The 288,358-nt window shown below is 36.0% G+C and overlaps 2 protein-coding genes and 1 long non-coding RNA gene across 6 annotated transcripts; 1 reads left to right on the top strand and 2 right to left on the bottom strand.

Moving 5' to 3' along the window:
• Nucleotides 1-48,299: 48,299 nt before the first annotated feature.
• On the bottom strand, nucleotides 48,300-193,406 carry LOC138697048 (uncharacterized). Its single transcript, XM_069822642.1, has 6 exons — nucleotides 193,310-193,406; nucleotides 190,638-190,798; nucleotides 163,776-164,005; nucleotides 75,407-75,713; nucleotides 55,016-55,142; nucleotides 48,300-48,523 (listed from the first exon to the last, which is right to left on the bottom strand). Exons 1-6 carry the CDS (start codon nucleotides 193,404-193,406, stop codon nucleotides 48,300-48,302), a joined length of 1,146 nt encoding a protein of 381 aa, XP_069678743.1.
• Nucleotides 193,407-246,793: 53,387 nt separating this feature from the next.
• Nucleotides 246,794-270,940, bottom strand: Wwox (WW domain-containing oxidoreductase). 2 transcript variants are annotated; one of them, XM_069821546.1, is made up of 7 exons: nucleotides 270,650-270,938; nucleotides 267,592-267,656; nucleotides 261,697-261,933; nucleotides 256,349-256,544; nucleotides 253,583-253,762; nucleotides 252,253-252,514; nucleotides 246,794-247,121 (listed from the first exon to the last, which is right to left on the bottom strand). In XM_069821546.1, the coding sequence occupies exons 1-7, from the start codon at nucleotides 270,742-270,744 to the stop codon at nucleotides 246,894-246,896; spliced, it is 1,263 nt and encodes a 420-aa protein (XP_069677647.1). In that variant the 5' UTR covers nucleotides 270,745-270,938; the 3' UTR covers nucleotides 246,794-246,893. The 2 variants fall into 2 exon arrangements, with proteins under 2 accessions (XP_069677647.1, XP_069677648.1); XM_069821547.1 differs by lacking the exon at nucleotides 267,592-267,656 and having other exon boundaries at nucleotides 270,650-270,940.
• An 8,722-nt stretch (nucleotides 270,941-279,662) lies between these two features.
• Nucleotides 279,663-285,725, top strand: LOC138696500 (uncharacterized). 3 transcript variants are annotated; one of them, XR_011331395.1, is made up of 5 exons: nucleotides 279,663-280,132; nucleotides 281,097-281,253; nucleotides 281,360-281,610; nucleotides 281,873-282,422; nucleotides 282,656-285,725. It is a non-coding gene; the product is annotated as an uncharacterized lncRNA (long non-coding RNA). The 3 variants fall into 3 exon arrangements; XR_011331394.1 differs by having other exon boundaries at nucleotides 279,663-281,253; nucleotides 281,873-281,998; nucleotides 282,215-282,422; XR_011331393.1 differs by having other exon boundaries at nucleotides 279,663-281,253.
• The last annotated feature ends 2,633 nt before the right edge of the window (nucleotides 285,726-288,358 follow it).

The raw sequence follows: 288,358 nt of genomic DNA, 5'->3' as shown, positions 1-288,358 counted from the left end.
ACTCATCCATTCAAGCATCCCTTCACTCATCCATTCAAGTATCCCTTCACTTATCCTTTCAAGCATTCCCTCTTCACTTATCCATTCAAGCATTCCATCTTCACTCATACATTCAAGTATCCCTTCACTTATCCTTTCAAGTATCCCTTCACTTATCCATTCAAGCATTCCTTCTTCACTCATCCATTCAAGTATTCCTTCACGTATCCTTTCAAGTATCCCTTCACGTTTCCATTCAACCATTCCTTCTTCACTCATCCATTCACGTATCCCTTCACTTATCCTTTCAAGTATTCCTTCTTCACTAATCCATTCAAGTATCCCTTCACTTATCCTTTCAAGCATTCCTTCTTCACTCATCCATTCAAGTATCCCTTCACTTATCCTTTCAAGTATCCCTTCACTTATCCATTCAAGCATTCCTTCACTTATCCATTCAAGCATTCCTTCTTCACTCATCCATTCAAGTATCCCTTCACTTATCCTTTCAAGTATCCCTTCACTTATCCATTCAAGCATTCCTTCTTCACTCATCCATTCAAATATCCCTTCACTTATCCTTTCAAGTATCCCTTCACTTATCAATTCAAGCATTCCTTCTTCACTCATCCATTCAAGTATCCCTTCACTTATCCATTCAAGCATTCCTTCTTCACTCATCCATTCAAGTATCCCTTCACTTATCCATTCAAGCATTCCTTCTTCACTCATCCATTCAAGTATCCCTTCACTTATCCATTCAAGCATTCCTTCTTCACTCATCCATTCAAGTATCCCTTCACTTATCCTTTCAAGCATTCCTTCTTCACTCATCCAATCAAGTATCCCTTCACTTATCCTTTCAAGTATCCCTTCACTTATCCATTCAAGCATTTCTTCTTCACTTATCCATTCAAGCATTCCTTCTTCACTCATCTATTCAAGTATCCCTTCACTTATCCTTTCAAGTATCCTTTCACTTATCCATTAAAGCATTCCTTCTCCACTTATATATTCAAGCATTCCTTCTTCACTCATCCATCAAGAATCCCTTCGTCACTCATTCATTCAAGCTTTCAATCATTCATCCATTCAAGCATTCAGTCAGTCATTTATTTAAACATTCATTTATTTCTCCATTCAAGCATTTATTCTCTCGCCCAATCAAGGATTTATTCTCTCATCCATTCAAGCATTCATTCACTCATCAAAGCCACCGGCTGGCTCAGTCGGTTAAGGCGCTTGCCTGCCGGTCAGAAGTTGCGTTCGGGCGCGGGTTCGATCCCCGGTTGGGCTGATTACCTGGTTGGGTTTTTTCCGAGGTTTTCTTCGGCCTCATCTCGCCAAATATCATCTCGCTATCACCAATCTCATCAACGCTAAATAACCTAGTAGTTGATACAGCGTCGTTAAATAACCAACTAAAAATTTAAAAAATTCACTCATCAATTCAAGCATTCATTCTCTTACTCAATCAAGGATTTATTCTCTCATACAATCAAGTAGTCTTTGACTCATCCATTTAAATATTCATTCTCTCACCCTATTAAGGATTTATTCTCTGTTTCATTCTTTAATACTTTAATCGTTCATTCAATTATTTATTTGCACATTGCTCATGTTACTTATATTAATTTATGTTTCATTTTTATTAACTAAATAATCATTCACTGATCATATGTTTATTTAATAACTTATTTGTATATTCATTTATTAATATATTTTCTATTGTATGAAAAACATTACTTAATTTCGTTTTTATTAATTTATTTTTAATAATGAATTTGTTCATGAATTCACTTTAATTAATTTTTTTGTCTCTTCATCATTCTATTTTTGTATAGTAATTATTTTATCCTATTTACATTAACTTTCAAAGCCTGGCAACAGTTGCTTTAAGAATCGTAGTATCAACGAAAGCCAGGAAATTTTTTATATCCAATCCTCTTATTGTTAGCAACAGCCGAATTCTTCATCCGGACAAACAGGCGCATATAACGACGTAAGATGATTTCCGTTTAAGTGCGAACGTACCTCAGCTGTTCCTTTTTGAGTTCTAGGAGGACGCACTTGCAATGCTATTACTTGTCATTGGCTTCAGCGGCGCATAGTGCTGTGAACTCCTAGGTTTTCCTAGAAGGGGCTTAAACTCTTTCTGAACTCTCCAGAGACTCTGTAATCTTGTTGCCATGTGGACACAGAGAGAGGATATCCAGTCAAGGTCGGCATCTGAAGTGCACAAAAATCGAAGCGACAAAACAGCACATGCGACCCAGCAGTAGCTGACGGCTTCTCATGACGGAGACCAGAGTTCGATTGACGGCTGGACAAACTACTCTATAAGGCAAAGTGATTGTGGGGATATTCTCTTTGGAAATTTTGGTTTCGCTTTGCTCTTTTCGTTTCACAATTGATCTTATGTATTCACATCATCGTCTCATCTATACTTAATAGTTATTTTAGCATGAAGAGACATAATAAAAGATACTATTTACAACAAATACTACATTTGTGTATTTATCTTCTTATTCATTTATTCATCATGAATTAAATCTTTAATGAACCATTAATTAATTCTCCAACTTTACTAATATTATATTATTATCATCGTCACCATAAAATTCAAGATAGCATTCATCTGTAACGATGTTTGTAAAACGAAACATCCTTATAACAGCAGTACCAGTAGCAGTAGTAATGTTTCATTTTTTAAATTCGGATCAATAATGTAACAAAATACGATTCACAGGTTTCCTCAAGTGAAAGCTACACATTAGTTTTCTCTCCCCCTCAGTCAAGTTGCACTCCAACTAATCTTTCTCATTTATATCACTTTTCCGCACGCTCACCACTCTACGAAGAATGCGGCCTTGCTCTCTTCCTTCTTCAAGGAAACATCTAGTGAAAGACTTGTTCACTTTTGTATCTTCTCTTCTCAGGATGTACCCCTGCCACATTAACTGATCTTCTTTCATTTCTTTAACGATGCTTCTTGTGACGTCAATATTTGTGTTGTTACAAAAACCCCTATTATTATTATTATTATTATTATTATTATTATTATTATTATTATTATTATTATTATTACCCGAGGGAAAAAGACCTTTGGGGAGGCCGAAACATAGATAGGAAGATAATATTAAAATGGATTTGAGGGAGGTGGGATATGACGGTAGGGACTGAATTAATCTTGCTCTGGATAGGGACCGATGGCGGGCTTATGTGAGGGCGGCAATGAACCTCAGGGTTCCTTAAAAGTAATTTGTAAGCAAGTATTATTATTATTATTACTACTACTATTATTATTATTACTATTATTATTATTATTATCATTATCATTATTATTATTATTACCCGACAAAAAGGATCTTTGGAGAGGCCAAGACGTAGATAGGAGGACAATATTAAGATGGATTTGAGAGAGGTCGACTATGATGATATGGACTGGATTAATCTTGCTCTGGATAGAGACCGACGGCGGGCTTATGTGAGGGCGGCAATGAACCTCCAGGTTCTCTAAAAGCCATTTGTAATTATTATTATTATTATTATTATTATTATTATTATTATTATTATTCTACATTAGTGAGATCGAAACTTGAATATGCATCTGTAGTTTGAAACTCTATTACAAATATTGATTCGGCAAAACTGGAAAATATTCAAAGTAAATTAGGAAATTTATATCGTTATGTTCGTTCAGATTTCTGCCCAATAACTTCGGATATAGCTACGAGCTAAAATAATGAGATTACTTTAATGTTGTAGTTTATATGCTAGACGACAAGATCTTGATTATTTATATAAGGACCTTAAATGTGACATTAAAAGCAATGTCAGCTTTTGTATTCTGATTAAGGACACGAAAGTTCACAAAATGTTATAGCCTATACTAGAAATTATATATATATATATATATATATATATATATATATATATATATATATATATCCATATATATATATATCCATATATATATATCCATTCTCCGGATGCATTAAAAATGCTAACATGTACTGATGTGATTTCGATCCATTTAAAGTATAGACTTAATTTCATTTTTCACGACAATATCATAAACATTTACAATTATCTCTACATATATTACTTGTGTTAATTTGTTATATTTAATGGACACTATGGTGAAATAATGGTGAGAAATTAAGAAAATCCACTTAAAAATTTATTGTGACTCTCTATTTACACCGAGCTCAAAAAGGTAACTAATTTATGTTCCCATGACTATTTTGAAGCTTTTGAGTTAATATGAACTAAAAATTATGAATATTGTGACGCAAGGAACCTTTTTAGTGACGTCAATATAAAATATATTTAAAAATTATTAGCCCTAATGGCACCAAATTTTGTACAGATGATAGTATTCTGTTTATGTACTTTAAAATTCATAAATTTTGGATGAAAATTGTAAAAGATTTAAAACTCACGTAAGTGTCCCCTTAATACTATATCACTGATAAGAATTAATAACAGTTTTTATTTTGTATAAATTAACCATCGTAAACCTTGTTTTCTATTTGATGAGATTATGATCACTGTTATATAGTTAATTTGAAATACTTTTGCTCAATTTAGTATTGTACTTATTTGTATTACTGTGCTGAACTTCTATTGACCAACAGCTGTTGTGCAGCACATAAATTACATTATCGATCGATCAATCAATCAATCAATCAATCAATCAATCAATCAATCATTATTATTATTATTATTATTATTATTATTATTATTATTATTATTATTTTGAATTTGACTGTGAACTAATGGTGTATAAATATTAATAGAAATGGTAATAGTGATGGTAATAATGATAATAATAATAATAATAATAATAATAATAATAATAATAATAATAATACCTACTTCATTTTTTAGGATATTATATGTAGGTACTCGAATTTCATTTAGCACTTCCATTTTCTTAAGTATTTTGGCTGCTGTTCTGTCAATGAAGGTGTTTATTATAGAGAAGACTCAGTGTAGTTTATAGGCCTGGTTTTCAGAAACAAAATCTCCGATGAAAATTATGGAAAGATATTATTATATTATTATTATTATTATTATTATTATTATTATTATTATTAATAGTAGGTAATCATAAATGAACTTAAAATATTGGTATCTTAACCAAAAATGCCATGGTTCATTTAGGATTATGTTTAGTAATAATAATAATAATAATAATAATAATAATAATAATAATAATAATAATACTTATATTTTTACAAGACGTTTAATTAATGAATATGCTTTGTTCATATTATTAAACATTACATATTCGCAAGTGCAGAACTGACGATGTGGTGTCGGACAAAGCTTAAGACAAGCACAAATTTAAGGATACAATTATTCCTTAAGGAAGGAAGATAGTCACTAGGAGATAGTAATTAAACCCAAATGTATTGGGTTTACATCCAGAAATTCACTGGTAACAAGCAACGACAGTCTTCCCTTCCATTTCCTTGAAAATGTAATAGTAAAATCTTTAACCTTTGTAATAAATTACGTAAAATAATAAAGTCTATTATTTTGTTTTATTGGGAAATTACTTGCCAATAGGTTTATTACGCACAATATACTTAACTTTATTTCAATCGCTAATTATGTATGAAATTATAGGATGGAGTAGCTTATTTAAAAACAATTTTTTTCCTCTTTATTTATTACAGAAGAAAAAAATTAAAATATGTCTTCATAAACCTATTAATTTTCCATCTAAAATTGTTTTTAGACTTTAATGTTCTTGAAATGAGACAAATTTATTATATTGTATTAATAAATTTCATACATAAAAATCGAAATAATTTTGAATTGCATTCTCATAGTTATGAAACAAAAGGTATGAATTCTTTAAGATTGTTTGAACCAAAATGCAACACTGCTACAGTATTTAATCATAGTAGTAATTTAGGCCCATGAATATATAACAAATTTACATTTAAATATCCTAATCTTGTCAATTCTAATAGTTCTAGTATTAAATTTAAAAGTTATGTATGGATTTTTATAAATAATGAAAAATTGTAAATTTAAATTTATGTATTCTTATTGTGTAGTAGACATAAAACAAATTGTATATTATACTTCTTAATTTAAATTCAGGAATCCTCCCCTGAGCATGAGTTCTACTCTTTCAGAGATGTGCTAAAGTTTTATCTGTATATATAATATTTTATGTTACAATTAGCAAAATGAATACATTTACATTTAACTAACATACATTTTAAAGAAGAGGGACATGAGACGGAAGGCTGTAAAAGAATGTCAAGTGGAAGGAAATAGTAGGGAAAAACTTGCGCTTCATAATCACAAACTTCAGAATTAAAAGTCGAACCCTAGTACCTTTGGCTTTGTCAAGGAGATATGTTTACATTTGAAAGTACACCTGGTCTGCCCTGTTGAAGTGTGCAAAGCAACGAAATGTAGGTGAGCACGGCAGAAGCAACCTCCCCCCCCCCTGGTTCCGTGACTGACTGGCGCGGGAATCGATGCTCGAACTCGTGTGCCTTATTAATGAACCATCACAAATACACTGTCAATTTCGGCAGCTGGTCAAATCCTCAAGGACATCGCGTCCTGTGGCTAGGTTAATATTTAAATGCGTCTAATTATCTACAGCACTGTCCATCTGATGTCGGTCTCTCCGGAATCTGTACGCCCTCAACTGAACGGAGGCTAAACTCGTACCAATATGCATATTATACCACTTCCCTTCAGCTTCATATATTGTACATCTATTTCTAGGTAACAGTTCTCTGTAAATCTATACATCCGTATCTATAAACCCATAACTCTGTATTACTGTCTCTAGACATCTGCAACTAGGCCTACTTTAAACACATCTGTATTTCCAGATATAATTTACCTGTATATCCTTAACTATTTACAGCCCCTACCAAAAATTTAACGTCACCCCTCCGTAAGTGACGTTTCACTCCTGTCCTTATGGTGCCCAGACGTTTTGTCCATGGGCATTTCGTCCATAGAACAAACACGTCCATACGACATTTCGTCCACACAGCAATTATGGCCGGCCATACGACAATTTGCCCATAACTTTTTTACTCACACATTTTTCGTACATTTAACAACACATCCACAATTATATAACATCAAAACACCAATATGTGCGCATGCACACACACAGTGTATATGTGTGTGTCTTTATTTTTAAGTTCAAGTATTTCACTGCATTTAAAATAATATGAGTTTTGCAAGAAATTAGTTAATAAATATAAATCACTTTCTTCTTCTTCTTCTTCTTCGCCTTCTTCTTCTTCTTCTTCTTCTTCTTCCTCTTGCTTGGAATACAATTTCAAGTTGTAACTTATAGCCCGTAAATATTGCAGGATGTTATCTTGCTCTTTGTACTCTTCGTATTTACTCACAATTTTTTCGATCCGTTCCTGATTCAAAATATATTTATTTTTAATCGGTGCTCGTACATTTCTTTGCCCGCTCTTAGCGGTGTTTTATAGTCTTTTTCTTGTTACACAAATGATAATGGTACCTGTAATTTTGATGCTTCAAAATGGATTTACCCCTAGTGGAATTTACGAGCCTGGAGGTCATTTTCGAATGTAGTGAAGATTTAGTAACGCGAATATAACATTCCGAATTTAGTAATGTGAACAGTTTCCGAGCAACGTTGTAGATAGAAAGCCTGTAAACTGTTATTTTTTATGTAGGAGACAGACGAAATGTCATTTGGTTAAATGTTCCATGGACGAAATGTTTCATGGGCGAAATTATATTTGGTCAAATATTTATGGACAAAATGTCTGTGTGTGTATTATGCGCGGGCATATTGTCTATACTATCGCCCTAATATCTGTTGTCATATTGTCCATGGACGTAATGTATTGGACGAAACGTCCTGGAACCGTCCTTATACTTATGTGAAACCAGGGACCAAATCCTGTGAAAAGTGAAGTTTTTACTGCAAACCTAATCAATTCACTGATATCTGAAAGATTTCTTGTGCAATTATTACTTTTTGTTTTAAAAAAATTGTGACAGTTCGTGCAGGCATTGTAATCCAAATTTTTTTGTTTCCTTCAGGAAAAATTGCCATTTTCTAAAATTCTCTTGAGCTTGAAATTCACGGCAAATGGACCACGGTCCGCCACTGCCATTTACGTCATAACATTGAGAGTTGGTAACATTAGTCAATCAGCCTATTCCCTCCATTTTTAGCAATCACCTATGCAGTTTGCTACAAGTTTGGAAAGGTTGGATTCTTTTTCCTTGAAAGGTTGGATTCTTTTTCCTTGAAAAAATGAAAATAGGTCGAAATTCAGTGAGCGTGGACGTGAAGTCGCAGATTATTGGGATGTGAAAGAATGACTGGAGGTAATATCTAAGTCCATTTCAAAATTCATTGATGTAAGTCAACCCATTGTAGAGTAATCAATTTCTTTCCTACAAAATAAGTAATTTTTCAATAAGTTTCATAACAGAAATATTGCTATATAATCCACAGTTTGAAAGATACACAGATTGGGTTTGCAATAAAATCTTCACTTTTTACAGGTCCCTGTAAATATAGCAGGTAGTTTCATATAAGTATAAGGACAGGAGTGAAACATCACTTATGGAAGGGTGTCCTTGAACTTTTGATACGGGCTGTATATAGCCTACTTGTAACTTCATAAATATGCATCTATAGATGTATTTATCTTTGTATATCTGTCACTCGTACGGGCTATATATAGCCTACTTGTAACTTCATAAATATGCATCTATAGATGTCTTTATCTTTGTATATCTGTCACTCGTACGGGCTGTATATAGCCTACTTGTAACTTCATAAATCTGCATCTATAGATGTCTTTATTTTTGTATATATCTGCCACTCTATACTGAGTGGAAGTTATGTAACTATGCAGAGTGAAGGGGGCAACAGAATATATTAAAATTAATGAAAGGTACTATAATGCTTTTGTAACTAAGTAATTATAAAATTAGATTAAATGTCTGCGTAATATGACAACAGCGCGTCGCCAATTCGCTTACGAAAGCACACTCGCACTCGGTCTAAGCAGCAGAGCTTCGTCCCTTGTCACCCATGTAGGGTTGCCAGATTTCCTAATGGCAGGAAATAACAATAGATGTTAATCTTGTCATTTAATTTGCAAGAAAACCATCCATTTTACTGAAAAATTGCAAGGGATAAATAATTTCTTACCAGTTTCTCTAATGATAAACGTAAAAATCAGAATCGTATGGATAGTTAACAAATTTAGGAGAAAACACATTTTTTTTTCTGAGAAAAGTATTCATTTCCGACTAATATGGTATATGAATTTTCTGTTGTAATCTATCCAAGGAATAAGCTGTTACAGTTTGCACAGTTATATTACTTTCACCCTGAATATCAGGCATGCAGAAGTCAGTCAATTCCTTGCATGACTACTTGTATGTCGCGTTACCTACCCGTTCTACCAGCATGCAGAGATTGGAGTTTTACAGTAAACATTCAGTGGTGTATTCACCGACTTCTGTCTTCCTGACTTACCATATTACCCTGTGATTTCATTTTTCATTTCGACAGTTTATAATAGAAACCTAATGCAACAGTATGATCAATTATATAACTTCTCTGAAATGAATCTAATTATGAAAGTAAAAATATTACTTCGTAATATGTATTACATATCTTTCGCGTGTTAAGTATTACATACGTATGGATGGGAAAATGTCAGGTACATTTGCCATGAAGAGAGGTATTAAGCAAGGGGACAGTTTAAGCCCACTACTATTTATCATCTTTATGGACGAAATAATGAAGACATGTAAAGCCAGAACGGATAAATCTGTAGTTGGGATGTGGAAAATGAGACTAGTATATGTGCAGGCTTTAGTATATGCAGATTATATTGTGCTCATAACAGATACAGAAAGCAAACTACAAAAGGCAGTGACGGAATGGACGGAAACATTGGCAGAAAGGGGTATGAGAGTTAATATGAAGAAAAGTCAAGTTATGATGGTTACAAGGACGGAGGAACAGGTGGAAAATATAGAGATCATGTGCTCAGGACAAAAATTAGTACAGATTGAGTCCTACAACTACTTTGGAATCCGAATACACCAAACAGGAAAACTCCAACTAGGAGTCCGTAACAGGGTCCAAAAGGCAACCTCGGCATACTTCGCAATTAACAATATTAAATTTGTAAAGTCAGAGTTGGAAAAGAAAACAAAGACTAGGGCTCAGAAAGCAATTATAGAACCAATACTAACATATGGATGCGAGAGTTGGGTCTTAACAAAAAATGATTTAAGTAGGGTGAATGCTGTACAGATGAAGGTACTAAGGAGAATAGCAGGTAAAACCAGGAGAGACCGAATACGAAATGAACGCATCAGAGAGGAATTGCAACAAGAACCAGTAGTCAAAAGACTAGAAGAACAGCAGTTGAGGTGGTATGGACACGTCCAAAGGATGGAGGAAGGAAGGAAAACAAGGCAGTTTGCAGAAGCTAAACTCCAGGGAAGTCACCCGAAAGAGAGGCCAAGAATAATGTGGGAAGAAGTTATCAAGGAGATAGTCGAAAAAGGGGGAAAGTCGATTGCACAAATAAAACTTCTTGCAGCTGACCGGGATCGATATAAGAAATGGATCAGAGGCAACCCTTCCACGCTGCTTAGGTAGTGAAACAAGAAGAAGAAGAAGAAGAAGAAGTGTTAAATATTACAGTACCTGGTTAACTAGTTTCAGCCTATTATGGGCCATCTTCAGAACTGGTTGTTGCTGGTCTTGGCGCCTTTTGTTTGTGTTTCCTATGGGGGTGTGTTTTTGTAGTGTAATGTGGAGTCAAAGAGTGTGTGTGTTCTGAATTTGAGTTGTGTGTTGAGAATTTCATTTGGATGTGTTTTTTGTGTCTATGTATTTCATATTGTTCTAGTTGTGTTTAGTTTCTGGCTTTTTGGTTGAATATGTAGAATTTCCATGTCTGTGTTTATGTCTCTGTAGATGTGGTTAGCATTTGTGATGTTTTTCTGCATATGTGGAAGTGTTTTGTAGTTTTGTTATGGCTGTGATGTATTCTTTGTAACGTGTTTGAAAATGATCTACCTGTCTGTCCTATGTAGAAGTTGTTGCAGGTGTTGCATTTGTGTTTGTATACGCCTGTGTGGTTGTATTTGTTTGTTTGCATTGTTTGTGTGTTGAGATGTTTTTGTGGATTATTATTTGTTCTGTATGCGATGTTGTAATTTAATTTCTTGCAATCTTGTGTGTGTTTTTGTTTTCGTATGTTAGTGTGATGTATTTTTTGTGTTCTTGTGTTTGTGTTGTATTCTTATGTTTTTTTTGTGATTATATTTTGTCTTTCTTATGTTGTCTATTATGTTAGAGTTGTATTTGTTGTCTTGTGTTATGTATTTGATTGTGTTTAGCTCTTCTTTGTAGTCTTGTTGGCTCATTGGGATGTTGTAGAGAACTAGTTAACCAGGTACTGTAATATTTAATACGCGAAAGTTATATAATACATATTCCGAAGAGTGATATAGAGTTAAAAGTTGTGCAATAAAGATGTATACTACCACCACCACCACCACCACCACCACCACCACCACTATTATTATACATTTACCATGAATTCATTCATAATTAAAAGTATCAATATTATATTTTACGTACTTAAATTATATTCGGAATATATTACAATATTCATATTACAATTGTGTATTAATCAATTATAACTAAGTCACACCCGAAAACACTGCAAAGAGATAAATCATTTCTTATCATCTTCTCTAATGGTAAGAGTGCAAATGAGAATGGTATGGATAGTACTTAAAGAGTAAAACAGTGTTAAGATTTATGAGAAACTTATTTTTTTCTGAGAAAAATGTTCATTTGGAACCAATATGGTATTAGAATTTTTGTTGTACTCTGTCCAAGGAATAAGGACTTAAAATCTGCAGAGTTGTATTATTTCCACCCTGCGTATATAACAAAATAGAGATACAGATCTATGGGGATACAGATCTCTGTATTTGTATCTATAAAAAACTGCATACACCTACAACTTCAGCTCATAATAACTGTCGGTCCAACTATATGTCTCTTTATGCTCGACCATGCCAAAATGTAGTAATTATACACCTGGTAGCAGTCCTTTAATGTATGTTATTAAAGTACATCTATTCATTAAAGTTCAGGTTTTCGATTATTCTCGGATATGCAATGGAAAGACAACTAGCAAAACGTCACGCAGGCTGGAAATCCAATAGTGTCGGAGAAGGTTATGTTCTGTTACTATAATAATTAGCGTTAATTGTAAATAATATTCAAATAAATTCAATTTGTCATCTCGTTTTTCAATGTCGAATTCAATTTCAAGGTTATATCAAGTTTACTCTCTAGGTTATATCAAGATCGTCGACATTTGTTGCCCGGAAAAAATCAATACTTTCGCGTCTGCGCACATCTCACAATTTACGAGATTGCACAAGGCCAGTTCGCTCCCCAGTCACATAAGAATAAAATGAATACTTATGAATAATTTCAAGTTAGAAATATGGTCGAGCATAAAAAGTCGTATGAAACTTGCCTGTAATGCTAATTAAGAAGCTCGTATGAAAATTATGAAACGAGCGCAAGCGAGTTTCATAAACATCCTCGCGTCTTAATTACTATCATTATAGGCTCGTTGCAAAATGTACTATTATATTTAGGTCTCTAAATGTACGCATCTCTGAAATGTGCACCTAATTTTATTTATCCATGTACAGACCGATTATTTAGTCCTGACAGCTCGACAACGCGAAATAGGGGAAGTAATAGGAGTACACATAAGGGCGAGCGGTCGGTAAAGGAATGCAGTACAGCTTAACTGTACTAGAAACATACCGCTCTACCGCACGCATTACATCCGATCGCTCTGAAAGCAAGCGACTGACTAACCCAAGCACCCCTTGGCGTAACTTAATGGACTCGCCTGACCCAGGCACACACTGCCAGCGACTGTCAGGACTAAATAATCGTACTGTAAGCGTAGGCTACATTTACACAAAATGTTAAATTAGGCTATACTTCACAGCGCAGTTTATGGTTGTCATAATAATTTCTTAAATTAATATATAGTATGAATTGTACATTCATCTCTGTGTATGCATGTATATTACTGTTTCTATTTACTTATATAGTTACTTGTGTATCTACTTCTCTATGAACATGAGACTAATATATTTTCGTACATTTATTCCCAATGTATTACTCATTCACCAACTCAACCATCCACAAACATTCTCCTCTCTTCTATCTAAGTCCCGTGTCCGCACATCTGTCAATCAACAGCACGCAGAAGCTTTCGCGTGTACATTCTAGCTGACATGTGCCCATCTGAATAATTAACAGGGGTCAATGTGTCATCTCAGCTGATGAAAGTGGCAGGAAGAGACAGGAATGTTTCTATAGGTAGGCTTTCAAAATAGCAACAATCCGGTGTTAGAAGAAGCCGTGCTCTTGGTTCAAGGGAACCGGAGTACTACTTTAACGATTTTCACTGCCATAGTCACTGAAGACTCAAAGCGAGCTTTTCTATCTTGCTATAACTTCCCTCACAAGCAAACATTCTGATGGGGGCAGATAAAAAAGTTAATTTTTTTTCTTCCACCATGTTGATAATGTCAAAAGAAGTGCTTATACAAATTTTGGCCACTCGACCGCAATTACGAGGGCCGTAAAAAAATAAGTTCGGCAGGGGCAGCTAACAGAAAAAAAAACACAATTTCATTGGACAAATTAATTGGAATGGACACAGCAATTATTGAGCTATTTTTCAACATATTTTCCATCGGAATTGAGATTTCTCATATCATGGGATCCACAGAGAGAGGTGCAGACGCAGTCGAACGCTGGTTCCGATCTGAGGTGGCTGACTTCTACGACACGAAAATTATTGATCCCATGGTATGACAAATGTCTCAGTTCCAGTGGGGGATATGTTGACAAATAGCGCAACAATTGCTGTATATGTTTCAATAAATATTTCTATGCAATTGTGCTTTTCTCTATAAACGATTCCTGGAAAAATCACTTTCTGGACGGCCTCGTAATTGCGGTCGAGTGGCCGAAATTTGCATAAGCACTTCTTTTGACATTATTAACATGGTGGAAGAAAAAAAATTAACTTTTTTATCTGCCCCCATCAGAACGTTTGCTTGTCAGATCAGAGACTACTTAACCTCCTGCAGATTAAGCACCATGTTTTTATGGGAGATAAAAGACTATTGGAATGTGATGCTGACTGACTACAATACGTCCTTTAATGCAGATATCAAGCAAATATGAGAAAGGTCTATGTATATCAGTGACGTGCATACAATTATGCTTATCATTATATCGAATTTTGAGTTCTCATGAGGGTGAATACTACTTAACTGATGTCTCAGATTCACTCTCGGGGGCAGTAGAGCAATGATGACTTCTCGTAGAAGTATGTATGTGTATATACAGAGTGTAACAAAAATATGTCAAAACTTTAGGGAAATATTCCTCACATGTAGAGGATGAAAATGTTATATGGTCATGGGTCCTGGAACGCTTTATTTCCTTCATAGAGCTCTCTTTCTATAATTCTGCTTACATTGTATCATGCTCAAATTACTGTGTGAACAATCCTTCGCGCGCCCGCGCTTTCACGGCTTACAGCTAGTCGGCGGAATCAGCTGCTAAGCCGGTTATAAATTCCCCGTCTCCACCACGCTGAAGGTCGCGTCAGGCGTTAGTGTGAGTTGCACGTGTTCTTTAAGCGACGTAATACAGTGTGTTAATTAAGTTAATATGGCTCAATTCAGGAATTCTGTTCTCTAAAGAGTATTCATGTATGATTCATATCTGCGTACAGAATCGGCTCGTGCTGTAAGGAGATTATTTCAAGAGAGATTCTCTAGTGTCCAAGTTCCAAATCGAAGTTCGATTGAAAGATTGGTAAATAAATTTTGTGAAAAGGGAAGTGTTCTTGATAAGAAGCATAGACAGCCACGTACGGTACTCACAGAAGAAATTCTAGATAACTTTGGACATGGCTCTGGAAATTCCCATAGAAACTCACTTCGACGTCTTTCTCAGCAATTGGGGATTTCCTATAGCTGTGTTCGAACGGCTACAAAGTTACTGAAAGTTACCTTGCTTGATATGGATGAGTAAATTACTTTTCCTTTACCTTTTAAGAGTTTATTAGTAACAATTTACGCGACAAAGTGTAGGTAATTTTTAAAGTGTTTATTAGTAATAACTTACGCGACAAACATAGGTAGGTTTTTTTTTAAGTGTTTGTTAGTGTTTATTAGTAGTATCTTACGCGACAAACTGTAGCTAGATATACTGCGGACTTCTTGACAGCCGTTCACTGCGGTTATCGGCTTGACTCACCCAAGACCCGCAAGCAGTGGAAGCGGACGCGCGAAGGATTGTTCACCTACGGTAGTACTTAGTATGGAATGCCATCTTAGCTATCGTGTAACTACTCCACATCAGAACCATATTGTAGAAATATAATTTAAAATCGGATGGGGGTGATATACCGTACATTTTGTTTCTGTCTGTTTCCCACAGTTCTGGTGTTCAGTGTTCTGGTATAGGATGTAATGCACATGATAACTGTGACAGCATTTCACACAAAAACAAAATAGCTTGCGCTTCATACAATGTAAGTAAAGTTAAGAAAAAGAGCTCTAACAAGGAAATAAAACATTTCCGAATCCATGTTCATATAACATATTTTCATCATCTACATGTGGGGAATGTTTCCCAAACGTTTTGACATACCTTTTTGTCATTACATAAGGTAAATAAAATTAGTACTGTCATGCTTAATTTAAAAAAAAAAAATCACAATGTTAAAAATGCCACAAACGGTCTTGAGTAGCAGTTAGGAATGGGAGATTATTCGAAAATAACCGGTTATCCGTTTACCGGTTATTTTAAAATTAATTTAATCTGAAGGAAGTTAACCGAACAAAAATCACAGGTTATAGATCATTCGTTATCTCGTGAAACCAAACCGGCTCGAGCGCAGTAGCTTACAGCAAGAACCTTATGGTGGGGGTACGTGAGCGAGCTAGCTAGCTAGTTGCAAGTGAAAGCGTAGCTAGAGAGGGAAGCTTCTCAGTCCACTAAGCTTTCCCTCATGCGCAGATAGTTTTCATTAGATAACGAATGACCTGTAACGTTTAATTTCCGGTTATTTTTTTAACTTTTAAAAGTCTGCAAATTGGTCAAGAAAACAAAATGAGAGATTACTGTCAGTTTAATTTCATTTACTAAACTTACCACCAGAGTAGGCTGTCTAAAATGACAAAGTTTACTAAACAAAATGCAATAATTTTAAATAATGAAACAGGCACATAAAGATAAATTAGAACGCATATAACGTAAGCATAAATAATAATTGAAAATACAACAAATAATAAAAGGTTATGAAATTGCATTTAATTACTTCACTCACATTACGGTTATGAGTAAGGTAAATAAAAAGTATCACAAATTACATAATTTTTACAGTAGTAATCTTGATTAGTTAAAATTTCTCGCTGTTTGAAATGCTCCAATACCCCCACTGCAGTGCTTGGGAAAAGTGACATAAGTCAGTTTCCACAAACCTTTTTTGATAATTTATTGACAACTTACACTGGTTTATGTCGATTTGATTTTTTTCTGTATCAATTATTGTAATGGGAGAAATACTTATGTATTTTTTTTCCAAGCGAGCAGATGTTCCGTAATTTGTCAATAAATTATCAAAAAAGGTTTGTGGAAACTGACTTATGTCACTTTCCCCGATATAAGCCAATCAGAAAAAGTCAGCACAGGTTATAGAAAGCTGAATCAGAGTTGAATTTCATTATGCAATTTATATACATATGAAATAACAAAAGCAGTAACCCATACTCCATCTAGGAATGACCCAAGAGACAATAGTTGGCTTACAGGTTTGAATACATAGAGTTCAAATAAAAAGAAACATTGTTCGACAGACATTTGAGTAAATGTATTTGATTCAGTACATATTTTTAAAAATAACTGGTTATCAGATTGAACCGGCAAGCAAACTTAACCGGTAATTAACCGGTTAACCGTATGAAAACAACCGGTTATCAATATAACCGGTTATATTCGCCCATCCTTACAATAGTAGCAGGGTTCCATGCAATGCTGCAGGAGCACCTCCAGTGAGTGGTCCAAAATGAACAGTTACCTGTACACATCACTTAATTTAACAGTCTGCTGATAAGTCTTGCTTAGCAGTAAACTATGATTACTTGTCGCAGTTCTCAAGAGTTCATTCTTTTGCTTGTCGATCAGTAGTATTCGCAGACAGTACCGCTTTGTCCACACAATTTAAACTGCCCTGTCAGAGCATTGCCACAATTCTAATCCAAATCAGGAGGCAGGGTAAAAAAACAACGCTCTATGCCTTCAGTTAGCTGTTGAGTCATCCACTTGATTACTTTATGAGAAGTGTATCAGTCTACTGTAATTACCATGTACTTATTTGCAATTTTTTGGATTCTACAGGTCTCAAAACACATAAAATGTTTTTTTTTTCCACGTATAAATCATAATTTTGTAAAAAAAATTGTCTCAGATTTATGATCCCAATACAAGTGCACACATAACAATGAGAAACGCTATGAGAAAAATAGCCATTAGTTCTTTAAAGGCATCCATTAGGATTTTACGAAACCACCAGTACACTAACAGCGTTTGAAATTTATTTAAATTTCACTCATTTTCTGCATTTTTACTCTACTGTACTTGTTTACTGTATTTTGTTACATAGTTCCTTTCTTTCTCCTTTTACTTTTTCAAATTGCATGTTTCTTATTTATATGTATACATATTTATGAATATTTGGTACACTTTGTCTGTCCTGGCAGCATTTAAACAAAACGTTTTTAGTAATAATTGAACAATATGGAGAATTAAAGGGATATGAATTCAATATAATCATAGACAAAAGCTAATCAAAGTAATTTAAATACAATGGTTCTTGAACGACCCCCAAAATTCCATGATCTCAAGACATTAGATTTTTTTTCCTTCTGGGACTATTTGAAATAAACGGTCTATAAGGACCGATCACGAGACCTGGAAGAGTTAACAAAGGATTCGGGATGAGAAACAACAATTCAAAGAGAACAGTGTTGCTGGAAACATTAAACAATTTCCAAGATAGACTTTTACATTGCTTGGCAGTGAATGGGGGCCATTTCGAACACTTTCTGAGAACCGTTATCAACACAAGACACAATTAGAAGATTGTTAAATTGTTTTAATGGTTTTTTTCTTTCATTTCTGTGCTTTCTTTCAATATAGTAGTTTCTTGGTTTAGTGTAAGAGAAGGCCTTATCATCTTAACACTATCAGGTTAAATAAAACCATTATTATTATTATTATTATTATTATTATTATTATTATTATTATTATTATCCATAGTGGTTTGCTCAAGGACAAGTATTTCACTGCAAACCCAGCATTCTCCAGTCTTTTCTAATTTCTGTCTTCCTCTTAGTCTCTGCATATGATCTATAATATCTTAATGTCGTCTATCATCTGATATCTTCTTCTGCTCCAAGCTCTTCTCCCGTTCACCATTCCTTCCAGTGCATCCTTCAGAAGACAGTTTCTTCTCAACCAGTAATCCATCCAATACCTTTTTCTCTTCCTAAACAGTACAGCATCATTCCTTCTTCACCCACTCTTTCCAACACAGCTTCGCTTCTTATTCTGTCTGTTCATTTCACACACTCCATCCTTCTCCATATCCACATTTCAAATGCATCTATTTGCTTCTTTCCATGTCCATGTTTCTGCCCTATACAATGCCACACTTCACACAAAGCACTTAACTAGTCTCTTCCTTAGTTCTTTCTCGGGAGGTCCGCAGAAGATGCTCCTTTCTCTATTAAAAGCTTTCTTTGCCATTGCTATTTTCCTTTTGACTTCTTGGCAGCAGCTCATGTTACTGCTCACATTACACCCCAAGTATTTGAAGCTGCCCATTTGCTCTACTGCCTCATTTAGAATTCGCAAGTTTACTTCTCTACTTTTCTTCCGATAACTTTGGTCTTCGTCTTATTTGCATTTATCTTCATCCCATATTGCTCACAGCTGTCATTTAGCTCCAGTAGCATATCCCTTAATATCATCTCCTCTTCTTCTAACAACGCCATATCATCAGCAAATCTTATGCACTTTATTCTTCTTCCTTCTACTATCACCCCTCCCATGTTCTGAAAACAGTTCTTCAGTAAATCCTCCAACTAGATGTTGAACAGGGTAGGTGATAAAGGGCATCCTTGTACTCCTCTCCCTATTTCGCTTCTTTCTGACATTTCTTCTCCTATCCTGACCTTGACTCGTTTCATATAAAGAAGTCTCTCCTCTCTCTCCAATCCACGCAATTTTCTTCAGGATCCTCATCAATTTATTCTAATCCACTCTGTCAAACGCCTTTTCTAAGTTCACAAATACTGCATACACTTCTTTATTCTTCTCTAGATATCTTTCGCCGATAGCAGTCCAACTGCATCTCTGGAACCTTTTCCCTTCCTGAAGTCAAACTGCTCTTTTCCCAACTGTCCTTCCAACTTAGAATATAAACGTCGATTCAGTATTCGCAGAAGAATATAGTCCTGAACTCGTTGGCATTATTTTTCTTCGGTATTGGTAGCAATACTGTCTCCTTAAAATCTTCAGGCCATTCGCCTCCCTCACATAATTCGTGGCATAATAACAGAATTTCCTTCTTGTCTTCACCCAGGAATTTCACCAATTCAATGGGGATTCCATCAACTCCTGATGCATTCCCATTCTTCATTTCCCTAAGTGCCAGTTTAGCTTCTTCCTTTAAAATTGAAAATCCTTTTTCTTCTTCGTCTTCTTTAGCTAAGTTATCTGGACGTTTCCCTGTCTCATATAACTCTTCTACATAATTTGTCCATGTGTTCAGTATTCGTGGTTTGTCTGTTATTCCATTTCCGACTACGTCTTCTATCAACCACATGGATTTCTCCAAACATTTTACTTCGCCTTACATTAAACCATATCTTCTAGATATATCCTCTAGATCGTCTATTTCTTTATATATCTCTTTCATCCAATCTTTCTACGCCTTATCAGTTTCTCTTCTTAGTTCGTTGTTTAGTTCCCTATAATTTCTTCTACGTTCTTCTATGTTGATGTTTTCCCATTTTCTCCTTTCATCCACCTTCTCCAACATTTTCCCTGTGACTCAAGGTTTCTTAATTCTCACCCTTCTCTGTATCAACTAATAAGAAACGCTAAACTGAAATACTCCTACAAACTTATAGAACCCAACACAACCCCTTCCGAATTATGGAAAAATCTGAAGGTTATTGGACTTGGAAGGGCTAGTGAACAAGCAGACATTCCCATCCCACTTGACCGCTTGAACGAACACTTTGTAAAGGACCCGAGCTTGAACGACACAACGAAACAAGACACAGTTTTGCCTGACTCAGTTCCCCCAACTCGAGACAAATTCTATTTTACCGACGTCACTCCCATTGACGTAATGAAAGCCATCCGACGCATCAAGACAAAAGCCCAAGGGCCGGACAACATTAGCATAATACTTATACAGAAAATACAAGAGATAGTAATACCTACGATTGCACATATATTCAATAGTTCCTTAATCACTTCAACTTTCCCTAAAATATGGAAGCAAGCTTTCGTTCTTCCTCTTCCAAAAGTCAAAGTTCCCACCGACCCGAACGACTATAGACCAATCAGTATCCTGCCAGCCATTTCAAAAGCACTGGAAAGAATCGTACACAGACAAATTACTAACTACATGAACGAACACAAACTATTCGACGAGTATCAGTCAGGTTTCAGAGCTGGACACAACATAAGCACTGCTCTACTTAAAGTGACCGAAGACATTCGTGAAGGAATCCACTCTAATAAAGTAACAATACTAACACTTCTTGACCTTAGCAAAGCTTTCAACTCTGTAAATTTTGACCTGCTCACCCATAAATTGAGAAATATGTATTTGTCAGAGACTGCTGTGAGTTGGTTCGAATCCTACTTACGGGAAAGACAACAATGTGTTGTATCCGGGAATCGAAGCTCCTCCTGGCTTGACATAACATCAGGTATACCACAGGGGTCGGTACTCGGACCATTGTTGTTCACAATATATGTCAATGATATTACATCTCTTGTAAGGCATTGTAACTATCACTTGTATGCTGACGACCTTCAATGCTACATCTCTTCCCGCTTAGACCAAGTAAATGACGCTATAGATAAATTGAACGAAGACATTGACTCGATTGTGACATGGACAAAGAAACTCCGTCTTAAAATCAATCCTGGAAAGACACAAGCAATTATATTAGGACACAAACGGCAAACCGACGCTGTAAAACACCTCGACATTTCCCCCGTTAAAGTAAGTACAGTGCATATCCCTTTCAGTTCTTCAGTAAAAAATCTTGGCATTCACATGGATAATAATCTCAACTGGGACATGCAAATCACAGAAACCTGCAGAAAAGTATATTCTATTATCCATGTGCTAAAAAGGATAAATGTTCATCTTCCCTCTTGCTTAAAAAAGTCCCTTGTGCAGACACTTGCATTTCCCTATTTCGACTATGCGGACATTTTACTGACTGACCTCTCCAGCGACAACAAAATGAAACTTCAACGTGCTCATAATTTGTGTGTACGTTTTGTAAGCAATGTTCGTAAATATGATCATATTACCCCATCCCTGGAAGCAATAGGTTGGCTTAAACTAGATAAGAAAAGAAATTTACATTCACTTCTCTTTCTCTTCGAAATCTTGAACTCTTCTATTCCTTCGTACCTGTCGTCTCGCTTCACTTACCTTTCTTCCCACCATAATCTGAACACACGCTCTCGTCATGAAACAATACTAACAATACCATCCCATCGCACCTCCTCATACTCATCTTCTTTCACAATAGCCCTGCCAAGACTCTGGAATTCGCTACCTGCTAGCATCAGGGACTGTCGAAATAAAATTGAATTCAAACGAAAACTTACTAGGCACTTGGTCAGTAATTGATTACTTGTAAATAGTTTCTTTAATCTATCACAAAATATTTCAATATTCAGTAATTTCATCACTATACAATTTTGTTATTCTAGATTTAATTTGTAATTCAGTAAATATAAAATATTCTTTGTTTCTCTATGATAAATTATCTAGCTTTAATTATTCAGGTAATCTTTTCGTACTTTGATTTTATTGTAATTGTAAATTTAATACTAATTGTAATATTATTTGTAATTGTAATTGTAAATTTAATACTAATTGTAATTTTATTGTTGATATTGTAGTTGGGATCTCCTGGTAGAGGGGCAGAGAAGGCCTGACGGCCTTATCTCTACCAGGTTAAATAAATAAATACTACTAATACTATCCTCTTGTTTATTCTGTTATGAGTCCAATACTCATAACTATTCCCAGGTGTGCATTCTAATGTAGTGGCTTTCTCTTGAAAATTTGCTTCGAAAAATGCGAAAAAAGAAATGAAAAAATTTCTTCTACGTTCTTCTATGTTGATGTTTTCCCATCTTCTCCTTTCATCCATCTTCTCCAGCATTTTCCCTGTGACTCAAGGTTTCTTAATTCTCACCCTTCTCTGTATCCTCTTGTTTATTCTGTTATGAGTCCAGTACTCATAACTATTCCCAGGTGTGCATTCTAATATAGTGGCTTTCTCTTGAAAATTCGCTTCGAAAAATGCGAAAAAAAATGAATACATAGTGTCATTTATAAAGGAACTCCTTGGCACATCTTTTATAAGTGAAAAATGCAGTGTTTGGAAACATGTTCACATTATACCGTTCCTTATCCCCTCTTCCTTTATTAGTACAATAGAGTTTCTTCATAATTAAAACATTCCATACTTTTTACTCACTTTGTATATAATATTACCGCACTTACGTATATTGGGGACATTCTGACTACAACGATGTTAATTCCCTGCTAAATGTGTTAAAGGTTTCATATTTATACACATTACATCGCCGATTAGCTAAAACCCTTCAAATTGTTGTATATAATGACAAGTATTATGGTCATGGCTTCAATGTATTAAGGCTGTTAAATGGAGATGAACAGCAATAGTACCGATACTAAAAGTATAGAAGCAAAGGCAATGTAGTGACAACAAATACAGTTTTTCAGAGAACATCGATTTATGGAGGAAAGTCGTTTATGTTTCATTTCGTATGGAATTAGACCCTTCGGCAAAATGTTGCCGCAACTGTATTGCAAACTAATTGAAATATCTGAAAAAACATTTCCCAAAGGTATTCATATCACTACCTACTCCTCCACCACCACTAAACGATCTGATATTGGCCATCATGCGCGCAAAGGCTGAGGCGCAGTTGTAGAGCAGCATAGAAGGTCAATGTCATAGATATGAATTCCGCCTATGGCATCAATTTTTGCCTATTTTTAGGCCCGTTACACACTTGAAGAGATCTCGCTAGCGAGAAATGTGTTGCTAGAAAAATCAAAGATTGATAACTTGGATTCAAATGGACGTCCACACACTGCAAGAGATTCTCGTTCGAGGCGAAAACCTCGAGCGAGTGTCTCGCTGAAATCGGTAGCTCAGCGAATTTTCTTGAAATTTTTGTCAAAGATGTTTGACATTTATTCTCTTTATGACGATTGAATGTAGAAAAAGATGAGGTAATATCACAGGTGGCGATGAATTGTATTGTTTTATTGACAATGAGGAAAGATGGCTGATAATTGCAGTCAGGAACTTTTCGAACTAGTATGATGTCACCTGTAGGCTTATTTATATAAAACACGAAACTTAAAGAAGATATCTGGAAACAAATATCAGATGATCTGAAAATATATTTTATTTTGATGATATTTAATAGTATTAATTATAACATTTGAAATAATATATCTAGATAATATTAACAGTTTACATAATTTTAATCGGAACATAGTAAAGAATCCTCTATCATATGAGGTGTTCCGTAAGAGAAGGGCGAACCTGCCAAGGGTCGATTTTTTTTTCTTTCACTCCTCCGAATATTTAAGACACATATCTACAATTTAAGCCTGGTAGACGTTGGCGGACTCTCCCTTGCTACATCGAAATTATCATTGTTTGTAAGGTTGGAGAAACTGCGTAGTCTGTGCCAGGTTCATAATATTCATAAGCTTATTACTCCGTACGAGAAGGGCGAATACGCCACTCAGCCTGAAGGCGCGCGCCATCCGTAGTGAGGAATTACGTGTATTTATGGACATTGTAATAGCTTGGTATGAGTAATAGTGACAGTGATAATCAACCAGGCATGTCTGGTTATTGTAGAAACGTCAGAGGCATGTCGAAAAATGGATAAACGTACAAGCAAAGATTGAAAAGAACAAAGGTGAATTGTACATTAGAACGAAAACATCTCGACATGGGCAAGTTCGCGGTATAGGCCCGCCATGTACTTGTGGGTGCTTCAACGCATTAGGTATGGAGAAAATACAATATGTATTTCGTAATTTCTGGGAGTTGGGTGATTATGACCTCCACAATGCCTATATTTCTAAGCTCGTAACCAGCGTTGATGTGAACAGATGTCGCATTAAGAACAGGCCGACCTCTCTCAGCTAGTTTTACCAAAGAGGTACTATGTCACGCCAATAAAGCTCACGTCTGATAAAGTAAAGGATCTGAAAGCTCTCCTTATCTATGTGCCACAGAACGTTTCTGGATGACATGATCAGCAACCAAAACGTGTAACTAGCAGTGACCGACTCAGAGGAACATCTTCATGAAGATGATGTAATGGATGATTAGCACCTCTGTTCCCAGAACAAGTGAGACCACTTTTGATAGCAAGGGTAATAACATGACAGGCATATAGGCCTACTTATTTTTGATTATTAATAATTTCAAACACTTTGTAAATGTCACATCACAGTGCGATTAGGTATTTTTATTTATTATTATTATTATTATTATTATTATATTATTATTATTATTATTATTATTAATATCATGTTATTAATGTCTGCCACTATTGAGTTCATTCTACGCCCTTTGCTTTTCCTAATATACTGTTTTCAAATTATTCCCATAATATTGATGAATTTATAATGTTATCTATGATCACTATTAAGTTGGAATATTAAATTGGACATTTAATTGCAATTTTCAATAAAGGTATTCGTTTTTCAGTGTACAAAGTAATTATTATTATTTACATACGAATTCTTGGCGGCTTCGCCCTTATCTCGTTTACAAGTAAAATACTTTTAACATCGATTATCTCTAAAGGTATTTGGCGGGTTCGCCTTTCTCTTACGGAACACCTCATATCATGAATGACAAAAAACTGAGGTCTATTCAACCTGAAATAACGCCTAAACGTATCATCATCCAAGTCGAAATCAGTGTCCGAAACTCGCCCTTATCTTCGTGAGACACAATGTGATTTCCAGATATTTCTGGCTTTTATTTTAGGCCCACCTTTTCTTTTCATTAACAAAATATGTTCATATCATTTCCTCATCATCTAAAGACTCAGATTCAACATAGTAGCGTTCATACATAATTTGTAAAGTACAACAATATACTTACAGGTTATATATTTAAGTACGATAATATACGTAAATACATAACCTGTAATATTTCCCCCAACGAGTGATTACTATAATCAGAAAAATACTTTCTGCATGAAAGCAGTGCATAGATGATCATAGCGAGGTGTGATCTGTGATAGCGAGAACTCGCCAGTTGTGTGGAGGAAGGTTCTTCGCCTCTTTCTCGCAATACATTTCTCGCTAGCGAGATTTTTCAAGTGTGTAACGGGGCCTTTATGTGGTGTTCAATATTGCCTTCATACAGCTATAGCGGCACCGGTCTTGTTACATAAGTCCCATCACGTGTTCATCTAATGTCAGAAGGTATGTAGCCTATATAAGCGCCTTGGTAGCTCTGCACACTTAGAACTCGCGGCGTTTCTTACGGCGACCTTGCCTTAGCCTTAGCCATCGAACATCACATCTGTTACACGAGCGAGTTTACTCGACTCTACTTTCACTGCGAAAGGACAAAGTTTCTTTCAATGTACAGGATTACACCTTTCGCCATTTCTTTCTTCGTCCTACAGTCGTGCTTCCAGCGCATACCTCGTATGGAGTACCTAAGATGTTACGTCAACGTCCAAAATTTTCTAGAGCTCCTTCAGTGGAGCAGCGTAACCCGGAGTGAGACAAGTGGCCAACAGGCTTGGAGCTCACACATTCAGTTTCTCTCAGTCCCAAACTCCATTTGCAAGGACACTTTGGCGTTCATTTTAAATTCTCCTCCCATTTCCCACCTCTTTCAATTCAATTCTGTTGGTTGAGCGCTGGTTTACGATGACTGAGGACACGTGTTAGAATCCCGGCGAATGCGGAGTTGTATTTGTAGTGGATAAAGTCAAGGATCCTGTGTATTTTTCTCGGGATTCTCCGGTTTCTCTCCATCGTTCCACCGTCACTCTCCACTTCAATATCTTTGCCTCAATTTCAATAGTATTACCTACAGCGATGCGGCGTGATAAAGCAGTGCTAGTTACATAAATATTAACGGAAGAAAAAATCGTACTGTGAACAAACAGATGTTCATGAAATATGAAAAATTTACAAAATATTATGATATATCAAACAAATTTTGGCGTTAATTCTTTCTACAATACCTACATATCGTGAATAGTTAAACGACTTGTTTCCCCACTAGCAGGAATAGTTTAAAAATACGAAATTTCATATTTTTTCTGTCACTAGTCATTATTATCACGTCATAAAATCGAAGAATTGGAATTACCAAACTGTTCTGTCTCTATAGTAAACATCAATACTAATTAAATTGTGTGATCATTTACTTGCCATATTTATGCTGTATATTATTATTATTATTATTATTATTATTATTATTATTATAAATTATTATTTATTATATATTCTGCAATAATGTTAAAATATGTAAAATTATGTAATATGTAGTGAAATATGTAATATTATACCAAATATGTATAAAAATTGTAAAATAAAATTTATTTACAAGATATCTACATGTGTATCTCATCAACATTTGTCTTCCATTCGTGCATAAATATGTACCATTAAAATATGTAATTAGGCCTACATAAAATCCAGGCTCTAATCATTATCATTATTATTATTATTATTATTATTCCATGTATGGTGGGTCCCTATCACCACGGCATGGCGCGTCCTCAGGTTGCGGATAGAGGAGACGGCCTCCAGATATGGAGGGTAGCTGCGAATATATTGAATAAGCAGTCGTGGACAGCCGATAAGGGGTGGTCCTCCAGCTTGGGGGTTGGGCGAAGGGCTAACAACCCATCACCGTAAAAAACAGCTTGTTACGAATTCCTACAGTAAGCCTCGGAATAGGACTGATTCTCTGGCACGACCACAGCAAAGGAATAAGGTTTTGAGATTTGGCACTTGGAACGTAACTAGTCTTTATAGAACAGGAGGGGTAACATTAGTAGCAAAAGAACTAGCTAGATATAGAATAGACTTTGTGGGAGTACAAGAGGTTAGGTTAGATGGGAATGGCATATCACAAATAGGAGATTACTTGTTGTATTATGGGGAAGGAAACAATAATCACCAATTAGGAACAGGATTCTTTGTACATAAAAGAATAAAATCAGCAGTAAAAAAGGTCGAATTTATCAGTGACAGGTTATCATATTTAGTACTTAAGGGTAGATGGTGCGACATCATAGTTATAAATGCTCACGCCCCTACAGAAGAGAAAGACGACTATATAAAGGATAGCTTCTATGAGGAATTGGAACATACTTTTGATCAGTTCCCTAGGTATCACATGAAAATTTTATTGGGGGATTTCAACGCTAAAGTAGGACGGGAGGATATTTTTAGACCAACTATTGGAAAAGAGAGCCTACACGCAATTAGTAGTGACAATGGAGTTAGATTAGTCAACTTTGCCACATCGAAAAATTTAATTGTCAAAAGTACAACATTCCCCCATAAGGATATACATAAATATACTTGGACTTCTCCAGATGGATTGACACACAACCAAATAGATCACATCTTGATAGATAAACGGAGACATACTAGTATAGTAGATATTCGAACTTTCAGGGGTGCAGACTGTAATTCTGACCATTATTTGGTGATTGGAGAATTAAGAGAAAGATTATCAGTAGCCAAGCGAGTAGAGCAACAAGTTAATATTACTAAATTCAATATTTTGAAATTAAAGGACGAGGAAGCTAAGCAAAATTATCAGGTCGAAATTTCGAATAGGTTTGCCACTTTAGAAAGTTCCGACGAAGTTGAGAAAGAATTAGATGTTAATAGCGTGTGGGAAAATATCAGAGATAGTATCAAAATTGCAGCTGAGCAGAGCATAGGTTATTATGAAACTAAGAAAAAGAAACCGTGGTTTGATGAAGATTGTTGCATGGTAGTAGAAAGAAGGAAACAGGCAAAATTGAAATTCTTACAGGATCCAGTTGAGGAGAAGAGAGATAATTATTTCAATGAAAGACGGGAAGCAAGTCGTACACTTAGGAATAAAAAGAGAGGTTACTTGAAGGAAAAACTGAATGAGGTAGAAACAAATAGTAAGAATAAAAACATTCGAGATTTATATAAGGGTATAAAGGAATTTAAGAACGGATATCAGTCAAGGGTAAACGTGATCAAGGATGAGAATGGTGACTTGCTTGCAGACCCTCCATCAATCCTAAACAGATGGAAAAACTATTTTGCGCAACTACTAAATGTACATAGGCCAAATAGAAATGATCGGGACGATATTGAAATACAAACTGCTGAGCCATTTATACCCGAACCCACCCTTTCAGAAGTCGAAATTGCGATAGAAAATCTGAAAAAGTACAAGTCTCCAGGTATCGATCAAATTCCAGCAGAATTAATACAAGAGGGTGGAAGTGCATTATATAGCGAAATTTATAAACTTGTACTTGCTATTTGGGAAAAGGAAATTGTACCAGAACAATGGAAGGAGTCCATAATTGTACCTATTTTTAAAAAGGGGGACAAAACCAACTGTGGTAACTTTCGAGGAATATCACTTTTGTTGACGTCGTACAAAATTTTGTCCAATATTCTTTTGAGGAGATTAACTCCGTACGTAGATGAAATTATTGGGGATCATCAATGCGGTTTTCGGCGTAATAGATCGACTATTGATCAGATTTTTTGTATTCGGCAGATAATGGAGAAAAAATGGGAGTATAAGGGTACAGTACATCAGTTATTCATAGATTTCAAAAAGGCATATGACTCGGTTAAGAGGGAAGTATTATATGATATTGTTATTGAATTTGGTATTCCCAAGAAACTAGTTCGATTAATTAAAATGTGTCTCAGTGAAACATACAGCAGAGTCCGTATAGGTCAGTTTCTATCTGATCCTTTTCCAATTCACTGCGGGCTAAAGCAGGGAGATGCACTATCACCTTTACTTTTTAACTTCGCGCTAGAATATGCCATTAGGAAAGTTCAGGATAACAGGCAGGGTTTGGAATTGAACGGGCTACATCAGCTTCTTGTCTACGCAGATGACGTGAATATGTTAGGAGAAAATACACAAACGGTTAGGGAAAACACGGAAATTTTACTTGAAGCAAGTAAAGCGATCGGTTTGGAAGTAAATCCCGAAAAGACAAAGTATATGATTATGTCTCGTGACGGGAATATTGTACGAAATGGAAATATAAATATTGGAGATTTATCTTTCGAAGAGGTGGAAAAATTCAAATATCTTGGAGCAACAGTAACAAATATAAATGACACTCGGGAGGAAATTAAACGCAGAATAAATATGGGGAATGCGTGTTATTATTCGGTTGAGAAGCTCTTATCATCCAGTCTGCTGTCCAAAAATCTGAAAGTTAGAATTTATAAAACAGTTATATTACCGGTTCTTCTATATGGCTGTGAAACTTGGACTCTCACTCTGAGAGAGGAACATAGGTTCAGGGTGTTTGAGAATAAGGTGCTTAGGAAAATATTTGGGGCTAAGCGGGATGAAGTTACAGGAGAATGGAGAAAGTTACACAACACAGAACTGCACGCATTGTATTCTTCACCTGACATAATTAGGAACTTGAAATCCAGACGTTTGAGATGGGCAGGGCATGTAGCACGTATGGGCGAATCCAGAAATGCATATAGAGTGTTAGTTGGGAGACCGGAGGGAAAAAGACCTTTAGGGAGGCCGAGACGTAGATGGGAGGATAATATTAAAATGGATTTGAGGGAGGTGGGGTATGATGATAGAGACTGGCTTAATCTTGCACAGGATAGGGACCGATGGCGGGCTTATGTGAGGGCGGCAATGAACCTTCGGGTTCCTTAAAAGCCATTTGTAAGTAAGTAAGTAAGTAAGTATTATTATTATTATTATTATTATTATTATTATTATTATTATTATTATCACAATCATCATTATTAACAACATCGTTATCATTATTAGCACTTCATGTCGCATGGATTATTGAAAACTTAAGTTGCAAGAAATAAGACAACGAGTCTCGTTGTAAGCACTTAAGTTTCCAAACTGTTTACGCCGTTGGTAACAGACACTGCGAGAAACAAATGAAAAAGAAAACAATATCGCATCGACTAATGCCACAAGCGTGTCTCTAAAATTAGATTTACAGTTCATCTCAGGCATTACTTCGAGCTGAGTGCCGCTTTACACTTTTTTACGGCAGTCATCTTTTGAATATGACGGTCCCTCTCTCTTCGATCCCTGACAGCATTTCTTTCTTATTTTTATTCTCAGTTACGGAGTAACTCAGTGTTAATTAAACCTAATTTTATGGGTATTTCGTCAAAGAGGAGGAAGATGAGCCAGTTATAATTATGTCTCTCAGCTGCCTTTGTAAGTGATGCTTATGAAAGTTTATTAGAAATAGAATATGTATTTATTCAAGCGATGTGATCTATGCGCATAGGTTTCAATAATAAAACTTCCGCTGTGTAAGATTTGTAGCAGGAGGCACGTATAATAAAATTCACATTCACGACACTATTCTGTGATTAAATTATTGCGTGTTGATCTTTTATTACTTCAATCGTAATTATTTTCATTCATAAAACTAAGAAGAAAGTAGTTAAGACTTTGTATTTACTTGTACATAATGTATTACTTTTGTTTCAGAGTTTCATACAAACTAAAGTTATTTTTATAATACATTATCATTATTTACTTCACAAATGAAACGACTAAAAAGGAGACCCGTGGGTCGCAGGTTCAAATCCGGCTGATAGCAATGGATTTTGAAAGCTTATAAAGTCCTGGTTCGATGTCATACACCTACAGATAGAACCTGTTCCACATGGAGAAGTTCCAGAAAAATTTGGCGGGTTCATTTCACCCAAGTTGAATTCCGAAACTTAAAAATCTCAGCAGCTTAAGGGGCTAGGTACAGCTTATAGCAGTAACATTTTGAAAATATTCAACTTTTTTTTTCTCCATTACTGTATAGTACAATAATGAAAATTAGTATGTGTAAAACACTGTCCTGCAATATGAAAAAACATATTTTTACGGTTAAAAAAAATATATTTACATTTTTTTTAATTAACTTCATTGTGCAGTAATGAAGCGTTTCCCACATAACTCAAAAACTATCCAACATTCTGTGATGAAATTTTTTGTGTGTATTTATGCATGCCATATATACAATATTATGCAAGATCACTTCTCTTCCTTTGCTAGATTGTCTGATAATAAATAAATTCATTGAAAAAACTGATCAAATATCAGTATTTTATTCTAGCACAAAATAAAAAAATATATTATTTATTAAGGAATGTAGTTGAAAGAGCATGATATTGTAAACATGAGTTTCAGCAATAAAATAAAAGAGAGATAACATGAAAAAGTTAACAAGTTTATGACTTACGAGGGAAAAGTTTCACACTGCACAGTAAACTGGAATCATTTTGAATTAATATATATATATATATATATATATATATATATATATAGTTTTTTTAAATCGTAAAAATATTTTTTCCGTGTAGCAGAAGGAGAGTGTTTTACACATATCAATGTTAATTAATGTACAAGATACAGTAACAGAGGAAAAAAATGTTGAATATTTCCAAAACTTTTACTGCTGTAAGCTATACCTAATCCCTTAAATCGTGTTGACATAAATTCAACTATCACAGCACAACTACAACATTTACAACTACAACAACTATAACTACAACAATAACCACTGCAAACACCTAGCTGTTAGTCCCCCTTGAGGGAAGGGGCACGGGCTGGGGACTGCCCTCGCACGTAGGCCGTTTGGGTGGACCCATTGTACTATACAGAATTGAATAGTGTGGATACCCTAAGGTTCTTCGCGCTATAGACTGCCTCCGAACTCTCCTACAGCCTACAGAATCACTTTACCTTTCCGCGTAGGCCTCAACTCCGGTCCAACGAGCGCAAGGGAGAGTCCACGGAACAAGGTGGTAGAGATGTCTTCTGTTTTGGTATGGTATGTGTGTTGTTAACATCACGTTCCGGCCGTTCTGAACCCCCAAAAAAATAACGGCACATATTTTGGACTCCAACGTTGACTTTGGAAATTGCTTGTTGTCTCATTATTAAAGGAAGGAACCTATCGGGGCTTACTGGAAAAAGTTGGCAAGTCTCATTGTTTTCACATGTAGTTACGGACTACGTACTTTTTCCAGTAAGCCTACGCTGTGTTCTTTGCTTGGAATCGAATATGTCAAGTTCACAGACTGAAACCAATCCCTACCGACTGAGCTATCTCCGCTCCCATGTTGAAAAAAATAATATAAAAATAAACATGTGAAAGTGGGAGGCCGATTTAGAACGTTGACATGGTTTCCGAGGATTTTTTGCATCGTTGTCCTGGGAACAAGTGAGCGTCGCTTGCAGGATGGCTTTACACAAGCATTCCGTGCTGCTGTTTCTGTCTCTTTTAATATCCCGGGATTTGCCTAGTGGACATAAGATCTTCCATGCAGTCCGCACACGGGTTTCAACTTCCCGTATTGAAACGTCGGCATTTCCAGGTTTTGTGGGAGGATCTGAATAGATGGAAAACTGTAAGGAAAACAGTACAATCTTCAGTAGTCGACAATATCGATACTGAAATCAAAGACAATAGGCTACTCGGTATTTTATGCCGATCGTGATGTGAGAAACGGCTAATGCGCACTTTTAACGCTGCATATCGGACATGAATATTTGTTCGTTATCAGTAGGTGGAGAGAATAAATTTATTGAGATCTGTCTAGTGAATTCAAAGTAGTTTTCTTTGACTCAATGTTGCATCAGAAATAAAATTTGCATTACTAATAAATAGGTTCCGTATTCCAGCTACCTATAAACTGGAATGAAGTTGCCTGAGTCAAAGTTTATGTGACGTCACAGCGCAGGTACAGGTACGTTCGTATACAAAATAGTTACGCATCCTCTGTTCTCTTCCTCTAAAAAGTGAAAATCGGAACGCAGTCATAGTGAGTTATCTTATCGATCACTGCCCTTACTAGTCGTATTAGGGCTATTTAAATAACTACACCTTTGTGGCTGATTGAAGGTTCATTGCAGAGCGTGTAATATTGTGGGGCATAGTTGAGGATATTTGAACTAATATTTTTACTGCCAATATAGACAACATTACACATAAATTGTGTAAAATAAACGTAAAAGTGAGAAAAAAGACACTGCACTGAAATACACTGAAATAACAGAAGTTTTAGAAAGTGTGTTGAATGTAATAAAAAAAAGAACCAGTACCATAAAAATCTCAAAATTATGAAGATATTAACTCGACGTTTAGCATGGATTTGTGTACCCTACCATGATGTTCAATGCCAACATCCCAATTAATAAATTAAATACTCTCCATTTTAGGAAATTTCTAGAAAAGTACAAAGAAAATTCAGTGATGAGCGAGATGCACTATCCTAATGAAACACGAAAAAATATCACACAATAGGAATATCTTGTACTACATCATAACGTCATGTGCTATTGAAAGACTTTCTTGCAATATTAAATCATTTCAAGTGACATCCGCATATGTTCAAGTTCCGTAACTTACGAATGCACGTCATTAGGCCTATTCATTGCAAAGAACACGACGAAAATTAACATCACGGCTCAAGCATGTATTTACTAGTATAGCTTCAGAATGTCGGGAGTTGACTGCACCCCACGAACACGCAGTGACGACACCTGTTTATTTATATCCTTATCCGTTGCATTACCTATGTTCGGCGTACTATATACCCAATGTGTCTTTAACTTCAGTCTTTAGATAGCTGGAATACGAAGGCTACTGAAAAAGAATCTTCTCCTCTGTTAATAGTGGAATCTGTTAGCGAGAAATATTATGTAATTCCATAATATGTGTTCGAAAACTTTCCTATTTCCTCAAAAAAGTATAAACAGAATGTAATAAAACATAAATTTTAGTCGGAAGATAGACACACAACACTATACAAAAAGGTGACATGTAGTGGCACAGCATGTGAGCGAAACTGCAGTCAGAAATTCTTGGCAAGATGCAAAAACGTGACATGTGCATCACATATCACCTTTAAGTACGAATAATATTGGTGTTCTGTAATCAGCTGGTCTTGGCAATTTGTTTTGCATGCTATGTTGTATATATTCAAAATCATCACATAGTAGGCTATTTTCCCATTCGTGGGCATTCGTTTTTGCCCTGCAATAAGGATTTTGACCAAATAAAACTATTTGTTTGGATAGCTGACCATAAATAAAGGTTGAACAGTATGGAAACTAATGCTAAAATAATCAACTTCTGACAGGTTTTCTGTAAGATACCTTTATCTTTTCAAATGTATTTATTTTAAACACATTTCTTTTGACAAGAATATGAATAATGTGGTGACATTAAAGCCTTTCATTGATGGATTCGAAAAGTATACATAAACGCCCCTTAAGTCCAATACCCAAGTCATCGGTCTTCCAACTGAACATGCATACAATGGAAATACTTTAATTCATGATAAAAATGTGTGATATAAAGAAGGTGTTAAAATATTATCCTAATGGATGTGAACTTTATAGTGAGCTTTCACAATGGCCTTTAACATCAAAAAGGGGAGAACAAGATTATGACATAAGCGACAGTGAATGATGAAGAAAAAGAAGAATAAGAAGAAGAATAAAACGCTAAAAACATAGCAAGAAAATCATGTAAATCAAAAACATAACTGTACTGTATTGTAATGTGTAGGAGTCATTCCACGTCAAATCGCACAAATTTAACCTCGAATTGACTTTCATGTCTCTGATTTAGATAAAACAAATTTTACACATTCTATGGATTGAAGAAATAAATACGTGTTTTATTATTGTTGTCTATATCGATTATTGTAGTAGATATGTGTTATCAAAGATTCTGAAATAGTTCGCGCATCATTATTGTTAAACGTGATTATCTCCACTAATAATCATCACAGAGATTTGCTCTTTGTCTCAATTTGAAGGTGACAGTACATACTTTGTTCTTCGCATAATAATATAAAAATATAAGTTTGTTAACGTTGTTTTAAAAAACATTTAATCGCACAAAAATATGTTTTAATGGCCGCGGCTTGCTTTAAAATTACAAAAAAAAAAAAAAAATCCTTAAATACCTTGAAATTATTTTAACCACCCTTAAAAAAATCAGAACGCTACTCTCAACCGTTGAAGAATAATTAAATGATTCACCAAGCTGCGCGTCTTGAGTGCGCAGGATGCATAAGTACTGTTGCAAGATGATGTGCAGGTGCAGCTCTGGATGAGAGTCGTGTGACCACTTTACACTGTTCTACGGTCAGAATATCACTCTTTTGCGTAATTTATGTAATATATACTGTATATAAATGTTGTTTTTGTAAAATATACACTTGTAAGAATGATAACTACAGTTTACACAACACTGCACTTTTACAACTAATCACCTACAACCAATTCTATTTAATGTTCACCACTTTACTCTCACTTTGAAGTGAATAGTTCTTCATTATGGCCTGAGATTGTGTCAGTGGAACAAAAGAATGAAGTTGTAAGATACCTCGTACCACTTTTGCTTGTTGGTACCTTGAGTAGAAAATATAGCTAAGTTATTTGTATTCGCTAATGGTAAAAATTTAAAAGGTATATTATAAATGATATTATTAATTCCACCAAGCATTAATTTAACATTTTCATGATGAACATAGACACAAACTGAGTGCGTGCCACTTGTTCCAGGGAGTACACATTCCTTTGGTCTGAGTTTGAAAATTTTTGAAAATCCTATTTTGATATACGGATATTGTTCTTTGAAACACTGGTAAGTTTTCTTAAGATTACATTATTAATCTTTTCTCTTTGTGAACTCTCTTTCCATCTTCTTTAACTGGAACACAATTCTTTTTGCCAGTCATAACCCTCCTCATATCATCAGAATTATAAAGTTGAACAACCTTCTCTATTACAAATGTTCCGAAACTTTTTCCCGATTTAGGATTAGGAATAACCAAAATCCACTTTTCTGCTCCTACTTGTTTAGAAATTCATATCATGTGAGTGGTGATATTAAAATGTTGTTGAATTTTACTGTAGGACTTTCAAAAATTGTTAATATAATGTATTTTGAGATTTCTGTCGTCTGTTTCATGAAATAAGTTTATCAATTTCTGTATTATATCGGAATTATTCGAATTTTCAACTGAAGTTGTGTCTTCTGTGATATGAAAGAGTTTATGTTTAAGTGTATCTGTAACTTTCTGAATTTTTTTTGTTTTGGATATTTTTTTAGATAATTTTGTCTTCTTTATTGGCGATTCTCAATCATCACTAAGCTCTCACACATCTTCAATATATTATTTTTAAAGTTATTGCTTACTCGAAAGCAACCTGAAATCAGCGTAGTTCTATGTAAAATATAATAGATTATACTTTCTTTTTGCATTTTTAAAGTACCGATAAGCTGTTATAAAAATAATTGTTTAAAAAGTGACTCTCTAAAAACAACCCCATCAATAAATCAATTAATATAACATTCCATTTGTTCCCATTTCAAATGACACCAACACTCAACGTCTATGATGCATAGAATCTTAATAATGAGCATTTTCATACTGCGTCGTGCATGAATTTGTCATATAATTAAAAGAGTATAAATAATAAAATATTAAAGCATGATCCCAGAAAAAATTACAGACCTCTTATTTTGATCTGCACAACATATTTTAGAAGATGTAAGCAAATACTAAATGGTCACGTTTCGTATACAGGTGTTTGATTTGACAAGCACACAACACAACACAACACGATACTTACTCCGAAAGACTTAGGAATTATTGTTAGATAAATTAAAAGGAAACTCTAAGTGTTGAAGGGACATTACGTGCTTTTAGAACTAGAGGTTATCTGTTTATTTACGTAAAGTAACACTGCATCGGCTATCGCAGCTGCATGCTCCGATGCGCGGTCTCACTCAATCAGAGCATTCCGACCCGAACACACCATCAGTAAATTATTTGCACAGCGACTTCTTATTCGAATAACCTTCTAAAACCAACACAGTTCTATGTAAAACATTTCAAAGAATATAATGATAATTTTTTCCCTTTTTAGAAGTACGTCCCTGATATATAAAAACGTATTTTAAAAATATAACCCCCTAAAAGGGGCCCATTTTATATTTTGATTGAACACTAAAAATTAGTATATAATACTGCAATTATTGCACTTTAAAATGATATAAATACGAAATTTCTACGATTTATAGAATCTTCAGTATAACCATTTTCATAATACGTTGCATCCTAACTTACGGAAAATGTAACATTTAATAAATGACTAAATAATTGTGTCAGTCCGAAAAAATTACACATGGGTTATTTAATTTCATCAATAGAATATATAAAAAAATTGGAGCAAATATTAAGTTATCATGTTTCGTAGGTGTTCGATTTGACATGGAATGACTCATAGTGAGGATCACATAAGAGTAGTTCCCAGAAGACTAATTTGGCCGTCTCTTCAGTGTTGCCAACTAATACTAGATCTCACCAAGAGAGAGTAAAGTCACAATGTCATGTACTATAATAATAATAATAATAATAATAATAATAATAATAATAATAATAATAATAATAATAACAACAATTATTATTATTATTATTATTATTATTATTATTATTATATAGTATTAACAATAACGATGTCTTGCTTATTTACCACATATCATCTTTATGTTGGGGAGGTGTTTTCTGAAAGGTTCAATAATTTGTGAAAGAGTATATTTTTCTTCTGTACCTCTCGCACATTATGTTAGTAGTTAGTAGATTAGTGTATGATGTATTTTGTCTGACAACATGAAATTCATTGCTTTGATTAAACCAGTTTACGATTTACGAGGCCTAACCTAAAAATGTATTTTGTTTGATAACGTAAATTATTAGTACGAATTCCGAAAACGAATGCCACTTTGAAATGTATGCTTAAAATATTTACTACATTATTATTATTATTATTATTATTATTATTATTATTATTATTATTATTATAAAAGTCTAAACACGAAAGAAATTAATTAAAATGTGGCATGTATCACACGAAATATGTTATATTTATTCACACTTAGCCACGGTCAACTCTTCTACTAGAGTCGACTGTGACTTATAGCGTACCATACCTGAATATAATCTTGAATTGTAACCACAAGACAAAGCAACACATACAATAACTATTATGTATTAATATTAATACTGATATTAATTAATTATTAGTATGTTTAAATTTTACTAGCTTCCAGTAATCGGCTCAGAAATCTAGAGCAATTTGAATGTTCAGAATTTAAACTACCGACAACTTGTGTCACTGCTGCCAACATAACAGTTATAAAATCACTATCAATTGTAGTATTTCTCAGCAACGAAATTCGAAACGAAGTTGACAAAAGAAAATTCAACCTGCAAACTATAAAATCACTATAATCCACTTGCTTATGTAGTAATGGGTGGAAAATGGTTAAGTTTCACCCTTAGGGTATTAAGTAAGCTGATTCGGACTGTATACATTTTCATAGAGAAATTGTACTCTATTAAAATTCGTGACGCGAAAGATGTATAACAGATCGTCAGGAAGGTCATAATTTGCAAAAAGTTGACATATGAATCATAAACACTTATTTTCATTCCCTAGTTCAAGAACACACAGATTTCGGATTTTGTAAAATCAAAATATATAAACTGACACATGTAACTTTATATATATAGCCTATAGCACGTGATTTTCAGGAATTAGACAGTTTTTATTGTTTCTTGTAAAATTAGTCTTTTTATCACATGTCGCCTTTTTCATCTTCTGATTCATTTGTAAATAAGATATAATTCGAAAACGTAATTTCAGTGATGTATCGTCATAAGTTCAGTTTACGCCAACAGCACTTCATTCCATTCGGACGAGGTTAAACTTATATAGACTTTTCGTACTTACATTCTTGCTAATCGTTTGTTCGACAACCGGTGTAAACACGTACTATGGCATCTATTCTCTACTGAAATAGACGTATGCCCGTGTGCACCATTCTCGATTAAAATTTGACCATGGTTAAGTCGGCACTTGTACATCTTCAACGCCAATTTGAGGAGTATCAATCTCAATCAAAGTTAAACAAGCGAGTTGATGATGATCAAATTTGATCACTGGTGTGGGACCGATTATCTTGAATTGAACATGGTCAAGTCGAGAAAACCAAAATGGCGGCACGATTTGACGTAGCCTACTTGATGGAATTAAAGATGAAATGTTGTATCTTGAACACGCAAATCACTGCGGAAATAACAGAATCGGTGTTATTGTAGAAAGAGTAAGTTTGTAGATGAATAATAAAAATGTTCTTTTTTCTCAAAATAGACTAATGTTTTATATATGTTTCTGCTTTGGAAGATCGGGACTTTACTTGAGGACAAAATATTATTTAGGCCTAATTGTCCAATTTTGTTAACATAATAATAAAGCAGTTATTCTATGCCGGTAATAATATAGCAAAACTAAATGACCATTTTGTAGAATGCGAGATTATCACTTTTTACTTTATTAGCTATAGATTTGCCGTTTGAAACTATTAGGACCTACATGACGTTTTGGACAATTAGGCTATTTACGCTTGAATTAAGAGAAATTACACGGATACCTTCCTTTCACTCTTACTCCAAAATTCCAACCTTGTGAACACAAAATAAATGGATAAATTTCAGAACAAGGATACTTTCCTTTCCCTCTTACTCCAGAATTCCAACCTTGTGCACACAAAATAAATTGGCACTAAAAACTTTTCATATGCATGATGATGCGTATTCGACATACACAGACGAATTGCTTTCTTTCTTTTTTTTTTTTTTTTTTTAATTTTAAAATAATTGTTAGCGAGGTATCCGTTTACTGAAATTTTCCCAAATAAATTATTGGCACTGAAATGTGTCTTTTCGTAAGCAAGATGATGAGCATTCGACAAACACATACAAATCTGCTCTTTTAGTAGCCTATTTCAAGATAATAATTGTCAGGAGGTATCCGTATACTGAAATTTTCCCAATTATTATCAATAATATGAAATAATCACTGTATAAATTACGGTACAAATTATGTGAAACTATGTAAACACGTATAACTCATGTGAATTGTGAGGTTAAATCCAACCAGGTAGCCTGCTTTTTTCTTAGAGAACTTCCGTCAGTACCTTTATTCTGTAATATGGATGCATAATTGCTGACGAGTTCTAAAGGAATTCCCACTTCGAACTGTGAGAAGTTCGGTGCTCTTTTCTTTTTTCCTTCCATGATTATTGAAACTTGTTATTTGAAAACTGCGAGGATGTTTGAAACAACGAGCACAGAATTGTGCAGTCCGACAAACAAAAACGGAGCGATAATTGACAGAGTGCGTTCGTTCGCTGTTTTATACGCGGTAACCTAGCGCTCAGATGATTCCTCTCAAGCGACAGTACCGTCAGCTGACGGTACTGAGTTGATCGAGGGAAAATGTCGGTGCACCGCATCTGTAACTTGATCAGTAGTCGTAGTCTACACGGAGAGAATTTTATACACTTCAAAATGCTGAAAAATAAAGAGGTGACTTATGAAAAAACAGGGAGGGACGCTTATACCTGCCTTTTAACAATTCCCGCTGTGGACTTGGAAAAGGGCAGATCAGATCCATTCTGTCTCCTTTAGAAAAGTACGAATTTGACATTGTAATGGGAAAAAATTGAAAACAATCCAAATTTCAGTAACAACTACCTTAAACGTTAAGTCGAAGAGGCAATAAGCCAGATGATGATGATGATGATGATGATGATGATGATGATGATGATGATAATGACGATGACGATGACGATGACGATGACGATGATGATGATGACGACGACGATGATGACGACGACGATGACGACGACGATTAAAATGCGATACATTTTCCCTTTTATTGTGAAGTCCAAAAAGATCCAAAAATATTCTTTCACCGAGATCTTTCTGTGGCTGTAGATTACTGAAAATAAGAAAATGCAACTTCCCATAGGTGAACTCACTTGACATAGTGTTTCTTCTTTACCAGTTCGGCGACAAATGACTCATCATTGATGAGCGGAAAATTGAATGGACTCACTGTACGTACACCTACTTGATTATTACGTACTATTTCGGATTCTGTAACTGAGAAGCTTAATTGATAATGAAAACTATAACTGTTCCATTTGATGTGAGTATCCGCAGTACGTCCACGCTACCGCAACGACGTAAAATTAGAAGCGTGATAGCTCCAGCTTTTAAGTTAAGTATGCATGATAGCGAATAATTCAGCCAATCACAAGACATGAGTGACGCGGTAATGGAAAATCGAGAACCGATCGAAGTATAGGGTAAATCAAACATCGTATTTTCCAGCGTGTTTTCAGCCTTCAAAAGAGTCGACAACAACCAAGTAGCATTTAAAAACCCGCTTACATTATCAGGATTTTGGCTCAAAAGTTCATGGAACAGAATGTAAAAAAAAAATAACGCCTCGGTAACATTACACAATAGACTCCTCCCCATGGCTGATTGAGTCAATCGATAATACTACTAGAGAATCAATAGAAACGTTTATTCCTTACAAGTTTCTCATTCTGATTCCTATTTGTTTTCTATTTTCCTGTTTATGTTAGTCTATAACAAAAATGAAATTTGTAGATAAATTAAAATATACAGAGTGATTCATGAGGATTTACCGTCCTTTAATGTCATATAAACATAGTTCCTATTGTCATTATTTTCAGAGTCACACTAATTTAAAGTTGTTTGTAAAATATGTTTTTTCTTTAGTTTGAAAGTAAAAGAATAATACAAATAGAGAATGAACGATTCAGAAGTATCATTTTTTTAATTGACAAGTATTAAGAAGCTAAAAATGTGCTGTGAACTCCTTAGCTGCTTCGTACAAACACGTTTTTCTATTTTAACTAGAAAATTACATTATTCTTACGCACTTAGCACAACAATTATTACAAATCACACCACTTCCACCGACTTAATTATTTGCTGCTCAATTTTGCATCCTAATTTACGGTCTTGGAGAGTTTACAACACATTAAAAAAAATGTCGCCGTCCGCTTGAGTACACTTGGCCGCACGCTTGTGAACGGCACTCATCGCTCTACGTAACTGGGTCATTTGCAAAATTTGTATAACAAATGGACGATTGAGAACGTCAAAATTAAAGTACTATTTAGTGCATATTCTGCATGTATTAATATAGTGCAATGTCTCTGCCATAGTAATCAACTACTGTACACTCAACTTGCTTTACAGCACTGTTTTGAATGATGTAACAGACATGACATGGAGTAACAGATCTGACAGATAACAGACTTGACACAGCAAACAAGCATGTGCTAACCTAAAATTTGTTTGCTTAAAAATCTTCAAAATAGCAAATTAACTACTGGATACGTGTACTATTATGTCCTCTTGATCTTGACTTCATATGTTGTTATTTGTGGAAAACACAACACAAACAGATCTGACAGAGTAAAAATGTACGCTTAGACTAAAACATAAAGCAAGATTATGACACACAAACTCGCCAAATCAAAATGGGTGAACATAGCAGTACAATCAAAATGGGTGTTTGTGCATCATCTTGGCTTGTACTGACATCTATGGGATTTCTTTTTCAACTGTGTATCCATAGGAACAGAAATGGTGTAACAGACCTGACTTACTGGACTAGAGTAATTATGTAATCATGCTTAAGGAAATATAAACTCAGACATAAATGAAGAAGTTTTGATAATATCAAATGTTTCTTTAATTTTTTTCTCAATTACATTATTAAACAAACCTTTATCTGGAAATAATCATGCTCCATTTTAAAAACTTAAGTAGTATGGGCACGGCATTATAGCTGTCACTATGAGAATTTTATTTTATTCTCGTGAAATATTTTACACGAAGGAAGTAATTCTTGTGACGTTTACTACGTTAGTATTGAAACTACTCACTGTTAGGAATTTATAACTCTATCGTTATAAATGCAATAATGGGAAGGGTAAGAATTGATGGACATCATATTTTGTTATACAAATTCTGCAAATGACCCAACTGCATACGGCCATCTTTGATTTCCGTAGCGCTCGCGCTGGCTGCTGACTGCACGCTGACCAAGATCACGCGTTCACAGCAATGCGTTCCAATAACGAAACGTAACTCTGTAAATATTGACAATAGGACCCATGTTAATATGACATTTGTTGCTCAAAATGTCTTCGGAAATAAGCTCCATAAAGGAAGGTAAATCCTCTTGAATCACTCTGCATATCAGTGATCCACGAAGAGAAACTCGCAATAGTTAAGTCTATTTCACAAGTGTCAACAGTAGTACTATTATGAGTACAGACAGATTATTTAGTCCTGACAGCTCGACGACGCGAAAGAGGGGAAGTAATAAGAGTAGTGGGGAGAGCTCCGGAGTAGAGATAAGGGTGAGCGGTCAGTCAAGGAATGCAGTACAGCTGCACTAGAAACATATCGCTCTACCCCACGCATGACATCCGATCGCTCTGAAGGCAAGCGACTGACTAACCCAAACACCCCTTGGCGTAACTAAATGGACTCACCTGATTCAGGCACACATTGCCGGCGACTCTGATGACTAAATAATCGTACTGTATTATAGATATCAGCCTACCGATTAAATCTAAATTCAACCGACAAACTGTGTTGACTGATAAGAAACATAATTCGAAATATTTTGAGGTAGTAAACCACCGGAAACCCTTTATTTATTAGCAACACGGCGCAAAAGTATCCAGGAAAGAATCCGATAATAAGATTGTACTTCCTGTAGGACATATGCACTTACATTGTGCCTGTACTCAGTCCACAACATAAGGCATTGTTTGCAAAATAATCACCTAACAAACAGAGCAATGACTAGGAATACCTTGACGATGCTTTTCGTGATAGATGGAATGGAAGTAATGGTTCAATATCCAGGCCTGCTAGGTCACCTGATCTAAGTCCGTTAGGCTTTTTTTGCGTGAGGTCATATGAAGACAAGAATTTATCGCACCAGTTCCTTCAGTCGAAGATATAGTGGTAGGATCGTTATTACAATTCATAGCGAAAGATTCCTGATATGTTTGCGATGATCAGGATGGCAGTGATTTAGCCTACGTACAGAGACCATTTCGAATCAGGATGATCATAGACTGAACAAGATCTGCGGTAATTTGTTTTAGTTAGGTGATTGTGCCATTACATTCCATGTGTTAATTTTTACTTTTTCTATCTGTATTTCTGTAGTATTAATTTGATTTTCCGTTAACTGAGATAACACGCGATGCACACAAGATAGGAGACAGACATTCAGTCCCTAGGGATTCACAACTCTGTCTGGAATTTAATCCGGGTTCACTGTATTTTTAGCAGGGAACTTTATCACAAGAACCACATCGGAATAAAAATTAAAACAATGTCCATTAATATTACTATTTGAGTTATATTACACTAATCTGCCACCATCCCTGATGATGAAGATAGTTGAGTGTCCGATATATTTAAGAAAATTCAAAAGTCAATTGAAACTTTAAAATTTTTATAAAAATTGTATCTGAGAGAGTGAAAAAGTGAAAACATCACTATATGTTACGTACAATTTGGGGTTTATTTAATAATTTTATTTCGTTCCTATATTTTTTCCATCCTTAAAATTTTGTTCATTGAAATATAAATGATTTGATCACTACAATAATTTTAAAATTCTAACTCATAGGTCAGTATCATTAAAATGCTAGGAAACAGCTTCTCCAGTGCTATTCTGAAAGCAACAAGAATCTTTCTCAAGACATAAGAAAATTTTGAAAAGTAATTACTTAAGAAAAGGTTCATATTGCATTCGGAAATACGACAATTTAATCAACAGACATGAGGAAACAGTTTCTTCTTAATGGTAGATTAGGGAAAACACGGAAATTTTACTCCAAGCAATTAAAGTGATAGATTTGGAAGTAAATCCCGAAAAGACAAAGTATATGATTATGTCTCATGACCAGAATATTGTACGGAATCGAACTATAAAAACTGGAGATTTATCCTTGGAGAGGTGGAGAAATTCAGATATCTTGGAGCAATAGTAACAAATAATAAATGACATTCGGGAGGAAATTAAATGCAGAATAAATATGGGAAATCCTGTTATTATTCGGTTGAGAAGCTTTTGTCATCTAGTTTGCTGTCAAAAATTCTGAAAGTAAGAATTTATAAAACAGTTATATTACCGGTTGTCCTGTATGGTTGTGAGACTTGGACTCTGACTTCGAGAGAGAAACAGAGATTAACAGTGTTTGAGAATAAGGTTCTTAGGAAAATGTTTGGAGCTAAGAGGGATGAAATTACAGGAAAATGAAGAAAGTTACACAACGCAGAACTGCACGCATTGTATTCTTCACCTGACATAATTAGAAACATTAAATCCAGACGTTTGAGATGGGCAGGGTATGTAGCACATATGGGCGAATCCAGAAATGCATATAGAGTGTTAAGATGGATTTGAGGGAGATGGGATATGATGAAGAGACTGGATTAATCTTGCACACGATAGAGACCGATGGCAACCTTATGTGAAGGCGGCAATGAACCTGCGGGTTCCTTAAAAGCCATTTGAAGAGTCCACTGTAAGAATGATGGATGTCACTTTCTTGTCGAAAATGAACCAAGACTGTCAATGCATAGTTAAGACATATAGAATGTACGTAGAGAGTTATATGGCATTAACACTGATAGTCATTATCCAGTAATGATCGGAAAATCACAGTTAAGCTTTGAGCGCTACGCATTTCAAACTTTCAATTGCTTCTCCTGCAAAATGTATTCCAAATGACATCCACCATTCTTGCAGTGGACTATTCATTTGTAAGTAAGTAAGGTAGAGCTAATATACGCAATTGCAGAATTTGATATGAAAATGATACTCATATTCTTCATGATTTGAAAATCAGTGTGTGGTGTGGTTTCACTTCACAGTAATTCACCATTGGCCATATTTCTTCGAAAACAACAATAATGGAATAATACAGTGCGTTATATTAAATTGGAAGAGCTACTTCAGTAAGTTGCAGAACTTCGTCATCCCAAGACTGAGGGAACACGAGTTGTAAAATATAATCATAAACAAAATGGCGCCCTATCTCACACCTACATTAATGCTGAAACCTTTGTCGATCGTGTCATCGGTAGGAACTTTGCAACAAATCTGGCCACAATCGTCGGATCTCAAATCAGATCGGCTTTTAGTCGTAACAAAATTTTCGTATGACACCCAACAACACTACAGCAACTGAAGAATGCAATTTTGCAAGAAATTGCGTATATTCGAAGCACCTTCTGCAAAATGCTTTACATGAAGTCGCAGAAATGATTAGTCTATTGTTAAACAAGGTAACAGCGAAACTGTAAAATAAACCCGAAAGTTTCCTCAGCACATTGTTTGTCCCTCCCCCCGTTCTTTTTTTATTGGATTATTTTACGACGCTGTATCAGCATCTCAGGTTATTTGGCGTCTGAATGAAGTGAAAGTAATAATGCCGGTGAAATGAGTCCGGAATCCAGCACCGGTAATTATGCAGCATTTGCTCATACTGGGTTGAGGAAAAATTTCGGAAAAACCTCAACTAGGTAACTTTGCCCGACCGGGATTCGCGGCCAGACGCGCTAAGCGTTACTCCACAGTTGTGGATCCCCGTTCTCAAATATTATATTTTTATGTAACTTCAAATTTCGAGCTAACTTTGAATAGTTTTACAGCCTACTTCAAAACATGTATCTCCGTCAATTAGGATATCGAAATTTGAAATCATTTTTCATTTCATTATTGCTGTACCGGCGTCATTTCATCTCACCAACTCTGAACGCCCTCTGTAGTTTAAAAAGGCAGTTAAATGAATTCTTGAAAACAGGTTGCAGAGTGGTTTTGTTGATTTGGAAGTTCTCAAATCACTTATTCATCGATTTGTAATCAAAACACATTAAGTCCAAAATATTACTTCTGAGAAAAAGGCGTACATAATGTATGTGTAGAATTAGAAAATTAAATACACATAAAGGGAAACAACTTACTAAAAATAATATTTTGGGAATTTGGTTTTGTCAAGAACTTTGAACGCCTTTTTCTCAGAAGTAATAGTTTTGACTTGATGTGTTTGCTGCATGAGCAGGGCATGTAGCACGTATGGGCAAATCCAGAAAAACATATAGTATGTTAGTTGGGAGACCGGAGGGGAAAAAGGCCTTTGGAGAGGCCGAGACGTAGATGGGAGGATAATATTAAAATGGATTTGAGGGAGGTGAGACATTATGATAGGGACTGGATTAATCTTGCACAGGATAGGAACGGATGGCAGGCTTATGTGAGGGCGGCAATGAACGTCCGGGTTCCTTAAAAGCCATTTGTAAGTAAGTAGCCTGAGGGAGGTATTCATAGACATTATTAGCTCGGGCTTCCGGTGGATGATCAGCGAACTAACGTTTTTCGTATTCATAAACCAGGGTTAGCGATATATGATATGAATCCTGTACAAGTAACCAGTCGATAGCCGGGGGCTAATTTAGCACGTTCGTAGCGCGGGCTAGCGAAATGTTTATGAATAGCACTCTAAGTGTTTTGCTTGTAATCTGACGCATTAATAGAGTTTAGTCAAATCAGGGACTTGTCCGACACCCGTCACCTATAACCCGAGGAAGCATATGTCTGTAAAGGGAGTGAAATGGGATAGTCAATTGAATCAGATGACGGTGCTGCTGTTGTGAGCGACGCGTCGTAAAGTTGAAGCAGGAGGCTCGCAAAGCCGCCACAGCGTCCCAAAGGACCGCCCCGCGGATTTCACGGCTTTGTGCCCGTGCAAGTGGACAGTGAGTGAGCAGCCCTACATGTGGAATGAAACACAATGTCCGCACTAGGTCACTCCACTTCCGCCGTAACGACGCCGACGTTCCGTTTTGACGGAGCTCCGTTCCAACAATACTTCATCCTAAAAACGTTGATCCTCTTCATATTTCTGGCCACTGAAACGCTCCATCTAGGATATCCGTTATAACTACGTGTCCCTTCAATAGAGATTTGCTTCAACAATGGCTAATTTTTAAAACTTCAATTACCTTTTAATATTTTTTACTAATGAAATATTCCAACTATATGACATTTCAATAATAATAATGATTTTAAAAACATAAAATTACTTAGTCACACGTTAAAAAGTGTTAAAATTTTTTAAAAAGGTTTATACCTTCGACAGACGGCCCGTTTCGACGTGATGTTACGTCTTCATCAGTGTCTCCTGAACTACTGGTGATCTTGAATTCTGCGATGTGCATTTGTCGATTGTAGGGGTGGGGGTATGTTGCTCTTATGGTGGGGGCTGGTTGTTTGTGTGTTATGACGTATCATGACGTCGAATAATGTGTGGGTATTGAACTGTAATTGTGTATTAAGTATATGTTGTGGGTATGTTATTGTATGTTTATATATTTCGTATTGTTCTAAGATGTTTAACTGTGAACTTTTTGGTGTGATGTGTAAAATTTCCATATCTGTTTCTATATTATTGTAGTCATGATTATTATTGATAATGTGGTCTGCATAATTTGATGTAATGTAGGGTTTGGTTATAGCTTTAATATGTTCATTATATCTTGTGTGAAAGGATCTTTCTATCTGTCCTATGTAAAAATGTGAGCAACTACTGCATTTTAGTTTGTAAACTCCAGTTGAATTATATTCATTTGAATGTTTAATGTGATTATTTACATATTTCTGTGTTGTGTTATTGTTTTGTATGCTATCTTGTATTTTAGTTTTCTGAATGAAGTTGCAATTTTGTGAGTATTGGTGTTATGATATGTTAATGTTATGTATTTATTCTCACGTGGTGTTTGTGTTGGATTGTTCTGTTTTTGTTTTGTCTTTTTTATTAGTGTGTCTATTATGTTAGGGTTATATCCATTGTCTTGTGCTATATATTTTATTTTGTTTAATTCTCCAGTGTAGTTGTCATTGTTCATTGGTATATTAATTAATCTGTGTGTCATTGTACGGAAAGCTGATACGTCATAACCAGGGAACGGATTTATATGGACTAAAAATATATGAAATATGTAAATATATATGTAGTTATTTTTACCAAAATATGGAATTAAATATGGATTTTTACCAAAATATGGAATTAAATATGGACTTAAAATTATAAAAAAATGACTATGTACGTTAAATATTGGTACATTTTAATCAAACTAAACAAAAAATATAATGGACGTACCTTATCTTCCAATGTAGTTTCAACAAAACACAATTTTTATTGTCTGTTACCATAACAATAGGTTACAAACATTTCTTTCAAGTGCTGAAAAGTGAATCTTCTTCTATTGTCTCTGAGGATAGATTTATACTGACTAAAAGAGCGTTCGACGTCACAAGAAGTAACTGGTACATAATTCAATTTCACAATGTCTGCTGGGGATAAGTCCAAGTTAATCTTCACTGTTGATTCACCACTCATCACAGCAACAACCTTTTGTAGTTCTTCATATCCAGGGTTTTTTGAAAGTACAGTGTCCACCTTAGCTCTTACTGCATCTGCAACTTTACCTCTACCACGATTCAGTTGTTCCACAGTACTATTTATAATTTCAAAACTTTCAGATAGTGAAAGGTGCCTATTTTGGAGACTTTTGAGCGTTTTTATGATGCATGAAAATGTATGCTGAATGTGAGCTAAGTCATTCTTCACACTTATGTCACAGGTAACTGTTTTCGCAGTATCAATTGAGACTGCATCTTCAGAGTCCAATGCAAGGAGAACATTGTTAATAGAGTCTATATGTTCGGCATAATATTCAACTGCTTCTAGCCATGTACCCCATCTAGTTAAAATTGGCTTTGGTGGCAATGGAATTTCAGGGTACATTTCTTTCAACACGTTAACTCTACTGGGAGCTTTGAGAAATACTTTTTTCACTGATGAAATCAACAAATCTACTTTAGGGAAATTGTCTCTGACCACTTCTGCCACACGATGAAATGCATGCGCCACACAAGTAAAATGAGTCAATTTAGGATATACAACAGATAATGCTTGTCCAGCTTTGACCATATAAGGGGCAGCATCGCTAATAAAGAATAACACATTATCGTACATAATACCCTTTGGCCACAGGATACCCATAGCTTCGTTGAACAGTTTAACTATAGTTTTGTTATTGCACTTTTCTAGAACATCACAATGTAAAAGAATTCGTTCAGAATATTGTTCACTTAACAAACCGATAACTACATTACCAACAAGTCTACCTTCTTTGTCGGGAGTCTCATCAATGGAAACCCAAATTGAACTATCTTTAATTTCATCTCTTATCTTCTGTATTGTCTCATCGTAGATGGATGGAGCATACGTCTTCCTAAGTGTTGACTCATCCGGGATTGTATGTTGAGTATATTTTTCAAGGAATTCCCTGAAGACCTTATTCTTTAGTTTGTAGAGAGGAATATCAGCAGAGATGAGAGAACGGCACAGGTCGATGTTAAACTCAGATCTTACATTCGATGTTGTTGGTTGTGTTAAAAACAATTGTCTCTGCTTGGAATTTAGTTGTTTGTTGGCCTGATGTTTACTAGTTGTAATGTGTTGTTGCACCAGGAACTTTTGTGTAGATGATACTGCACACTGACACAAATTACAAAATAATATTTTATTGTCAGTTGATAAACCATCTTCTTTAAATTCTGAAATGTAACTTGTTAGTTTTGATTTTAAATTGACTGAATGACGTACTTTTGGCATATTTACCGTCTTTATAGTATGATTTACAAAACTGAACCTATGTGTACTCTGACTGGCATTTAACTGTTGAGCTGCACAACTGAAGTCTGTTAAAAATTTTAAATTAAATTAATACAGTTTTGTAACTTACTTTCCCATTGTTGATAGGACTGCTAATTTTCAAATAACTCTGATGTTAAAGGGATTACTGAACATGTGTTTAAATCTCTATTGTTGAAATGTATTTTTAAAAGTTAATGGAATTTTGTTTTGTTTTATTGTTAAACCTAATATAATATGGACTGTTTTATATGAAATATGGAAAATATATGGAAATTAACGAAAATATGTACTAAACTCTAAAATATGGAAAAATATGGAAAATAAAAGTAGGATTTTTCAACCCTACACATTGTGAAACATAAAGATAATGCAAAATATAAATTATATTAGCTTTATAAGTAAATATGTATTTACATATAAATCCTTTCCCTGGTCATAACAAACAAACAACCAGCCCCCACCATAAGAGCAACATACCCCCACCCCTACAATCGACAAATGCACATCGCAGAATTCAAGATCACCAGTAGTTCAGGAGACACTGATGAAGACGTAACATCACGTCGAAATGGGCCGTCTGTCGAAGGTATATACCTTTTTAAAAATTTTGAACACTTTTTAACGTGTGACTAAGTAATTTTATGTTTTTGACAAACAAAGTGTTAACGTGAACTTTAATCCATGAATAATAATTTCCGCTCTAGCAATAACTACTTTTTTAAATTTGATTCTCTCTTAATATTTATACCTAATGAAAAATGGTCGTCTTATATCATCAATGGCGCACCCAGAAATGATTCAGGGGAATATTTATTTAGTGTCAGAGAGCAACATCAATGTTGTATCCTTACGTGAAATATGGAGGGTTTGAGAAGTACAAACTACAACTACAGCATTTTGTCAAGACACTCGCAATGCGGAGTAGGGGAACAACGTTTCTGTAGAGGGGGTAGGAGTAGAAGGGAAGATCGGGCGTGTGTCTACCGAGTTCAAGGCAAAGGCTAACCCATTCCCCTATAATTCGTAAGTAGACTTATCCGATCTCGTGCGCAGCTCTGTAGGAAGAGTGGGGGAGTGTCTGGACATAGTGCATGAGCTGTACGTCACTGTGATGTGATTGGCATGTTGGAATGAATGGAGCTACCAGACACGAAATACAAGAAATCATCTATGCTCAATTTGTCAATTTATGTCTCTCCAACTGAAGATGGTTTTTAAAAAATCGAAAATATTTGTGGATATATAACCTTATGATGTGATAAAACAGAAAATTGTTTCTGTTTTAATTGATAAGTTGTTGACTGAAATTATAAAACAATGTATTATTATATATACTTCAACTTGTCTGAAATCTTAACCTCAATATGACTTTCAAATTTAACCTGAAGTTATTCAGAGAGACAGTAGTCTAATAATTACCAACCGGACTCTGATGTGGTCTACTGCGCGTTAATTGTGTTTCGTTCTATTATCGGTCTTTTTTTTTTTTTTAGTCAACTGTCCAAAGACAGGTCTGAATCTCACAAATGATAACAAGAAGGCACACTTATGAGGCAACTGGGTCAGGATATAATGGAGTAGCGTGGCTAGTTCCTTTCCCCCCTCTTATAGGTCTTATAATTTTTAATTCTAAGCTTTTTGTCTTGCTTGCTCGTTCTGTAAAATCATCTTATCATTTTTTTCTATTTACACTGCTACTGATAACTTTTTTGCTAATGATGTGTACTTGACTATCTGTCATTCACCCAAATGAAGCCAGTTATTGTTGAACATGGGTCGGCGTGCGGGTATAGTTAGCGGGTAGCAAGGGGTTCTGTGAGGAGCAAGTGAGCTCTTTACGTCATCTGAAGACTAGCAGTGGCGTGCATGTGATCTTAAATTGTTTTGATGAAGTGACACATTTTGCAGAAACGTACAGTAACAGAGGATGAAGTGAACCGCACATTTTTCAATCATTTTATTTCAATTTTCCAACCACAAATGAAACTAATTTATTATACAATAACGAAAACATAAGTTAATAATAATATTGTTGATATCTAAAAATTCCTCCGTCACACAAAAATGTCGGTCCACTGCCTCAAATGAAAATGATTAATTGTGCAATACCAACAATATCGGTACTCCCCATCGAAGAAGATATAAAATCCTATGAATTCTTTCATCCTTAATGATAATTGTCTTTAGAAAATTCTATGAATTCTTTTATCACTAATGATAACTGTCGTTAGAGAATGCTATGAATTCTTTAATCCTTAATGAAATGATAACTGTCGTTAGAAAATGCTATGAATTCTTTAATCCTTAATTACAATTGTCGTTAGAAAATGCTATGAATTCTTTAATCCTTAATGATAATTGTCGTTAGAAAATTCTATGAATTCTTTTATCACTAATGATAACTGTCGTTAGAGAATGCTATGAATTCTTTAATCCTTAATGAAATGATAACTGTCGTTAGAAAATGCTATGAATTCTTTAATCCTTAATTACAATTGTCGTTAGAAAATGCTATGAATTCTTTCATCCTTAATGATAACTGTCGTTATAAAAAGCTATGAATTCCTTCATCCTTAATGATAACTGTCGTTAGAAAATGCTATGAATTCTTTCATCCTTAATGATAACTGTCGTTAGAAAATGCTATGAATTCTTTAATCCTTAATGATAATGACGTTAGAAAATTCTATGAATTCTTTCATCCCTAATGATAACTGTCGCTAGAGAATGCTATGAATTCTTTAATCCTTAATGAAATGATAACAGTCTTAGAAAATGCTATGAATTCTTTAATCCTTAATTACAATTGTCGTTAGAAAATGCTATGAATTCATTCATCCTTAATGATAACTGTCGTTAGAAAATGCTATGAATTCTTTAATCCTTAATGATAATTGTCGTCAGAAAATGCTATGAATTCTTTAACCCTTAATGATAATTGTCCTTAGAAAATGCTATGAATTCTTTCACCCTTAATGATAACTACCGTTAGAGAATGCTATGAATTCTTTCATCCTTAACGATAATTGTCGTTAGAAAATGCTATGAATTCTTTCACCCTTAATGATAACTGCCGTTAGAGAATGCTATGGATTCTTTCATCCTTAGATATAATTTCTGTTAGAAAATGTTATGAATTCCATCAGCTTTAATGGTAATTTCTGTTCAACAGCTGAACAAAGTTCTTCTATACAGCGAGTCACATTTCGAGGTGAGAGATTGATCATGTTAAATTTGGCACCTTCTCCTGGAGTTCCTGTTTCAGCAGTTATTCGCAAGTATGGTTTCACGGAAGGTCCTTCTAAGAATTGTCGGCATTCTCTCGTATCGACCCTACGCATAATCTTTATTGAAAAGCTTCAACTCAAATAATTTACATGTACATAACCTACACTGTCATTCCATTAGAGTCGTTGCATATTAATGTATTAAAACTAAAAGTGAATTTTTTTGTTATAAACCATGTTTGTAAAATTGTCCGTCAACAGTCATGTTATAGGCCTACTGACTTAAAAGCATGAAGTAAATTTTTAGACTCACCGGAAGCCACGGAAGTAGAACTCGGCGTGGAACTGCCTTGTGGGTAGAATGTCACTTCCGGTTTGGAAGGTGCTCGAGCAATTTCCGGTGAATATAGGGTGCTGTTGTCATTGTCGTCTGCTTCCCTCTGTAACAAAATCCAGGAAACAATAATAAACATATTTTGCAGACAATTCTTATATTATTGCACTCTTCGAATCTAGATTATAATAACTATCTTTGTGTTTACTTTGTTTTAACTCTAGGTGTTCGAACACTTAACCTGTTCGAAGGATGAAATTTCCATTCTGTTTTCTTTTAAGTAGGCAGAAGACAGTCAAACTATAGAACTGGGCAGGAAAATTAAAATGAAATTGAATTGTTATTTTGAGAATTTATTAGTGCTCAAGTTCGTCCGCCGCTTTGGCTGAGTGGATAATGTATGCTCTTCCCATCCAAAAAGATCCGTGGTTCCATTCCCGACGTACGTAATGATGAAGAATTCTCTTCCATCCACTGGATTGGATGTTTGCCCCTTCCCTTGTACTTATCTTGGAACGTCTGCATGGTGGTTCTGTATCGTCCTGACCACATTGTCTGGAGAACTGCATTGTGAAAAAGTCTACAGCAGTCATGTCAAAAAATGCCCATAGGCGCAAGCGCGCGCTTTAGAGCTCGGGAGAGCCTGGGCGCTTTACAACGGAAAGGAAAGAGACAGACGAGAGAGGTAGTATATGCTTGGTCGAGCTATATACAGGGATGGCCAGCAATGATTCAATGTATAAAAGGAAGAGAACTTATTAAAACTTTATCCATGTTAATTTTTAGATTTATCTGAGAAGTATAAGTGCATTATAAGAATGTAAAGTTTAATTTTAATGCTCATTCTTTATAAGTTTGCTCTTTTATTCAAAAGCTATAGAGCTGTTGTAAAAACATCAGCTCTATAGCTTCAGCAGATTTCGAGAAAATAATTTCATATTCTGATGATAGGAAGTTGCGCACCAATATCACCTTAAAGGCATAATGCGGTAAGAGTTTTGTTATGTAATATTAGTTACAGTTAAAACATAGGCTACCTAGGTAACTTTGCTTTGTACTATAATATTGTTTTGATTAGTTTATTTATTACTTTTATAAGGGTAAAGATACCATCAATATCAATTCTAACTTACCATGTCATACTCAATCTCTTTCTTTGGAATATCACTTTCTTTATGAATGATGTTTCATCCACTTAGTACAGTATAGTTATGCTACTATGGAATTTATGTGAATATTCCTTCTTAACTCTTTATTATGTTATTAACGTTTAAAACACAACACAATATTAAGAAATTGGTGTTAGTACTGTTGTTTTTACAGATAATATAGATAATATCAAACAGAAAGACGCCATATAAAAATAACGACATAAAATTTCACGTTCCGTTTGAAGTTTGCACACCATTGTTTTCTTAATCGAACAGGCAACTTATTCATATACATAACCCTTTCTCCTTCCATACCTAGCGCTTGATGCCCGCGCACGACGTCAAGGTCAGAAAAATACACTTGCTTTGACATCACTGGTCTAGAGAGTTGGTCAAAAGACACCTTTTTCCACACTGCAATGGATTGTGAATCGATAAAAAGAAGATGTTAAATGATAAGGAAAAGAATAAAATCACATTAGTTACTAATTTCCCTATCTATGTTGTAATTAAATATTTTATTTTTAGCCTCCTTATTTTTCTTTACTCTTTCTTTACCTCATTATCTTGATCTTTAATCTGTTCTCTATTTTCCTTCCTTTTCCCCTTATTTTTACTCCCGTTTTTCTTCATTTTTATTTCTTTCTATTTTTCCTTTTATTCTAACTTATTTCTCGTTATTTTCCATTCTCAAATTTCACACTGTTTTTTCCATTTTCCCTCCTCCATTCTCTTCTCCTCAATCATCTTGAAGTACTTAGTATGACTCCAGATATTTGTCAAGTTGATCTATACCATATACATCTTTCCAATCAGGAATTTATATGCATTTCAGTAACGGGGTCGGGCTTCGATAAGAGTCACCAATTACTTCTGCTCTCTCTGCCATTCCCATTCTACTGCATCATTGTCCCACTATTTCAACAACGTTGGAGCTTCCCCTGCATCAAATATAGGGACGCACTGAGGCAAGGAGATAGATCTCCAATGCTTTTACAGTCTAGAAGCTAGAAGAACGTTGAGTACTAAGCATCACAATCAAGCCACTTCAGCCCCTAAAGAGAAAGGCCCAAGGGATTGACAGGTTTCTCGGTAATCCAGAGCATTCTAGAAGTAGAAAAATACTTCGTTTCAGTCTGGGATCAAATCCGTGGTAATCCCCAGTGTAATCAACACTGATTTATCTGGGTGCATAAACGAATAAGATTGTCTAAGAGCGTTCCTTTTCCTGTGGTTAAATTACATGAGATGTCAGATTTTCAGTGTGATTTTTTGAGACGAACATTTTAGGTTTTTCAACTTTCTGTTAAAATAACTTTTCTTAATAATTTGAAAAAATAACTTGCACATTTCATGGTCATGGTTGCCTAGTTCAAGATTTGGATAGGTCAATTAGCGAGAAGATACGCTAAGATAACATTTTTCAGGTGTTATGGAATTACTTTTAAGTTCTATTACAAGGATAATAGCATGCAAAAGGTGGAAGAGAGTGTAATTTATCGACTTTGGTAGGCCTTTAACTTGAACTTAGAATTTATATAAAAAAAAAAGTTTTATTACCGGTTGTTCTGTATGGATGTGAAACTTGGACTCTCACTTTTAGAGAGGAACAGAGGTTAAGGGTGTTCGAGAATATGGTGATTAGGAAAATATTTGGGGCAAAAGGAAATGAAGTTGCAGGAGAATGGATAAAGTTACACAACGCAGAACTGCATGCATTGTATTCTTTACCTGACATAATTAGGAACATTAAATCCAGACGTTTGAGTTGGGCAGGGCATGTAGCACGTGTGGGTGAATCTAGAAATGCATGTAGTGTGTTAGTTGGGAGGGAGGCCAAGGCGTAGATGAGAGGATAATATTAAAATAGATTTGAGGGAAGTGTGATATGATGGTAGGGACGTTTGAGATGGGCAGCACATATATCACGTATGGGTGAATCTAGAAATGCATGTAGTGTGTTAGTTGGGAGGCCGGATGGGAAAAGACCTTTGAGGAGGCCAAGGCGTAGATGAGAGCATAATATTAAAATAGATTTGAGGGAAGTGTGATATGATGGTGGGGACGTTTGAGATGGGCAGGACATGCATCACGTATGGGTGAATCTAGAAATGCATGAGTGTGTTAGTTGGGAGGCCGGATGGGAAAAGACCTTTGAGGAGGCCAAGTCGTAGATGAGAGCATAATATTAAAATAGATTTGAGGGAAGTGTGATATGATGGTAGGGACGTTTGAGATGGGCAGGATATGCATCACGTATGGGTGAATCTAGAAATGCATGTAGTGTGTTAATTGGGAGGCCGGACGGAATAAGACCTTTGAGGAGGCCAAGGCGTAGATGGGAGAATTATATTAAAATAGATTTGAAGGAAGTGTGATATGATGGTAGGGACGTTTGAGATGGGCAGCACATATATCAAGTATGGGTGAATCTAGAAATGCATGTAGTGTGTTAGTTGGGAGGCCGGACGGAATAAGACCTTTGGGGAGGCCAAGGCGTAGATGAGAGGATAATATTAAAATAGATTTGAAGGAAGTGTGATATGATGGTAGGGACGTTTCAGATGGGCAGCACATATATCACGTATGGGTGAATCTAGAAATGCATGTAGTGTGTTAGTTGGGAGGCCGGATGGGAAAAGACCTTTGAGGAGGCCAAGGCGTAGATGAGAGCATAATATTAAAATAGATTTGAGGGAAGTGTGATATGATGGTGGGGACGTTTGAGATGGGCAGGACATGCATCACGTATGGGTGAATCTAGAAATGCATGTAGTGTGATATGATGGTAGGGACTGGATTAATCTTGCTCAGGATAGGGACCGATGCGGATATATTTCCAATCTTTTGTAAAAATCAAATTCGTTTGTTTGTCCAACAGTGATGTTTTCCAGTTTTTTCTACCCCAATTCTTTTGCAGAATCAAATTTCTGCACATTTAATGGACAAAACTAAAATTCTATCAATCATTTATTATCATAATACACTGCTCTCTTAAATTGACTGAGCACATTGGGAATTAAATCAATGGCTTTCCCAAAACACGATATGAAATGTTTCGTATAAAACAATTTTTGTCTTGGAAATGAAGCAAAAACGAGAAAAATTTATTCAAATTTTTCGTTTGAAGTATCTCAAAGAATATTTCTGAAAAATTACATTACTTGCGATTCACTCAGTATTAGCTATTCAAAGTGTTTTATATTTTGTTGTACAGTGTTGAATTATTGTATGTCACCAAGAGAAAGTTTGATAGTAGTTATACAAAAAATAATGTATACATACATATGATTAAACATTATTATATTATAATATTCATACTACTATGTACTCTTACTAAACGCTATAATACTGTATACTGATTGTGTTAAGTTTATTTTCTCAAATATGAATACTGTATTCTCATTATATGAAATATGTTTGTTTCAATCCCTTTTAAAAGCCTATTAATTGTTGATAGAGTAAATACGATTCCTATTATATCTATCCGTGATATATACATAATTTGTAATCCGCCTCAGCATAGCTGAGAGCTGGCTATAGCATTTCGTGAGCAAAAGCCGCTCTACGTTACTTCACGGAGCGGCCAATTGCTGGCCTGTGTACACAGGTGGACAATGGACAGATATACGGGGTTTTCAGAAATACTTTGACAAACCTTGGGGTCATGTTCCTCACAACAAAACAAGAAAAAAGTTCATTAAACATATGTCCGAACATCCTTAGTTATTTAGTTATTAATGAAAGAACATAATGAAACATCTGTTAGATATTGTCAGCATGGTAGCAAGTGTTGCAACTTTAATCAATTCATAAACTCATAACAGTGAAAGTTTACGTTCAATGCGTTTTGAGCTACAATCCAACAACTTAACTTCAGCCGGCATTCCTAATGCAAAGACACTTCATCAACGTGTCATGGAAGCCTGCGAATCCGTTCGACACCGTGTGGGTGTATTTGAAAGGGAGCGACAGTCCATGATCCGAGGAACGCATGTGTGTGTGTGTGTGTGTGTGTGTGTGTGTGTGTGTGTGTGTGTGTGTGTGTGTGTGTGGAAGCAAGAGGAGGAGAACATTTCGAATATTTGTTATGAGTTTCTGAATTGATTAAAGTTGCAACACTTGCTACGAAGCTGACAATATCTAACATATGTTTCATTATGTTCTTTCATTAATAACTAAAAAACTAAGGAGTTTCGGACAAATGTTTATATGAACTTTTTTTCTTGTTTTGGTGTGAGAAATATGTACCCAAGGTTTATCAAAGTATTTCTGAAACACCCTGTATATATATATATATATATATATATATATATATATATATATATATATATCGAGGACATCATATCAGAAGGGCGTATCAACAAATGCAGCGTTACTGAAATATTTTAATGGTACCTATTTATGTTTGAAAACAATCGTTTGAGAATTACAATGGACTTAATAAAGAATGAAAGAAAGTACCTTATTTTGTAGACAAAGATAGGATGAATGAATTATTCTATATTTACATGGCTCTAATAATTAAAACTTGGAGTTTTGTTGATACATCCTTCTGATATGATGCCCTCGATATTAAAAAAAAAACATTTTTTCGGGATTATAGATAATGAAAAATTGTATTTCTGTGAAAATCTCTAATTTGTTTTGTAACACCACAATATGTATAATAATATTATCAAATGTCATGTAATGAGAAAGCAAAAACACGTAACATTTACCAGAAATGTAATCCCTGCACACTTATTGAGAAACCGTGAGCTGAAGTTGAGCTCGAATTCATTAACTTTACCCGTATAATTATCTCGTTCAATATTTATGAGCTTCCTTGAAATACGAACTTGGAATACGTCTCCTTTCTCTAGAAGGATTATAGAAGGAGCCGCGCCAATTAAAACTGTATGTAAATACTTCCAATACCCTGTGTTTGACTCATTGCAAATCGTTAAGTCCTGAATGTATCGCAATGGGAAACAAGTCGGCTACTTGAGATGCACCGCCTTCATCTCTATGACGCCATAGCGCCGGTGATACATATTCATCACTGTGATGGCTGTGTCACCGGACCATCCACATCGCCCAGTGTTAAATATAGAAACTCCGTGATAAAAAAAAACACTCCACATCCATCACTACTCGTACAATGTGCAAGAAAATTAGATGCAGTGTAAAAGCGTATTTTCTCATTTCATATTTATACCACAGTCTAGTATATACAGTCACGAAGCTCAATATGTAATAAATATGCAGCCATAGATAGTTGCTAACCACTAGGATCGCTACTATCGCCTCATTACAGACAATGCGAAATAGTACCTGCACAGTCTATTGTTTCTAGCAACCTCAACATCTCAAGCTTCGTGACTGTATATACTAGACTGTGTTTATACTATGATATACTATCTAAGCAGTTATTTTACGAACATTTTATTCTGTTGAATTCTGGAAACGTTGTAGACAGACACCAAATGGGATACTATCACAATGAAGTATCAACCGTGTGTTCAATTCAAAACTTCCCAACTTGAATAATTTTAGACGTGCACGATTTTGAGGAAAACACGTCGATTTAGTGTTCGAAAGGAAAATTCAAAATCACTGCGGATTGAATTTTCTGTTCCTCAGCTTCACTCCCACCCCCACCCCCACCCCCCCCACTTTTGAATTTAAAATTGCACTCCTATCTTCAGACATACCGTGTCATTTTAAAGGAGATGATGATAAACCCTTTCCGTCTACGTATTCACGTCAAAAATTGATAGGGGATTTGAGGAAATCTTTATGATTGCGTTTATATAGGAATTTGGGTAATATAATAATAATAATAATAATAATAATAATAATAATAATAATAATAATAAAGAGAGGAGGGTAGAAGAGCATGAAGAATGAAAAACAGATAAATTTACTCTTAGCAACTAAGAAAAAAAGATATGAAAAAATTATAAATAAATATACAATTAAGTAAAAGATGAAAGAGTGAGAATGAACGGCAAAAAAATAATAAAAAATAGTGGAAGAACAAGGGAACACAAGAAGACACAAAAGAAAATATTAAAATAGGCTACAAAGAAAAACAAGACAAAAAAAGTAAAGAAAAGTCATGAAAAATTACATAAAGGAGGGGAGGAAAACGGCGAGTAAGTGAGTAAGTGAATGAGTGAGAAAGTGAGTGAGTGAGTGAGTGAGTGAGTGAGTGAGTGAGTGAGTGAGTGAGTGAGTGAGTGAGTGAGTGAGGTTTAAATAAAAGAGGATCCTCAGTTGTTCCATTGCGAGCGTTATAAATCACATTTTTAAACGTGGCACAAATGGACTAGCGTGTGAGGCGCAGGCAACTGTAACCCACTCTATTGTGCGTTGGGACGCTCAATTTATGACGGTGTCACCTTCCCACGTCAGGAGATTTCATCACATTCACATCCACTCTGAATCAACTTGGAGGTCTCACATTCGAAATCGCTGTCACTGTGTACTTTGGTAATTACAACTGGATAGTACAGGAAGCCTTCATACACCGAGTTACCACAGTATAATATATAGACTATAGTAAAGGCAGAAGAAATAGGCGGGTTTTTGGTCTTGTACGGAAACTACTCACTACTACTCTAGCGGTTTATGACCTGAACAAAGAGACTTTCCTGTTGCTGCGTTCGAATGCTGGTTGTTGACAAGTGCTCGTCTGTAATATTACTGTGTTATAGCTTGTTTCAAAAAAATTATTATAATAACATAATAAACAGTATTTTAAAATACTAATCACTCATAATAACCGTTATTTTTAAATATCAATCATCCAAGTAGTCGCTATCATGTCTCAGTCAGCCCTGATATCATGAGTCTTGCTAAAGGCGTTATTTACCAAGTTTGTTGTTTCTTGAAAGAACTTAAAAGATTGTGAGGACATTAAAAATGTCCTATCATCAACGCAGATAGCCACTGCCAAGGCGTGTGGTAATTCTCTACGATCGGTTAAGAGAATCTGTGCAGAACGATTTTTTTAGTCATACTTATTGTGTCATTTGTTTTGTTAAGCTAAGCCAAACACATAAGTACTTTTTTATTCCGAAACTCATTCATGTTACAATAACGTGTACATTTTCTACACACAGTAAAAATATATTAATTTTTTGCACTTTAATTTTTAATTTCCTCACGATTCACAAAATTGATAACTGTATAAACATTATTTAGTAGTTATTTCAATACAATATTTTGAAAACACATAAAAACAAAACACTAATTGTGTGTAATGCTAAATATTTGATTTCTCGAATTAGGTTTCCATTACATTATAATAATTATTACATTTGTGAAATGGCTAACTTGCGAAATATTATAAATGATAATACGATCTAAAGTCTGATTAGTGTATTATGTTACTATTCAGCGATATATGCAATGGAGCGGAAAAGAGAACTGGCCACCATAACCCATTATCTCCTGGCTTAGTTACATCATTAGTGATGCCTTATTGTTGTCACTTATGTGTTTCAGGCCTGTGTTCGGACAGCTGACTAAACGAAATAACAATATTCAGTAAATCGGATATTTGTAATTACTAGAAATCACGTTATTATTTTATTTGTTATTTTTCCTAAAGTGCAAACCGTGTGAATGTAGGAGTAAGTTATTTGGGACAGGACCATACACCAAGCAGGTTCTCAGGGGTACAGGAGTCGGGGTAGTGAATAAGGGGTTCGCCATACCCGCCTATTTCTTCTGCCTCTGGTATAGATGTGTGGTTGAAACGTTACAAAATTATCCTAGTGCATAAATCTTGGCTCGGTTTGGCTGTACCTGAGATGAGTCCGTACACAAGTTAGACACGCTTTGACCCATTGTGTGTCCTATATATGCGATGAGTGCTCAACTGACATGCAACATGTGGTCTGGGTGGCATTCGTAAACCCGACGCTGACAGGTGGGCCATCCTGCCTGAGCATCTGATAGAGACAGGTCCTATTTCGCGGACGAATAGCCTGATATAGCCAGATCTCACCATCAGACAAATAGCCTGGTAATCTCCAGGAGTCCGGAGCCCCAAGTCCTTCATAGATCAGCATCGGAAACTCGTACTTCCCCCAAAGACTTCATCCCAGCCTATTTATATATTGCAGATGATAGATGAAATGAAGGGAAGTGGATAATGTTGGTTAAATGACAGAAACGGAAGTACTCATAGAAAATCTCTCTGCATTGTCCACCACAAATTTCATCACTACCTGATCGAGTATCGAATCCGGGTCGTCTGGACGGAAGACAAACGCCTTAACACTTGAAAGACAATCGCGACTAGAGATGAACAAAACTAACTGCCGCTCTCGCTCGCTGTGCTCGTTGCATTTGTCTTTCGATTCTCGCTCATCATTCTCGAAATAGCATTTGGTCGGCGTGGAAAGATTCCGTAACTTTGAATAACATATATCATTGAAATATAACATTATAAATGTTTAAATGTGACAAAGAGACAAAACAGAACAGTATCTTAGTTATCAAAATGTTCTGGTTCTAGTATATAATATTACCTATGGTTATATAAATAGAAAAAAAAAACAATTCTCAAATAAATTTGCATTTCTAAGAAACATAGAACATGACGTTAATATCTTTTTACTTGAGATTGCACACTTGATCTCAAACATATGAAAATAAAATTTCTAGCCTTTTAATAAGGGCCTAGTAATTAAATAAAGACTGGGGAACGGATTATTATACACTGAAAGGTAGAGATTATGTTTCAGATAGGCTACTTGATTATTTATACATATATAACAGTTGCCAAAGTAGATAAAAGTTCAGTCAGGTATAAACAATTGTGGCGATTCAAGGCTGCTTGACGTTCGGGACTTCGGGAGTGATCAATCTCGAAGTCTCAAAACACTCACAAGCAGTCTTTACGTCAACGATGCGACGTATAGAATAATGTCGTGCGGGTTTTCGGCTTTGCTGGCGCTGTTAGTCTTGCTTCTCGATTGTTGTTCATCTCTAGTCGCGACCACACATGCCTCATGCAAAAGGCAAGCTTAAACCTCAACGTGATATGAAAGCTAGAAAAAATGTACAAATAAATTTCACCATTCACAATACCTACAGTCTTAGAAAAAGTTTTGTCGCACAGATACTTCATAAGTCCCAGAAAGGAGGCAGTGCGCATGATCAGTGGACGAGCGACCTGGTTCACAAGAGAAGGACTAGTTGAGGTAATGAACATTAATTTTGTTTTGTTGTATGTCTGATCATGCGCACTGCCTCCTTTCTAGGACTTGGTGCGACAAAACTTTTTTTACGACTGTACAGTGCTAACTTTACCATGCAGCTTTTATGAGCGTCCCAAAGTAATGTTTACTCTTTGAACGTTAAAAACAGAGACAATATTAAAGAAACCCTGATTGGACTGTTTGTATTTGAAGCTGTAATGACTACGTTGAGAGTGTGCGAGCGCATGTAACCTTTCTGCTGTGTGTACTGCAAATCCACACATTGTGGAAGAACGAGCAATTATCCTCCTGGGTTAACAATGCCAGGATATTTGTGAGACCATTCTTTGAAGGAACAGTGACAGATGAAAGATATTTTACCATGACGCAGGAAACGATTGTGCCAGTTGTTTACCAATGCTACTCAGGTGAAGATCCTTATTTTTCCAGCAGTACGGTGCACCGACATTACCATCGAGATGTACGGGTACTCCTGGATGAAATTTGTTGGGTAGGTGGACGAGGAAGTGTCGATTATCCACCTAGATCTCCCGATTTTTACTCTCTTTTTTTACACAGAATTAAACTTCCCACCGTTGAGTTTAAACGTTAAAACGAAGTGCGAATCTTGTCTATCAGTAAGAAGGGGAGTTGGAGTTGTTATTCTTCTTCAGTCTAGGCCTGCTTGTAACCTAGTTTAGTTTATCATTTAAACACATCATTTACAATTACTCGTACTTTTCATTCAATGTGGGTATATTGTGATTGGTGTGTTTAGTAATAATTACTTCTCCTCTAATACATCCCTCCTTCCACCTTCACCGTTGCTGTGTTTTGCGGGCAGCATTTCATGTGACCATGCTTCCGAAATAACCAGTTATAGATTTACGAGTAGGTAGGTTTGAAATCTTTGAGTGCGCCAACGAGTAGCGTACTTCGCATCCTCAGACTGATGACATTCGTACGCCAGGTGAATTATTTTAATAGATACTATTGAAATTATGATGGTGAGTACTGAAATGTAGAGTGACGGTGGAATGGTAGAGGGAAACGGGAGAACCCTGAGGAAAACCCTCAGGAATCTTGGCTTTGTCTAACACAACTACAGCTCCGCCATCGCCGGGATTTGAACTTGGGTCCGAAGATATTGTAAACCAGTGCCCTTAGAAGAGTTTAGTGCGCGTAGTCTAAGGTAACCAACTCTCTCTGGCTTCTTTGATGATGGAGCCGATATACAGAATGTAAGGGGTATAAGTGCCGTCCTTTTAACAGTCGTCGGGGACGGTCTACAGAATCAAAAAATGTCCATACAACATAGGGTCAAAACTTGATAGTTTTCACAGAAAAAATATTTCTTTCCTTATTTTATTTGCGTTATACTGCTTATATCGTTAGTAAAATTACGAAAACAATTACATCAGTAGATACATCTAGCAAAGAGTTAATATTAGTTTAAATAAATATTTTTGTATTCTATTACGTTTTCGTGAAATTGAGTAAAACTGCATGCTTAAATTTGTTAATATTCTGGCGTGAGAGACTTGGCAACGTGTTCAGCAGGCAGTACTCTGCACAGACGTAAGTACAGGTCAGCTGAATTAAGCTCCCTTTCCATAGCTCTACTGCCAAGCGGATGGTAGTTCAGTACAAGATATTCGACAATGTCATTCACAGTATTGGAATATCACATGTTATTAATTTATGGAGATAGTCGTCGTAATTCAAGTGAGGCAAGGAGGATGTACCGTCAACGTTTTCCTCAAAGAAGGTTACCTAATCGGCGAACTTTCGTAGCAGTTTCTCAACGATTATTAGAAACTAGAAGTCTCTTACCCCGTTTCGAAAATCACACAACCAGAAATTTGTTTAAAAATGATACTGCTTTACGGAAGTGGGAGAGATTAAAATGTTTGTGTGATTTTGTGCAGAAAACCATTATTGTTTACTTTTTAGACTTACAACTAAAAAATGGAGCAATATTGTTACTTACAATGTAAATTTACCATAATGTTCTATTAATGAGATTGGAGGTTTGTATTTGCTGCTCGTTTTATGTAAACAACAGTATTGTCATGGTCAGCTCCTTCATTAGAATAGAGCATCTGTTTTGTACCAGTATGTCTGTAGGTACCCGCTTGAGCTGTACAGTGTACTTCTAAACCCCCTCCTCCCCACCCAGCAACGTTGCCAAACGCTTAATATTGTAAAATTTAATAATTAGTTAAATATTGAAATTAGAAAAAAATTGTAATGAAATTTTTTCTTCCTTATGGCATGAATAATCATCAGTTAAAATAATGGCACTTATACCTCTTAATATACCCCTTACACCCTGTATACGGTTCGAAACTCTGGATGCAAAAAAAAAATGTCGAACAAAATATCAAACACATTTCAAAGCAGTTCTACAAGCGACGACAATGGACAAGTGCTCTCTCTTCTACAAGGAATTGAAGCCACGGCATGATCATTAATGTACTCACGCGGTAAATAATTGCGTTGGTACCTGTATTACGACGCGTCGTGGACACGGGAGGACAAACAGAAGACTGGGTTGTTGATAAAACACGCAGAGAACCGCACGTCGTACATCAATGCCAGCAACCAGCAGATGTGCCTCCCCCTGCACAATCGTCAGGCTCTCACGCAAACAACACGTAATTAAAAGAAGCCTCCTCCCCTGGGATAAAGATTCACCGAGATTCATGTCGTATAAAATATCCATGACGCAAAACGTAGATGGAGAATTAGGCTGTAAATATCCCATGTGACTGACCGATAGTAACACGTGGAGTAGCGTTGAATAAGTAGGTGAATTACAGCAGTAGTATTTTAGTTGGCTATTCAACGACGCTGTATCAACTACTACTATAGGTTATTTGGGTCGGTGGAAAATTGGTGATAGTATTCGGCTAAATGAGCCGGCGATTCGCTCTAGGAAAATCTAAGTGCTATGAAAAAATTATCGCCATAGATTACCGACTTACCGGTAGTAGGAAAATCTAAGTGCTATTAAAAATTATTGCCATAGATTACCACCTTACCGGTACTAGGAAACTCTAAGTGCTATAAAAATTATCGCCATAGATCACCGCCTTACTGTTATTAGGGAAATCTAAGTGCTTTGAAAAAATATCGCCGTAGATTACTGCCTAACCGGTACTAGGAAAATCTAAGTGCTATGAAAAAATTATCGCCATAGATTACCGCCTTACCGGTACTAGGAAAATCTAAGTGTCATGAAAAAATTATCACCATAGATTACCGCCATACCGGTACTAGGAAAATCTAAGTGCTATTAAAAATTATCGCCATAGATTACCGCCTTACCGGTACTAGGAAAGTCTAAATGCTATGAAAAAATTATCGCCATAGATTACCGTTTTACCGGTACTAGGAAAATCTAAGTGCTATGTAAATATTATCGCCATAGATTACCGCCTTACCGGTACTAGGAAAATCTAATGCTAGGTTTACACGGCGACAGTTTAGAGCGAGAGAAGATCTAAAATATCAGGAGAGCCCTCTAACAGAGTGTCTACACGGTAACAGAATATAGCTTCTCTAAACCCATTAGTGAGCTCTCATGAGATTTATATAACTCTAAACTCTAATGTTACTCTCCGGACCGTTTACATGGTGCAGATAGTTTAGAGTGAGAGAAAGTGTTAGGAGCATATAGAAAAGAACAGGCTGGTCAGTGCGTTTTTCGGCCGCTGTAGTGTGCAATTCTTCTGAATTCAAGAAGGCAGAGGAGAAATAGATCTACGTGGGAAAAACCCTGGATATCTCGCCGGAACACGCATGGAGCTTACACATCGGACCTATAATTGGGCAAAAAAGACACAACTATGAGGATTGTCATTAGTATAAAGGAAAGGCTGTTGGTCACATTACGCTTCCTAGCAACAGGTTTATACCCTAAACACATTATTTTATTGTTCTTAACAGAATAAAATATGAATAATAATAATAATAATAATAATAATAATAATAATAATGATAAATAAACATATGAAAATGGGAGACTACATTGCTCATGTAAAATGTATTAAGTTTCTTTCATTATGTTCGAAAAGGTATGGTGTATGAATTGAACAACAGGAAGGTAATGCCTGAGTTTATAATATGTAATATATTTTCATGTCAAAAATGACAACCATTTATTTTAATATAATTGATACCGGTACGTAGAAGTTTTGAAATTACGTCTATTGACCATAAAATATTGTACGAAGCATTTAATACGCAACGATGAGTCCTTTAAATGCCCCAAATGTCAATGTCAATAAGTGTTCTGCTACAAATTTCTAGAACCGAAAAGCGCTCTGAGCGGCGGAATTGCGTCTCTACATTTACACGACGAGAGTTTAGAGAAGAGTACAGATTATAGTTGAGTATAGCTCGTGCGGAACCTGGTGAAACTTGGAGGGAGAGAACAGTATTGTGGTGTGGGATCGACTACCGACCGATGTTATGTGACGAGATGCAAGCGAGACTGAACAAGCGTTACCCCCTCCACTCTTAACCGCCCGTAGAACTGGTTTCTCCATCAAGGTCAAGCTTCACCAGGTTCCGTTCGAGCTATATCACCGTGTAAACGGTTTTGAGAGTAGGTATCTCGTTGACTCTAGTTAGATAGTAGAGAGACTAAATAGAGCGGCCTTGAAAACTGCTCTCGCCGTGTAAACACCCTGGACAAAGAACTCGCATATGCTCTCAACTCTCATTATAGCTACTCTAAATTATTCAACTCAGTTGAACTTTTTCATAAACTCTCGCGACAGAAGCAGTATAAATGACGGCCAAAAACAATGGAGTGTCGAAGACACGAAGATTGATTGAAGCATGTGAATTGGAAAGTTGTTTGTGCAATGTGTTTAACAAGAATTACAAGAATAAGGACCTTGAGAAATCAGGCATTGTCAAAATTAGCTGAGACTGTTGAGGCGTCTGAATTTGGCCTTTAGTTTTGTTAATTTATTGCAATTTGGCCGTAATTTTAGCAAGGTCTATTGTTTTAGTTGTTAATTATTTTGTGGGTTTTATTCTTGCTTATCTATTTGCTGGAGGAAGTACAGCGAACATCCAGTAAGTGCAAACTGTAATAATAATAATAATAATAATAATAATAATATTATTATTATTATTATTATTATCACTATTGTTTTATTATTATTATTATTACTGTGCAATTATCACCATTCACTTGATGTGGAATATTTTCTATATTCCTTTAATACTATTGATAATGCATCATATTAATAATAATAACGCTCACCTAGTACATTACAAACAAATCACATAACTGGTACAGATTTAACAAAACGAAATAGGCACAACTATTACACTGTATTAGTAGAACCATTATAAACACAATATAATGAAAGAAGATGAACAATGTTATGTGAAAAATTATTATTATTTTTTTTTTTTTGAACACTCGGTCTCTTTTGAGGAGCTTAAACGCAATCAGTCATTTTCATCGCAAATTCTGCACACTTTTTTTTTTTAACATTGGAGGTAAATTGGACTTTGGCCCTTGTAGCAAGAATATTTTTTTCCTCTTTAATTTTGGGGGGGGGGCACAAAGCACATCTTCTTCTTTTCAAGAACCACTTCTTCAGCTGCATCCGTTGCCTTTCTTTCATCAGGAAGCCTGAAAATTGCCTTTGTACAGGGTTCCTACAAAAGACCTTTCCGGTTTCAAAAACATGTAATTTACGTGCTATGAATCTGAGGTGCATGAAAATAGTACCAATGGAAAGAGAAGCTCCAAACGTTTAGTTTCTTGACTTAAAGATGTTCAGTGTGTCCCCTCCCCCTTAGTAACACGGCACACATCAAGTCTATAGTCAAGTTTCAGTAGGTACGCGGATTTTCCGATCTTCAGATTCTGAGGTTATGTCTGTTCACCTTACCAGAAAGTTGAAAAGTGACGTCGTCAGAAAACACCACGGAACGAATAAATTCATCATCGTATTCAATTAAAGTCTACATAGGCCCTACTTGTGCAAAAATTTCTTCGTAGCACTTTGTCCTCTGCAGCAACTGTAGTAGGCATGGATGGAGTCGCAACCGCTTGCGAAGGATCGTGCCTTTAAATCTGTGTACCATATGCGGATTTTAGGCCCACTGGGTGGATCTGCACCAAACTTTGTTCGGTAATGCTTTTGCACATTAACAACCGACTGGTTCACATGAAAATTAAGCTCTTCTGTCGTCTATAGCAGCCATTTCGCCTCAACAATGAACAAATTTGTTTATATGCACTATTATGAGGCGTGTTATCAAGTAGGGAAACAATGTTAACACAACTAAACTTTTTGAGTTTCTCTTCCCATTGGTACTATTTTCATGCATCTCTGATTCATAGAATGTAAATTACATGTGTGCCGACTTGAGCTGTAATTTGCACATTTTTTATCAAGACTATCAACTCCGTCCTTCGTGCAATTATATTATTCTATACGAATAAATAAATGATGACTCACCCAACAATATTAGTAACGCAAGTGCTATGCGCGGTCAGATTACACAACTACTGACACACTGCTCAGAAGTTAGATGGGTGATGATGTCATAAAAACGCACTGACCAGCCTATTCTTCTCTAAATGCTCTCTCTCAACACTTTCTCTCACTCTAAACTGTCTGCACCATTAAATAAGTATATAATAAATTTTCAATCTTAAGACATATCAACTTGCAAATGTTTATTTGCTATTTAATAAGATATATGAACGTTTTCGCCGTTTGGGGCATCTTCAGATGTAACAAAAACATATAATCTGAACCTATAATAATAATAATAAATTATGCAAATAACAAGAATAAAGAACAATGTACGTATGCAATGCATGAGATTCATGAGCTTTATGTAAAATGTAAAATAATACAGGATAATTGTTGATATAATCTTTAGATTTGAAATTGAATTGGACGCATATTTTATACATATAGCTCATGTTACAAATAAAATATACAATTATGATTAAATTTGTCAATAATATTAAAATTTATAATGATGATTGATAAAATAGATTTTAAGAATAGTCATTAGTTGAGGATTGTCATAGGTTATACGATAATTTGCGTAGATGATGTTCGTGTGTTATGTATTTCATTGAAAAACGTTCGCTAATGAACTAAATGTTATTTTATATCGGAGATTACTGTTTCAATTTATTACCTGAGTTGATGACATCTTATTGATTATAAATGACTGTTATGTGCAATCAGATTTGTTGAGATATTATTTGCAATAAGCGAACGATTTCTTGAATGATTGAAATTCATACGTAACTTATGATTTATCTACTACGAAAATCATCGTATACTCTACAACATCCATAACCAACGAGCATTTATTGCAAATAATATCTCAACAAATCTGATTGCACGTAACAGTCATTTATAATCAATAAGATGTCATCAACTCAGATAATAAATTGAAACAGTAATCTCCGACATAAAATAACATTTAGTTCATTAGCGAATGTTTTTCAATGAAATACATACATAACACACGAACATCATCTACGCAAATTATCGCGTACCCTATGACAATCCTCAACTAATGACTATTCTTAAAATCTATTTTATCAATCATCATTATAAATTTTAACATTATTGACAAATTTAATCATAATTGTATATTTTATTTGTAACATGAGCTATATGTATAAAATATCCGTCCAATTCAATTTCAAATCTAAAGATTATATCAACAATTATCCTGTATTATTTCACATTTTACATAAAGCTCATGAATCTCATGCATTGCATACATACATTGTTCTTTATTCTTGTTATTTGCATAATTTATTATTATTATAGGTTCAGATTATATGTTTTTGTTGTATCTGAAGATGCCCCAAACGGCGAAAACGTTCATATATCTTATTAAATAGCAAATAAACATTTGCAAGTTGATATGTCTTAAGATTGAAAATTTATTATATACTTATTTAATAATTCACTAGGCATATTGAAATATAAAAATGAATTGTAAATGTCTGCACCATGTAAACGGTCCGGAGAGTAACTTAGAGTTTAGAATTATATAAATCTTATGAGAGTTCGCTAATGGGTTTAGAGAAGCTATAATCTGTCACCGTGTAAACACTCCGTTAGAGAGCTCTCATGATTCTTCAGAACTTCGCTCTGAACTGTCGCCATGCAAACGTAGCATGATTATTACTTTAGACCGTATTTCAAGAGTTATGCGCAAGCTTGTATAATCTCGTACGCAACAGTCGCGAGAGTTAATGAAAAAGTTCAACTTAGCTGACTAATTTAGAGTAGCTATAATGAGAGCTGACAGTATATGCGAGTTCTCTGTTCAGGGTGTTTACACGGCGAGAGCAGTTTTCAAGGCCGCTCTATTTAGACTCTCTATTTAGATATTAGAGTCAACGAGATACCTGCTCTCACAACCGTTTACACGGTGATACTCAGCTATAATCTCTAGCTCTCTTCTCTAAACTGTCGCCGTGTAAACATATCATAAGTGCTAGGACAAAATTAAATTAAAATTACGAGTATATTGTCCGCTATAACTATCATACGATTGAACGTTCGACATTCTTCTTAGAATATTTATTTTCTGTTTGTTTATGTCTATATTGTGATATACTCGACAGACGTTCATGGGTATGGGTTTTTTTTCACTTCGACCAACTCCGTAAAAAATTCAGAATAATGATAACTTAGGGTACAACATTATGCATCATTAACGACTCTTCATCACCATTACAGAGTTGCTAAATCTCCCGCTAGGGTTCATCGTAATAAGGGTAACAGAAGAGGCACCATCTAAAGATTAAAAGAGCGAATGAAAGACTAGTGCAAATGGAAAAAGAGCAATATACGAGCTGGGATCAGGAACGCGTAGCCCCGAGATCTGTTACGCATAGCCCGAAGATCAGAGACGCTCCCGGAGATCAGAAACGCGTAGTTCCCAGATTTGTTACTTATAGCTCCAAGTTCTGCAACGCACAGCCCCGAGGTTTGTGCAGCATAGTCCCGAGATCTATGACGTACAGTCCAGAGGTGACGCAAGGCCCAGAAATCTGTGACAAGGTTAGAGTGGGTTAGATGAGGGGCTAAGTAATTGACAGGAGGCCTAAGATATATGGTGGACGGGTCTATACCTTTCACAGTGTTCATATCATATTTCTAAAGGGCTCCATTCACGTAAAGACTTACCTAGACGTAAGTCTGTGCAATCGGTACAAACCTAAATCCATAGACAAGTCTCCTTGTATATGGGCGAAAATTATCAAGGCTTTTGACCTTATGATAAGTCTCCAGACTTCTGCGGCTGCTTGAAATTTTTCGACCGTAGTGCTCTTCAAATTAAGCGACAGAAATAATAAACATAGAATCAAACGATAATATCAGCAATTGGTCAAGATTTCATAGTTTCGTTTTGTAGTTCTCTGTAACGAAATGGCGGCAAGCTATGAAAGTTCGGATTTAAGGAACTATTCTCATGAATTTATAGAAATGTATAAATCTTTTCCATGCTAATGTAACGTCAAAAGCAAAGACTAGTCCAATAAAACGCTATTTGTATGTGATCTGATTTCGACTGCAAGTTGTTATAATAATACTTATAACAGCGAAACTACAGATATAGACTACTATTTAAGTATGGCGCTAAGGAATCGCGAATAAATTAACCCAGAACTGTGGAGGAATAGTATTTCTCGAGTGATCATTTTTATCCAAGGAAAATATAATTGACTTCAACGGTCTCTTACGAGTTTTTGGTGAACTATTAGTCTAGGAGGTCAGTCTGAGCGTATATGGATAATCGTCCAATTCAGACATACCTCTCGGAAGTAAATCTTTGCGTGTACGGGGCCCTTAAGAGTGCTTTTCATTTTCTAGGTAACCCCAATGCTTCCAAGATGTGGTATGAAATGGTGTACTTTAACTAGTCTATTACTCAGAAAAGTGTTTAATACGCACTGATGAAATAAGGAACTAACATACAGGCCTATGTGGCTCACTGACCGTGCGTAGCTGCTGGGGTCGCTGGGCGCTCCTCGTGTAGCCCAGGTGGTCGCAGGAACACTGGCAGCGCGTGAGGTGCTCGTTGAGGTCCAGGTTGGCCACGTCCTCCTCGTCCTCAGTCTCTGAGGTGTCCACGACCCCGCGCCGCCGCCACTCAGCCCCCGCACTGTAGCGCCGGGCCACGGGCTCGTGGTGCAGCACCGCCTGCTGCTGCCGGTACCGATCAGCGCTGTACGTGCGCCGCGTGCGTGTCTTGCCGCCACTGCCCGCCGACTTCTTCTGCTGCGCCGACCAGCTGTTCGCCCACCTGCGGAAAGCATGAGTTACGAATCTGAAGCACTACAGTAAGTTATCTGTCTGCGTTGAGTAGCCACTGGTAACAGGAGGAAATAGTACCACTGAAAGAGCACGTCAAAAAAAGTTTTGCACTACCCGCATATCTTGTGTCCTTTGTTTATATCTGTTTTCTTGATCGGTAAACTTTCTGATTGTCACAGTAGATCTCTACGTATCGCCACCTACGCAGTTAGAGTCGAAGTACGGCTTTTATCCTCGGTATATACCAGTAGAGCGAGCTGCTTCTGAAATTCCGAATGATATTAAGCAGTATGTGTGCTCTGTTCAGTTAGTCAGCATGCCTAAAATGGTCACCGACATGTTTACTCGTGAAAAGGCAGAAAATAGGAAAGACTGGAAAGTACTGAGTTTGCTCTTGGGCAGAAAAGTATGAAGGAATGAATTATGTAACGTAGACACACACATAGCCAAGTACACAGACAGATACTTAGATACATAGACATATATAAGTAGATACAGGCATAGACACACACATAGGTGGATAGACACACAGACACGCACATACGTAGGTACAGTAGATAAATATACACATAGGTAAATATAAATACTCACACTTAGGTATATACAAAGACACAAACGTAAGTAGTTAGACACACACACACACACAGGTAGATACAGATATACACATACCGTAGGTAGATACATACATGCACATATTATGTAGATACATGCATACACATACAGGTAGATACAGATAGATACAGACACACACACAGATACAGATATACACATACCGTAGGTAGATACATACATGCACATATTATGTAGATACATGCATACACATACAGGTAGATACAGATAGATACACACAGACACACACACAGTTTGATACAGATATACACATACCGTAGGTAGATACATACATGCACATATTATGTAGATACATGCATACACATACAGGTAGATACAGATAGATACACACAGACACACACAGGTAGATACAGATATACACATACCGTAGGTAGATACATACATGCACATATTATGTAGATACATGCATACACATACAGGTAGATACAGATAGATACACACAGAAACACACACAGATACAGATATACACATACCGTAGGTAGATACATACATGCACATATTATGTAGATACATGCATACACATACAGGTAGATACAGATAGATACACACAGACACACACACAGTTTGATACAGATATACACATACCGTAGGTAGATACATACATGCACATATTATGTAGATACATGCATACACATACAGGTAGATACAGATAGATACACACAGACACACACACAGATACAGATATACACATACCGTAGGTAGATACATACATGCACATATTATGTAGATACATGCATACACATACAAGTAGATACAGATAGATACACACAGACACACACACAGATACAGATATACACATACCGTAGGTAGATACATACATGCAAATATTATGTAGATACATGCATACACATACAAGTAGATACAGATAGATACACACAGACACACACACAGGTAGATACAGACAGACACACATATAAGTAGTTACAGAAAAACACACACACATACACACACACATTGGCAGAGGTGCAGACATAGGCAGATCAGACATACATATAGACTGATACAGACGTAGACACACATAGATACAAGACACACACATAGGAAGATACAGACAGGCACACATAGGCAGATACAAACGTAGACACACATAAGTAGATACATATAGACACACGTACAGAAGTAAATACAGACACACACACACAAAGGTAGATACAGGCAGATGGACACACACATAGGTAGATACATAGATATACAGATACAGATATAGACAAGAGACATAGACACATACAGGTAGATACAAACATAGACACATACAGGTAGATATAGACATAGACTACATAGGCAGAGAAAGAACTAGATACATACTGTACATACACAGGAAGATGTAGACATCGTAGGCAGATACATACTGTACATACACAGAAATATTTAGACATGGACTCTCACAGACTAGTCACAGACATACATACGCAGACACAAACACAAAAATTAATATGCAGTACATTCACATACAGACGTAGACAAGACACAAAGACAAGCAAGCAGAGATAAATTCGTAAACAGGCAAGTACAGTACATAGAAAAACACATTTATAGACATATGAGTAAATAATTATATGAATATGTGAATGAACACTCGGATGACCATGTTGACAGAAACGTAGTGGGTAGGTATACAGATAAACGGGTAAACTTAGACAGCTGTAGGAAAAAATAAAGTAATAATACAAAGGAAGAAACTATGAAAAGTAATTGTATAGTAGATGAAAAGAAAGAGAGAAAATCGAATGAAAGTAACAGAAGAGAAGAATATAAAACGTATTTTAAATGCAATACTAGCAGAATTTCTATAATATCTCCAACTGCAGAAACCAGTCAGTTAGTAATACGGTGACTGAGGAGCAGTGGTGAAATGAGAATGTTACGATAAACTGAGAAACTAGGAGGAAATTTGCCACTCTCTAATGTCTTCACCATAAGTCATATAGGTTTTGCCCTGGATTGAACAGCAATCTCTTTCGGTTAAAAACCATCAGTTGACTAACCGAGCTTAGGATGAATGTAGTACGGAAAAAATACGAGAATTGTGAAATACCGTGCATTCGCATGTCGAGAAGGAAACGCTTGGAAGAGTGAAGGTCGATGTTGGCTGAAAGTCTATACTCGCGGATCCCATACATTTCCATGTCACGAGACTTCGCTCTGTCTTCTGTTAATTCTCGATGAATGCGAGACTCACAATAAGGCACAAAGGAGAAGTCAGCACGCTTGAAGCCGCATGTATGTACGTACCTGCTGATTCCACACAGCAGATTAGCAAAGTTGATGAATTCAGACGAGGCAACGTAACGGCAAGAAATACCCCTACATCATTTCTGGAGGATTTTCGCCAAAAAGACCCGAGTTCGATTTAAGGATCATATTGGGACAAGATTGCAAAGTGAAGAGGCGTATCCAATACACATACATATTATATTACATTTTATGTGTATGAAATTACATTATTGATCAATAAAATTTGTTTCCTTTGTATTTAATATAGAATTCCGTTCACTTGAGTTTATTATTGGTTTTTCTTTTTTAATTACATAAATTACGGTATAAATAAATATTTATTGTGTTTCTATGAAAAATGGATTACGATATTTTCACGGAAATACACGTTTCCAGAATTGCTCATAACAAAAAACAGGTTTCTGTCGTTTCGTTTATTCCTCTGCCTATGTAGAGCAGTGGCAAAAAAAACCAGACCGACCCTTGTAGCTGATACAAAAGAATCCTGTGCTGTGTATTGTGTCAAACTGTGGTAATTTCAATATGGATAGTGAAGCCAGAGGTATGTACTGCTATTTAATGTAAAAAATACGCAGTTATCTTTGCCGAATAGAGGTAGAAATATAATATTGATGCCAGATGAAAATAAAACTCTCAAATTTTTTTCGTCTGTAAATCTGAGGCACTGAAAGAAACAAAAGACGGTAAGAATCGAACAAATGCAATAAATTTCATTGTTACAATTAATTATACAAGATGGATGTGTTTTGTGACTAGCAAAATTTGAATCTGTGACTCTGAAATCAGCTATAAGGGTCGGTCCGGATTTTTTTTTTGCCACCACTGTACAGAGCTTACTCCTATTACACGAATTCTATTCATAATCAATATCTACGAGCCAATACAACTGGTACCGTAGTGATGTATATGAAATGTAATCATTCTTAATACAAAATTAATTAATCCTTATTTGATACAATTAGGCTATAAAGACCATTCACCAAGAGACAGGTTCCTCTCAGATCAATGCTGTTGATATAAGATCAACCCCAACTGCAGAGAAAATAGTGTGTACATTTCCCCTAAACGAAGCATGGCAAAGTTTGTGTTGCATAGTATGGAAGGTTGACACCTGAAGGAACATCAATTTTAGAACATTATTATACAGTTAACTTACATTCAATGCAATTTAGTTTAGTTCGAGGCAATGCAATACACTTCACAATATTCAGCGAATCTTCATTGATACGCGCACTACAAAGAGAGGGTGCTGTTGGCGCCACGCTGCAAGCAGGAAGGTCGCAAAGGTCTTTCTGATAATCGGCTTTTCAAAGTACGCAATGGCTGACAGCCCTTTACACTATGTACAGTAGTGGCAAAAAAACCGGACCGACCCTTATAGCTGATTTCAGAGTCACAGATTCAAATTTTGCTTGTCACAAAACACACCCATCTTGCATAATTGTAACAATGAAATTTATTGCATTTGTTCTATTCTTACAGTCTTTTGTGTCCTTCAGTGCCTCAAACTTACAGACGAAAAAACTTTGAGAGTTTTATTTTCATCTGGCATCAATATTACATTTCTACCTCTATTCGGCAAAGATAACTGCGTATTTTTACATTAAATAGCAATACATACCTCTGGCTTCACTATCCATATTGAAATTACCACAGTTTGACACAATACACAGCACAGGATTTTTTTGTATCAGCTACAAGGGTCGGTCCGGTTTTTTTGCCACTACTGTACACTAAAATACGCTATTTTCACTATTTACACTATCACAAAGAATGAAGGCTTACGTTGATCAAACATTATTCACACTATTGTACACAATTTACAAAATAAGTAGGCTCTAGCACTCGTATTATGAAATAAAATATCTTGCATTACAATACACAACACTATGCATAAGCTTAATAGTGTAAATAATGTTTAATCATTGTAGGCCTATATTCTTTATTATAGTGTAAATAGTAAAAAATAGCGTATTTTAGTGTACATAGTGTAAATAATTTAAATTGTAAATATTAGTGTAATTGTTAAAGTGCCCCACTTTACGGAACAAGTGTGGAGTGAGCCGTCAGTCAAGTACTTCGCTTGTTGTATGCACGTGCGTCGTTCACTTAAAACTTCAGTAGACCTAATACTTAACCTCGGTAGTCTCTTGGGACAAAGTACGGTCGCTAGTCATAACTGCGTCGTGTTATTGAAATTAAGCTAACAGGAGTTATAATCGCACACAAAGTCAGGGACAAATTAATATCAGTATCGGTGATTCACACTCAAGTGCAAAAATGTATTGATACACAAGAGTTTGAAAATATGTCTGCCGACATCGGCGTCTACTGCAAAAACTCTAGGAAGTATGTAGCTTTGAACATGAAATGTAAATTTTGCCTGTAATTCTCTAAAGTGATTTAAAGCAGTGAAAACAGAGCTATTTTTGTAGATTAAAAGAGAGTTCGTAATCGGACCCATATTCATAGGCCTATTATGAACTACTCAAAACGTCTTCAAAAGTCATATCCTAAGTTATTACCTTTCTTCGGGAATAATCTTAGGCTACATATTTTACATACGTGTGTGTTTGTATGTGTGTGTGTGTCTCTCCCCGTTTAAAGTCTACTGTGTGTGCAGTTTTGAACTATTTTCAATAACTTAAAATTCTGTATGATTACGAAGAAATAATATGTAAACTTGTAACTAACTGCGTCTTTCTTTCCTTATTAATGCAGAGATCGCTCTTGTTATAGACTTTAAAATCAACGCGCCATAAACAGACATCTGTAGTTTTCCTATTGCTGTAAAAATTATCTACGAGTGCAACTGATGACATTTCTCTCTTTCCTGAACTTAATGTTAAACAAAATATTTAAAATGTAAATTATATTTTCAAAAATTTTAAGGAAATTTTAATACCTCCCCCCCCCCTCAAAAAAAAAAGAGAAAGCCTCGCCATTACATTGACAAAAACCCTTTCTGATAATTTTTCAGGTCATGAAAAAGGAAAGAACATGGTCGGATAAGAGGGGACGTCTTGTGTCCATAGTTTCTCAAAGTACGGTAAAGTGAGAAAGAACTCGTATTAAGCGTTTTTACCAAATATCGGCTATACGACTAATAACAGAGTAAAAGAGGATATAGTATTCACTTCGAAAATAGTTTGAGAAAACCTGCATTATGCAAATAGAGCCTACAAACATTTTTATATTTTGGTCGTAATGACATTTTTTACAGTTAAACTCTCGTTATCGGTATATGAATGTGTGTCAAAATAAATGTATCAAATTTGTGTTTGTCTAACATGAGTAATTTCGACAGCATTTCACCAAGCTAGGTTAATTTTTACATCGTAATACAGAGTTGTTACCGATCTCTGATAACGAATTTGAATGACATCATGTGCGTCAGGAGTCACACGACAGCTGAACTGTGGCACGAGGTGACAGACCAGTAGTGAGTGATCTCGTAGTCAGAGTGCACGGCGACTCACAGCAGAAATTCCCAAGAAAATCTAGCTTTTTGGGAGGAGTACATCACGACCCTTTCCAATGCCAAGTACAGTTAAGTGAAAATAAAAGAAGCCTGCAATAAACGAGGTTTCATTATTTCCAAGAAAGGCATCTTCTGTGTACTTAATAAGATTGGTAAAGCCCGAATGGAATTAATTTGTATCATCTCGTGGGGTGCGGCGACTTGTGACGGAGGGGGGTGGATTTGCTTGCTTTTTACACTCTGGAATTAATCCCATCCGAGCTTTGCCAATCTTATTAGGTACACAGAAGATGTCTTTCCTGGAAATAACGAAACCACGTTTTTTTGCAGGCTCCTATGATTTTCACGTAACTGTACTTGGCATCGGAAAAAGTTGTTATGTACCTCTCCCAAAAAGGCTCGATTTTCTTGGCATTGCTACTGTGATACACCGTGCACTCTGATTATGAAATCACTCACTACTAGTCTGTCACCTCTCGCCGCAATTCAGCTGTGTCGGTGTGATTTCTGACGTACATGATGTCATTCAAATTCGTTATCAGAGATCGGAAACAACCCTGTAGCCATTGGGATATGTACCTTGCCATCTAAACTAAACTAAGTTTAATAGTAGCTTAAATTTAAATTCGTTTGTTGTATCCGAAATTTGAGAAGAGTCACAAGTTAAACTTAATAATGTACAGCAAATTATAAACAATCAAACTTATTTTAGTTCTTTTTCATCGGTTACTTAAAGACGCTGTATCAATTAAATGGTTATCTAGCGTTAGAGAAATTAGTGATAGAAGGTATTTTGGTGGAAGGAGTTCGAGTGATCGCCATGGGATTACCTGATATTCACCTTACAGTTGGGGAAAATCTCGTAAAATACAACTCTATCAGGAAAACAATGGGATTTCGAACCCACTTCCGAGCGTAAAATCGGATCGCGAGTATTTTAATTGTTTCTCTAGAAACGAGCTGTGACCTTTTGCATTAGATAGCTAAGAAAAGGTGCAACCTACATTCTTTCTCAAATATTTGTTTCGTTTGATGGCTCAAGAATGCAATGCCTAGGAAATAGTCAAGCACTGCGCAGTTGACATGTTAAGTGCATGCCGACTACAGAGTCAGGCAAACAAATATCTCTTGTGCACAGCTTTCAAGCGACAACAAGATAGGCCTAAGTCAGTGAATCAAATATTCAACAACTAGCATGAAGGCTGAACTAACATTTTGTCTTGAGTGTTTGTGAGTTTGCTTTACAAATGGACGAGTCCACAGATTTGGCAAAACTTGGGTCTTTGCTTTTGTTTGTTCTGTATCACCAGCAACAGCTTCGGGTAGAAGTCTTCCTTTTCTTTGGACTACTATCGACTAACACAACCGGTGCTGAAACGTTCAGAATCTTATATAAGTGATTTTTAGGAAAACGATATATAATGTACACCTTCATTGAAAACTTTTACAGATGGCTAATACAAAAGCGGTGATGAAACTAATGGTACACAACTGAATGTAGTAAAAAAATCTCCAGCAGTATTCAATGTGTTCTTCACCAAGCACTCGCCCCGACAACAGGTTCCTTACTCCTAAACAAGTACAGTAAGCCTACACTTCAGTTTATCGTTTATAATATTATGTACTATTAGTTGAAATAAAGATGCCTAAAACAAATACGAAAGTACAGAAGTGGGTAGAGGAATTCCGAAGACAGTATGTCTCTGTAAATGGCGACATAATTGTTTGTAATTTATGTAAGATTGACATAATCTGTTCTAAAAGACGGTTATAAACAGCAGCTCTGTAATTAAAACCATTTTATAAACCATTTTAAATAGAAATAAGTGAGTTTGACGATGATCTACATTCAACTGATAATTCAGTGCCAGCGGAAGAATTTGGAGAGATGTGTGAAATGATGGTGCAGGCCAACATTCCTTCCAACAGAGTTAAGAACAAGCACTTTGAAAATGTTATTGAATTCACTTGCCTTTTTGAGTACCTGATTTAGTCTGGAGATAATCCACCATACTGTATCCCGCTCGTAAGTCCGCTTGTTCGGACGGTTGATTCTCGTCTAAGATCTTCGTTAGTCTTTTGGTTAGAATGTTTGAAAACAGTTTATAGAGATGGGATAGTAGACTGATAGTTATTTAGGTCGTCTTTCGGTCCCTTTTTGTGCAGCAGTAGCCTATTATTGTGCTCTTTTTACACTTCGTTCGGATTTCTTATGTTTCCAGGATTCTATTGAATGTGGTTACAATTGAATTAACTATAAGAAAATTAAACATATTTCATGCAAGATAAAATGTTTCCATATTAAGGTAACGTTGCTCCACAGCCATTAAGTTGTAACAGGCAGACTGCTCGCTATGACAGATCGCCCCCATGAGAAGGTAATATAGACATTAATTAAAAACAAAAGATTGCGTTATTCCCGTATCGAAGCTTAAACTAATTATGTTACTGAAGCCGGTGAGAGGAGAAACATGCTTGTGGAGTTCGATTCTGCAATATTACTACTGTGTCAGGAGCAATACCGAAAGAAGTCTTCGAACTATTTCCTAATAATAAATATAGGCCTAATAACAACACAACACCGACATAGCTAGCAGCAAAGATGGGGACATGGAATATGATTAAACAAGAACATAATAATTATGACTATGAGATAGGTCTACGCTTCCTCTCAAGGCAACCAGTAGCAACAGTAAAGTTGTACTACGCGTTCAATGTTACATGACAGCTGAGCGCTGATGTCACCACTGTCGTCGTATACAAGACATCGTAGGCGATTACGGAGCGCGAGACATTGAGGGAATCAAAGCATTCGTAGTGGGGGATGACCAGGGACGGGTATTTATGGAGATCGCGGAAATCATGACATAATAGATACACAATAGATTTTTACTAATCTTTACGAATTAAGTGATTCTGTTTAATAATATACGGATAAAACAATCGCCACAAATCGCGAAATAGAGTTCTAATAGCGAAATATGAACACATTCGTGAATTATTACTATTGCGTCGTTTTATAGCGAATTTCATATTCTGAGTTTTTTTCGGATTTTTTTTTTCACTTGAATTTGTTATATATCCAAGGAGGCTAAATTACATGGTATTCCAGGTGTTCTCAATACGTTAGTGAACTCAAAAGACGGAGAATTCAACATTTCACTAATAATCTGAAAGTGTTAATTTGAGGGCTGCGAGTTTTTTTTTTTTTTTTTTCGTTTTTAATGACTGTGTGTTAAATACAGCCTCAATCCAACAAATATTGTCTATTGGTCATACCGCACCTTTACCAGAATCCAACGAACCTTTAATGTTAATTATTTGGAACGTAATATTCATACTGAGTTAATACTCCAGTTCCAAAATAATTGCATTTTCCAAAATTTTCATTAATCTCCGCCAAGAGTACAAATCAATCTCCAACAATCTCCGCTAAAACCAATATTAAAAAACACAAATGATAAAATTAATCTCCATAAATACCTGCCGCTAGGGATGACGCACTCTGCTAGTTCGTGCAATCAACACCGGTCAATTTACAACGGACGGGTAGTATTTTCTATTTATTTCATTTATTATATTCCATAGATCTTACATTAGCAATGAAGCTTTAAGATGTGGAACAAGTCAAAATTTTACAAGATTACAATTACATTTACAATTTTTACAACTTTTTTTTACAATTTGTACAATATTTTACAATTTTTACAATTTTATAATTTTGCAATTTTCTACAATTTTTTACAATATTTTGGCGAGATGTAGTGAGATGAGGTGAGCTCCGAGGATTCGCCGAAAGATTGCCTGGCATTTGCCTTCTAGTTGGGGAAAACCTTGAAGAAAAAAACAACCAGGTAATCAGACCAAAGGGGGTGATATGAAGTGAGGCCGAGGACTCGCCATAGACCATCCGGCATTAGTCCAAGTTAACATTTTTGTTAAGGTGAGACCTCCGTGTTTTATTCAGGCATACATGTTTTGCAAATATTACATGACGTCACCTACTTCGCCTAGCAGTTTAAACTGCCTGCAAGATCAGACGTTTTAAGACTTTTTCTACTGTACTCTGAATATAACACAGTTTTATGCACTCTTTATTAAAAATAGTAATATTCTATCAAAATTTTAAAACACAGAGCTAAAAAGGAATGTGCATTACATGCTCTCAAAACTAGTGAATTATTCCGGCATCGGAACTTAAATGTGGTGTGGTTTAGTGGATAAAGCGTCAGTACGTAAAGTTGGAAACCAGGGTTCGAGTCCCAGTGCCAAAGAGAATGTACTCCGTTCTATCGATTCTTCACCCAATGGAAACGCAGAATTACTGCACTGAAACTCCATACGTATTTCGGTACATCATAGTAATATTGTAACGAGATGTTTGCGTCGCGGGAAACTGAGAGGTTACAGAACATGATTTATGTTACACTAATGATACCTTGAAGTGGGAAAATTTCCCACATTTCGGAACTCGCCTTACGGAATCTGTTCCTTAATCGATAGTCCACGTTGAACCTTACCACGATTAATATATGTATACCACCGTTATAATGAAAATCTTTTTAGGGTTAATAAAAGTTTCTTAATTTAGTTTGACTATTACACTCTTACTACGTCATACTACTTTTGACCAATAAAACGGTACGAAAGGACGTATTTCAACCAATCATGGCTGCTTATCGCACAATTTTATCGCGTCCCTAGCATTTGTTTCATTTTATCGCGTCCCTAGCATTTGTTTCTTTGTTTGCCAACATTTGAAACTGCGCTGGTCTGGACGTCAAAATATATATATATATATATATAATTACAAACCACTCCAGTTCATGCACAGCAGTTTCAAATATGACTCGCATTGGCATTCAAGAACAAGAATTAATAAAAATCACTGATCATACCTATGCATCTTCTGAAATCCGATTTACAAATAAATGAAGAGCACCATTCGAAAATCCTGAATAAGTTGAATACACCATGTAGGCCTAAATCAACGAGTTCCACTTGTATTACGCACACGTCCAATATAACATCAATTGAACCACCAACCACATTCAAATTTGAAAATTGTACATTCAATAATTATTCCTTTTAAAATTATTCATTCGGAAATTCTGAATAAGTTGAATACACCATGTAGGCCTAAATCAACGAGTTCCACTTCTATTACGCACACGTCCAATATAACATCAATTGAACCACCAACCACATTCAAATTTGAAAATTGTACATTCAATAATTATTCCTTTTAAAATTATTCATGTTTATTTTTTATGTCATCGTCGTTAATTAAAACTTTTCTAATATTTGTGTATATTAGTTAGGTTATGTTATAGCTTTTGCTATATGATATGGATAGTCACGTATCAGAGATTGTTTAATATTAAGATTTATTGAAAATCATCTGTCAAGTGACGTTGATTACTGGGATTCGGAAATTCAAGTGGAATGTTGCATTTTAATAAAAATGAAACTGAATCAACAAAGCCTTCTTGACTAGTAACATTGCCATCGTGTATAATAGATCGAGAATTTCTCGACGAGAAGGCATTGCTCACTACTGCCATCTAGCATGCATCTAGCGTAATATTTGTAATGTTGAGATGGTACAATAATACATTTGAAGACAGTTGTATTTTCGTAAGTCAATTAATATTTTATTGTATCGGAGTACTTCATTACTTCTAATCTTTATATACTTTCTTCTAATCGTGTAATAGTCAATTAAATCCCACTCGAGTTTCGATTTTCTCTAGATAAATCAAAACGTCTAGTGAGATTACTGTTGATAAATTATTTCAGGTCAAGGTGCAGTTTATGTTTTGGTGGAGATGGATTACATTTATATTTATTATTGAATTATTGGGTCACGTTGTACGACCTACTGATTGTGATTAATATTACCGGCATAAGTAAAAATTATTGTACCAGATTTAATTTCATTAATTTCAATTAGGCCTAATCATTAAAATTCTTTAGTGAAAAAATATGAGTCTTTCCACGGTAAAAGATTTCGGATGTAAACTATCCCCCCATTCGGATGTCCAGGAAGGGAATGCTGGGGAAGGACACATTATGAAGCAACCCAACAGAGAAAGTGGACAGCTTCAAATACTTGGGGCGTACTATGAGCAGTAACATGAGCTGCTGCCAGGAAGACAAAAGAAGGTTAGCAATGGCCAAGGAAGCTTTTAATAGAAAAAGAAGTATCTTCTGCGGACCTTTGGAAAACGAACTAAGGAAGAGACTTGTGAAGTGCTTTGTATGGAGTGTGGCACTGTATGAGGCAGAAACCTGGACATTACGACAAAGTGAAGAGAAGCCAATAAGAAGTATTTGAAATGTGGATATGGAGAAGGATGAAACGTGTGAAGTGGACAGACAGAATAAGAAATGAAGCTATGTTGGAAAGATTGGGTGAAAAAAGAATGATGCTGAAACTGATCAGGAAGAGAAAAAAGAATCGGTTGGGTCACTGGCTGAGAAGAAACTGTCTATTGAAGGTTGCACTGGAAGGAATGGTGAACGGGAGAAGAGTTCGGTAGAAGAAGATATCAGATGATAAACGACATTAAGATATGAAGAAACAAAGAGGAAAGCAGAAAATAGGAAATATTGGAGAAAGCTGGGTTTGCAGTGAAAGACCTGCGTTTGGACAGAACAATAAATGAATTGATTTATTTATTTATTTATTTATTTATTTATTTATTTATTTATTTATTTATTTATTTATCTGATTGGGTTATTTTACGACGCTGTATCAACATCTAGGTTATTTAGCGTCTGAATGATATGAAGGTGATAATGCCGGTGAAATGAGTCCGGGGTCCAGCACCGAAAGTTACCCAGCATTTGCTCGTATTGGGTTGAGGGAAAACCCCGGGAAAAATCTCAACCAGGTAACTTGCCCCGACCGGGATTCGAACCCGGGCCACCTGGTTTCGCAATCAGACGCGCTGACCTTTACTCCACAGGTGTGGACACACAATAAATGAATGAATGAGTGAAAAAATAGAAAGAAGAAAGAAATAATACAATCAACTTAGATTTTCTATGTAACATGACAATAGTCTATCCTTGTAACGTGTACAGTATGTCGTACGCAGACGAATAGAGCACTGGTAAGTAAGATAGATATTCCTACATGTAACACTACTCTGGTATTACATTATTTGGTTCAATGTTAGACCATTTTATTCCCTAATGTGAAATTAAATTTTAAATAAAATGAATCAGTAACTTTAGAAACGAAGTAACTTCATTTTTTTTTCCATAAAATTGGTTTTTTGCTTTGATCTATTCTTTAATCCTAGTCGCATAGCAATAACATAACTTCCGCTCACTGGTATATTGTACTATCGCCAAAATCTCTCTTAAGTTTAGAAATAGCACAAATAGTGGAGAGATATTGTTCTACTGTCAGCATTGGCAGAATTTCTTTTAATTATACGCAAAATTGCTATGCTCTTTTGAGAATAAATATCACTGTTGTGTAATAGTAACACTTAGAATATTCATAACTGCTATCAATCTGCTGATTCAAATTTTGCAATATTAGAATATCCAAAAGGTAAATAATTTTGTGACAAGATGAGCAATGCTGAAATGGAAAATTACAGAAAATGCAAGAGAGGTGTGAGAAATGAAGGTGAATATAGAAACAATTAAAAGATCGCGGGCTAAAGGAACAGAATATGTGAACAATGCTAAAAGAAGAACCGAAAAAATGAAAACAGGTCAGAAATGTAATAATTTGTAAGAATGCATTTTTTTTCCAAAAGAGATTTTGTACAGTACACCCATCAGATAGATTCAGTAGATTCAGAAGCACAAATGAACAAGGTATTTACCTACAAGATCGTATTGAAAGTAATAAACTGCAATGACAATGTTTTAAATGTTTTAGATAACAATTAAATTCCATCAATCGTACCCACAATTTGTAGTATTTTGTCATAATCAATTATGAGAAGAAAGAGGTCTGTCAAAAGGCATTTATTGCTTTTTTATGTTCTTAAGTCAAAAGGAGGATAGCAATGGCAAAGGAAGCTTTTAATAGAAAAAGGAGCGTCTTCTGCGGACCTCTGGAAAAAGAACTATGGAAGAGACTAGTAAAGTGCTTTGTGTGGAGTAATGCTAATTTCCTATTATGTTCCGTTCAATATAATATAATACAAGAAGTTATTTCAATGCTACCCATGGTAAGGATTGGGGGGAGGGGGAAGCAAACTTATAGGTACGTATGCAAAATTGTTGTTATGTTTCTTATTTTATGGAATTTTGTTTTTATTTGGGATTTTTTAATTTCATAAATGGCAAAATGGTTAAAAGATTTATTTCCAACAGTTTCATAAAAACATTTATGGAAAATTGTTCGAGATTTATATACTAGTTATTGGCAATAGAAATGCATTTTAATAGGAAAAATGTTGCAGGTCGTATAATTGCAATGTTTGGATCGATATATTGTTGTGCACAGATTTTTAATGAATCAGTGTAAATCAGCTGCACGCTCTGGGTAAAATGATTGTCATCTTGTCTTATCTCTGCGTCTATGTATTCACAATCCAGCTGAATATTGATACATTAGTGCAAAACAAGAAGTGTCTGCGATCAGTTAATGTTCAATAGTTTGTGTGTGAACTTATCAATCTTATCCTAATTTATGTTTAAAGTGGTGATTGATTTTACAATATGAGTTTATGTACTACCCACCACTGAAGTAAGTTTGAGATTCAGAGCGATGCATGGACATCAATCGTATCTAAAAGATTTGGAGTGATGTTGATGTCATACTTTCCCCTTCAATTGAATTTGGCATCTCTGACCTAGACAATGTTTTATCGAAAGATGTCAAAGAACTTCATTTTTTTTTCGGTAGTTGTGGGGGCGAAAATAGTAATCACACTGTAGTCCGTTTCTTAATGGCACTGGTAGAAATGGGACTTTTAATGTGATTGAACATTTCTTTCCATTAAGAGGACGCTCTTTTCTCTCCAAAGATCGGAATTTTTGAGTGGTGAAAAGTTTCTAGCAAACCTTCTTAAGGAAGATTTTGAAATAATATAAAATGAAGTAGCTCCCCGAAGTTCTCTGCTACTGTGATGGATGTTGATCATACAATTAACTTCAAGGACTGGTGGCCTCATTCTGTATAAGATGACTTAATTCTATAGAAATTAAAAAAATATTCTACGGGAAAAGCGCACCTCATTTTAAATATCCACCTTCAAGTACAAAGCACAAAAGAGAGTTTCTTGAAACTGTCATAGGAGCACCATTCATTGGAACAACTCTAGAAGTCACATTTATTTTTCGAGGCACTGGGAAGGAGGCCTTTAACTTTGCTACAAACAGAAACCTACAAAAACAACTAACTGGCGCAAAAATGAATGACCTTAAGAGAATCTTCCTGAAGAAATCATTTTATATTGTGACAGCGACGTGAGATTCGAACTCACGACCAGCAGAAGGAAGTGTAAGGTCGGCCGGCGCGGAGGTTGCGCGCGCAACTGCTTCCTGTGGCATGTACTAGGCGGAGAGAAGAGAGGGGAAAGGGCGACGCGGCGAGGGGAGGTTGCGCGCGCATCTTCTGCTTGCCTAGAGAGGCCGAGAAGCCCGTCGAAGTGGAAAAATCGCGAACTCGAACTTTCCAGGCTACGTCGCTGTGGTTATAAAAGAAGAAACGCGAGTGAACTCGGACAGTGATTCATCCATTCAGTCAGTAAGCCAGTGTTGTTACAGTCAGTGAACAGAGCAAGCCAGCCAGTCTTGTGTACCGGAGTTCGACTTGAGTGTGCGTCCGCAACTGTGTCAGCATCCGAAGGCCTGAGTTCGAGTGCAGTGGACCGCAGTTGGAGGGACCTGAGTTCGAGTGCAGTGGACCGCAGTTGGAGGGACCTGAGTTCGAGTGCAGTGGACCGCAGTTGGAGGGACCTGAGTTCGAGTACAGTGGACTGTCTCTGAAGGTCTGTGGTTCGAGATACTGTGAACTCGAGTGACTGAGCTAGAAGAACTGTGAAATCAGAACTGACAGTTCTGATTTGTAAATAGTGCTTTGTGAACATTAGTTAAAATTCAGTACACTGTTGTTCTCAATATTCCAAGTAAATTGTCATTGTCGTCTGTGGAGTGCAATAACGAATACTGTGTTACTGTGTGGAGAGAAAATCCCATTGTTGACGGGAGTGAAGTCAAATTGTAGAGAGTGAAGAGTTATTGTTGAGACAATAAAATTACATTGTTGAGTTGAAATAAATTTACAATATTAATATTTTGGAAAATAACCATTCATAAAAATAAATTAACCTATATATTTTGTTTCGCTCTAAATGAATCTAATTTCATTATACTGATTTCTGAACACAAATTTCCTCTTACTTACTTACAAATGGCTCTTAAGGAACCCGGAGTTTCATTGCCGCCCTCACATAAGCCCGTCATCGGTCCCTATCCTGTGAAAGATTAATCCAGTCTCTATCATCATATCCCACCTCCCTCAAATCCATTTTAATATTATCCTTCCTTCTACGTCTCGGCCTCCCCAAAGGTCTTTTTCCCTCCAGTCTCCCAACTAACACTCTATATGCATTTCTGGATTCGCCTATACGTGCTACATGCCCTGCCCATCTCAAACGTCTGGATTTAATGTTCCTAATTATGCCAGGCGAAGAACACAATGCGTACAGTTCTGCGTTATGTAACTTTCTCCATTCTCCTGTAACTGCATCCCTCTTAGACCCAAATATTTTCCTAAAAACCTTATTCTCAAACACTCGTAATCTCTGTTCCTCTCTCAAAGTAAGGGTCCAAGTTTCACAATCATACAGAACAACCGGTAATATAACTCTTTTATAAATTCTAACTTTCAGATTTTTTGACAGCAGACTAGATGACAAAAGCTTCTCAACCAAATAATAACAGGCATTCCCCATATTTATTCTGTGTTTAATTTCCTCCCGAGTGTCACTTATATTTGTTACTGTTGCTCCTACATATTTGTATTTTTCAACTTCTTCGAAGGGTTAATCTCCAATTTTTATGTTTCCATTTTGTATGCCTACAATATTCTGGTCACTATACTAAAAATAATATAAGTTATTATATTTTAAAAGAACAAAGACTTTTATGTTAATATTTAAATCGTGAATTTTCGTTTTTATTTAGTAATCCATAATTAAAGTGTCAATTATAATACTTCAATATATTACAATAATAATAATAATAATAATAATAATAATAACAATAATAATAATAATAATAATAATAACGGATGTGAATTTCATAAAACCGAAAAATAAAAGACAATTTGACTGAAAATGTATATTAATTTTAAAAACCACGCAAAACTTGAAATTTTGAGCATAAAATTAAGCTATAATATTAAACATTTTGAGTCTGCATTTTATGTTAAATTATCCAACAGAATTCCTTAAACCTGCAAGAAGCCTCATTCATTCATGTTTCCATAGAATAATTTTTATCATTCCTGAAAAAAATAAATATAAGTTTTTTTGAAGTTCCGCAGTTTCTAAAATTACAGAGTGAAAAATGTTGTACATTCGTTTTCTAGTGTTACTTTCTTATCTCCTTCCGTTATTCCACAGTTTCTTGAAAACTCCTTGTGGTCGATATCGTTGGTACACAAGGCAACAGAATGCTACTGCACTATCCCCAAGACACCAACGCCACGGGAATAAATTCACGTGCGCCAAGGAAACCGATGGCATTTCGTGTAATTTGTGCCAAAGACTACAGCAAGACAAGAAACTTGAATAAGAATGAAGGAGTAAGAGACAAAAATGTAAGAAGAGAAATTAAATCTAAAGAAATGGGATAAAAGGAAATAAAATAAACAGAAAAAGGAACAAAATGACAGAAGAAAGAACGAAGAAAGAAACCAGAAGAATGTAAGCAGAGACAACAAGAACGAAGAGTGGATAAGGTATGAAAAACAACATGGAATTGGACTACGTGGCGAGGTATGTAAATACAAAAACGAATAAGCAGAAAGATGAAGAAAAGTACTAAATAACGTTAGGGAAATGGATTGACAGAAAGAGATATGAAAATACTAGAACGAATAAACAGGAATAAAGAACAGGTGTTGAAAAATCAAATGGATTGACTTGCGAGGTATGAAAATATTAAAACGAATAAGCAGCAAGGATAAAGAAGGTAATAAGAAACCAAGCGAGGAAACGTATAGACCGAGACGACACGAAAATACAAGAACGAGTAAGCAGGATAGAATGAAAATAGCATTAAACAAAATGAAGGAATAAGGATTTACTGAACGAATAAGCAGAAATGATGAAAAAGATACTAAAAAAATAGGAGGGTAAAGGTTAAATGGCGAGGTATGAAAATACAAGGACAGATTGAGGAAGAAGAATAAATATGGTAAGACAGAAGAAAGAGGAGCAATAAAGGAAAAATGACGAAAAAATAAAGTACAAAAAACGAGAGAGGGAGAAGATTAAACATGGTAAACAAAAGAAAGAAAAGATGAAAAGGATAGATGGCAAGTTAATGCTTCTGGCTTTTAAGGAACCCGGATGTTCACTGCCGCCATCACATAAGCTCGCTATCGGTCCCTATCCTGAGCAATATTAATCCAGTCTCTACCATCATATCCCACTCCCTCAAATCCATTTTAATATTATCATCCTATCTACATCTCGGCCTCCCCAAAGGTCTTATTCCCTCCGGCCTCCCAACTAACTAACTGTAGTAACTTTCGAGGAATATCACTTTTGTTGACGTCGTACAAAATTTTGTCCAATATTCTTTTGAAAAGATTAACTCCATGAGTAGATGAAATTATTGGGGATCATCAGTGTGGTTTTAGGCGTAACAGATCGACAAGTTAATAAAATACAAAAAAGAGAGAGGGCGAATAAAAAAGATGATAAAACAAAAGAAGGGGAAGAGCGAAAAAAGAATGAATAATGAGGTAATAAGATACAAAAACCAGACTGAAAGAAGAAAAAGGCGGTAAAATAAAAGAAGCGGAAGAAGGAAAAAAGAACAAATGACGGGGTAATAAAATACAAAAACGAAAGAGAAAGAAGAAAAATGATGGTAAAACAAAAGAAGTGGAAGAAGAAGAAGAAGAAGAAGAAGAAGAAAAGAACAAGTGACGAGGTAATACTGTAAAATACAAGAACGAAAAAGAAAGAAGGAAAATGTGGTAAAACAGAAGAAGTGGTAGAAGGGAAAAATGAATAAATGACAAGGTAATAAAATAAAAAAACGACAGAGAAAGAAGAAAAATGATGGTAAAACAAAAGAAGTGAAAGAAGGGAAAAAGAATAAATCACGAGGTAATAAGATACAAAAACGAAAGAGAGAGGGGGAAAAAGATGGTGAAAGAAAAGAAGTGGAAGAAGGAAAAATAATAAGTGACGAGGTAATAAAATACGAAAACCAAAGAGAAAGACGAAAAAAGATGGTAGCACAAAAGAACGAGAAGACAAAAAAAAAAATAAATGACAAGGTAATAAAATACAAAAAACCAGAGCGGAAGAAGAATAAAGATGGTAAAATAGAAGAAAGGAAATACAAAATTAATAAATGACCAATTGAGTTCATTTCCTGTGTTTTAATGTGTGTTGCTTTGAATTTAAAATCTCCAAACTAAAACCTTACATAAAGTCAATAAATACAGCGTAGACGCAAAAGTGCTCCGTGCCTGCCATCGGGAAGACGTTGAAAAGAACATGGTCCGTGTCTGAATTTGATGCAATAGTCGAGAACACGCTGAAAATACACTCATGGTCACCGTTTCATTATCAGTAAAGTAACAAGGTAAGATATCTGTAAAAACTCGAAATTTAGACATTTAATTATGGTCGAACAAAAACAGTTGTATGTATCTTGCCTATAATGCTGATTAAGAACCTCGTATGTAAATTATGAAACTCGCTTACTTTCGTTTCATAAACATACTCGCGTTTTAATTACTACCATTATAGACTCGTTGCATAATATACAGGGACATCATTTTATTCTTACTTCAATTTTTATTGTACCTGAGTTTTGGAATGTAGGTACTACACTCCCACCCCCTCTACTAGTAAACTTCCAACCTTTCTCCACACAGAACCGAGGCCGGGTATGCAGTACTGAGTTAGTGAGTATAGTACGTTCCAGAAATATGTTCGCGTTTTCCAGTGACGAAAGAGCTTTCAATATTGAATCATATTTTCGCACAGGTACTATCGTCTGTATTCCCACGTCGCATCCCAGTTTCCCCCACCTGCTTCTGTTAGCCCCTCTGTAAAGTCTAGTAGCTGGGCTGTCTTAGCTCTTTTCTGAGAACATTAATTTCTGTTAGGAATTGGACGTCTACGTAATATTATACAACTGTTTAAAATAACTTAAATAAAAGGGCCTCGTTAAGTAATTAACTGTCACATGATTCCCCCCCTTTCTACGATCCTGCGACAAAACCACTTCAACGAACAGTAGATAGCATTTCTGAGTAATTTTATCTTTTCGGATCGGTCAGAAGTGAAGATTAAATTTACAATACGTAAGATACTCTTTTATAGAGTAGGTATAGAATTATTTAACATGAGTTACTCATACGAAGGACAAAACTGGTAATTGGAATTAGGTACAATAGTCTATAGTGCGATAATATGCACAAAAAAACTGAAGCCTGTATCGAAATGAACGGCCACCATTTTCAAAAATGTGTTTAAATATCCATATTATGATTATTTTTCAATATTTAACTTCATTTTCTATATTGTACGCTAATGTGTTGCATAATTAATACGTTCGAATGGATAGCTCAGTTCGTGAGTAAAAACACTTATTGTTAATACAGTACTGTATTTTGATTAAACAAAAACCTAATCAAAATGATCGAACTCAAAATTGCAATATTTCCTAGTTTACATAAATGGATGAACTAATTTTCTTCTCTTCTATACCTAGTAAAGTGATTTGTTTGTATTTTACGCCAGTATCATCGAACTCCAGTCTTGGAAGGGGGAGCAAGCGGTGTTTCCGGTTCTAGACCTTTAGCCTAGCCGTCCACTGGCACCGTGAACGGCCGAATATTTGTTAGGCCGTATACGGCCGAATACCGGACGACCGGCAGAAGAGCCGATCGATCGTCCACTGGAGCCGACGCTTCGGCCGTCAATTACCAGTTGTATGTCCTCGTGCTACATGCTTATACTTAATACATACATACATACATACATACATACATACATACATACATACATACATACATACATACATACATACATACATACATACATACACCGGCGTGGAACAGTCAGTTAAGGTGTTTTCTGGCGGTCTGAAATTGCGCTCGGGCGCGGGTTCGATCCTCGCTTGGGCTGATTACCTGGTTGGGCTTTTCCGAGGTTTTCCCCAACCGTAACTTGAATGTCAGGTAATCTATGGCGAATCCTCAGCTTATCTCGCCAAATACCATTCGCTATCACCATCGGAGCTAATTAACCTCGTAGTTGATACAGCGTCATTAAATAACCAACTAAAAAATTACATAGATATATACGTACCTACATACAAACAAGTGGCTATTAAGGAACCCGCAGGTTCATTGTCACTTCACATAAGCCCGCCATCAGTTCCTATCCTGTGCAAGATTAATCCAGTCTCTATCATTATATCCCACCTCCCTCAAATCCATTTTAATATTATTCTCCCATTTACTTCTCGGCCTCACCAAAGGTCTTTTTCCCTCCGGCCTCCCAACTAACACTCTATATGCATTTCTGGATTCGCCCATACGTGCTACATGCCCTGAACATCTTAAATGTCTGGATTTAATGTTCCCAATTATGTCAGGTGAAGAATACAATGCGTGCAGTTTTGCGTTGTGTAACTTTCTCCAGTCTCCTTTAACTTCATCCTTCTTAGCCCCAAATATTTTCCTAAGAATCTTATTCTCAAACATCCTTAATCTCTGTTCCTTTCTCAAAGTCACAGTTCAAGTTTCACAACCATACAGAACAACAGGTAATAAAACTACATTATAATATTCTAAGTTTCAGATTTTTTGAGAGCACACTGGATGACAAAAGCTTTTCAACCGAATAATAACAGGCATTTCCCATATTTATCCTGCGTTTAATTACCTCCCGAGTGTCATTTATATTTGTTACTGTTGCTCCAAAATATTTGAATTTTCCACCTGTTCGAAGGATAGATCTCCAGTTTTTATATTTCCATTTCGTACAATATTCTGGTCACGAGAATATATACGTTGTATTTTCGGGATTTACTCTCAAATCTATCGGTTTATTTGCTTCAAGTAAAATTTCCGTGTTTTCCTTAATCGTTTGTGGATTTTCTCCTAACATATTCATGTCATCCGTATAGACAAGAAGCTGATGTAACCCGTTCAATTCCAAATCCTCTCTTTTATCCTGAACTTTCCTAATGGCTGGCGTATACGGACTCCGCTGTAAGTTTCACTGAGACACATTTTAATTAATCGAATTAGTTTCTTGGTAATACTAAATTCAATAAGAATATTATATAAAACTTCTCTCTTAACCGAGTCATATCCCTTTTTTAAATCTGTGAATAACTGATGTAGTGTACCCTTATGCTCCAATTTTTTCTCCAATTTCTGTCGAATACAAAGAATCTGATCAATAGTCGATCTATTAGTCTAAAACCGCAGTGTTGATGCCCAATAATTTCATCTACATATGGAGCTAACTTTCTCAAAAGAATACTAGACAAAATTTTGTACGACGTTAACAAAAGTGGTATTCCTCGAAAGTTACTACAGTTAGTCTTGTCCTCTTCTCAAAAATAGATCAAATTATGGACTCCTTCCATTGCTCTGGTACAATTTCCTTATGCTTATTATTATTATTATTATTATTATTATTATTATTATTATCATTATTACTACTACTACTATTATTAGAATGAATGTAGAGGACATGTTACTATTATTGAACAATCCCTATCTTACGAGGAGGTGGATGGCGAAACGACGAAAATGTAGGATATATCCGATGCTTAGAGAAAGGTGTCGCCTGGGTAAGTTTCATCATCTACGCTTACACAAACTTTTAGAGGATAGTGTTATGTTTTTCGATTACTATGGGATGAATGTTGATACATTTCAATAGCTACATATTAAATGTAATTCGTCCATCAATCTCAAAATGGTCAAATTTCAGAGAAGTTGTACCACCTGAGAAACGTTTGCCAGTGATTTTAAGATAAGTAGTACATGAATAGTAATTTGTTAAGCCTTAAAAATTTTATTTCACTTGTTTAACGGAAAAAAAAACAAGAACTAATTAATTTTTCGACATTCATGGCGAAATTTATGGAAACAGTCACCATGTGTTGCCCTGTTCGGCCGAATGAGACCGGAAAATCCCATCTGAATTGGATCGAACCGGCATTCGGCGGTCTTCGGCCGCAAACGGCCGAATAGGGCGAGTGTAATGGACGCGCGCCAACGCATTCTCTTGTTGTGGGATCATTCGGCCGTGTACGACCGTAAACGGTCGAGTTGTTATTCGGCCGAATGCGGTTCCAGTGGACGGCCAGCCTTAATCCAAAGATATAGCCAGGTTAATATTAAAAATGTTAGTAAAAATAAAATGATGTCCCTGTACTATTTGGCAATGGGAGAGAAACAGGCGAAGATAAGAGAGTAAAAAAAAAAAGCAGTAGTATTATAAAGTGCAAGAAATGTGAGCAAATATGTGTGTACATATATTCTGTTCTAACGTTAATATTAATGTCCTTTGGTTCCTTGATAATCTTGTATTAAATACAGAAATTTAACCGAGTTCCCATAACTAACGTATAAAAAGAAAGAAATGCCGGTCAGGTAGATACACCACGCTGCCTGTCTGTTTGTCTCCCGTCAGTCCGTATGTCTGTGCTAAGCAGTATAATCACAGTCCTATCTCGAACGTTATACATGACGTGACCCAATGGAAGCAAGATAGAGCAGGCTGCATTGTGTGTCCCCAGCCTCTCCACCGCCGACGTCTATGTATTATGGTCAATCTAGTTTCCAGTCCTTACGATCAATTCCTCATAAAGTGTGAAATTTATTAAAAATTAGCAGCAGTTCATTTTTATTCAGAAATATGTTAGATCAATGATCATTTTCACATACCTCTATTAGCATTTTCAAACGTAAAAACTGAACACAACTGATATTAGCCTATTACATGGCCACTCGTAAATAAATTTACAATTCCGAGGCCGACTTCTGACCCCACGTCACATGCTTCAATAAGGGTGAACAATCATCAGATATAGTGATTTACGTAGACCTTCTACCCTTTGTTGTTTAACTCTTAATGGAAGAAGGAATTTGTTTTTACAGAAATTGAAAATGTTGAGAGAGATTTAATTTTCAATTTGATCTCAATACACGCCTTCAAGGTAGAGGTTATAAAATTATTCAGTTTTTGGAAATATTAAAGTATTCAAAAGTATTCAAAGAATAGTTACTATTATGGAAAAGTCAATTACTTGACTTGGACCCCATATATTTTCCAAATCTTACCTCTATTGTTTCACTAAGTAGGCCTATTCAGAAATTATGTACGAACTACTAGAAGAATTTAAAAATAGCTTTCGGAATATTGCTAACCTAGAAAATAAATTTCGACTGTTTGCAGTTTCATTTTCATTGGATACCAAAAATATTTGCATGCAAAATGACATTGAGCTGAATGAAAAGTACAATAGTACACAAAGTATTATTCAGTTTTATAACCAAATCCACACAGAAAGATTTCCAAAATTGCACAATCTGACAGCACGCATTTTGAGCATGTTTTGGCTCAACAATGATGAAGGTGGCTAAGACTCGCGGATGAGAACTTAAAAGCATTACTGAAGCTTAGCTGTGCTCAAACTTCAGTACCAAATATACAATTCGTCCAAAAGTGAAAGAAAACTTCAGGAAAAAGCCAATCATAAATACAGACAATTTATTTTCACAATACCCATACTTGTGTTAATTTTGAAAACATACAGTATACAGTTCTTGCAGCTTTATTTTATGGTGTTTATGTTTCAGTATTAATTTATTGTTGCTTTGCATAAAGGATTAACACAATTTAAGAGAAGATATTACACTATTTTTAAATTATTGTCAACACTAGAGGTTTTGATTTGTCTAGAGAAAATCAAAATTCGGATGGGATTTAATTGACTATTACACGATTAGAAAAAAGGTATATAAAGATTAGAAGAAATAAAGTACTCTAATACAATAAAATATTAACTTACTAAAATTCTATTTCACTAATGTTAGCTTCACCAAAACGTTTTAACGGAGCCGCCATTTTCAGTTGACTATATATGCGGTAAACAAATGATGATCGCAAAGCATATTTTGTAGTACCGTAAAGAATTTGCAGTTTGAAATGTTGGCAAACAAAGAAACAAATGGTAGAGAGGTAGTACAAACAGAAGAAAGTATATAAAGATTAGAAGAAATAAAGCACTCTAATACAATAAAATAGATATTAATAGACTTACTAAAATTCTATTTCACTAATGTTAGCTTCACCAAAACGTTTGAACGGAGCCACCATTTTCAGTCGACTATCTATGCGGTAAACAAATGACGATCGCAAAGCATGTTTTGTAGTACCGTAAAGAATTTTCAGTTTGAAATGTTGGCAAACAAAGAAACAAATGCTAGGAAAGTGATAAAAACAAACAAATGCTAGGGAAGTGATAAAAATAAACAAATGCTAGGGAAGTGATAAAATGGTAGCGATAAACAGCCATGATTGGTTGAAACATGTCCTTTCGTACCGTTTTATTGGTCAAAAGTAGTATGACGTAGTAAAAGTGTAATAGTCATTAGAAACGAAAATGCTGCGCAGTTACTAATTATATAAAATATGCTTATTTAAATACATATGTGAGCATCGTGTGCTATATTAAACTATTATTATAAGAAGAATAATGTTTTACAATTTGTGACGTCATAGAAGATTATGCACTATAGGGATACAATGATTAGACAGTCCTCTGCAGACAAGCCACGACGTTTAGCTTCCCACGCAAGAATAAGAAATGATTTTGCAGAGAAGAGTTCTAAGAATGGAGAATTTCCTGCTACGATATCCGCAAAGCTTAAGTTCAACTAGAAATAGTTTCCGAAAGAAACAGAACCTCTATATTTCAATAATTATGCATACTCTTTCATTACACGAAATACAAGGAGAAAATATCGTTTTTCTGCTATGCATATGTTTATAAATTTTCACGCAGGCTAAATACTAACACTTTTTCCAATACTGTACATAATTAAAAAGTCACACAAACGCTTTCGTCACAAAGTTCACATTTACACGAAATGAAGTCGAAGATTATTGATTTTTTCGTAAGGCTATTGTAACATTGGTTTCCTATCCGGCCAAATGCGCTCAATTTCACATAGTATGCGCGATCATTTCGTTTACAGACTGTTAGCTTTCTAATCCACGTGGACTCGAAAAATGTCAGACATAGGATGTTATTTGGGCTACAATAGGAATATCATGGACAATTGTCGTACCCCTTCAGTTCTTACTAAGTACCACGAGAAGTATCCGCACTGTTGGATGATAAACACTGATGAGTTCCGGCCGTGTTCGGAAATAATGTGACAACTCTGTTCTCTGCGTGCAATGTCGCAGTGCACTGAATTGTAAAAGTCCCTCCTGATGCGAAATCAATGTGACCACAGCATAATTCTGTTTATTGTAGTACGTGTAGGCCAACACCCGCAACGTAATTCAGGAACCTCATTTCAAATGTCTGTACCCTTCTGTTATTATCTGTTTTCCTAACTGCCCATAATTCACGACCATACGAGACAGTGGCCACAATTGTGAATTTATTTACTTGCTTGTTAAATTAATTAGCCTACTCGTTTCAGAGTAACAGCTAAGGCAGGGACGGGGAACTCGTATTGTAAACAGAGCAGTAAGAATGAGTACCTACACACAACAGCAACTGTAGCGGGGGAAGTTAAGCTCTCTGACAAGTGAGACAGGCTGTTCCCCGTCCCTGATCTAAGGGCTAAGGGGATGCTTTGCAGATCCAAGGCTACGCTAGGAAGTGGCTTTCGAAACTTCGCTTGGATTGATTAGGCCTATCTGGTTTGTTTTTTGACGTGAATACGTCTTTCAACCAACACATGGCCAAGAATAGGCCTACAATTTAAAATTAAAATTAAGCCACAATAATAATTATAGTTTTTTATGTAGGGGAGAGGGAAGCAGGTTGGCTCAAATTTTACTTTTAATTTTTTTTTTCCGTAATTTGTATAGCATTTTATGAAATCCTCAAAGATGGTCGTTCTACGTGGTTCTTTGGCTATGTGGAGAGATATTTGAATTTAGATTTCACCACGATTTAAATTTTAAATTTTGTATTATTTTGAAACGTGCAGATTGAGTCAACTTACCCCGCTCTAGAGGCAGATTGACACATGGTATGGGGCAAGTTGGCTACATGTTAAATAAAGGCAAACTGCATATAAGACTAGATTATTTTTAATTTAAAATTCAATTCTTTATACAGGCAAATGATTCAATATGATGGACGCACATAAATATATACCAATGAAGTTAAACGCTCAGATAAAAGAAGAACTGAATCCTAGAAAAGCAAGGTAGAAAAATTAATTTTGAACTTGTAAATGACTACATATCATACTGTCTTAATAAAAATATCTGAGAAGGACTTTATGCATACAAAGTTTCTGTCTGTAAAATGTTTATGTATCATAATTTACATTCCAGGCACTGTCACTTGGTGGACATTCTGAATAAGATTTAACACAATACAGGCAATGTCTCCCTGTCTTGTTCGTTACTTTCCCTTCTTGAATTATTCTTTGTCTTTCGACTGGTCTTAAGATTCCTTTTCTCACTACTAAAGTCTCCTCTTGTATTTTTGCTGAACAAATTCATTATCCTTTTTCGATATCTTTTCCTCTAGTGCTTTCTTAACTGGAGAGTCAGTAAATATCGCAATAGACAATTTTCCCCTTATGTCCTCATCCATAGCTTATCTATAATACCGAGTGGGAGTCTGGAATTGGATATTAAAATCCTTGGCCCGTTGGCCACATTTCTGTTTTCTAACTTTACAGCACTGACAGCTCGTAACATCATATTATCAGTAGAAGTAGTTGCTCTATCAGTTTCTTAAAGCCCTCATTTTCTCATTCACTGCAATGAACATAAATGTTTTATATTTACAATCAATTAAATTGAACTTATATAATAACAAATTGCATGAATAAGTAAATTATGTATTGTATAATTTATATAATCATTTAAAATAACACAGTGGGGTAGGTTAAACACCGTGTCAATCTGCCCCCAACAACTGTGCCACTTGCCTCTCGTGTAGATATTTGATTTGTGTTAAAGTTACGAATTAGAGTAATGAATGATCGAAATGAAATTAACACGAAACAGAGCCAGTTGATTGCACTTTCCAACGATGTATTTAAAGTTCATCTAATGTAACATATGTACCTTGTAAAAAAATAATCACGAAATGGTGAAAATTTACTTATGCTACTGCAAAAACAACTTTATGGCTTCCTTCTTCCACCGCTTGCCACAAAAGTGTGACGCTTCCGTGGAGCATGCTTTATAAAGCAGAGATCATATTGTCTGCGTGCTGTTGCAATCCATCGAATAAACACCGAAATAAAACTTGTGTGCCAACGTGCCTCTGTAGCCAACTTGCCTCCATCTCCCCTACTCTAGTTTAGACAGTAGTAACGCATAAATTATTGTTCTTGTACATCAGCACTACAATAGTTATTTACGTAACTAAGACAGAAAGTGATACTATTGTGTACGAGTGAGATGTTAAACGAGGCATATCACATTTGTAAGAAAGGGTAGTTTGACATAGTCTACTCGTATGAAAATGGATTGCTGTGATGTACTGAATATTATTGCAAGGAAAATCGTCTCGTAATATTAATTTTATGGTACAAGTTATTCCGTTTATAATAGAAGCCGTTTCATTTTAGTTGGAATGGTAATATTTTATGGCATTGGTACAATAATGTGGCATTCCATGCATGATTTTGACTAACAAAGACTGTTTTTGGAACACCTACATGTTCTTCTTTGCTTTACGCCAGAGATGACCAACTACACGCGAGAGACAGTCTAAGAAGTAAGGAGACAGGGGAGAGGTACATGGCATGAAAACTACAACCAATGGTGGTTCCTGCACTAACACTGAGTTCGTCATCAACCCCGCGAATAGAAATAGCAAGCTTTGCTGTATCAGTAATGCCACTATGTCATCAAGAACCAATAAAAAGTATATATAAATTTTCTTGCTTTTTTCAATATTCCTCATGAACACAATCAGAAATTTCCTGAATTCTCTTCTGGATATTTAGTCGAGAAATGTGCAGTTTTTCAAAATTAATTAACAACTTTCATTGGACAAATTATTTCAGTCATCTTGATCATTACGCTTTTATAAAACTCTCCTTCGTTGGAAAGTTTAAGAGAACGAAGTATTTCGTTCGCCACTAGATAGCTGGCTTCCTTACATTTATTTAGGTCATCTTTTTCATCATGACGATGATTTAAGGCTGATTTCAGTTCTTGGAGTTTAATTACTATACTAGCATTCAATTAGTTTATATTATTATTATTATTATTATTATTATTATTATTATTAAATCAATAACTAGTAAATAACTGGTAATAGTCATCAAAAAATTAAAAAATAAATTAAAATGGAGATACAGTGTAGTAATTATTTTGTCATTTAAGGGACGTTGTAGGCCTGTATATAGAGGCACATATGTAAGAATTATGCTAACACTTTCTGATAAATAATAATAATAATAATAATAATAATAATAATAATAATAATAATAATATCTGTTATGCCTTGTATTCAGTGCAATGCCCTATAATGGCGCTTCTATATACTACTACTAATTGAACCGTTGAGCAAAGCAACATATTACATTTTCTCCGAAAGAACAGCGAATAAATTCCTCTTCCCATTCTGCACGAAACCTTCTATTTCTGTTCGGAGAGACAGAGGGTTTGTAGAGCAACATGGTACCGACACTGCTTACCTTCAGTACATGAGCGAGACAGAGAGCAATGTACAGGAAACTCCCCTTACCAATATGAATGTCTCTGATTACACGATGTAATCACGATACCCAGTTTGGTCACCGCTGCTGTACGCATACAGCAAAAACATTGTTAGATTCATTTTTCCTTATGAATATCGCAAATCTGTCATAATAACATAATATAGATATAATTAGACGTACTATAAAGACAATGTATTAGAAGGCCGTGGCTCCTAACGTACAAAAATCACAAAAGTCTGTAATTAATTAGCTAATACGTTAATTAATTGATATATAATTTCCGTGTAGCTGTGCCAAAAAATATTGTACGTAACTAGTATAAAAGTGTCTTTCGAGCACTCGTTTTGATCCTTTTTGCTTTCTTTTGGAGATAACATTTCATAGCGTGTTTTGGAAAATCCATTGATTTAATTCCCAATATACTCAGTCAATTTAAGAGCGCAGTGTATTACGATAATAAATAATTGAAAGAACTTTAATTTTGTCCTTTTCGTTCTGCAAAGAAATTTTTCAGTGTTTCATTTGTTTGGTTCAAATGTCTGCATAATTAAAGGACAAAACTATTTTTTTTTCAATAACTTATTATCATATAAGACTCTGCTCTTTTAAAGTGACTGAGTGAGCATATTGGAAATTAAATCAATGACTTTCCCGAAACACGCTGTGGAATGTTTGATATAAAACAATTTTTATCTTGAAAAGAAAGAAAAAAGGAGCAAAATTGTATTAACTTTTTTGTTTGAAATATCTCAAAGAATAACCCGCTGAATGAATCTCTTGAATTTTCATTTTTTACAGAACAAAGGCGGGCCTCATAAAGAACCATCGTGGGCCGGATGTGGATCTAATCGATTTTAATTTGTTGCCAAGGAAATAAGTTTGCTCACATTTTGCGTCTTGTTTTGACAATATTTGCTTTTGACAAGCAGGTTTTGTAGTATAGGTATATTTAAAGACGGATAACACAACGGAAATTACGATGATAGGTTCATCATCCTACGTTTCGATTCGAATTTAGATCTTCCATTAGCACGTCACTCCTGTCTCGTGATTGGCTGAATTATTCGTAAAAACCCACAAAGCTTCTAGCTTTACATCGTTACAGATGCGCCAAGTGAATGCGTGTAGATATAACGCCTACGCATTTCACTTGCGTGATTCGGGCTCCGTAATGCAAATTGTTGCGAATAATAGATCGATTCTTAGCTTTCATGTTACCGTTGTATGTTCATTTCAGTTCGCATTGTAGAGAAACCTTAGTCACAGAATCTGAACTCGTATTAAAGGATCAAACTGTCTGTACCGTGTGTTCAGTTACTGTCATACCCAAACAGTGCCGCAACTTTACCTGCCAGGCTGGGTCTGGCAGTGGCGGAACACAGCATAGGAGACATTTTGTAGTTAAATGCACTCGATTGTACCTGTATAGAGGGACATCATTTTATTTTTACTTCAATTTTTATTGTACCTGAGTTTTTTAATGTACTTCACTCCCACTCCTCCTACTAGTCAACTTCCAATCGTCCTCCACACAGAACCAAGGCCGCGTATGCAGTCAAAATCTCCTTACGGTCATAGTAAACAGTACTGAGTTAGTGAGTATAGTACGTTCCAGAAATATGTTCGCGTTTTCCAGTGACGAAAGAGCTTTCAATATTGAATCGTATTTTCACACAGGTACGTCGTCCGTTTGCCCACGTCGCATTCCGGTTTCCCCCACCCGCTTCTGCTCGCCCCTCTGTAAAAGCTAGTGGCTGAACTGTCTTAGCTCTTTTCTGGAAACATTAATTTCTGTTAGGAATTGGACGTCTACGTAATATTATACAACTGTTTAAAATGATTTAAATAAAAGGGACTCGTTAAGTAATTAAATGTCACGTGATTTCCCCCCTTTCTACGACCCTGCGACAATAGCAGTCAAACAGTAGCTAGCATGTCTGAGTAATTTTATCTTTTCGAATCGGGCAGAAGTGAAGACTGAATTTACAGTATGTAAGATAGTCTTTTATAGAGTAGGTACAGAATTATTTCAACATGAGTTACTAGTATGAAGGACGAAACTGTTAATTGGAACTAGGTACAACAGTTTATAGTGCGATAATATGCACAAAAGAACTGAAGCCTGTATCGAAATGAACGGCCACCATTTTCAAAAATGTGTTTAAATGTCCATATTGATTATTTTACAATTTAACTTCATTCTCTAAATTGTAAGCTAATGTGCTGTAGACAGTATAATATACACTGCATAATGAATACGTCCGCATGGACAGCTCAGTTCGTGAGTAAAAACACTTATTGTTAATACAGTACTGTATTTTGATTAAACAAAACCTAATGAAAATTATCAAACTCAAAATCGCGATATTTCCTAGTTTATGTAAATGGATGAACTATTTTTCTTCCTTCCTATACCTAGTAAAGTGATTTGTTTGTATTTTACGCCGGTATCATCGAACTCCAGCCGTGGAAGGGGATAGTAAACGGTGTTTCCGGTTCTCAACCGTTAATCCAAAGGCATAGCCAGGTTAATAGTAGAACTGTTAGTAAAAACAAAATGATCCCTGTACACTTTTTCATCCCGTATTTGTTTTCAGATGAAGTAGCCGACAGAAATAAGCCTGTTCTCTGAGCTAACAAGTAAATGAACGAATGAATCTATGCAAAACCTCTCCAAAATTCGAATTCGGGAATTCTGCACGAAAGACCAATGGCTTAATACTCGATTTTCTCGTATTTCATTATCATTATTATCTACCATTACGTTTTTACAGGTACGTACGAGAACCTGTGCATGACTTACATAGGGCCTACATTTTTAGTGCAAGTGTTCCTCTAAAAGGCATGAGAAGTTTCAACCATCCATATATGATACATACTGTACATTACAACACATATATACATACTTAAGTTTATTTATTTTATAGAGGAAGAACGCAGGCATGCCCGTTTGTCGTTTGACCCTAACAACGAATTACGAACTACTCATACTTTGTTATTTAAACATTTTCTCCCTCTCCCTGACTGTTCTCCATATACAGAACATTTCACACGTTGAAACTGAAATACGATTATTTCCCAATAAGGCAGCTAAATTGCACAACTCATCAGCTCAGACAATTAGAAACACCTTTCTCATTTATCTCGCATTACACATTCACTATCGCACGCTGTTACATTCCTTGCATGAGCATGTTACACGGTATGAAATAAGCTATCAAACTGCTACTACCAAGCCATTCAGAGTACATGATATTTGGTATCAAGAGAATAGGACCAACAATATAATTTATTTACATATTTGTTTATTATTAACGTGCTAACATTAGCAAGTTGTGAACAGGTTAGCACAATAGGCTAATAACAGTAACAATAACGATTACAATAACAGTAACTCCATTACATAAAACATACCTAAAGAGAATAATTAACTTATTACTTTGAAGACTGTTATTTCTGCATTTAATATAGCCAATAGGACTACTACAAATCATCCTCCTTATTTTATTTTCATATTTCACGTACGATATGAGACTTACAGCAACGAAATAAAAGTTTCTTTAAGCTACAATTTTTTGTGCCCTTCCCGTGTCACGCGCACATGTCGACACGGTGAGTCGGATCATATGGTGGTCAATGTTAGACACAGAAGTCCGCCGAGTTAGCTCTGTGGTAGCGTGTCTACCTCCAGACTAGCCTGCCCGGGTCAGAAATTTTCTTGTAAAATTGCTACCTCGGGACTAGGAGATGCACAACTTCCAATCACTAAATTGTGCTACCAATATGCCTGTGTTAAATCCCAAATCACTCCGCAGTGCATATGAAGGGAAGGCATATGTCACTGTTGATAGGGGTTCGTCCGTCGGAGATGGGGACGTTAAGCCTGGCGGCCCCCTTGGTGCTATTCGACAGGAGTAGGCTACGTGCCGGCACCGGGTTTCCCCTTCTCCCTTCCTCACCTTCATCATCGTCCTCACCATTCCCTACACTACACTTACACGAACACTTAACATACACTCACCCTAGTACATGACATAACCTTCACAGATACACATCATGCATAACGTGGCTCGCCGAAGTGGTGTGCAATTTGAAAATGGGTCAGAGTCCTGTCATCTATCCGTAGTATGCGGAACCCGAATCACGCAAAGTGAAGTGGGTAGGCATTAGACACAAACGCACGCACACATGCACAGCCTCGGAAACAAGATTGTTCGTATCTTCAACATTGGCTGACAAGGGTATTACATAAACCTGAATTTTAAGTAACTCCACAGAAAAAAGTCACAAGTGATCAGAACAGGTGACTGGGGAGACCATTCAGTAAGATGCTGATCGTCGGTTAAGACGCGCCCAAACCAATGTTGTGAAAGTAGTTCATTTAGGTAGTGATGCACTCCATGATGAAAATGTGGTGGAGTTGCGTCTTGTTGGAAAAGCTGCAGTATCAACCAAAGTATCAGCATAAAGAGATAGGTAAGTCCTGTTTACCGTGTATTTCGCAAAAAAGAAGAGTCTCTAAACCTTACCGAACAGCACGGCACAGAAGACTTAGGCTTTTGGAGAATCCCGAACAAGTTCAAAGAGAGACTGAGGATTCTCGTTTCCCCACACGTTGTCTTTTCATCTTACCTCTTAAGTGAAAAGTCACTTTGTAGTCAAAAATCAATTTCTCAACTAATTCTTCGTGTTCGTTTCTTAAAATGAGAAACAAAACCAGTGGCGAAGATCTTAAGAGGCTTTTGAGGCTTATCCAACCCAACAAAATTTGAGTTATTATATCTAGTACTTCGTAACACTTGGTTTCAGTTAAATTCTTCAAGTTCACTATTGGCAGTCATTATAGGATGCAAAGTTCAGTGCGAGACTTGTGGCAGAAGCTACTAAACATGGCTACACCTTGACTCGTAAACTTTTGAGGGGGATCATGGAGAGGGTATCGATTAGCTACACCTCCGTACGAAACGAGGCTAGCCTTCCGTCACAATAATACGTCGTGCTATATTGGTGTTCTCTAAATTAGCTGTGTTGTTGAGAGTTAGCTTAATCAAAAGTGCATGTGTGTATGTTAGATATTAATTTTGTGTAAAATGGCTCATACTGAGGGAACATTGAAGTCATTATTTGTAGAATTGAAAGAGAAACCGTTTTCAAATTGGACATATGAAACAAAATATGCTTACAAAGAGAGGAGATAAACACTACATTTACATATTAAAATAGCAGATGGAGGAAATTTTCAATTGTCATGGTATAAGAAATATCCTTGGCTAACAGGGTGCTCTGAGACAAATAAGTTACGTTATTATACCTGTATTCTGTTTGGAGGTGAAAATGAGGGGTCGCCATCCTATTGTGGGATCTGTGTCACAAAAAATGTTGATAGAAAAGCCGAGAAACATGTGCTATATAAAAAGATATAAGGTAAGCGTTAGTCTAGTCAGCATATAGGCCTACACTTTAGCTTCGACACTGATCAAAACTCATTGTTACAATAAAATTGTACCAACGACAGACAGAGCTCGATGCAGAGCTTTGTAAAAGATACGCAGCATTTCCCTAAAGCAGGTATGCTCATTCTCTGACTCCCGATTACGTTCTGTAATCACAACTTTCGAATGTAGAGCGTGCTGTTCCTCGTTCGAAGCTCGACGGATGGCTGCAGAAGGCAGTTCAAGTAATTAGTAAACGCACGAACAGTGCGGGACGATACAGTCAAAACCTGTGATTACTATATTGTAAGGTGCTGTCAGGAATACTACTGAGCAACATAAAACTACATTATAGGCTCTACTACCCAGAACATGCCGAAGTGACAGAGAAGCTGTTTGCTGTAATATAGCCTATTTTCATATACCAACGTTATTATTATTACTACTACCATTATTATTATTATTATTATTATTATTATTATTTTTATTATTATTATTATTATTATTATTACTATTATTATTGTTATTGTGGTGATTTTATTCCAGCAGAAATAGATATTTTGATAAAATAATTTTTCACGGGTGCAACGTGCACTACAACTTCAAGAATTGAAAGCACGTCATGAAAGGCCAAACATTGAAGAGAGTCGAACAATGCAGAGTCTATGTTTTGGAGCAAGTTAACCTATGTAGTATGTTGGGAATTAGCTAAGGTACTAAAACCCTTCACGGATGAAGAACTTGTAAAATGCCTGAACAAAATATACAGGGACATTTTATTTTTACTTCAATTTTTATTGTACCTGAGTTTTTGAATGTACTTCACTCCAACCCCTTCTACTAAGGAAGTTCCAACTCCACACAGAACCAAGACCGCAGATAGTAAGCAGTACTGAGTTACTGAGTATAGTACGTTCCAGAAATATGTTCGCGTTTTCCAGTGACGAAAGAGCTTTCAATATTTAATCATATTTTCGCACAGGTACTGTCCGTTTGCCTACGTCGCATCCCGATTTCCCCCACCTTCTTCTGCTTGCCCCTCTGTAATAGCTGGGCTATCTTAGCTCTTTTCTGAAAACATTAATTTCTCTTAGGAATTGGAAGTTTAAGTAATATTATACAGATGTTTAATTTAACTTAAATAAAAGGGCCTCGTTTAGTAATTAACTGTCACGTGATTTCCTCCCTTTCTACAATCCTGCGGCATAACCACTTGGACGGACAGTAGATAGCATGTCTGAGTAATTTTATATTTTCGGGTCGGGCAGAAGTGAAGATTGAATTTACAGTACGTAGAGTAGGTACAGAATTATTTCAACATGAGTTACTAGTACGAAGGACGAAACTGGCAATTGGAATTAGATGCAATAGTCTATAGTGCGATAATATGCACAAAAGAACTGAAGCCTGTATCGAAATGAACGGCCACCATTTTCAAAATTGTGTTTAAATATTCATATTATGATTATTTTTCAATTTAACTTCTTTCTCTGTATTGCACGCTAATGTGCTGTAGATAGTATAATATACACTGCATAATGAATACGTTCGCATGGATAACTCACTTCGTGAATAAAAACACTTATTCTTAATACAGTACTGTACTTTGATTAAAGAAAAACCTAATGAAAATTATCAAACTCAAAATCGCGATATTTCCTAGTTTACGTAAATGGATGAACTACTTTTCTTCCTTCCTATACCTAGTACAGTGATTTGTGTTTTACGCCAGTATCATCGAACTCCAGTCTTGGAGGGGGGAGCAAGCGGTGTTTCCGGTTCTCTAAAGGTATAGACAGGTTAATATTAAAAATGTTAGTAAAAATAAAATGATGTCCCTGTAGTTAATTATGTCTCTGTACTGCAACAGCTCAAATGTGAATTCACAAGAACATATATTTAGTGATTTTAGACGTATGGAGAGTGATATTAGTATTTTTGTTAATCCTTTCATAAATTTAGTACAATCCGTGAGAGTGCAGTTCCAGGACGAGTTAATTGATTTACTAAGTAACGTAGAATTCAGAACTAAATACAGAGAATATGACTTGACAAGCATAGAATTATTTTTAAAATGAACAAAACGAAATATCCCAAGATGAACTTATTCGCTGCCACTATGTTAGCTATCTTCGCCTCGACATAAATGAGCGAACAATTATTTTTGAGAATGAAGGTTGCTAAATCCAAACATAGGTCCCGATTAACAGATGAGCATCTTTAGCGCATTGCAGTAAATTCGTTGGAAATAAATTCCCGATTACTTGCAGAAAAGAATGCAGATGTTGAATAGACCGCAAAGTAGACTATACGGTGGAATATGAAAATGATATTATCTATGATATTATTATATCATAACTAAGGGATATTAAATATAATAAATAATGTAATAACTGAATATTGCAGTGTATACTCTTTCCTTTTTCAAATTCAGTTTATTATCTGTATTTGTAAGAGTGCAAGAACTATGCTACGGGCGATGCTGCAATGTAGTTGCGGAGCCCAGTCCGTACACAGTGTGTGTTATGCAGTGCAGCATCATCCGTGTAATCGGGGCTTTTACAATTTTGAGCATACCTGCCCTAAAGCCTTGGTTTTTCTGAACCGACGCATGCGACATGCGAGGTGTGAGGCCCGCCTCGCACAAATCCGGACTACACGAGAGATAGTGAGTGATTTCTATGGCTGCGAAGTGCGCAGACCTCGCATCACGCAGCCATAGAAACCGCTCACTATCTCTCGTGTAGTCCAGATTTGTGCGAGGCCCAGCCTCGCACGTCGCATGCGTCGGTTGAGAAAAACCAAGTCTTTAGTCTACCTACTCTACCTTTTGCTATGGTACACACTGGCACTCCAAGCTCCCTGCTGACTTGTAGTCCATTCCTTTGGGTTTCACTGATATGCGTCGAACCGTTTCGTCGGAGACGGTGGACGTCCCTTTGCAAAGACATGCAGTCCTTGCAAATGTGAATACCAAGCAACCAAGCATGGATTGTCTTACTACTTGATGCATCCTCCTTAAATTGTGAGCAGAAAAGTTTTTGCACAGTGCTGACATGTTTTGCAGAACGGAATTCCAGGACGCAATAAGCTCGATTGCTTGTTTATGCGGTTGACGTGAATATGTTAGAAGAAAATTCACAATCTGTTAGGGAAAACACGGGAATTATACTTGAAGAAAGTTAAAAAAAAGTATATGATTATTCTCGTGACCAAAACATAGTACGAAATGTAAAGATTTTGTTCTTAACAATTTCAAATTTGAGGCGTTCCGTGGGATAACAACTTAACGTACGTTGTATTTCCGTTTTCAGTATATGATTCCTTAATAACAGACCTCCCTCATGACAAAATACTGTATTATTTCCCTCCAACAAATACAGCGCTCGTTCTGCGCAATGCTGTTGTATTAAACCTAAAATATTTTATGTTCTGTATCTTAAATTCAAAATTTTTGTAGTTAAGTTCCTGTTGCAATCCTCTAGTTCTAATTTATCTCGAAAGCGATTTTTTTACATTAACGTCATTATTGCGCCTAACACCTTAATTTTTCTCATAACTGTTCTTGGAGTCACTGGGCAGAAATCCATATGAACATGAAGGTATAAATTTGCATTGGATAATTCCTAATTTAGCCAAATTAGTTGTAACAGAATTTCGAACTAAAGATACATTTGCTTGCTTGCTTGTTTATTTATTTATTTATGTCCAGCACAGTGATATAATTAATACAATAAAATGAACAACTATGGTACAGTAATAATAATAATAATAATAATAATAATAAATCAGTCATAATTGTAATAATATAAACAGTGAGACAAAAAAAATACTCGCACATAAGAATAAAATGGAATATTCAACAGCAACCCTAAGTTCAAAAACCGCCACTAAGTTGTAAGAAAAAAAAAGTAACTCTTTGTGTCTTTTCGAAAAGTAATGAATCTGTATTGAAAATGTAGAAACAAAGGTAGAAACTCCTAAAAAATTGCTAAAAACTTGTACAATTTTTAATACTACAGAATATGAAAAATGGGAATATCTCTGACTGTAGCCTGTCGAATCCGATTTGGACTGATTGATTTTATTTTTTTCCTAGATCCTCCAAACTGTAAGCCGAATTCAGATAATTCCAACGCAAATTCTCGGATTTATCTCGCCAAATACCATCTCGTACTCACTCTACCGACAAGCACAATAAGCCTTCTAGCTGCTGTGCTTTCGAAACAGAAAAAGGAAAACACTGCTGTGGTTTTATGCTCAGGGTCGCTGAAGGGTTTTCAAGTGATTTTTCCTTTTTTCAGATTGCGACTACTGCATTTCCTCTGATTACAAGCTTCTAACTTTGCTTAAAGTCACGATTCACTCTTCAGTCATCTTAGGCATCTGAAGCAACAAAAACAGTAAATCGTTCACAAGTGCCTCTCAAACACTTTTCAAGAGATAAGCACCTACGGTCTTTTTTATTGGTTATTTTACGACACTTTTTCAACTGTCATGGTTATATAGCGTCAAATGAGATGAAGGTGATAATGCAGCGAAATGAGTCCAGGTCCAGCGCTGAAACTTACCCAGCATTTACTCTCAATGGGTTGAGGGAAAACACCGGAAAAATCCTCAACCCAGTAACTTGTCCCAACCAGGATTTGAACCCGGGCCCGCTCGTTGCACGATCAGTAATGATAACAGTTATTCCACAGCGGTGGCCACCACGGTCTGAAATACATTTTTAACATTGTTCTTTGGGGTCCTCTTCAAGACACTTTCCATGGACGTTCATTTGACCTTATTGCAAATATTGCGAAGTAAAATATGACAACGTTTGAAAGTCTGTTTCATATTGTTTATCCAAGCATTAAATAACGGACATTTACAGAGATGTAAAAAAGAAAGAGCTACGCTTTCTCTTTTCTGAACAAACAAAATCACTGAAGTGTGCACAACGTCATATGACATAAAGAATCAAAACTGCTGCTTCGTAAATGACGTTCCTCTTCCTGGCTCGTATAACCACCACTCAACATAAAGCTGCAGAATACTGCTATCGAAAAGAGCAGGGAAGACGTGCGGGAATAGTTCCTTTACTCTATTATAATTATAATAATTATTATTACCATTATCACCATTCTATTGTATGAGGATTGATCCATCTGGGCCATTCCGTTCTCATTCTTGTAAGATCTATGAATTAACATCGTTCGCAAGTACTGGTATTCCAGGGCCATGTATTATATACAGACCCAGTAAGCACTGAGCATGCGCAGTATGGTATAACTGGAACTTGGTAAATAAGGTGGCGGAGTATGGTATAACTGGAACTTGGAAAATTCAGGTGACGCAGTATGGTATAACTGGAACTTGGAAAATTCAAGTGGCGCAGTATGGTATAACTGGAACTTGGAAAATTCAGGTGGCGCAGTATGGTATAACTGGAACTTGGAAAATTCAGGTGACGCAATATGGTATAAATGGAACTTGGAAAATTCAGGTGACGCAATATGGTATAAATGGAACTTGGAAAATTCAGGTGGCGCAGTATGGTACAAATGGAACTTGGAAAATTCAGGTGGCGCAGTATGGTATAACTGGAACTTGGAAAATTCAGGTGGCGCAGTATGATATAACTGGAACTTGGAAAATTCAGGTGACGCAATATGGTATAACTGGAACTTGGAAAATTCAGGTGGCGCAGTATGGTATAAATGGAACGTGGAAAATTCAGGTGACGCAGTATGGTATAACTGGAACTTGGAAAATTCAGGTGGCGCAGTATGGTATAACTGGAACTTGGTAAATAAGGTGGCGGAGTATGGTATAACTGGAACTTGGAAAATTCAAGTGGCGCAGTATGGTATAACTGGAACTTGGAAAATTCAGGTGACGCAATATGGTATAAATGGAACTTGGAAAATTCAGGTGGCGCAGTATGGTATAACTGGAACTTGGAAAATTCAGGTGGCGCAGTATGGTATAAATGGAACGTGGAAAATTCAGGTGGGAAAATTCAGGTGGCGCAGTATGGTATAACTGGAACTTGGAAAATTCAGGTGGCGCAGTATTGTATAAATGGAACGTGGAAAATTCAGGTGGCGCAGTATGGTATAACTAGAACTTGGAAAATTCAGGTGGCGCAGTATGGTACAAATGGAACTTGGAAAATTCAGGTGGCGCAGTATGGTATAACTGGAACTTGGAGAATTCAGGTGGCGCAGTATGGTATAAATGGAACGTGGAAAATTCAGGTGGCGCAGTATGGTATAACTGTAACTTGGAAAATTCAGGTGGCGCAGTATGGTATAAATGGAACGTGGAAAATTCAGGTGGCGCAGTATGGTATAACTGGAACTTGGAAAATTCAGGTGGCGCAGTATGGTGTAACTGGAACTTAGAAAATTCAGGTACCCAATATAGTATAACTGGAACCCCTCGATGCTAAGTCAGAATAGGAGTTCGCTTGCATGTCTTGACCTCATGGGGAATAGAGAATACGAACAAAAGACTGGATTGTTCCTCTTGAAGGCGAGACAGATTAGAGCTGCAGCTGTCGAAGTTTGCGACGCGAACTGAGGAAGGGATAATAGTATCCACCCAACTGTACACTTTTAGGTCTTTTAGGTTAGGATATATTATATAATGTGTTTTATTGTGCCATTTCCATTTTAATATGTGTGTTCTTTTAGAGAGTAGTTGGATATAATCTTAGGTGGGGGGGGGGGACCTACAAAGGAGGACTTGTTTCGGGTACAAAGCACGTACGGTCAGAAGACCCGTGCATTGGATTTTAGACAAAATTATGATAATATAAAATTTGTATGTATAATATTAGGCCTACTCAATAAATCCATTTATCTACTTAAACTGGAACTTGTAAAATTCAGGTGGCGCAGTATGGTATAACTGAAACTTGGAAAATTCAGGTGGTGCAGTATGTACCTATAACTGGAATTTGGAAAATTGAGGTGGCGCAGTGTGGTATAACTGGAACTTGGGAAATTCAACTGGTCCAAATTTTGTATCTGGATCTATACGATATAAAACACCTTTTAAAATAACCAAGGACAAGCTTATGACTAGAGCTCGGAAGTTGTTTCGAGTGTCCGAAGACGAGGCCTAACATAATACAGTATATGTTCATTTTGGGTCATTGTAAGCCAGAAAATGGTGGGTTTTATTTGTCCTTGTTTGCCTTTTTTCGGCGTTTTTTGACTTATTGGTCCTTTTTTAGCCTTTTTCTTAGGTCTCAATACTTTTTTTTTTTGCAACTTCAGCTTCTTTCGACTACATCTTTACTGCCATTTTTACAATTCAAGAATCCACCATGAGATCTCAATTGCTTCAAATATGCACCAATGACACAGATTGATGTGAAGAGAAGTTTCTCGATGTTTCGCAACGTGCTCTCAAAAAACCGACGATCCTTTACACCTAAGAACCTGGAGATGATTATTGTGGTATACTGCAATGCTGAGGTAAGATTTCCGAAGTCAATTTCTGTAACTCTAGTGCAATTAAGCCAAATATGATTCTAGTTATACTAATTTCAATTTCTTTCTTCAGGACGACCATTGCGGATTCGCTGAATCCATTCTAAATAGCAAAAATCGTTCATTCTAAATTGTCCAAGTACTTTTTTAACAAACACGGAATTCTTTTTTCAAATTATCTTAATCTAAAAAATATATTATGTCTGAAAGAAGAAACATTTCATTCATAAACTTTTTTCGCACTGTATGTTGCATACCACCAGAATTTTGTATTTTTGAAACATTATACTCATTAAATATGTAATTGAAAGTGAACAGGACAGAGACGGGCATTCAACGTGAATACGGTACCACTTAACAACTTTGCCAAGCATCATTTTAACTTCTAGTACTGTAACGAATTTCTTGGAATTTATTTAGGCTACAGTAATGTAATAAAATACTAAATTGTAGATTTAAAAAATATAGTATGGTCTTTTAAAAGGGGTAAAATTAAGAAAATTGCTATTCAATCACTGGTCGGTGGTCGGGGAGAGAGGTGGTCTCTTAAAAGGGGTGTGATTTACATTGATTTTATGGATATTTAATTCGGTTCTTTAAAAAATCGGTCTTTAGGAGGAGTGGTCTCTAAATACGGGTGGTCTTTCAGACAGGTTTAACTGTATTTACTTTCAATTTTCGAATATTAAGGACCAAGAAGCATGCAGGTGCATTAAAATGTACTAGTTACACAATAGAAACATCTCGAAAAGTGACTTACTGATAAAGTTAGTCTAGCAGCAGCTGAACCATTGATCCCAATGAGTGTATCCTATTTCCACATCCTGTACTTGTTTATCATAGAATTCGATTGCGTCATAATAGTATTTGTAGCCTACCACGTGCACTCATGTAATGGTCGAGTTATACTCCTCTGCAATGATCAGGTCCTTTGACCCCTTCCATCACCTACCGTGTTATGGATATGAACGCGATTCCCTGCTCGTGTGGTCAGCATGCCGACAGGTCACAGTCTACGGCAAAGATGACGAATACAGGACAAAAGATAATGTAAGAAACATGACCTGTGTCTACAGCTTAAGACATGGTTGGCTTCAGCAAAAATTTAAGTTTCCATCCTCCTATTGGGAATAGAATCTGGATCAGCATTAAATCCGTTCCTTTTTAATAATAAATCTCAAAGGATCTGAATGGTGTCGAAATCTGGTCATCTTTGGCTGAGAAGTCACCAGCTATTGCTGATTCTTTCACTCGATCTATAATTCTGAGCTTGATAAAGTATTCACCATTATGGCTCCAATAAATAATTCTGTGCATAATACATTGAGGAAATCCAGGTAAAACGCAGCGTTTTGTTTAACACACGCAACGATTAGTCTTCCTGGAATGCATCATCGACACAACCCTCGTATACGAATGAAGGATTATCTACAAGGGATTTTATTTGCTCCAATCTGATTCTTGAAACAGGAATAGTAAAGTCTTACCAGCATCTCATCGTTGCAGTAAAAGACCAAAGATCCCATGTATAAATTAAAAAATAAATATTTTATGCACATGGAGATGTCTCTTCATGAAAATAACAGTAAGTTTCAACAAATAGCTTTGTTTCTGTCTCAGTTAACAATAATGTTCTTTCTTCTCATAATTTTGTGTCCTTAGTGCTTCCATATTGGGATAACCCTCATAGTAGACTCTGTATATCACAGATAAATTATATTTTATGACAGAAGGTGTGCTATCACAAAGAACATATCTCGAAAAACGTAAATTATCATAATTTTCGCTAATATAGATTTCAACATAGATGTTTGTTAACAGTTGGACAGGTAAATTTATTATTGTTGGTTAAATCCGTTTTCAAAAAAAAAATTAGTATCTCTCCTTCATAAGAACAAACTTGTCAAATCTCAAATGTATATCACATTTCTCCCATCACGCCGGATACGAACAATATCCTTGGCGCTGGATTGAACGCTATGGCAGAGTGTCATGGGCACCAAGATCGCCAGACTTCACTTTTCTAGACTTACAGTACATCCACGGGTAATTTGAAAATTATAAGTATGAGACAACAGAATACAATGCAGACTTGTATGAACATGAGCAGAATGAATGCGAGATGATCAGAGGAGACTCTGGTGCGTACATTACTGATAGCGTTTAAAAAGTAGACTAATCAAACGACACTTGGAAATAACACCAACCTGGTAATCAGTCCAAGTGGCATTTGAAGCCAAGCCCGAGCGCATTCTCGGAGCACGGCGATTAAAAATGTTTGATTAATAAATGGAATATGGAATGGTTTGATATTAATAAATATGGTTGGCCTTTTCATCACTCATAACCTATCTTAATCTATTTATGTCGGTATCACCTAAGTCCCGTCATAATAAAATGTTTCAACGTTTTCTGACTCACCCTGTATCAACTTAAACACACATACGACAATACAATAGCAACGATACTGTAATTACACAACTTACTGTTACTTCTTCACTACAAAAATGATTTCGCGCACTTTCTTGCTACTTAAAGAAATATTTTTCATCGCATAACTGACAGTTCAATGATATTTCTTTATCTCGTGAACTCCTGAAGCATTCTCATTCGACACTCTTCTACTTTTTAGTAGCTACACATTTATTGAATTGATTTCGCACTCTCGTTGCATATATTTTTGTTTCTTACTTTATCTTGCCTTGTGTCAAAAAGTTACGTAGACATTTCTTGTTGCAGTTTCTGTTAGTTCTTTTGTTCTTGGAATGTCACTCATTTCTATACTTCAGGTCAATACCGGTATGACGACGCTTTCAAATTATTTATTTTACTTCTCTGTCGCCAAACATTCTTAAATATTCTGTTAAAATTGAGACAGTGTCGGGTGTAGTTCCTGGGTAGCTCACTTTGTAGAGAGTTGGTACGTTAAGCCAAAGGCTTCGGGATCGACACTCGGCCCGGGAACAAATTTTCCCTTGAAATTAAATAACCTTCTGTTCACGTACCAATATTTCAACAAAGAACGATTAGAAAATATGTATGTAGATGAATAAAAGCATTTACTCCATGCAGATCTGAAATTCAAATTAGCAATGGTATTCAAACCATCTATAAAGAGGTAACACAACTTAGCTAGTTGATCTGGCATTACTACAGCTTCCTCCGAAAGGAGTATGAGCACACTGAAGAGGGTAAAATTATCTTCGTAATTTAATGAAGAATAAAAGATTAAGTTCTCTCGGTACACTCTCTCCATTCCTAAACACAGAACATCCTTCTACTCTTCATCTTTCACCGTCTCTGCAGCTCATCTCTGGAACTCTCTACCACAACTTGTCAGAGACTGTCGGACATTATCCAGTTTCAAAAGTAAACTAAAATTGCACTTTTTCAATTCAGATTCCTTTCAATTATAAGCCCTTTTTTCTGCGATAGTTTTGTAAAAAATACATATTTCTCTTCCTTCCTTCCCCCCCCCCTTTGTTTTTGTTTTTTTTTTTGTTTTTTTTTTTTGTTTTTTTTTTTTTTGTTCTCTTGATCACCGGATAAATTTATTATCATACGCTTTTTATTGTGGATTTTATTTAATTTTCGTATTTTTTCTTCTTTTTATTATTATTTCACTACATTCCATTTTGTTGTATTCTTCCTTACGTTTTCCTTATTAACTATTTGTACTGAGTTGCTTTTATTATATTCCAATCTTTAGATCTGTATTTTACTTTCTTTTTTATATTATGGTATTATTTTCATGTTGTTTAGTCTCGATATTATTATGCTATTATTATTTTTTTTGTAATATGTTAGTATTCTTTTCTTTAACTTTTTGTTAAATTTTCATTGCTTGTACACTTTGTGACCTGGTAGAGTGTAAGAGAAGGCCCTATGGCCTTAACTCTGCCAGTATAAATAAATAAATTATTATTATTGCAATCGCCATTGAAAAGAAACTGATTAAACGACTTGCTATTGATCAGAGTTTCAAGGAACGAACAATTGATACTTTTGCAACCAAGAAAAATCGACGCCTAGACCTGCTGTGTAAAAATATAAGATAAGGAGATCTTTTTCAGTCTACCTAGTATTTACACCTTAGCTTCGCCACTGCTTTGCAGTAGGGAAGGTAACATACCTGCGAGGGTGAATGAAACTCGTTTTCGCAGGAATAAGGGAGCTGCATATTTGCGACGTTGCTCTTCTAACCGTCATGGAACACAACAACCCAGAGTTGTCAGAGTCTGTGGTTTCTTTTCGCCGATTAAGCCGTTTCCTAGGTGATAAAAACAGGAGAGAAATTGTCATTAAGAGAAGTTCTAGCTTCTCTTGCAATTTTTTGTACCATGCAAAGCTCTCGTCCACAAGTAGAGCTGTGCGTAGCTGACATATTGTAACGTTAGTAGCGGAGGAACACATTCTGCACTCGACAATGCGATATTGAGTTTTTAAAATACAAGCACAGTAGATTCTACGTATACACAACTTACAGTGCGAGTAATAGCACACGTTCAGGCTCTATCATTGCTATATCTAATGTAGCTTACTCTTGAACACTAGTGTGAAATAAAATGCAGAAAATGTTAAATACAAGGCGCAAAGTAGGCGCTGTCACAGCTAGTGAGATGAGAAGAAAATTTGTTTTCGCAGGTAATTTTCTGAAATAGAAAATTTGTTAATGTGAAACGTTTAAGCGAGACCATATACTCAGACTAAATCCAGACAAATCACAAGCTATAATAATGGGCCACCAACGAGCATTAAACAAAATAGATCTATCCTCTGTATCAAATACAAAAATAAATAATACCACAATTACATATAGTAAGACAGTAAAAAATTTAGGAGTATATTTAGATTCAAATTTAAATTTTCAAAGTCAAGTGCCCTACATGTGTAAGAAAACTTTTTCCATAATTTATTCCCTCAGACACTTAACCAACGTTTTACCTCTAAGCCTTAAAAAGAAACTGATCCAAACTTTAGTGATGCCCCACTTCGATTATTGCGATTCTCTATTCACGAATCTAAATACTGATCTTGCCCAAAGACTACAGCGTGTTCACAATATCTGCGTTCGTTTCGTTTGTAACATTAGAAAATTCGATCATGTAACACCGTCACTAGAATTGTTGTCTTGGAGTCCACTTAAAGTAAGAAGATTCTTCAACTCTCTCTTATTACTATTTAAACTCATCTACACCTCCACACCCTCTTACCTAGCATCTCGTTTTGTTTACCTTTCACTACCTCGAACCCGGAACATGTACCTTCTCTTTATTCCTCTGCACAGAACATCCTTCTACTCATCATCTTTCAGCATATCTATTCCACACCTCTGGAACTCTCTCCCTGACCATGTCAGAGACTGTCGGACAATATCAAAATTCAAATTTAAATTTAAAAACCACATTCTAGTTCATGGAATTGCTTGTTGAACATCTGTCAGGTTGCGCAACTTCGGCTTAACCCATGAACATAGTAAATATTGTAACTATGCTGTTGTAAAATTGACAATTAATATGTAATGCATTTTATTATTATTATTATTATTATTAGTATTATTATTATTATTATTATCAGTTATCAGTATCATCATTGCTATCTCTGTTTTTATTTTTTTTTCTTGTATTAGCTCGATGAGAGCTCTATAGTGTTCTTTTGACCATGTTGACCCTCTATAGGGCTTTAATTTAGTTTGTATTATTTTCATCAGCGTCTGTATTTCTTTTTTGTATTCATATGTGCTATTTACTAGGATGGAAGAGAAGGCCTTATGGCCTTAATCCTGTTAGATTAAATAAATAAATAAATAAATAAAATATACGAACAAAATTATTCCATTTTCTTGTAATACAATGACGTCACTTGCGGTACTAAGGAAACGGAAGTGTAAATGGTTTTTCATGCAGTCCATCACCCTCTATTTTCTAATTAATGTGTCTCTATGTTTACCACACAATGATCATGGAAATACATTTGTATGATATAGCATGGGTCATGTATGTATAAGAAATATCAAATAAAATACTACCGCAGAGTGTTAAAGAAAGTGTATATTGTATTCTTTCAATTCGAGTATAAATATTGTAATAATCGGATTTCCTTAATTTCAATATCAGCTTTATTTTATGTTTTTAATTTTATTTTTTTATTATTTTGTCCAATATTCTTTTGAGAAGATTAACTCCGTACGTAGATGAAATTATTGGGGATCATCAGTGCGGTTTTAGGCGTACTAGATCGACTATTGATCATATTTTTTTGTATTCGACAGATATTGGAGAAAAAATGGAAGTATAAGGGTACAGCACATCAGTTATTCATAGATTTCAAAAAGACATATGACTCGGTTAAGAGAGAAGTTTTATATAATGTTGTTATTGAATCTGATATTCCCAAGAAACTAGTTCTATTAATTAAAATGTGTCTCAGTGAAACTTACAGCAGAGTCCGTATAGGCCTGTTTCTATCTGATGCTTTTCCAGTTCACTGCGGGCTAAAGCAAGGAGATGCACTATCACCTTTACTTTTTAACTTTCCTCTAGAATATGGCATTAAGAAAGTTCAGGATAACACAGAGAGTTTGGAATTGAACGGGTTACATCAGCTTCTTGTCTATGTGGATGACGTGAATATGTTAGGAGAAAATCCACAAACGATTAGGGAAAACACGGAAATTTTACTTGAAGCAAGTAAAGCGATAAGTTTGGAAATAAATCCCGAAAAGGCAAAGTATATATGACTATGTCTCGTGACCAGAATATTATACGAAATAGAAACATAAAAATTGGAGATTTATCCTTCGAATAGATGGGAAAATTCAAATATCTTGGAGCAACAGTAACAAATATAAATGACACTCGGGAGGAAATTAAATACAGAATAAATATGGGAAATGTCTGTTATTATTCGGTTAAGAAGTTTTTGTCATCTAGTCTGCTGTCAAAAAATCTTAAAGTTAGAATTTATAAAACAGTTATATTACCGGTTGTTTTGTATGGTTGTGAGACTTGGACTCTCACTTTGAGAGAGGAGCAGAGATTCAGGGTGTTTGAGAATAAGGTTTTTAGGAAAATATTTGGGGCTAAGAGGGATGGGAAAAGTTACACAACACAGAACTGCACGCATTGTGTTCTTCACCTGACATAATTAGGAACATTAAATCCAGACGTTTGAAATGAGCAGGGCATGTAGCACGTATGGGCGAACGTAGAAATGCATGTACAGTGTTAGTTGGGAGACCGGAGGGAAAAAGACCTTTGGGGAGGGCGAGACGTAGAAGGGAGGATAATATTAAAATGGATTTGAGAGAGGTGGGATATGATGATAGAGATTGGATTAATCTTGCGCAGGATAGTGACCGATGGCGGGCTTATGTGAGGGCGGCAATGAACCTGCGGGTTCCTTAAATGTCATTTGTATGTATTGTATTTTATTTTATTTTTTTTTTGAGCGTTTCTGTTCTTCTGCAGTTGCCTCTAATGCTTTTTTCTCTCGACAGAGGTGAACACACTCAGTCAATTGCGATGCTTCTCTGACAGATGGCCAGCCTGTCGCAGAAGGTGAGAAGATGACATACGAAATTATGTTATAAAAGAGTGTAGTATTAAGATGGAAGCGGATTGTAGCTGTAATAGGCCTAATAGGCCTGGAGAGACTTAGGAAACACAAAGAACTCAAGTCAGGATAGCCGACCTCTGGGATCGAACCTCGGACCTCCCAATTACAAGGCGTACATGTTAATTACTTCACCACTGTGCTCGATAGGATGTATGGGTACTACAATGCTCAAAATAAACATAAATTTGGTATACGTAAAGAACTGGAGATACAAAGTTTATTACAGACCACAAAATAATAGCGATAATAGCGAAATATTATCACAAATCCAGCTTAACGCTAGAACATCTTATTTAAGAAATCGTCAATTGTTATATTATAAAAAACCAAATACTTCAGCACATAAAAATTCACCAGTGTTAAATTGTGTTCAAAGTCAATGAAATATGTAAAACATGGGATCTAGATTTCAGCATTTCTTACATGAAATATAAACATTTTCTTATTAATATACTGAAGGTAGTTGATTTTAATTAGTATTACTCTGTAATTTGCCATTTATAGCTACATTTTACATCTTTTGGTTATGATATCTATATTTATCTATTCTTCATTTTTTTTCGTATTTTTCATTTATATCTGTATCTGTGTCTTTTATTTACGTAGCATATATTTTTGTTTTATTTATTTTTATTTTTTTTTTCATTTTTCATTTGTATTTACACTTGTACATTCCATTTGAATCTGTTTTATCTCTTTTTTCATGTTAGCTCCAATTTTATGTTCTAAGCAAATATTTGAACTGTCTATTGAAATTGGGGCTTTTCCCTGTTGTAGACATAAATAGGCTCTCAATAAATAAATTAAAATAAAAAATACACCATTATGAGCCAAATTTAACATATTTTAAGACAGCTGATTACCAACGAAGAACCTTCCATACAATCCCAGAAGAAGAAGAAGAAGAAGAAGAAGAAGAAGAAGAAGAAGAAGAAACAGAAGAAAAGCCAGGGGGAAGATCTTGGGAATAGTGTATCCCTGCTAATACATAGCCGAACAGACTGTTACAGTCTATACCCAGTCCGTTGTAATCATGCACTTGACAGGTTATTATTTGCGTTGGTAAACCTTCCCATGAAAAAACTGAGGAATGCTTCGCGGTAGCTTTCTGTTCAAATCAGAACGCAATATTTTCTGTCAGCTGCTGCTGCTGCGCGGAGCGTTGCTGAGTTGTTCGTTTGCTACATGCTGTGTTACATCGTGTTAACTACTACGCGCGTAATTCGTATGTTAGTGTTATAAATAATTTGTAGAGCTGCTGTGAAATGTTACAAAAAAAGTCCGTCGTTGGGAAACGATAACTCGCGGAGTGAAAATTAGCGTTGTACATTACAGGCTCTACATCCGGTTAAAGTTTGTCGAGTATGGTGAAGTTCGATATTCGCCGATGTCCACTCTGTACAACGAGTCCTGTCGTGTATATACAGTCTAGTATATACAATCACGAAGCTTCAGTTGTGAGGGTGCCAGAAACAATAGGCTGTGCCGGTACTATTTCGCATTTTCTGTAATGAGGTGATATTAGCGATCCTAATGGTTAGCAACTATCTATGGATGCATATTTACTACGGTACGTATTTAGTTTCGTGACTGTATATACTAGAATGTTGTTATACCTTGTTACAAAAATATACGTTGTTCTACACTCCCATCTCTTCATGTTTTAACCGCTTAAGAATTTTAGCACAGATCTTGCAATTAGTTTTTCATATTATTGTTTGTTTTTACTGAATTTTGTACATAAAAATCGTAATATATTTAGTTTGTACTCACATAAATATAAAACTAAATGATCAGGCAACTTTTGCTTGACAGAACCTAAATGTACCACAACTGTGGCTTATAATCACAGTAACAACTCCGGTCCAATTCTATAACAAGATAACAGCTCAATTACCAAACATTCAATTTACTAATGATCCTTATTTTTAAAAAGCAACTAAAAATTTTTGTTTAGCAATATAAAGTTTCAATTACTGTGATATCTGTGTTTTCTTTTTCTCTTTTTACTTTTTATTTTTGTTAATTAAATACTTCCATGTATTGTGGGTCCCTATCACCACGGCATGGCGCGTCCTCAGGTTGCGGATAGAGGAGACGGCCTCCAGATATGGAGGGTAGCTGCGAATATATTGAATAAGCAGTCGTGGACAGCCGATAAGGGGTGGTCCTCCAGCTTGGGGGTTGGGCGAAGGGCTAACAACCCATCACCGTAAAAAACAGCTTGTTACGTATCCCTATAATAAGCCTCGGAATAGGACTGATTCTCTGGCACGACCACAGCAAAGGAATAAGGATTTGAGATTTGGCACTTGGAACGTAACTAGTCTTTATAGAACAGGAGGGGTAACATTAGTAGCAAAAGAACTAGCTAGATATAGAATAGACTTCGTAGGAGTACAAGAGGTTAGGTTAGATGGGAATGGCATATCACAAATAGGAGATTACTTGTTGTATTATGGGGAAGGAAACAATAATCACCAATTAGGAACAGGATTCTTTGTTCATAAAAGAATAAAATCAGCAGTAAAAAAGGTCGAATTTATCAGTGACAGGTTATCATATTTAGTACTTAAGGGTAGATGGTGCGACATCATAGTTATAAATGCTCACGCCCCTACAGAAGAGAAAGACGACCATATAAAGAATAGCTTCTATGAGGAATTGGAACATACTTTTGATCAGTTCCCTAGATATCACATGAAAATTTTATTGGGGGATTTCAATGCTAAAGTAGGACGGGAGGATATTTTTAGACCAACTATTGGAAAAGAGAGCCTACACGCAATTAGTAGTGACAATGGAGTTAGATTAGTCAACTTTGCCACATCGAAAAACTTAATTGTCAAAAGTACAACATTCCCCCATAAGGATATACATAAATATACTTGGACTTCTCCAGATGGATTGACACACAACCAAATAGATCACATCTTGATAGATAAACGGAGACATACTAGTATAGTAGATATTCGAACTTTCAGGGGTGCAGACTGTAATTCTGACCATTATTTGGTGATTGGAGAATTAAGAGAAAGATTATCAGTAGCCAAGCGAGTAGAGCAACAAGTTAATATTACTAAATTCAATATTTTGAAATTAAAGGACGAGGAAGCTAAGCAAAATTATCAGGTCGAAATTTCGAATAGGTTTGCCACTTTAGAAAGTTCCGACGAAGTTGAGAAAGAATTAGATGTTAATAGCGTGTGGGAAAATATCAGAGATAGTATCAAAATTGCAGCTGAGCAGAGCATAGGTTATTATGAAACTAAGAAAAAGAAACCGTGGTTTGATGAAGATTGTTGCATCGTAGTAGAAAGAAGGAAACAGGCAAAATTGAAATTCTTACAGGATCCAGTTGAGGAGAATAGAGATAATTATTTCAATGAAAGACGGGAAGCAAGTCGTACACTTAGGAATAAAAAGAGAGGTTACTTGAAGGAAAAACTGAATGAGGTAGAAACAAATAGTAAGAATAAAAACATTCGAGATTTATATAAGGGTATAAAGGAATTTAAGAACGGATATCAGCCAAGGGTAAACGTGAACAAGGATGAGAATGGTGACTTGCTTGCAGACTCTCCATCAATCCTAAACAGATGGAAAAACTATTTTGCGCAACTACTAAATGTACATAGGCCAAATAGAAATGATCGGGACGAAATTGAAATACAAACTGCTGAGCCATTTATACCCGAACCCACGCTTTCAGAAGTCGAAATTGCGATAGAAAATCTGAAAAAGTACAAGTCTCCAGGTATCGATTAAATTCCAGCAGAATTAATACAAGAGGGTGGGAGTGCATTATATAGCGAAATTTATAAACTTGTACTTGCTATTTGGGAAAAGGAAATTGTACCAGAACAATGGAAGGAGTCCATAATTGTACCTATTTTTAAGAAGGGGGACAAAACCAACTGTGGTAACTTTCGAGGAATATCACTTTTGTTGACGTCGTACAAAATTTTGTCCAATATTCTTTTGAGAAGATTAACTCCGTACGTAGATGAAATTATTGCGGATCATCAGTGCGGTTTTCGGCGTAATAGATCGACTATTGATCAGATTTTTTGTATTCGACAGATAATGGAGAAAAAATGGGAGTATAAGGGTATAGTACATCAGTTATTCATAGATTTCAAAAAGGCTTATGACTCGGTTAAAAGGGAACTATTATATGATATTCTTATTGAATTTGGTATTCCCAAGAAACTAGTTCGATTAATTAAAATGTGTCTCAGTGAAACATATAGCAGAGTCCGTATAGGTCAGTTTCTATCTGATGCTTTTCCAATTCACTGCGGGCTAAAGCAGGGAGATGCACTATCACCTTTACTTTTTAACTTCGCGCTAGAATATGCCATTAGGAAAGTTCAGGATAACAGGCAGGGTTTGGAATTGAACGGGTTACATCAGCTTCTTGTCTATGCGGATGACGTGAATATGTTAGGAGAAAATACACAAACGATTAGGGAAAACACGGAAATTTTACTTGAAGCAAGTAGAGCGATCGGTTTGGAAGTAAATCCCGAAAAGACAAAGTATATGATTATGTCTCGTGACCAGAATATTGTACGAAATGGAAATATAAAAATTGGAGATTTATCCTTCGAAGAGGTGGAAAAATTCAAATATCTTGGAGCAACAGTAACAAATATAAATGACACTCGGGAGGAAATTAAACGCAGAATAAATATGGGAAATGTGTGTTATTATTCGGTTGAGAAGCTCTTATCATCCAGTCTGCTGTCGAAAAATCTGAAAGTTAGAATTTATAAAACAGTTATATTACCGGTTCTTCTGTATGGTTGTGAAACTTGGACTCTCACTCTGAGAGAGGAACATAGGTTCAGGGTGTTTGAGAATAAGGTGCTAAGGAAAATATTTGGGGCTAAGCGGGATGAAGTTACAGGAGAATGGAGAAAGTTACACAACACAGAACTGCACGCATTGTATTCTTCACCTGACATAATTAGGAACATTAAATCCAGACGTTTGAGATGGGCAGGGCATGTAGCACGTATGGGCGAATCCAGAAATGCATATAGAGTGTTAGTTGGGAGACCGGAGGGAAAAAGACCTTTAGGGAGGCCGAGACGTAGATGGGAGGATAATATTAAAATGGATTTGAGGGAGGTGGGATATGATGATAGAGACTGGATTAATCTTGCACAGGATAGGGACCGCTGGCGGGCTTATGTGAGGGCGGCAATGAACCTTCGGGTTCCTTAAAAGCCATTTGTAAGTAAGTAAGTAATTAAATACTTGTTTTAAAATTTTGTAGACTGCCCCTGAGCACTAATATGTACCTACTCTTTCCGGGGATTTTTATATATAAAATCAATGTGTAGCTTTATTCTAGCAATAAACTATTATTATTATTATTATTATTATTATTATTATTATTATTATTATTATTATTATTAAAAATTGATTTGAGGGAGGTGGAATATGATGGTAGAGATTGGATTAATCTTGCTCATGATAGGGACCGATGGCGGGCTTATGTGAGGGCGGCAATGAATCGCCGGGTTCCTTAAAAGCCGTAAGTATTATTATTATATGAAATAAGACTAACAAGGTACCTTCGCGAAGTGTCTGACTGATAATGGTATAAAACCAAATACGTTGGAAAGTTCAGGTGTAATCAATGTTCATGGTACCAATTGTAGCTTTTCATAGTGCAATTATTCAATGTTTATGAGCAGACAGTGGATGCGGGATGACTTAAGGAAAAGTGAAGTTGTTTCGTATCGGAGTATATTGCACGTGCCGCGTCGTTCGTCTTTTGTGTGCCAGGCGAGTACAGCAGCGTACATAACGAAGGAACCCCGGTCCACAATGCAACGCAATGTGTGCAGCTGTGTTATCCTGCTCAAGTATTTAGTACGAGTTGAATAGTGTAGTGCTGATCCATTCATAATGTCGAAGTCAAAACGTTAAATTCGCTTAGAGATACGAAATGCAATTAAGAAGTATGAGAGTGACATTTTATGTATTAACGAAGACAATATCGTGTGTAATGTATGTAAAATTGAAATAAAAACCAGAACACCTCAGGCTATAGAGAAACACTGCAACAGTACATCGCACAGGAAATGCGTTGAAATGAAATCTGAGGAATCATCATCATTATCATCATTATCATCATCATCATCATTTAATTGTTCGGGTCTAAACGACACGTGCAACATGATGCTCAGTGCAAATATTCCTCTAAAGAAATTGAGTGATCCCCATTTTAGAGATTTTCTTCAGAAATTCTCTCGATACAAAATCTGTTTAAGCGATAGGCGAAGACGATTCAACTTCGACAACTTACGAGAATATATCGTCGTTTACCGTAACTCTGGTAATTGCATCAATGATGACGAGGACTGAACTTGCAAGGTATGTACTACAGTACGTTATTTTTCGCTTCCTTCTGACTGTACGGAGATACGGTAGCATGTTGACGTCGTCTGTTTACGTTTAAAAACTGTTGAGCCAATGGTCTGAATAAAAAAAATGTAACATATAGTAAATGTGCACCTACATTCAACGATGTCATCCGGCATCCACTGTCTATTTATGAGCCTAGATAGATATTCGTATAATAATGGATACGGAAGAAAACTCACCTATAAATAATAATTCTTTTACTAATTTTAGGTGTCCTTACATATAGGCCCTACTTAAACAAGTTTGTGGGTGTTGATGTAGAAATCCGTTGAGCACAAATGTAAACGACAATAAGCACATTGCAAGAATGAAGCATATCTGCAGTTGAGAGTTGAGCAACTCGAATCTTCAGTCTCCCAGATAACATTGGCAGGAGCTTCAAATGCATCACATTCAACTGGAAAAGTAGCTTTCTTCCAGGCATGCTTTGAAGCTCCTGCCAATGTTATCTGGGAGACTGAAGATTCGAGTTGCTCAACTCCCAACTGCAGAAGTGCATCTTTCATGCAATGTGCTTATTATCGTTTACATTAATTGTGCTTAACGGAATTCTACGTCAACACCCACAAACATGTTTAAGTATATGTAAGAACAGCTAAAATTAGTATAATAATCATTATTTATAGATGAGTTTCCTTCCGTATTCATTATTATACCAATATCTATCTAGACTCATAAGCATTGTATAATTACCACTATGGGCAGCTACAATTGGTACCATAAACATTGATTACAGCTGAACTTTCCATTCTATTTGATTTTATACCATTATCAGTCAGGCACTTTGCGAATGTACCTCGTCAGTTTGTAATGTCTTTGTTGCCTCTCTTGTTCGAATATTACAGGACTCTAGAGAATCCTTTGGATCAAGGCGTAGCATTAAATAGTAAGGCGTCAGAACTTATGAAGGATCGTCAGCTGTTATGTATTGATCAATGTGTCACACCTATCGCTACCAACATTAAACAAAGCTGTTAAGTACATAGTTACAACGGCTTGGGTACAATCAATGTACTTTGATGATGATTATGATGTTGACGATCGTCCAGATATGCTTCCTACTTACTTACTTACTGGCTTTTTAGAAACCCGGAGGTTCATTGCCGCCCTCACATAAGTCCGCCATTGGTCCCTATCCTCAGCAAGACTAATCCATTCTCTATCATCATATATCACCTCTTTCAAATCCATTTTAATATTATCTTCCCATCTACGTCTCGGCTTCCCTAAAGGTCTTTTTCCCTCCGGCCTCCCAACTAACATTCTATATGCATTTCTGGATTCGCCCATACGTGCTACATGCCCTGTCCATCTCAAACGTCTGAATTTAATGTTCCCAATTATGCCAGGTGAAGAATACAATGCCTGCAGTTCTGTGTTGTGTAACTTTCTCCATTCTCCTGTAACTTCATCCCTCTTAGCCTCAAATATTTTCCTAAGAACCTTATTCTCAAACACCCTTAATCTCTGTTCCTCTCTCAAAGTGAGAGTCCAAGTTTCACAACCATACAGAACAACCGGTAATATAACTGTTTTATAAATTCCAACTTTCACATTTTTCGACAGCAGACTGGATGATAAAAGTTTCTCAACCGAACAATAACAGGCATTTCCCATATTTATTCTGTGTTTAATTTCCTCCCGAGTATAATTTATATTTGTTACTGTTGCCCCCAGATATTTGAACTTCTCTACCTCTTCAAAAGTTAAATTTCCAATTTTTATATTTCCATTTCGTACAATATTCTCATCACGAGACATAATCATACACTTTGTCTTTTCGGGATTTACTTCCAACCCTATCGCTTTACTTGCTTCAACTAGAATTTCCGCGTTTTCCCTAATCGTTTGTGGATTTTCTCCTAACATATTCACGTCATCCGCATAGACAAGCAGCTGATGTGACCCGTTCAATTCCAAACCCTCTCTGTTATCCTGGACTTTCCTAATGGTATATTCTAGAGCAAAGTTAAAAAGTAAAGGTGATAGTACATCTCCTTGCTTTAGCCCACAGTGAATTGGAAACGCATCTGACAGAAACTGACCTATATACGTCCTCTAGATACAAAAAATAAAAGCATTTCTTCATGACCGAAATACCAGTATCAGAAAACAGGACTGTACCGACCGCTGGCAAATACTTGGAAATGGCTGAGAACATCGAGCGTTTGTGGATAATATAAACACTACACTAAATACCTATCAATCGATCATTTCTACCACTCCTATATTTCCATGAATTCTTATCTAATAATTAGACGAATTGAAATTGAAACAGCTGTTGCCTCAAAATCCATATACAGTGTCTGTTATATGGGGAGAAGCTTTCTGAATTCACTATACAATATTAATGGTCTGTTTGATGAAACTGTGTTCCAACTGTGAATGCCTCTAGTTGTAATATGTGACAGATTAAATGGAACAGGAAGAATTTAAAACTTAATAGACATACCTGGATGTCAAAACATTGCCCCTACAGACTAAAAACTGACATATCTATTAATAAAAAAACATAAATAATTTCAGAACAATTAGCTATGACGTCTTTCATTATTTCCCTCGTGATATAAAAAATGTAATCCACCTACCCTTTAATTTCTCAAATTAGAGATTTTTTTCGGAAATATATCAAGGGAGAATATTACTATAGAATTCAGATTATCTTCGTATTGCTACAGAAGCCCATTATTACTTATTAATAATTTAATTTTGTCATTTGTGCCAATCTTAGACCACGAATAGGACAGACCTGCATTGAACATGAGGATCAGTTGTTTGTGTGAGAAATGCAGCTACCAAAGTAATATATTGGTGTGTATTCCTATGTTTTATAAAATTTTATTGTAAAAATGTGTTGTTACATGTGGCTGCAAAAAGCCTCAAAAAGGGGAATTTCATTGTCATTTTGCAAGCAAGATTTAAGAAACCATAATAAAGCAAATTTAATGTGATATGTGTAAGATCTAACAATAAAGAGACATTAATTGGATATGTACTGTACATATAGAGTAGTATAGGATAAATCTACGTGCAGAAGATTTATCTATCAATCAAAAAACGTACTGGCAAGGCATATCAAAAGGCTAACAAACCAAATGTAACCCATCACTGATCGCCGACTTTACGAACACTGTTTATGAAACTAGAAACTATCACGCTAGTAGTAAATACAATAGAACAGCGATATTCAGTTAGTATAATTATAATGGTAGTGGTGGTGGTGATAGTAGTAATACTAGTAATAGTAGTAGTTGCAGTATAAGTATTGGTATTTTAGTTGGTTATTTAACGACGCTGTATCAACTACTAGGTTATTTAGCGTCGATGACATTGGTAATAGCGAGATGGTATTTGGCGAGATGAGGCCGAGGATTCCTCATAGATTACCTGGTATTCACCTTATGGTTGGGGAAAACCTCGGAAAAAAACCAACCAGGTAATCAGCCCAAGCGGGGATCGAACCCGCGCCCGAACGCAACTTCAGACTGGCAGGCAAGCGCCTTAACCGACAGAGCCACGCCGGTGGCTGTAAGTATTGGTAGTGGTAGTAGTAATAGCAGCAGTAGCCTAGTTGTGGTACCGGTAGTAATAGCAGTGTTAATAGTAGTAGTGGTAGTAGGAATAGTGGTTGTAGTGGTAGATTTGGCAGTAATTGTATGGGATAGTAGTAGTAGAAGTGGTGGTAGAAATAGTTGTAGTAATGTTTGTTGTAGCATTAATGGTAGTAACAGCAATAGTGCTAGTAATAGTAGTAGTGGTAGAATTAGTAGTTGTAGTTTGTAGTAGTAGTAGTAGTAGTAGTAGTAGTAGTAGTAGTAGTAGTAGTAGCAGCAGCAGCAGCAGTAAGCGCTGTTGTAGTACTATTTTAAAACTAAAGAGCTTATAGTCGTTATTCCTGCAATAACTCCTATGTGCAAAATATAAAATTTTTCAGTAGGAAGAAAAAACACATTCATTCATCCTATGGCAGCCGTACATAGAAGACTGTGAATTCTTACATTTTCGAAACAAAGATATATAATTATATACAAGAGATTTCATTATTTGCTTTATCTCTATTCAAGTTATTTAATAGAGCAAAAATCTGAAAATCGATGTCACATAGGAGTTATTGCAGGAACGACGCAGCGTCAAACTTGTACGTGATCGAACTACGTAGCAGAAATTAAGCCATTGACAGATATGAAGACTGTTAAAGAGTGCCTTGTACTGTGCTCCAACCACGAGAAAGTCCCTGCCGGGTGAAACCCTAGATGTGAAACGGAGCGGGGTAATGCTGTGAATGAGTGCTGATATCATAAGATGTCATAAGGTCACACACGTGGGTACTCTTATCTCTATTGGCTAGCTCTCACAGCACAAACCATAACATTGATACAGACATATTGATACTACCCTAGTTACAAAATTAGATCACAGTTAATCTCCTGGGGCCGTATTCATAGACATTTTTAGCGCGGGCTTCCGGTGGATGATCAGCGTTTTTCATATTCATAAACCAGTGTTAGAGATAGGATATGATTTGAATTCTGTACAAGTAACCATTGGATAGCCGGGGCTAGCTTAGTACGCTCGTAGCGCGTGCTGCGAAATGTCTATGAATAGCACCCCTGGTCTTTTAATCTCTTCATACAGGAAATGACATATGCAGGAGAGCGCATGGTTTTTAAACTGACGTTATAACGGTAATATTATTTATCTACTTCGTTCCAATAGATGACGCAATAATAAGCACATTCCTTTCACGGTTGATCTCCTGGTTGGAGAACAGTAGTTATATGTTACACTTTATTTTCTAAATTTCCAAATTCAAAATAGAGTACTGATGACATAAAATAGCTAATCAACCTGCTCGTATTGACATGATTTTGCACAGGAATACGAATTCACCCTACAAATTATCAATAATATGTGTTTGTTCTGTTACTTTATACTGAAATAATAATAATAATAATAATAATAATAATAATAATAATAATAATAATAATAATAATCGTCATAATTCAATACTTAAAAATATGCGCATTAATTTGTTAAGCTTCAATGCTGTGTAATGCATCATGGCTCTCGGTAAATTACTATGTTTCACTTTTGACTCTCCTCTAATTTCTAGTGAGTGGCTACCACTGTCTTAAGCCTACAGTAAGGAGAAGAAAGATGTATCTCTCAGATGCCGCTTTTAAGTCATTTTGGGTACTTTAAAAAAAACGCTGTTACATATGCAAAAAAGCACAAATGTTTAATAATTTTGTCTTCGCAGAATTGTTTGTTGGTGGAAACGCTACATCAACTGGATCGGCACTGTTCAGTAAGAAGGAAGGCGGCATGGCACCGCAGCACGTGCGCATAGGCGATGTATCGGCCTGATCAAACTACGCAGGACGCCCGCAGTACGGCAGGCAGGCAGGCTGTGGGACCCGCCGACACCTGTGCGGCACCGGCACCTCGCACACTGCACGCTGTACCAATTGTGTTGCTGGAATTGTTGACAGCGATGAGGACGAGTATTCGCCATTCTATTACCCGATATTCGTCTCACAATTGGGGAAAACCTCGTAAAAAAATCAACCAAGTTCTCAGCCTACGACTGACAGTGAGTGCAGCCTTAATACACAAGTCGAGCTCGCTAATCCCTCACCTCTTTTTATTATAATTTTCTACTTCTTCCACTCTTCTCATGCTACCTTCATAATCTTTTATTATTTTATTCTATTTACGTAATCATATTTATTCATTCTCCTATCAATGTGTTACTGCAGCCGTGGCGAAAATGCGACTCACGAGCACATTGTGGCTCGCAATGATAGCTATCCATTTCTCTTGTTTCCTACCTACAACCCCCACCCTCTCACTCACTGGAGTCAAACTCCGTTCCATTTGTATTTGTCTCTGACCTGCGAGTGGCGTATCATCGCAATGTCTCTCTCGAAACAATGTACCTCTGTAAAAACGAAAGTTTCAAGTAGGATGGGAGGACACATTTTTTTGCTGACAATGTGATGAGAATATTAAATATATGATTTGTTCACAAGTATTACTAGAAAAACGGTTGTATAACATAAAACGGCATTATAAGTTACTACATGTTACAGATGAAACATGTAAAGATTAAGTGTTGTTATTGTTATTATTATTGTTATTATTATTATTATTATTATTATTATTATCAACATCATCATCTCTGTACGTCGATCCTTTTTCAGCAGATACACGAATAATGTGGTTAGATCTTCAATTTAATCTCACAGATTTACAATGTGATGTTAAATGAAAACTAGATGTAAGGACTTGACAAAATGTTGAACTTTCAAATCTTTGGCAAAAAATAAATATTCGACGCTTCGTTCTTTCGCTTGCTCTGTTGCAGCCATGTTCGCTACAACTTACGTTTGTGAAAAATTATTTTCATCAATGAAAATAGTAAAAATCAAATTTAGATCACGACTGACAGACAAATACCTTCGTGACCAACTACGACTGGCAGTAAGTGACATAATTCCTGATTTTGAAACTCTGTCGCAGAGACATTCTGAAGACAATTAATTTTAGGTTGTGATAATGTGTCCTATATGTTCTTGTTTATTTCTTTCTTCGTTACATGTACTAAACATTAGTTTGTAGCCTTGTACTGTATATAATTTTATTTAAGTGCTTGACGTAAGGAAAATGAAAAACTGTTAATAAGTCAGACACTTGCTTCACTTCCCCTTCGGGTGTCTGCCTCCCTCCATAGGTGCTATGCACGTTGCAGGTTACACAGTGGCTCGGCGCCGATGCCATTTTCGCCACGGCTGTGTTAATGCATCCTTTAGTTTACTTAGCCTATATTTTTATTAATTTATTAATTTTTTAATAATAATCCGTGGCGCCACAACCCTTAAAGGGCCCAGACCGACCAGCCGGCTGCTGGCCTCACGTTCACATGCCGAAGCAGAGGTGGACGATCATCCAACTAGAATGGAGGTATCGTGTGGTTAGCACGATGATTCCCCCAGCCGTTATAGCTGGCTTTCGAAACCGGATTTCGCTACGTATCGTAGCTTCCCAAGTGCATCACGATGTTGGGTGGGCACCGGTCCCATACACTGGCCGAAATTTTCATGAGAGAATTTTCCTTCCCATGAGGACTCGAACCAGCACGCATTCCGTAACGCGAGTCCTAGGCAGGATGTCTTAGACCACGACGCCACGACGCAGGACTTTTATTTATAAGTTCATAAATTTATCTATTCACTTATTTATGTATTTATATATTTATAAATGTATTTATTTTATTTACTTTTATTAATTAACCTCTTTGTTTGTCTGCTTCTTACTTGCCTGCCTGTCTGTCAGTTTACTAGGTTCCCCATTTACTTGTTTATTTATCTGTATGTCTGTCTATCTACCTGTCCACCTGACTACCTAACTACAATCAGTTCTTCGGTTCTGTGGTCGGCGTAGAGAGATCGTACCTACTTCCAACTGATGAATTGTTTATGACTATAAATTGAATTAATATACTTGATATGAATTGTACAAATTTGTATAGCTTAATGAAAGTATGCTTGTAAATTGAATTAATCTGCTTACTTCGTATTGTATATGTCTGTATAGTTTGGCTGATGAATTGTATATGCTTTAAATTAAATAGTAATTTGTATAGCTCTGTTGATGAATTGTTTATGTTTGTAATTTGAAGTAATTTGCATGAATATGTATTATTAATTTCTGTATATCTCAAATGATTAAATTGTTTATGCCTTAAATTGAATTAATTTACTTGTTTTGTATTATACGTTATAGCTCAACTGATGAATAATCGTTTGCGTTTGTAAATTTAGTAATCTGATTGCCTATGTACTGTATATTTTTAGTAGAGCCATCAATGTAGCTCAGTCGGCAGACTCGTTGGCCTGCTGATCCGGAGCTGCGCTCGGGCTTGGGTTGGATCCCTCTTTGGTCTCATTGAAGGTTTCTTCCGGGGTTTTCCCCAGCCGTAGGACTAAAGTCGGATGGTCTATGGCGAGTCCTCGGCCTCACTTCATTTCACCCCCTTTGGTCTGATTACCTCGTTGTGTTTTTTCCGAGGTTTTCCTCAACCATAAGACAAATGCCAGGTAATCGTTTGGAGAATCCTCGGGTCTCACCTCATTTCACTACATCGCGCCAAAATATTGTAAAAAAATTGTAGAAAATTACAAAATTGTAAAATTGTAAAACATTGTAAAAATTGTAAAAATTTGTAAAAAATTGTAATTGTAATATTTTAAAATTTTGACTTTTTTTACATCTTAAAGCTTCATTGCTAATGTAAGATCTATGGAATATAATAAATGAAATGGAAAAAAAATATCCAGTGAGTACTCCATTTCCTTCTCACTCACCTCACTCACCGCTTCTTTCTTGTCTCCGTGCGTGATGGTATGGCCTCTCTGCGCAGATCCCAGCAGCCGACAGTAGAGTCGTGCATTACACGCGCCATGTTCGGTTCAAGTTTGTCGAGTATGGTGAAGTTCGATAATCGCCGATGTTCGTTCTACAGGAGGAGGCCTATCGTGTTTGTTCCACCTTGTTATGACAATATTCGCTCTCCTTCACTTATGTTCTAATCACTTAAGAATTTTAGCACATATCTTGCGATTAGTTTTCCATATGAAATAAGACGAAATTTTTAATGTCTCGGTTGCCTCTCTCATGTTCGAATATTGCCGACAGTACCTACCTACCTTTTTTATTTTCTTTGTTTATGTATTCAATTATTTAATTTCTTGCTTGCGTATTCAATTTCTCACTTGTGTCTTTATTAATTTTCTTAATTTTGTTTCAATTTACCTACAGATATTCTTACTTAGATATTTGGGATATTTTTCACAATGTGGGCACAAGTATCGATAGCATGAAGTCTGGGACTGTGACAAGGTTAGAGTAGGTTACATGGAGGGGGTAACTAAGTGACAGGAGGGTGAATTCTATGACACATTATGAGTGAGTTAGATGAGGGGATAACTGACATATATTTTTCAACTTACCCTAATAAGTAAAACAAAAATTCTTATACGTTATAGAAGTCCTCATAATTTTGTCATGAGTCGTTGCGTCGTGGTCTAAGGAATCATGCCTGGACTCGCGTGATGGAATGAGCGCTGGTTCGAGTCCTGATGGGAAAGGAAATTTCTCATGAAATTTCGGCCAGTGTATGATACCGATGCCCACAAGCATCGTGATGAATTTGGGGAGCTACGATAGATAGCGAAGTCCGGTTACGAAAACCAGGTGTAACAGTTAGCGAGATCGTCATGATAACCACACGTTACTCCTATACTGGTTGGATAACACCGTTCTGCATTTCAGAACTTATTTTCTGTTGTTTTCAATCTGATAGGCGATTCTAAACGAATTTTTTGTGCTGAATTCGAAAATAATCTCCATTTTTCCCCATCACGTCAGGTTTTCAGACAATTCATGAATAACTAGAAATGAAATTATAGCTTTGTAAAACGTCATAAAAAATTATTTTCAACAAGAATTTTGTGAGAAAAACTAGGCCACAATTTGCTATTTGTCACTAATTAATCATTAATTAATATCAATTAATAATTATAAACACTTTCATAACCTTACCTCAATATTGCACTTCAAAATTTTGTCCTCCTTGACCTCCTTGCATGTTGTGCAGAGCAGTCCCTTTTTAACATCCAGCAATAGTCCGCAATGTTTCCATTATGAAGCAAAATACGTTTAAGACTTTTCTGAGAAGAATCTATGAAGAACCACCACTCTTTGGAATTAGATAGTTTATGTTGTAAAATTTTAAGACGGCAAGAATGTCTTGGAAATACACTAAATTTTCTTCTTCAGCAAAAAAAAGGGATAAGTTCCTTCTCACGATGCCTGTATCATGAAAAATATGTAGTACCTTCAGCCAATACTTTCTTTTCTTTTAACCTAGAACCTAATAGTTCTGCTGATTATTTAGGAAAATTTAAATCCCTCACTAAGTCATTAAGCTCACTTTGATTAAAACATCAATCTTCACCAGTATTGCCTGGTTCATAAGTATGATCCACTGGAGATTCAGGTTCAGTGCTTCTGCATCCAGATGGCAGTGTATCTGATTCAGGAGGTAGCGGAACGGGAATATCAGGACCATGAGGTATGGGCCGAACGGCAGAGGGAATGTTAGGATATAGAATATCTTTCTTGTTTTAGCAGTATATCCAGCTACCTTAACTGTACAAAAATAACAATTATCTCCATGATTTGTAGGTTCCCTCCAAATCATAGGGATACCAAAGGGCAATGACTTCCTTTTTCCATTTTTCCAACTCCTCAACTCTGCAACACAACTACGACATACTTTATGGGGGCACCAGGATTTGTCCTAGTCTCCTAACTTAATGCCAAAATATTGAAAGTAAGTATTCTTTACAAAAGCTGTTATATTCTGTCTCTGTTTTACTAACGCATATGACCCACATATATAGCAAAACAAATCTGGATCATTTACACAACCACGTTTCGACATTTCTATGAAACAACACTATTATGCTGTAACTTACTCTCGCAGAAAAATGAGAATTTACACACTTCACTTTTACACGACAACCAACAACACAAAACTGAACCTCTAATTTTAAAACAACTTTCAAAAGGGGATAGGTTTATTATCTCAGTAAGGAAATCTGTAGCCTCATAAGCTGGATTGCACTTCCATAAATAAATATATATACAGGGACCCTATGTCATTTCTCTAATTCATTGTTAGTTTTAATAGCTGTCTCTAAGAGTAAATATTTCCTTCATAATTTTTTATGACCTGAGACACTAAACATTTCAACTTCCTGTTTATAGATAACGTTGGGTGCAGACAGATAAAAATCTCCAATAAACAACGGATGTCTTAACCTCTGTTCTTTTTAAGGGGAAGGGTACAATTGAGGACCGTTTTTACAAAACTTGCTAACTGCAAAATTTGCAAAATTGAGATTTTTGGTGGATTCGTTAACATAAAGCAGGCCTCTACACGATGTTAAAGTTATCTCAGTAAAATTGAATTATTTCTCTTCATTGTAGTGTGTCAAAGTGTGATGGTTGCATCTATAACCTATTTGTCTTCATTCAGTGTTTTGTGTCTCCTGTAAAATTTAGTTTTTTTCAGTTAGCAAGTTTTGCAAAAGCGTTCCTCAATTTTGTACATCCCCTAAGGGCGGATACAGTCAGTAGATTTTAATAAATATCAAATACAAACATAATAAAATATGTTATGATACATTTTAAGTAATTAAGTTTAAATTATAAGCTGTCGTGCCTTTTTAACAAACGACAAGCACACTGTAATATTACTATATTGCGAAAAATATTGAAAACATAAAATTTTGAATTGTAAAAAATTCTGACGTGGTACGCGAAAACCGATTTCATTTTTGCAATCAGTGTGATATTGTGAATCAGAAACGCTCATTTATTTCAAAACAACAAAATCCATGCAGAACGGTGATAATCATTCACTTGTGCTGAGGCATGTGGACTGCTGCCAGCAGCCGGCTGGACGGCCTTCGCTTCTCATGGGCTGTCACGTCACGTAAAAAATTCTTCCTTATTTTAAACATCACGTTGCTACAAAAAAAAAATCATGCTTTTTATGCAATCTTTTCATCCAAAACGCCATGTATCAGTCTCACACAGGAACTCCAATGTTTGATCCATCTCTCGGACATGTTCCCTCGGACATTGCGACCTCCAACCCTATGTTCAGTTTGTAACGATCGATGTTTTCTGGTACCCAATATCCACTCGGCTAGGCTCTTTCTTAATTTTTTTCCATGCGCTCTGACATAGCTTCCTTGATTCCGTCGTACCAGCTTCTTCTAAGTCGGCATCTCCGCCCCTTCTCTGGTGGTATTGCTTAAAAAACTATTTTTCGCCATCTTTAATCATGTGGCCATACCATTTTAATTGTGTCTGATTTATTTCCTCTACTAGGATGACATTCTCGCAACTCCTGTTACCTGTTTCAGATTCTCATTAATCTTTCTTTGTAGCCTAGATATTTTGGCTCACCTCTTAGGAAGTTCATTTCTGGGGCTATTATTTTCAATAAATGATCATTTAATCACCATACCTCTGAGCCATATAGATGTATACTTTTAACGTGAAATGTTTATGCGTTGACATCCGAGATATAATTCTGTTAATATGGTGACGTCATTCAAGTGCGCTACGTCACACAAGCGATAAGAGCCACACTGTTCCGTTCAGACTAATAATAAGAGTATGTACAAAACAAAATATCCAACTTAATTTTAATTTAATAAAAAATATTATTCGTACAGAAATGGGGGTAATTAATAAATACAAAGAGTATAAAGAAATAAACAGTTAATTTAATTTAAAACAGTCTAAGTCAGACCTGCAGAACTGTAGCTCCTCAGAGCGACTGCCTTCGTACCCTTCTACCCCACCCACCTTTTCTACCAGTGTGGTCATAGCGCTCTAGTTGCGCTCGCCTATATCAACATTCATTCTCGCGACAGAAGGTACACAATACGTTATCAAGAGTTACAAATGAACGGATAATAAAATCCTTAGGAACATAACTTTGGAAAGTAAGAGAAAAATGAATGAGGGAAATAAGTAAGTTAAAAGACATTTAAAATAAATTTTGAAATGTATGTGTGCATATAATGTAAGAAGGTCTACCTATATATATAGGCCTATATACTGTATATTGTATGTTGATAAGTGAGTGATAGCTATATGACCGGAAGTCAATGCTGTCTTTCAACATTGTAACGCACTGCAACAAAATAAATAATAAATAAATCAATCAAGAATTAATCAATAATAAATAAATAAATACACAATACGCGTACTCCAGTTCGAAGAGAACTGGAACATGGCAAAATCTAAACCCGTTAAGAAATACTACTTACAAAGTAAATGGGAATATGATTATTTTGTTGTTGAATAAGACGAAAGAAATGCTTATTTACTGTGTCCTATCCAATTTATTTCTACTCGTCATTTCAATATTAAACGACATTTCAACAAAACCCATATTAAGAATTATGGAATAGACAAACTTTGGGGTAAGTTCATTATTGCGAACTGTATATTGAATATTTATTTATATACTCTTAAATTAAGGACATCACTCGTTGTGTTCATTTTGTATTGAAATGAATAGTGACATTTATATTAACTTTCAAGGTTCATTACTTAAATGTTACAAATTTAAGTTTCCGTAGGCGATGATAGGAGGAAAGTTTTTGAAAATCTACAGCAGGTTAGGCGCAAAGAAATCTCAAAGAAACTACGGACAGAAAATCATCGTAAACCTGGAAACGACATAATGTATTATAAATGTAATGACTTTGTTACAATCCTTTTTGTCAATTACACTGCCGCCACTGATGGACATTCCACACGCAAAGAATGTCAACACCTCTACGCAGAATCGATTATTCCCAATAGAAGTGGAGTGAGGCTGACGTCATATTTCCCCAATTACGAGTTCTGCAGGCCTAGTCTAAACAATAGTATTAATTTCCAAGTGGATCTAATTCTCTCTAATAACATATTATTATCCATCACAATTTCAAAAACGTACTTGGAATCATATTGATGTGGAATCGTTTCGACTATGAATCATAGCATCGTTGTCTCGAGACTAGGCCTCATGGAATTAACAAGCGATTATGAAGTAATTAACGAGAAGTCTCCGCCTTACTAAATTTAAATGCCAAGAGTATGAAGACAGAAACGAAACAAAATATCAAACTATTATTTCAAATCCCAAACATCCTTGCAATCCCAATCATGGTTGCAATAACAATCATGAATAGCATAAACATTTCACGTAATTATAGTGATACTATAAAGCCCCTGTCACATTTTATGATGACATGTTCATTTCTGTATTTTTGGTAATGTTCTTACTCCAGAGAACGAAATTGATTACGTTTAGCCTATAGCTTTAAGGGCCTGTATAATTCTGTTATTAATCTCCATGCCGTGTGTTCCTTCACAATTAAAAAGAAAATCTGCCTATGTCTATGTAGGCCTATACAGAGTGTAAGGGGTATAAGTGCCGTCCTTTTCACAGTCGTCGGGGACGGTCTACAGGATCAAAAAAGTTCATACAACATAGGGTCAAAACTCGATAGTTTTCCCAGAAAAAAAAATTGTTTTCTTATTTCATTTGCGTTATACTGCTTTAGTAAAATTACGAAAACAATTACATCAGTAGGTATATCTAGCAAAGAGTTAATATTAGTTTAAATAAATATTTGTGTGTTCTATTACGTTTTCGTGAAATTAAATAAAAATGCATGCTTAAATGTGTTAATATTCTGGCATGAGAGACGTGGCAACGTGTTTAGCAGGCAGTACTCTGCACAGACGTACGTACATTGGGCTGAGTTCAAGTTCCCTGTCCATAGCTCTACTGCAGAGCGGATGACAGTTCAATAACAGGATTTTCAATAAACAACTTACAATATCATTTACAGTTTAGGAATATCATATGTTATTAATTTATGGAAAACGTCGTCGTAATTCAAGTGAGACAAGAAGGATTTACCGTCAACGTTTTCCTCAAATAAGGTTACCTAATCGGCGAACTTTTGTAGCGGTTTCTCAACGATTTTTAGAAACTATGAATCTCTTACCTCGTTCCGAAAATCACATAAACAGAAATTTGTTTCAAAATGATACTACTTTACGGAAGCGGGAGAGATTAAAATTTTGCATTAGAAAAAAGTTCGTGTGATTTTGTGCAGAAAACCATTATTGTTTTTTTTAGACATACAACAAAAAATGGAGCAATATTGTTACATAAAATGTAAATTTACCATAATGTCCTATTAATGAGATTGTAAGTTTGTATTTGCTGCTCGTTTTATGTAAACAACAGTATTATCATGGTCAGCTCCTTCATTAGAACAGAGCATCTGTACCGATATGTCTGTACCCGCTTGAGCTGTACTGTGTACTTATAAACAAACTCCTCCCTATCCAGCAACGTTGCAAAACGTCTAATATTGTAAACTTTAATAATTAGTTAAATATTGCAATTAGAAAAAAATTGTAAGGATATTTTTTCTTCCTTAAGACATGAATAATCATCAGTTAAAATAATGGCACTTATATCCCTTACACTCTGTATATTCTCTGAATGAATTAATTTTTAGATATTCTTTAACACTTAAGTACTCGCGAACTATTTTGTGACATTAGTACTATATAATACTGGAGGTCAACATGAGCGTCATGAGCCCCCACGACTACTTAAATGTTCATATATTCACAATAAGAGATGACATAAAACGGCGAATCCGAGAGACCTGCCAGTCACTTGACCACGCCAAAGTGTTACGAGTCACTGACAGTGTTAGAAGAAGAGTACGGGTGTGTGCTGCTCAGAACGGCAGACAGTTTGAACATTTATAAAAAATTAATGGAATTGTCCAGTCTTTCAGTAAAATGTCAACATTAATTGTTTACATTTTCGTCTTTTAACATTTCTCAATATTGATGGCATTATCTTTTTGTACGTTTTCTCATTGAAAGAGTAGGAATTGGTAAAAACGTTTCCTATGAAAGTTGTTTGTTTTGAAGACTCTATCAAATGGTACCTTATTTGACCCGGACTCCCATTTGAAAGTTTAAAGTGATACGCCACTGACCCTACTTTCTGTTAGAGCTGATTAATGAAATCAAGCTCAAGTGAAAGTTCACATGTGGTTTAGTAATAAATTTTTTTTTCTCGAAAGTTTTAATGCACTAGTTTCCGAAATAAATGACTTACGGGTGGTTTGAATCACCCTGTATATTATCATCTTTAGATTCATCTTTATTTTTATATAATTTTCAGGTCTGCCGTCGTGGATCACTGATGGTGTACGCGCTTTCAGACTAGGTGAGCCGGTTTCGATTCGGGTATGGTTAATGAAGAAATGTATCTCCATACCACGGGACTGTGTGCATGTCCCTTGTCTTCACATTTAACCTGCGTTGTCTTGACGGTGGTTCTGCGTCGTGCAGATTCCACGCCCAGAGCTGTCAATTTTGATCCAGAGAATAAACTAACCCCGACGCCAGAAAAAGGAAAGAGGTGACAGAGAAAGAAGAAGACGCTGCTTTCTTCCATTCTTCATGTCCAAATTGATTTAACAAATTGGCCAAAGTTCGATTAACAGAAAAAAAAAGGATTGTTAGAATAATTAATACAGTATAACAAAAAACGGTTGGAATAAATTGTATTAATAAAAATAACACTCCATAGCTCGTTTTCAAATATCTATATGCATATTTCCTGTTCATAGAAACAGAACGTTCTTGCGCCTGTACGCTGGCTGTATGGCAATAGAAAGCTTAGTTTACATTAAACAGCACACCGCGCCGTTATGTTCATAGACTCTCGATGCTTAGTCGCCTGATGATGGTGGCGGTGATAAGTCAAAGGAGGAGATATTATAGATCTTCATTGTAACTTATTACGTGCAGTAGTCTGCTAATTTAAAGAAAATGGGAAATATTAAACATTCTTTAATTTTTTGCACTGAAAGCAAAATTCACAAGATTCAGAGATAAAATGTTATATTGTATTTATTCATTTAATGGAAAATGCAGGAAATGTGAAGTAAATTAAAGCTCGGAGAACAAAATAGCTCGTTAGGAGTACAGTACGTACAACCATGTACTAGCGGGAGAAGTCTGCAGAGAACAGAGTATTATTGAGAAAATAAATTTTCGTTACAATACGATTATTTAGTCCTGACAGTCACCGGAGATGTCCGCCTGGGTCAGGCGAGTCCATTTAGTTACGCCAAGGAGTGTGTGGGTTAGTCACTCGCTTGCCTTCGGAGCTATCGGATGTCATGCGCGCGGTAGAGCGGTATGTTTCTAGTACAGTTAAGCTGTACTGCATCCCTTTACCGACCGCTCGCCCTTATCTCTACTCCGGAGCTCTCCCCACTACTACTATTATTTCCCCTCATTCGCGTCGCTGAGCTTTCAGGACTAAATAATCGGTCTGTACTTGGCATTATTGTGAACTGAAGTCGCAGGAAGATGGTTCTTTTGATGAATTATGAGGACACCGTTATATTGGTCATATTATACTACAATATTTAAGGCAGTGGTCGTCAGCACTCGCTGAAATGTGCAAAGGGTACGCGGTGCTGTCCCGTGTGCACTGTCGTGCAACAGGGAGAGATAGAGAGCATAGCCTCTAGCAGCTACGGAGTGCACCCTAGTGCACTGCGTTTTCCGCGGGTAAGAGAGAGACTAGCCCCAGCGTGCTCTGTGCTGACGACCCCTGATTTAAGGTGACGCACTAAGAAGTTTTTGTAAATCCTATCTACTTAAAAATATCGGATCACTTAGATATTGCTAAAATACATGTGCACAATTTGTTCTCAAAATTTATCTGGTCCTTTCTACACCACATCGAACTTACTTTACCACTAAAACCTCATGGAGTAAGTTCAGGATGAAAATCGAGGAGGTAAGTTAGTATATTGAGTACCTAAATTAATTTCTATATTTCTAACTGCAGACGAAGACTAGGTTATAGTAAACGGCCTCGGGGGTTCACTCAGCCTCCTACAAAGTTGAGTACCGGGTCCTTTCCGGGGTAAAAGGCGGTCGGAGCGTAGTACCGACCAAACTATTTCGTCCTATGTAGTACCAAGACAATGAAAGCTATGAACTCTATCTCCATACTTTCGTGCGTCTTCATGGCTTCAAAGGGGATACCGTCATATCACCATCACCATCATCATCATCATCAGTAGCAGTAGCAGTAGCAGTAGCAGTAGTAGTTAGGAAAATATTTGGGGCTGAGAGGGATTAAGTTATAGGAGAATGGAGAAAGTTACACAACGTAGAACTGCTCGAATTCTATTCTTCACCTGACATAATTAGGAATATTAAATCCAGACATTTGAGCTGGGCAGGGCTTGTAGCACGTATGGGCTAATCCAGAAATATATATATATATATATATATATATATATATATATATATTATATATATATAATGTTAGTTGGGAGGATGGGGAAAAAGACCTTTGGGAAAGCCGAGACGTAGTTGGGAGGATAATAAAAAATGGATTTGAGGGAGGTGGGATATGATGGTAAAGAATGGATTAATCTTGCTCATGATAGGGACCGATGACGGTCTTACGCCTATGTGAGGGCGGCAATGAACCTCCGGGTTCCTTAAAAACCATTTCTAAGTAAGGTAGTAGTAGTAGTAGTAGTAGTAGTAGTAGTAGTAGTAGTAGTAGTAGTAGTAGTAGTAGTAGTAGTAGTATATTCTTAATATTATTGCTAATACTTTTAATATTGTTAGGGATAACATTCTACAGTATGATCACATTTTTACCTCTCTCTTTAGTTTACAAATAATTTCTCTACTAAAAAGTGCATTCCATTATATATTATGTAGCAGTAGCAGTAGTAATAATTTAGTAGCAATGGTATTATTAGTAGTAGTATTTCATTTAGGTTTGGAAGTAAATCCCGAAAAGACAAAGTATATGATTATGTCTAGTGGCGAGAATATTGTACGAAATGGAAATATAAAAACTGGAAATTTATCCTTTGAAGAGGTGGAAAAATTCAAATACCTGGGAGCAGCAGTAACAAATACAAATGATACTCGGGAGGAAATTAAACACAGAATAAATATGGGAAATGCCTGTTATTACTCGGTTGAGAAGCTTTTATCATCCAATTTGCTGTCAAAAAATTTGAAAGTTAGAATTTATAAAACGGTTATATTACCGGTTGTTATTTGTGGTTGTGAAACTTGGACTCTCACTTTGAGAGAGGAACATAGGTTAAGGGTATTTGAGAATAAGGTGCTTAGGAAAATATTTGGGGCTAAGAGGGATGAAGTTACAGGAGAATGGAGAAAGTTACACAACACAGAACTGCAAGCATTGTATTCTTCACCTGACATAATTAGGAACATTAAATTCAAACTTTGAGATGGGCAGGGCATGTAGCACGTATGGGCGAATCCAGAAATGCATATAGAGTGTTAGTTGGGAGACCGGAGGGAAAAAGACCTTTGGGGAGGCCGAGACGTAGATGGGAAGATAATATTAAAATGGATTTGAGGGAGGTGGGATATGATGATAGAGACTGGATTAATCTTGCTCAGGAAAGGGACCAATGGCGGGCTTATGTGAGGGCGGCAACGAACCTCCGGGTTCCTTAAAAGTAACTAAGTGAGTATTTCATTTAACGACACTTTCAACTCCAGAGGTTATTCTGAGATGAAATTCTGCGTGTGTGAGAAATGGCAACATACAGTATCTTGCCTGGAGCTCTCTATTACGGGTAGAATCTTTTAACGTGCCCTAAATCAACGACAATTACATCCCAGCTTTACTTCCCTTCCGGAGAAAGCTTTGATAAATGCTTCACCGCTCTTAGAATCCACCCCCTCCCACGGGTTTGACCCCACGAACCTCGAACGCACTGCTAATATGTTATGACGCTAAGTATCAAAGATGATCTATTTTCTGTTCTGGTATAGGTACTGTACGTATCCATATTCCACCACCACTTCATATAACATAACACAAAGTGATTATGCGCTGTAATTGTTCACCCATCGTTTAACATTTCTTCACTGTCACAATTAAATGAGAACAATCTATCTATAGCCTATAATACAGTACATTGCTGGCTGCAAACCAGAATATACGTAGAGTATTTCTGTTCACTTTCTTTCAGTAGTAGTATTATTCATTCTGAAATTTTTACCTGAAAGTTCTCGTAGTTGACTCACACATGCGCATCCTTCCAACTGGTTCGTGCCAACACATCTACACCAACCTAACTTCAAACTCGTACTGCACTTCTCTCTAGTTCTGACGTCACCGAGCAACCCCAGAGCAGCAGTTGCACGTACATGGAACATTATAGCAACCGTAAAAGAGTTGAAACGAAATGTACGCTTCCAGACACGTCTAGGTTCATACACGGGCAACAGTCATTGAAAAATAATGTGGGCTGTCAAAGATACATCTCGCAGGCTAGTGGAGCTCAAACAGAAGTCCGCAAAGCTACGTTCATATGTTTATATCAATGAAAAGAGATTTATTTAACAAGGCTTTCCACAATAAGTCACTATTCTATGCTGTTTTGCACAAAACAGCTCTTATTAAGGCTGATTATTTAGAATTGACGAGATGACGAAGTCTATAGAGTGAACTGTAAGTCATGTTATTAATTTCAGGGGGTTAATCTTTTTGATTTTTCAAAAGGAAAAGTTAAATATAATTTTACTCGTTTTTTGCTTAAGACAAAAAAAATATTTAAAATAAAAGTTTAGTAGAGTATTTTAGAAAAAACTATTGACATTAATTCCCATTCCCATCAGTGAATCTAAGAGATCGGTGAATTCTTATAACAAAAAATTCAAAGAATTTTAGTTTTATCCCTTAAATTTCCACAGAATTGATCCGAGCAAATTTAAATTTTCGTTCATGTGTTTAAAATTGTACAGAACCGTCACAAGCTATAAATGGTTATTGCCTGCAACATTCAACAGATAGGGTAAAGGTTGGTAATATTGTGATACGAGTAATATTGCGATAGTTCTATTTGAGAATTTATTAAAATTTTACTGAGTGAGAGAAGGACCGGTTTTGTGTAGAAACTTGTCCACGAAAATGCCATTAATACGTTGATGAAAAAAAAAATCGATCTTCCTCTCGCTCATTAAAATTGTAATAAATACTCAAAAAGAACTATCACAATATTACTCATATCACAACATTACTAACCTTTACCCTACGTGCTACAGCTCGAGTGTACATTACAGTGATGAAGGAGGGAACAATACCGGTAAATATAAACAATAACGTAAACAAACAACTGCGTTTAAAGACAACTGGAAATTTACTTACTCTCACCCTCCTGGGCCCTGGAGTATAGTATACTATACTTCATTGATGAATTTAGTTTCAAATTTGCCACCAGGTAGAATCGTTATCAATCACTTCTTTTCTGTGCTTGTCAAGCTTCTGACATCTCTTGGGACTTACAGGAAGCACAAGAAGATCGATTCAATCACTGCAATATGTGTTTCAACTACTTTTAAATGAAAATGGCGACCAGCAACTCAACGCCAAGGCACCGTAGGACATGCTTTCGAAGCAAGTACAAAGTAAATGTTATATTTTAAGGGTTAAAAAAATATGATATAAAATTTATGTGCAGAGACCTGAAATATGATATAATATACCTGCATTTGTGCCTAACTGTAACCTGCAGAATTTGTTTACCATCTTTCCTCATTTTAGTGACTTCTTTTGAAGTGTAGAATTATATTGAACTTTAAAAATAAACCAAATATGTCTCAGGACTCTGGAGGATAAATAAGTTTTCCGATTTACTACTTTAAGAACTGAACTGGGAGGAAACTATTTCTAATTGATTGAAGGAAAGTACTGCTTGCAGCTTCTCTCTAGATGTTTAAAACAGAAGAATTAAACAGTATACCATCTCTATATTTTGCATACGACATTAAAAACATCCTACATGGCAATGACCTCTCACTCTCCTATTGAAAACACGTCCGGTGAAGGGGTTGTCCACCGGAGCATAACAGACTACTGATTACAACATTGCACGATGGCACAATTCATGTGTTTAAAATTGTTCGTTTTTCTGGAAAACTATCCGAAACACGGAAAAATGATACTGACTTTTTTGTACTCTCTACTAAAGGACTCGTTCACCAATATTAATGACATGACTAACGGTTCACCAGTATAATGCAACGATGTTACAGTTATAATGACAAGGAATATCGAATTTCCTAAACATAACGTCCTTAAGCCCGCTTTGTCCACCACAATATTCTCATAGGATATGCCGGGATAGAATCCTTGCCACTTTGTGATAAAGTGCGAGATGAAATATTTGCGACTGAGGCCCACCATTAGCCGAATAATATTATATTGATTGATTGATTGATTGATTGATTATTCTATACATGATCATATACATAGACGTACACGTCAATTACATGATAAATAAGAGACATTAAAATTTAAAAACACTACAAGTTAAAATACATTAAAAATAAATAATATAATCAAGTAGTACTGCATATATCATAACTTGTGATTTAAGAATTCTTTTACTTAATAAACATTTTGATCAGTTAAAATCTCTTTAACTTTCACTTTAAATTTTGCATAAGATAAAGTTTGTATCTGCATGGTAATTTATAAAAACACAATGCCAGTATATGCAGGCGATTTTTCATATTTCACAAGCCTGTGATTTTTTATTGAAAATAGATGTGCATTTCGTGTATTATAATTATGATAATATAAATTCTTATTGTATTTATTCTCATTCTGTTTCAAGAAAATTGGGCATTTGTAAATATAAGCAGATGGAAATGTTAAAATTTTATATTGTTTAAAATAAGGTTTGCATGAGTCAAAACTCTTTAATTTACGCGTAATTTTTTTTTGTGCAATAAATATCCTATTAGCATTGGTAGAGTTACCCCATAAGAAAACGGCATAACTGAGATATCCATAAGCAAGCGAATAGTAAATTGAAATCAATATTTCGGTGTTTAGTATATCTCTCAATTGAAAAATCAACAAACCTTCGAACCCCTGGGTGGCACAGGCGTTATAGCGCTTGTCTTCTGTGCCCGAGGTTGCGGGTTCGATCCCAGCCCAAGTCGATGGCATTTAAGCGTGCTTAAATGGGACAGGCTCATGTCACTAGATTTAGTAGCATGTAAAAGAACTCCTGCGGGACAATATTTCGGCACACCGGCGACGCTAATATAACCTCGGCAGTTGCGAGCGTTGTTAAAAAAAATTTTAAAACTTTAAAACTTTCAGAGCATAAAACGCAAATTATATTCTACACAGCATTTATTTCTTTAATGTGAGTGCTGTGGACCAAAAAATTCGTGAAGTGATGCCATATCGTGTATTGTTTTATTTCACATTTTTTTGCTTTGTTATGGATATTTTCTGTTATTGTTTATATATTAAAATAAATCACTAAGAATATTATATAATGTAAAGGTATATATTATATATACAGAGTGTTTAAAAAATACGGGGCATAATTTCAGGTATGTATTTCCCACATGTAGACAATCAAAATAGTTCATTACAACATGTGTCCGGAAATGCTTCATTTCCGAGTTACGGCCTTCACAACATTGAAATTCACCGGAACGTTTTTCTTTCCGCAGGTCGTTGTCATTACAGAAGATGTTCAAAATGTCCACCTCCTGCTTGAATACATACCTTACATCGATGTCTCAGTCCACACCTGTGGAGTAACGGTCAGCGCGTCTGGCTGCGAAACCAGGTGGCCCGGGTTCAAACCCCCGTCGGGGCAAGTTACCTGGTTGAGGTTTTTTCCGGAGTTTTCCCTCAACCCAATACGAGCAAATGCTGGGTAACTTTTGGTGCTGGACCCCGGACTCATTTCACCGGCATTATCACCTTCATATCATTCAGACGCTAAATAACCTAGATGTTGATACAGCGTCGTAAAATAACTCGATGTCTCATTGACCTGCGAACACGATCCCAAACTCCAGGAGTATTACGTATGTCCTCAGAACATGCCACAATTTGATTCCGAAGGGATTCCAAATCAGGCACCGGAGACGAATAAACCAATGATTTTAAATGGCCCCACAAGTAGAAATCGAGAGGGTTCAGATCAGGTGAGCGTGGAGGCTAAGCAATTGGGCTACCTCTACCTATCCATCGATCAGGAAACCTTCGATCCAAGTACCGGCGAGCCGTACGACTGAAGTGTGCAGGAGCGCCATCATGCAAGAAGTGAATGTGTTGACGATTGATCAGTGGAGTGTCTTCTAAAACGTGAGGTATGGTTTTTTCCAGGAAGTTTGTGTACGCCTGCCCCGTAAGTCTGTTTACAAGTACATGGGATCCAACTAATCGATCACCAATGATACCGGCCCACATGTTGAGGGAGAACCGCACCTGGTGATGAGATGGAACAGTTTTCATACGCCCATACATGCTGATTGTGGAAATTTGTTATGCCATCTCGTGTGAACTGTGCTTCATCTGTAAATAATACAAAGACAGCAAAGTTCGGATTTACACCACACTGCTGCAAGAACCACTGACAGAACCTAACTCGTGCAGGGTAATCTGCTGGTGACAGGGCCTGTACACGTTGCAAATGATAAGGATACAATTGATACTCTTTCAACAGTCTCCAGACAGTCGTATGAGGAACATTGACTTGCAACGCTACCCTTCGTGTGCTGATAGAAGGAGTCATGTTCACAGCCTCCAGAATCTCCTCCTGTACTTCTGGAGTTGTAGATCTTGGTCGTCCCCTTCCCAAACCAGGAGAGTTAAATTTTCCATACTCGCACAGACGGTAATGGAGACATACAAATGTCTTCCGATCTGGACATTGTCGCTTGGGTACCTCTCCTGGTACAAACGACGAGCCAGCGCAGCATTGCCATCCACCTTACCGTACATGAAGTGTATCTCTGCCAGCTCTTGATTTGAATACATGTCGCACAGTCTAACGCCTACACAACACTGAATGTAACCTTCGCCTCGGAATGAACTGTCAGAGTGCCCTCTTAATGTCTCCTTTGACGGCAACGACCTGCGGAAAGAAAAACGTTCCGGTGAATTTCAATGTTGTCCGGAAATAAAGCATTTCCGGACAGATGTTGTAATGAACTATTTTGATTGCCTACATGTGGGAAATACATACCTTAAATTATGCCCCGTATTTTTTAAACACCCTGTATATATACCCGATAGGGCCTACATGCCATGAAGGCACTTGGGGGGCATGGAGGTAGAGCATCATGCTTTCTTAATCTCGACACTAGAATGAGATGATTTAAATAAAAAAAATGTACGAATTTTAATATACGAGTACTAAAAAATAAATAAAAATAATTTGTTATAAATACAGTTACACAAATTAAACTATATTTTCACGTTACGCAAATCTCTGCCGAGAAACTCGTTCCGGATAAATACAGTACATTTAAATTATTTATGTCAGCATGGCCACAACTAGCCCTAAGCTGACCAGCCGCCCGAGAACGATTCTGTATCAAAGGTCGAATCTGTTTCAGTTCTCGAAGTAAACAAACTTGTGTGGCAACAAAAAATCTCGCATTTATAGCAGAACATTATTGTGTTTTACCGGAAACAATTACAAAGTTTGAGGAAAGTGGTAAAGCACTTGAACAAATTTACAAATATACTCTGTTAAAATTATATCATAATCATAATAAGTTTATATTACAGGTACATAGTCATGACACAAGACGAAATAATAATTCAACATTAGTAGAACGTAAATGTTTCACATCTGCTGTTCTAAAACATAGCATTAATCTTGGTTCTCGGTTGTATAATTCTTTATCTAAATTACACCCAGAACTTCTAACATGTAACCCACTAACATATAACAAGAAAATTAGAAACGTGTAAATGTCTTCAATTTGATTAAATAAATTTATAGCCTATGTGTATGAATTAATAAGCCTACGTTATATTTTAATTCTATAATTTTGAAATATTTATTTTTTCATAAATTGTCCTACTTTATTCACGTACGATATTATTCTTCTCTATGTTAATATTATATTATATAATTTCATTGTAGCTGTAATTTTAAGTTTAGTTCCTATTTTCTTTATTTATTTTACTTTCTATATTCCTCTTATATTAATATATTATATTATATAATTTCACTGCAGCTGTAATTTAATTTAGTTCCTAGTTTATTTTATTTTCTATATTCTCTTATAGGCCTATTAATAATATATCTGAACTGCGACCGAACACGAGAGCTGCTCATTCGGTCCTCAAATTTTGTTAATATTACTATATCTTCTTTTATATAATGATTGTATTATTTTATTTCTATTTTTATTGTTGTAATTATATTCTGTATATTTAAATTTAAATAAATAATAAATAACTGGTGTCATCTGTGACGATCATAGAAGATACTACAGGGACATCACTTTATTTTTAATAATATTTTTAATATTAACCTGGCTATACCTTTAGAGAACCGGAAACACCGTTTCCTACCCCCTTCCATGACTGTAGTTCGATGATACTGACGTAAAACACAAACAAATCACTTTACTAGGTATAGGAGGGAAGAAAAGTAGTTCATCCATTTACATAAACTAGGAAATATCGCGATTTTGAGTTCGATAATTTTCATTAGATTTTTGTTTAATCAAAATGCAGTACTGTATTAAGAATAAGTGTTTTTACTCACGAACTGAGTTATCCATGCGAACGTATTCATTATGCAGTGTATATTATACTGTCTGCAGCACATTAACGTACAATATAGAGAATGAAGTTAAATTGAAAAATAATCATTTAAACACATTTTTGAAAGTGGTTGCCGTTCATTTCGATACAGGCTTCAGTTCTTTTGTGTATATTATCGCACTATAGACTATTGCATCTAATTCCAATTGCCAGTTTCGTCCTTCGTACTAGTAACTCATGTTGAAATAATTCTGTACCTACTCTATAAAAGAGTACATTACGTACTGTAAATTCAATCTTCACTTCTGCCCGACTCGCACAGATAAAATTACTCAGACATGCTATCTACTGTCCGTCCAAGTGGTTATGTCGCAGGATCGTAGAAAGGGGGGAAATCACGTGACAGTTAATTACTTAACGAGACCCTTTTATTTAAGTTATTTTAAAAAGCTGTATAATATTAAGTAAACGCCCAATTCCTAACAGAAATTAATGTTTTCAGAAAAGAGCTAAGACAGCCCAGCTTTTACAGAGGGGCGAGCAGAAGCAGGTGGGGGAAATCGGGATGCGACGTAGGCACAGTACCTGTGCGAAAATATGATTCAATATTGAAAGCTCTTTCGTCACTGGAAAACGCGAACATATTTCTGGAACGTACTATACTCTCTAACTCAGTGCTGTTTACTATATACAGCCTTTATTCTGTGTGGAGGGCAGTTGGAACTTGATTAGTAGAAGGAGTGGGAGTGAAGTACATTCAAAAACTCAGGTACAATAAAAATGTTAGTAAAAATAAAATGATGTCCCTGCATAAGTCAGTATCTGGAAGCATCGGGAGCTAAAGGATTGGCTGTTAGTGAAGAGTGTAAACATGTTACGAGTGCTAATGGGGACGTAGAAAAGTGAAATATATTCGTGATGTTCTGAAAGATAAAAGTTCTATCATTACTGATATGAGTCCATCCACAATAGCAGTATCATCAAACTCCAGTCGTGGAAGGGGGTAGCAAACGGCCTTTCCGGTTCTCAACCGTTAATCCAAAGGTATAGTCAGGTTAACATTAGAAATGTTAGTAAAAATAAAATGATGTCTCTGTATATTCTCAGAGCACGGTATATGCTTAGCTCGCTTCTGAAGGGACGCACAAGCATAATCGCAGCTTTTCTATTCCCTCAGAGTGACGCTGCTGTGTGCGACCGGCGACAAAGGGAAGGGAGCTACCCGGAAACGATCCCGCCGAGCATTAAAACGCTCTGTTGTGTTTCCACCGCGCGAGGGAGATACTCATAACAGCAACACAAACTGTATCATCGATTGCATTAATTTGTTAGTCCTCATCCTTTATTATTTCATAAACATTCATTCAACGTTCTAGAAAGGTTGTATTAATATTCAGTGCATTTATTTTTCTCCTTATGAGTCGATCAACGTAATTATTCAGATTGTCGTATCTGGGTCTACAGTATACAGGTTGTAAGGGGTATAAGTGCCGTCCTTTTCACAGTCGTAGGGGACGGTCTACAGGATCAAGAAATGTCCATACAACATAGGGTCAAAACTTGATAGTTTTCCCAGAAAAAAAATATTTCTTCTCTTATTTTATTCGCGTTATACTGCTTATGTCGTTAGTAAAATTACCAAAACAATTACAATAGTAGGTATATCTAGCAAAGAGTTAATATTAGTTTAAACACATATTTATGTGTTCTATTATGTTTTCGTGAAATTGAATAAAAAAGCATGGTTAAATTTGTTAATATTCTGGCGTGAGAGACGTGGCAACGTATTCAACAGGCAGTATTCTGCACAGACGTACAGTTGTCAAAAAAAAAAAAAAAAAAAAAGTGGCCGCACTCGTGAACAGCGAAAATTTTCTAAGTCCACTTCGGGTCACGGCGATGTTACACGATGCAAGTCCTTGTAGAAGCAGTTCCGTAACTATGGAATTATTTGATATCTGCGTCTCGTAGACCAGCGGTAGAGTGCTCGCTTAATGATTGAAAGATTGGGAGTTCGGGTCTTGTTCAAGTTTTCCTTTTATTTTTTTAATCGTTCTTTAGCGATATAAATAATATTCAAATTATAATTTGTACTCTGATACCGTTCTTTCGCGTTATAAATAATATTCAAGTTACCTTTAATATTCTGTTATTTTTCTTTCGCGATATAAATACTCTGAATTTATATAAGAAATTATTGTAATATAAATAAACATTTTTCTTTTTAAAACAGGTAATTTTATTTAAATAATTAATTATATATTATATAATATCTTATATTAATTAAACAAACCGATATTTATCATTTATATTCTGTTGTCGTTCTTTAGCGACATAAATAACATAAATTTAATATTAGGTTTGGAACAATACAGTTGCATAATACTGGTGTCAGTTTTTTCTTTTTACATTAGCCTATATTATCTTCAAACACAATAAAATGAAAAGGAGTGACGAGGAATTGAACCTCAGATGTTTACATCAAAATTCCGACTTTCTTCCGACTGAACTACGAGGGCACAAGTAAAGAAACATTTGCGGAAAAATTGGCCCAATCCCCCTCCAAGATTTTCTGATGATTTGTAGAAGTTCCTCCAGGATGCGGGAGACAAAGGCTAATTGGGATTTCCCGGTCTCTGATCGGGTCAAAAGTCCTGATAGAACTAATATTTAACCCTTGCGATGAATTTCGGTGAAGTCCGCAGGCCCCAATTAGTCAAATCCACTCTCTTCGCCGCCACGCTTGGGCCCCCTAGAATCTATTAAGATTCGAAAGAGACAGTGGTGTGCGGAAAGCAACGGGAAGTTAACGCATTTATCCTTCCCAAGAAAAACAGCAAACATGAGCAAAGGAAGCTTTTAACAGAAAAAGAAGCATCTTCTGCGACCTCTGGAAAAAGAACTAAGGAACAGACTAGTGAAGTGTTTTGTATGACACTGTATGGGGAAAAAACATGGACATTACGATGAAATGAAGAGAAATATATAGAAGCATTTTAAATGTGGATGTGGAGAAAAATGGAACGTGTGAAGTGAACAGACAGAATAAGAAATGAAGTTGTGTTGGAAAAGTGGATGAAGAAAGTATGATGGTGAAACTGATTAGAAAGAGAAAAAGGAATTGGTTGGGTCACTGGTTAAGAAGAAACTGCCTACTGAGGGATGCACTGGAAAGAATGGTGAACGGGAGAAGAGTTCGAGGCAGAAGAAGATATCAAATAATAGACGACATTAAGATATGTGAATCATGTGCGGAGACTAAGAGGAAGGCAGAAAATAGGAAAGATTGGAGAATGCTGGGTTTGCAGTGAAAGACCTGCTCATGGGCAGAACACTTATGTATGTCCAGGATGCTTGGAATGTCGTGCCTGAGAATAGTAGTTATTGGAAAAGACTCTAGTCGATTCCATGTCCACTCGACTGCAAGAATGCTGGGTAACTTTCGGTACTGGACCCCGGACTCATTTCACCGGCATTATTACCTTCACTCATTCAGACGCTAAATAACCAAGATTTTGATAAAGCGTCATAAAAATAATCGAATGCAAGATGTGATCGAGATGTGGGAAAGATGGATTAAATATATCGAATCGTAGCTTTCGTTTTGTTTTTTGAACGATTAATTGTTTGAATGTTCTAAGGCAGACGCCAGTAAGTTTCTTTTGATTATGCCACGAAATATATTTTTGTTGAGAATAAAATCTTTTTTTCTTTCCTTTTGCGGCTATAATGTCATAATAAGTAATGATAAAGGCATGGCATAATACATTCATGAACCTGATGTTAATTACTAAAATAATCATAAAAGGGAAAGGAGCAATTATGTATATTTTGTATCTCTCTCTTAAAAACAAAACAAAAAAATAACATAAAGAGCACGAGGTTGTATTCGAACGCAGGACCTCACGAATAACAGGCCAGAACGCTACCATTACGCTATCAAGTAACACAAACAATACTTTAATTATAACTGTAGATATCAGGCAACGTGATACAACAACATGTAACATCGCCTGTCTCCGAACTGTAACGAAAATACCCGAAGGGAACTTTGCTTTTGGAGAGCGGCCACTTTTTCTTTTGACAACTGTGCATACATGTCAGCTGAGTTCAAGCTCCTGTCCGGCGGATGACAGTTCAGTACAGGGTATTCGATAAACAATTTACAATGTCATTCACAGTTTAGGAATATCATATGTTATTAATTTATGGAGAAAGTCGTCGTAATTCAAGTGAGGCAGGAAGAAGTATTTGGAATTTCCTCAAATCTCTGTGACTTTGTGTGGCACGTACCTGTCGCTGTAGGCAACCCGCTCGTCCTGGTAGCTGGCGGCGGCGTGCAGATAGGCCTCGCTCATGTTGAGGATGGCCTGCACGTGGTCCGCATGGTGGTGGTGGTGGTGGTGATTGTGGCGCGGCCAAGACGTGCTGCTGTACAGGTCGCCGTACACCATGAGCTCTGTGCTGCTGCCGTTCCGATATGCGTCGTCGTCCTCCAAGTAACGCACTCCACTCATGACTTCCTGCAATGAGCGATTATTTCTAATAGCGCACTAAATAAACCTTCGACGTGAATACAGAGATACCTAGAACTATTCAACAAAACAAAATGAGATATCCGAATAATTAATTCCTGTTTTGTGTTTACGTTGTCCTCAACCATATGGCAATAGCTATAGTCTCATGTCCAAATTTGGATCTATTACGATCATTTTTATTCTGATTCGAATGAAATGGAATTTCGAGACCTTTCAAGATCTACAGCGCTAACACACAAGTTCGGAGTATTCCCAAACCCACAAAGACTGACTACAGTACTACACTAACATCTACTTGGAGAATATGGTGAAGAAATATTTTCAGAACATGGGAGGGTTAAAAGTAGGGGGAAGAAGAACAGAGTGCATAAGATTTGCTGATTATATGGCGTTGTCAGCATAAGAGGAGAGATACTAAGGGATATGCTACTGGACCTAAAATGACAGCTGTGAGCAGTATGGTATGAAGACAAATGCAAACAAGACGAAGACCATGGTTGTCACAAGAAAAATAAAGAAAATAAACTTACGAATTCTAAATGAGGCAGTAGAGCAAGTGAACAGCTTCAAAGACTTGGGATGTACTATAAACAGTAACATGAGTATTAGTATCAATATTTATTTATTTAACCTGGTAGAGATAAGGTCGTAAGGCCTTCTCTGCCCCTCTACCAGGAGATTACAACTATAATATGAAGAATAAAATTACAATTAATATTAAATTTACAATTTTATTACAATTAAAATAAAAATCGAAGTACGAAAACATTACCTGATTAATGAAGCTAGACAATTTATCATGGAAGTTAAGAACAAAGAACATTTTTGTATTTACTGAATTACAAATTAAACCTAGAATAACAAAACTGTACAGTGATGAAATTACCGGATATTGAAATATTTTGTGATAGATTAAGAGAACTATTTACAAGAAGCCATGTCTGAACGAGTCTCAATTACTGACCAAGTGTCTAGTAAGTTTGAGTTTGAATTCAATTTTATTTCGACAGTCCCTGATGCTAGCAGCTAGCGAATTACAGAGTCTTTGCAGGGTTATTGTGAGGTGCGATGGGATGATATTGTTAGTATTGTTTCATGGCGAGAGCGTGTGTTCAGATTATGGTGGGAAGAAAGGTAAGTGAAGCCAGACGACAGGTACGAAGGAATAGCTGCAGCCAGGAAGTCAAAAGGAGGATAGCAATGGCAAAGGAAGCTTTTAAGAGAAAAAGGAGCATCTTCTGCGAACCTCTGAAAAAAGAACTAAGGAAGAGATTAGTGAAGTGCTTTTGTGGAGTGTGGAATTGTATGGAGCAGAAACATGGACATTACGACGAAATGAAGAGAAGCGAATAGAAGCATTTGAAGTGTGGATATGGAGAAGGATGGAGCGTGTGAAATGGATAGACAGAATAAGAAATGAAGTTGTGTTGGAAAGAGTGGGTGAAGAAAGAATGATGCTGAAACTGATCAGAAAGAGAAGAAGAAATTGGTTGGGTCGCTGGCTGAGAAGAAACTGCCTACTGAAGGATGCACGGGAAGGAATGGTGAACGGGAGAAGAGTGCGGGGCAAAAACAGATATCAGACGATGGACGACATTAAGCTATATGGATCATATGCGGAGACTAAGAGAAAGGTAGAAAATAGGAAAGATTGGAGAAAGTTAGGTTTGGAGTGAAAGACCTGCCCATGGGCAGAACACTTATGTATGTATGACTACAGTAATATTCGCTGCATACCCAGGTTTCGAGCAGGCAACTCCATTCGTACCTAAGTCAGCCTCTTCCTTGCTTCGCCAGCCGGCGCGGCGTTCGGGGAATGCGATGGAATGATGACGAAATGGCGAAATTCTGACGGAATGATGTAGATATCTAATATGAGAAAACTGAGAACCCAGAGAAAAACCCCAACTGCGAACTCGTCCGTCATAAGTATCACTATGACTTTTTCAATTTATCCCAGGTCTATCCGGGATTCGAACCCGGACCGCCTGCGTCGTATGCTGAAGGTTTGCCCACTCAGTCACCGCAGAGATTACAGCTGATTTATTTGTAGCGCATTACTTTATATACGCGAGATTTAGACTAGAACATGCGTCTGTAGTTTGGAATTCTGTTAAAGAAAACTGACTCGGTCAGATTAAACCGTATCAAATGGAAATTCACGCCATGTTAGTACGGATTCCTAATCAGTTACACCAAGAGTAGCTATGAGAAATATTGTGATATTGTTCAAATATCGCAGTTTATATTCCTCACATCAAGATCATGACCCTCTCCTTCTATTCAAGTTCCTTAACAGTAATATAATCCGTGAATCACGAGTAGTGTTTGTTTACGTGTCCCATGAGATTTTTCCTTGGCTAGGAATTGTCCCGTTTTATGTATGTTCGTGATATCCTTGGATTTAAGTTAGATTTAGGTAGATATAAGCAGGGACCGTACTTTGTCCCAGCAGGCTGCAAACAAGATTAAGTATTACTCGAGTTTTTAATTGGACGAGCAAGTGCATTATAGCAAGCGACGGCTCACGCGACTCCCGTTTAGTCAAGTTGTGCACAACAAAACGTGAATCACTTTAACAAATGAGTCATTCCACGTCAAATCGCACAGCCATAAAACACCACCTTCTCGGAAATGGTCGAATTTTTTTTCATGAATTCCAGACATCAAATAAAGAGACCCATATTATTTTATTTTCACAATTATTAATTATTTGTGTAGTTATGACTATCTGAAATACGCAAATTATGCGCGCACTGTTACATAAACTCACTTGGAACTCTGTGTCTACAAATAATTGAGATTTGCGGTTTGGCGCATTTTAAAGACTAAATACAACACTTTTTATTACTTTAGGCCTACCATTAATAAATTTAAAATTTGGCGTATTTTTTTAATCATTTCTTTCTCAAAGCATAATTACTATATTAAATAGCCAAGTTAAAAATCTGAAAAAATTATAGACTTGTTCCCTGATGTATTATCTGTAAACCACTGCATTTTGAAATGTGGGATCTCCACACATACATTTGTAACAATTTATTTTCCGGAGGCATGCACGCGCTCGCGATTCCCAGCTAATGTACTACTTGCAGCCATAGATAGACTAGAAGGCTGTCGGCGGCAATTTTTACGAAATCCCCCGTTGCATGTAATATCTGATCTCGCAACACTATGAAAGAAATGCATTCATTTATCAAATGATCAATACCTTAAGGAAGAGTAAATATCTAAAGTTATCTTATTATTGTCAGAACAGCTAAGAGGGGGAGCCCTTCACAATGCTCTATGTTTATACTGTAATATAGCGAAGTGTTTAAAGATAGCAAGGCTGGGTAAGGCAGTAAACTTTATGGCAGTAAACAGATGGCAGGAGACAAAATATAGAAGAGAAAAATAATCAGTCAGGGTTTGAATTTCACGGAGTGACGTGACTTTTATACAACATCAGTGACGGTAAAGAACGCGTAATATATAACAAGTGTTTAAATCCATTTGACCTTTCTAATCACGCTTTTAAAAAGAAAACACTAAAACGCATAAGTCGCAATTTATTGATAAAGCTCAATTTAAAGGAGTCTTTGAATGTGCGAATATGTGATTCGTTCCGAAAAAAAATCTATCAACTTCCAGATAGGTCAGATGAAATTATATGTGAAGCCGGTAGTTCTTGTGATATTAGTAAACGTGAATCAAATAAAAGTGCGGGCAGAGAGAGTGATTATCCCAGTTCTTATTCTAGCAGATCTATGGATACAGCGCTAGAAATCACCAAAATTGAGGAATTAAACAAGAGTTTGACGTCAATAGAATCCCCTATCAAGAAAAGAAAACTACAACGAAAACGATACCCCTGTGAAAAGTTAAAAAAAATAAAATGCTTCCAAGCAAGTAAAGTTTTTCATGTAGAAGATGCATCGTCATCTCTTCAAAAGTCGCCATATTTTATTTTTGACGGAATGCAAAGAAAATGTATAACTTGAAAATTACATAGTTAGGCCAATTGCAGACTTTTCTGAAAATTATTCATTTGTAATACAAGGTTGAGTACAAGGTGTGCATTGGAAAAAATGCCAAGAAACAATACATCCTTTCGTAGTATATTTCAAAGAAATTCGTCACAAAAATATTGTCGTCATCTCAGAAAGCATGAAACATGACACCGATTCCTTTCATTGTTTTCAATCCGAAGCAATCAACTTCTTAAAGCAAGAATTCAACGATATGAAAAAAAACTATTTACTTTTCCGATTGATCAAGTTAACAATACAAAAACAAAAAGAATTTTAAAAATAATTGCTTACATGAAGACGATTATGGAATTAGTGCTGAATGATATTTCTTTGGAACGACGCATGGTAAAAGTCCATGTGGTGGCATTGAAGGAACTCTTAAAAGACTTGCAAGGAGAGCAGCCTATACAAGATCCTATAAAACAACATCAACAAAAAAAACTGTTTGATTGGTCACAAGAAAACATTTCTAAAGTGTCATTTATATTTTGTCCATTGAATAGGCACAAAAACCACACTGAAAATTTGCAGGCCAGATACCACAATCTAAAACCAATAACTGGTACATTAAAATTACATTCTTTCATTCCGTTGTCAAAAACTGAAGATTTAGGCCTAGTAAAACAATTTTCTTTCAAGAAAGAAGGTAGGCGAATGAAAATTTAAAGTGTAGTGTGAATGAAAAGAAACGTTTAAAAAGCATAATGTACAAATATTTGAGGATATCACAATAAGTAAATTAGCAGTGTTTTCTCGAGTGACTTGATCCCTACTGTGTGTAATCTTGCAACGTTCAGTCGATCATCCAGCTCCGATAAACCTCCCAGCGCGCTTCAACGCTTCCCGTCCACTGCTGCTGCACCGACCGCTACACATTGCGTCGTAAGTAATTAAATTTCCATTAAACTATTGGAGATCCCATTGTGATTTTTTCTGGAATTATTAAGAATACTTCAGTGCGCCTAGTAGGCATTTTTTTTTTTAGATTTTTAATACAGCTATTTCACATTGATATCTAACTTTTAAAAATTGAATCATAAAAAAATATTTGTAATAATTATATTAAAATTAGTTAGTAAATATTTAACAAAAGACAGTACTTTAAGTTTTTAAATGCATTTTTCAAAAAAAATTTAACATAAATATCCTCGGAAATATGACGCTTGAAATGTTGGATTGTGCGACATTTTTAACGAATTTTAACATGCAATATTTTAAAAACATGTGGACATAGGAGGAAATAAAAGTACACTTGTTGGTTTATTAGACCCATAGAGTTGGCAAAAAAAAATATAAACGCAATCAGAAATATGAAGGTCAAAATTTGTATAATTGTGTGCGATTTGACGTGGAATGACTCAAATACACTAATATTTACAATAAAAGTTAAATAATTTACACTATGTACACTATAATACGCTATTTTCACTATTTACACTGTAATAAAGAATGTAGACCTACAGTGATCAAACATTATTTACACTATTAAACTTATGCATAAGTTACTGTTGTGTATTGTAATGCAAGATATTTTATTTCATAATACTATAGTCTATTTATTTTGTAAATTGTGTACAATAATGTAAATAATGTTTGATCAATGAAAGTCTTGATTTCTTATGGTCGTGTAAATAGTGAAAATAGTTGTTATGTAAATCCAGCTTTCAGGTAGGCCTATAGCTCCCTGTGACGCTGATTTGAATAATTTCAAGGTAAAAAATGTTCCTGGGCAGGGTATCGAACCCGGAACCTTTAGCTGAGCGCGCCAACGCTCTACCGATTGAGCTACCCAGGAACGTACCAGACACCGGCTCAGTTTTTCCCTCGATATCCACATAACTCAAATAGTCTGACAAGCCGTCAGAGATTCAACATTGAGTGCACACAAACTCTGTGTGACTTGAATTGTGTTTTTTTTAACGAACAATGACGTCTATTATGCAAATCTAGCTTTCAGGTATAGCTCCCTGTGAAGCTGATTTGAATAATTTCAAAGAAAAAGTTGTTCCGCAGTCGGGTATCGAACCCGGGACCTTTGGCTAAGCGTGCCAACGCTCTACCGACTGAGCTACTCAGGAACGTATCAAACACCGGCTCCCTTGAAATTATTATTCAGTAGTTTTTTATTGTACATAGTATAAAGGGCTGTTAGACATAGATTATTTTCAAAAGCCGATCGTCCGAAAGACTGCTTTCCATCTCTAGAATATGACCTTTTTTTCAAATAAGCCTATTACTTTTGCAGAATATTTATTTTTAATATATCAATAACATTCCTTCATTATATTAATGATTCCTTCGATCCATATTGTCTTATTTAACACTAAACTGTAATTGTTTTAGAATTACATGTAACTAAACACATCTAATATATTTTGTTCTTACTGCTATTATCATCGTTATTATTATTATTATTATTATTATTATTATTATTATTATTATTATTATTATTATTAGTTACATTACCGGTTGTTCTTTATAGTTGTGAAACTTGGACTCTCACTTTGAGAGAGGAACATAGGTTAAGGGTGTTTGAGAATAAGGCGCTTAGGAAAATATTTGGGGCTATGAGGGATGAAGTTACATGCGAATGGAGAAAGTTACACAACACAGAACTGCACGCATTGTATTCTTCACCTGACATAATTAGAAACATTAAATCAAGACGTTTGAGATGGGCAGGGCATGTAGGACGTATGGGCGAATCCAGAAATGCATATAGAGTGTTAGTTGGGAGGCCGGAGGGAAAAAGACCTTTAGGGAGGCCGAGACATAGATGGGAAGATAATATTAAAATGGATTTGAGGGAGGTGGGATATGATGATAGAGAATGGATTAATCTAGCTCAGGATAGGGATCGGTGGCGGGCTTATGTGAGGGCGGCAATGAACCTCCGGGTTCCTTAAAAGCCAGTAAGTAAGTAAGTAAGTAAGTTTTATTATTATTATTATTATTATTATTATTATTATTATTATTATTATTATTATTACTATTATTATTATTATTATTATTTATTTTTTATTTTTATTATTCCATTGTTTTCTGTATTGATGTTATTTATATTTGCTATGTATTTTTATATTGATAGAGTGGAAGAGAAGGCCTTATGGCCCTAACTGCCAGTACCAGTAAAATTAAATGAAATAAATAACTGAACAATTAATAATTTAAATTGTAGGTAAGGTCATCGTAGTATCAATTTTTATCACTAGAATGCATTTTCAACAGTCTTCGAGTTCTAGTTTTGAATCATGAATAGAACTTCAACTGCATGACAACCATTTTCGTGCGGCCTGATTGTGAGACAGAATACGGTCCCTAGATATAAGTATTGTCCCTGCGGTGGCTGAGTGAACTGGACTTACGCCCTGTCAAGCACGCTGTCCGAGTTCCGAGTCCCTGTCAGGCCTAACTCTTGTGGTAGACAAGATCGCTGTTGGGCGTTTCTTTCAGGGTTCTTTTTTTTCTCGCATTAGTCATTAAGTCATTCCGTCCGATCTCTAAACCATTATCATCCTGCAGCATCGCCCCATTGCCGGCTGGCGACGCACGGAGAGGACTGCGATTGCCTGCTCGAAAACTGGATACTCAGCGAACCTCAGTGTAGTGAGCTAGTATAGCTTGGGTATGCGCGTAGCTGTAGAGTAAGGCCGGCAGCATAATGTATCGGACATTGTCTCGGACCGTGCGATATGACTGTGCTTGCACAAATTGTCTTGCAGCTGCAGCATATTGCATGGACATTCGTCCGGTCAACCATGAACCATCCTCGACGGTCTCGAACAAAAGGGTACTGTCACCTGATGTTTCGTCCACTTGGCGGACACGAACGGACTGCTGATGCGTGAAGTCTACTGTCTGGCCATTCACTTGATTCGCTCTATGTCCACTATGAGTTATATTCAGTGATATAATTGTATTCTTAGATTGAAATTACGAGTCATTTTACAATCGAATTTAAAATAGATGTAGGCTAGACGCAGATAAACTTGTTTGTGTGCATACAATGCCCTCAATTTTCCATTATAAAGGGTCTTTCATGAGTAACGGGTCTATCGAAAAATCAACTATTTTGGATAATGTTTTTAAATTTTCATCCTCACGAGAAAGAACTCTTCTCGGTGCAGTACAGACGATTTAAAAACAAACACCCCCTCCCCCCCGCCACCAGAGGAAGCTACTTCTTCTTCATCATCATCATCATCCTTTACGAATTAGGCCACTGTATACCTGTTTCGGCCCCATCTAGCAGTCTTCTAAAAGGTCTTCCTGGTCGACGATATCCTCTAGGTTTATACTGCATCATAATTTTTGAAATTCTAGAATTTTCCATTCTTCTTACATGATCTAGCCAATTTAATTTGTATCTGTTGATTTTTTCTTCTACTGACTCTACTTCTAATTGTTCTAAAATTTGTTCATTCCTTTTTCGGTCTAAAAGAGTACATCCTGCTGTCCTCCTGAAAAATTTCATTTCCGTTGCTTTGATTCTGTACAGTTTCCCTAGAAAAGGATGAGACGATTGAATATTCCTAAGTTTCAGATGTAAGACACTGCGCATGATCGGAGACCAGAGCACTGATACACAAGATAACGAATATTGAGTTACTTTAATTCAGGCTATTTGGTTTGTTACTAGCATCGTTCCGAAATTCACTTCAAAAACTGCAAAAATATGATAATATTACGTAATTAAAAGATAAATATATACATAAATCGTGTAGTTAAATCGACAATGGACCTTCATGACTAGATCGACACTCCGCACAGAAAGGCAAGCTTTCGTGTCGTTTCCATAGCTCAGACTCTAAGACTTCTGCGTCTCGTGTAGAAGAGTGCGAGTTCGATTCCTAGTCTACACAACGATTTTTTTTTTTGTTTAAATAACTTTGAAATAGAGTTTTAAGTGTTAATGATCACAGACAATACAAAATTACAACTTCTAATATTGTAAACGTTAATCTAATGAATGCATTTATACATACACACACATACAATGTAAATGCATATATATTAAAAACTAACAATTAAAATGAAATTAAAAAATATTCCTAAGCCACACAGACAAACTTTTAAAAAGGTTTAGAGTCCTTAGGCTATGTCATTTGTTGAGTAGTTATTACACTATTTTATTAGTAGCTTTCCCATATGTGTAAGAAATGCACTCGCACAGAACAATTTTTGTTAAAAGCGTGGCTTTGAATTATTTCATTCTCACCCCTTCAGTTGATTTTAACTATTTTACCTACGTGTTTCCAATAGTGTTTAATTTAACGTTAATTCAATTTTATTCATGTTATGATTGAATGAAAAAGCACTGTTGCAGTTATTGACTAATTACATATATTAATACTAATTATTAAATGCACCTCTTAAATAACCAATTGCAGTATCTTTTGCAAAATCTTGAATGTTTAAGTTGTCAATAATATTTCTGTACTATATACTATAAGACATTAAAAGAATTTGCAATAGATTTGGGGTCCTCTAGTTTATAATCACTGGTTTTAATGAAAAAATATTTTCTTAGAATATCTACAAGTTTAACTTCAATAATATTTCGAATAGCTTTAATTGCATTATCTGAATGTTCTACTTTTCTATTCGAATGTATTCTATTTCCCTCTTTCATAATTTTTTATAAATTACACCGTACTTCTTGTAGTATTTAAGAACATGAGGATCATTACATTGCAACTCATTACATATAGATTCTTCTTTTTAATACATGAGATTTTTAAGTCCCTGCGTTATCTACATGTTTTTATTTTTGAATTTTTTCACAATATTGAGTGGAGAACATCCACTAAAGTGATTCTGAAATTAAAGTGAAAAATGCAATACATTTACTCTTAATATCAGTAGTACCAGTATCATATACTTTTTTCCAAGATTCATTTTGTAGACATAAATGTAAATAGTCACTAGATACAGCATTTACGACCCTTTTTTAGTTTTTAAATTAATATTTTGAAATTGTTCAGAGACACTGGAAACACTTAGGATTTATTTATCATGTTCAGACAAGCCATTGATTACAGGTTCTGTCGAATAGGAATTCAGTCTAATTCTGTGTACAAAACTTTTATCAATGGCTGTGTTACTTCAGCTTGTATGCTGGTGGGAAAATGGCTCCATTTTCAAGGAGAGATAATCTATGTTTATGTCACTACAGATCACAAATTCCATATGAGATTTCTAAAGTCTTTTCCTTACAAATTCAATGTTGGCTATAAATATTAATAAATAATGTAAGGAATATGAATGATTGTAGTTAGAATTCTGATTTACATTATAAAAAGCAAGAAGTTACATTCCGCGGCAACATTCAAACTTTCGATGTTTGGTTTTGTCGTCCAACGCATAAGCACGGACCTATTCAATGCTTATGTTAATAACATAGAATTTAGCTGTAGCAATGTGGTGTCATAACTTGGGATTTGTTTAATTAACGTAATTAGATTTAATTTGATTAGTTTCGCAACAATAATTGGACTTCCTGTTATATCCTGTTATTTAAATATTTAATTTAGGGTTGATTTATTAACTCTTACTGTGCAAGATGCCCCTTATTTCAATAATTCTATATCACGCTAAATAGTCATTGTCTAAACTAAAGTATTATCGTCATCCCTCATTTCTCCATATTTTTCGACAAATTATACAGTCGAGGAACTCTGAACAAATTAATTACACCTCAATAAAAAAAGAGTTTTACCTGGGATCGAACACGAAACATTTCGGCTATATGGTGGAACCGACACGCTACTATATGAGCTACCGAGACAAGACAGTGACAGCAGCAGTCCAGAATGTAGGGCCTAGATCCGATAGCAGGCATTTGCCATTCGGTACAGAGAAGCAATGATATTTTGTTACCCGAGCTATGTTGTGAAATCGTGGCCTTAAATGGCTGTCTTCTTCGTGATCCTTAAACTGATCCTTGTCCTTGTTGTGGTCCTTGTAACAATTCTTGTTCTATTTGTCATGGTACTTATCGTTATACTTCGATATCGAGTGAACCGCGCTGTAGAACTTTAACTTCCGACAACCAAGAATCGTCTCATTCTTTTTAAGGGTAACTGTACATGTCTTTTTTCTTTAATGTCCAAATCTCGCTTCCGTATAAAAGGGAGGGTAATGCTACTGTATTATATATTTTTATTCTTGTAGATTTTTGCACTAGTTTAGCTTTTAATGTATTGTTTATTATTCCTAGAATTTGTGTAAATTTGGTAATTTTCTTGTTCACATCTTTTTCATTTTTATAAGATATTTCACAACCCAGATAATTGAAATTTTGTACTTGTTCGAGGCATTGCTTATTGCGTATTATCTTACTTCTGACTGGGTCTTGCCCAAAAAATGCCATTATTTTGATTTTTGTGCTGAAATTTCCATTCCAAAATCTTTAATATTTTATTTAATGTATATAATCCTCTTTGTAAATTATCCTCTGAATTGGAAATTGTGACTTGATCATCGGCATAGAGTAAGGTATTTAATGTTAGAGCACTGGTTATTTTGATTCCTGATATGTAAATTTGGTTCCATTTCAAAATAATTTCATTTATATAAATATTAAATAAAGTTGGTGATAGTGGACAACCTTGTCGAACTCCATTATTAACTAATTTTCTTTTGGATATACAGTTATTTATTTTGACACTTATTTTGCTGTCTGTGTAGATTTCTATTTTATTTTGTAATAGCAAATTTGGAATTTTTTATTTTGTAATATGTCGAATAAAACGTCTCTTCGGACTTTATCAAAAGCTTTCACAAAATCAATAAAAGCTATATGGGTTTCTAAATTAAATTATCTTCTTTTTTCTAACAATAATTTGACACTAAACATTGGATCTACACATGATCTTCCTTTTCTAAAGCCATTTTGACACTCCAGAAGGAAAGTTTCAGCATGCTTTTTTAATTTTTCATTTAAAATCCTGCTAATTATCTTATAACATGTGTTGGGGATACTAATCCCTCTATAGTTTACAACATTTTGTTTATCTCCTGTTTTATATATGGGAATAATTACACTATTTTTCCATTCTTCCGGTAAAGTGGCAGTCAGATATATTCTGTTTAGAAATCTTAGTAATCTTTCTTGAAATAGATCGCCTGCATATTTATACAATTCTGAATTTAGGTTATCTTCTTCAGGTGATTTACTATTTTTCGTCTTCTTTAATGCTACTTGTAGTTCTTCTTTTGTAATGCATTGTTCATCTGCGTTTTTTGTGTCCCAGAATTTGGATCAAAAGTAGGATTGTTCCATAAGTTTTTGTAAAAGTCTAGGAATATTTCTATTTTGGGGCAAGGGTTTATCTTGGCGAATTCCTTTATGCCTTTGTTAATAATAATAATAATAATAATAATAATAATAATAATAATAATAATAATAATAATAATAATAGTAATTCTTTATTTATACTGGCAGAGTTAAGGCCATAGGGACTTCTCTTACACTCTACCAGGTCACAAAGCATACAAGCAGTTAAAATTTAACAAAAAGTTAAAGAACAGAATACTAACATATTAAAAAAAATAATAGCATAATAAAATCGACACTAAACAACATGAAAATAATACAATAATAGAAAAAAGAAAGTAAAATACACTGGAATATAGTTAAAACAACTCATTTAGTACAAATGGTTAATATGGAAAACGTAAGGTAGAATATAACAATGTTCATGTATTTTAAAATTGTATATGTATTGGGTTTCATTTTATAAATGTCAGCTTCTAAAACTGACTACTGGACTACCTAACGATAAGGCTAGTAACCTATCTCAGGGAAAATTACATTACTGTACTTTCAAGCCTCAAAAAAGCAGGAAGCTACTTAACCATGTGTAATGTGCATTTGATGCCAACTTAAAATGACCTGGAACATGGCCTTCTATACGCCAAGGATAATGGCACACGACCATGCCTATACACATTGTTATATATAGGCCTATTTTTTTTTTAGTTAGCTATTTATATTGGTAGGTTATTTTACGACGCTTTATCAACATCTTAGTTATTTAGCGTCTGAATGAGATGAAGGTGATAATGTCGGTGAAATGAGTCCTAGATCCAGCACCGAAAGTTACCCAGCATTTGCTCATATTGGGTTAAGGGAAAACCCGGGAAAAACCTCAACCAGGTAACTTGCCCCGACTGGGAAACGAACCCGGGCCAGACGCGCTAACCGTTACTCCACAGGTGTGGACTAGACATTGTTATGTATTATATTTTTCGGTAGACTCGTTACTTATGAAAGACTCTGTACATTGAAAAAAAAAACAACATAAAAAGTATCTAGTAGATAAACTGCGGGAAGAAGTTTCGAAAGAAATTAATGCATTTATAAAACTAAGTATATTAATTTTCTGGACTAGATAATGGATCGATCAACTTCTATTTATATGATTTTCTTTTAAGCACATAAAATAAGAGATCATTGCTACGATTTCGTCTTCGGCTGCTATCACGCCAAAATTGGAAGGAGTTAAGGCTGGTTCACAATAAACCGGGAATGAAAACGACAACGAGAACGGGAACGGAAATATTGTTAAAATAAATGTATTTAAATGTGAACATTCACAATTAACTATTGTGAACGCTCAAATTTAAATACACTTATTTTAACATTATTTCCGTTCTCGTTCTCGTTGTCGTTTTCATTCCCGGTTTATTGAGAACCAGCCTTTACGCAACAAAAGACCAACCTCCAAAAACCTGTTTCCGAGATACTGACCATTGAAATAAATCTGGTTTTTATAAAACATTTTATGCAAGAAGTAGGCTATTATAACATTCATACTATTACAAAAAAAAATAGCACAAATAATACTAAAAAAAGACTAACCGATTTTTAATGACATACCAGCAGTTGATTTAATATTGCAAAGCAAAATGAATAAATGAATTTTATGCAATAAACGAATTTTGTTTATAAATAGCATAAAAATGCAGATATCGCATTCTTGAGTTTTACCGAGTTAAATAATCTAACCAACAACAGATTTGTGCAAATATTTTTTTTTTCGGTTGATCTATTTTTGCTTAACTCCGTCCAAATGAAAATAGCAGTACATGGGAAAACGAAATTCTGCTCGAGATTGTCCGAGAAAGTTCTAGACAGACCGAAGCAGTCTTGTCCGGCAACGGCAGAATGTCCGATGCAGTATGCTGCCGACCTTGAACGCAATAGATATAGTCTACTAGACTAGACGGCATTTCGGAAGGCGGTTAGCTTCTATATACGCCGTAGCATTTCTGGTATGTGACGTCACAAGCTTGTACAGTATAACCAATCAGAATCAGAATATAACAAGCACTTCCCGAGTGCGTTTGTTCACGTGCGAGTGTTTCAATACATTGAATAAGTAAAACTAACATTTACTGTGTGTATGTAAGGTAAATGTAAGAAGAGACTGTAAAAAGATAAGTATTACACAAGCAGGCGCGGAAAATAGTGTTTAAGGTGTATTAGTAATATGCGTTACAAGAGCGGTATGTTGAAGTTTTCATGTTCGAGGAAAAGTTTGAAAAAGCGAAACGTAGTTGAGCTTTTTTAATTTCCGAGAATTGAAAGAAAACATACCGCTCGTGTATCGTACATTATTTTGTGCGAAGATCGTTTATTACATACCTGAAAGAGGAATTTCTAATTAGTTGCAATGAAATCTCCATCTTGGTTTCTGTTCAATGACGGCAATTTTGGAAAACAAAAATATCTATCTTCAACATTGTTACTTTAAAATATTTTCTGTGTTTACCATACTCCAGCAGGCCGTGATATACGTCTGTCTTTTTTTCCATCAGTCTATAAATGCGAACTTAAAACAAACGGCTTCCTTAATGTTACATGCATCACGAAATGCAGTAACTTTAGTGGAGTTGTAAAGTTTACTTAATTTTTGCAAATATTTAAAAACAATAATTAACAGTGCAATTTAGGTGAAATGGCAGTGGTAAGTTTCCAATTTATAATTATTACTATATTGAACGTCTCTAAAAATAATATGTTAAAAGCCTAAAGCAGTAAAATCAATATGTCACTTAAGCGGTAAGAAGAGGGAAATTGTTATGTGTGTTCGGTTGGGAATACTGAATGTGGAATTTTAGACTTACCGCGGGTTGGTTTTGTGCGGAAACCAAGCAAATACGCACGATCTCGCACAAAATTATTTTAAAAACGTTAACGAGCAGAACGCTGCCGGCCATCTTGATGCTGGCAGCAACGTTGCCAACATGCAAGAAATGACTGCAGAAGCATGTGGTGTGGGATTGAGAACCGTGTAAAGAATATTGTTAGTGAAGGAAAGAGGGTTTGTTTGGTGTCATGCTTACAGTAATCAATGGCTAAGGTCATTATTGTCTTTTGACAATTTAAATTTTCTCCTGCGCTATTTGTATTGCACGTGCTCGTTAAGTACGATGTGGCAATGTTGTACGCTGCCTCGCTCTCTCTATCTGTCTCTCTCGACACAAACGCTAGCAGACAACCGCCTTCCGAATTGCCGTCGACTCTAGTTCGTAGTGCTGGTTCGTAGTGACCCCCCCCCGCCCCAATACTGAAGTAAAATAGATGCAGCACATTAAGTCTCAGGCTGCAGTGCAAGCCTCGCGTCCCTCCTCCGTACAAGAGAAAAAAAATAGATGCAAGTCTTAGGAAAGGTCCAGCGCACCCTATCAAAAATCCGTTAAGCACATCCCTCTTAAGGCGGCGGTTTCCAACCTGTGATCCACAGGGGTTGCGAGAGATATGAAAGTGGTTCGCGGAACCAAGATGTGTTTTGATGTGTTTAACTATATAAGCTTAACGTTTTATCAGCTTGTTTCCTTCAGAATTCTGAGACACAGTTTAATGGGGAGTTCTCCTGGGGACTTTCTCAGATGTTGTTCTTCTGGACTACCAAATTCACGATATCGACTCCACATTCTGGATATTACGCCTCTTCCAGTATTCAGAGCCCTTGCTGCGTCAGTTTGTGTTCCACCATTTTCAATTATACCAATTGCTCTAAACATGTAATCGCGGCTTAAATGACGACGTTGAGCATTCATTTCTAATATTTTTAAACGTTTTACACTGTTGAAGTTAGGCGAATTCTCTGTTACAAATGAACTAATCGCCCTAGCGTACGTTCTTATGGGCAATACTTCAAATGACTGATTCTGAACATAAAAAGTGAGTCCATTAAACATATTATGGATTAATAATATGTAGGATGCAGCAACAACAGTTTTATTTGCTGTGCGTGGTGCAATAAGAATTTATGCTTTCATCACTGCATGAACAATTCATAGTTTTCGTCTGTTTATGTTCAGTGAGACTGTAGTGTGTATAGACAACCAGGAAGGCTGGAAGGACAGAATAAGAGAAATAAAGAAGGGATAGTGACTGGTTCTAAGAAAGACGAACCTGTGTCGGTGGGCTTTATATTGTATTTGTGTACTTATTGTAAAATATACTGTTATAGGTTTAATTTGTCGGATAATTAAACACACCTTACCAATTTAATGTACTATGAGTTTAATTCCATGAAATCGGTTCACAGTTTGTTCGTAATGATGGACACTATTTAACTCTGCGTTTACAAACATTGAGTTGCAGCCTTGTTTCTCCCTCGTCTCTGCCATACGCTACACTTCGCAACTAGAAGCCGTTCCACCGTAGTTGAAGCATGTCTTGTTATCTCGTGCAGGTTACACGAGTGGCAGCAAGTGGAAATCTTACGGAGTAGATGCATTTTCGTCCATGGCGCATCCAAGATCATGCTTCAACCACCGTGGAACGGCTTCTACTAGATTCACATAGATTCACAGCGATATTCGGAACATCATTCTAATAGTGCGATCGAAAAGTCCCTCCGCAGCTCTATTAGTTCTAGTAACCCTAGAACACAGCCCTGTAGAAAGTTGGCACTCCCGGTATGGCATAGTTGCGCCCCGCGGTCAATTGGGAGGCCTAGGCATGGCATAATTGCGCCCCGAAGAAACCAGGTAGCAGAAGGGACATGGCATAGTTGCGCCCCGAAGAAACCAGGTAGCAGAAGGGACATGGCATAGTTGCGCCCCGAAGAAACCAGGTAGCAGAAGGGACATGGCATAGTTGCGCCCCGAAGAAACCAGGTAGCAGAATGGACATGGCATAGTTGCGCCCCGAAGAAACCAGGTAGCAGAAGGGACATGGCATAGTTGCGCCCCGAATAAATCAGGTAGCAGAATGGACATGGCATAGTTGCGCCCCGATGGACATAGTACACACGAAAGTGATTGTTATAATATAAACAAATTACTTACAAATATTACAGTAATAGCTGCATTGAAATCAGGTAGGCCTAGCATATGATCAATTTTAATATTTAAAATAACACTTTTTTATCGATCACACACAATAAATGAACTGCATATCTTAACCCTACGGTACAGGGTTTCGAAAATTGAAACTTAGAACCATTGTGAATTATTAACTCTTTACCCTTTTCACTAACCTTAACATTCATTTTAAATTAACCTCACTATACGCCACAGACGGTGTGAAAATCATTAATAAAATGTCAAAGACTTCTAAGCCCCAATATTCCAACGGCTCACTCATTTCAATATATCAGTTAATAAAGTACTGCCAACTTCATGGTGTTCATTTTAACGGTAGGCTATTGATAATCACTGCATAAACAGTAGAAAAACAGTTAATAAAGTACTGCCAACTTCATGGTGTTCATTTTAATGGTAGGCTATCGATAATCACTGCATAAACAGTAGAAAAATAGTTAATAAAATATTGCCAACTTCATGGTGTTCATTTTAACGGTATCGATAATGAATATTAAATCGCATAAGAAATCAATAAGGTTGGTTGATTACGAGGCTCGAGTTTCCGTAGTGTCTTTTTTTCTACCTATTTCATCGGAGCGCAACTATGCCATCCCCTTTTCTCTTCCTGATGGGAACGGGGCGCAACTATGCCCACAAAAGAGGGACCCTTTTTTATCTGCTGCATTTTATCTGGCCGTGAGGCGCAGCTATGCCCTGCCCGGCACTCCCCCATTCATTCCGGTTTGACAACCTCACATCCCCAGTCCATCACATGCTTAGCGGCCAGTGCTGCCACTTGAATTCTCTGCCTAGTGGATTCTCGGCTACACAAGCACTGCGGAGAGACTTCTCGATCGCACTGTACTTTGCATATTATTTTCACAATTTTTTTTGGTACATCATCTTACACTAATAAGACGTATCAGTGTGCAAAATTTTAAGGTCCTACGCAACCTTCCGGTGTTGAACGTTCCCTTGTCAGTGACTTTCTAGCAACACATGATGAAATCTCGTCCAGTATGTTGTTTCTTTTTTTTACGACGCTGTATCAACATCTCAGGTTATTTAGCGTCTGAATGAAATGAAGGTGATATGCCGGTGAATTGAGTCCTGGGTTCAGCACCGATAGTTACCAAGCATTTGTTCATTTTGCGTTGAGGGAAAACTATTTTTTTTATACTCATTTGGGTTCGTGGTACGATACCACGTTTTCGTTATGATAAGTTGATGTATTTAGCTTGGAAAGGATTTTTGCCCTTGTCATCATAATTATTTATTGTTTTTCTTAGGTGTTAGGATTTATTTATTTTTGTTGTTGGTTTAGGTGTATTAATTTAAGTAAACCTCAACCAGGTAACTTTCCCCAACCGGGATACGAACCCGGGCCATCTGGTTTCGCGATCAGAAGCGCTAGACACCAGTATGTTTGGAAGTATAAAATAATCTTAATTGACTAGCATTAAAATTAAGGGATACTGTATTATCCTTTCTACCATGAAAAAAAAACAATTGTATGAAAAATCCTTTGTTGGTGACAAATAACAGTTTGCCCTTCAAAAAAGAAGAGAGATTGTTAAAACTATTAAAATTATATTTTGATCCGAGCTTATAAATTGTGTTTCCTGCAATGTTCACCCATGCCACTGATAGCTTTACGCAAGTATAAAAAATGTGTTTCATTTATTACAACAAAGACATGATCATACCGGTAACGCAAAATAACTTTGTATTTATATATTCTCATATGTTCGAAAGCTAAACTTGAAATTTAATATCGTGAAAGGCGTGAGAAGTCACAATAATATTTTTCCTACGAGAAATATTCATACAAGTAGGTGTATTTACTAACTTGCGTAGTAATAATTATCCTTTATCAATAATATCTTAAAGACGAAAATAATATAGGTAAGTTTCTTAAGTAATTATTTAATATTAATTACTACAAATACATTTATTAACATTATGTACAACATAGGCATGAAGATTATTATTATTATTATTATTATTATTATTATTATTATTATTATTATTATTGTTATTACTTACGGCTTTTAAGGAACCCGGAGGTTCATTTCCGCCCTCACATAAGCTCGCTATCGGTCCCTATCCTGAGCAAGATTAATCCAGTACCTACCATCATCTCCCACCTCCCTCAAATCTATTTTAATATTATCCTCCCATCTACGTCTCGGCATCCCCAAAGGTCTTATTCCCTCCCGCCTCCCAACTAACATTCTATATACACTTCCTGATTCGCACATATGTGCTACATGCCCTGCCCATATCAAACGTCTGGATTTAATGTTCCAAATACTATGTCAGGTGAAGAATAAAATGCATGCAGTTTTGCGTTGTGTAACTTTCTCCATTCTCCTGTAACATCATCTTAGCCCCAAATATTTTCCTAAGCATCATATTATCAAACACCCTTAACCTCTGTTACTCTCTCAAAGTGGGAGTCCAAGTTTCACAACCATACAGAACAACTGGTAATATATTGTTTATTATTATTATTATTATTATTATTATTATTTATTCAACTGTCCGAAGACAGGTTTGAACCTTAGATTTGACACTCATGAGGCAACTAAGCCAGGAGGTAGGATGAGGTAGGTTGGCCAGTTCCTTTTCTCCTCCATTGCATACATCGCTGACTAGTGACATATTACGCTAATCAGATATTTATTATTACCATTGCAATTTTTTTACTACTCGCAGGTACTTGGCTTTTCGTATTCACCCATATGCAGCCAGTTATGTAGATCAATTTACTGACAGAGTCGTTGCCAGGGTGTGCAATATGAGACTGATCTACGCTATACTCGAGATGAGAGATGAGATATGAGATGCTGGACCACGGGCTTGCTCAACACAAATTATTAATCGGGGGTACATCGAGGACCGAATCCGGTTCCACAGGATTATATAAGTTCAGCGCTCTAGCTAGTAGACCACCATGGCGACTTCATTGCAATAAGTGGTTATGGCTATTTTCATCTTCTTGTGCTAATCTATTATTGGCAACATCCTATTATTACTGCCGTTTCTATGCTAATTGTGGAAGCATTTGTAATAAAACTAGTTAATTTGTGTTGAGTATGGTGAGTGTGTAATTAAACAAGAGAATGCAACACCGTCAATCAAAGATATCACTGCTTAAATAAACAAACAAATGTAATTACTCAGTTCACATGCAGTAAAAAGTACACTCCATATTTCTATATGATTTTTTTAGACAAGTCAGTACAAATATTTAACGTCTATTGAAAGATTACATTATTCAAGTGTTATTGCAGTGAACTTCATTGCATATCCAAATATATAAGAAACGACTATTCTAAGAAGGTAAATAAATGCATTACTTTCCCAGCACTGCTGTTATTTCGTGGCACTGTGAATTTTTAACTAAATGGAATAAGCATTACCTGCCATGAAATAAAAACAGAGTTCTGAACTCCTTTGTGTTAGCTACGCTCCTATAAAAACGGGATGATTTCTGTTTATCTAACTCCCAGTATTTATATAACAGTGAAACAACACATCATTTGTTGCTAGAAGTACAAAATAAAATTCCCTATGTTTACACAAAACACGTAAAACCGCACGTTTAGCACTGATTTTTTTTTTCCAGTCAATCATTAATTTACATTTCGCCTTCAATTTATTGTACTTTTTATCTCAACTGTAATAATCAGTTACAATTCTAGTCGCTAAGTTACCAATCACTATCGAAATCACATATTTATATTCTTTTTCTCTCAATATTATATTGTATTTCATTGCACTGTAACTTAGTCCATTAGTATTATGTTATTAGCACAGTCTAGTATATGGCCTACAGTCACGAAAGTTGAGTTTATGAGGGTACTAGGAACAATAGACTGTGCAGGTAATATTTCGCATTGTCTGTAATGAGGCGATAGTAGCGATCCTAGTGGTTAGCAACTATCTATGGATGCATATTTACTACGTATTGAGCTTCGTGACTGTATATACTAGACTGTGTTATTAGAATGTTGGGTCTAATACGGTCAATAACTTATTCTCTCTCCATGTCTGATTCACTTCTAGTTTATTTACGTAAGTTAAGATCGAAACTCGAATATTATGTATTTGTATAGTCTGGAAGTCAATCCAGTCTGCTAAATTACAAAGTAGCCTATCCAAAGCAAATTCATAATGTTATGATCAGGGACCATACTTTGCCCCAAGAGGCTATAAGGTTAAGTATTACTGGAGTTTTTACTGTAATGTAACGGATGAGTGCATGCATGTAGCAAGCGAATCCTGTTTTGTCAAGTTCGGCAGTACAAAACATGGACTACTTGAACAATTACACTAATATTTACAATTTGTATTATTTAAACTATGTACACTAGAATACCCTATTTTTGCAAGTTACATTATGATAAAGTATGTAGGCCTACAGTGATCAAACATTATTTATTTTACACTATTATGCACAGTGTTGTGTATTGTAATGTAAGGTATTTTATTTCATAATACTATAGCCTACTTATTTTGTAAATAGCGTATTAAGTGGCTTCAGACATTGACTACTTTCAAAAGCCGATAGTCAATAAGAATGCTTTTCGTCTCCAGGATCTTTCTTCAAATGCAACTTTTGTAGAATATAATTTCTATTTTTCATATATCAATTGTCCTTCATTATGAAATATCATTTCTTTGATACAAATTATCTTATTCAACACTAAATTGTAATTGTTTGACTCTTCGAATTAGATTTAACTAAACACATCTATATTTTGTCATTATTATTATTATCATCATCATCATCATCATTATTCCATTGTTTTCTGTGTTGCTGTTATTTATATTTGCTGTGCATTTTTATACTGGTAGAGTGGAAGAGAAGGCCTTATGATCTTAACTCTGCTATTGAAAAGAAATTAATTAAATAAATGAAAAAAAAAATGATTTAAATTGTAGGAAACAACATAGCATTCGTCTTTATCACTATAATGCATTGTGAACAGTCTATGAGGTCTAGTTTTGAATCATGAATAGAATGTCAACTTCAGCACAAACAAGATGCTGTGCCACGCGTCAAATATGACGTCATGTCAATATAGTTTATGATCAGCTAACCTTATATCCGTACGCCCTGGGACAAAATACATACATGACCATATACGTAGATTCTGTCCAATGACTTTATGCACAGATATGAGAAAAACTGTGTTTATATCAAATGTCTCAGTTTATACTCCAGAAGCCAAGATCGTGATGCCTTTTTTTTTTTTTTAATTGGGGTTCCCAAGAGTCCTATAACCCGCAAATCTTTCATAAACAACGTTAGCTTTCGTGTTGCTTGCTACAAAAGGCATGAGAAGTTACAATCTTATCTACAACAGCAATTCTAAATCTAGGCATATTTCTCGTCTCTCCATACTTAATGGTTTTTAAGGAACCAGAAGGTTCATTGTCGCCCTCACATAAGCTCGCCATCGAACCCTATCCTGTGCACGATTAATCCAGTCTCTATCATCAAATCCCATTTCCCTCAAATCCATTTTAATATTATCCTTCCATCTACGTCTCGGCCTCCCCAAAGGTCTTTTTCCCTCTGGACTCCCAACTAGCACTCTAAATGCAGTTCTGGATTCGCCCATACGTGCTACGTGCCCTGTCTATATACATTAAAATTACCAACTTGTACAGTAATACAGTTGACGTGTTTACTTTATAAATTTAGAATCTGAATAAATGTAAAATACGTATTTACCATAATATTAATATAATAATATTATATAGTAAACCTTGTGCTAACCTATTTGCTAATCCCTGTTTAATATTAATGATAAATAAAATGTATTATAATATTATGAAAATACATAATTGCAGTAACGGTTATAATTCGTTTAAAAAATGCTAAGCAGTTCGTTGGTCCTCTTCCTCAGTCCTATAATAAATATATGTTTATTTCAGGTATCTTAGTCTTTTGGTGGATTCTTTTCTGTGATAAGCCTCAAGTATGTTTCGTAGCAGTTTTATTGTATAAATTTAATTAATTATTTGCCATCGGTGGCTTCTTTAAATAATGTATATAGTTTATACTATTATTTTTATATGTATCTTCAATATAGGCTATTACAGTAAATCAACAAGAAATATATGTTTATGCTCGACCATGCCGAAATGTAGTAATTATACACCTGGTAGCAGACCTTTAATGCATGTCATTAAAGTACACCTACTCATTAAAGGTCAGGTCTTTCAGCCAATGACGACTCAGGTTACAACTGTTCAGCCAATGACAGGTCAGCTTTCTACCGTTATAAAACCGCAAGTATCGATTATTCTCGGATATGCAATCGAAAGAGAATTAGCGAAAAGTCACGGAGGCTGGAAATCCAATACTGTCGCAGAAGGTTATGTTCTGTTACTATAATAATTAGCGTTAATTGCAAATAATATTCAAATAAATTCAATTTGTCATCTCGTTTTTCAATGACTAATTTAATTTCAATGTTATCTCTGTAGGTTCTTATGGCCTAGCAAGGTCAATGTGGACATCTGTTCCTCGGAAAAAATCAATACTTTCGCGTCTGCGCACATCTCACAACATACGGGACATTGCTAAAAAATTAATAATATCAAGTTAGAAATATGGTCGAGCATAAAAAGTTGTATGAAATTCGCCTATAATTGTAATTAAGAAGCTCCTATGAAAATTATTAAACTCGCTTACGCTCGTTTCATAAATATCCATACTCACTTCTTAATTACCTTCATTATAGGCTCGTTGCATAATGTACTATTATATATTTATTTCATATGCTTATATTTACCAATATTTCTAAGTTAAATAATTTTTCTTATTCCAGAACTTCGGATAGTTGACTAAACAAACATTCAAGAACTGTAAGAACCCCTTCTTTATCCAGCGATGTGCTATCACAATCTTTAACCCTTTGCAGCACAAATTAACTTTTTATGTTTTTCATTTCATGGATCATAACAAAGCTTCGATCAATTTTTTTTTCAACATTTTCACTCTGCACACAATTTCAAAACATAGATGGCACCTCTATGTATACTCAAGTGGTGGTTCCTTGGTGGAATATCTGTGTCATAAAATTTCAAAATAAAGAAAACGGTGGTTCTTCTGAACAACCACTATGATGCAAAGGGTTAAGTACACAAATCAGCAATCATTGTCCGCAGTAAAGAATGAATACACACACAAAACATGTACTACACGGCAAAACGAACTCCGACACGGAAAATGAGTGCAACACTCTGTGACGTCATTGTATTGTAACATAAACAGTCACCAGGTCGACTGCAGCGCCCGACCTACAAGGCCAAGTCGGAAGTTCGCCTTGTTGGGTAGTAATTCTACAATAAAATTATATTTGTCAACGTTTACGTTTGAAGTAACAACACATCACTCAAAGTGGTCTGTTAAAAAGCACACGAAGATTGAAGGCTTAGTTTATTTTGAAGTTTCATTACACTTCTGTTTACAAGCTTAGTTATATTGTTAGCCAATTTGAAATTAATAACGAACGAGACATTTTAAAACTAAACACTTTTATACGTTTTTTTTTATAAAATTAATGTCATTTGTTAAGTTGATCCTTCTATATTTTGTCAAAAATGACCAATATTTAATTTAAGTAGGCTATATAAGTTTGTAAAAATATTAAGTTTATTGTTATTAGCCTATATTATTATCATTAAGTAATTATTGTCATTTCATGTAAAATATTTCTGTAAATATTTATAATAAATTAAAATTTGGCTTCAGATAAGACTTAATATTCTTTCGGTACTTCAAAATGTTACATTACTATCATCATCATCATCATCATCATCATCATCATCTACCCTAAGCAATTTGACTCTTTGACGTCTCTGCTTCGTTTTCATCTTTGTTAGCGTAATAAACCAACACTAAATATTTTATGGATAGCGGGTTTCTGTATTCATATACTTAGCACGGCGTAAGACTACCACTTAATACATCCGTACACAGAATCGCTGTGAAAGATAAAATTTCCCAGCCGAAAGTGGAGCCCAGAAGAAGCTGTTGCATTGCATCGGATAGGAAACTCTAACTCTTCAGCCACAGTGGAGAAGTAAGTACATTATTATTATTATTATTATTATTATTATTATTATTATTATTATGTGTTGTTGACCAGCATATAAATATAAATAATTTATTGAATCTACCAATATTATAGCCTTATAAAAGGAAATGTTGCTATTATTATTATTATTATTATTACTATTATTATTATTATTATTATTATTATTATTTAGTCAACTGTCCGAAGACAGGTATGAACCTCACAAGTGACACCAAGAAAGCACCACTTATGAGGCAACTAGGCCAGAAGATAATGGGACAGGTTGGCCTGTTTCTTTCCTCCTTCATTGCACACATCGCCGACTAGCTATATATTACATTATTATTATTATTATTATTATTATTATTATTATTATTATTATTATTAAATCTAGTAATATTACAAGCTTATAAAAGAAAATGGCATCAAATCAAGTTACAAATGAGAACCCTAAATAAATAAATTACACTCTATTATAAAATTATGTGTTATTGCTATTATTATTATTACTATTATTATTATTGTTATTATTATTATTGAATCTAATAATATTATAAGCTTATAAAAGAAAATAGCATGAAGCCAAGTTACAAGAAGAAAACGCAATAAATAAATTACACTAGTACATAAAATTATAAATTATTTGTTGTTGCTTTTATTATTATTATTATTATTATTATTATTATTATTACTTTATTATTATTATTCTAGTAATATTATAACCTTATAAAAGAAAATAGCATCAAATCAATTTACCGAATGAGAACACTAAATAAATAAATTACACTATATTATAAAATTATATGCTGTAACCATTATTATTATTATTATTATTATTATTATTATTATTATTATTATTATTATTATTATTATTATAGTAATATTACAACCTTATAAAAGAAAATAGCATAAAATCAATTTACCGAACGAGAACACTAAATAAATATATTACACCTAATTATAAAATTATGTGCTGTAACCATTATTATTATCATCATCATCATCATCATCATCTAACATTTCGTCAGTGATTTTAAGAAGTACAAAACCTTTCTTTAGGAGTGACTACTAGTCAAGACTGCAGTGCCGAGGATCCGCACGGCGTAGGCCTTCTCTGCAGACAACACACAATATGACACCAACAACAGGCAAAAGTAATACGTATATTACATTACGTACTTTCAGGAGGCCGTGCGTCCACGTGTCTGTAGAGATCACCCGCACACACGAGTCGCGCGCGCGTCCAGACGACACTGACAGATGCCGCAGCGGCAGGGACACTCGAAGCCGACCCTCCACTGTGGAGCGCATGCGTGTCTGCCGCGTGGTCACATTGTTAGCTGGCGTACACAACAGTGGGTTTAATTATTGCAGTAGGAGTAAGCCTACGGAAACGGGTAGCATATAGAGCCTCCAGTTTGTAAGTGCTGAAATAATAGAGGGCAGCAATGCTCTAAATCAGTGGTACTCACTAGAAATTATAAGAGAGCGGAATATTAGAAACAGTATCTGTCGGAGAGCCGCGCCAAATTTCACAGTATTCAAACTTGGTAACACGCAGCCTTATTACATTTATGGATAAACACATTCATTACTGATTACTGTCATTGACTTTTATATTAATAGTTAACTGTTTTATATTATATTATATTATATTATATTATATTATATTATATTATATTATATTATATTATATTATATTATATTGTATTATATTATATTATATATACAATACAATACAATATAATTATGTACGAGTCGAATTCCACTTTTGCAAAATCTGAATATTCATAACTTCAATATCATTGGTGTCCAAACTTTCAAGGAACCCGCAGGTTCATTGCCGCCCTCACATAAGCCCGCAATCGGTCCCTATCCTGTGCAAGATTAATCCAGTCACTACCATCATATCCCACCTCCCTCAAATCCATTTTAATATTATCTTCCCATCTACGTCTCGGCTTCCCCAAAGGTCTTTTTCCTCCGGCCTCCCAACTAACACTCTATATGCATTTCTGGATTCGCCCATACGTGCTACATGCCCTGTCCATCTCAAACGTCTGGATTTAATGTTCCTAATTATGTCCGGTGAAGAATAAAATGCGTGCAGTTCTGCGTTATGTAACTTTCTCCATTCTCCAGTAACTTCATCCCTCTTAACCCCAAATATTTCCCTAAGAACTTTATTCTCAAACACCCTTAATCTCTGTTCCTCTCTCAAAGTGAGAGTCCGAGCTTCACAACCATACAGAACAACCGATAATATAACTGCTTTATAAATTCTAACTTTAAGATTTTTTGACAGCAAACTAGATAACAAAACCTTCTCAACCGAATAATAACAGGCATTTCCAATAGTTATTCTGCAGTTAATTTCCTCCCGAGTGTCATTTATATTTGTTACTGTTGCTCTAAGATATTTGAATTTTTCCACCTCTTCAAAGGATAAATCTGCAATTTTTATGTTTCCATTTCGTACAATATTTTGGTCACGAGACATAATCATACACTTTGTCTTTTCGGGATTTACCTCCAAACCTATCGCTTTACTTGCTTCTAGTAAAATTTCCGTGTTTTCCCTAGTCGTTTGTGGATTTTCTCCTAACATATTCACGTCATCCGCATAGACAAGAAGCTGATGTAACCCGTTCAATTCCAAACCCTCTCTATTATCCTGAACTTTCCCAATAGCATATTCTAGATCTAGAGCGAAGTTAAAAAGTAAAGGTGATAGTGCATCTCCTTGCTCCAGCCCGCAGTGAATTAGGAAAGCATCAGATAGAAACTGGCCTATACGGACTCTGCTGTAAGCTGTGGTCGTGCCAGAGAATCAGTCCCAATCCGAAGCTTATTGTATGAATTCGTAACAAGCTGTTTTTTACGGTGATCGGTCGTTAGCCCTTCGCCCAACCCCAAGCTGGAGGACCACCCCTTACCGGCTGTCCACGGCTGCTGATTCAATATATTCGCAGCTAACCTCCATACCTGGAGGCTGTCTCCTCTATCCGCAACCTGAGGACGCAACACGCCGTGGTGATAGGGATCCACAATACATATTATTATTATTATTATTATTATTATTATTATTATTATTATTATTATTATTATTATTATTGTCATTGTCCAGCGCCGTGGCATCGTGGTCTAAGGCATCCTGCCTAGGACTCGCGTTACGGAATGCGCGCTGGTTCGAGTCTTCATGAGGGAAGAAGTTTTCTCATGAAATTTCGGCCAGTGTATGGAACCGGTGCCCACCCAGCATCGTAATGCACTTGGGGAGCTACGATAGGTAGCGAAATCCGGTTAAGCAAACCAGCTATAACGGCTGGGGAGCTCATCGTGCTAACCACACGATACCTCCATTCTGGTTGGATGATCGTCCACCTCTGCATGTGGCCGTGAGGCCAGCAGCCGGCTGGTAGGTCTTGGCCCTTCATGGGCTGTAGCACCACGGATTATTATTATTATTATTATTATTATTATTATTATTATTATTATTATTATTATTATTATTACATAATTTTAAGATAACTTGCAGTCATGTAGACTACTGCTGTGAAGTTAACGGTCGAACTCTGCTACTCTCCTGCACAATTTTATCAATACGAGCTGGTTGAATTGTGACAGATATTCTCAGCAGGTTTTCCGAGTTCACATTGGTGAAACGAGATCTATGTTTAGCCTTGATAAACTTTATCCTGCTGAAAGTCATTTCACAAATAGGCCTATTCGTTGATCTAAAAAGATACAAAATTTTATATGCACACGACACCAAGTTTCGAACTGTTTTTCTGGAACTGTATTCCAAAACTCTAAAACTGAATTTGTTTTTCGTTTCTCTTGAAAAATACCTTCTAGTTCTGAATCCTGCTGGAGGCCAATAAGTTCATTTTTGAGATTTCTAATCTCAGGACCAAAAATTGACAACCCAGTTACATCTGCTGTCATTTTTAATGTTTTTAGTTTTTCTGCTCTCAATTTTAGAATCTTTAGGATACTTGCTGTCAAAATTTGAATGCACGGTATTACGCCTATTAAGATTAAATCGTTTAAAGACTTAATTCACACGGATCACACTTTGCGATTATTTTGCAGTTATGTGTGGTTGTGCTGTGGGCGGTCAGGAATTAGTATGGAAACAGATGATAGTAACTCACACTTACCGCAAACTAAAGTCATTGTCGACGTCTGTCGCAATGTGGTCGGTATCATCCACAGAACAACCACAGAATTGTCGCTGTCGGCGGTCACTCAGTACGACACGCCGGCCACTCGCCGCCGCCACCACCTTGAAAACGACAGACGCTTTCTTAAACTGCCGACAGCAAATACTAGCTAAGCTTGCGGTGTGGTTGTCTGTGGTCGATATGGACTTCAAGCGACCACAAAAAAGAAGTCCGCGTGTGGTTTTGGTTCCGCCGACAGCACAACCACACAAAACTGCAAAATAATCGCAAAGTTGTGGTCCGTGTTCTAGTAGTTGTTTTAAATACATTCGCCAGACAACAATCGGCAAAATATAAAACAAAATTTAAAATAATAGATGTAGGCCTATGTTAAATTATTATGTAAAATAAAATTCATTGCCTTGTTTCCTTGCCTGTCCTCGTCATTTCAATAGCAAATTCAAGCAATTAAGCAACACAGCAAACTAAATAACTCCGGACGATTCGACAGATCGATGGACTTCCCTTGAGTTCTTGTCAGATTAATAAGTTAAAAACGGAACGATAAAAACACTGCAAACCATCAGTTTATTATGCAAATCTGGCTTTCAGGCAGTAGCTCCCTGTAAAGCAGGTTTGAATAATTTCAAGGAAAAATTCTTCCGGGGCCGGATATCGATCCCGGGACCCTTCGCTTAGCGCACGAATGCTCTACCGACTGAGCTATATTCGTTACTGGAGGTACTTTAACAGGAAGCCACAATTTAATTCACACAGAATTTGTGCGCACTCAAAGTTGAGGTCTGGCGTATTGTCAGCCCATTTGAGTTGTGTGGCTAGAAAGGAAAAATTGTGACGCTGTCGTTTATAGTTCCTGGGGCAGCTCAGGGTCCCGGGATCGATACCCGCTCCCGGAACAATTTTTCCTTGAAATAATTTGTTTATTGTAACAGTCATGACCAGAGCTAGGAAGATGGTACCAAAACTATTAAGTTATGTGAGCTTGGACTATATCTCTACCAAATGAAAAGTAATAGCACATCTCTCAATGTCAGTGAACAGGAGACAACTCGCGTTCCCGAATTTTCTTTTAGAATACATTTTTGTTTCTGATTCGTTATTATGTCTACATCACTAGTTTTGAGTGCAACTAACACATTCCTTTTCACTCAGTGTTTTTTGAAGTTATGATAGAGCAGATAATGTCCAATTGCGTAAAAAATATCTTACGAAAGTGAACACTGAACAACTCAGAACATGAGGCGGGGCTAGACGCACCCTCTATTCTGTAATCAGCCACTGAGATTCTTGCAACATTGTCTAGTTACCGAAAGGCTGTAGCGAAGTTTTTTTTATGTATTATACATTATGTGTAGTAGGGGACAGAGAAAGTAGCTACTAATATCACAGTCTAGTATATACAGTCACGAAGCTTGAGTTGTGAAGGTGCTAGGAACAATAGACTGAGCAGGTACTATTTCGCATTGTCCGTAATGAGGTGATAGTAGCGATCCTAGTGGTTAGCAACTATCTATGGATGCATATTTACTACGTATTGAGCTTCGTGACTGTATGTACTAGATTGTGCTAATATCACTCTCGCTGTCTCTTTGACAACAGTGCGCCTCAAGCAGCATTCAATTGGCTTATCTCATGTTCAGAATTGTTTTGTAGAATTTTTCGATTATAGAGACTCTGACACAACATCGGGAGAACACTTCCTTTATAACATTCAACTAGATAATTGCTGAAAGGTTTCGCTTTTTCGAGAAATTTTTAAATGCAGAAAACAAAGAACAGACGTGGCAAAATTTCCCTTTGTAAACCGAACAATAATAGATTGGAATAGCTTACCTGCGGCAATCCTCTCAAAATCACCTCATTTAAGGAAATGTTGAAAAGATTAGGCTGAAATTTAATAGTAATATAGGTGCAAAGAGGAAGGCAGAAAATAGGAAAGACTTGAGAAAGCTGGGTTTACAGTGAAAGACCTGCCCTCGGGCAGAACACAAAATGAAACGAAATAAGTGCAGTGTAATTATTTAAGTTGTGTCATGTAATTAATTAAGGTGACTTGTAATTACTTAAATTGTTAATAGAAATAGGTTTACTTATGTTATGAGTAGGTTTACTTTTGCATAGGTATGCTTTATGGTTTAGTTTTTACTAATTAGTCCTAGGTTATTGCAATTGTTTATTTATAGTTATACTTAATTTTACACGATATTTTACTGGTCTAATTAAGTTATTTTATTGCTGTAATTATTGTAATGTTGTAATTATTGCAGTTTTATTGTATTTATTTTTATTTTATTGGGTTATTTTACGACGCTGTATCAACATCTAGGTTATTTAGCGTCTGAATGAAATGAAGGTGATAATGCCGGTGAAATGAGTTCGGGGTCCAACACCGAAAGTTACCCAGCATTTGCTCGTAGTGGGTTGAGGGAAAACCCCGGAAAAAACCTCAACCAGGTAACTTGCCCCGACCGGGATTCGAACCCTAGCCACCTGGTTTCGCGGCCAGACGCGCTGACCGTTACTCCACAGGTGTGGACAGTTTTATTGTATGTTACATATCACTACCACCGGAAGTGTACCCAATTGCAGTGGTATTAACACACACACACGCACACAAGACGTAAGGTCTTCTACGAAGCCTTTCTTTGCTTTGAAGCTTTAATGTGACCTATAAGGGAAATCAGCTTCGGAGAGAACTGGGGTCTAGGAGAAAAATACTGACCATTTGCGCAATTGGACTACAACGCTAGAAATAATACTTGCACAATTAAACATCCATGAATGGGACACGTCTCATTATTTGCGCAATTGGTTTACACTTGATGAAGCACATTCAGAATCATTTTAATTAAGGCTGCATGAACCTAATAATGATGATGTTGGAAGGGAGGGAGGAGAAGGGATAAAGAAGTTCTTCAAATATGGCTGGCTTAGGGCCGCGACTTACGATCCGCGCTGCCTGTCAATAGCGCACATCCTCAATAAGAAAACTGATCACAATATGCATAAAAGAGGTTTACGCATTCAAACACGTGATCCTCTCTGCGACTCTGCTTCACAATTCCTCTCATCTACTCCTCTACTGTATCACTACTTTCTTCCGTTTTTCGTCTTGTTTTACCTCCTCGAATTGTAAGGCCAATGCGGTATAGCAGGATATAGAGAGGGTTATTCAAAAGTCACGAAAGATTTGAAAGTCCTTTAACTTTGTTCAGAAGTAAGTTTATAGAAAAACGATGATACAGTTTTCTTCATAAAAGAGTGGGGTTTATTCAGTTATAAACTAATTTCTGAGAATACTCCACACCGTTGAGTAGCTCATCTACAGTCACCTCGTATCTCGATTCACACAGCATGTTCCATATTCTGATCTTTTTGTAATTTCCTGGATTCTTCTTGTGAAACAATCGCAATACTCATATCGTTTCCTACGGACTCCGGTCTGCCGCAAGTTTTTTTTTTTTTTTTTATCTGCCATGGAACCGGTTTGCTCTAATTTTTTTACAAGCTTCTACAATGACGACAAATTTCAGAGTCCATACCTACCTCAATCCATTTAAAGTTCTGAATCTTCTCGGTGCACTGAAACAATCTCTATTACATTCATAGTAACACTGAATGAGATTAATTTGCATTTTAAGAGGGAAAATCTTTATTTCCTAGTAAGAATTTAAAAAGGTGAACCTTTCTTATGTCCCAGCTACTATAGGAACTTGATAAAATATCTTGAAATGTCTTGGATTTATAGTATTGATTAGTAGAAATTGATGTGATCACTGGGAGAGCTGTAAGCCCAGCCAACCCGCCCTAAATACGTACCTTACTTATATACGAAAATCGTCGTGCGTGAACGAAGAATAACGCCATATTTATTTAATGTAACAGTGGGTTTAAGTGTTGTCAACGTAGTAAGAATACTACACACCTAATCAAACCTAACGTAACCTTTCTCATAATATTACACACCTAATCAAACCTAACCTAACCTGTCACATAATACACACCTAATCAAACCTTACATAACCTGTCACATAATACTATACACCCGTAGTAACATTCCTCAAATTTAGTATCATTTCGTTTTCATGTATTGCCGGCTCTGCCAATCGTGTTGGTTTCCATCTAGTGGAAGTGGATCGTACTAATATTCCTAATTCGAAGGAGACGCTGTGACGACTTTCATAATAAATATGTTTCGTGATATACTAAATGTGTTAATGTATATATGGTACAATAAGATTTGAAATGTGTTGTGATTGTGGTAAAAGTGTTGAAAATTGGTTTATAGCGCCACATTGCCAGTGAAAAAAGTGTGAAATATTCATTCAGTGGCTGGTGGATGCTCTAAATTGACCAAAAAAAACATAAATTCAAGAATATATACTTGCTATATTTTGTTTAATTTGTCAAGCAACATAAGCGAAACAATTGAAAAACAAGTTTCTACCACAATAAATCCTACTCCTTCGTGAACAAACCTGTATTATTATTTTTGTACAAACTTACTTCTTAACAAAGTTAAGAGGACTCAAATCCTTCGTGACTTTTGAGTAACTCTATACTTTCACTAACATTAGAAGGCATACATTGCGTGTCTTCCTGAAAGTGTGATCAGAATGGCACAGAGTCGCCCAACGCGTTGGGATAGCACAGACATCGTATGACAAGGAACAAAATAAATATCCAATCCTGTGGACGAAAAAGAAATAAATTAATTAATCATTCCGCTCAAGGTCCAACCAGAGTACGACGAATCACAATCTCTCGCTTCAACACTGATCTACGAAAGGAGCTGCAGAAAGCCTTTAGTTGTCCACATCGGAAGGGATTGGAAGACAACCAACAACTCAGGGGGAAGCAGCGGAGACATTTCGGAAACCAGACTGCGTAAATCGAGACCCAGACTGCGTTACTGGTTGTGCTGACACCTTCAATAAATCTTAAGTTTGACATGCGTAATATTTTACCATATTCCTTTATTGAAAGAGTTGGGTATTATAACTACAACTTCAACAGGGTGCATAAAAATGTTTCGTCCCATTTCGCTTATAACTTCTTCTTTCTCTTCTTTGCGTCTTGGCTCATTCCAAAAGTTGGCAATTATTCAAGTGACTTCCTCTGCTTGCAATCGTGTTGGCTGGCTATCTGAGTGTGTAATATTTCGCATTGTTGCCGTTGCTTTCTTCACTGTATATATTAATTATTGCATTGGAATGGTGAAGTAACTATAATAGATAAATTTGAAATTACTAATAATATAAGGAAATAATTAGAAATAAAAGCAAGTCTGATGGAGAAACCATCGTCTGCAGAAGATGTCCGCCGAATCGTCTACCACTGCAATCATTTTACTACACACCTTCGGGAAGATGAGGTATAAGACGATCGAGAACAAGATGAAGACAACAGTTCATCTGAATTTACTTTGGAAAGGGATAAAATCCAACCTTTGTATATGGAAGGAAAACTTGTAGAAGAATTGTGTAAAAATAGCAATGTGAATGATGATAATTATATTCCGAGAAAAATTCTGCATTTTAACATGAAACGTTTATGCGCTTAACAACCGGCAGTCGAAAAATCTGATTATACTAGGACTCTCTGAAGACTAGGTATAATCGCCCACCATTTTGATTCTTTCGTTGCCGATTGCAGCTAGAAGACAAGGTCGATATTTCTCTCGCCGTTAAATATTAATCATGTTGTAGCTCCTATAACAGTCAATCAATCAATGTCTAATTGATCTATTTATAAAAAAACACAGCGAGATTGATTGACTATCATAGGAGCTAGGACATGATTAATATTTAACGGGGAGGTAAATATCATTCTCGCCCATTACAATAACAACGAATATGTACAGTAAATGTAGAAACTTAATTAAAATTTTATTTTATTTTATTTGGTTATTTAACGACGCTGTATGAACTACGAGGTTATTTAGCATCGATGGAATTGGTGATAGCGAGATGAGACCGAGAATTCGCCATAGATTACTGAGATTTGCCTTATGGTTGGGGAAAACCTCAGAAAAACCCAACCAGGTAATCAGCCCAAGCGGGAATCGAACCCGCTCCCGAAAGCAACTTCGGATCGGCAGGCAAGCGCCTTAGCCGACTGAGCTACGCCAGTGGCCTTAATTAAATATTAAACTTATTTTAATGCAATCAAAAATTATTATTCGTACACAAATAAGGGTGATTAATAAATACGGGGATTATAAGGACAGAAATACTTAATTTAACATAATCCAATTCTAATTATGTAGTAATAATTCTCAAATGAGTCCAGTTCTTTGTAATGACATAATATTATCATTCATTTCAATTTCAAATAAATTATTGGGGTCATACTGATGTGTGAATCCTCTCGACTATAAATTGCATTGTCTCGAGACTCTACTTCGTGGAATAAGGAAACGATTATGAAGTAATTAACAACAAGCCTTCATGTTGTTAAATTTAAATGCGGGGAGTGTAAAGACAGAAATAAAAATAAATAAAAAACTTTTATTTCAAACCTCAAATACCCTTGCAATACCAACCATGCTCATAATGACAATCACGAACAGCATAACCAGGGAGCGAAACTTGTTGCCCGATGGGAGAGAGGCAAGTAGTTTCAGGTTAACTGTGTTCTAGAATCCCTCTACTGTGTACAATAGAAGGCGATGTGGGTCGTTCTCCGTTGAACTACTGTGCCTTAGTTGTTCGTTATTTACGTGCTTTGTGTTGCAGTCGACGAGTAACTTTTTTATTGGTTATTTTACGACGCTTTATGAACTGCTATGGTTATCTAGCGTCTGAATGATATGAAGGTGATAATGCCAGCGAAATGAGTCAGGGTCCAGAGCCGAAAGTTACCCCGCATTTGCTCTTAATGTGTTGAGGAAAAACCCCGGAAAAAAAATCAAACAGGTAACTTGTCCCAACCACAATTTGAACTCGAGCCCGCTCGTTTCACGGTCAGGCTTGCTAACCGTTACTCCACAGTGGGGGACATTTGTTTTACATCTGCAACCCCCATGGATTATAATAAACACTTCTATATATATTACAGGCCCTACATAGGCATATATATATATATACAGGGTGAAGTGAATAGCCTTGCAGATTTTCAGAGCGAATAGCTCATGTCGTATGTAACAAAAAACTATAATATCATATTGGTGGAAAGTTCATAGTTTTTTTTAAAAAAAAACGTTTTTTTCTCAAATGTTTAATAATATCTTATTCGGTAACAGTTGCGAGTAGGATCGTGATTTTTTACATGGCGATAGAAAAACTAATAAAGAATAATTTATCCCTCTGGCATATTTCAATAGTGTGGACGGTTTTCGTGTAAATTTAATTTTAAAAACCTCTAATTTCAAGCCACTGCGCGATGCGAGATGGCTGCAACACAGCGCCAGAGAACAGCTCATCTAGCGAGACACACCGAGTGCGTTGAGCTCTTACATCTGTATCACGAGAAGAGTGTGTTAGCGACGATGTTGCCGGACTGCTGAAACTTCGAACTTAATTTTCTAATTAACCGTGCACTTAATCACAAAATGTAATACAGGTTTTCTATGCATTTGAGTGTACCCTATCATGTATGTGTATTCTATCGTCCCTTTCAATCTCCAAGGTTATTTCACTTCCACCCTATATACAGGGTGTAAGGGGTAAAAGTGCCATTATTTTCATTGATTATTATTCATGTCATAAGAGAGAAAAAAATGTCCTTATAACTTTTTTTAATTGTAATATTTAACTAATTATTAAGTTTACAATATTAGACGTTTTGCAACGTTGCTGGACAGGGTGGAGGGAGCTTATACTGTAAGTACAGCTCAAGCAGGTACAGACATACCTGTTATAGTGCTCTGTTCTAATGCAGGAGCGGACCATGATAATACTGTTGTTTACATAAAACGAGCAGCAAGTATAAACTTTCAATCTCACTAATAGAACATTATGGTAAATTTACATTTTATGTAACAATATTACTCCATTTTTTATTGTACGTCTAAAAAATAAACAATAATGGTTTTCTGCACAAAATCACACGAACTATTTTTTAATGCACCATTTCAATCTCTCCCGCTTCCCTAAAGCAGCATCATTTTTAAACAAATTTCTGGTTGTGTGATTTTCGAAACGGGGTAAGAGACTCCTAGTTTCTAAAAATCGTTGAAAAACTAGGCCTACTATAAAAGTTCGCCGATTAGGTAACCTTCTTTTAGGAAAACGTTAACTGTACATCCTTCTTGCCGCACTTCAATTACGACGACTTTCTCCATAAATTAATAACATATGATATTCCTAAACTGTAAACGAATTGTAAGTTTATTATCGAATACCCTGCATCCGCTCTGCAGTAGAGCTATGGATAGGGAGCTTGAACTCAGCTGACATGTACGTACGTCTGTGCATAGTACTGCCTGCTGAACACGTTGCCACGTCTCTCACGCCAGAATATTAAAAAATTTAAACTTGCATTTTTATTTAATTTCACGAAAACGTAATAGAACACACAAATATTTATTTAAACTAATATTAACTCTTTGCTAGATATACCTACTGATGTAATTGTTTTCGTAATTTTACTAACGATATAAGCAGTATAACGCAAAAAAAAAAAAAGAAAATAAATATTTTTTCTGGAAAAACTATCAAATTTTGACCGTATGTTGTAGAGACATTTTTGATCCTGTAGCCGTCCCCGACGACTGTGAAAAGGGCGGCACTTATACTCCTTACTCCCTGTATATATACCTGAGGACTCTTCTTGTGTATAGAAATGGACTCGTTCACATTCTTTAGTTTATCGGATTTGACGTAAGCATCTCCATGGCAGCCGAAATCTAATTTTCATTCCACAAAATACTCTCATTTTCTCTATTTGTGTAGGTCGAATAAAGACGTTACGCGTCAGAAGAAAAATCCCCATTGTTCTCTCCAAGAATCGAAGCCTTGTTATTTAATTCTATAGTCACATGCATCACTAAGACACAGGGAGTGCAGTGGTAGAGGAAAACAAGAAATATAATTCTCTGAATAAGTTACCGCTGTCTTGTATGGAAGCAGCGGTCCGTACCGACTAACCTGATGCTTCTGTTTGTTTTATTAACGTCGACTTCTTCCTTCAGTCTGCTGCCGGACTCCGAACTCGCTACACCTCTTGTACTTCTATCCGACATACAAACTGTATAAATAATAAAGATCGGACTCGTACATCCAGAAAAAACAATCGTAGGCTATATCTGTGAAAGCATGGAAGTTAAACGTGGGACGCAACGCAGTCTGTGAAACCTCCGATACCGAACTCACAGATATATTTCCTGTAAAGGGATTATATTACCTGCAGAGATTTTGTTGACGTTTAAATTGTGTGCGGTAACATGAGATTTTCCGATACATGTATGTTATTTTATTCACAGAAACATTCTTTCAAGCAACAGAATCCGAAATGCATGCGTTTCATACGAGACGAAATGAATCATGTTAAATTCAGTATTTTTTTCCTATCAACTCGAGCACAGAACAAAATTTTAGTCCATATATACAGGGTGATTCACAACTAATGGCACGCGCTTTATCAATCAGTTCCATAGTCCATTTTGAGCATAAAATATCCTATGAACATGGGTCCGATTACCAAATGTTAAGGAGTTATCAGCTGATTCAATCTTACGAAAGTAGCAGTGGGCTTGAACAGATATAACAATTATTCACTTATAATACACATAAATATTAATTTAAAATACTGTATTAATCATAAAATAAACTTACCTGAGTTTGGGAACAAACTTGAAAATATCCCACCTCCCACTTTAATGCATTTGGCCGCACTGATGTGAATGGCACGCGTAGAGTTCCGTACCTCGGCACGAGAGCAGCACAATACGGGCAGACCTATCTTTTCCTTCCACCCCATACTTCACGGCACAGTGCAATCCACCGTTTAGCTTACGTTCCAATGTATTATGATGCAAGTAACCCCAGAGCCTGATTCACAATATGACGTTTGGATTTTTATGAAAAGCTTTTAAACTAATGATAATCAGATCCATATTTATATGACATTGCATGCTCAAAATGGCCTATAGAACTAATTCCCAAAGTGCGGGATATAGACCAGCCATCGTCAACTGGCCTGCCTACTAGTTCGGAGCGCCGAGACGCTGGCTGAGGAGGTAGTACTGTGCAGTGTGCAATATGTCGAGCCAAGTCAACGCATCCCATCACAGAAGTCAACTTTCTGACCATAATTTACAATGTGTTCTTCAATTGTGTTCTACACGAGCATTGACATCTAACATTGACCAGTTAGTGAGGGAAAAACGAATTAAAAAATCAAGGAAAACCAATGCTAATGATCAGCGAAAATAATTTTTATCATTTGTTATTTACATGGTAATAAAATAATTTAGGCCTACTTCAGTCTTGTAACAGAAACGATAATATGTTCCATATGTTATACATAATAACAAATAATTGGTTTTGTGATACATAGTATCAGAAAAAAAATGGATAATTTTATTTTATTGACGACACTTGAACAAAGGAATAGGATGACATGATTTAAGTATTACTAATGGATTCGATTTGTTTAATATTTTGCAACAGTGAAAATACATTATAGGTCTGTAAGTTCTCAATTACTTTAATATGGAAAAAAAAAACTATTTACTTTCAAAACCGTTAAAATACATAACGGAAAAATACAACTGGTTTCTTGTCTTAAACTGAAAAATGATTTACTTATTATACAGTTCCTCTTAAAATAAATTAAGTACATGCTTCTTCCGTATTTATTTTCATTATAATTATTAGAGACTGATTAAAAGGGTTGAACAAGTGAACGGACGCCACTGTCATCACCTGATTCTTTCCCCCCACCTCCTGCTGAACAGTTGACGTCTAAGGGATGGAACTGAGCTAGTGAGCAAACTGTGCTTGCTCCATAGTGCACTGAGATGACGACTCCTGATATAGACTATCCATATCAGAAACTGTAATTTTTTAACCCAAAATTATAAACTTGAGTTTTCACTCTTTGTTACTTAGTATTTTTTACGCGTATATTTAACCTACACTAACAGACAAAATTAAGGTTTTTGTGAACCGTAAATTCCACTTTAGTTACCATGGAAATACTTACGTCATATCAGATAAACTGAACAATGTGAACGAGTTCATTCCTATAGGCCTATACAAGAAGAGGGGTCAGAATTCAACCGAAGAAATTTATCTGATTATAGAGAGGTTGTCGACAAGCAATTTTATACAACCCAGAATCTCCGATGAAAAATATGAGTTATCAGTTATTAAAGTTGTTTACATTTGATATTCGTATTCCAATATTAAAATGAAACAGAGGCGTGGAATGGTATGCGATGGTTTGGGACCTTATTGGGAATCAACTGTGTTTTCAAAATCTATCCTTCAGAGAATCTGTGAAATTTCCGGCAAATAATGAGTCAGCACGCCACTGCACTGCTTGTTTCACTCTCATTCGTTTTCGTTACTGTGCATATTTTAGAATGGAATTATCGACATTAAAAACTGGTGTAACGGACAATGCGTCTGACCTCAGGCCAAAATATTGTACGTTCGATTCTGACCGTGGTAGTTGTCCTTTTTTTAATCCCAATGCCTTATTTTATTGATGAGATTCTGAATTATTTGTTTTATGAACGGCCGATATACGTATTGTAGTATTTATTTATTCATTTATTTATTATGCTTTCGGCAAGAGTATACTGTACAGTACTAGCCATTGTTTCAATACAGTTCACTTGAGTTCAAGCCATTCGTATTGGACTCCATGGGGCTCAGGCATTTATTAGGAAAGCTGTTTGGTTGTACATGTGACGACTGCATAACCGTCTTCTGTTCTGCATTATTATTTTCATGCATTTTTGTCCTATTTCAATGTTTAAGGTTTACGAAATTCATTGTACGTAGTTTCTAATTGTTAAGCCAGAATAATAATAAACTTAAAAAAAGTAGGCCTACTTGATTTGTTGCAAATAGATAATTGATAGCCGTCGCAACCAGGGTTTAATAATAATCGGCCTCCTAATCAATTCTAAAAGAATATTTATATTTAATTCATTTTTTTCTTTAATAGAAACCTAGTTAGGTAGGCTATCTTTGAAAAATTTATTGGAAATGCAACAAATTTAGACATCTTGATTACACAACTTTTAACACTATATCACTTCGGAGTATGTAGGCTAATATTTATATCTTTCGCGTGTTAAATATTACAGTACCTGGGTAACTACCAGTTCTGAAGATGGCCAATAACAGGCTGAAACTAGTTAACCAGGTATTGCAATATTTAACACGCGAAAGATATACAGGTTGTATATAGATACACCCTGTATGATATATAGGGTGTATGTAGATACACCCTGTATATCTTTCGCGTGTTAAATATGTGTCCATAAATGTGGGGGGGGGGTAATTCCTGACACCAAACCATAACAAAAAGTTCATATGAACGTGGGTCCGCAAACCCTTCGTTAGGGAGTTATTGGTTTATTGGTAATGGTACATGTGATACCTACATTTAATAACACACATTTACAAAAACTGCTCAAAGTGACTTCCTCCATGCTTTCCCGTACTCTGTGCAAATGTCCTGGGATTTGATCAAATGACGTGCTGCTACCGTATTCCCATCTGCTAGGCAATAAATGTAGTGCATATCCGTCATTTCTCTCACTGAATACATCTTGTGATGTGATGAATGTTACTGTGAATAACACAAAACGGAACAAAAGGCGATCAGATAAAACAAAACAAATGTAATGACCAACTGTAATGAAGAAAGTGGGAAAAATGCAAGTTTGAGTGAATTACATAATCAGGGGTCACTACAGGGAATTCCTTTCATAGCTCTCTAACGAAGACTTTGCGGACCCATGTCCATATGAACTTTTTGTTACGTTTTGGTGTCAGGAATACGCCCCCACATTTATGGACACATATATAGATACACCCTATATAATAAATACTCCGAAACAATTTAGGTTACAACACAAATTACATTTTATAAAAAATATAAATGTTGATTAGTTATGCAAATCGATAACTTCAGTGCAGTTGAGGATATCATCTCCAGGGTGCTGTCAGGAACTTTTAATTTCCGGAAGACTCCTAAGGACTCCCGTGGGATTGTGCCTCTAGCCCCAATCATAATTCCTATAACGTCCCTTGTCTTGATATTTGGTCCTCAAATCGCTGCAGCATGGCAGATAAATTGCCCGTTTTTCTTTGCAGACTTCTCTAGGTTGTTCCTCGCTGTTCTCAAAACGTATTGTGGGTCCTAAAATGAGTCCACAATTTTTTTTCGGTCTATAACAATGATATCTGCTCTTCGAGTTGATCCGTCAGCGGAAAGGCACCCAATTTCCTCGTACAGCTCATACTTATCGGCCCGGCGAAGTTCATTGGCAATCATTGAGCGAATTTTATTATGATGGTCAATTCTCAGCAATTCTCCCTTCCGGAAAAAAAAAAAAAAAAAAAAAAAAAAAAAAACAGTACATGGGCTACGGTTTCTTGCTCATCGCATATTTTATTGCACTTAAGGCGGAGGTCGTTACTTTGAACGATTCTTGTAACTTGTAATTCCTGAGTATTGAGTACTTTCTCTTCTAAGGAAGACGAAAAGGGAAATTTCTTTCTTTTCTCATTTATCCATTTTGTTAACATATTTTCTAAAGTGACATCTAAAACTTTTTCCTTGCATTTTTAACTATGTCCTGATTGTACCTATGCAGTGTAAAATATTACCATGGCAACTAAAACTTACCATTAAGCAAAGTCTGCATGCTATAGTCAAAAAACAAGGTACAATAAGAATGTAAGGAAAAAGTTTTTGATGTCACTGTATTAAACAGAATACACAATTTATATACACTACAACAGTGCTGTCACGGAGGCCATACGGGGCCATACATCGTATGGGAGCCTACAATTTTTTTAATTAATCGTATGAGGAAAAGAAAATTTTGTCTGTATGGAGCAATACGGCATATGGGTGCCTTAATTTTGTACGCGGAGATCTGTACAGATCTTAGATCATCTCTTGCTGTTCCTAATGTATTTTGTTTGATGTTCATAAACAAAAATTGTCCACCTCTGCAGCACCGGAATCTAGAATTATATAAAATAATGATTGAAAAACAAGAAGTGCTGCAAATACATACTCCAAGATTCATCAAGACAAGTGTGCATCTACGGTGGTGCTACATGGTGTAGGTATTCCTTAAATCAAACTTGTTGTGCAATTAAAATGTAAAGGAAGACAATTTCTTTACTTCTTCTTTAATATTAAAAAAAATCATTAAATGACAGTCGGAGAGATACAGAGAGGAGAGTAAAATATATTCCAAGGGAGAAAACAAGGGGTGGGGCTTATGGCCAAGAAAAGAATTACCATGAGAGCACTGCACTACAAGTTAATTGATAAACATACTGTTACTTGTCCAGAGTAATGGAGAGGCATTTCTCAAACTACATTCTTTCTTCACCCTTCTAAACAATTATTGTCATTATAACGTACGTTACAAAATAGGTCTACCTAGAGCTGGCTTTTTGATGTTACAACTTACTTACTTACTTACTGGCTTTTAAGGAACCCGGAGGTTCATTGCCGCCCTCACATAAGCCCACCATTGGTCCCTATCCTGAGCAAGATTAATCCAGTCTCTATCATCATATCCCACCTCCCTCAAATCCATTTTAATATTATCTTCCCATCTACGTCTCGGTCTCCCTCCGGCCTCCCAACTAACACTCCATATGCATTTCTGGATTCGCCCATACGTGCTACATACCCTGCCCATCTCAAACGTCTGGATTTAATGTTCCTAATTATGTCAGGTGAGGAATAAAATGCGTGCAGTTCTGCGTTGTGTAACTTTCTCCATTCTCCTGTAACTTCATCCCTCTTAGCCCCAAATATTTTTCTAAGCACCTTAATCTCAAACACCCTTAACCTATGTTCCTCTCTCAAAGTGAGAGTCCAAGTTTCACAACCATACAAAACAACCGGTAATATAACTGTTTTATAAATTCCAACTTCCAGATTTTTTGACAGCAGACCGGATGATAAAAACTTCTGAACCGAATAATAACAAGCATTTCCCATATTTATTCTGTGTTTAATTTCCTCCCGAGTATCATTTATATTTGTTACTGTTGCTCCCAGGTTTTTTAATTTTTCCACCTCTTCAAAAGATAAATTTCCAATTTTTATATTTCCATTTCATACAATATTCTCGTCATGAGACATAATCATATACTTTGTCTTTTCGGAATTTACTTCCAAACCTATCTCTTTACTTGCTTCAAGTAAAATTCCCGTATTTTCCCTAATCGTTTGTGGATTTTCTCCTAACATATTCACGTCATCCGCATAGACAAGCAGCTGATGGAACCCGTTCAATTCCAAACCCTCTCTGTTATCCTGGACGTTCCTAATGACATACTTTAGAGCAAAGTTAAAAAGCAAAGGTGATAGTGTATCTCCTTGCTTTAGCTCACAGTGAATTGGAAACGCATTAGACAGAAACTGACCTATACGGACTCTGCTGTAAGTTTCACTGAGACACATTTTAATTAATTGAACTATTTTCTTGGGAATACCAAATTCAATAAGAATATCATATAAAACTACTCTCTTGATGTTACAATACTAGTTTAAAGTTACAAAGTACCTTTAGTTAAAAAAAAAAGTACCTGCTTAAGTTTTAATTTTCGACCTCATCCTCTGACAGAAATCATGTACAATGTTAGCGATTATGCCACAGAGACACAGCGATACTATTGTATCCGATGCAGTTCCAAATGTACCGCTACGCCACGTGCAGGTTCAACCAGTGGCGTACTGACTCAAAAAATATTTCACGCCATTACGTGCAAGTTTGAACCCGCACAGCCCTAATTCTTTATCTCAAAATAATTGTGATCTGTTATAAGACCATTAAAAAGATGGCATGAGACCAATGAGACCGCAACAGACCTTTAGGCGTAGTGCTTGAATTGGATGATAATGATCGCTATGAATAGAACTCTCAGTTACATTTCCAATATAATATATCGCCAATAATACTATTTAATTACTTTTCATATTTCGGTATGAAATGTTTATTCCGCAAAGAGTTAGAGTTTATTTTTCAATTTACTTTATACTTTCTATCGAAGTAATAAATACTCGTAATAATTATACCACCAACAAAACCAATGCCTTAAAATAAACCACAGCCTGCTTGTTTCAACAATGAATAAGTTTGAATATATTTCTTTGCATCGAGTCTGATGTGCTTCGTCAGATCGACTTTGATGACATCATCAATGCTTTCTCTATGAAGAAAGTGCAAAGGAAATCTTTATAATTCACAAGTACAGCTCATGCATTTTGTCAAGACACTCGCGATGTGCAGTACGGGAACAACGTTTCTGTGGAGAGGGTAAAAGTAGAAGGAAAGGTCGAGCGTGTGTCTACCGAGCAGTGTTGCCAAGTCAGCGGTTTTGTAGCTAAATCTGGTGTTTTTAGGACTATGGTCAGCTACACAATTTCACCGTCAGCGGCTAGCTATTTATTTGGTGTTTTTTTTATGATTCCAGGCAGAGAGAGATGATATTTGTAAGTTTTTTCCTGTAAAGATGTTATCATTTTATTATATGTACTTGCGGACAATGTTAGTTAATCATAGACCAGAGTTTAGTATGGTATTAACACACTTTTTCATTGTGCGGGTACACAGTAACAATCTTTTATGTAAACTCGATTTGGTGCAACCACGTCCATTTCCTGCCTCATCCATTGTTGTTGTACAAATAAGGTATTCAGCATTCGTTAACCTCTTAATCTAATGTAGGCATTGTTTTTGTAAATGAATTGATGTATTTAATCATAGAGAATAGATAATGAACTGAATTATTATTTTCATTTATGATATATGATATAGGTTATTATTTAATTTATCATTCCGTATTATAGTTTATGTAACACAGATATACTTAAAACTTAAAACCAGACTCATTGTTAGCAGGCACGTCTCCAGCTCAGTGTGAAATCAGATTTCGAACCGACTGGTGTGACTGTGAATGTGATTATTTCCGAAGTGTCCAATATATTATTCTTGATCTACTTCATTCAATTTTGAAGAAATATGCCGCAAAAAAACTACATATGTACGTACAAAAGTTTAGAGATGTGTAAAAAAAAACAATGTGTTGAAAGATTGGATGGAAGAAGTTACCGGTGATAGGTTGAAAGCTCAGTGTAAATGGTGTAAGGTGATATTGAATGCAAAATATTTAGATTTAATTACCCATGCTGATAATTATACACACAAAAAGAGTAGCGAGTGTTTTTATGTTGTTCGAAAACATGAATTTGCCATTCACAACAAGTTTCGGGACAGAGGTGAGTGTTATTTCAATTTCCAGAGTATTATAAATACTAGAGTTTTTTTTTAATTTCAAACCTAAAATTTCTCCAGTTCCTAAAACTATATAGTTTGTATTTCAAATATGGAAATGCTGTGTTAAGAAAAATCTGGAGTTTTTTTGAGCTTGTGCAGCGGTAAATGGAATTCTGAGTTGGCAACACTGCTACCGAGTTCAAGGCAAAAACTAACCCATTCCACTATACTGGGTGTTCATTTCAAAGTGTGTCATGACGTCACTGTTGTTGGGTCACCGATTTGAAGCGAGTTTCAGCTTATATGTTAGAGAAGTTGCCTATTATTTAAGGCGTTCTTCAATCTGAACTTGAGAACGTGTACGGCATAACTTGAACGTCGAAGCAACAGATGGCAGTCTGTACGGTCTGTGTGCTACCATAACCTCTTTCGAACAGTGTTTTGCGCCGGCAAGTCGTACGCAGGGTATTTGTTATCATCGGTTGCGTACGGTAACATTCCACAACACAAATCAAATGCTCCGTGTCCATGTTGACCGTCGAAGTTAGTAATGTCAACAAATACGTAAGTAATCGTCTTAACCCTCTCCCCATATCCCGACAGTACGTATTTCCAAACAGTTCACATTCCTGCCACTACCGGCGTTACCGTACGTATCGGTATGTACTCTTCAGAATGAACGCCGTACTTGCTAGGCAACTTTTCTGCCTCTTAGGTTATGCACCTCTGCGGAAGTGTAGGAAGATTGAATTCTCTAGGCTCATCGGCTAGCCACATGACGGCATACAGCGAGCAATGACACATTTTGAACTGAACACCCAGTAGTTCGTAAGTAGACTCATCCGCTCTCGTGCGCAGCTCTGTAAGAAGAGTGGGGGAGTGTCTTGACAAAATGCATGAGCTGTAAGATGCATGTATTTTGATTCCAGTAATTTATTTTTTTCTGAATTGTAACATTTCATTTAAAACTAATTTAACTAAACATGACCTGTATAACAGCTGCTCATAAACTGTTTGTAAGAGTTGGGGGGCGGCAAATTTTAGCGCTGCCTATGGGCGGCACTATACCTAAATCCGGCCCTGACAATGCTCACCTGGATTGCAGAGTAGAGGAAGATGAAGACAAATGAAAGTCACTTGCAGAAGATTTTAAACCGAAATTGATAGGCGATTGCCTTTTACAGAACAGATAGATGTGAGTCAGTCGATTAGCAAACAAGAGATCAGACCTTTGCAACCCGCACAGCTTCTTAATACAGTGGAACAATTAGGATTAACAAGTGTAATTAATAGCAGCTTCACGACGCGATAAAACGCGGCTCCTTCGTAATTACCGCTGAGTTACGGGTCCCTGGGCGCCCGCCGGATAACAACAAGCCTGTTGTCATGGACGCAGTTCCCATCTCTCGCCGTTTATGACGGATTTCTGCGGTAACGACTATTTGGTCGCTCTTTGGGTGGAGCCTGCCTTCACAGAAAAGAAAGAAATGAAATGAAACCAAAACACGTAAAAAGAAATGACACAAATAATAGAAAATAAAAATCACGAGGAGAGAATGAACTGGAAAGACAGGAGGAGAGGAGTCAGCATGTCAGAAGTATTTTCTCCGTACCATAGATCAGTGGCGGCTCGTGATAAAATATTATGTGTGTTTGCAAGTTTGTGTTCCAAAATCGAAGAAAATTTGAAATCGTACGTTTAGCCTAATATGATATGTCATGAGTCCAATGTTTCACTATCGAAAAAACCGTATATAAATTCAAAACAACATATAATAATAATAATAATAATAATAATAATAATAATAATACTAAAACCCAGTCTTTTTATTTCCAATTTTTTCTGGTAAGCCAGTTTACCCAGTTCTTTACTGTTCAAAATTGCTTGAACAGAGTTCATTGTTTACGTTTGTTAAAAATTAATACATACCTCAGTGCCGTTATTTACAAAAGCGTGTGTTCAGTAATATATTTTGGTTCACAACACACTGATACACTATAGCCTATACCAGTACTGTAATCCTATTCGCATAGATTGATTACTATAAATACATGCCAGTAAATATTATTCTTAAATAATATACACCACCATACAGATATTTAAATTCATACACCATCACATTCAGCCAGCAGTGTTTGAAACTCAAACTATGCTATTATGCTAACACTAAAGTATAGTAATTCACAAATTACACTCTCGTAGTACACTGTACACACATCCACACAAAGTAAATGCACTGACAGTGAGAAATGCTGACACCTACAGGCTAAAATAAAGACTATTAAATTTCCTTCTCGAGATATAGCACGTGAACGATAGGCATCGATGCACCTGACATCTGTAGGATAGATTCACTGTTCACTTAACGCTTTGTGCTCTTGACGAGCCATAAGCGGCCAGCGAAAGAAAATTTTCTCCCGCGCATGCGTGAAATTCCTGTAACCTTCTTGAAAAGAGCACGGCTTGTACGTGAACCCATGTTGCCAAGTTTACACAAGAAGTTTATGCAAGATGCGGGAAGTTTAAAATACTTGATTCTGCTCGTACATTCCCACTACGTCAATACGGTATTAAATAATAAAACTAGTCGTGCATTAATGGAAACAAGGTGTTCACGTGCTCTTGTGCTCTTATTGACGCACCGCCACTGCCATAGATGCTGAAGAAGACGTGTATTTCCCAGTGAAAATCTCTAAATCTGATTTTTGTAGCATCACAATATTTGGTCCTTTACACTTGGCATTATCAGAAAAAATACAGTAAAATACATAGGCCTAATTACGAAAAACTAAAAGCTAAACGAGAGAGAAAATAAATTTTAAAAAGTAGAATACTAAAAAATAAATACAATGTGTTCATAAAGTCATAGTGGGTTTTAAATGATCTTTTAATTGTAACGAAACACGAAAGCGATATGAAATAACTACTAATGAACAAATAATAACTCCCGAAGTTTATATTATTGGGTATTAATTGAAGTTCGATGTGGGCTCCTATGGTAGTTCAACAGACATCTAAGTGGTAGGCCTATTCTTATTCCTGCCAAGGCCAAGAACACACGATGTGATATTTTCTCTGATTTCCTCTTTCAAATGGTTAATGTCATTAATGAATACACAGTACACTCTTTCCCTGTTATCACTTCGTAAGTAAGAGTCCAGAGGAGTAAGGTTCGGAGAGCGTGGTGACCATGGTTTCTATCCATCCCTTCCGATTCGTCTCTGTGGACATATTTCATTTATGAATTCTTCTAAATATACCAGAGAAATGCACTAACATTACCTGTTTCAACAGCTGAGTCAGAACGGAGTTTCAGCACATTAAACAGGATAAAAAATTTCTCAGAAACACCATGGGTTAAGATAGGCTGAATTCGTTGGCTTTCCACTCTATTCACAAGGAGCATCTCCATCAAATTCTGAACTTCAACAACAGGGTCATTGAAAAGTTTTCCAGACAGAAGAACAGACGAGCACATCTTTATAAGTAATTCTGCAAATTGGTCAGTTTAATGTTGAATTTGCGTTATTATGTAGTTTGTAGATTTAGTTGTATTATGCTGAACTAATTTTTAAGCAGAAACAATTAACTAAAATGAAATAAAAAATCTTGGCGCATTATTTACGTATACAGCAACAGAAATTATCACGAGCTGCCACTGATTATTATTTGTGCAATCGTTCACCAATAAAAACTATTCGGACTTATTTGTCACAAAAGAAATTTCATTGATCGCACAAGTACTTCATTTCGGATCTTAGGAAACGGAGGAAGAACATTTCTCTTAGTTCTACCCCCTGATTTTCGTGCACAAATGACATCGTCTTTTGTCAGTTTACTACAAATTTCATCAGGAATATTAAGAATTTCATTTCTCACCAGCTTTGAAGGTCTAGCAGAGATATTATTCATGGCCTTGCGTTTAACACTATTCGATAAAACTTGTCTAGGCAAACGTTCACTATTGTCGTGATTATGTTCCCCTAAAAGCTCATCATGCTTGTCAGTAAACATGAGTGCAATACAGTTCTTCACCGTACACCTCCACTGTTTTCCTTTCCCAGTCAATCTTGTATATCTAAATTTGAAACCGTTGAAAACAAATAGCTTATTACCCCTTTCACTTAGCATTAAGGACATGACACCACACTGCACTGCTGCTGCACTGTTTGTAAGAACGAATAGCAGTACACACTACATCTGCTGCACTGCTTATAAGGACGAATAGCACCACACACACACTACATCTGCTGCACTGCTTATAAGGACGAATAGCACCACACACACACTACATCTGCTGCACTGCTTATAAGGACGAATAGCACCACACACACACACTACATCTGCTGCACTGCTTATAAGGACGAATAGCACCACACACACACTACAGCTGCTGCACTGCTTATAAGGACGAATAGCACCACACACACACACTACAGCTGCTGCACTGCTTATAAGGACGAATAGCACCACACACACACTACAGCTGCTGCACTGTTTATAAGGACGAATAGCACCACACACACACTACATATGCTGTACTGCTTATAAGGACGAATAGCACCACACACACACTACAGCTGCTGCGCTGCTTATAAGGACGAATAGCACCACACACACACTACATCTGCTGCACTACTTATAAGAACGAATAGCACCACACACACACTACAGCTGCTGCACTGCTTATAAGGACGAATAGCACCACACACACTACATCTGCTGCACTGTTTATAAGGACGAATAGCACCACACACACTACTGCTGCTGCACTGTTTGTAAAAACGAATACCATCACACACACTACAGCTGCTGCACTGTTTGAAGGACGAATACTATCACACACACTACAGCTGCTGCACTGTTTATGAGGACGAATAGCACCACACACACACTACAGCTGCTGCACTGTTTATAAGGACGAATACCACCACACACACTACAGCTGCTGCACTGTTTCTAAGGACGAATAGCACCACACACACACACTACAGCTGCTGCACTGTTTTTAAGGACGAATACCACCACACACACTACAGCTGCTGCACTGTTTATAAGGACGAATAGCACCACACACACACTACAGCTGCTGCACTGTTTATAAGGACGAATAACACCACACACACTACAGCTGCTGCACTGTTTATAAGGACGAATAGCACCACACACACACTATAGCTGCTGCACTGTTTATAAGGACGAATAGCACCACACACACACACTACAGCTGCTGCACTGTTTATAAGGACGAATACCACCACACACACTACAGCTGCTGCACTGTTTATAAGGACGAATAGCACCACACACACGCTACAGCTGCTGCACTGTTTATAAGGACGAATAACACCACACACACTACAGCTGCTGCACTGTTTATAAGGACGAATAACACCACGCACTATTGCTGTTGCGCTGGGTATACTATTTGGTGGCAGTGTGCGCAATATGACTATGCGACCGCAATGTTTAAAATAACCGTGTGCGCAATGTGGCATTTCGAAAGGGCCATTGTGCGCAATGTGTCCCCTCCCCTTCTGGTCACACGGCGAAGATATGGACTGATTTGGGACAGTAATAGACCACTTTGGCCTAATAATAATAATAATAATAATAATAATAATAATAATAATAATAATTTTATTTAAACGATAATAATGGTACACTTTTGGTTGGCACTCCCGATGAAGCAAAAGCTTGTGGCCGGGAGTGGAGTTCACATTAAATAATTAAAAAGAATATTACAAGTTTAAGCCTAGGCTAAAATAATTATTTAATTGTTTAATTTGAGTTATCAAGTATATGTAATTAAAAGTAAAGTATGAATATGGAAATAATAATACGAGAAATAATAATATAAGAAATACAATGAAATTATATCATGTAAAACACAGAAGAGTTGGTTAACTACAAAGTACAAGGGGCAATGGTCCCTTTAAACAGTAATAAAATAAAATGAAAAAGTATTAGATAATACAATGATAAAATAAATACAAAATATTATGCAATAATATAATGGAGTAACATATTACACAAATAGATGATATTTTAATTCAGTTTGATTTATTGCATTTTGAGTCATTTTTTTTTTTTCAAAATTTCATGTAAGAGAGAAATATAAAAAAAATGCAAAATAACAATATAGAAATGTTATTAGTTGTTAACTGTGCAAAAAAAAAAGTGAAGTGAAATAAGAAATTTCAACAAAATTGCATATTTTAATGTGTTTTTCGCTTGATCGTGCATGTTTCATAGTTTGATAGCGCATGTATGCATGCATATTTTGGGATTTTATAGTGCATGAAATTATCGTCTCTAGTTATTACTAAATGCTACGGCGCACGTATTTGGTTTCACGAGATAACGAATGACCTATAAATGCGTGTACAGTATTATTACACATGTCTTAACAACTTTTCAAACACAGCACCGTTGATCCTGTGACAAGTAACAGTGGCGCAAAAAGATTGGCGTGTTTTTTGGACGATCCCAGAATTAGTTTCTACGGAGATTATGATGATTATGATTATGATGAAAGAAACAAACACATAAAGGTAAAAGAATAAAGGTGAGGTAGACAGAATAAGAGAAAGGGAAATGTAGGAGGGAAGAATGAAAGGATAAAAAAGGAACAACAAAGACAAGAAACAGGAAAAAGTCAGGAAAGAAAAACGAAAAACAAAACAAAAAACTGAGAAAGAAAAAATTATAAAATATAAGATGGATGGGAAACAAAGAAAGAAACAAGTGAACAAGAAAGTAATTAAATAAAGTAAGAACAGAATACGAAAGAAAAGAGCTGGAAGAAAAACAAAGATCAAAAAGAACAAATAGGGAAAATAAACAGCGAGTGGAATTGATTTGCACATGGAGTGTGTTGTGATGCTACTTTGTATCTCGCTTGTTTTGCACTGCAGCGGAATGTGACGTAATATTTTGCTTTGTGCGGAGGTTTCAGGTGAACTAGGTTAATGTTTAGGTCTTCTGCAGTTTCACAGAAATTATTTGTTTGGGTTTCGCGCTTGCATTAATTTCATGAGTTGGTTCATATAATCTGTGGAAAGAACCCGCGTATCGTTACCGCGCCCTCCCCACCCCTCACCCCGCCCGAAGCGTTAAATCATCCTTTGCGACAGAGGTCGGCAACCTGCGGTTTCATTTGGCTTATCGCGGCACTGCCTACCCGAACTAGACTCAAATTCATAAATACCAGCGAAGCCAGAAAATGGTCGTGAAATTTGGTAATGAGCTCACCATATTCTAATTATACCAACGGCCGGTTTCACCAACCATAGTCAAGATAAGTTCACGAATTCAAACGTTTAACGATTGCCAAAGAGCCTATTTTCACCATCGTTCGCAATCGGTGCATCAACTGAGTTGCCTGTCGTCAAATCATTAATCCATCCTGAATATACTTTTGGCGTGAAATGTTCATGCTTTGCTGTCAAATTAATTAAATTGACGGAATTTTCAACATCTGTTGTCACTCACATAGTAACGGCAATGAATTACGTCACTATGTCATTAGGAAAGTTCAGGATAACAGACAAGGTTCGGAATTGAACGGATTACATCAGCTTCTTGTCTATGCGAATGACGTGAAAATGTTAGGAGAAAAATCTACAAACGATTAGGGAAAACACGGAAATTTTACTTGAAGCAAATAAAGCGATAGGTTTGAAAGTAAATCCCGAAAAGACAAAGTATATGATTATGTCTCGTGATCAGAATATTGTACCAAATGGAAACATAAAAAGTGGAGATTTATCCTTCGAAAAGATGAAAAAAATTCAAATATCTTGGAGCAACAGTAACAAATATAAATGACACTCGGGAGGAAATTAAACGCAGAATAAATATGGGAAATGCCTATTATTATTCGGTTGAGAAGCTTTTGTCATCCAGTCTGCTCTCATAAAATCTGGAAGTTGGAATTTATAAAACAGTTATATTACCGGTTGTTCTTTATGGTTGTGAAAGTTGGACTCTCACTTTGAGAGAGAAACAGAGATTAAGGGTGTTTGAGAATAAGATTCTTAGAAAAATATTTGGAGCTAAGAGGGATGAAGTTACAGGAGAATGGAGAAAGTTACACAACACAGAACTGCACGTATTGCATTCTTCACTTGACATAATTAGGAACATTAAATCCAGACGTTTGAGATGGGCAGGGCATGTAGCACGTATGAGCGAAACGGGAAATGCATATAGAGTGTTAGTTGGGAGACCGGAGGGAAAAAGACCTTTGTGGAGGCCGAGACATAGATGGGAGGATAATATTAAAATGGATTTAAGGGAGGTGGGATATGATGATAGAGACTGGATTAATCTTGCTCAGGATAGGGACCGATGGCGGACTTATGTGATGGCGGTAATGAACTTGCGGGTTCCTTAAAAGCCATTTGTAAGTAAGTAATGAATTACGTCACACTATTCTGGCGTCACTTGTTTATTTATACACGCTTTAACATAGGCCTATGTGGTCACAGTGCATGTGTAGGATCTCTGGGTATATCATAGGCGCTTTTACTATTGTTGAGTTCCTGTTCCTATTGTCGTGTGTTATAGATGACTCTGTTCATGTAACTGATTTTAGATTTTGATTAACGTTTATGATATTGGTGACTGAGGCGATTGATGAATCATGGTATCCAATCCGGTATTCGTCTTTGTGACTAAGGTAAACCATGAAAAACACCAGTTCCCTAACGTTGCATTTTCCTGTGCTAATAAAACAAGAGATAATGAAGTGAGTGAGTGAGGGGAAGATAGCACTGGTCAACAAAATTTAAACTTTTGTCTGTTAAAAGGGAAACAATGGGTGATTCTAAGTGACTTTTTTGTGTTGATTTCAAATCTTTTTACAGAACCTTTCCATCACCCAGGGTTTTAGAGTAATCAGATGAAAAACATTTGTCGTATCTATATATTATAATATTACGATATCTAAGCTGAAATTACATTTATTGATCTAAAATTTATGTGAAACATATTTTCGGCTGTATTTTGCTTGAGGAACATCTCTCTTCAGTATGCAACAATAGTCTGCCAACATATTTGGACATCATTACCCTGGTAGTGCCTTTACATTTCCACGATGTCCTGGTGGAAACGCTCCCCGTGTTCGTCGCTCACAGCCCTAGGTTTTCAGGAAAGAAATCGAGATGGGATGCAGAAAGTGTATTTTTTACGAGATATTACATCTCACGATCTTGTAATTCTCAATCATCTCACTAACAAGTTCTCTGTAGTTCTCAGACCTGAAGTTTCCTAAAAAGTTCGTGACAACATTTTTGAAATACAACCATGCAGCTGCTTCTTGCATATTTAACTGGTTTTCAAATTGCGTATCTTTCATCAGTTCCCTTATTTGAGGTCAACAAATATTCCTTCTTTTAGTTTAGCTTTACTGATTCTTGGGAACGTATTTTTCAGGAAGAGAAATGCACTGGCATCACGATCCATTGCTTTCACAAAATTCTTAATCAAACCTAGTTTGATATGTAGTGAAGGCAATAAGATTTTTCAGAACTTACAAGTGGTTGGTGGGGAACATTATCTTGTCCTGGACTAAAGTGACTCTCTCTTTGTGCAGTTCTTTTTTATATAATGATTACTTTTATCTCTGATTTCTAACTTACACAAGAAGCAGCAAAATTTAGTACAGCCAAGCTGTAACCCAAGTGAGATAGCTATTACTTTCAAATCCCCACATATCTGTCAAGAAAAATTGTCACACTTGTTAGTGGATAGTAAAAGCTTCATATTCTCGTAATTTTCCTTCATACCAACTGCATGGGCTAAAGCACTGGATTGATATTTGTTTCCATTACGTAGTAACGCTCTTTTCAAACTTGTTTTCGAGGAGTCTATGAACAAAAGCCAATCCTCAGGTTTATGCTCAACACCCAGTGACTCGAACAAATTCTCAACATCATTGCAGAAAACTAGGTCCTACTCTTTAGAAAACAAATGCTCAAATTCTTTTTGGCGTTGGCGAAAGAAACTTATTTTGGTGTCACCTGCAGCAGCTTCCAACCTTTCAATCATGAGGCGAGTAATTCTGTCTTGCTTTTACTTAAACCAAGATCCCGAACCAAATCATTTAAATCCCCCAGTGTTAGAAAGTGAGGTTCATTTATATCATCTTCCACAAAATCTGGATCATTCCGTAATCCATTCTGAACATCAGGAACGCTTTGAATTACTTCAGTCAATGTTATATCATCTGGTGGAGTTGGTATGGGAAATCCTGGTCCATGAAGCACTGGCCGAATTGCAGAAACTAAAGATTTGTATTTAACAGTGTATGGACTTCGAACTTATTCCAGATATATTTGTCAAGCAGAAGTAGCAGTCTGTCAAATGATCTTTAGGTACGCGTCATATCATAGGGACTGCAAAAGGCATATGACGGGATCCTTTTAACCAGCCAGTTAATAGTGTTCCACATTTGGAACAACAGATTTCCGGGGCCCATGTCTTGTTCTGATCTATTTTGTTGATAAAATTAGCTCTTCTAACTAGAGGAGTAAAATTTGGCCCTTGCGATTTTAAAGTGAGTTCACCACACACTTAACAGAAGTCGTTTCTATCAATAAGACACTTTAAAGACATGTTTCTTACACATTATACACTTATACAGTACTCCTTACAATGCACTATTAGGTACGATATTATGTACTTCTATCACAATTCAATTGACAACGGAAGAGAGCACAGGATTAACTTCTTTCCTTAAAGAAAGCTTCTATTCACCTGGGAAATTTATCTTACAATCACAGCTTTGTGAGGGAAATGTCGTTATTCGTGAATTCATAGGCAACAATACCAAACGTTACAAGTCAATTGTTAATACAATGTAACGAAATATAAATATAAAATATGCCTTCTAATCAGCATGTTATATACCAGAAATGCTAATAAGCAGGAACAAATTTATTTCAAATTAAAAAAAAAATGGTGAGTGATGGAAAATTTCTGACTTCATTTTTGGAATGACCAGATGGCAATACATAAGAAACACCCGAAATTATTTATTTAACAAAATCATTGTTGACCAGTGTAGTCGAAAGCAATATAACGGCAATTATCTCGCGGTTCTTATTTTTACAAGTTAGAATCTTTATTTTTGTATTATAATAGTACGAATAAGCAAATATAATGGTCTTCTAATATAGCCATGATGTGTCATTACAAATCTGTCCAAATATAGGGGAGAGTTGGGTAGTATCGGACATCGGGTAATATCGGACAGTGCGTTTCGTTCATCTACCAACAGATGGTAGTACCTGAATGATATGGTTACGTTTCTGTATGCGACATCACAGAAACGTAACCATGTCATTCAGGTACTATCATCTGGTGGAAGATGAAAGAAACTCACTGTCCGATATTACCCGATGTCCGATACTACCCAAATCTCCCCTACACAACAAAATCTTACATAGTAATCCTAAACAACGAGAAATGAGTTAATACTCTGTTCTGTATGCATATCATGTTTAAGGGAAAAACATGCAAATATGCAAAATCTGAAGGCTATAAAAATTAATATTATAACGTATATAATATTGTTTGATAATAAACTTAACTACAAAAGACCGACAAGCCTTTAACTTCTCCCACGCCAATCACATTGGCTTCCAAGGGTCAAAGATTGAATACTGTATGTTAGCGCAAAGAAGACCGACAGGCCTTTAAGTTTTCCCATCCCAATCACATTGTTTTCCAGCCATCAAAGCTTAATTACTGTATGTTAATGGCAATTTCTTTTCATCTCAACGGTCGCTCATGATCCGATTCAGCAATAACTCTGCATACGTTTCATGCAAACGATCTAGGACAGATGTGTTCACGACGGGAATATTGCCCACTGGGCGCCCGGTACAAGAGAAGGGCTTGCGCAGGAAACCTGTTATATATGTAAAACAGGCAGTGTCATGCACTCAGATCTACCGTAACGTCGCCGACGATTTGTAACATGGATAAGTCTACTGATACAGTATCTATCTATCTATCTATCTATCTATCTATCTATCTATCTGTCTGTCTGTCTGTCTGTCTGTCTGTCTGTCTGTCTGTCTGTCTGCCTGCCTGCCTGCCTGCCTGCCTGCCTGCCTGCCTGCCTGCCTGCCTGCCTGCCTGCCTGCCTGCCTGCCTGCCTGCCTGCCTATCTATCTATCTATCTATCTATCTATCTATCTATCTATCTATCTATCTATCTATCTATCTATCTATCTATCTATCTATCTATCTATCTATCTATCTATCTATCTATCTATCTATTTATTTAACCTGGTAGAAATAAGGCCATTAGGCCTTCTCTTCCCCTCTACCAGGATATTGAAATAGAATGGAATTTACGGGAGGGGTGCATTGTAGCTCAGCACTGCGATCTGTTACGATCTATTCCGTTAATCCTCAAGCTAGGCGCACTTCCAAACCCACACCGATTGACTACATTAAGGTTCGTTGCATACCCAGGTTTCGAGCAGGCAATCCCACTCGTCCCTAGGCCAGCCCCGTCTGTGTGTGCCAGCCTGTGATCAAGGAATGCTATGGAAAGATGAAGAAGTGGAAAAATGGTGACGGAATGATGTAGTAGATGCCTAATATGGGGAAAGACGGGAGAACTCCGAGAAAACCCCCAACTGCGATCTTGTCCGCCACAAGTGTCACTATGGATTTTTCAATTAAAAATCCCAGACCTGACCAGGACTCGAACCCGAGCCGCCTGCGTGACAGGCTATAGGCATGACCACTCAGCCAGTACAAGGGTTCTATCAGAGTAATTATTACAACTACAATATCAATAATACAATTAAAATTACAATTATTAATATTAAATTTACAATTACAATTAAATCAAAGTACTAAAACATTACTTGATTAATAAAGACTGGACAATTTACTATAGATGTTAAGAAAAAAGAAAGAATTAGTTACTGAAGTACAGATTAAACGTAGAATAATTATGTAGAGATGAAATTACTGAAGATTGAAATATTTTATGCTACAATAAGAGAGCTATTTACAAAGAGAACAGAACAAGTGCCGGCGCTACATTTAGAGAGACTCTTTTTGTTCAAACTGGCGAACGTGCCAAACGCTTAGCACGTCGACACTTTGTTATAGGGAAAAATATGGCATTGAGCCACATTACAACACCAGGCATTGCTCAGACATATAACGATACTGTTGGAGATGAGCGTAATCAAGTAATAGAAAATTTAAAACAATCCGTCGTCAATGAGGTAAGTTGTTTTAGGAATGTACAGCATTGTTCCAGACATTTCCCTGCTTATTGAAAAATACAGAAAAAAGGACATAAAAGAAAATCATAATGATAACATTTCGCTGTGCACATAATGTAAATATATTGTAAAACAACTAATTTGAAAAAAAAAACAAATGGAAATTGAGTAATTAAATATTATTGTCAAAATTCATAGAATAAAATACATAAAGCAAAACATTTTATTGTGTTAATGGTGTAAATATATTACAAATGCAATTCTCTAATTTGAATAGATATATTGAAATAAAGTGATAAAATAGGACAGTAGTTCTTAACCTTTTGTGAGTCAAGGGCCCCTTTTAAAATATAGGAAAAGCTATGGACCATCTTCCTAGAAAAATGTAAAAAAGTGACAAACATTTTAGATGCGCTTCTGCTTTTTACGTTAAAATAATAGTAAATGTACATGTTAATTTTTATGTGACTTCAACGGACCTCTGAAGCCCATCCATGAATCCCCAAAGGGTCCATGAACCCCTGGTAAAGAACCACTGCACTATGAGATTAGCGATTGAGTGGCTTCATATTAAGAGCAACAACTGCCCAGTACTCGCCCACCTAGCCCAGGGTATGCCCGAAATTGGAAAAATAAAAGTCAAAAGAGTAGTAAAAAAAATGAGTCCACAAGAGTCAACTTTCAGCGAAAGCGGCACAAGCCAACATTCGGTAGACACAGAGAGACAGAGAAGAGAATGACTGACGCTCAGCCAGAGTTACCAGATCAGCAAAGTTAAAATACCGTGTTGCACTTGTTTCTGTGAAAAAAATTTCCGTCCCCAGTTAGGAAACCCTGGTTTAGATTATATGGGTGTGCCGCGGGGTTTTAAATCACACCTCAGTGTGCCACATGTTGAAAAGCGCTGATCTAGAGTGTCCGAATGTTGAAGTGTCACACCCATATTGCTGCAAATAGAACGAACTGAACAGCCGTAACAGATTTTTAACTCAGCTGATTAAAACAAACATGCAACCTTGTTCTGCGGTGTCGAAATTGTTTATTAAGCTCGGTCAAGGTTACCAGCTAGTGCAAGCGCTTGAACGTGGTATGGATAAAACTTTGAAGTATTTCAATTCCGATGTCTAAATCGAAAATGCATATCATAAATAGTTTCCAAGATAGATATAATTGCTTTGTTTAATATTATCTTTCAATATAATATATATTGAAATAAATAACATATAATACTACCGTTTTTCTCGATACGACTGTACTTGTCAAAGTATATTGGCAAGGGTAGATGTCAGATCTCACCTTGGTGAGCTGGCCTTCGAGCTGTCGTAAAAAGCACGACATTCTTTTTTCAGGTAGTCAATTGTCCTGAAAATTTTTGTCTGGCTGGCGAGAGTTATTTGTTATTAGTTCTTATCTGCTTGGTGTGTGTGAATGTTTGCAGTTTTTTCTCGAGACCAACAGTGTAAGAGTAAGTTTTTGTGAATGTATGTATGTATGTATGTATGTATTTATTTACACTGCAAGTGGGCAAGCACCCGGTGGCAGTGGTATATACAATATTAACAATACACAGTTAAAATGATAAGCAATACACAATAAAATTTACAATACATAATACAATTTACAACACATATACAATTTTATACACAATACAATAAGAATACACAATACAATAATAATAAAACATAAAATAAAACACTTACTTTTACAACACAACCTACACAATTATGTATAGGTCCTACATAAGTTTCAATAGTCTTTCACTTTACTCTCATTTCATTCCCTGTAGTGGCACTATGACGCATTTCACTGACACTTTAGCACACATTTCACTGACACTCTGTAACACATTTCACTGACACTATAGAACACATTTCATTGACGCTATAAATTATCACTGATCGGAACTGTTCCCTGCACTGTAAAACCATAACTTCACTGACTCACCTCGCTTCACTGATACAACAGTTCAAATAAGTCAAATAATTACACCCTTATGCATACTTATAAACAGAACTACATTTAAACTAAACATTTCTAGTCTAAGGCCCTCTTACACGCTATTTTTAAATAATTTACAATTCAAACCAAGGAAGTAAACTCGTAAGGCTAGATAAATACATGTCACCTTAAAAAATTAAATGTTGAATGTCACCTTAATTTTAATTTTCACTTTATACACAACTCTTTAAATTATTCTTGAATCTCCTTAAGGAAGGACAGCCCTCAAAGACCGCTGCAGGTAGGTCATTCCAATAATTTATAGTTCTGTTTAAAAATGAGAATTTACCTACATCCGTTTTCTGTTTCCTACATTTGATTTTAAAATCATGATCGTTCCTACCATAGTACGTTGGCTTTTCTAACCGGGCCGTTATGTCTACCCATGCTTTCTGACCTAGATGTGCTCTATACAGTGATGTTATTCTAGTTTTCCTACGTCTGTTTTCCAAAGTTTCCCATTTAAGTTCTTTTATCGTATCGTTCCCATCTTCTCTTTTACCTTTAACAAATTTAGCTGCCCTATACTGGATTCTTTCTAAGGAATTTATCTGATATATTCTATAGGGATCCCAACACGTAGTTCCGTATTCCATTAACGGTCGCACTAATGTTAGATATGCTATTTCCCTCGATTTGGGGCTAGCCTTTCTCAAGATTCTCATAATAAAGTGAAGTGCCCTCCATGCTTTGCCTGTAACATTATCAACATGCTCTCCCCAAGAAAGTTTGGAGTTTAAATACACTCCTAGGTATTTACAACATTGTTCTTGCGGAATTACAACACCACTGAATTCGTAATTAAGACTAGTTTCCTCTCGGGTTTTACAAAATGTTATAGATTTACTTTTAGAACCATTTATTTTCATCCTATGCTTTAACGCCCAGTTGTAAATGTTATTCAAGTCTGTTTGAATAGCATCTACATCTGAATTATTTCTAATCTTTCTATAGATAATGCAGTCGTCTGCAAATAGCCTCACATTTGATGTAATATCCTGGCATAGGTCATTTACGTATATTATAAAGAGTAATGGACCCAGAACGCTGCCCTGTGGCACCCCTGAACTTATATTTCCAATTTCCGATATTTCATGACCTACTCTAACTCTCTGGGTTCTACCTTTTAAGAATTCTTGGATCCATAGCACCACTCTTTTATCTATTCCTAGCCTACTTAACTTATCTATTAATATGTCATGTGGCACCAAATCAAATGCTTTCGAAAAGTCAATCACAACTGCATCGATTCTTCCGCCTCTATCTACCTCTTCAGCTAGATCCTGAACCAGCGACGTAATTTGACTATCACATGAGAAGCCTTCCCTAAAACCATGCTGGCGGTTGTAAAACCAGTCTTTCGCATTTAGAACATGACGAATATAATCCGATATAAAATGCTCCATTACTTTACATACGACAGATGTAAGGCTAATCGGTCTGTAGTTTCCGACATCTAATTTATTTCCACCTTTATGTATGGGTACCACTATAGCTGATTTCCAGTCACATGGAATAGCTGCATTGTTTATGGAAACATGAAATATACGCATTAAGTATGGAATTATGGCCTCGGAACCTAATTTAAGAATCTCTGTAGCAATACTATCTGGTCCTCGAGACTTCCGATTTTTTAATTTCGTTATTCTCTCTCTAACCCCTTTGGAAGTTATTTTGAAAGTCGAATTTGGTTCACATTCACGGTCTGTGACACAACCACTCCTATCAGCGGGATTATTATTATTATTATTATTATTATTATTATTATTATTGTTATTATTATTATTATTATTATTATTATTATTATTATTATTATTATTATTATTATTATTATTATTATTATTATTGAAAACCGAAATGAAATAGGAATTTAATAAGTCGGCCTTTTCTTTGTCATCAGTTATACTTTCTCCGTTCTGATTTCGTAAAAGCACTACTCCTTTATTTTTCCCTTTTCTCCTGCGTACATAATTATAAAACTGTCTCCAATTGTTACTTTCATCTTCTTTTAAAATAGTTTTTAGAAAATTTTCCTGAGCTAACCTTTTTTCACACTCAAGTTTCTTAATTAATTCGATATATTTTTCCCAATGCTCATGGTTCCGTTTACGTTTGCTAAATGCGCGCCTTGTCTTTTTCTTTAAGTAACGAATATAATTAGTGTAATATTCTGGGTCCGGATTTTTCTTAATTATTTTAGAAGGTACACATTTTACTAATGCCTCGAAAATTATACACTTAAATTTATGTGCTCGAAGACTTAATGTCTTAATTGTAAGATAAATTTGATTGACAATGTTATTTAGTCAACTATAAATTTTGACACGTATTTAAAAAAAAAAACTAATTTTATCCATTGTTGTGCACGTGTTCTGCTTCTGCTACTTTTACTATGAAGTCAGATTTTATTCATTCAGTACGAGCAGGCTTATGTGAGGTGTTCGTGTTGAACTGTGTGTTAATAACCACGTGTCTTTGATTCCGAACATAATAATATTAATTTAATATTACAAATAACTTTAATTTTCATATTATACAGTGTCGTCTCAATGGGTCGGTGACTAATAAAAAAAACATTAAAATGACAGTTCTACAAATTCAGGAAGTTTAAAAACGGGTGAATCAAAAAACGAAAATATGATTAATCATATTTGGCTCTTGGCAGGGTGCGAATTAACGGGGGGGGGAATAGGGGGGATTTCCCCCTTGTTGAAAAGTCATTCTCCTCTGATAAATTCATATTAACATCCCTGCCATGGATGACTTCTATCCCCCCTTACAAAATATAATTGTTTTAATACGAATATATGTACTTTATAAAGTAGCCTATAAAGTAAGCAAAGGAAATAACATTAATGTATTATCATCACTGGCAAACTGACAAAAATCAATAACTTAGGAATTACACATCTTATCTTAAGTCTGCTTATGTATATAATTATTGTGATCAAGATGCAAGACAAGCAACTCAGTGCGACCAAGCGTTGAGTCGTATCGAATGAGGGTAATAATAATTTTATGTATGGTATTCTCTAGCTAGGTCCCGGGCCGTGGCGTCGTGGTCTAAAGCATCTGCCTAGGACTCGCGTTACGGAATGCGCGCTGGTTCGAGTCCTCACGGGGGAAGAAATTTTCTCATGAAATTTCGGTCAGTGTATGAGACCGGTGCCCACCCAGCATCGTGATACACTTGGGGAGCTACGATAGGTAGCGAAATCCGGTTGCGAATGCCAGCTATAACGCCTGGGGGGATCATCGTGCTAACCACACGATACCTCCATTCTGCATTCTGGTTGGATGATCGTCCACCTCTGCTTCAGCATGTGGCGTGAGGCCAGCAGCCGGCTGCTCTTCACGGGCTGTAGCGCCACTAATTATTATTATTATTATTATTATTATTCTCTAGCTATCCCCTCTCATCAGAAATTTTAATTCGCACCCTGGCTCTTGGATTTACGTATGTGCAGTGGCGGAACTCCTCCCATTTTCAACAACATATCTGTGCGAAGTAGGAGTTTCACTGTAAGCAGCAGCAAAACCAAAATTCGTCATCGCCTGGATGCCACATCAGATATGAGAATTCAACATTCTTCCATTTATCCTAAGTTGAAAGAAATTTGTGAGACGAGGAAACAACACCATTCTTCACATTAGCAGTTTGAAAGTATTTTTTTTATATAATTATGCATGTACTCGTAATTGCTGAAAAAATACACGCAGTTTATACATACTACTGCATGTTTATGAACTCATGGCTATGCTTTGTAATTAACGTAGTTGTAACACATATTGTCGATGTTAAATACGAACAGAATACTGTATAAATACGGAGGCATATTAAATTTATATCTATATTAATCTAGCGATTAAACTAATAATTTATTTAATTTAATTTAAGAATCCGTGAATTTTTTTTTGAGTAGAAAGGGATCCGCGATCAAAAAAGTTTGGGAACCACTGGACTACAGCATTAATGCGGGAGCTGCGATACGGTGTCGCGGAACTGTGAGGACTCGAGTGCGCGCAAGAAGTGGCATAAGTACCATCGATTTTTCAAGTCATTATATTTCGTAAATGAGGAAAATGCGAAACGAACGACTATCACCACGTTCTTACCGAACGAAAATTAGATTAAATATGCATTTCCATTAAATTCAAGCTACACGACCTGGGCCGGTTCCCTTATGAGACAGGCCGCGTGGCATGGCTAATTGCATAAGCAAATTCGGCGCCCCCATGCCTGTAGCGAGGGGAGGTGGCGTCATTGGACGTGGTCACATAAATTGCATTAGTTCATGGCATTATTACTAATAATATTAATATTCAGCTGTGGCTCATAGTGTTATTACAGCAAACATTTTTTTTTTCCCACCACAAATCCCGAGTCGGGTGCCCATACCCGGTGCGGAGAAAGACATATTCTACGTCAAAATTGATTAATGATTAAAGAGTGTTAGTTATAAAATTAAATATAATGACAATTAAAAATTTTGGTTTGTATAAAATGGAAATTAATGTTTATTTACTTTCAGATATGTGTACCAAGCATTAACCGCAGCCATTTTCTCTACCAACTGAGCTACCCGGCTGCCCAAAATTTCTATTAACAAAATGTTTTCTTTGTGTTTTAAATTATCTCATTATGCAGTCATAATCTTAACATAAAAATATGTAAATCCTTTGTGTAAAGTTAAATTGTCCGATTGATACTTTGTCGATTCCCTGATCTCCCTTCTTTTCACAGAAGTAGTTGGCAACCCTAGCAGTCATTGGTGTCGGGAGCTGCAAACTTTAACATTCTGTAGATATGTTTTTTCTTGAGTTTGTTTTGTGCGTCATTTGTATTCATGAAATAAAAATTAAATCATTTCATTCAATGGGTATTATTCTCATTAAAATGATAATGCTGTTAAGCTTATGTCCATACAGCGGCGGCTTCCTGTGTACATAAAAAAATTGTTTAAGATTTTTAAAACAACATTCAAAAAGAACATTTTTATTGGTACCGTTGGAACAAGCGAGTTCATTTCCATAGGAATCGGTTCATTTTGCTCGGGATGTATGACTAAAAGAATCTTAGTTCCCTAACGTTATTACCCCTGTATTTCACTTCTTCTTCCAGATGTAGCTCAGTCAGAGAACAGTTTCTCACCAAATGATACGCAATTCGTCCAGTGGCGGCACCTGTACTTTTTTATTTTTGGTCGATGTAAGTATTCTAGTGGACAGAACTTATTCAAGGTGAGCAGTCCGCCTTCCATATGCATCATACGGTTTACACTTTTATGGGAGAAAATTATTATTGGCTAATGTTAATTAATATTAGTATCTAAGTTCGTATTCTCTGCGTCCGCACACGCGGCAAATGTACGCTCCACCAATACAAAGCCAAAAATTGGAATGCAATGCTCCCCGTCATCGGTAACGTAAGTAAAATAAAATACACATTTAAGTTCCTCTCGTATATAGATGAGGAGGAGAGACCTGGCATTATGCGTTGTGCGAGAGGGGAAAGAACGAACCATTAGAAATAGAGTTTGTTTCTTGAACTTTATACGAATCTACTGACACAGGAGTTCGTCTCAGACTAAAACATACCTTCCTCCTCCATTTCCATTGGTGATATAGGTACGGCATATGATAAGGACATAGAACATGTCTTGTTGCCTCCTCTACTGTGACTGAACGAATTTCTCTACGAATTTCCTTTAGAACATATGGATTTGTTCTGGACACTTTTTCTTTTATATTGCTCCGAAGGAAAAAATCGTCACATTATTTCTGCTAATTTTCGGCCTCCGAAAACATCCCTTACATCGTCTGAAGTTCAGTATAAGCACAGTGGCAGAATCCAGCTAAAATACACAAGTATAGGTGGGGAGGCGAGACCTGGCATGTGAGCTGTGCGAGAATGGAAAGAATGAGCTATCAGAAAGAGAGTTTGTTTCGAGATGGTTAATATTATATGAATCTACCGACACGGGAGTTCATCTCAGACTAAAATCTATCTTCCCCTCTATACCCATTGGTGATATAACCACGGCACAAAATAAGGTCACCGGACAGGTCTTGCCTCCTTTACTGTACAACCGTTCGCTTAAGAGGTTAAGTACAGCTTACAGCACTACATTTTTTGGGAATATTCAATTTTTTTTCCTCCATTACTGTATCTTCTACAATATGAAAAATGGTATGTGTAAAACACTGTCCTTCTGCTATAGTAAAAAAAAATATTTTTACGATTTAAAAAAATTATCTATATATAGATATATATATATATTTTTTTTTTTCAAAATTCATAATGGTGGCAGTTCACTGTGCAGTAATGAAGCGTTTCCCTCATAACTCATAAACTTCTTAACTTTTTTATGTTCTCTCTCTTCTTTAATTTTATTGCCGAAACTCATGTTTACAATATCACGCTCTTTCAACTACATTCCTTAATAAATAATTTTTTTTTAAATTTTGTGTTAGAAGAAAATCCTGATCCTTTTCCAATTCACTGCGGGCTAAAGCAGGGAGATGCACTATCACCTTTACTTTTTAACTTCGCTTTAGAATATGCCATTAGGAAAGTTCAGGATAACAGGCAGGGTTTGGAATTGAACGGGCTACATCAGCTTCTTGTCTATGCAGATGACGTGAATATGTTAGGAGAAAATACACAAACGGTTAGGGAAAACACGGAAATTTTACTTGAAGCAAGTAAAGCGATCGGTTTGGAAGTAAATCCCGAAAAGACAAAGTATATGATTATGTCTCGTGACGGGAATATTGTACGAAATGGAAATATAAATATTGGAGATTTATCCTTCGAAGAGGTGGAAAAATTCAAATATCTTGGAGCAACAGTAACAAATATAAATGACACTCGGGAGGAAATTAAACGCAGAATAAATATGGGAAATGCGTGTTATTATTCGGTTGAGAAGCTCTTATCATCCAGTCTGCTGTCCAAAAATCTGAAAGTTAGAATTTATAAAACAGTTATATTACCGGTTCTTCTATATGGCTGTGAAACTTGGACTCTCACTCTGAGAGAGGAACATAGGTTAAGGGTGTTTGAGAATAAGGTGCTTAGGAAAATATTTGGGGCTAAGCGGGATGAAGTTACAGGAGAATGGAGAAAGTTACACAACACAGAACTGCACGCATTGTATTCTTCACCTGACATAATTAGGAACTTGAAATCCAGACGTTTGAGATGGGCAGGGCATGTAGCACGTATGGGCGAATCCAGAAATGCATATAGAGTGTTAGTTGGGAGACCGGAGGGAAAAAGACCTTTAGGGAGGCCGAGACGTAGATGGGAGGATAATATTAAAATGGATTTGAGGGAGGTGGGGTATGATGATAGAGACTGGCTTAATCTTGCACAGGATAGGGACCGATGGCGGGCTTATGTGAGGGCGGCAATGAACCTTCGGGTTCCTTAAAAGCCATTTGTAAGTAAGTAAGTTAGAAGAAAATACTGATATTTGACCATTTTAATGAACTTATTTATCAGACAATCTATCAAAGTTAGAGAAATGATCTTGCATCATATTGTAGATATGATATATATAAATACATAAAAAAAAATTTCGTCACAGAATGTTGGATAGTTTTTTAGTTATGTGGGAAACGCTTCGTCACTGCACAGTGAACTGAATTTTGAAAAAAAAAAAATGTAAATATTTTTTTTAATCGTAAAAATATTGTTTTCATATAGCAGAAGGACAATGTTTTACACATACTAATGTTCATTATTGTACAAGATACAGTTATGGAGGAAAAAAATGTTGAATATTTCCAAAATTTTACTGCTGTAAGCTGTACCTAACCCCTTAAACGGCGAAAAATGGCTGAAGAATTTCGGTTCTATACCAAACCCATTTATAGAGTAATCGTAAAAAAAATCGGTTCTATTAGCTATTCCTTAACCTCGAATAGCACACAAACGTTGATTTTAGAGTCATGAAGTGAAATTCAGTGGAGTATATTTCGATTTCTCACAACTCCCGTATCTATTACTTTTTAAATTTATCCTTCCGTGAAAACAAAAACGTGACATGGATCCATTACTTCGTCCTGAATTTGATTCAGGATACAGTTACACATCCACTTGCAACATTGGCTATTTAGGCCTATGCCAAAGCACGGTTGCGGAGAATATGAAACGCGTTGTAAAAGGGGAAACTTACTGTAAAAAAGACGAAAAATAGTACGTCCGAAGTAAAATTTTAAGCAAAAGAATCAATCTAGTGCCTGCGGAGTAAATTATTATTATTATTATTATTATTATTATTATTATTATTATTATTATTACAATAAGAATAATGAAAATGAAGCAAGATAACATCGGAGTTCAGGAACAATATCAATTCTCATAATCATAATTATTATGAAAACGTACAATTTTTATGTTGTTTTGTTTCACATTAGTAGATTCATGCCTGTATTGAACTCGACAAGCGTTACCTAGCAACGTTAAGGACAGATGATGGCACATTTTATAACATTATACACGCGCGCGCTTCTGTTATTACGGCAAGCTATGTTCTTTAAGATGCCCCTCGATGCGTGGGGGCGGGGTAAGCACAGCCATCTATCTGCAGCGCAAAGCCCCGGCTTTGGGTGGCCGGCGGTCTCATATTTCCTCATGGCCAGCGCCGTTTAATATCAATAGCAACACTGCGCACCCCGCCCAGTGGTCTCGTGTTTGAAACCCGACACTACAAGATCCTGTTCATTTATATCCAAACGGTTGTGTTATTTCACTCAGTCCTTGCAGAGCTCTCTAATTCGAGGTGAATTTAATGACCACAGTATATCGATGCACGACTGAAATGCAGGATTGGAGGTTTCGGAACCCAAACAAAAAAACAACTTAAGGTACCGGAGTTCAGTCGTTCAGTGCATACAGCGGAAACAATATGTTCCAATGAATAAATATTAAGTAAAATATTGTGAAGGAACTGGTCAGTAAGCAATTCAGTGCAAAGTTTGTCGTTCAGTTACAAGACAACGAAAACGTAAATATATAGGCCCATTCTAGTACTAATAAGAAAAATACACAGGTTGTAACTTTAATAATGGCAACTATTTATTTACTACGAATATACAAGTGATACATCTGTGAAACTTCTATAGTCCTTCAATGTAGTAACCAGCATTGTCTACCACTCGTCGCCAGCGATGTGGAAGTCGTAGTATCCCTTTAGCAGCTCATGTTCTGTTGATGTTTCTGATGGACCGCCCCACTGCCTGCAGAATATCGGGAACAGTCCGGAATCGAACGTCACGAAGTGGTTCCTTCATCTTTGGAATTAAGTAATAATCATAGGGGCTTAAGTCCGGTGAATGTGGTGGATGAAAAAGCATTCTCCACCCCCAGCGACAGTACAAATCAGCTATAGGGTGTGCCGTGTGCGCCCTTGCGTTATACTGAAAAACGATGGGAGGGTTCTGCAAAACGTGTGGGCGCTTTCTTCGCAACGCTGGTCTCAGATTATGCTTCAAAAATTGACGGGTAGATTGAATTTTCAGCCAAGATCGCTGATCCTGCTTTGTAAACATGGCGAAACACAACCGCTTAGAGCTGTAACTAACAGGAGACTAACTTCAACTCTCCACAGCGCATGCGCTGTGAGTCGGAAGGATGAGTCCTTTTAGGAGGGGAGGAGGGCAGACATAGACTAACATGTGGTAGAAGTGACAACAATTAACTTCGTCTCGTTTCGCTTTTGCAGCAGTGTTGCCACTATTAAAGTTACATCCCACGTATTGCATTAATGGAAAATAAGGATGCTGCAGACATGCATTGAACGTCACAAAACCGGACGGCAAAACTGATTTTTCCAGAGAGTTGTGTAAAATTCAAGAAAATCGAAAAAAAAAATCCTGTAAGGTATTTTCAAATCTTCAACGTTTGAAGTTCACAAGTACATAAACACCAGTCTTTTCATGGTAAAATCATTTATAGAATATAGGGATAGGGAAAAACATCGAATTCCAATCGTAATCCATTTCGAAAATGTGTGTACATCGGCTTTTCAGAAAGTCGACTAGATAAGTTATATACATAATTTATTTAAATTACCCGTATGTTGTTCTCCAAGTATGTAGATATGTAAGTAAGATATGTAGAGATTTAATGTTATTTCAAGTTATGAATCATTACAGGGATGTGCAACTTAGCCTTGACTACCTATTTTAGGAACAGCTTGTAGTCTGCGTAAGTAGTAGGTGTGTAGTTGTAGCCTCCTAAAACTGTTCGAGTACACAGCCGGTAGTCCACCGGTGCATACACACCTTTGTTTATATGACCGTCTGCTCATGCCACGCGACCAACATCTAGTATGCTATAGTAAATGTACCATTAACCTTACGTCCACAGGACCGAAACCGCCAGGCCTACTAATGAGATATCGGCGATGCAACCACTACAAAACTTTCTCTCTACAATCCTATTAGTTTCCTTACAAAGTCTAGACCAGTGGTCCGTCAGCACTCGCTGAAATGGGTAAAGCGCAAGGAATGCAACGAAATATACTCCGTCGTGCAGAAGGGATACGGAAACAGCAAACCCGCCTGTAGCCACGGATGCACGCTAGTGTAATGTCATATCCGCGGGTAAGAGACGCCAGCCCGAGGGTGCAATGTGTTGTTGACCGCTGGTTTGGACCCTTATCTAATGTAATCGTTAGTATCGAAATTATTTCAACACAGTCTAAACTGCACCACACCTCTAATATAATCTAGAAATATGCAATATTCGCAATGATTATTAATCTTCCCTTTAATCCCGAATTTTTTAGGATTAAAGAGAAGACGAAATAAAATATAAGAACGGAGCTCATTTGTTTGGAAGTGCTGAATAAAAAGGATGAGCAGAACATGCTATGTAACAGCACTAGAACTGGGCATTGGTCTTTGAGCTTCATATTCATAAAGAAAAGCGCAGTTTATTGTATTGATTTCAGCAATGATAAATATGCATTAACGAGAGAAGCTAAAAAATGCATACTTAATGTCACAAATCCACATATAGGTTGATTCACAAGTTCGTAGTTTATTAAACACATCAGATACACATAACACAGAAGTTAATCATGAACAACATATTCTCCTTCACTATTTACAACAGTCTGCCAACGCTGGAGTAGTTTCCCGATTCCACGCCACTAGAAATCACGTGGTTTTGAGTTAAAGAAGTCGTCAAGCCATGTTCGGAGCGCATTTTCATCTGGAAAGGAAGTTCCTTGAAGGTTGTTCGATAGAGAGCGGAAAAGGTGAAAATCTGAGGGCGCAAGATCAGGTGAATGAGGTGGGTGCGGAATGACTTCCCAACCCAACTCCTGGCTAGTGTTTTGTGTCAGGTCAGCAGAGTGCAGACAACGTTATCGTGGAGTAGCATCACTTCACGCAGTCTTGTTGGTCGTTTTTCTTGGACTGCGTGTGCAAGACGTCTCAGTTGGTGGCAATAAATGTCGGCAGGATGGTTACACCTCGGGGAAGCAATTCGTAGTACAGCACACCCTCGCAGTTCCACCAGATGCATAACATTATCTTTTGTGGATGCGCGCTGGTCTTCGTACGGGGAGTTGCTTTTTTGTTCGGGCTCAACCATTCCTTTCGTTTCCTTATGTTAGCATAAAGACACCATTTCTCGTCTCGATATTGGATAAAAATATTCGATGTTGTTCACGAGCCAATCGATGACGAGCAAGCAAAGATGCACATATGGCCACCCGCTGATTTTTGTGGTTTTGGCTTAGTGCATGCGGCACCCATACACCTGATTTTTTAACCTTGCCCATTGAATTTAAATGTCACACAATGATGGAATGGTCACAGTTCATCACATTTGCCAGTTCTCGGGTACACCAGCGTGGATCATTGTGGATTAATGTGTTTAAACAGTCTTCAAATCCCGAAGGTCTTCCTGAATGTGGAGTGTCATTGATGTCAAAATGGCCCTCCTTAAAATGAGAAAACGATTTTCTTGCCGTGCTCTGTTCGATAGCATTGCTCCCATACACTGAGCAAATGTTTTGTTTCTGACTCCCTCCGCTGCTTTTGCCCCTCTACTGAACTCAAAAAGAAGAATATATCGGAAATGGTCCACTTTCTGCATTTGACACTCCATTTTCTAGCGTCCGCGGCTCCACTCACTATCTGCAAAAATGAAAACTTCAATATGTAAACTCAAGCACAACAACTGAACTTCAAATAAAAAATGACAATCGATAAATATACCCAAAGCAACCGGAGTACCAACAAGCGAAACAAAAACGCTACGAACTTACACACCAACCTAATATTACTGTATGTCAGATTTACATCTACAAACTGTTAACTGTCATAATAATTATCAAAACAAAACCTGCCGAAATTCTTCTCCGTTTGTAACACCTTTCTAAACTTCTTTTAAATCGAGTCCTCATAGAAAAGACTGCAGTTTTAATATATTGGCACCAAAAAATATAGTGTACACAATATTTTCATTTAGCGTATGTTATCTTTCATAACAGTTCGTTGAGATTCCAGAGAGAAAAGAAACAGCCCACTTCACAAAATAATGTCAATTAATTATTGTGATACTTCAAGTGTTATCACTTGTAGCCATTCTTTGTGAATAGGAACGTAAACGGGAGGTGACGCTGAATATTGTGTAGAGATGTGCACTATCACAGGCTATGATCTATGATCACAGGTCCAAACAAGTTATCAATAGAACTTCTGCAACCAATAAAATGTGAGCATCCCTTACCGAAGGCACATTATTGGCGCAAATAGCAACAGTAAGTTGAAGAGACGTAATAGATAAATTTATATTCTCTACTTAACTCTTATTTTAACTTTTTAATCATAGTACGGTATGTAAAAATAAAAACTATTGTCGCAAAAAAATCGATGTTGAGATTTTTATGGCACCTTCAATATCGATAAAGCTATTTTCGGCATGCGGTTGTCTTAAATCACTGTGCCAGTTTGTTCATATTCAGCATCTAGATGTTAATTCATCTAGAGTATAACACAGTAAAATTATATCTTATGGGCAAGGTCACCGATTCGCAATGAACGACGTAACACTGGAATCTGCATTGTGAGCGATGTAGATAATAGAAGTTCATTCACCTCACAAACCGGGTGGTGGGGCATTATAAATGTCCAATCGCCTGCCCTTGTCTGATGTAATGACACAGAACCAGCACATAACACAAATACATTATTACTTATCAGTTCACAGCAGTTCAGTCAGCTACCTACAGTACAGTAGTTATACAGGTACAGTTGTCGCAAGTGTTAAGTTGTGTTTTTCAAGATGCCTTATAAATTTTCGACTGCAGAATATGCCGCTATTGTGTAATGTTTATGGTTTGTGCGATGGAAGTTCCTTGCGTGCCGTCGCTGAATATGAACGACGCTTTCCGAACAGAAGGGTACTATATCGAAGAGTATTTACTGTCTATGGAGTTGAATGAAAGACTTGGTGTACCAAAGGAAGGTGGAAACGAGAGAGGCCCTAATCGACCGTATTTTGGATGCTGCACGCCGCATAAAGAACAGCCACGAGCAACTCTCTCGAGCGACGAGCGCGATTCACGCCCGAGCGCAACAGTGCATTGAAGCAGGAGGAGGTACCTTTAAAAATGTGCGAAAACATCGACTCCGACGTCTAGAATATTAGGTATGTATGCATACGTGAATATAAACTTTACCTTTGTCCGTTATCTATCTCTAAATGCCAGTTTTTACAATGGAATTCCAGAAGATTTTTGTGAAATCAAACAGCCATATCTTCGTAACCATTCGAAAACGGACCCATATTCATATGAATTTTTTTGTCTCAGAATGACTTCAGATTCACTTCCTAAATTGTTTACCTTTCCTCGTGAATCACCCTGTATATCTATTGAGTGTTTCTAGTTACGTTTTGCTAGGAAACGAAAGAAGTCCTCTGTGCAAGTAGCTAGTGGAAGTGACTGGGGCAATGATCGCTTTAGCAAGAAAGGCATTGTTTGGAGGAAGCGAGAGAGATAAAGTCATCTTCTGCCACGCCCATCTTAACCCTTAACGATGCTACCCGCAACACATTTCCATACTGATAGACTCCGCCCATTTAATTCTCTCAATCTCCACTCGAATGCGCCGGCTAAATTTATAGATTCTAGACACGGGCTTTGGTTGCCAAAGTCACTTTTTGTTTACTTTTGTTTTTTGGTCCATCTGCTAGCTCATAAAGTGAATTATCTTTCTAGTAAACCGGTATGACAAAAAGCCTGTACTGTAACATGGCAACTTAAACTAAATGAGATGTAAACTAACGATGTCTTACCAAAGTATTAAAGTTAAGAAATGCTCCCTTGTACAATTTAAGAAAAGTGACTTAGCATGTTCTTTCCGTGAACCATTCATATAGCTGCAACAAATCTTACATTATTTTGTGTCGCTCGACTTTCTGTGATGGCCACAGTACTGGATCGAAGTTAAAGATGTATTCACGTACAGAAAAAAAATACTATACTACAATGTATGTGACTAGGCGAACTGTTTACCAGAGATTTCCACAAAAATCAAATTTAATATCCTGGATTTATTCCGCAATTGAAAGAGGAAGAAAAACAGTCCACATGGTTTCAGCAGGGCTCAGCCCCTGCTCATATCATACATAGGTCCTTAAAGACTTAGGAAGGGTATTTGGGGGAAAATCATCAATAGGGGGCAGATGTTGATGAAAAGTCATCATCTTATTTTTCACATTAGGACGATGCATATTAATATAAAAATCCTTTCTATGTTAGTATCAACGTAAAAAATTAATTTCTTATATTGCATTTTTCAAGTTTTTGAACTAATAGGACATTTTTATATTTTTCGGCACTTTTTGGTCATTTTTAATACTCTGAAGAACTTTTAGATCATTTGGAATGCATTTTACTTTCTTCTTTACCGATAGGTCTGTTAAATTTTTTTTAAGTAAACAGATCAGTAGTAATTACCTACTGAATAAGTGAATAAGAGTGAATTAATATTTGAAGAGAAAAATTCGCTCAGGCGCCAGGGATCTCTTCTAATATTGATTGTTACCATAATAGATATATTCTGTAGGACCAAAATAATAATAATCTTTAGTAATAACAGTGAAGTTTGAGTTTTATAGTTTGAAACAAACTGTAAAGTCCTTCCCTCATTCCACTGAAGGCTTCACCTCACACAACGGAAGTAATATAAAATGCTTGAGGACAGCTTAGTTTAAGTGAGGGCTTTGACCACTACTGTTCTTTTGTCCGTACGAGGGTGTCTTTAGAATTTGTTTTTTTTTGGAAGGATAGAAACTTTCACCGTGTCCTGGACAGGACGTTGTGTTCCCATGGAAAGGAAGGGACAATATTTTTAACACAAAGATTGCAAGAACACAATTTGTTTTGTCATTCACACTTCCCCATCTGGAAGATCTGGTAACAAAAGTGAAGAACGGAAGGAGAAGACGGAGAATGAAGGCACTGACATGGACCATCCCCGATTGAAACACATTGTAAACCCTCATTAAAATCTATAGTTTTCCCTTAAAACCTTCATTTTTTTTTGCATGCCTTTTTCCTTTATCTTCGCCAAATTCCAGGAAATTGCCTCCTCTCTCCGAGATTTGCAGGGCAGTCATTGAAAGAAGGTGACTATTTTTTAAGAAGTTGTGGTGCGAGTACTTTGAATAATATTTAAATGTCATTTTCTTTTAATTTTATGTCATTTTTTCCATCAGTTTAAGGGCATTTTAATGATCATTTTAAATAGACTTTTAGGTCATCAACATCCGCCCCCTAATTATCAATAACAATGTTCACCAGCCAGTCAGCAAGGCCGCCTACTCATATCCCTTACCATTAATAATCTTTGAGAACACATCAAATCTAAAGTGTATACAAATAATCCACGAACATTACTTGAACTGCAAGAAAACATTAGAACAGAAGAATAGATATTACAAAAATATTACAGCTGATCTTCAGCATGTAAATGGAAATTTGTTTCAGAGAGTACAATTACGCACCACACCCGATGGAGGTACTTTCCAGCATCTTCTGAATGAAAACCAGTAAATAAGGAAATAAGGTATGTTTTCTTCTTGTCGTGGTTACGGAGCCGATTTAACCAGGAAGAGCAACACCTTTAGTCAAGGCAGCACACGTTCATTACTCTGCGCAACATTATGGACGCTCTGCATAAAATACCTTTGCGCTTAATGCACAAAACGAAACTTAAGCTTGTTGACTGGATACACCAGTGACAGATAAAGACAATTAAATATGACCACGAATATAAATGTTCACATGAGAGAATTAAACTGTTACAAAACACGTAAAGCGAATAATGAAAAAAAGTCTGTTTTACAACTTCGTGACACAAGACGACTATATAGCAATAATAAGGCAATGTTGAATGGGAAAATAACACTGTGTATCACATTCTTACAACATTCCTCCTGTATTTCGTAGCAGAAGTGGAACCTCTGCATTTGGAATCAATATTTTTGTAGGTTCAAATGTTTCCACATTTCGTTAAGTTTACTGGTCATGAATGTCTTACAAAACATCTACTTCGAATCGGCTTATTGGACTCTGCTAAATGTTTATTGTGCAATAAAGAAGATACCATGGACATGGAACATCTAAAAATCTGTGAATCTCTGGAAAATTTTATGGATCGTACATCTAAATATTGGGAAGCAAGAAGGAGAATGACTTCACTGTTAAATATTGAGCATCAGAGAGAGAGAGAGAGAGAGAGAGAGACACACACAAACAAACACACACACACTTCGTTAAACATAATTTTCCTTATTTCCGGAAGGGAACCTCTCCAATTAAATTAAAAAACATTGCTAGTAAAATTACAAACAGAACTCATCCCTGAAGGAGTAAAAACTCGTGCTCAGGGAGTTCTGATGTTTCCATATTTCGTTAACTATGAATTTTCTTATCTCCAGCAGCAAGGAAATACAGTAAAACCCCGACAGGATACTGTTCAAGGGACCACGTGTAAACCGTGTATTAACCGGGACTGCGTATTAGGCGAGTATACTAATTCTTTTTACTTATATACAGTATCTATTAGCAATTTTCTTTATTGAAATACACGATTCATGAAAGGTAATACAGTATTACTCCATTATGTAATTACTGTACTGTACGTCAAAGACATTTACAATATGTACTGTACTTAATTCTTTCGAAAAAAAGTCATTTATAGTTGCTTGCCGTGTGCGTGTTCTCCAAGCCCTCATGTTTACAACACTTCACTTTCCTGTGCTTACATCCTCCCGACATCGCGCTGCAGTGATTGAGTCGCGCTTTTTTATTATCGTCCTTAATGTCGATGATGGGATTTCTAATGAACTAGAGAACTGTTTCTGATTAAGAGTACTGTTTTCATTGTACTTTCAAGATTTTCAATTTTTCCGACACAGAAAGCGCTTTTCATTTAACACTCACTGTAATCAGACTCACAGACACTTCATTATGCTAAAGGACAACAAACTGACAAGCAAAAATTTTCAGAATTCTATTACGGCCGAGTGAGGAAAGTTGTTTGAGAGAGAGGGTTAGCAAGAGGGTGAGGTATTGTAACTGCATGTAGGCTTTAAGCGCGCAGGTAAAGAGTCGAATAAGAGAATGTAACAAGAGGATGGGATATTGTACAGTATGAAGGTTTAAGTGCGTAGGTAAAGGGTCGAATACTTACTTTTCAGGTTAATGGCACCAGTGAGTTCAATGGTCAAAATGTTTCATTGCTTTTACAGTACATTCCTGAAAATTACATCGAAAATATTCCACAAAAATAGTGTATTATGAGGAACTTGAGCGCAACAAACGGGGTATTTTAAAAAGGCGTTGTATTTGAAATGTGCAGGGACCGAACAAAAAAAAAAAAATGTATTACACAGGATAGCATAATAAGCATTTTACTGTAATCAAGTTGGGTTCCTAGAAAGCAACACATTTAAAGCAAAAGGTGAAATTTGACCATTCTACAATTTGGAAACTTCACTTTCACTTCCCCAAATGAAACCATGTGAAGTACGTTAGGCTAGGCTAGTCTAGGAATTAACAAAAATAAATTAGATTACATTAGACTAGGAGAGTGTAGATTAGGACAGACACATTCATATTTTGCTAAATTAGGAGAGATCAGGTAGGCTTTATTTGATATGCTATGCAACAGTATGCTAGGCTGCATTAGATAAAGGGTACAATAGGATTAGGTAGATTGAGACTAGGGTAGCATGTTAAGTAATGTATCTCTAAAAGTTTATTTTCTAGTTGAGTTTTATACCACAATTTTATCTAGTGGAAACCACTAGACTACAGAAATTATCCTAACCTATTGTCCATGTCTACGGCAGCTGGGTAGCTCAGTTGGCAGAGCAACTGGCTTTGGATTGACTGTCCCAGGTTAAATCCCAGGTGGCAGCGGGAATTTTCTCATTGCCAGAACTTCTAAAAGTCCTCAATAGTGATGGGAGTATTCGAATAAAAAAATACGAATTATTCGATTCTTGTAAGTTCTCGAGATATATCTCAAATCGTGAACAAGTATTTGAATACTTTGCTCAGAAGGTAAATGCTGCGAGAAGTGAAAAATAAGAACAGAATGAAACAATATATATAAGGAAATTCTCGAGAACACCAATTGCTCATCAATTGTATACATTCGGCTAACCTTGCAGTAATTACATGCAATAAAGACTTGCTCCAGATCGTCCCTCTCTGTCACCTCTTTCCTCTTTCTTTCTTGTCTAATTATGGAATGCAGGAATCAACATTTTTATCGGAAGTTGCAGATAGCTACAGCACGTGATTAGAATAATAATTAAAAAAACTCCTGTGCTTGCATAATACATACTGTCACAGCTTACTGCTATCGTTATCGCCGTCATGACAGCGGTTGGATAAGAGAACCGAGAACCTGCAGGTGGGTAATCAAATCATTATTCGAATGATAAAAATATTTAAGAACTTTTATTCAAATAACTTATTCCATTCTTAATATTATTCGAGAACAGATTATTCGATTCTGCCCATCACTAGTCCTCAGGGTCCACTCAACATCCTAACAAACTAAACTTCTGAACTTTCCAAGGATAAAATAGCAGTCAGAACAATTTGCCAATCACACCACCTCATTCTAGTGCTACGACACTTCTGGGCTGACCTTTTTATGTGAGTATTCATTCATAGTTTTCTGCCCAAGGGCAGATCCTTCACTGTAAACCCGACATTCTCAAATAATAAGTATATCGTTGCTGCACCTCCAAAATCCACTATGTGCAATTAAAAAATTTTTGAGGAGAAAGAAAAGAACGTTATCACTTTTAATTCCCATGATTTTCAAAATTTCTTTCAATACAATTTCATCATTTTTCACGTAATGACCGAAATTATATCAAAAGTAGCTTTGAAAATCAGGGCAATTAAAAGTGATAATGCTTATTTCTTTCCCCTGAAATATATGTTTAAATGCACATAGCTGATTTTGAAGGCACAGTGACGATATAATATACAGGATTATTATTTTGCTCCTCTAAATTGTGCCAATCTATCACAAACACAACCTATACCTTAGTCATACTGAAATACTGACTGGTAGATATGCTCTATTCTTTGTATTTTGATTGGTGTCACCATAAAATGAACGCCAAACTCGTAATGCTATTCGTAGGTGCTTTAAAATGCACCAATACAGCTGGGACAGATGTTTGTATACAGTAACTCACTTATCCCTACCCTTTAGTTTTTGTGAGCAATTACTGCACCAAATTAAAATAAAAAGCTGAAAAAAAAATCATGTTTATTGACTATTGTTGATGCAGCCTCCCCATTATCACAAGACGAGCCTTCAGTTTTCACACGTGAGATTTAGGGCGAGTAGAGGAATCTAATCAATTGCAAGGCACGGTATGTGTGGCTAACCCACAACTGTCTAGGTAGACAAAAGTGCGTGATTATGATAGAATTAACATAGTATACATTAAATATTACGACATAATCGAATATTCCGTTATTCTTCTTCACAACCCGCTCACTGTGATGGTCTAGTATCTCGTAATGACCTAAGCCTCTTGTTCAAGAAGAGGGTTTGAACACAGAACTCTTGAAGCTAATAATGTTCATTTGATTATGGAAAAATCTGAAACTCAAATAAAAACGCAAAACCACAGTCGGTATAGCGCTGACCTTCTGTACTCGAGGTTGCGGGTTCGATCCCAGCCCAGATCGATGGCATTTAAGTGTGCTTAAATGCGACAGGCTAGTATTAGTAGATTTACTGACATGTAAAAGAACTCCTGCGGGACAAAATTCCAGCACACCGGTGACGCTGATATAACCTCAGCAATTGCGAGTGTTGTTAAATGAAACATAATTAAAAAATTTAAATGACAACAAAATAAGAAAATAAATAATTTCAAAAAATTAACAAAAAGTTATATATATTTTATTGTAAAATAAAATGTTCACAATATCCGACATAAAATGCAAAAATAATTATCTCTGTGTTGAGAGCAGGGAGCTGCTAGTTGTCTGACACCACACCATCGCCACTGCCATCGCCATCACCGTCACCAGGGCTAATAATGGCCTGGATCATGGTGGTGCTCAAGTCCCAGAGGATGCGAGCTAGCTCTGGGTCACGAGCTGCTGCACTGGGCTCACAGCGGCAGCAGTTGTTGAAGTAGAGTTCAGTGGCACCTTCCAGCTCTGGTGCAGTGGCACAGTACACACTCGTGCTCGCTGCTTGTTGCTGAAACAAGTCCCACTGTTAGCATGCTTTACTACGAAATAAAGAAAGCACATTTGTGAAGGTACTATGTGGACAGGTGAGCATTTATTGTCATTAAACTGTTAATGATAACTAGACCTCGGACTTTTAGGTCCTAAAAATCTTAAATTAGGTATCTAAAATAGGTTCTATCACAATTCAAAATAGGTTCTAAAATTACAAAAATAGGTGAACAAAAATGACATTATTTCATTACCCATTACAAATTAGCCGAAACATTTGACATTATTTCATTGTATATGTCCATAATTAGAGCCAGAGTAAACAACTAACACCTTTTCTAAGTTTTCCATTGAGAAACTGCATCGCTTCTCAGATAACACCATCTTATATGCCGAAAATGAGCGTTCCACATCAACTGATGACATCAGAGCATATTTAAATGTTGGTATTAGATGCAAGGGAACAGCACATTCATGTTCAGGTGTTTTGCCAGCCAAGATGTCAGCAACTGTGCGGAGAACTGTCAGTCCTGGGTTCTTTTGAAGCACTGATTTGAGTTTTTCAGAAACTTTTTCACCAACATAACCGGGAACAAGTTGATTTTTTCTGTCACCTCTTCTATCAATCCCAGTTGCGTGTAGACCGGTTTGACTGAAGACTCTAGAGCATTAATAATGGGGACCAGAAATACATAATGTGATTTGATGAATGCAATATCCCGGGCAATTGTTGGGTCCTGCAGAAGTTTTTTTTAGTTGAAGTAATGCTCACTGCATCCTCCCCCAGTTTCAAAACAAAGTTCTTAATGTCCTCCAAATGATTGCTGTAATATTCCACGACCTGTAACCATGTTCCCCATCGGGTAAGAATAGGTTCTGGTGGAAGTGGCACATTGGGAAGTTGCTCTCGAAATAATTGAATCCTCGTAGGTGCTTTAATAAAAACCTTTTCAATTGTGGAAACCAGCTTATTCACTTGTGGATATTCAAGTCGTATCATCTCAGCTACGCAATTCATGGCATGGCAAGACAAGTAATATGGAGCAAGGCAGAGTAAAATACTTTAAGTAATTTAACGGCAGCAATCATGTACGGGGCTGCATCAGTGTAGATTACTAGCTGCGATTGTTGTCAAGGCACGACTGGCATACAGAATTACACAGCGTTTCCATATTACCAACTGTAGAAATTGGAAAATGTAAAATTAGGTAAAAATAGTTTCTAACGTGAAATTAGGTATTTTTAGGTTGTATAGGACCACCATTTTCGAACATATATTTCCATAATTCGTATATATACAACTTTTCTTTTGTATATATCATGAGGAACAAAATAGGTTTTTACCTAAAATCCGAGGTCTAATGATGACCAATTCAGAGTGTCCCAATAAAATATATACTCTTTAAATGATTATAATGTTAAGAATTATTATGATATAGAAAAGTTCCAAAATTAAGAATAATGTGAACAAATGTACACACCAGCCATTTATTGAAAGTGTTTAAATTGTTGGTCATTGTGGTCCAGGCCCAGCTGATAACACTGACCGATGGAATCCAAAACGTTCCTGATCATTTTGATTTGTATTTGGGCACATTCTCTTTCAATGGCTGCTCTCAACTCATCGGTTGTAGCTGGTTTTGTGCTATGAACATTGTGCTTGACATGTCCCCACAGAAAAAAGTCCATCGGTGTCAAATATGGTGAGCGAGGGGGTACTCGGTACTACCTCTTTGTCCTATCCATCTGTTCTGCAGATGGCGTTAAGATAGGCCCTCACATCACGATGGTAGTGGGGGAGGTGCTCTGTCCTGCTGGAAGTACCATTCTTCATTCCTAAACATCTCTTGGATGCGCGGCTTGGCGGATTCCTGTAGCAAGTTGAGGTAAATTGCACCAGTCACAGTACCATCAAAAAAGAAAGGTCCAATTAAACCAAATGCTGACGAACCACACCACAATGTAACTCTTGGCAAGTCCACATGGTGTTTCACTGTCACATGAGGATTGTTAGTCGCCCAGTAGGTGCAATTGTGACGATTAATTGAGCCATTTAACTTAAACATGGCCTCATCACTCCAAACAATCTTGCATGGAAATTGGTTTCCTTTGCACATTTTGCTTTGTACCACTCACAAAATTCAATTCTCCGGTCATGATCATCTTCATTGAGAGCGTGGAATAATCTAGGAATAAAACTTTTCCATTGAGCATGCTTCAAAACGCGATGGACACTCGATTTTGAAAGTCCTGTCTCATGAGCCATTTACCGAACAGATTTTCTAGGAGACTGCTAAAAGCTTTCGATGATTTCTCTTTCTCTTGTGAGGCTGGTGAATGTTCGTGGTCTTCCAGAATTGTTCTTATGGACATACTGAACAGTTCCTTCATCCTCAAACTTATCTCACAAACAAGTAATTGTGAGTCGCATCGGTGCATCTCGTTGAAACTCCATTCTAAACCATCTTTGCACTTCACTTATGTTCTCAGTCTTCCAGTAACAATTTAGACTGAATTTTCTTTCCTCAAAGTTTAGTCTGACTTCAACCATTATTTTAAGCGGTCATATCAGAAAAAAATATTAAAAAGTGAGTTAGTTATCAGCTATTGAAGAGTGTATACATTTTTTTGGGACACTCTGCATGCGTTTTTAGGCTTTTATGATGACTATGACAGAATTAGACTCTTGGATATTCCACTGTGTTCTGGAACTTGATATTTCCAACGTCTCAGAACTACATAAAGGTTCCATCATCAGGGCAGATAGGTGGACCACAAAGGTGCTCGAAATTTTGAAGTATGCAAATGAAAACGAAGAGTATGTGTACTAGAAGGGTAGGTAAGGTAGAATACAGTAGTATATCCATAAACGACAGAGCGTCATGCTACTTGAAAGACCAGGGTATGTGTTTGTCCTAATTGGAAGATCAGCATGTCCTAACATACATTTCATATGGGAAGCAAATTATGCAACAGCCACTGTACACTAATAGGAGTGAAACCTTACCACTTCATGCACAGACAGTGCCTACTCCTTTTCTTTCGCTCCTTCTCACTGGAGGCTCTCAAGGTAAAATCACTTGTCATTTCAAAAGCACAGTAATGGGACGGGACGGGATGGGATGGGATAAGGTAGCTATCAAACATCCATAAACGACCCAGCATTTTTTATGGTAGTTGGAATAAATTATAGCACACATATCCATTCTAAAAACCAATCAGGTCAAACCCATTCTGCATGGTGGTAAACTCACAACCCCATTACACATTACGCATAACATCACTTTCTGTAGGTTCATTGCCGCCCTCACATAAGCTCGCCACTAGTTCCTATCCTGAGCAAGATTAATCCAGTCCCTACCATCATATCCCACCTCCATCTAATTCATTTTAATATTATCCTCCCATCGACGTCTCAGCCTCTTCAAAGGTCTTTTTCCCTCCGGCCTCCCAACTAACACTCTATATGCATTTCTGGATTCGCCCATTCATGCTATATACCCATCTCAAACATCTGGATTTAATGTTCCTAATTATGTCGGGGAAAGAATACTAGGGTTGGATAAAAAGTAATGGCAATAGTTCGATATTTCTGAGATGGCTTTATTCACAGGGGTACAACATTTACATACCTTTTATATAGTCGCCCCCCCTTATTTATTACCTTTTGCCAAATGTTTGGAAGGCATCGTACACCATCAGCGCGTTCATCTTTGTTGATGTTCCGTATTGACCGCCCTAAAGCATGGATAAGTTCATCTCTGGTATTGTACCAGGTCCCTCGCAGTGGTTCTTTCACTTTGGTGAAAAGATCGTAATCGCATGGATCATATCGGGTGAGTACGGTGGATGTTCCAGTAGTCCGCGTTTTCCGTCTGCCTTGGAGGTACAGCGTGGTGCAGTATTACCCCATCAATGTCATACGCCACAATGAACATCTCCTTCACAGCACTTTGTGTAGGGTGCACTTTCTTTGGACGAGGAGAACCAGGATGCTTCCATTCATTTGATTGGCGTTTCAAGTTTGGTTCATACGAGCGAGTCCAGGTTTCGTCCATAGCGACGATTCGTCCAAGAAAGTCATCACCTTCCCTTTGGTACCGGTGCAACAAGGCCTTCCCGGAACGCTTTAACTCATCGTGCAACTGTGCAATATGGCAACGCTGCATCGCCACATGCTTCACGCAGTCCCTGAAAATATTCTTGTGCACTATGACCTCGTGCCATTTCAATTTTGATCCAGGAACGTTGCCATAGTTTTGTAAACGTGGTCTTAGGGCGCTCGCACTATCCCTATGAAAGTGAACGTTCTACACACTGCAGTAGATTGATGGAGTACTGTCACCACTGGCTGCACTAACTCATCTAACAGTCCTTGTTCATGTCCACACAGCTGGCAGCTCTCGAACGCACCATCGTCACGTGACAGCAGTGTTGCCATTACTTTTTATCCAACCTATGTACAATGCGTGCAGTTCTGAGTTGTGTAACTTTCTCCATTCTCCTGTAAATTTCTTTGAGGCTAGTCTGAAAAATCGATATGCCTTTCTTTGCAACAGGATCAGCTTTCTTGTTCTTTATATTCCATAATATGATGGAAGTGATTACAAATTAATAGTTTTCTGGATGTCATCTAGCTTCATAGTCTGTAGGGCAACTAGCCACCATTGCTTATGTTACTAATTACTGCACTCCAATAGTACAGTTTCTTCACTTCTATTAAAAAAAAAAACTGTCAAACAATTCCTTGTGTGCTCACTATACTTTGTCATTTATGGGAATCCATATTGATGGGAAGTTTTCAATAAAATTGTAAGAGAAAAAAGCTGCATTAAAGCATATCTAGCAACCTCCAACTCTTCAACAAAACTAGTTAATCCAGGTTAGAAAAGAATGAATATTTTTACAACACAATGTTTGAAACTTCAACTCCAACACTGTTTCATTCTTTATTTAATACATCTTCTGGGTATTCTAGAGTCATTTAAACACACACACACAAAAAAAAAAAAAAAACGAGAGAGTTGGTTAAGTTTTGCTAGAATAAATTTAACCAGGCTGAGTTATGCTGAAACTTTTCATTCCAAATTGCTCTCATTCTATTGCAATGAAGTGTAATATGTCTTTAAATAAACAAATAATTTACTTACAAGGGATTTTGTGAATGGACGCACAACTGCAAAAAGAATGCGGTAGAACCACCAGTATCTGCTCAGTTCTGAGCTAACCATATTGCCAGGATGCAAGCTGTTTACGATGATACCCTTGTCCTCCCATCTTCTGGCAAGTTCCAATCCAAACGCAATATTACACAACTTCGAGTTATTGTATGCCATCAGTGACCAGAAATGTGTAGCAGACGTTGGTGACAGAGAAGTCTGACTGAGTGTAGCACTGCTCAAGTTAGAAAATCTGCAAAATACCCAACAAAGTATTAGTACTTCTCGTTCACTAGCATGAAACAGTCAGCGAACCATACAGGCTGCTTACTAAAAAATCTGACATACATCTCGAACAGGTAGATAATAAATTTGATGATTCTAGCTCTTCCAAGATAAGAGAGAGATTCTGAGCAATTGCAAAATCTTCTATATGGTTTCATTTCGCAAACTAGAGTGTGTAGCCATTTGTGCCTCTATCTACTTTTTGGCGACTACGATGAAGAACCCTGTTCCAGACTGAGGTATACATTAGACCAGATTCTCTTCACCTCGTAGTGTGATAGAATGACATGAATATGGAAGTAGATAGGACGGATGAAGATGATGATAATGACGACAAAATGAACCCACCCATGATCTGGCACCGAAAGTTACCCAGCAAGGGTAATGGGTTGAAGGAAAACCCCAGAAAAATCCTCAACCAGGCAATTTCTCCCAGTCAGAATTCGATCCCAGGCCCATTAGTTTTGCAGTGAGGTATACTGACCACTATTCCAAAGCAGTGAACACTGCTTTATATAACTATCCTAATTATTTGTTATTAACAGAGGAAAATTCGCTCCAGCGCCAAGAATTGAACCTGCTGGGTGCTCTAACCACTGAGCTAACCTGAAGTTCAACCCACCGCACCGGATCGAATCCTTCTCCTTTGATTCTTTTCCCTTAATGGCCTTACTCCGTGTCCACCAAGTAACTCAATTCAGTGCACTGCTTGTGTGATGACTGTTGACTTAAAAACATACGTCAATATAATGTCAAACACAGAGTACGGCTACTAAGGGAAAAGAACCAAAGGAGAAGGATTCGATCTAGTGCAGTGGGTTGAACTTCGGCATAGCTGATTGGTTAGAGTGCCCAGTGCGTAAAACTGGGAGACCCGGGTTCTATCCTTGGTTCCAGAGCGAATTTTTCTCCATTAATAACAAACAGTAACCACCGCAGGTAATTCTGTATGACCAAATCTGAATAGAAGAAAAACTTTCATAGAAAAATATAGGCAAATTTTCAGTCTACAATCAATATAAGCTGCATCACTTACCTGTGACTCTCTGAAGAAACCACCACCACTCGTGACCCTTGACCCATCAGAGATTCGAGTTGCAAAGTCAAGTACATGTGGCTCAGGTGATTCACTTGAAATGTTGTCTCGTACCCATCTGGCGTGAGGGAGAAGGAAACACCAAACACACCAGCATTCAGCACCAACATGTCCAGCTTTCTGAAATACAAAACCACCAACTTCTGTTATTGGTTACTTTTCTTTTATCATCATCATCATCATCATCATCATAACCATTTCACGTATTAGACCTAGGGATCTGTTACGGTCTCTATCCAGCACTTTATAGGTTTTCCCAAGTTCCTTTGACCTCTTGGAGTACAGCGTAAGATCAGTTTTGGCAAGCGGTTGGAGGGCATCCTGGCAACATGTTCTTTCCAGTTCAGTTTGTATTTTTCTATATATTGGGTAATTGAATCTACTTTTATTTAAGAATGTTCTCATTTCTTTTATGGTCAAGGAGGGAGTAACCAGCAGTTCTCATAAATCACATTTCGGCTGTTGTAAGTCCCATTTCGTCAGTCTTTTTTATAGTCCAGGCTTCGCTTCCATATGTGAGAACTGATTGAGCAAGAGTTTTATATATCCTGAGTCTAGTGTGTCACTGGACTTGAGAAGACTTAAAAACCTGATTGATTACACCTAGGATCTTGATGAATTTGGAAATTTTAATCTTCGTATCTTCTTCGTCAGCAAATAAGAGATTGTAGCCATGGTAAATGAATGAATTAACACGTTCCATTAAAATATTATTTATACAAATTTTGCTCTGAATTGGTTCTATACCTAAAAATGTCATTATTTTGTTTTCTGTATTGAGATTGTCATATCAAATATGGAAGCAGTATTTTCTAAGTTATGTGTGGCACGTTGGAGTTCGGACTCTGTTCTTGCAATAATAATCTGATCGTCTGCAAAAATAACGTATCGAGATGGGAATTTCCGCTTAGTGGGATTCCAGCATGAAAGTTTTGTCTCCATAAGTGAATAATATGGTTCATGCATCTATAGGAGTGGAGAAAGGCCGCAGTCCTGTCAGATACCTCGATTTATGGGAGCCTAGGTGAAGAGTCTATTGTCGATTTGTATAGCAATTTGGTTGGTTTTATATATATTATATATTGCAGTAACGAACTGATTAGGTACTTTATCATTGCCAGTATCTCGAGGAGTTGTCTTCTGAAAATCAAGATGTTCTTGTTACTTGGTCAACTGTCCAAAGACAGGTCTGAATCTCACATGTGGTACGAAGGCACCACTTATGAGGCAACTAAGCCTGGAAATAACTCTTATTTAATGAAAAAAACAAACAAAATTACATTGAGATTGCCATGTCACAATATGACATGAACTATAATTAATATTTTAGATCTCGGAGTTCTATTTGAAGTTAGCAATAACACTGAACTAAAATTTTTGTATGTTAGTGAACTTAATTATAGTCAATGTTTACTTTTCACAGTGCATAAAATTTATTTCACTAATCAGTATAACTAACGTTATGTTAACCAAATTTAATGTGACATTCATTTTCTTGGGATTTAGACTTTTCATTGTTTTATATGCATATCTAGTTTCCATTATCCTATTTTTACCTTTTATAAATATGTACTGTAATACAATCTGAAGTAATATTAATCACTTATGGATTTCAACAGCTACAAAAAAACGTTTCCAAATGTCTCCTCTTATAATAGGCAATTTTTAAGAACAATTTTAAAATATAAAACTATTCAGAATTAAAGACATTTCGGTCTTGGAGCAATGGTGAAATGACTATAGGAGGTGACAGATACTTGTAGAAAACTTACCATTTGCCTAAATTTAGTTCTTAGTCCAGTCCATGATAAAACATGTACCTGGGGGGTAACAGCTTGTACAGCCACTCAGTCCTTTATCTAAGATTCTTCTAATAATTTTAATCATGATAAAACATGTACCTGGGGGGTAACAGCTTGTACAGCCACTCAGTCCTTTATCTAAGATTCTTCTAATAATTTTAATCACTTAGACTTCTTACTTCAAAAAACAGTTTTAAGTATCAATAATAAAATCCAAAACGAATAGAAGCATTTGAAATGTGGATATGGAGAAGGATGGAGTGTGTGAAATGGACAACGTAAGAAACGAAGCTGTGTTGGAAAGAGTGGATGAAGAAAGAATGATGCTGAAACTGATCAGGAAGAGGAAAAGGAATTGGTTGGGTCACTGAAGGATGCACTGGAAGGAATGGTAAATGGGAGAAGAGTTCGTGGCAGAAGAAGATATCAGATGATAGATGACATTAAATGTCTGTATGTATCTGAGTCTGACTAGTGTAATATGTAGCTAGTTGGCAATGTACTGGATGGAGGGGGAAAGGAACTGGCCACCCTACCCCATTATCTCCTGGCTATTTGCCTCATAAGTGGTGCCTTCTTGGTATCATTTGTGAAGTTCAGACCTGTCTTCAGACAGTTGACTAAACAACAACAGACGACATTAAGATACATGGATCATATACGGAGACAAAGAGGAAGGCAGAAAATAGGAAAGACTGGAGAATGCTGGGTTTGCAGTGAAAGACCTGCCCTTGGGCAGAACACTATGAATGAATGAACTCCAAGCAGCAGAAATGAGATTTCTTTCAACAGTCTCAAGTCACAATTTAAGACACAAAATTAAAATTGAGAAAATTTAATCAGTACTGAATATTAAAAGATATATAAGTGGAAAGAGAATATAAAGAACAAGTCATTTTCTCACTTGTATCTTAGTTTGAAGTTGGTGACAAATGTCTTGACACTGTGCAGCCTCGCAAGATCCAGTTCGATAAATTCACATGATGCATTCACACGCTCTGCTTTGATCTTGCTAATGGCCTCTTGTGATTTCTTGGCATCCCGACATGCAAATACCACAGTACAACCATGAAGAGCCATAGACCGGGCTGTTTCAAAACCTGCACAAATCACGTCAATTATTTAGCATTTACTCCTGTGAAAAGGAAAATTTCTCTTAGTCTGATCAAATTGTTGCTTTCTTTGCTCTTTTGTTTACAGCCTTGAGAGATGCATGTATTCTGTTCACATAGTATCCTCATTTATTTGCCATCAGCTTATCAAACATAACTTACGGCTGTGTTAACACTGCATCCAAAAAAAAGCACTATGGCTAAGTTTGCTTTACAGTAACATTGATATTAAGAAACAGGCACTGACGAATAGCATTTTCAGAGAACTTTATTGAACTAACCTAAATTATCACAACAGTACACCGTGTTCCGCTTAGAGGGATCGAGAAATAAGTGCTAATTTAAAGTATAAATAATGATTTTATAATGTAACTTTTTGTATAATTTAACGTAAAAACTCTCCGAGTTTCGGAGAATGGTCAGTGCAACTCGATGTGTGCGCCTTGAGCTACCTGAAGACATCTAAAAGGTACTCAACCTTCTGCCAAGAGTTCCATAACATTTGTGGGGTGATTAGCGCAGCTGCATTTATAATGCGTTGTCTCAGTTTTTTCAAAGTGTCAACTGTATCACGTTGGTACACAACACTAGTCACAAAGCTCCAGAGGAAGGTCAATGGGCGTCAAGTCGGTTGACCTAGATGACCAGGCAAAGGTTCTCCTCTTCCGGTCAACATATTGGAAAAGTTTGCATTCAAGAAGCCACGCACTGCTCCATAGTAATAGGGTGGAGCCCCATGTTGCTGAAAAACCGAGGAGATCATCAACAAAAAATGTCCTGCAACATGTCCAGATACACATTACCTGTGACTGTCGCCTCAATGAAGAATGGTCCAAAGACGGAATGTTATACTGAATGGCGCCAGGCTTGTTTCCATGATAAATGTTAGTGTGCATGTGCATGAACATGCAACTGTTTTTAAACCATTGGTGCATTAGCTTGGACAGTTTCTACATCTTGTCAGATGTAAATAAAAAAAAAAATCTTCATCTGATTTTAAATGGTTAGCATTTATTTCTCGATCCCTCTAAGTGGGACAAGGTGTATTTCCTCCACATGGAGCTGATATATGCATATCATTTTAAAACAAGTACTACAGGCTCAGTAAATCATTAATATGGTGTGTGGTTCCGGATTCCCGTGCTTCATTATGTCTGTGGACTCTCCCATTTATTTTTTACTATACATTCACAGCTCAATTAGATGCAGTCACCTATAGTAAGTGTGAAGTCCTACACTGTATTGTAGGGCCTATGTGATCTATGGTTGTCACAGAAAATTGTTTCATGTCTTAATTTCAGATGAAATTTATTTTCAAATCCTCAACCATTTCGAATTGCATGTCGTTGACTTAGAGTGCAAACCTGCTAACTACCAAAAAGAAATTTTACAAGGGAAGCAAAAAACTGAGTTTAAATTAACTCTGAAACTTTAGGACCAAATCCAAAGTACAGGTGGTATTTGTACTTGTACCTAAGTTTCAAGTTAATTTAAACTCAGTTTTTGCTTCTCTTGTAAAATTTCCTTTTTGATAGTTAGCAGGTTTACACTCTAAGCTAACGATGTGTAGAGTTTTCTTGTGATTGTATAATACAAAAAGTATATATTGTGTAAATGGTGACTATTTGAGCAGCAATTACTTCATCTATTAATCAGGATAAGGTGAGTGATAATTAATTATATCAGTGCAATTATAAAATATGATGAAGTCAATAAGCAAAAAAAAAAAAAAAAAAAAAAAAAAAAAAAAAAAAAAAAAAAAAAAGTTTAATAAGACAAAAATTTTCGTCACTATCTACATACAAGTACAACTACTAGGTACGTAGTTCTTTATTTAGAAATTTTTTTAACTGTAAAAGACATTCAGAAGTAATAGTCTAACATGAGCTGAATCAACTGGGAGCTTCTCACAAAAAGAATTGGACTCAATTAATGGCATATCTTCTAGGATTCGTTGTGTAAAAAGGAGCATTGATTTGGGGTAGACTTTCTTGTTTCAGTTTCCTCGAGCATTCTCATTCAACTTAGTCCCACTGTTATTGCACCTTATCTGAATAGCTTTTGAATATTCAATTTACAAGGAGTGTGGTAAAGGACCGCATAATATTTCAGCAGACTAAAGGGCTACAGCTTGGGAATGCTTGGGTCAGAGAGATGGGGATATAAAACAACAATACACAATAAAGAGATGATAATGAAAACAAAACCTGGTAATTTTCATTGTTTTATCAATCACCACTAACAAGTTCAACACACAAGCTTGTCATAATGCATTAAACTCAGTGCTGTCATGGAGGCCACACATTGTATGGGAACCTACAATTTTTTCAATTAATCGTATGGGGAAAAGAAAAATATTGTCTGTATGGAGCCATATGGCATATGGGTGCCTAAGTTTTGTATACGGAGATCTGTACAGATCTTAGATCATCTCTTGCTGTTCCTAATGTATTTTGTTTGATATTCATAAACAAAAATTGTCTACTTCTGCAGCACTAGAATAAGAATTATATAAAATAATGTGTTAAAAAACAAGAAGTGCTGCAAATACACACGTCGAGATTTATCCAGACAAGTGTGGGACTACATGGTGTATTCTTTAAATCAAACTTGTTGTACAATTAAAATGTAAAGCAAAATAATTTCTTTACTTCTTCTTTAATATTAAAAAAAATCATTAAATTTAATGACAGTCGGAGAGATAGAGAGAGTAAAATATATTTCAAGGGAGAAAACAAGGGGTGGGGTGTATGGCCAAGAGAAAAATTACCATGACAGCACTGATTAGACTGTTGATGTCATTACAGTAAAATCTCCCGTAACCGGCATCATAATAACCGGCAATACCAAAACAACGGCACTTTTGGTTGGGCAAAAAAAAAAGTTTAAATCTGCCAGATAGCCACAGTCTGGCCCGTCAGTTTTGCCACATTAGGAAGTTCGCACGAATTTTCGTTTTCGTGGATATTCTAACCTAAAATTAGTGTATTATTTGTGTTGTGTAATATGTTTTAATAAAGAAAATCCACACAGTTATGTTTAGTTAGTTATGTTCGGGCCGTCAGTGTTGCCACATTAGGAAGTTCGCACGACTTTTCATTTTCAGTGAATATTTGAACCTAGAATTAGTGTCTTATTTGTGCTGTGTGATGTATTTTAATAAGGGAAATCCACACAGTTTTTATGTTTATTCAGTTATGAGCAAATGATAGAGAAACAAGCTTCATATGGCTGCAGTTTCAACATTTGACACCATGAAATACGAACTTTTTTTTTTTTTCGTATATACCGGTATTTATTCAATTATCCGGCAAAATCTCGTATCCGGAACTAGCCTGGTCCCTTTGGTGCCAGTTAAGAGGGATTCTACTGTATATACACTTACTGTATTATTAAATTTCAACTGGTGAAACAATACATAATTTTATTGCAATTCGTTGTTGTGAGTAGTATTACAGTTGGTTATCTTTTATTACTGTTTACGTGGTGCGAATGTTTTGGATTTTTGCAATGCAAAAATATCCTATGTTTCAGTGCTATGTATCAACTCCAGCATCAAAAGAAGGCAAGGCAAGAGAATCTATTACAAACAGCTAGTAACAAATAGGTCCCCTCTGCTTGCTTTCTCTGATGGTGGGGCCAATATGTAGCTTGTACACACATCAGATGGTTCTGCACCTATAACAAGATGCAAAAAAAAAAAAAAAATCTCGTACTGTGAGTCTTTAATGACATTTGATATTGAGGACTAACAGTGCCTGAGAAATAAGGTTGTGACTGACGTTACCTGCTGTCTCATACCACGAGAGCACAGTGTTGTGACAGTGTTCACTGTCAGTCTCCAATGGCAGGACTGGATGTTGATTGCAAGCATACGATCTGATACAAACTGTGACGACACTGAGGGCTTATTTCATTACATCACCCCTGGTCATGTGATATTCATGAATTGTGATTGGACAAAGTGACACCGAACCTCCACACATGCGAGTTCGTCCACGCTATGTTAATCACAATCTTAGGCCATGTCTCAAAGCTACATTTTCAGCTGAAGTGAACTAGATTGTTGACTAAATAGCCGGATGTGACGTCAGAAGTTATGATCCAAAGCTACATAGTGCATAGCAATCAAGTCTGTAGTAGCTAGTAAACGAAAATACTTGCTTGATTGGTGACTTGTTCACTAAACAACATGGATACCTTATCAGCAATTGGGGTTATTAAATCTAAAAATGCTTTGGAAGTGAAATAATGTAAATATAATGTAGAATAACACGTTAACTTTGAACACTGACATTGTTAGTATCTTCTGTACAATGTTTTAAACATTATTGTAATATTAAGTACTTATCTTTTCCACATAACTCGTAATGAAACTGCATTAGGACACTGCCTTCTTAATTCAGTGCTGCACCGTGATGTCATGGTTTTTAGAAAAATAGTCTATGAAGAAGGCCATGTTTCAAGCATACATTTCCGAAGCTCCCTGGTGTGTAGTTTACAAGTCACCTAGTTGCTAGTCACTAGCGTGTAGTATGGACTTGAGCTTTGAGGCACGGCCTTATTCTCAAGCATTGTAGCAGACAAACTTCCGTATAAAATATAAGGTCGATTTGTGTGCAGAAATGGTAGAGAGTTAGTTTTCTTTAGCAGGGATGCTTTCTATGTTATCTGTATTTTAGAGTTGATTGAATGACCTGATCATAATGAAGAAATAATTGAGTGGAAATGACAGGAGAAACCAAAACACTTAAAATTTCCATAATAAAGCATCTGTGCAATAACAATCTCTGTAATGAAAATCTAGAAAAATGGAAACAGCCAAGTATGTTTTATGAAAATTTAACTCGTGTTTAGGAACACCATACACGATCTTTCAATCAAGAAACTGTGCCATCTCATGCAGAATTCATGACTTTTAAAGGTCTTGACAAAAATATGCCAAGACAAGAATAATTAGCTTACAGACTATAGTGCTGGGGCAGATGAAACCTCATTGAGATGAGCAGGAAAGTACTTTGAGAAAATTTGGCCCATATCTGCTTGATCCACTACAAGATTCGTCAAAAATCAAATCCTGATTCTTAAAAAAAAAAAAAAAAAAAACATCAGCTAATTTAGCTATAGCTCTGCATCATACCTATGCCAGTATTGGCTCCTGTGATAATGGCCACCTTGCCTGCGAGATCTCTGCCATGCAGGACCTGCAGTGCCATCGTAGAGCCATCAAACCGTTGGCGGAAATCCTGTGCATGCTCCTTTTCTTCAGTAGCAAATGCCAGTCTGGGATCACTGTAAGTTGTTCGCCTATTTGCATGGTCCACGTAGAACACCTTTCCGTCTTCTGACACGCATTTTTCCCATCCAAAGGGCAGATCTGTCAAATTAACAGAAGTGACTTGGTTAAGAAAGTATAGTTACTAGAAGAATCTTAAAGTCCGCCAAAGGACCTCTGTTGTCATTACAGCTCACTCTGTTTTGTGCCAGCTGATCAATTAACAAATGAACACTTATTTACATTTAGTTGCACTTAGAGTGACCAACTTCTGATCACAAAAGTACGGAAGACTTGGTCCCGACAAATTTTAGCGCAATTTTTTGGGGTGTGAAGCCTGGATTCATTGATGGAATGGTTTATATTTTTAATATAAAACTATCAATTTATCTACAATGCAAATATAGTTTAGGTGAGCCTACAACATTGAGTACAACAGCATTTAAGAACACAATGTTTCTCAGTTTTAATGTATATTTATATTAACTGTTAACAGGATTAAGTACCAGAACTGAATTGTATTGATTGATACTGTACCTACTAAACTATCGATATTAATGCCAGTTTATATCTAAATAAAATTGACGGGTATTATTGTTATTAGATTGCATTAAAAATTGGTGATCATGAATGATACAGAAATCAGAAGGATTAGAAGACCAACAGGGGAGTCAGGAGGATCTAAAAATGTTAGCTAAAATACGGGAGCTCCTAGAAAATATGGGAGAGTTGGTCACCCTAGTTGCACTATCAAAAACAGTTTTGAAAAACGGAATGTTATTTGTGAGACATTAATTCTTGACGAAAAAACAGTCACAAGAATTAATATTCGTAAGTTAAATAATATCAGGAGCCTGTTCACAACAGTTTACTCAATCCAATTTATTTTTTTCAATGATGAAGTGTGGTTTTACTTTAGTGCTTATGTTAACAGCTAAAATAACTTTTTGAAGTAGGTATAGAAAATCCACATGAGATGAAAAATTTAGGTATGGCTCCTACAAGATTATTGAAAGATTATTGAATACATATATTTTAAGAGAATATAAACTCAAGTTGTTTAACAGTGACTACATTCTTTTTAAAGTAAGTAACTGTGTATATTTTATCTAGAGAGGATAATACCATAGCGCATATCACAAATATTATTCAATGACTTCATTCATTAAGTATTTGGTGATATCTTAAGTCTCGTGGTTTGTAGCCTCCCAGAATCCTCGATATTAATTCATGTAATTTTTATCTGTGACAAAAGTCAATGTGTAGGAGAAGAACCGTTATTGTACAGAGAAACTTAAAATACAAGACGAGAAATGTAACATTTCGAGTAGCCTACCTGTTGTAAATAACAGATACATAGGCCTATACAATTAATCACGAAAATGAATTACTTTATCAGCAGACAATGTCACTGCGTCAAGAGAGGTATGGTGCAACATGGTCAGCGAAGGAGCAGATCCTGTGACTTAGGTATCAAATACAAAAGGAGACGAATAACGTTTTTCAGAAAGAAACCAACTTACCAAATTAAAAAGGACAGTAATCAATAGGCGAATCGTGAAGTTTGGCCATGAAATGATTCAATTGTGAAAAATGAAAATGTAAAATAAAAATGTTAGAAATTTGGAATGTTAGTTCATGCAATGAACATTTATCACGACTTCAGTATAATGAAATTAAACTCGTCAGGCACATAAAACAAAAGAAGCACTTTCAACTAACACTGCAGGAAGAGCTACACAAAAGAATCCTACTGCAACAGCCACCGCTGATAATAATACAAAAAGATTGTATTGATCATATAAATCTGTTACATATTTTCATTCAATATGTTCAAGGCTTTTTTATTGTAAAAGTTAGGCTAATTTTATAAAGATATCTGATATTATGAAAATTGTAGCCTAAAGCATTCGATTTATTCTTGTTTTATTATTGTTGACGAAATTTAATATTTTCAGCTGTATGTTATTTCAACGAAAATGAAATATTTTTAGCTTTCATTCAATATTTAAAAAACAGTGCAAGCTAAATGGCACATAATCTTGTGTGTTTTATGAAAGCCTAGTTCTGTTGAAAGTCACAGAACTATTTCAATAATGATCTCATGAGTGTGTTGCAAACCACTGCTTTAATAAAATACAGTACTCCTAAATACCTAGCTCCTACAAGTGTGTTCTAGAGACAAAATGTGAGACATTTTCATGCCTCTTATGAATTTTTATATGGTGAAAATAGGCCTACGATAGTTATTCGGCACTATTTGTTATGTACAAGTCAAATAATTGAGTAGCCTACACAAAATTGATACAGCTAATTTCAATGAAGTGGGCGTTCTGTACTACCTGACTCCAATGGATTTTAAAACATACGCTATCATTTTTCGGTTAAAAATCTGACATAACATTGAACATATAATAGCCCCCCATTAAATGTTGTATATAGGCTAAATAAATTAGGCTATCAGTATGTTTAATTATAGAAGTAAAAGCTATTCATATAAATATACAAGACAAATATGCCAAAAACCAGGTACATGTAGGCCTAAAACAAGTGTACTTGTTACAATATGGAAGCAACAGATAAATTGAACATAGCCTATTACAGGACTATTTATTAGACTGTATTAGGTCAATTCCACGATAGGTTGGACATTGAAGTTAAAAATTAAATTTCGTGTTCAGTATATGTTCTTTATATCATTTTCTTCAGGAAAGTTCATATTTTCAGAAATTAACAGAAAAGTTCGATTTATTTAATTCATCTTTGTTTTACATACATCCGAAGTGAATATTTTTAGTGTGTACTTTTGATCTGTCAAATTTACTTTGGCAGTTTGTTGCCAAACCATAACTTAAAATTAATAAACAAGGCTGTTCTCTGTTGTAATTCTATTAACAGAAAGAGAAGACTTTAAAATCAGTGTCAATTTACTTTTATGAATGTCAGTGAGTTTAAAAATTTGCTATTTTTAAAATAAGTGTTTTTATGTAACACCCGTCACAGAATATGCTTAAAGTTACTCTCTTGCTCTCAGTTTTTGTCCTGAAAGCACCAATTTTTGAAAGCAAAGTCAAAATATGATGCCAAAAGTACAGCATTTTTTTAATTTTTTTTAAACCAAAAATAATAAGTGTTTTAATGTGACGGGTGTTACAAAATTAGAGCACGGAGAACACAGGAATTCTGTACTTTGATTTATTGCAGGTAGTTCCCACAACTCATTATTAAATAGGTTTCAAATGTTGGTAAATTTGAAGTTTAAGTTATCAACAGTCGTCAATACCTGTTTCCTCCAAAATCTTACTTGTCTGAAAGATTTCCCACCAAATTTACATTAAGCTGAATGTTTGGTCGAAAGTTCTGATTTACATAAAAATTATAGGCTACAAAGGTAAATGTACTTATGTTCTATTTTAGTTAATCATAGTACTTTTCTATTCTGTAACATTATTTCTTGCTTACTTAACAAGGAATGAATTACTGAAGATATTAACCACTAGCATAACCTAAAAATAAATGCAGATTAAGCTGCTGCATTTTTAGGATATACAAAGCTGCATGTTAACCATGAGATAGCTAGATACCGTATATATTTAATTGCAGAATGGGGAAATCAGCAGCTGAGAGGCAACCTGAATGCCCTTGGCGGAGAAAATTAAATAAAGATAAAATTCTGTGGTGTTCGAGTAAAGGGGGATAAGTAATTTTTTGTGCAGTTGGAATTTTGTTCCCCAGATGAACACACAAAGTTAAATTATACAAGTTAGTGTGCAAAAATGAAAAGAATACTAGCAGTTGTTGTGTTTTATGTAGAAAAGTATTTTCAGTAAGAGTTCCAAGTTTAATTTTCATTTATCACCAAGCTCATTTTATGACATTTCCCTTTACCCAAACAACACAGATATGAAGACTATTTGCAGAAGGAGAGAGAGAGAGAGGGAGGGAAAAGCTTAGGAGAACAAAGAAGCTATCAAGAAAAGAATTTACTGCTCACAGTAAGAAAACAAAACTGAAAGTTTGAAACTAAAGGGAAAGAAAAGCTGCATTAATAAACACTAGTGTTTTCAGTGAAACGAAATTCCAGTCACTAGGAAAAGCTGTCCAAATAGTAAAAATTGAGACAGCTCTGAGTATGATGCTGCTTAAGTTGTTGTATTTTGTTTTGTAATTACAGTTTTAGTAAAATTTATTAAATTCCATTGTGAGAAATATAAATTTATATTTAGCATTTGTTGAATTGAGCATATATACTAAAATGTAAATTTATGTTCGGAACAACAGTTTAATATCAAAAGCGAATCTGTACTTCTAGCCACACTATTTTGATTTTATGGCTGTATTTTTTATTGTTTCTATTAAATATTTGTATTAATTTACTTTAGAGCGTCAGAAGTACAATTTTGAAGCTGTTAACATCATATTTGTAATTTACTAAGTGAAAGTTAACTTAAAAAAAATTGCACACTTTGAAAACATATGTCTACCATTGATATTAGGCTACCAGTACTCTTAAGTCTATGTAGTGAACTACAGAAAATATATGTTCTATGATTTGAACCAAAAAAAAAAAAAAAAAAAAAAAACCAAATGTGAAATTTCTTCAGACAAGTAACACCCGTCACATTATTAAGTAACACCCGTCACATAAGGTTAATTAAATTGTAAGTGTAGGGCTTAATATTTTAATTACATCCATTATATCCCTTGATTCCTTGAACTTTCCTCTCACTGAAAATAGGTAACACAATTAATTCAAACTGTGAACTTCACAGAGTTATCAGTTAAACTGTATCATTAATTTATGCATGTCTTTTTCATGTTACACCCGTCACATTGTTTATTTCACTTATATCACCTGACAAATAATGTTTAGAAAAAAAAATAATTAGTTGTGTCTGACAAGCAAGAAGTGGAGATTCATTGGAGTATAAAAGAACTAGTAAAAATATTTTATTAATTATTGTATTCCAATTAAATTTCGAAGAATCTCTTTCTGAAAGGAACACCCGTCACAGTAGAATTGACCATTACTAAGAGAAAAAAATACATATTTATTAATATACCACCAAATTGCTTTTTTTAAAACTGCACTGCTTTACAAAAAATGGGTTCATAAATTATTTTTATTTTTTCAAAAAGAAAAAAGGTAATTCTTCACAAGAAGTAAACCAAAGAGGGCACAATTTTTATTGCCTTTTGCGTGAAGTAGGTCTATGCAGTGGTAATTACGTGGTCTCACTTCTGCCTGCAAATACTTTCAACATAACAATCAAAAATTTTTTTTTTTCTGTGTGTTCTTATACACTGCTGTAGCTGTGCCATACTGACTAGAATGCCTTCCCATTTCTCCCTTTCCTGAACTTCACTTGACAACATAATCCACTTTGCCGAGAGGTCCAAGGCGAATTACTGGAGAACTGAAAAATTCCAGTTCACATATGCTGATTCATTTACTTCCACACAATTAGGCAATTCTCGATTTCACCAAACGTACACTTATTCTCGCAGGACTTTACTGCCAATGTTATCCCTTCCCATAAATCTTTCATTACTGGTACATTATTGATAATGTTACCCCTTCCACTGAATTCCCTCTGGACCTCTCGAGACGGCACCGTAGCCCTCTCTTTCCTAATCATCCGAATGCTTTTTGTGTTGGGAGAATGTGTGGAGGTGGTTTACTACTTCTGAAAAATTACCATTATAAAAAAATTATATTCACGTAAATTCAATTACTCCTCAAATATAAATTGCATTTACCTCCCGACACAACTTTCTTCTTGCCAGTTCTGGGATGTGTCCACTGAGTACCTTTCGTTGCATGACTAGAATAACAAAATACTATTAATACCAATAATCTGTTACGTCCAAACACTTAAATTATGTTATTCTCACCATTCAATTTAGGTACCGGTACTTCAAAAATTATATAAGCATGTGCCCTTCGGACTTATAAGTTTTATGAATAAAAATTTGTTTCGAAATGCCACCTATTTATAATTTTAACATCACTTTTTGTAATAGCATAAAAATAGCAACACTTTATTACAAGACATTAATATTTATACTAAAATACGTTTTAGATTCCAGGTTTAACAAGAAAACAACATTTAACTGTCCATCGGACTGCAAAAGACAGTAATTTTGGGTTATGTTCAATTATTGGCCTACTGTATTAACTTAGGTTAGGCTTAGTATATAGGCCTAACTTTAATATTGAATGATAAATTGGTGAAGTGCACAATTTCATACATCAACCTTACAGAACGAGGTTTCAAAGAGTGCTCTTCAAGCTTAACAATCACTTAGCTATCCATTGGAGTGCGAGATACATATGGGCAAGGAAATTAATTTTCTTATTTTGGGTTAGGTTCAATTCGATTGTATTAGGTTAGACTTAGGTTATGTGCCCTGGACCTCTATTGCGGAAAGATGGCGGCCTGGCCGATGCTTACTACACAATTACGAAAAAAGGGGGAAAAAAATCTTTAATATTGTATATTGCATTGCACTATATTATATTGTACACCAATATAGCTACACCAACCTTACAGCATTAAGTTTCTAGGGTTGTTCTTTCATTTTAGGTTATCCTAGTGGTTTCAAACCTGTTACAGAAGGTATACCTTGGCTTGTCATTTATTTATTTACTTACAAATGGCTTTTAAGGAACCTGGAGGTTCATTGCTGCCCTCACATAAGCTCGCCCATCGGTCTCTATCCTGAGCAAGATTAATCCAATCTCTATCATCATATCCCACTGTCCTCAAATCCACTTTTATATTATATTCCCATCTACGACTCAGCCTTCCAAAGGTCTTATTCCCTCCGGCCTTCCAACTAACGCTCTATATGCATTTCTGAATTCGCCCATATGTGATACATGCCCTGCCCATCTCAAACGCCTGGATTTAATATTCCTCATTATGTCAGCTGACCTGACTTGTCATTTGCCGCTTTTAATTTTTAACAATTTTGCTTTTCAATGAATGTTTAGATCGTTGCTTACGGGATTACACAAGCTGGCGCATAGCACGATCGAGAGTAGGTCTCTGTGAGTCATGACAATTTCTGCCGCTAGGTTCGCCTCTCTGCCCTATGAAATGATGAATGGTACCATTACAAAGCATTGTGCATCGTGAAAATAGTTCGATTAATTGTGCATTACTGATTGAGTACGAATATTATAAATATGCCAAGCATATTACAGTGTTATTTGAAGTTTGTTCTTCTAATTAATACCATAAAGTAATGAAATAATATAGCCTAGGCCTATATGTGATTTTATACTACCGGTATTGATGTTGATCGTGGTAAATTAATCCAATTTCACAGTGTTGTCTTTTGTATTGTGGTTCATAACAATTATAACAGTATGTGCGTGGAAATGTTTTTAAAATAATAAATTCCAGCTCATGATTTTAAGTGGTCGTTTCAATGGGAGGTTATATTGGAAAGATGATCACAAATGGATAATTTACTGCAAGATACAAGAACTGAATATAAGTGAGTGTTCCGTTGAAAGTGAAAGTGAAAATTTCGTTTTACAAGAGCTAAGTAGGCGTACACGCACTAAAATACTACAGCGTTTACTATTACTATGCTCAATAGATTAATCAGTAGGCCTATAGAAATGTTTTCACCACTGCAAGAAAAAATCGCGCAATAATTATACTTCTCAGTTATTGTGACATCCGTATTTTTTTTAAAAAGAGAGGGAAAAGTTAGGCCTTCTTGCAAATGCGTAATTATGAATTCAAGGAAATTAAAGATAATGCAGTACCTTAATTAGTTGCAATATCTTATTTAATAACAATATTAATAATATTAGGTGAAAAGGGTAGGCTATAGTGCGTATATGTAAGATGTCAAGTTAATTTATTTCCGGAAATGTTTGGTGTATGAACTGAAGTACAGAGCAGACAGTCCCTCAGTTTATATGTAATATGTTTTAATATCAAGAATGACAGCCTTTTATTGTAATATAATTGAGGAGTAGAAGTTTGCAAATTACGTCTATTGTCCATAAAATATTGTACGAAGCATTTAATAAGCAATGGTGAGTCCTTTAAATGTCCCAAATGTCAATGTCTCTTAAGTGTTCTGCTATGAATATATAGGGCAGAACAGCGCTCCGAGCGGCGGAATTGGCATTACGAGGGAACCACTTCAGACTCGTTTTTCAAGCTCTATGCGCCAGCTTGTATAATCTCGTAAGCAACGGTTTAGATATTGTATGAACGTAGATATTTTCGTACTTACATTTCAGCGTAAGAATATGTAATTCATTCTGCGCAGAAGTACGCGTTACGTCTACGAGCAGGTCCTAGTATCTCTCCAACGGGTATTAATTGTACCAATTAACTAAGAGTAGGTCCTAGTAGACTATCTCTCCGATGGGTAATTGTAGGCCTACCAGTTAATTATACGATTATTGTTAAAACAGAAGAAGCGTATAACTTCGCGGTTGCACAAAAATGGAATTTCGCTGAACTTGTGTGGGTTTTTCTGTAGCACGCAACACTGAAACTTCCAACTTGCATTTATCTAAGTTCTATGCTGCGGGAATCTGTGACAGGTTAAGTTAGGTTAGGTTAGGGGAAAGCTTTTGAATGGTGAGAACTGAGCAGAGAAAAAAGAAAGTAAGCCTAAAATTTACGTTAACATTAACTGTACAGTAGTTACTGCTGATTACATGAAGTTAAAGACTAACTGCTCTATTCTGAAACGAATGGTAGACACCACTCTTGCTGACCCTAAAAGACAATATCATTCTTTAATTTTTCCCCACAGTTTTATATGCAAATGAATAACTCACTTGACGTAATAAACACTCCCATCAACAGTTGCTCTCTCTTCCCAACCTGGAGGTAACTCATCTTCACTGTCAGAATCAGGCATGATAGCCGCCATTATCACAAATTAAAGTATTCAGCCGACGAATTTAGCACTACACAAACACAAACTGCACTTTCTATCTATGCCTAACCACTGATTTTCGATGTACTTTCACCTTAACATTATAAATGCAACATTAATGCTAGTATTTTTACTCTTGCCTTGCCTGACTTGTTTGTCAATAACACACTTCCAAGACACCAATGCTACCAACATAATGATTACAAATTTTATATATTGCCTACATATTTATTATGTAATTATTACTGGTAAGGGTCTTACTCACTGCCGTTTTCTTAAAATGTATTAATTAATACTTCAGCTAATATCGCTGCAGTTCAATGGCATCACGCAAACTTTTAAAAAAAGTTTATTTCTTACTTCACGTTGCCTAACATGAATTATAGCACGTGTAAGAATTTGTCCATGTCCCAACTGTTTTTTTACGGAATACAAATTATCCAGGAGTGGCGTCGCAGCAAATTATGAGGCCCTGGGCGAGAAGAGAATGTGAGGGGCATTACGTCTTCCAGTTTCTCACAATGCTGGGAGAATTAATTTAGATCTTTCGCAAAAATGCAATTTTCGGCTATTATTATTATTATTATTATTATTATTATTAAGCTTACTATCCACAGCTGTGGAGTAATGGTCAGCACGTCTGGTTGGGGTTTTTTTCGGAAGTTTTCCCTCAACCAATTGAAGCAGAATTGTTGGGTAAGTTTCGGCGTTGGACTTCGGACTCATTTCGCCATCATTAGGGTGGCCAGATTCGCATCGATAAAAAAAAAAAAGAGGATACAAAACTTAAAAAAGGAGGACATTGTTCGAAAAAAGAAGACAGAAAATATGTATTTAGTTTTGGCTTAGGCCTATATTATACTTTAAATTACGTCAATATCTATTTTATTACGAAATATTTACAGTACAGGTTCAGGCTTACATCATTTTATTACAAAATAATTATGATAAAACTTAATAATAATAATAATAATCATCATCATCATCACGTGTAAGAATTTGTCCATGTCCCAATTGTTTTTTTACGGAATACAAATTATCCAGGAGTGGCGTCGCAGCAAATTATGAGGCCCTGGGCGAGAAGAGAATGTGAGGGGCATTACGTCTTCCAGTTTCTCACAATGCTGGGAGAATTAATTTAGATCTTTCGCAAAAATGCAATTTTCGGCTATTATTATTATTATTATTATTATTATTATTATTATTATTATTATTAAGCTTACTATCCACAGCTGTGGAGTAATGGTCAGCACGTCTGGTTGGGGTTTTTTCGGAAGTTTTCCCTCAACCAATTGAAGCAGAATTGTTGGGTAAGTTTCGGCGTTGGACTTCGGACTCATTTCGCCATCATTAGGGTGGCCAGATTCGCATCGATAAAAAAAAAAAAGAGGATACAAAACTTAAAAAAGGAAGACATTGTTCGAAAAAAGAAGACAGAAAATATGTATTTAGTTTTGGCTTAGGCCTATATTATACTTTAAATTACGTCAATATCTATTTTATTACGAAATATTTACAGTACAGGTTCAGGCTTACATCATTTTATTACAAAATAATTATGATAAAACTTAATAATAATAATAATAATAATAATAATAATAATAATCAAGATTTTACAGTTACAATATAAAAGTCAAGGGAACTACGTATAGTATTAAAGAGGACAGAAAATATCTATTTAGATTTAGGCTTAGGCCTATATTATACTTAAAATGATGCCAATATCTATTTATTACAGCATACTTATGATAAAACTTAGTAATATAAAATTATATTACAGTTACCTACATATGAAAGCAACGACCATCATAACAAGTAGGAGCAAATAAAGTTATGATCGGTGTTGTTGCCACTTACAGACAAATTACTTGAAAAAGGCGTCAAATCAGATAATTTCAAAATATCAGGCATACAAGTTACGAAAAGGAGGACATTTTTTTATTTTTAAAAAATCCGCTCGGACTCCGGTCAAAGGCCTAAAAATGAAGTCATATCCGGACAAAAGAGGACGTCTGGTCACCCTAGCAATCATTCACATATCATCATCAATATCATCATCATCATTATCCATACAATAACCCGGATTAAGTTCACGTACGGAGTGCTGTACTTGTACAAGAGCGCGGCCGTTCGGCTACCCAATCATTCACAAGAATGAGTGGTAAGCACAATAAGCTTCAGGCTGCAGTGTAAGCCTTCGGGTCCCTTCACCTTACAAAGAGATAAAAAAGCTTATTATTATTATTATTATTATTATTATTATTATTATTATTATTATTATTATTATTATTATTATTATTTAATTATGGTTTATTTCACGGCGCTCGCAACTGAAGAGGTTATATCAGCGTGCCGGTGTGCCGGAATTTTGTCCCGCAGGAGTTCTTTTACATGCCAGTAAATCTACTGACATGAGCCTGTCCAGAGCCATCTTCAGTTACAAGCCGGAGCATGGGTAGGTTTGGCAACGCTGAGTGGAGACAGACGGAGGCGAAATAAAGGCAAGACGTTTGACATTTTAGTGCTTTGATTTCGTTGTCACATTTACATTTTCGACATTAATTGATACAAAACTAAGTGCATATGATCAAGATTCAGTGTATTGATTTACGTAATTTATTACGGAATCCGAAATGGTATTTTATTTGAGTTTCAGAATACCGTGTAAGTGCTTGCATATAGCCACTTATAACTTAAAAAAAATAATAGCATACGTGTTTTTTATTGATGGTAAAGGAAAAATAAATAAATACTTAAAGAAATGTTACTTGTACCAAAAATAAATAAAATAACGACGTACTTTCGCAGTACCCTATTCCAATCAATTAGTCATTATGTGGGTAGTAAATTCACAATGTTTTGCCGCTTTATGTTGTTTCACCTCTCACGTGAAAGATCTAGGGTGTCATATACATTTTAATTTCATGTGATTATCTGTCGTGCTTTTCTATAAATATTTCAGATGCCCAGGAAGCCAGTTTAGTTTGAACCTCGCCAGTCACCATAACAATACTGTTTTCCTAAATGATTTGTTACAAATTTTCTAAAATATAATTTTAAATAGGCCAAGGCCAAGTATAAAGATCTATGAAAAAATGAAGAAACATATCTTCAACATAATACGTAACAAAACACATCATTATTAAGTATGTGCCAATTAGCGAAAACTCAGTTAACTTTAAATCCTGTAAATACAAAGTGAAAAGAAACATGTTTATAACTAATTTATTACAAAAGAAATAATATTAATAAATAAACCTTGAAAACCAACAAAGTGACTGTATGCATCTACAAATTATAGGTAGTTTCTGACTTATAGCAGGCCTTACGAATTCTCAACAAAACTGCAACATTTAAGGGATCACAAAACAGCTGTTTACAATGATCTGAAAATCAACGGCGTAACTTTATTGATATAGCAGGCGAGACCCAACAATTTGACTAGAATTCTGATACACCGTAAACCACAAGTAAGACTATAAAAATGTAGTTTATACAATACTATTTTAATATTTAGAAAAACTGTCAATCACTTTGTCATTAATAATAACCGTAAAAATTCCTAAAGACTGCAGCCATATTTTCATTTATTGTCTTGTTTTTTTTATCGCCAACACGCACTTAGTTTATAATAATTAAGGGGCTGGGTGCATTTTAGAGGATGTGCCCTTTTTGAGTAAAACGCTTTATTGTGTTCTCTGATCTGTTATGCATACGACCACACCAAGTTGTAGTTCAATACGTGATAATAGAGGTCAGGAGTACCCAAAATGTAAAGGTGTGCATAGCGGTTTGAATTCTCAACATCAATTTTTTCAAAACTTGCATTTGAGAGAAGTGCCTTCCTTGCACCCAACCACTCAATTAATGTTTGGTACGACCGCGAACATAATTCCATCGACAACACACACTTATATTGTAACATTAATTTACATTGAAAATCGGCATTAGCACCAACACATGTTCTGGATAGTAGGCCTCCGTTTGACAGTTAATTACAGTGTTGCCGACGTATGGCTTCGGCTTCTAACTGAAGAAGACTCTGGCCTGTCGCATTTAAACACATCATTATCAATCATTATGGCCTGGTTGCAGAAACGCAAATAAAATCAGACCCTGATCGCCAATCAGTTGTTGTCTAATTTATTTGATTGTTTATTGCGTTGCACAAACGTGAATCTCCTATCAACATGTTTCGATTTACTATACTTGTTTTTTTTTTTTTTTTTAAGATGGGACCATAGACTTACTAAATAACCGCTAGACCTCTCACTGGCGCTAGTGTTATGCTCCCAAATTGAACAGCCAACGGCCGGCCATTTGTTTGGTTGAGCTGAATAAGTATGGTTCGTTCGTGTGCTGTTTTTAATTGCAGCAATGCACACAGATGTAAAGATAAAGAAGGAAGGAATGTTACATTTCACTGATTAGTTAATCTTTAATTTCTACAACATTTTTGGCCCGTATTATGTTACAGAAGACAAACTATTGTACTTATACGACTGTTTGTGGTTCAGGTTTCCTCTGAGTAAAGATTCCCTTAACCGAAAATGGATAGGTGCAATCCGCAGAGAGAATTTCTACCGTACAATGAATCATTCAGTGTTTCAACTCATTTCGAAGATAGTTGTTACCTCTCAAACTACGTTATTGCCGTATACATTGTTATTGTCCTTCATCCACTCCATATCCTTCCCTTTCTTCAAACAGCTGTTGCTTCAGTGCATACATGAATAATAAAATTATTCGCCGAATTCGAAGATACAGAATTAATAATAATAATAATAATAATAATAATAATAATAATAATAATAATAATAATAATCTGTGGCGCTACAGTCCGTGAAGGCCCCAGACCGATCAGCCTGCTGCTAGCCTCACGCCCACATTCCGAAGCAGAGGTGGACGATCATCCAACCAGAATAGAGGTATCGTGTGGTTAGCACGATGATCCCCCCAGCCTTTACAGCTGGCTTTCGCAACCGGATTTTGATACCTATTGTAGCTCCCCAAGTGCATCACGATTCTGGGTGGGCACCGGTCCCATATACTGGCCGAAATTTCATGACAAAATTTCTTCCCCCATGAGGATTCGAACCAGCGCGCATTCCGTAACGCGAGTCCTAGGCAGCATGCCTTAGACCAGGTATGCTCAAAATTGTAAAAGCGCCGAGCAGCACCGCCTGTAGCATCGCTCTCACTCTCTTACAAATATGGATAATAAACTGAATTTGAAAAAGGATAGAGTGTACACCGTAATATTCAGTTATTACATTATTTATTATACTTTATACAGTTATGACACTATTATATCATAGATAATGTTTTCATATTCCACATTCAAAATGTGTATTCTTTTCTGCAAGTAATCGGATATCTATTTCCAACGAATTTACTGCAATGTATGAAGATTCTCATCTGTTAATCGGAATCTATGTTCGGATTTTTGGATTTAGCAACATTCATACTCGAAAATAATTGTTCGCACACATATATCGAGTGGCAGCGAATAAGCTCATCTTGGGATATTTCGTTTTGTTAATTTTTTAATACTTCTGTGCTTGTCAAGTTATGTTCTCTGCATTTAGTTCTGAATTCTACGTGACTTTGTAAATCAATGAACTCGTCCTGGAACTGCACTCTAGCGGATTGTACTAAATTTACTATGAAAGGTGTAACAAAAAGATTAATATCATTCTCCATACGTTTAAAATCACTAAATCTATGTTCTATGAATTCACATTTGAGCTGTTCCAGTAGAGAGTTACAATTAACTATGTTTTGTTCAGGCACCATAGATCTCTTTACAAGTTCACCATCCATGAAGGGTTTTTAGTGCCTTAGCTAATTCCCAACATACTACATAACTTGCTCCTAAATATAGACTCTGAATTGTTCGACTCTTTTCAGTGTTTCGCCTATCATGAAGTGCTTTCCATTCTAGAAACTGTAGTGCACGTTGCACCCCTGAAAAATTATTTTATCATAACATGTATTTCTGTTGGAATAAAATCACCACAATAACAATAATTGTAGTAGTAGTAGTAGTAGTAGTAGTAGTAGTAGTAGTAGTAGTAGTAGTAATGATGATGATAATAATGTTGATATAAAAATGCATATTACAGAAAACAGCTTCTCTGTCACTGCGGCACGTTCTGGATGGCAGAGCGTATGTTTTATGTTGCTCAGTAGTATTCCTGACAGTATCTTACAACATAGTAAACACTTTACGTTTTCACCGAACGCACAACAAAAATAGTCTTCCTCCCACACTATACGGAATAATTGTTTGGTTACAGAAGGTTTTGACTATGTCATTGTCCCGCACTGTTCGTGCGTTTACTAAGTACTTGAACTGCCTTCCGCAGTCATCCGTCGAGCTTCGAACGAGGAATAGCACGCTCTACATTCGAAGGTTGTGATTACAGAACGTAATCGGGAGTCAGAGAAAGAGCATACTTGCTTAAGCCATGACGCCACGGCGCGGGACGGTACAAATAGATCCTGTTTAAAAAAAGTATATAAACAAATTTCAGAGCCTAAAAGCTGAAACGTTCATTAATACGGTATGTACTAGCCACTCATTAAGTAATGGCATAACGCATTTCAAATTCATCTCCCAGAACAAGTATTAGGCCACATAGCCTGTTAGAGGAATTTTCACACCATCGTTCCTTTGGACGACTCAACAGAAACTGTATAAACTACAAAAAGTTAATTTTTTAATATGCTTGATTGAAAGTAACTCTTGTCTTAGTTACGGATTAATGAAACAGTTTTTTATGCTGCTGCTACTACTACTACTACTACTACTACTACTACTACTACTACTACTACTACTACTACTAATAATAATAATAATAATAATAATAATAATAATAATAATAATAATGCTTTTTGATTTTATACAACAGTTTAACCTACAGATTAAATTAAAAGGTAGACATTATTAACCTTGGTTATGAATATTCAAATTCGGAGTTCCTATGAAAATGTGCAAGCCTGACAGCCTAATTGAATCCCGATAAAGCGGATCGAGATTGATAAAAATCCCGATTTGAGGGATAATAGCCTAGAACGTAATTTAAACAAGTTAGTCTGCATTTCCTATTATCCGATATTTTTATTTATATATTGATTCAAATGGTTACATTGTAAACATAGAGGTAACCCGCGGAAATTTAATAAGTCTGTGAGGTAATCCAGCTATTTGCCGTAAGGCAACTCTATTCGCAAGATAATAGTTCCCTAGTTCTACCGCATTGTTGATTAATCCGTTTCGGTACCTAGTTGCTGTTCTCGCAAATAATCAACATTGTGTATTTTAAGTGCGTTGAGTGCCAAAACAAAAGAGCGTTTTGATATCGTATTTTACACTAATAACAGACACATACTAATTGCTGCGTTTTGTAGTGCAGTGAATTATGTTTAAACATGGACTCATCGTCAGATGTACTGTTGCAGTACCGGTTCCGAAAAAGAAAAGTTGCAAAATTAATTTAGTAGCGAATGATTAAAACATATTCGTGGTTAATAAAAGAAAAAAAAATGATTAGCCTGTAGTATTCACTGTACTGTGTGTCTTTCGTATTTTAGTGTTTCTCAGGGAGGCGAATATTACATTAAAAGCATGCGAATACTACTTTGCAGAAAACAACTATAAATCTTATGATAAAATGATGATAAATCTAATGTCTTAAGTTAGCTTCTGATATCCCGATTTCCCTCGCAGAAAACCTAGTAACTCTCCTGACAGCAGACACACGTTATTAAAGGTATCTCGCAAAGGAAGTATTGTTCCTGTAAACAAAAACATTTAGCTTTCGGATACGCAATACAACACGTATTCAGATAGCGGTTTAGAAATCCCGCGCGTTTTCTAATAAACAAATGGCGGCTTTCTGCTGCTTCAATTTGGGAATATATTTCTCAGTTCTCCGCTACGGCGTGGTAGGGGCTTGGATGGGACCAAAGAGTTTGTAATTACAAACTCTTTGGATGGGACATGACAGGAGCGTTGCGATCGGAAAAACAACTGAATGTCACATAGCGTGGTACTTCGAGCATCTATTTTATGTTCAAAGGCGTGGTAGGCCTGTTGCTATGGCAACAACGGTTGAGTTGCCAAACTTACAGTTCCCACGTGGCGAGTACTTAATACAGTAGCTCTCTTGGCGATATTTATTGTGCACACAATGTTAGCATTCGTACGTTTCGTCTTTTATTCTCTCGATTTTTGTATTGCTTTCTTACCTTCGAGTCAATGTCAATGAACGTTTTGTCAGCCATCTTAACGACTATTGCTAGCTTCCGTCAGTTGGCAGCGTGGTAGTCCATATTGGAAACATGGCACTGTAGTTCCAAGCTCGGCCGCTTAACTGTCATTGCTGTCATGTCCCGTCTTTCAAAAAAACAAGTATAATTTTATTACTGATTTGAGACAGAAATGCATTTGACAACAGCGCTTTTTAGCAGTCACAGCCAATTTGATGCTCTTTAAAAGTCGCGAAACGAATACATCAAGTGGGCGGTGACTAGGAAAACAAGTGAATGCTTGTGAGGGAGCTCCTGTTGTGGAATTTGCTAGGGGAGTCGACAAGAAATTGGAACATGCATAGCCTCCATAGCTCAAAAGAATTCCATTTCCCATTCTCTGTTTACAAATTGAGCTCGTAAGCTACTCATTAAAAATATTGTACTGTCATGTGTATAGGGAAGACCAGGTAACTTGATACCCTAAGGGTGAAACCTAACCATTTTTCCCCCATTACTACAAATGCTAGTGGATTATGGTGATTTTCTAGTTTGAAGGTTGAATTTTCTTTTGCCAACTTCGTTTCGAATTTCGATACTGACAAATACAATAAATGGTAGTGATTTTGTAACTGCTATGTTGGCAGCTGAGGCAAATATCGACAATATTTGCCGGTACTGGAGTTCCATGAAATTAAAATTGTACTAGATTTCTCAGCCGGTTACTGGAAGATAGTGAAATTCGAACTTATTAATAATTAATTAATATTAGTATTAATATTAATACATAATAGTTATTTTATGTGTTGCGTTGTGGTTATAATTCAAGAATAGTCAGATAAGTACGAATAAATATAATATATTTGGGCGTGATAATGCACGTGGGTAATGGATAGAAATATTATTTCAAATTTTAATGAATTTCTTTCGTGTTTAGATTTTTATTACTATGTCAAAAAAATGAAATAGTGTTGCAGTGACTCCTCCAAGGAAGAAAATGTGTGGCATTCAGAGTACGCTTCAGAAATCTGTAGTTCACGTGTATAATGAGTTGAAGAAAGAAGATAATGAAGAAGGAATTATGCTAACGGAGACAGCAATTACAACCAGAATAGGAAAATTATTAGGAGTAAGTATTCTTAAGCATACATTTCAAAGTGGTATTCAGTTTTAGGAGTTTGCACTAATAATTTCATGATTGTGGTCAAACAAAACAAATTTTTAGGTTAGGCCTATATCTTTAATCAAGTCAGTGATTTTCATATTGCCAAACTAAATACATTTAAGATACTGTAATACTGCAGTAAGTGATAGCTTAAATACATTTACAAATTAGACGAACAAATAATCAAACAGCACGAAAGTAAATTTCCAGTTTTCTCTTTTGGTATTAAATTAACCGTTCAGATCACAATTTACATGCCATATCGGCAGAAGAAAATACAAGTCATATTGTAATTATTAACTTGATATTGCAGCAAATATTACATGAATATTGGCCTGTTATGGTGCTTAAAAATAATTCAGTTTTATATAATAACTATATAACATACTCTATAAAGCATAGGAACGTTGACTCTGGCTGAATAATTTATTCATGACTGGTCTAAGTAATATTAAATATGGTGTTTCTTCAGAAAAGCTACCCCACCCAAAGTACTTGTTAAGATATAACACTCGAGAGGACGAGGACGCACTACTGGGAAACTAACAATTTCTCTTCGTCCTGGACCTCTCGCATGTTATATTGGTAATTAGTAACAAGTTTGAGGGAGGGACTACAACAATGCATTAGAATGTACAGGTAAGTGTCAAAGGATTTTTGTGCTGAAAGTATTTGTTGCTGTGCACTAAAACCACGTGTTCATCACTATGTAAATATCACAGAAATCAATTAAACAAAATAAAATTATGCCTTCTTTGGTGTAGCTTTTCTGGAGAATTACCTAAATATTAGCCTACTTAAACCTATCGTAGACCCAACCTAACATGTTGATCATTTTCTATTCATATAGCTGTAAATGTTGGTATCATGCATGAATTTTATGATATAACAATTTTTAGAAGTATTATGTTATTGTTTGTTATTACAGCTTGGCTTAACTACAGCCACGAAAGTGATAAATTCACACAAGGGGACCCCATTCGTGACACCAGGAAAACATAGACTACGTAAACATCCAGTGACTGATGCTGATGATTTTACGAAAGATGCAATTGCGAGATTTATTTATGACAAGTTACATAAAGGTAGGGAAGTTACAGGAATTATTGTGTTGATTTATGCAATGTAATTCTGATATTAGTCATAGGCCTATGTATAAAAATATGGCATAATTTTCATTTACTGTTACAGGGGAAGTACTAACAGCAGCAAAAGTTCTGGAACATATGAATGATGATTATGAAACATATTTATTTAGAGTATCCTTATCATCGGTGAAAAAAATTTTGAAAGAGATTAAATTTCTATGGAGCAAAGGGGATCCTTATACACATGTATGAGAAAGTGATGTTATTCGTTTTTAAGAGAATATATAAGAAATGTGGAGCGTGAGAACCCTAAACCCGTAGTATTCTTGGATGAGACTTGGATTTTTATGAATGGTAAATTTCAATGTATTGTGAGACATTGAGTGATTGAATTTTTTACTAACAAATAGATTAACACTTATGTGGAATATGAAATTGCAATTAATATAGGCTACTAGTAATGAATTCAGGTGGGAACAACATGTTTTGCAATTAATAGTTTCATATTATAACTAGAGGTTAGTTATAAAATTCTTGAACGGTTTTCCTGTCTTTAAAATTTTTGTGTCTCTTAGAGTGTCAATGTGAATTGCTTTTCTCTCTCTGTTTTTTAAAGTAGGATCACCCACTTATTCATGAAATAAACCAGGTGAAGTTTCCAGTGACATGAATGGTGTTATTCATAGACCAACAAATGAGGGTGGAAGATTAGATGCCGGAACGAAAGGTGGATTTATACTCGGTAAGTTATATTGATTTATATTTTACATAAATTTGGCAAGAGTAATTTTTTAAATCAGGGTATAAAAATATAAAAATTGGTGACTAAATAAAAACGTGGGAAAGCCTTTCACCAAAGAGGATCTCATGTCATGTTATGTTATGTTTTATTTTCTTTATTTAAATGCTGTGAATTCATGTGACGTAATTATATGCCCAGGTATAATTTTTATTGCAGGTGCTGATTTAATTTTTTCATGCAATTGAAAGAAAAGTCAGGACTACCATAGTGCTATGAATAGCCCTGTAGTTGAGAAGTGGGTGCAAACACAGTTGTTGACCTGAGAACATTAGGGCAATGCGTTATTGTCATGGATAGTGCTGCATATCATAGCAGACTTGTGAAAAATCAGCCAACAACAAAATGGAGGAAAGAACAGCTACTGGTGATTGCAACTGAATATAATAGATTTGTTGTACTAAATGATAAGAGTTGATGGTGTGAAATCACCTTTTGATATTACATTGCAATATTAATTTCCATACTTTACAGTCATTATTATTATTATTATTATTATTATTATTATTATTATTATTATTACTACTACTACTACTACTACTACTACTACTACTACTACTACTACTACTACTACTTATAGATGCTACTTTTTTCTTTCAGGTGAAATGAATCTACATAAGAATCCTAAAACAACAGAGCCTTGCCAATTACTGTTCTGAAGCGGCCTTGTCTTATGTGTTGTGTCTATATACAATTAATTCTTTCAGTTTTTTTTTCCCCTTTAATGTAATGAAGTTGTTGGTTGATTGATACCAAGTGTTCAGCAGTTGATGTCATTTGTTATCTTGCACTCCAATATTTAACCAGATGATTGAAAGCTGTGTAAAGTTAAACAGTCAAGACAATGATCCATATCTTCATTGAGATTTCAGAAATGGCATGGGGAGATTCTGAAATATCAGTTCTTTGTAAATATTTGAGACAATCATGGCCTGTGATAATATGAGTACTGCCACTGTAGATTTTCATAGAAGTTCAGTTATTAAATTAGGTGTATTATTTTTACTATGTATTGTACTATATTTTTGTTTCGCTTAATTGATGAATTATATATGCTGTAAATTGAATAGTAGACTCTAGGTCTATAGCTTAACTGATGAATTGTATGTGCTGTAAATTAAATAGTAGGCTGTATACCACAAGTGATGAATTGTTTATGCTTGTAATGTGAAGTAATTTGCATGATATTTATTATCAGTTTCTGTATATTTCAACTGATTGAATTGTTTATACTTTTAAATTGAATTAACTTGCTTGCTATGTATTATATTTTATAGCTTAACTGATGAATAATTGTTTAGGTTTGTCAATTTAATAATCTGAGTGCCATGTACTTCATATTTTTAGTGGACCACCAATGTAGCTTAGTCGGTAGACTCGTTGGCCTGCAAATTCAGAGCTGCACTCGAGGGTAGTTTGGATCCCCCATTTGGTCTGATTAGTTGGTTTCATCTGAGGATTTTCCTCCATCGTGGAGCAGATGCCGGATGGCCTATTGCAATTTTTTCATTTGCTTTAGAATCATTCCGATTTTTGTTACCACATTGTCATGTTCTGATCTTGTTATTCTTTTAACAGTGTGGTAAGATGCAGGTATAGATAACCTTACAGTAATTTTGCTACCTTTCAGCTACCTCATTACCTCCCACTCCATAAAGTTCATGGATCCACGGAAGTACCAGTCGTCGATGTAATTCGACCATTTTGCTTAAAATATTAAAACACTGTAAAATATTGAGATTTCATGCTGTTACGTCCATTACTGCAGCAAAAACATCTGATTTTGAATCTGATAGTATGACAGCCTTCTCAGATTTATGAAGTCGATACTGGAGATTTTGTAAGCTTAAAAGTGTATCTAAATTTTCACTATCAAAATTAGTCAGTGTTTGAAGTTAGTTAGTTAGTTAGTTAGTTAGTGGCGTTTAAAAAGGGCGCGTCAGCTACTATGGCTATTTGCGCCCTTATCTAAAATCTTTCACTAAACACAAACACAATACAATAACCAGAATGTTTAAAAAGCTAAAAAGCGTTGTCACGGTTAAAATGGGGCAAACAAGTGTTTGAATATAATTCCCTGTAAAAGGGAATATACTGGTATTGTACTACAACACCACTACATCTATGGCTTGGTAAACAGGATCCATCTATAAAAAATACTGTATGTAGTCACTCACTGACCAGATCATTTATCGTTTCTAATGATTTTTAAAATGTCTGGAGAAGTATCACATTTCTTAACATCATCTGTTAAAGTTAACTTATATACTATTCATTTTGAAATAACTTGGGATTGTGTTTTATTAGTAAAGTTTCCCTTAATTGAGCAAGTTTGAGTTCTCCAAGTAGAGTCAAAAAGTCTGTTGGGATTTTGGCTCAGTTTATTAATATTTGTGGACTGTGATTTTTTGTTCTAGACAACCATATTATCTGCAAATGATGAGATTATCATAAGATCTATTTCTTTAGTTAGACCATCGACATTAATATTGGAAAATGTATTCCTGAAAACAACAATGTGGGAAGCCCAGATGAATCTGTCTCTATTTACATATTTGTGACAATGAATCAAATAATCAAGTCACTGACCCAGTGTAACACTTTATCATGGACACCCTAAGTTTGCAATTTCTTAAGTGATTTATATCTACAGAGCCATATGATCCTTGAAAATAAATTAAAATTGTTAAGTTGTTTTGTTTTCTGTTTAAAATATCTTTAATATCTTGACTAAAATTTAAAATCTGTCCATTTGTTGAATGCAATTCTCTAAAGTCAACCCAATAAAATGAAAGTTAGTTACTAGATTCCAGGAACCAATTCAATCTATGAAATCATCTCTTCCATAATTTTGGCTATCATACTAGTAAGTGGTATCTGTCGATAACTCGAAAAGATATTAGTTGAATAATTGCTTTTCAAAATTGATGTTATGATAGATTTTCTCCAGACAGATATTGTATTTTAGATGAGATTACAAGATAAAAGTAGTGAGTTTGCTTGTTTGCCAACATGTTTAAGAAAATCAGCATGTGTATTGTCTGGACTTGGAGATGTTTTGGGTCTTATGTTATTAAATTAATAGTAATATTCAGTTCTTGATTAAATATTGTTATATAAAGTAGATAGTAGATTTAATATTTCTTTCAGTTTTTCCTTAATAGTCTGACGTACACAGATAAAACTAACAACCACACCACCAACTAATCTAATAGAAATTAAAATATAATTAAATTTAGAAAAAGTAATTAAAATTATAAATACACGTAATAAACCATAACCCCCTAATTTCAACAATATACTATTTTATTCCCTTTCACAGCTTGTAGATAATTATTAATTATAGTTATTACTTATTAGCATAATATTTATTGAACTTATTGGCTGTTTCACTTCGTTTGAAAGATGTTATTGTGTACAAAAAGCATTTTTTGATGATCGTTTCATGCTGTATGTTGTGTATAAATCTATGATTTCTGGCCATCTGTTCTGTGTAATCCATCTTTTGTATAGAATTAATAAAATATTCTTTTGGTAGTAATTATTTTATTAATTGAGTATTTAATTTTCACCAGCTCACATTTCTTGAATCATTTGTTTTTTCTTATTTAAATTTAGGACACAAGAGCCAAAAAGAGACTTCACAGTTATGTATCACACATTTTTTCAATGACAGACGTGGAGTTGCAGAAATAATAAGTGTAAGTGTAGCATTATTAAGCAATTTACAAACAAATGAAATCTTTAAAAAGGTATCTAGAAGTGAAATTACTTATGGCTTTTAAGGACCAAAATTATTTTTGTAAGTTGATTTATTATTATTTCAGTTTTAGCCTAGTTGTATTATCCATTTCCTTACTAATTTCAAAAGATAATCAGAAGTTCATTCGAATTCCAACCAAAAGTCAATTGGTTATTAATTTATCTATCTTTAGGAAGTACAGTATATGTACGCTGGAATCTTTGAAGTGAAGTGACAATAATTTAATTGGTCTTGGAACAGATTTGATTCTTGAATATTATATACTATACTTTGTTTTATATACTATACTTTGTTGTATATTTACGTCTAGTAACCTATTAATGCTAATACTAATAATAATGTAAAGGAATAAAAGAATAGAACATAGCAATACATTTCTCATTATTATTGAAACTATTTAGAATAACCTTCCAACATTAAGGTAAAGTACGGTGAGTAAAGAAGTCATTCAGTACATAGGATCGTGATTTTACTACATGTGGTGATATCTGGTAACAGTTGGCAACACTGACAAGGCGGAAATATTTGCTGTTTGGGAACTGAACTTACGTGATCCTCCCAACGGGCTACAACATTCCAGATTTTCAATGATGGTGTACATTATTGCCTGTACATTCACAGAAAAGAAACCTTTTCTATTTCGATAAAGTTCTGCATCATTTCAACCAGGTGATGGATGGAAATGTGAGCAGCCTATACAACCAATTACTCTTGGAAATTCTGACATGGCTGAAAATTCTCTCTGTATTTCAAGTCGTTCCCTGTCTGAGGTTGGTGCTTTATGAGATCCTGCGATAACAAAGCAATTTCATGCGTAACATTTCTAACTACTCGGCAAATAGTTGATTTGTGGACCCCCAACAAGATCACCCAAGACCGACTGAAAAATTCCACAGCATAAAATCTCAGCATTATTAGAACTTGGTTCATAGAGAAAGTGGAAGATTTCGATTTGTCTGTCTGCATATAGGCCCATTTGTTTCAATTTTTGAAAGTAACAAAACACACGAATGCTTCTTACTTAACCTAAATCTTTGCTCAAATTCTCTGTCATTATACATAAAGACAATTCATGTCTATCACGGAAATGCCTTCTTAATATTTTTTCATTCTAAAATTTCTTCATCAGAAGAATCCATTATGTCGAAAACAATATTGTTACGCTATAGGCCTAACTATTTACTATATAAATTACAGTAACTACGCTATAAAGAGAACAACATAAATACTTGATCAATGATTAGTCACTTAACCAGCAAAAATTTGTTGATCACATCTGATGGAAGACTGATCTCCGATCAAATAATGATTGTTCTTTCTGCAACAGAAGAGAAAGACAGTTTGTCAGCTTTCCCAATAACGGGACTGCCTCATTGGACAAAGCATAACAAACACACAGAGTGAAAACAAAAACAGACCACAAAAGAGAAATGTGGAGAACGAACAAGAAAGGGAAATTAAGTACAGATAATAGCATACACATAAAGGCCTAAACATAGTAAACAAATAGATTAGACGATCAAACAAAAGTTATTTCTTCTTAGGAAACAAAGTACAAGTGGTATTTTAAAATGGCAAGTGATCCTCTGATAGCAGTAAGGGAAACATCACGAATGAAGTCGTTGTTCAGCTGGAACTTCTTGCAGAAACTGACAAAGAGGCGAGGTATTGTGCTCCTAGCGCCAACCATTAGCCCAACTACTTCAATGGAGGTGAGGTGATATTTCTCCAAATAGAATGGAACTGTGGGCTCATAAATTCTGCATTTTTCTGCGTGGACTTCAGCGGGCTGTTGTTCCTGTGCCTGGAACCTGACTGTCGGGTCGATAATGTAGGCGGATGTAGAGCCTGGTGGAATGGAAAGCATGTCAATTCGCCGACAGGATCCCTCTTGAGAGATGTCATGGACTTCTTCGTGTACAGTGAGACCTTTCTTTCTCAAGGCTTCGGCAATCATGGACCTGATTCTGTGATGTCTAGAGTTCCTCAGCGTCTCGCTAAAAGGACAGGCACTCAAAACGTGGCCAAGAGTTTCAATCTCACTGACGCAACGACGACAGTGGTTTCCGTCTCGGGACCTTCCTGGTATAGCACGCCAATCAAACCCTCCTTGATCGCCAATCATATTTGATCGGTGTTTCTGCAATCGGGCCATATGAGTCCGAGGTTAGCGGATTCAAATGTACAGGTAATGGATTTTAAAGGACGACGAAGGAAAATTGGTTAATGATTAATTAAAATATGGGAGGTATGAAAGGGACACGGTGTATTATAATACATTTTCTATGCATCTAGTATTTTCTATAGGGCTTCTGTTGCGGATAGTATAATGGCATAAGGAATTCTTTTTCAAAAAAACATACACAGGTATTTGTAAATATAAATGAATCAGTAATCGCTATCTAATCTAAGTTGATAGTACCCGCTCAACGCAGAGGCACTCCTTGCAATATTGCAACTCCAGTGAAATAATCTGTATTAACAAACAACACATGGACCACAAGTGCATTCTGTTTTCCTCCTTTACAATATATTACAAA

This window comes from Periplaneta americana, chromosome 3, assembly GCF_040183065.1.
Source record: "Periplaneta americana isolate PAMFEO1 chromosome 3, P.americana_PAMFEO1_priV1, whole genome shotgun sequence".
Lineage (NCBI taxonomy): Eukaryota > Metazoa > Arthropoda > Insecta > Blattodea > Blattidae > Periplaneta > Periplaneta americana.
The sequence above is the reverse complement of the archived record's forward strand: the minus strand, read 5'-3'. Positions and strand labels throughout refer to the sequence as shown.

Excerpts from the sequence above, each read along its gene's own strand:
- LOC138697048 (XM_069822642.1), bottom strand. The coding sequence starts at position 193,406 with ATGACAGCAGATGTAACTGGGTTGTCAATTTTTGGTCCTGAGATTAGA. Across the intron at positions 75,714-163,775 it reads CGGGTTGCCTACAGCGACAG|GTGGGCGAACAGCTGGTCGG; the intron begins GTACGTGCCACA and ends TGCTTTCCGCAG. Across the intron at positions 55,143-75,406 it reads GACCCCAGCAGCTACGCACG|AGGGAAGCAGACGACAATGA; the intron begins GTCAGTGAGCCA and ends ATTTTGTTACAG.
- Wwox (XM_069821546.1), bottom strand. The coding sequence starts at position 270,744 with ATGGCGGCTATCATGCCTGATTCTGACAGTGAAGATGAGTTACCTCCA. Across the intron at positions 253,763-256,348 it reads AACTTCAAACTAAGATACAA|AAAGCTGGACATGTTGGTGC; the intron begins GTGAGAAAATGA and ends TTTGTATTTCAG. Across the intron at positions 252,515-253,582 it reads GTTTCTTCAGAGAGTCACAG|ATTTTCTAACTTGAGCAGTG; the intron begins GTAAGTGATGCA and ends GGTATTTTGCAG.